Below are 223,185 nucleotides of genomic sequence, written 5' to 3' on the forward strand. Positions count from 1 at the left end.
TCATTTATTATGTAAAGCAGCAGCTTTAAAACCAGAGTGGACATCACAACAACATAGAAAACCTGAAGGGCAAATCAGGACATGAGAGCTGATAATGAGACACAAGTGAAGAGAGGACCAGAGAGAAAGAGGAGAAAAGGTCATAACACCCTGTCTGCTGGTGAAAACGATGACCGAGTTTTGCCTCAGCACACAGCCTGCCTGCCTAGTGTCCTCTGTCAGGCACTGCAGAGGAGAAAGACGAATCAGAGCTCTCTGGTCCACCCTCACCCCACCCACTCATTCTCCGTCTCTCAGTATCACTCCCACCTTGTCTCAGAATTGTGTTGCTCTGCAGTGCTGCACACTGAGGCGAACGCCACCAGCTCATTATCCCCTCAGCCAGACAAGAGGAAGCAGGCAGAAGTTGCAACATCATCCAGACTTGACTGGAGGTAAGACCCCTCAAAGATTTTCATCCGCAGCTTGGGGGATAGGTGGAGTGACATCAGAATAACAGAATATGCTAGAATATGTACTGTATGCAGGATATAATAACAGAAATACCTACTGTATGTGCTGACAAACATTAGTATGTAACAACTCATTATGCAATTATTAGACTTGAGAGAATGACAACATAAAACAGTGTCAAGGGTGTTGGAGAAATGTGAAAAGTAGAATAATAAACAGGCCATACAATAGAAAAGAGTAAACATTTGTCTCATCGTTCACTTTGAATTATGTCCTGTCATTAGATTTGAACACTGGTTGGCACAATTAAGTTATGGAGGCAATTTGAGGATAATTAGATCAGAGTGTCTCTTCCTTTATGGCTTGTGACACAAACAACAAAGTCGTGTTTACTGTTTCTGTGACCTTATAAGGTAGGTTTGGTCAACCATTTGACCAAAAAGATGATTTTGTCTTTTTAGTTTGTTTTATTCAACTTATTCTTGTTCTTTTTTGACCCTGTACTATAAATAATGAGATGACCTCACCCAAAATGATGTCACACCTCCCTGGACAGCCCGATATAAATGGATCATAACTTATGTTGTCATGTCACTGTCAAATCAAATTAATTTGATGCTCTTGGTAATTTGCTTTTCTGTCTCACCTTTGCTCTCATTTTTAAAGTTGGATGGTCGCTTTTCCATCATGCTCAAGTCTCTGTTTGTGTATGGAGTGCTGGGAGGTGAGAATCCCTTTTGAGAAATATTTCTCCACTGTTATCTGAATATTTCTACATGATAAATTAAATGTGTCACTTCTGTGTTTTTCATGCACCCGTCTGTGTGTTGCCCCAGTGCTGCTGATCCCAGCAGCTTGCGAGCAGATCACTGTATGTGTTGAAGATGACGAGGACCTGAGAGTAGACTGCCTGGTCGAGCCCAAGGCGAATAAGATCAACAGCTATGAGTTCTCTTGGTCCTCTGGATCCAAAGAAACTCTAATTAACACAAATGTGTCGGGTTCTTCTGCAGAAAATGAGTTCAAAGCCAAAAGCACTGTTGAGGAGCTCAGTCCACATGGCTACAGAATGACCCTGAAAGGCTTCAAAGATAAACTCCCCCACAACACCACCTACATGTGCAAACTATCCGGCCAGGTTGCCAGTGTCAGTATAGAGAAAGGTAGGTGAACTGTGTGATTGTGTGGATGTGGATTTGAGGGAGTGAGTATCAGAATAAATGAGTGGGTGACAATAAACTGTGTGCATTCAACTCTCTCCACAACTCTCTCTCTGCAGATCATCTTGTCGAGTGTTCAGCTGTCAGCGTGTTTCTGCAGAGCTCCTGCTCCTGGATCGTTTGTCTGCTGCTCTTCTTCTATCAAACACACAGCTAAACAACCAGGCTTGTGCTGACTCTAACACACACACACACACACACACACACACACACACACACACACACACACACATATAACCATGCCTAACACACATCTTCCACAAATACAAACATCCCTTAAATAACCAGAATGTTTTGTCTGTTAAAAAGATGTTACCAACAGCTTGCAACTTGTCTCTCCTTGTGTTTTCCTCTCAAATGCACTGAAATGTAACTCTCGCTGATGAATGAAGATAACTTGTAAAATGATTCAACAGAAATGTTTAGAGATGTGCTTTTTTTGCTGTGGAGACACACAGAGCTGTACGTGTAATACACTGACTACCTTGCCATGTAAATATTACTTTGGAAGCTGCAGCCATTGTTTTCAATAAAGGTATGCTATTTAAAGTCAGATATCGTCTCTTATGTAATTCAACAATAACTGGAAGAGTGCAATCAGTAAGTGAGATGTCTCTGTGAGGAGTGTCTGGGCGCATTTGATTGGGGAACAGGAGGTGCAGGACAGGCTGTGTGTGCAGGGTGTGTGCATGACAAGTGGAGTGAAGGGGAGACATTACGCAGGTTATATTATTGAGATGTAACCGAGTAGACAGGCTATATGGAGACAAACCTTGGACACCATGTCCATACTGCATAAACATAATAAACGTAATAATAAACTAAACAACAAGTTAAAACTTCTCACTTTAAACATTATTTATTTATAATATTTTATTATTTAATTTGTTGTAACACACCACACAAAATAAAACCCCTCACCACCTCCCTCTCCACTCCCAAACAAAGAAAAGTTGAATCTCACTCATTTGTCCCTCATGGCTCCTTTACAGCCAAGATGGCGGTGAAGAAAACAATGATGTTGATGATGTTGATAATGGTGAACTTTAGTGGATCATAACATATCAGGCATGGAATTAATCTGCAGATGCTGATTCAAGACTAGATCAGACTTTTCCATTGACTAGTTTTTTCTTTTCTTCCAAAATGCAACAGACTGTAAGCCTTTTTTTTGAAGGGTCTATCTGCAGTCTTGCAGACATGACACACCCACTTTTGACAAACACCCCCCCCCCCCCCCCCCCCCCCCCGCTGTCACCATAATGGCATGTTGCACCTTCCCCCCTAATCCTAAATGTCCCCCTCCTCATGTCTAAATCTAACAAAGTGGGCGTGTCACTTAGTAAAGTGGGTGCGTCATGTAGATACTGCAAGGTTGCAGATTGAGTTTTTAGCCTAATTTACTGCCAAAAATGCCCTTTTGCTATGTCATAATGCATATCGTAAAATGGTGAGAACTGCTGAAAAGACTAAAGTGTAACCTTTGCAATCGTCTTACAAGGAATTGAGCAATAAAATAGATTTTTTTCAAAAGTTGTGAATCACTGCAACAATGAGAGGTCCTTGAGCAAACCTTCATTAAAGTGCACACAAAATATTAGTCTGATGGGTCCAGTAGTATGGGAGAGACACAGGCGTATTTCAGACTATACTTTTACTATACTTCACTTTTAGGGATATTATATAGACTCATATAGATATTGATCTTGAATATGGCAGTGCTATCAATATTCTCAACTAATTCCTTGGAAATAAGTAGTATGAGCCCAGCTATTTCCTAAAGGTTGAACTTTTCATTTTGAACAACAGCTGCAGTGTCTCGTTTTTGTTCTTTCAAGGATATGTGAAGTGTTTTTTAGCTCTGTCTTAAAACAACAGTCAGGGGCCCATAAGAGCAATGAAAGAGATTATCTTCGCTGTAATCATTCCTCCTGTTCACACTATTAAAAGATCCCCAACAAATGTGTTCAAAAAGTGGTGGAGGCCAAAATCCACAGTGTGTCCACACAGTCATTTTGTGGAAAATATATTTAAAAGTTGACCTATCTCAGCAGTCTGAATTAGTCATGTCAAGTGAATATCTGTCACATTTGCAGCCTTTTCAGCATAAAATTCTCTATTTTTTCTTTTCTTTTGCTCTGTTTCATAATGCTCATAATGCTTGTGCATCTTAGTCCTGCACAGACCCTTTCTACCAAAGAGAAGCTCCCCTCTGTGATATTTCACTGAATATATACATGTTGAAAAACAATATTAAATTAATGTATTATTATATATATCATATTATCATCATTATTAGTAGTAGTAGTAGTATGTGTTGCGTTCTGACCGACTTGGAAACCCATCCATTAATCAGTTATTTGCAGTAGTCAGATCAGGTTAGCTGAAATTAGCGTTCTTGACCCTCGGCGGCACTCGTAGTTTCCGACAACATACACTCATGGCCGCCTCGTTTGGTAGCAGTAAAGAACGGGAGTTATCTAAAGCTGAGTACCTAAAGCGATATCTGTCTCCCGATGAAGCTGCCAAGAAATCAAAGGGGAAGCTTAAAAAGAAGCGACCTAAGGTTCCTGGGAAAGGGTGAGTAGATGGAGATGTTTTAATTTGGTCGAGCCGTAAGCTAGCCGAGTAGCTGTTAGCTGTTTGCTGCTCGCTGCATTAAAATGTTTCTTTTGTGAGATAAATGTTTGCACCTGACACTCTTACATCTCTAATCCTAGGCTTAAAATAGTAGATGATGACATAGACTGGAAACAGATGGTCAGAGAGGAGAAGGAGGTTGAAGAGGAGGAAGATGAAGCTCCAGTGGTAAGGACGTGGCTAACTTTCATTAGCTCGTCTGATTCATTCATTTATAAGCGTTATTTTATGGAATGTCTTTCATTATTGCCTGGTATTTGTGGGGGTGTTAAATGGTTAGCAACAAAAAACTTGAATTGCGTTTTATGGCTTTATTGCAATCTGGATGAAAGAGCCATCATTTCAAAAATTGCAAAAAAAGTGCATAGATATGAGTATCGTTTTAGAGGGAAAACAAACTTTTTATAACAGTTTATGTAAGTTTGTAATTTGATATCGACATATATTTTTGATTAGGCCTGCAAACATAGACTGTGGGACAAATTAGATAAATGAATGAAGATAATCATTCATTGAAGTTCTATTAATAATGCTTTATACAACCAGAGACCGACAACTACCATATCAAATTTATTGTAATATCACCTAACCCTGTCATGAAACTCAATGTCTTCTTTTCATCTACAAAGATAGCGGAGGTGATTGACGATCGACCAGAAGAAGTGAAACAGCTGGAGACTTTCAGAACCAGTAACAGGTGGAAAGTGATCGGAGGTAATGGAACGCTGTATTTGAAAGAAGTAGATAGAATGTGTGTCTGTGTGTGAAACTAAATGTATTCACTTTGAGTCTCCTCTCTTAATAGCTGATGATAAGAATGACTCAGAGGAGGAAAATGAAAGAGGGGATCAATATCTGGAGCCTGTGGCATCAAGCAGGAATTGCCATGATTCACCAGAGCTTTCATCAAAGAGAAGAAGAGATGATTCTCCTGTCAGAAAGACCCGCCATGACTCACCAGACATATCCCCTCCTAGAAGAGGTCGCCATGACTCTCCGGACATATCGCCTCCTAGAAGAGGTCGCCATGACTCCCCGGACATATCGCCTCCTAGAAGAGATCGCCATGACTCCCCACACATGTCACCTCCGAGGCAACATTCAGGGAAATCGAGGAAAGTGCAGAGTAAAGGTGAGTGGTGATAAGTAATTTCTTAGTCCAGATCTCTTTCGGCATAACTAAAGGTTTAAAAAAAGTTAATGAAAATGAGAAAACCCTCCAATATCAGTATAAACTCCCAATTTGGTGGACTTTTTTTTAATAAGTTGTTGTTTCAGTGTTCAGTTCATTTATTTAAACGATTCACTAAATAAAAAATAATTTCTTTGCCAGATTCATCACCCACCAGGAGAAAACCCAGCTCATCTTTATCAAGTCAGAAATGTTCACCTGATCCTAGGTCTCAGAACAGACACGATTCAGACTCTGATCAGTCACCCCCACGAAAAAAAACACAAAAGAGAGAAGCTTCTGACTCTGACCAGTCTCCACCCAGAAGGCATCCAAAAACAAGACAGGGCTCAGATTCTGACCAGTCTCCACCCAGAAGGCGGCCACAGAAAGGGAAGGTCTCTGATGAAGATCTGTCACCACCTCGTAGGCCTGGCCAGTCACAGGTGAACAACTGATGTTATCTGAAGATTAACATGAAACCTTTGTCCTGTTGATTTGGATTACTCAGTCTTTTCTTTTTCTTTTCAGGGTCCGAGGATGCTTTCTGGTGGGAAAGCAGGTCTGGTTTCTGTAGATGTTCTAAGGAAAGAGCAGGAGGAGAACCGACGCAGAGAAAGACACAACCAGCCACTGGAAGGTTGGCTCAGCTTTTTTTATTTTAATAGATTTTTCCTTCATGTGTGTCCATGTCAGAGCTCACAAGATTTTCCATCTTGTATCACCTGACTCATATATACCTCATGGTAGATTTTGTTGGTCATAATCCTGATGAGTTCTTTTTTAAGTTAATTAATGCACGTCTCCATGAGATTACATTTTATACCCATTTCCCTGCTTTCACTAGATGAATCCCGCAACGCTCAGACTGTGTTCCGAGACAAGAGCGGTAAGAGGAGGGATTTGGATTCAGAGAGAGAAGAACAAAAGAAGAAAGCTGGAGAAAAAGCAGCAAAGGATGAGAAATACGCTCAGTGGGGGAGAGGGTAAGTATGTGTAATGTCTTCTCATACTGCAGAAGGCTACAGAGTACGGTTGTGTTCACATAAAGCACTGAAATGTTTTATGCGCCTACTTTTTTTTTTCTGATCAAAGTCAAAATGTGTTTATAGATTGGCCCAGGGTCAGATGCAGCAGCAGAAACTTGAGGATGCAGTGCATGAAGCCCAGAAGCCGCTGGCACGTCACCATGACGATGAAGATCTTGACCGCATGTTGAGAGAGCAGGAAAGAGAGGGAGATCCGATGGCAGCCATGCTCAGGCGGAAAAAGGATCGCAATCCTAAGACTCAAGGTGCTAGATATTGAATATATGTACTTATTCCATGTGTTGACTGATGCAAAATGGTTGTTTACCATCTACGCTATATAGTTAAATAAACGTCTTTAACATTTTACTTTTGTTTTGCAGACAAACCTCGGTATAAAGGTCCTGCACCACCTCCAAACCGTTTCAATCTTCAACCAGGCTACCGCTGGGATGGAGTTGACAGGTACGCTGTGTGATGACATGAGATCAATATGACCCTCTGTCATTATAACTTATACAGATCCTTACTTCTCACTGTCCTCCCACCTCTCATATGACACAATTAGTTGTATAATAATTGTGAACTGAGGAGCGTTACGGCTGAATTAACAGTTTCTTTTGCTCTGTCTCGCAGGTCAAACGGTTTTGAAAAGAAACGCTACACTCGGATGGCAGATAAAAAAGCTGTCCAGGAGGCAGCTTATAAATGGAGCGTGGAGGACATGTAGTGATGAGTGGAAAATGATTGATCAGGAGCAGAGCTGTGGAGTGGGACAGCCCATCCTCAATAAATCCGTACTGCAGATTAGACACATCTACTCAACACACCTGAAGTTTTGAAATAGATACTGCTCTGGTTTGTAAAGCAGTTTCATACTGTAAAAGAATATACCAGATTAAAGCAAACTGATTAACTACAAACATAATTGTACATATTATCATCATGAGGTGGCAGCATCTGTATGATTTTGTAATTATTGATTCAGTGTGGAGATGAGACAGATGTGTTTTTTTTTTTTTACAGTTTTATTAAATAATTTGTTTTTGTAAAGTGTCATGCAGTGTGGTCATTTCACACATACAGCAGAACAATTTCAACTTTCCATAAAAGTATAATAGATTAATATAATTAATAATATTATGATATATGAATATGATTAATAATTTTTTTTAGTTTCTTTCAGAATCCAATAAAAACATTTTCAGGAGTGTGCTTGATAAAGCAGAAATTTCTCAAATGTCATTAACAATGGCAGATGTCCTTTAGGTGCTTGAAGTTAGTTAGCCTGAATAGACAGGCATCAATAAAACTGAGCCATCATATTAATTACACCCGTTTCCTCCTATTCTCTAAACTCAAAATGTCTGCTGGAAAGAGGATCTATTGGCCCTACACATCATGAAATGTGGTGCTGCTGTAAACAGACAAAGATGATTGGATGAGGGAAATATTTAAACCTAAGTTTATATCATAAGTAGACCTTGAGTGGTGATTGATTTGTCAACCTATTATTTCTGAGGTCAAGAATGAACTTTGATGCTTTGCTTTCCATCTACTGATAAAGTTAAAGTATTTTGGTTGAAAGCTGTGGGAAAAGCTAGTTAATGGACCTAGAGCTGGGATTGTTTAATAGAAATTATATTCTAATGATGCTATACTCCTTTGCTTTGAGTTGTATTTAAAGCCAATATATGTTTTCAGATACACAAAACAGTGAGTGTGCTTGTACAGAGAGATCAGGGTTTTATTAACTATTAATAATAAACTAATAATTATAAATGTGTAGCATAGAAAATGTTACTTTAAGCCCAGATACTTGTCAACACAGACTAAATAATGGACGTATGAGTTCATGTTTACACATAGCTGAGGAGCTCTTGAGGCTGCTGGTACCAGTGAGTAAGTAGGAACTGTTCAAACGGAACAAAAAACGTGTTTCAGTCCGGAGTGTTTTTATTGACGCGTTTGTTTTGGGGACGAAGAAGCAGAGAGGGACTCTGGTAAGAAATAATAGAAGAAAGTAGAGAAACAACAGTCCGTGGAACACTGGAACTGGTGTTATTCAGTCGGGGAGCTTTGTAACTTAAGTCTGGGTGAAAATGGCGGACTGGAGCCCGATAGCGAAGGTTTACGACCCGCTGAAAGCCGGCAGCATCGACGGCACCGACCTGGAGCCGCATGACCGCGCTGTGTGGAGGGCTATGGGGGCCCGATACAAGCCCAATAAAGGGGTTGTCGGAGACCCTTTGCTAACCCTATTTGTGGCCCGCTTAAACCCCCAAACAACCGAGGAGAAGCTGCACCAGGTGTTCTCCAAGTATGGAGACATCCAGCGGCTCCGGCTGGTCCGGGACATCGTGACGGGCTTCTCTAAAGGGTACGCCGTTATTGAGTACAAGGAGGAGCGGTCTGTGGTCCGGGCCCGCCGGGACGCCAACAAGCTGGTGGTGGAGCAGCATGAAGTGTTTGTGGATTTTGAGCTGGAGAGGACCCTCAAAGGATGGGTGCCCAGGCGGCTTGGTGGCGGTCTGGGAGGGAAGAAAGAGTCCGGACAGCTGCGGTTCGGTGGCAGGGACAGACCCTTCAGAAAGCCCATTAACCTCGGGGGGGTCGGCCCGGAGCAGGATCGAGCCGGTGGTGATGGTGGAGGAGGAGGGGGGAGAGGAGGGAGAGGATGGGACAGGTCGGGAGGGAGAGACAGGGACAACCGAGACCGAGAGGCGGAGTGGGGGAGTAGAAGCAGGAAGGATGACCGGGACAGAGGCAGAGAGAGGGAGGACCGCAGTTACAGAGACAGGAGCAGGCACCGGGACAGGAGGTGAAGCCCATATATCAACCTCTTCTCACCCGGATCAATGAAGTCTGTGACAGATTATACCGATAGCGGTCTGATACTGACTCAAACAGCTGGATCGGGTATCGGTGACAATGGGCCGATCTGCTATCGCATTATTTTAATTTTGTTTTACAAACTCAGTAAGACAGTGTTTAAGTCGAGCCTGATGTTGCCTTACACAAAATAATGACCACAGTCTCTTCCACGCAGACTCTCAGACTTTAGACTATTAGTAAAACACTGATAGCAGATCGGCCCACACTCAGAACCCAGGTATGGGTCCAGGACTGGAAAGATGTGACTCATGCTCCAGCTGTCTGGCTCCCAGTGGGTAGTGAAGGAAACTACTGATGAGGCCACAAATGTTTCTGTTTAATAGACCTGTCTTTGAACAGATAAAACAGGACTATGTGGTTAACAGGACTTGTTTTAGTTATGTTATGATACCTGGTTAGGTTTGATGGTGGAGTCAGTCTGAAGCTGCCATCTAGTGTTCTTCAGGGAAATCTGACTTCTGTTGCATAAAGTCATCAGATCATATACTTTCTACACATTTTTATATTGGTGTTCTTCAACCTTTAAAAGAAGAATGTGAAGCTAAATGGATGAGTTGTACTTTTATACACCTATAAGATATCATTCAATCTTATTGAATTTGATCTACTGTTAACAAATGCTATCTATCTACTTGCTTGAAGAAACTCTTAAGAGTCTGTTTTAAAATGTGAAGCATATAACAGTGTGAAAGGTTTCCTAAGGCAGGATGTTTGATGATTTAGTCTCTTAGTCATACTGTGCTGTGTTTCCTGAGGGAGATTTTCTGGTGCAACATTGCCTTTGTAACAAGAACAGGGCCAAATAATCCAAAGGCAGATTTGAACAAGATGTTGTTGTCATCATTTTTAAAGTTTCATTGTTACAGTCTCATGATTACAAAAGAGTAAATTAACTTTTTTATCCTCCATTGTCAGGAATATCAATTAAAACTTGTTTTATGTGGTGTTCATCCACAAGCAATTTTTACACGTCATGTAGAATTTACAGCTTACACAAAATATAAAGATACTTTTGTAAAAATGTCTAAATAAGCTTGAGCATTTATTATTTGGCTTCTTACAAAATTCAATAGTTTTATTTGCACATTTTGTTGTTTCAATCACTCACTTGAAATCTAAATGTTGCTCCTTGTTTTAATCCTCAGTTATTGTGACTGAACATTGGTTGTCCTGCTGATTTGACAATGAAAACAGTAAAATCAAAAATCCTCTTACGTGGAAAAACAGAAGTATTCAGACTTTTCAGGAAGTTAGTGTCTTAAAATAAATGGTCTGATTGGAGACTTTATCTTATATTATGCAAATTACACATAATTGTGGCTCTTGTAATGTTGAGCTGAGGTCTCATCTTAGCTGTTTGATCCCTGGCCCTGCCAGTTGAAGCAGATCATGTTTCAGTCATGAGTCACAGGGTGGATTTGTTTCTCTCAAGCTGATAGCAAAGTATTTCTGAAGTCATTAATATGAGTGGTTAAAGGTCTGGTTGTTAGCATTAGTTCATAAAGTCTTATCCAGTGACTCTAGGCGCTGCACAGACAGCTGTGTGTACACATCACCAATCCATGAGCTCATCAGACAGACCTGCTGCTGGGAAACTCATCTGTTGATACCCGAGAGGAAACTAAAACTGAAAAGAGCTTGTGCTGAAGAGAACACATTTCTTAATAATACTGATGTAATAAAGTAAACAAATGCCGCTATAGACTGAGTACATTTAAAAAAACGTAATTTGTGCCCAGAATCCTCTAAAACGTACATTTCTCTCCGGTTATGTTTACTTACACACACACACACACAATAACATAAACTGGTTTATTAAATCAATTAAACTGGTTTATCACTGTACACTCGTATTATATGAACATGACATCATCACACAGCCGTTCTGGTCTTAGAAGAAATAAACTGGGATTGACAGTCTGGAAAACACATAAATGATAAACTAAGAACAAATGTTTGTTACAGTGGGTAAATCTAATGGATTAACATTCAGTCGTGTATAATGAAATAAATGGTTAGAGCTTGATGACACAATACAAGTTGAATTCAAACATTAATTGATGAGAAACACACATGCGAGCTAATCTCTTATCTACAGCATATTTGGTATAGATCAGGGGTTTGTCTTTGGCCCAAGTCTTTGACTGTGGGCCTCCCTTCACACAAAGTTTAGAAACAACCCCCCTCCCACCCCCACACACATTCAACCCCCTGTCCCCTTTAGATTACCTGCTTAGTTTCGCTCAATTCCTGGGTGCCCATGGGATCATGGTTATATTATTTGATCTCATAGACATTCAACAATTGAGCCAATGTAGCCTAATATTTACTGTTACTTCAGACTTCATCTAATACATAAAAACTCTGTCCTGAGGCATTTGTTATTTTCTGACCTTGGGAAAGTGGGAAATACAGTAAAATTCCCCCAAACGACTTTATCTCTGAACTGTCTCTTCAACACAATCACACATATTTGGCTATTTTATGTGATGTTCTTTTAATGACTAATGTAATATTTTTTCTCTTCCATTTACTGAGCCTCCGCTGAAACTGTTTGGAGCTTCCCTATAGGGAGGCCCACCTCCCACTTTGAAAACCTCTTTTACAGACTATCTCTCAGATGTCGTGTTTGGTTTTCCAGACGAGGCCGCTCTCAGCCTGCCAGCACACCTGGGATTCAAGATGGGCCATCCAGGGTAATTCTCTCTTTGGACCGTCCTGAACTCGATCCTGTGAGCCAACATGCACAGACACTGATGAACTGTTCTCTACATGATAATTCACTGTGTGATATTGACAAACCGGCTCTCACCTGAAGGCAGGGTTGATGCCGATGTTATCCGGCTGTGGGAGGGCAGGTCTTCGCCTCCTGCGACAGGAGGACGGTGGAGGGAAATCCTTCTGATACTGAGACTGCATCTCTGTTGTGTCTTGTATCTGATCAAGGTCACCTTCTTGCTTGTCCTTCCCTGGTTCCCTGTCCTTGCTGCTGTTTCCCCTTCCTGTTTGTCTCAAGGATGTGGGTTGAGAACAACGGAACTCCTGCTGTGAGTTCAGGGTCACATGTTCTCCTGAATGGTAATTATAACCTTGGTGAGTGTTTCATTTCACTCACATGTATTAAATATCACATGAAATACCACAAGTTTCTGTCTATGAGTTCAAAGTTGTCATGATACCTTTTAGATGGTTCTATTATTCAGTCTAATTTTCTTTCATTTCTACCTACTTAAAAGCAATTTTAGACGTATAACTATGCCACCGAACTAAAATGTCTCCTTATAGGGATTTTTCCTGTTAATTGCTGGATTGTTATCATTTCACTATAATGACAGTGAAGTAACAATATTTACTGAATAAACCTTTAAATGAAACAAAGAACTAATAAATCACTTTACTTATCTGAGCCCAAACAACCCCCTAAATAAATATATAACTACACCCACATGCACACACACACACACACACACACACACACACACACACAAAATACACTGCCTGGCATACTCAATTTCAGCATGGACAATTATATGCCCTCTAATGCATCACACAACTGTTGATACCATCATTTTCCTCTCTAGGTTGAGATAAGAGTGCCGACCTTTGCCTCTGTGTGGCTGTGTGATGGGTCTGAAGCAGAAAGCTTCACGCGATGTGGTCTCCATCTTGGCAGGAGTGTCCGGGTAGAGGAGAAACCCTGGGGGAGTCAGGACATAATACAAAGGGTAAAAGCTGGGTTTTAAAAGTGCCTTATTACAGGAAAACCTTTTCAAGTGCTGCTTCAGAGTACTTCCAGTAAAACATATAAAAGCTTACTAAAATACTTCCAATCAGGGGTTTTCATTCTAGTGTTTGAGCTGGAAAACCTTCCAAATCTGCAGGTTATCTTCACTTCAATCATGTCAACTGGTTTCGTTAGTCATGGCTCATTTAGGCCCGATTACTTAAATAATCAAGATAAACAGCAAGAATAACTTTAATGAGATGTCGATCGATCATAACTGTGATAAGACTATAAATTGTCTTGAGAATTATGTAAAACACTAGATATCATTTTGGATGTTTTTATACTTATTCTTAGAGTATAGACCTATCTATTTAATCTTCTATTTACTCAATCTTTTTTGTTTTTTTTCTCATTCAAATAAATTCAGTAAACTACATTTATTTGAAAACACTACAAAGAGCACACATAATGAAAACTAATCTGAAAAATAATCTGGGTTCATTAAAGTTAATAATGAATTATCTGACTGTATCCAATGCTGGGACAGACAAGAAGCAAACTTTTACCTGCCACTGTCGGTGGTTCCCCCCTGTAGGGCCGAGCACGCTGAAAAAATCCATGGTTGTGGTGGGGTTGTCGTAGGTTGACATTTTCAATGAACATTGTCTCTGTTGGTTCCTGGCTGTGCTGTGGGTTCACTGGCATCACCAGCAGCTCTGAATCTGTGGTATCTGGTACAACAAATACTGTAAAAAATGACCACGGCAGAAAATATCACAACATATCAGCCTATAAATAGCTCTGAGGGAAGTTTTTTAATGTACTGCTTACCTTACATGTAGAAGATATAAACACAAGATGTGGTACAAACTCTATACTGTCTGCATTTCTCTGGACTGTGTGTATGTGTGTCAGGCTATACACAGAGCTTCTTAAAGCTTGTTTACTGCAGTAGTCATGGTGTTTCATTCTTCTCCAGTGAGTGACAGACACAGTAGTAACTAAGTGGGACAATGAAGCAGCTCAGCCACCAACAGAGAGCTGAAACTTTGCAGTGGCTGCTCCGACACACAAGTTTAAAGGGTGAACATAGTCCAGTATGAAGGGTTTTTAAAGTAGGGCTGATTTAAATGGCGAATAAAGATCAAAATTGCTCTACTCAGCAAACCAGAAGAATTGACCTGAGCCTTGTTTCCACTGTAACCTCTAATATCAGTCATGTCTTGGATTAGTGACTCCAGTAAGATGCACAGTATTGTTCAAAAGTCATAATATTCAGTAGTACTTGTTAGTGTCACAGTGCAGTTGAGCAAACTGGTGAGACTATAGTATAATCCAAATTAAAATAAAGGAGTGAAGTGACAGACAGAAAGCTGCAACAGTTGAACTCTTTAATGAATCTGTAGCACAGTAAATCCAATCAAAGGGCTCTCCACATTTTTACATAAAGCTGTATGTTGCAAGAGCACCAGATCTATGTGTTGTGATCATTTACACTACTGTAAGCAAACACATTTGTGTTCAGAACAGCAATAAGAAGCAATATAAATCTATAAGGATCTGATTTTCTTTAAAAAACTAAATGATTGTTTGAAATCAGACAGGTCCCAGACAGGACCCCGATCACAACAACAGACAAAAAAAATGTCTTCATAAAATGTCAGCTATCATAACAGAAAATCAGCACTGTTCACTGTTGCATTTGTTTTCACTGTCTTTTATGTTAATATCATGGTTTCCTTCCTGTCCTAAGGCCTTGGAATTGATTTTTCTCAGTGTCATTTATTCAGATGGGTTTTAATGCCCCATGAAATTATGATTACTTATGACTAAAAATCATCTTGTGTTGAGTCAACCACCAGCCATCAAACCCGAGTGAGTCACAAACCATGTTAAAAAAAAAACGTCCAGTGAGTTGTTACCCTGTGAAAGGGACAGTTCAGGGACTCAGAAGCCCAACAGCTACAGGAAGTGACATCACCAGTGACAAAAGCCATGGCGCAGATTTGAACATCACGCTTATTGCAGAGCAGATTGGAAGAAGCCCTGTAAAGGAACAGAACAGAAGTTTAGATGTTGTTTCTAGTGATGTTTGAAGGAACCAAATCAGAATTTGAAGTAGACTCTACTCACTGTGATGCACGGCCATGCTGTTCTCCTTCCATTCGGTGCCTTGGTAAACCCTGCAGGTGTATGTATAAGGCTTCTCTTCAGCCATTGGGGCCCAGGTGAGGCGGCAGATAGTGGGAGTGACCAGGCTGACGTTGCTCCTCCTGCGATCCTCAGTGGACACATAGATGTAGACATTGGGGTAGGTGCTACCAACCAGCCGGCTGTCCTGTCGATACTCACAGTAGGGGCCTGGGATCTCGTAAGTGGGTGGGAACTCACAATCCACCCTGACGTTTCGCTCCAGGTAAGTTAGACAAGGAAACATCTGAGGGCCTTGTGGAGGGAACAGCAGTGTGTACAGCCAGTTCACTAAAACAGACACAAACAATAAAATACCAAGAAGTTACAGTCAGAAACATGTTCCACAATGTTTAGTATCTAGTATTTGTTTGTAGTATTTATTTGATGGTGAAATGAATGTTGTAAAACATAAAGACAAAGCAACACAATAACAATACAGCAGATACACCTTTGGCAGCTTTTTCTTAAACTTTCTTATGTTTTGCATAAAAAGACAGAAGTTCTGTCATGCTGAATGTAATTTGTTACTTTTTGGAAGATACTTTGTGTTTTATATCGGCTGTGTAATTATTTCAGGTATTTGCAGATATTTGTTTTCATTTCAAATGTTAGAAGGTTTACATAAAATACCTTAATCACATCCACTGTGATTTAATATGTTAAGAGAATGAATTTGGAAAAAGTCCAAGAGGCTGATGAAACTCACACCGGATACTACTCCCCTCCCCATCACCCACTCAGCTCTTGAGGATTACATAATCCTCATGAAACTTTACTGATCTCTGTGGTGAAATTGGGTAATGACACAATGCTGCAGTATTATTGGATTTTGGGCTGTTTTGGAGGATTAAATAATCTGGACGTGGCCTCTTTACATTTTTATTGCAACCCATGCATTTTCTATTTCTTCTGTGCAACAATCCACCTCTTTGATATAATCATCTACGCTGACCTTCTATAAATTCCACATGAAACAGATGGATATGCTTCATCTAACTTTCTGTTTGGCCACATCAACCTTTAAATGACAGCCAGTATTTTTAACAGTAATATGCTAATCTTAAAAGATGAGTGAATGAAAAAATAATTGCACATACTGTGACTTTCAGTTTGGTGTGTTATTATTATCCTTCCAAACAGAAGGCAGGCTGTGGCGAACAGGTGAGGCCCCATGGCAATTGGTATCTGTCCGATCAGATCAATAACCTTCACAGGACAGGATGACCTGTGAAGGTTTAAACAGAACCAGGCTACCACAGATAGCAGAAAAACACAAGCAGAAAAACACAGGATGTTTGTAACATAAGAGGAAACAGTAAACTTGCATAAAGCACAAACTGTATCATATATTTTCTTATCCACTATAGCACAATAGCAGGCCTGAATGAACTGCAGATGAGGCTACGCCTATGCAGTGACTTTGCACTGCAGCAAACTGCCGACTCATCTTGTCATTACTAGAGGTTAAAGAGCTGTACAGCCATGCAGACATATGTCTCTGACAGACACAAGACCAATCTGGAAATGTTAGATTTTCTATAATGACACATCTGAGCCTTATTTTCTACCCTGCAGATGAGACAGCCAGTCCTACCTGGTAGTTGCTCCCTATCCCGAGCTGTGTGTGTGTGCCGGTAAGCAGAGCAGGATCCACAGCATCAGCAGAGCAGCGCTGACTGATGACTGCTGGGGGCTCAGTTATGTCTGCACTCACACACACACACACATAGGCTGTTATGAAAAAAACAGACCATGTCTTCAATGCGCTGATCCCCAAGCAGGGATCCAGCAGCATTGAAATTTGAGAAGGAATCTCTGGGTTTACTTCCACTTTCTTTCCATCTGTAATCTAACAAATGGAGTAACTGCTCTAAGATTTCATGATCATTACGGACAACCAGAAACTCCTCATATGGGATGTAGTCTTGATGAGGGGGTGTAACATATTGGAGCTCTGACATTATAAATTTGGTGAACTGGAAATTTGGTCTTTGTTGGTGGAACTTAGGTAAACATGATGTATTTTTGTTTTCAATAGCAATAATTCAATAATTTTGCTTTTTCATTGCCACCACTCCTCCCATCCAGATACTTGTTTCTGGGTAGCTGTCATATCTCAGCGCAGCTCCCTCTACAGGACAAAAACTGGAAGCACCACCATGAATGATGACAAAACCAGCGATTAATGTTTTCATGACATCTAGCGCAGAAGAAAGGTGTAGGTGATGTGTTCTCTTGTGATCTTCACCTTTCCCGACTGCTTTTCTTGGCGTAGCACTCAAGCAATAAGATTGACCATGCATTGTAAACTGAAATTACACCTTCCACTTCCGCAAGTACTTGTGGGTCTGCTGGGGTCCATGTGACATCATTTTTGTCATCAAAGGGTGTACTCTGTGCAGACATCTACGTACCTTCAAGTCGGAAGTACGTGCAAACAAGTCCATGCCAGTCTGCCAGTCTGTCAGAATACTGTCTTTCTGTAGATGCCAATCCATTGCACATGTGTAGAACACTTCCTCCAAGCAGAAAGCAAAATAGATATTCTACGCATCTTTGGTGCCTCCAGCTGTCTGGGTATGCAGCTGCTCAGGACTATATTTGTAGACTGTATTTTTTATCTTCTAGGCTTTCAGTTAAATACATCTGAGTTAAACAGAAACACAGATACTGAGCTTACTGAGAGAAGCAAACAGGTGTTTAATCACTCCAACAGTAGAAATTTGCAAAAATAATTATTTATGAATTAATTAGCATAGGTTGATCAATCTGTTTTTAGATTAGCCTTCAAAATATTAGTTTGGTTTATCAAATATTAGTAGCTCTCATAGGATCATATGACATGACAGTTATTGGAAAAATTGCATTACAGTGTCCATAAAAAGTGGACACAACAATAATATCCAGCCTGAAAAAGCGTACCTTATGTGGTGCTTGAAGGAATTTGCATCAATCAGGTATGAATGGAATAGTAAAAAAAAATAAAAATGTTAAACTCTTTTGAGCAGTAATTTATTGACGGCCCCTAACTCACATCATCTGTTCTTTAGAAGGGTTGAGGAAGTTTACTTTAAAGACTGCAGCTGCAGATCCAAGATTCTGCTGTGTGTTGTATGTTGTACTACAAGTTAAACTAAAGGCCTAACTGGATACTGTAAATGTGTCACAATATGGGCTACCAGTAATTCTGCTTTTGTTATGCAACTTTTACCTGAGCTAATAGGCTAATATAATAATGCAAACAAACACCCAATGTAGCGTGTTAGGATCAATTATTGCTCACGTAAATGGACCATACAGTCTGTGGTCTGAACTTCAAACCATCAGATTCTCAATGATCTTTGCAGATGGTGAACTCCGACTACAAACAGTTAACAGAACAATGTTCACCAAAGCGCATTTATGCTTTTTTCCATTAGAAATCAATAATGCATAAAAATGAAGAATTCCTACATTACATTTATTGGTCAAACTGAGTCTCATATGTTGAAAATATTAAATATTAGGACCTGAAAAAAAATATTTTTTGCACATTATTAATTAAAGATGCATTATCTAAGAGTGTCCACTTATTTATAGCTCCTTTGGCAACTGTCAGGTAGTTTCCATTATCTGGGCCAAAAAAACAGTCTCAGAACAGGCATACATGTTATGGCATAACAGGTGAGATTCAAATCGTTCCAAAAGACAGATGAACACATCAGGCAGACATCATCATTTCATGAGGGGGAGGAGAGATACTAAAAAAATAAACTGGTTAAATTTGTTACCTTAAGTAAATGTGCAGAATCCAGAGCTTTAGTGGGTAGACACTTAAAAATAAAAGCGTTTGGTGCAGTTTGATAGTATAAAGGTTAGTAGTAGGATAGCCCTCAGAGTATTGTGGCTATTATTAAAGAATTGGTGATGGCTCCGTGTTTCATCTGCAGTGTTTCAGCAGCAGCATCCAGCAGAGGAGCAGCAGGGATCACAGCCACAGAATCCTTAATGAATACTTTTGGCAAGGATCACTACACCTGCTTTCTCTGCTTTTTAAAGTCAAAAGAGAGGAGACAAAATTGCAGCAGGATGTCAGGTTAATATATCAAATAAAATACAGCGTAAAGCAGCAGTTACTCTCTCTGCTTTCACTCTTTGCTGTGATTTGCGTCTTCTTCACACCTCTGCAACACTTTTGTCAGTGTCCTGGGAGACTGCTTCAGTATGGCAGTAGTTCAGCAACCGTCCAGGAAGGACCTTGACAAAATGGATGAGCAGTGTAAAGACGATACAGTGGATACAGAGTCTAGCTTCAGTGTATCAAACAAAATGAAATCCAGTTGTTCTTAATGTTTTTAAGGCAACATGCAATGCAACTATTAAATACGTTTACAAAGCCTCAGCCTTTATGAATAAACATTTTCTGCTTTATTCAGTACTAAAGACTACTAAGAATCTGATCTCAGCTACATACATGATGCACTGCTTAGAGTCAGGGCTGGGTTTCAAACTGCAATACCTTTTTAGTACCAACCAAAACATGTAGGCTGCACCTAAAGGATCAAAAACTTGGAAAGGTGGCATTCAATGTCCAGTCAGATTCATAATCTTATATGCTTATTTTTCAGATCAGATTGTACTTGTGTTATATCATAATTTTGTTATTAGTTTTTACTATATTATGATTAGGAAAAGTTCTTGTTTGGCAACATAAATATCTGAAAATTTAGGCTTATTTTGGAAAATAAAAACATGTAGCCTATTTACTTAAAAAATTAAAAAACAGAGCTAAAGTATTGTTTTGATATTAGTCCTGAAACTCAGATATCAGTTATTCACCAGTCCAATGGGTTGTGAGTTAGCAGATTAGAAATGCTATGCTAAGCCTCAAACCACTACTACTACCACTGGCCTAGCAGTCAAAGGATTAGTCACCAGCTTTGACCTCCCAGTAGTATTATTTTTTGGCACTTTTACAGCCATATAGGTAAAATATATAACTAGAATGTAAGCATGCAGATAAAGGATTACAGTAGTTGAATATCTTGGGAAATAGAGCTACCGCTAGCAGCTAGTTATCTTAGCTTAGCATAAGCTAGGCGGAAACAGCTAGCCAGGCTCTCTCCAAAGGTAACACAATCCGATTACCAACACCTCTAAAGTTTATCAATTAACAAGTTATGTCTTGTTTGTGTAATGTGTGCAAAACTGTGTTCCAAAAGTCTATCAATGTAACCTTGTGGTTTATGAGGAGCATTTTGTGCAGGACTTTTTTTTTTTGACAGAGGCAGTGAATTCCTGGTCTTTTCCATAGACTGTATAAAAGAAAGGTCTTTTCACTGTGATGTTGCCAGGCAACCAGTGGGAAAGTCCAGGAAGTCACTGCACCTGTCCAAGTAGCTACTCCTGCCAGTATTCCCCAAAATGTCAAATTATTCCTTTATGATAATGATAATTCCATGTGAATTTCTATTAAATAATAATACTTTACTTTGAATATGGTTGACTGAGAATCTGCTGGCATGCAGTTTATTGAATGAGGAAATGTAGCTGCAGAGGTGTCTCAGCTAATCAAAGCCTCATTTCCGTTTTCTTGGTCATCCAACAGCTTGAATTTCATCCGTCAATATGGGCCCAGAGGTTTGTGTATTGACATATGAGCTGCTGTTCTCTTGTAAGAGGGGAAAAATCAATACATATCCTTATACAATACTGAGAAATGTCCCCAAACTCTATTGGAGCAGCATTTTCTCCCCCTCCCTCTCTGTCCCCCCTCCCTCTCTCTCCTCTGTTTCTTCTATAAGCCGACCTCTACTGTATCTACCCCTGGCATCACACTGCAGAGCACTGAGGGAAGCTCAAACTGCATCAGACAAGGTGAGAATGACTCATATACTATAAAATGCTGAATCTGAGCAATATGAATCTGTACATATTGAACAGTGTTTTACAGAATGCTTTTCTTTCCTCCTTTTAGTCTAGATGAAATATTTGGTTTAATGCTGGAGTCAGCAAGCAAATAATAGCTGAACTGCTTTATGTATTTTCTCTGAACATATATGATTACAAGTAGACAAATACTCAGCCTGTCTTCTCCAGAGAGGTTAATCACAGGAATGCGTCAGTGTTGGTAGTTGATCAGTGAAGTTTCTAGTTCATCTCTATGCAGTGTAAACAGTGAGGCTGTATTGTTCCCAGGTGTTCAGTATTATGGCACTTTTCTACAGTAACCTCTGTGGGTCGGCATAGGCTGCAGAGCTGTTCATGCTTCTGAAATCTGAGCCTGCTCTTTACAGCGTAGTCAGCTTAATTAGTGTGTATGATAATAATGTAAGACAAATGCAACATAAACATGCTTACTGTCCCTATCTGCATCTATTGTATTTGGCTGATATTAGTTTGATCTGACCCTGTTTTCCCTTTTTTCAGGATAATTGGGAGAATGTTACTCCTTACCACAATTTTGCTTTTTGGTAAGCTCATTTATGACTTATACAGCATGATGTCAATGTATATTTTACTAATATTAGCCTGTTTTTCCCTTTTATTAGGAATACTTTATCTGAGTGACTACTGAGTGATATCTGAGTGACTACTGAGTGATATCTGAGTGACTATTGAGTGATACCTGAGTGACTATTGACCTCACAGAAAGTTTATAAAGTGTGTTTTTGTGTAGTTTTGGTAAATATCTGATCATCTGTCTTTGTTACACTGCATGCAGGCTTTGCATCAGCTCAGAAGGTGATTCAGTTGACCTACTGCTCAATAGATGAGCACCACCTCAGGATGGATTGCAAATATGCAGTTCCCGCTGAGTCGCCAGAAGTGTTTTGCAAGTACACACAGGGCGAAAGACTCCTTGACACCACCAACCCAGACGAGGAGCAGCATGTGCCCTTCAAGCACCGCGCCAAAGCACGCCTTTTCCCAGGCAACATCTGTCGCCTGCTGTTTAAAAACCTGCCCAATGGCAAATCCAACTTCACTTGTAACATCAAAGGAAGCCAGGCGGACTCTGTCACAGCGATCAAAACCTCAGTGGTTGAGAAAAGTAAGCTGCTTCTGACCATATATAGTATGAGCTATTTATACCCTTTTGTTATTGCAAAATAAATAAATAAATAAAAGGGATATTTGAGTGACTGCCAAACAAAATGCAAATAATCTGAACCTGCATTATGTTTTCTTATTGCAGAGCTCCTCCTACCCTGCTCTGCTTGGAGTGTCCTGTTACAAAGCTGCAGTGGCCTGCTGTTGACCTTGATGACTCTTCCCATGCTACTGGAAATTCACTGGCTGTGAACAAGGTGCCAAACTGCTGCATAAGTTAACACTGCACCCATAATGAGCTGGTGACTGCTGGTGGACTCTCCTGAAGTTGTGTGTATGCACATATTGCAGTTGACCAGAATGTAAGCACAGTATATATTTGGTATGACACAGGCTTGCATAATGCTGCATCATGCACTCAATAGTAAGCACACATACGACTGCATACACTCTATAGTCTACAGTACTTTCACGTATAAAGCTGTTGAAATGTACAGTAGAGATCTGCTGGATCTCAATGATTTTTGACAGACTCGCCTCAAAGGGTGACAAGTTAGAGCATGAAGTTGACTTAGTCATTAAATTGAAATACTATATTCTGCAATATTAGGGAATTTATTCAATGGAGAAAAAAAGATTTTGACTCTTGCTGTTGTGTACTCTAAAATACATGAATGAAAAATTGGTGGTAAATTAGAGAAAATGTACAAAGGGATGACAACAGGCCGAAAGTAATGCAGCATTGCACTACAATGCAGCGTGATGTCACTGCTGCTTTAAAGGTAGGCCATCTATTGTCTACACTGATAATCTGTTCCCTGTCTCCACTTGGCTGCCATCTGATGAAGCCAGATAGAGTGTATTTGTGCCAATCAGGTGCCCTACTGGAAAATTGTGTCATATTCATCGATACAAATCAAGCTGAGGAACAAAGATATCTTTGGCAGTGTTCAATCTAATGATTAGCAGAGAAACAAAATCTTTAAAACTGTTGTTGACTGACTACTGATGCATGCATGAGCAATAAAGTTTCTATTCTACTCAGAGGGGGCAATGTATAAAGTCCCTCGACTATTGCGACAAAGCGGGAAAGATATCTATAAAGCTCTAGATGTTGATCCACACTACTGGTTCCGTTAATAATTTTACATTAAAAATGCTTTTTATGGTGAAATGTTTTCTCTGATAACATAAAGGATTTTTACTTATATATGTATATAGTTGAGTAGGTGGCGTGTAGCCAAAGCACAATCATTTAATAGCACTGACAAGCACTGCTGTACTATGTACTGTATAATGACAATAAACTGAACTGACATTTAGCAGCATCAACAAAACTAAATGAAACTAACCAGCTAATTAAATGTGTTTATGCATGAAATCTGGCATGCATCTTTACAGTTACTATTTATACCATACTGAAGGTGCTGTTGATCTCCTGTGGAAGGTAGCACTTCACTGAGTCAGACTGCATTGTACTAGAAAGTGTCAGAAAGAAGAAGGAAATGACTGCATGAACTGCAGTCATGAGCAAATGCCAAAGTTTAAAAATATGCAAAGCAGATAATCTTGTCCGAGCAAGTAGTTTAAGGATTGATACAAATGATTTTCACCTTACTGACTATACTCTGTAACTACTATCCTTAAATGATGGAAACTGCATCATGATGATTTCTGTGCAGCGTAAATGTTCCCATGTAACTGTTTCATGGATGATTGACAGATGATATCAATAATGTCACTGTACTTATATTATCCCCTGTATTGATAAAGAGTGCTAAATCATGTATGTATGTTTTCAAAGTAAAATAAAATGTTTATTTAATATAAATGTATTCATCAGACACCCTGGCACTCACAGATACGCCATACCACCAAAAGTGTTTCAGTGTCCACATACTTTATTTTGTGAGCAGAGTAACTATAAATGTGCACACATTATCGGGTTAAGCTGTTAAATATATTTAATGAGGTACACACCAGCTCAAACAAGTTGTTATTACAGACTTGAACCATCATGTTGCTTAATCATGCCATCATAGTATTCTACATCAAGGAGCACTTGCATAATACATAATCATTTAGCACTGTTTAGTTTTGAGGCATTTACAACCTCTGTGTACTTTTTTTTACCTAGAGTACCTCTCATTATAAGAAAGTGACAAACTGCACCAAACAGCTTCTTCCATGATGTGATGGGTACAAAACAAACATTACAAATTAAAGATGAAAATCTGACAATATTAGCAGGGAAGTGACTAGTCCAGGTATATTTGACATATTACTATGACACCTTTTTCATCTTTCTATATAATAATATTGTCAATATACTGATGTATTTTCAAATTAACATCAGGGCTTTGCACAAATGTACAATGATACATCATTTTAAATGTATAAAGATCAGCTAATACAAATCTAGTCTTATGGTTCTCTCTTGCTATGTTACCCAGTGTTTATGAAATGCAGTCTACATTTGGTTTGTCCTGATGAGGGTGTCTTAGGAAACACCTATGTTCAAGTATTTTCCAAAATGTAAGGTAGTTGAGGAAAGTTTTTTTTGCTACAAATTTTCCTCAGTCGTTTTAGTTTAGCATTTCACATCGTCACACCTTTCTCCACATTATGAGTGTGTTGTTCCAAATGTGGAAAAATGGTTTTGGATCATTGTCAAACATGCAAGAATGTCCCCTTTTTTTGGATAGCAAATTTTCACCACATTTTAATGATCCTTGAAGGGTGGAACAAATCTTGTAAACATATTAATCACTTATCATTAGTGTTACCTACCAGAAAAAACAAATCACTGCAACTGTTGTGTTTTATGAGGTGATCTATCCAATGGTTTTTGTCCATGATACCCAAAGCCTTACAACTTTTTATTTGAAAAACTCAACAGCAACATATGTTTTCAGAAAATTCAAAACAAAAAACTCATCAACATAGATAGTTTTGAATGGCCAAGGCTCACAGTAGTGTTTAGACCAAAGTGAAAATCATTCAAACTGGTGCTAATAACATGAACCTATGGTTGTTTTAAACTGTGTTTGAGTTTGAGGGTAAAAGGTAAAACTGGTTTTGGTAAATGTTGAAATCCTCAAGCCACAAACTCAAATCTCTCTTGCATGGCAGAAAAGAGTAGCCTGGGTAAACCCATACTCTCATTCCAGCAAGATTCTACTTTGCTCAGAAAGTTAGCATGGCTACCAAGATAAAATGTTCACCTGAGATAGGGAACCAATCACACAGCGGGGAGGTGGGCTCAAGGCGATGACACCCATAGAGCGACTCCGTTTACATCCAGCATGGCGGTTACAGAGGTGCAGGAACCGTTCAAAGCAGCAGTAGATTGTGTGCTAAATAAATTGGAAGGCTTGTTCACGCTGCTCCCTACAGGCTCTGAATACATCATTGTCTGTCGTTTATATGATTGGCTGTAAGTTTGTCCAGTAGCGTACAGAAGCATTTGATCGACATTGATTGATCCCGCCTTAAATACGAGGAAATGAACGGCTCCTCTCCAGACCCTACCTCACTTGTGGTAGGGTCTAGCGTTAGCGTACAAAACTATCAGATCCAGTTCTTCTATGAAAGGGTTTTTTTTCCCTCCATTCAAAGAAGACTCTCTATATAGATGACTCTATAGGAATATTACACCAGGGGTGCGGGTGTGAAATCTCCATCAAGACCCTAACCTACGATGCCTCTAAATCAATCACTAACAACCTGCTTCTTAAATCTATTCCTCATGAAGCGAGGCAGCCAGAGGTGTCTTAGTACAAATACACAATATGTTTCTTAAGTGTCACTGTTAAATCTTGAATACTGGTCACAGAAGTTTCACTGATCACCAAGGATTGTGTGGCTCACAGCCATCTCGAGTTTCCTAGGTATTCCCACTGATTCTACATGGCTCATGTCATAAACCACTATGGATTTGGCTATTCTCTTGCAATGTTTAACCTCAGCTAATGACAACGTTTTTATCACTAGCTAAATCACCCCTTCTGAATGGAGATTAGTCAAGTTAATTTAGAAGGCAGGATTTACAGTAAAATGTAGCAATATGATTGGATGATACCAGGGGTTACTCAAGTTCATTTGGAAGGGGGGACTTAAGGTCATCTGGTGCCTTTTCATTGACTCAGAGGGTGGGACTTATTGATGAGGGAATACAAAAGCGGAATTTTGTACGAAGAACAATAACTTTGGAAGATAACCCCTTAATTTGGCTAACTCATAAAAAGCATCAGAATCAGTGCAAAGTCACAAATGTCATGCATACATCATGTTGTATCATTTGCAAAAGTCCATAAAAGGAGATACAGAAAGAAAGTACAAGGAGGTGAGGACAAGGGAGACACACTGATACTCGTGCAGTATTCAGTCACTATCATTACTGAAACCAAGTTTATTTAAATCTTTAGTATGAAATGTTGCATTTTGCACCTGTATCTGTTTTGTCTATGCTCACTGTTTAACAGACATGTATTTGTTGTGTCTATGTTAAAAAAGTATTAAAGATTTAAAGCCCCCTCCCGTCAAATATGTGTTTTTCTTCTGGTTCTTTCAGTAGGATGTTTGAGCTTCATTTTACAGAATTGACATACAGTATGTGATGAATGCGACACTAAAATACTGTTTTCACATTCATCTGCTTAAGGAGAGTTTCTCTGTGCTCACTTTAAATCTGGCATGTACCCACAATCACCATTTGAGACATTACACCTAGTTTGGAACTCAATCCTGTTCCAATATGAAACTTTCCGAAGTGTAATGTGGAAAATTGAAGCCTCCGGTGCACATACACTGAGAATAGACTTTTCAGGGAAATGGGACAGATCTTGTGTTCATCACTTAAACTTTTGAAATTAACAATATTTGTATATTCATAGATTCTGGATTATTCCGTGAGGGGGAAGACGACGTAGGGAAGACATGGGTTGGTATTCACACTTTTTTATGTTCCTTTGGATTCCTCATGAACTGTATACTGAATAGTTTCCCTTTTAATTTGTAATGGAAGCCTAAAGTGTCAGGTCTGAATAGAGTGGTCTTACTATCCTTCAGCTGATTCTGTTCAAAAGATATGGGCCGTCAAATATGTCTTGTGCACTTGTCACAACCATCCTCATCGTGGGTTTGGTAATTACACACTATGGGGTTTGTTGTCCTTGTGTTATTGTAAAGGAGAAAAATAAAAAATGCAGACAATCTTAAAAATATATTTTAAATGTTAAGTTTCATTGAAATACAACAACCTCACACATGGTGTTCACACCAAGAGAACATAAACAGGAAAAATCATTCCTTTAAGTGCATTTTTTGTCCTTATATAACAATATTGTGCATTTTCACCTCTCTGACTGCTCTGAGCATCACATCTGGAGGAGTCTGACCCTTGTTTGTCTTCCTGACAAAGTTCCTGGTGATTTTGCTATCTTAAAATGAAGGAAAATCTTGGTCGACTAAAATTTTATATTATTCAAACAATGGATTGGTTGATGGGGGAAAAGCTTTGCTGCCTCTATCTCAGACTCGACCTGATGAGTGGCTGTCACCTAGGCCTGCCTATCCTAACCCTACCGCCCCCTTTACCGATTATGTTTGAATGAATTACGATTAAATGAATGGTAGCACCGTTTGTCCAGCAGTATTTCGCTACTGACCAGTCAGAAATCATTACCAATTTAGTACTGGTTCTCAATACCCTGGCTCCTGTTACAAGAAGTCACCTGGGTTATTGCAGATGTGAACGCTAATATAGCTGATGAAAGTTGGACATTTATGAGGTTGGCTATTTATTTGACACAAGGAAATCTTTTGTGCATTTTTTGCTAGTTTTTTCCTTCAGGAATAGACTATTGTTGAAGAGGACCAAACAGCTCGATGTGCCTGTGAGCAGGTTGGTTTTGGTTGCTTTGTTCATGTATGAAGCAATAACTATTGCCAAGTATAGTGATCATTAAATACATTTGGCTGCAATAGTGTTTAGTCACACACCACACAGACAAAAAAAAGAAAAGGAAAACATGTTGTCTGTCCAGTAGTTTCCCTGGAGCATTTGGCAAGCGCTCAGCAATGCTGTGCCTCCCAGTGCTCTGCTGGCATAAATCCCAACTTTATTTCTTTCACATTAGAGGGCCTGTTTTGGCCTGTACCTTTTCAGCAGGGAGTCTTATATGTGAGCAAATCACATATCATTTTACGTAGTGCATTTTAAGGTATTCTGTGGCATTCTTTCATTCATAAGTGAAAATAAGTAAATAAGTAAAAATGTAGGCCTACTTGCAAACCTGCCTGTCTTGCATTTATTATGTACTATCATGAATATCTGGTCCGGGCTAAAAAAGGTAAGTAATGAACCTTAACTATGTGCATAGTTTCACTAGAGTGTGTGAGATAGTACTGTACAGCAGTTTATAATAAGATCAAGGGAAAAAACAAATGTCACTCACAATTTAGGTACCAAACATCCCTTAAAAGTATAATAAAGAGAACACACACATTTTACAAACACAATTTCCATTTGATGGCTAAATATTTTGACAGTTACCTGCATGAAATTGTATACTCTTACCACTTTAATGAAGCACACTATAGAGATTCTGTATTATCCCCCCCCCCCCCCCCATTCCAAAATCTACATGAACTAGTGAATACATGTTTACCCTTTCAAATCCTGCCTAGTAGTAAGTACTAGTAGTAGTAGCCTAGTAAAGTAGTAGTAGTAGTAGTAGTAGAAGAAGAAGTAGCAGTAGCCTAGTAAAGTAGTAGTAGTAGTTAGTAGTAGAAGAAGAAGTAGCAGTAGCCTAGTAAAGTAGTAGTAGTAGTTAGTAGTAGTAGAAGAAGAAGTAGCAGTAGCCTAGTGAAGTAGTAGTAGTAGTTAGTAGTAGTAGTAGTAGAAGAAGAAGTAGCAGTAGCCTAGTAAAGTAGTAGTAGTAGTTAGTAGAAGAAGAAGTAGCAGTAGCCTAGTAAAGTAGTAGTAATAGTAGTAGAAGTAAGGTAAGATATTCCTTTATTAGTCCCACAATGGGGAAATTTGCATTATTACACAGCAGGTGCAGAGTAAAAAAGTACTAGTAGTAGTAGTAGAGTTGTAGTAGTAGTAGTAGTAGTGGTAGACAGAGTAGTAGTAGTAGCAGTAGTAGTAGTGGTAGAGTAGTAGTAGTAGCAGTAGTTGTAGTACTAGTAGCAGTAGTAGTAGTGGTGGCCTAGTAGAGTAGTATGAGTATTAAAGTCACGTTATCACTATGGTGTATCTGGCCAACTTTTCCCTGATTTCAGCAGCCAGCAGGAGTCTCCCGTCCCCATAGTAACCAGCCTTCAGTAGGAGCCGTGTGGAGACACAGCTAGCAGTCTACCGACAGCTTTTATGCGTCAAAAGCTAAACCCCGGTGCTCCCTTTTCGGTGTTTCTGTATCGACTAAAAAGCCATTGGGCGAGGTATGGTGAGCTCATATTTGGATATATTGATCTTGAAAGGTAGGAGAAGCGGCGGAGAGCTCGACATTTGACTATCCAGCCCGTCTGCGCGGAGAGACTGCTGTTGTCTAAGTGTCCGGAAGTTGTAAGGGGGAAAAAGTGAGAAAGGCATGAAAAAAAGGAGCTGGAAGGAACCTCTGAGCAAACTTCTGCTGCGAGCACAGTGAAACGCCGGTCTCCTGTTGAAAACCTCACCGAGCGGATAGTTACTACCTCTTATTGCAGTTCTCTTATAATTATCCGTGTGTATTCATTTACCGATGGGTCTACCGACGCTGGAGTTTAGTGACTCTTTCCTGGACAGTCCGGAGTTCAGAGAGCGGCTGCAGTGCCATGAAATAGAACTGGAGCGCACCAACAGGTTTATAAAAGACCTTATCAAGGATGGAAACATGCTCATATCTGCCCTCAGAAGTAAGTACAAGCCGATTGAGTTCTATTGGGGGGGCGGCTGAAAGTGGGGATGAAGTTGCATAGTCTGCTGCCCTGATAACAGCAGGGAATGCAAGGCCATCAAACCAGACAGAGCCAGTGTAATGATTTCAGCCTACAATAGACTCAGCCTAGTTAGTTAATAGCTTATTTACATTTAATAGTGTTTGTATGGCATGTGCAGTTAGGAAGGTGATTATCCAGATTTTATAAGATCATTACTCTTCATTATTTTACTCATCTTACCTGGAAAGGTGAAAGCTTGCATGTCTTTTCCAGGTTTTATATGATTAATGGCAATTAAAATATGCAGTTTTTAACGTAAAGCTGAGCGAATTAAAGACTGAATGTTGCTATTATTCCTGACCATTACTGTAATGATTTTATTCTGAGGTCATTTCCCCATGCCACTTGAATAGATGAGGCATAATATATAGAAATAATCATATACAGTGTGCTGCTTTCTTATTAATGTTAGTATCAAATGTATCTTTATGTTTGATTTTATTGATGTGAGTCATCTTTGCAGTCAGATATCTGTGGTCACAGACTGGGCCTTCAATAAGTCCAAGGCCCCAAATCCACAAATCCATGCTCACTGTGTGCCAACTACTTTTTTCTATAAAAGCAACCAGCGCTGAAACTTTCAATTATTTTCATTATAACTGAGTCTGCTGATTACTTTTACAAGTAATAATTTAGTTTTAAGAACATCAGAAAATACTGTAAAATGTCTGTCATATTCACCCTGAGTCAAAGTCTTTGTCTGACTACAGTACAAACCATTTTACAGTCATGTAAAACAGAGAAAATCAGCAAATCCTCAAATTTTAGAGGCGTAGAACTGTGAATGTTTATCATTTTTTATTGATAAATTTCTTACACAATTAATCAGAACAGTTGACAATTCATTTTCGGTCAGTCAGCTAATCCTAATTAATCGATTAATCATTAGGCCCTGATGTCACCTGACATGATAAGGGCCTTAAGGGGCGTTCCTTTATTTCCCCATGCTGAGGAGCATCACTGCGTCAGCCATTATGTCAGTTTATTCCTCGCTGCACAGTCTGATGGTGCCTGTCATACTCATGTGATAAAAAAGCAGGGTTCCTCCCATTTGTTAGTACCTTTGATCGCCTCTGGTCCAAAACCCGACACGCCTACCTGCACTGTGTGGCGGCCTGTGGTTTCTGTGGTTGTTGGTCATCAGTATGAACACAGCCTGCAGCACACACACACACACACACACACACACACACACACACACACACACACACACACCAACAGGGTTGAAACAACATGACTGCTGTGTGGTTAACATGAATAAGTGTGTGTGCTCAGCAGGGTACGGGAATCCCCAGAGACCTCACAGTATAGTTTTAGCATAATAATCCACACAATGTAGTAGAGACACTTTTGACTTGTCATAGGATGAAAAGCACAGGTGTAATTAATATAAATGATGGCTCCATTCATTCGAGCCCTTCAATTACACAGGATATGCTTCCTCGACTATACTCACCGACAGCCTTAAAGGAAGAGAGACGTTATTAGCGCTGTGACAATTCAGAAAGGTCCACTGTGACTTAAGTCTGTGTTATTTCCTTTTTCTGATACAGTAATTACAGCAGTTAGATGTTATTGTGATTCTTTACCTATGGTGGAAATTTGACTTTTATCAGAATCTGGTGTTGTTAAAGGATATGATGTCTGTTATTAGTCTTTGGAGGCATTTGGGAACAACCTACCTTGCCCACTCTCTTCCATGGAAAGAAACACGTCACCCAGGTCAACAGTGTCGCTCACTGGTGTGTTTGTAATAGTTTTTAACAACAATAAAGGCCTTCAATGGAGTGAGATACATCAGACTGTGGATACACGTACGCAAGTAGGATGAGTTCATTTTTGACAATAAGAAAAATGTTTTAAATATTGGCATCCTTTAATCTGATATTATTGTTTTTTAGTGCAATTTGAGCAACACTGTCATGAAATATGTGTCAAGTAATATACATTTTGAATCTCATAACTATAAACTGAAGTCTTTTTTTATTATTAATGGATAAAGCTGACATACACGTTCCTCATTGTCAATAAATCCCATGAAAAGGCAAAAACCAACAGTGCATTAGTCCGACTCACAGTACTTCCAGGCCCCCCTGCCTCCGTCTGTTTGTGGCTCGTAGCCCTAATCCATTCATTCATTCTGAAGATGTAAATATTTAACGATGGGTTGAGAATAAACTGTTTCTTTTCAAAAAGGCTGAGTGCTATTTTCCCAAAACAGCTGTGCACTTCAGTTTTTAGCAAACACGACTCAAACAGGAGTAAATAGTGCATTTGTTGGGGGACTATTTTCAGCTGCGCATTGATACACATTTGGACAGTCACTGAGTATTTATGGCGGCACTGAGGGACTGAGTGGAAATCAAAGGAACATGTTACCCAGTGTGATTGAAGTGTGTTAACATTTTTTGGGTTGGTTGAGGTCTATGAAGAAGGAGAAGGAAAACAGCACAATAGTTATGAGTGTGTTATGATTTGTTGATCTAAAAAAAATGTTAGAGTCAGTATGTAGACAGCTGTACATCTGCAGACATTTTAAACACACCATGTATTCATAATTATACACCCAGTCAGTATTTTTGACCATGTAATTACCATACATTCACATTAATCATTTTAGTGTTCAATCCAATCAGAAAACATTGTACTTAAGTTCTAGTCAAGAGTTCTGTACTTTGTATATCTAATATTTTATCATTTTTGACAAAAGAAAAAAACAGACCCAATACAAACAACACAAATAAATAGTTTGTTTTGTTTATACTAAAAGTTTCTCCAATCAATCTGGATTACATATTGTGTCTTTAGATAATCATAAAAATATAAAGTTGAATATAAGTTTCCATCAGAAGATTATTCTGTTGCTCATGCTGCGTTTGTCTTTGTCATGCAGTGAACCCGACCACATTGTTTTTGAAGTCTGGTATAAAAGGATGTGATTTTATCATCGATTTATTACACTGTGATTAAAATGCTGCGGCTGACATATAGACCCATAGTTGTGGGCGTGTGAGTGTGAGACAAATCTGTGCGCCTCAGAGAATAAAAAGGTGGTATTAAACTTTATTATTGGAGTGTTGTTTGGACATGTAAACACAGTCTCCTGACACTGAGCCCGTCAGACGGATTTACGGCAGGGCGTGGCGGTTTGTTTACATCAGACTTTGACATCTTGTGTCTCACTAAGCCTCATAGGAAAAATAAATACTTTATTACAGAAGTTATGCTGCATGTAGGGGGGATGGGATTATTACAGCAGTCTGCATACCGAGAGCATTCTTGTGCATAACGAACAATGGCAATAACATGACTGTAGCTTGATGTGATTCTCTCTATCTTTCTCTCAGGTCTTTCTCTCGCTGTCCAGCGCTTCTCACAGTCTCTACAGGATTTCCAGTTTGAGTGTATTGGAGATGCTGAGACTGATGATGAGATCAATATCGGTGAGAAGAAAAAATGATTCAGAATATTCGGACAACATATATTGAATATGATCAGTGTTTACAGATTTGAAGCGTGTCCTTTCCTTTGCAGCTCAGTCCTTAAAGGAGTTCTCGCAGCTCTTGAGCACCATGGAAGAGGAGAGAAAACGACTGGTAAGAAAACACCTGTGGGTCTGTGAGAGAGGGAGACAGAGGAGAAAGAGAAAAGCAAAATTCAGTTTTTAGGTTGTACTAAATAAAAAGGGGAAGCTGCAACATTGAAGACATTTTGTCGTTTGTGGCCATTTTAAGTGAAAGATAAAGGTTGGTATGGTGCTATAGATCAGTCAACTAGCCTAGAAAGCATCGAATAAATAGAATAAAATAGATTCACGCAACACTTTGGTATTTTGTTTTTTATTTAATTTGTTTTTTAAAGATTATATTTCAGCATTTTTGTCATTTTTTAAATATCACTCTTAGACAGATAAGTCTCCCTGTATCCATTATTATTATTAGTTATTATTCAAATGTTTAAAGAGTTTAGAAAAAGAGAAAGACAGCACTGGTCTTAAAACACCATTAGACCCAAATCTCCTTTCAATCAAATGTTTTCCCACAAAGGTCTAAACTAATAGTTTCTTTTTACTCAACAAGTGCATCTTGTCTTAATATTGAAGTGCAACATTGCAGATGTCACCTAATCTAAGGCTAATCACACTGCAGGCCTTATTGCTCAAATCCGATTTTTTGTTTGGTTGTTCATATTACACTTTTAAATGATGTCCTCCTGAAGTGACCTCAGCTCAGTTGATCATTAATGACGTCACGCACAGAACGGTGTTTACGGAAGCGAACATGGCAACAGCAACAGCTGGTGAAGTTACTGGTAGTCTCATTTATGGTCTAATGTTAAAAACAGTGTGTGAGAGGGTGATGTTAAAAAGGAGGAAGAGGAGAAAGAAAATGAATACTTTAATGATGTCTTTATGCCGAGCATTAGCTGTGTGTTGTCTGTTCAGATTGCGGTCGCATTCAAAAAAATCTGATATGTATCCAATTCAGTAGCACATTTGAAAGTGGCCTGAATCGTATTTGGAAATGTCAGATTCAATGCGACTTGTGCTGTTCACATTGTCAGAAACAAATCAGATATGGGTCACATTTGAGCAAACAAATTGGATTCAGGTCACTTTTAACTGCGGCGTGAACGTAACCTAAAAGACTGTAGTTACAGTTACAGTCTTTGTCAGAAACCATCACTGGATCCACCACACTGTCTTCCTCGGATCCTTGTATTAATCTGGTTTTCCCGCAAGTCTGATTCACACATTTGTCGGGAAAACAGGATGCCAGCAGCACTGTGAGCTCCATGGAGACTTAAGAAAACTTCTTTGAGTTACAGACTCTCCATCAACTGGAGGCCTTTGTGTGGGAGTGACTGGAGCCTGGCACAGTCTGTGTGCAGGCAGACCTCTGCAATGTATGTGTGTAATGTGCTGCTGCATGTATAGGCCTGTGTGCGAGTGTGTGTGTGTGTGTGTGTGTGTGTGTGTGTGTGTGTGTCTTTGTGGCTGTGTGCATGGTCTGGTTACAGAGGAACCATGTGGAACCTATTCTGCCAATTCCCCTGTGAGACTGTGAGCAGCAGAGCCCTGACTGCCTGGGAAAGTCCATAAAAGGGTTCAATATGTGTGTGTGTGCATGTTTTTTTGTTACTTCTTGGGGACCATTTCCGGTATAAACACCAACCTTGTTGGGACCAGTAGTTCTCATGGGACCAAAGCCTAATGAGGCAAAACGTCATCTCTGAGGTCTTTGTTAAGGTTAGGGTTCAGGGTTTGAGTTCATCTGTCCACAGCGAATGGAAGTCAATGAAATGTCCTAACAAGGATAGCTACACAAACTTCCAGCAAATGAACTCCTTTGAAATACCTAGCTGTTCAACCTGAAAGGGCTATTATTGAGATTTGACAATGGCCTTCAGTCTCGTAGTTTCCTGTTTCACCCTGGATACTGTGGATAATGTGGTGAAAAAAAGAGCGTACAAAGAAAGCAGATCTTTCTTTGGCTACTGGTGCAGCACTAAAGTGAAGTGAAAGTGAAGTCATGATGCGAGACCAGTAAGCTATTTAGAGCCTAATACTTAAATCAACTAGACAGAACAAAGCAAGACATGACCAAGACTGGCAATTTATAGACTCATGACTAAAGAAGGCCCAGACTTAATATAAACACCAGAGCTCTGATAGCTGCTCGTCTCACTGCTTGACTCAAGTCTCAACATCAACCACAAATTTGTCCTTCATACTGTACAGAAAGCTGCAGAAGTGTTACCATAATTGCACCGTCCTTTTTTGGAGGTTTTCTGGTGAAATTTGCACGTCCAATCAGACGAAAAGTCAAAACTGTCAGTTACCCAACTGAAGCAAGAGCCCATAGTAGACTTTGCCAATTTTTACTGAAGTGGTTTACCTCAGCCTGACATCATTTGCAGTGCTAATCCTGGCAGAAAAGCTACTGTTAGTGTTTGTCTTATTCTATTTTCAGTTTAATATTTGCATTTAGATCTTTGTTTCTGTGATTTTGGAAGTCCATAAAATACTCAGTTCATCATATTGCACCATTGCACTAAAAATGATTGATAGTAAGTCAAATTAACGTGTTAGCTAGCTATAACTATGGTATTCTGATGGCTCTTCTGAGGTGTCCGCGTATGTAAACAGGTAAGACGTATGAGTTGAGACATTTCAGTTTGAATCCTTTTTGCTTTTTCAAATATTTACATACTTCAACACCTGTGTCTTATCTGAAAGTCAGTCCTGGTTAAATAAAGCACTCAGTGAGGACAGCATCAGACAGATTAAAATTATCTCAGCCTTAGATACGCTTTGATACTACATATTTATGAAGTTAACATCCCATGATGATGTCTTTCTTTTTAAAAAATGTGAGGAGTTGGGGGATTGAATTTGACTTTTTTTCTCTAAAGGTTTCATGTCAACAGCTGCTCTCAAACGAAGCAATTGTCTAAAAATGTGTTTAAGACAAATTTGACACAGAATCAGATTTGAAAAACCTCTGAAGTCACCTCTGCAGCCCTCATGGAGCACTGCACTAAACTGTCAACAGCAGTGACTATAGTGTTGTCTTACGTCTGTTCCTGGTCTCAGCCTTGGTTTATTTCCTCTTTCAGATCCAGAATGCCGATGACGTGTTGATCTCACCACTCGAGAGGTTTCGTAAGGAGCAGATTGGAGCTGTGAAGGTACAAGCTGTGATTGGTACTTAAAAGCTGACATTAAAGAACCGTGGGTGGTATTAAAAACTTTAGCACAGTTCATTAAGCAAGTCGTGTCCATTAGTAACGCTGTGGGTGGTGATGCATCATCACGCTCAGGTCTGGTCCTGTTGGGTCTCTCGGTCAGTGGCCAGAGAATCCAGTTAGTTCAGAAAAACGATGGATCACAGTCCAGTGTCAGTAATAAGGTCATGGGAACGGACGCTGAGAGGGAGGACAGAGAGCGCGTCACAGACTGAGCGAGACAGTTGAACTCAGTGAGGCAGTGTAAACACAAAGTGAGTCTGGTGTCTGGTTTCAGCAGCTGTCTCAAGTCTTATAATTCAGTTTATCTCCTTTTTTTTTTTACTCCTGGCTCTCCCCAGAAAGAAAAAGAAGTAGAGATAACAGTGTTGTGTGGTATGCAGTGTTAAAAGAAAAGGAAGTGGTCCCAGCTTAAACTAATCCTGAAAGTGAAATCATAGCTTGTTTGTCAGTAATGATTGAGATGAACACAGGCAGCCTGTTGAATGTTGCAGCAGTGTGTGAGCGACACCGAACAGTGGCTGGACATGTGCAGTTAAGAGCTGCAGCTGTTTTGGAAAAGGAACTCAAATATTTTGGCCGTGTCTCTTTATTGAGATTATTAATATTCCCACTGCGCTCTCAAATGCCATAGCTTTGTGGAAACTGGAATTTTAGTTCATCTTCAAATCTTATTGAACTTTTTTTTTACTTGTGAAAATATTTGCAAGGTGCAGAGATCTCACTGTAGATTTGATGGGGGAAAAAGTTAGTAAACATCTGCATTATCAGATGTAAATATTTGTCTTTCCTTATTGCTAATGTCATCTTCACATCACTGTCTTCCTCAGGAGGGAAAGAAACAGTTTGACAAGGAGACAGAAAGGTACTACTCTGTTCTAGATAAACACCTCAGCCTTTCCTCCAAAAAGAAGGAATCACAGCTAAACGAGGTAAACTGCCCCGATTCCTGATAAATCCACACACCAAGTTTTTTCCCCCAGAAGTGTTAGGTAATGTACCATGTGTCTGTTGTGGCTGTTTTCATTGCAGGCTGATTCACAGATGAGTAAAGACCGGCAGGTGTTTTATGATGCATCGCTGCAGTATGTCTTCAAGATCCAACAGGTGCAGGAGAGAAAGAAGTTTGAATTTGTGGAGCCAGTGAGTTCACATACTGTACACTCTCTAATTGTCATATTTGTTTGTTAATTTTCACACAAATAACATTTGTAATAACACACACAACATGACTGTCGGCCTGTTTGCCTCCTGTGTCAAGTCTTTTTTTTTTGGGAGAAATATGGTGAAACCTTGGCTGGTGAAATCAGAGCCATCAGCAGACAAGGTTTCATCACAGGAAAATTAGTCAATTTTGCGCTGCTTGTGACATCAGTTTGTACAGACATGATCATGAAAAGACAGCTGAGCCAGGACCTGAAAAACAAACATTACACACACTGTGTTCTGGTGATAAAAATGTTTTAATGATAGATATCAGTAAAGCCCACTTCCTGTTGCTGGAGCGGCACTTCCTGTATGGCGATCTCTTCCGCCTCAAAGAGAGGGAAACTCTTTGTTGTAGTGTAAACAAGAACAGCAAACCAAATAACAAGCAGAGTTTCAGGGATTTTTCTCTTTATGGGGTTATTGTGATTGATTGAGCAGATGACTGACAATCATTCTTTTGTAATCCTCTCATTATACTCTGCACACCCAAGCCCTTTGCTAATATTTCTCCTCTCCTCTGTTCTTCAGTTATTAGCCTTCCTGCAGGGCTTGTTGACGTTCTACCATGAGGGCTACGAGCTGGCCAGTGAGTTTGAACCCTACAAGCAGCAGCTTCAGTTTAACCTGCAGAATGTAAGTATATGTCTATTTCAAGCAAATTTGAGCCTGATATTACATATAAATAATATCTGTTATTAGCTGGTAAGTTTTTGTCTGGCCTACCTGCCTCTTAGCAGCCATTTATAGAAAGTCATTTTAGGAATGCATCTGACACAACCTGTCTGAGTGTGGAAAACCCACACACGTAACACTCCCAAAATGTTGAACACTGTGTAAATAATTTTCAGCCATAGTTTAAAAAGGTTAAGTCTAGAAGAAATTGTGATTTTGCTGTTCAGTGGCTCAAACTTTGTTCTACTGATTTATTTGGAAATAGTCAAAATCACACTTACTAGAAGCTTAATGGACAATCCGATGATTGACTGGCCTAAAATGTTTCAATACCAGTGCCAATGGACACATAAGTTGTGAAATGTTTTTCTATAAAAATCTTTTTTTTTTGTTCCTAAACTTTTCAAAAGCATTCATATTTAATCTTATTAACACAAACAGCCTTAGAAGAACTTCACTAAATGAAATAGAGTAAATAGCAGTGTTATGTTTAATTAGTGTATATTGGACCAAAGAATAAGTAAACAACAGGAGACTTTGACTTGGTATTCCATGCCAGCTTTTAGGACCTTTTTTAAACTGCTACTGTGCTACTGACACACTTCAGTGAGCACTGACTGAGCAGTGTCATCTCAGTTTGTCTCTTTCTTTATGTAAAATTAAAATGCAGCGTCACCTCCCTATAAATCTGTTGCAATCTTGTTGTTAAAATAAGACACTTTTTAAATGCTTAAGAGAAATGTTTTGGATTATCAAATAAGACTCAGACAAGCGTCATCACAAAAAAAAATCACATTTAGTCTTATTGTAATTTACACATCTGAACTAAGTAACCATGTCTATGTATGTTATAAAGGCTCGCAACAACTTTGAAAGTACACGTGTGGAGGTTGAGAGGCTGATGAAGAGGATCCGATCCGCAGAAGAGGACTTCAAAGCCCCTGGCTGCTTCACAATGGAGGGATATCTGTACATACAAGAGAAACGTGAGAGACACAACATTTCCTCTTTCTCTCTTCTTCTCACTCAAGCTGTACAAAATCAAACACCACAGTTACGCAATAAGACCTACATAAAACTGGCATCTGTGTCATGTATTTTAGGTCCACTGGGCAGTGTGTGGACCAGATACTACTGTACATATGAAAAAAGCTCTAAGATGTTCACCATGAGCAACACAGAGGCCAGACCAGCCAGCAGACAGGTGAGCCAGTTGCACAGAAACATCTGACAACTGCCATATTTGATTGGTTGCTCTCATCTGCATTGATGTGGTTTAATGTGGTTAAAATAATATGTCAAAAAAAATAAAGGCAACATGGATCATCAACCTCAAGCTAGTGTCACTTATTTTAAAAACATACTGAAATAAATGGAAAACCAGTGACTGGAAGATATGTCATGAAACATGTAGTGCTGAGAAACTTTAAGAGATTTCAGGGTTTTTATGAATATTTACATGACTTCTAACATAAATATGTCATATTGAGTGTTTGGTGCAATCATATCTGACTGTTTACAGAACGGAGTGGTGAATGGGACACCGGAGATGTTCAAGCTGCGCTCGTGTGTCAGAAGAAAAACTGATTCCATCGACAAACGCTTCTGCTTCGACATCGAGGTGGTGGAGAGGTGAGAGATGATTGAGAGTTTTTTGTAGCATAGGCACATTTTTGGAATAAATAAATTCAGATGTAGTGACTGTTGGGTCAGTCTTGGCTAACATGATCCCTTTTTTCTCTGCAGGCATGGCGTCATCACCCTGCAAGCACTCTCTGAGGCCAACCGGCGCCTGTGGATGGAGGCCATGGATGGAAAAGAACCTGTATGAGTATATCCACCATTAACCAATAATATCATCAGGAAAACATGTACAGGATTTTATTATATAAACACAATAATGAAAAATAATGTTTACTTACTTGTTTCAATCTTTTTTTCCTCAGATCTACACACTGCCCTCATTACTCAGCAAAAAGGAGGAGAGTAAGTATCCTGGTTTATTCCATGCATAACATCTACAGTGTTAATATTTCCTCTTTCATCAGAAATGTACTGTTTGTTTTTCAGCATTTCTCAATGAGGCAGGCGTCAACTTTGTGAGGAAGTGCATTGAGGTGGTTGAAATGAGAGGTATCCCTACTTCTTAAAATGTGTATGATTGTGAGAAAATAAAATGCTTGTAAGTACTGTATCAATAGTGTTGATTTATCAGTGAAACATGTCTGTGTGTGCATGAAGGCATCACCACGCTGGGACTGTACAGGATTGGAGGAGTTAACTCCAAAGTGCAGCGGTTGATGACGAGTGTGTTTGGTAAGAAACCCCTTGCTGTCTCCTGTGTATCATATCACCTCCTGTATGGAGAAGCACAATCAGTGGGCTGTAATTTGAAATCTGTCACTACAGATGAATCATTAAGTCTCTACTCTCCTGTAGCGTCCACTGCACCCTCTGACACACAGCTGGATACAGACGCCTGGGACAACAAGACCATCACTAGCGGCCTCAAGAATTACTTCAGGTAACATACAGTATATTAAACAGCAGCTTTATTGAATAACACTGCTCATGAATTATGAGTTTATGATTTCTAATGTGCATACAGGTGTCTGGCAGAGCCACTCCTGACCTACAGACTGCACAAAGAATTCATCAAGGCTGCAAGTAAGATCCTCTGCTGCCTCTTTCCAAACACAACTAAATATGTAGAGTGATCTGTAATACTCCACCAGTGTTTATATTCCATTATACTGCCTCACTTCGTTGTAAACATGGATGACTTCATTGGTGTAAACAGAAGCACGTCAACTTTCACCACTGAGTCACATCTCTTCGTCTTCACAGAGTACGATGACCAGAAGCATCGAGTGAGAGCGATTCATGCTCTTGTTCACAAACTACCAGAGAAAAACAGAACAATGCTGGACCTCTTAACCAATCACCTCCTCAAGTATGAACATATTAACACATACTCTGCTTGTACTGATCTGTCCCGTATATCTGTTTGACATTTAGAGCTTATTTGTCTAAAAAGATAAGATAATTGCCTTAAACAGTCATATTTTTCCATTCTACTTTTTTCTAGTCTTCCTATTTCCTGTGTTGTTTCCTGTTGGCTGAGTTGTAGAGCAACATGTAATGATGCATCTTTACAGGACTTCTGTTTGTGAAACACCTAATCTAGTCTGTGCTTATATACATAATTTAAAGAAAGGTCAAAATCACACCATAAAAACTCTGCATATTCATTTAGAAATGTTAAGGTTATTTGCTTGATTGAATGTAGAAGCACAGACCTCATAAAAACGTGTGTGTGTGTGTGTGTGTGTGTGTGTGTGTGTGCGCAGGGTCTCCTCTCACAGTGACCAGAACATGATGACCGTGTCCAACCTGGGGATGATCTTTGGCCCCACGTTGATGAGGTCACAGGAAGAGACAGTGGCCGCCATGATGAACATCAAGTTTCAGAACATTGTCGTGGAGATTATCATTGAAAATCGTCACAAAGTGCGCTCTACAAACACAAACACACACACACACACACACACACACACACATAAACACAACTAACACACATGTACTACATGTTTCTGTCAGATCTTTGGTGAGGCCCCAGACCTTTCAGTGCCGTTACCTCCGGCTCCATCCTCTCGGGCGACTCCTCGGAGGAACAAAGCCATCTGTCTGTCATCTGGAAAGAGGAAGCCGCGCCTCTACCCTCCAGCTCTCTGCCTCGCAGACAACGACAGTGAGACTTTCTTTAATATACACTTTCTTTACGTTAGTGAACTCAAATCCCAACGCTGTCTCCCTGTTAATACATTTGAATTCATCACATTACTGAACACACAAAACAAACACTAAACAGCAAGTGCTCCGATCTTTAATTTAAGGTCAAAGTCAGATAAAGAGAAACATTCACAGCAAAGCACTGCATGAGATGTTGTAACATTTTATCTTTATTGTGTTCATGACAAAGACAGAAATCACGTGTGTTTTTCATAGTTTAATGATAATAAACTGCTCACACTTGAATATGCTTTCACAGGCACACAACTGGGCATCATTATCAGCAACTGAACAGTGGAAATGAAAATGGCTGCATAATACTCTCATGTAATTATTAAACATGTCATCCCAAAACCACGAGCGTTAATATGCAGCTGTAACTTTTTTGGGAAAGCTTTCCACAACATTTTGCTTCTATTCAGCTAGAGGAGCTTCAGGGAGGTTGGACAATAATGTTGGATGATAAGGCTTAGCTCAAAGTCCAGTTGAGGCTGGATGCAATCAGGTTTCTTTGCACGCCAGTCAACATTCTCCACACCAAACTAGGAGAACCATTTCTTTATGGACTTTGCTTTGTGCACCGTGGCACTGTCGTGTTGAAGCAGCAAAGGGCATTCTCCAAACTGTTGCCACAAAGTTGGAAGCACACTATTGTCTAAGCAGGAAGACCCGGTGCAGTTATGCACTCATTATTTGAACTGCTGAGTAAAGCTTTTCAGCTAATCAACTCTTAAATTACAGATGTCCGAGATTCCCAAAAGCACACAGACAGGCAGGAGTGAAAAACAAGCATAAAAACAAGCATAATTTATTGTGAATGCATTTTTAGTAGAGCAGTGGAATAGCCCTTTAAACTATCTAATCTCTGAGCTTTAGTCTCTTAATTGTGTGACTTGTTTCTTTTCTTCCTTCCAGGTGACACATTCAGCAGCAGCTCCAGCACAACTCCGATGGGCAGCCAGGAGTCTCTGTCCTCACACTCATCTGAGAAAAACGGATTGTCTCAGACCTCACCACCTTCCTCTCCTGCTGCAGAGCCCGGCTCGTCCTCCACAGCACAGCCGTCTCCACCTGAAGTTTCCTCCTGCTCCCCGTCCCACATTTCCTCAAACGGGAAGGATCAAAAACGGCCAACAGACAGCGCTGCCTCCCCTCAGCTCCCGCCTTCCTCTTCCTGGACTTCCTCGCAGCTCACCCCGGCCCAGAAGACCTCCTCTGTGTCCTCTTCCACATCCTCTTTACTCTCTGCAGCAGAGAGGAGTCCGTCTGTCAAAGGAAACTCAGCGGCCTCCTTGTCATCTGTGAAGGAGTCCAGGTCTGCCTCCAGAGCCTCCTCGTCAATCGTTTCCACCCTGACCTCCTCCAACGAGGAGGGCAGGGTGGCTCGACAGGTTCAGAGAATGTCATCTGTCTCTTCTCTGAAGAGCACTCATTCAGTGGATCAAAGAAACACATCCTGTGCCTCCTCCACTGTCACAGAAACCAGAGCAACAGACACTACCTCCCCTTCTCGGCAGCACAGAACTTCTTACAGGACTGCCTCCTCATCCTCTTCCTCCTCCTCCTCCTTGTTTCCCTACCACCTTTCCACATCCTCCTCTCTCACCTCCCTGCACATCTCGGAGGGTGCGTTCTTCTGTGGTAAATCAATGTGAATATATCAGAAGTTTGTTAGATAAATCTGTGGGATATGAAACGTGTCAGTCACTCCTCTGCTCATGTTCAGCTTTGATTTCTTCTGTTCTGTCTCAGATTACAAAAGCTGTCACGGATCGGTACAGAGTCTCATGTCGCTTGACCAACACGAGGCAACACACATACGTAAACCTTCACACATGCGCTGTGGTTCCGATCTGACCCCGAAACTCTCTGCAGCAACATCAAGCAACGGTTACCAGAGGCCAGGATCAATGTAAGTCTGTAAAATTATTTTATATATTTCAATACTGAATGGCACAACTTTTATCATCCCTGGTGCCGTTCTGCTGGAATCTTAAGGAATGTAGGTAGCTTAAAAGTCATTTTAAAAATCAGTGTACACTGTAAGAAAAAAAAAAAAGGTCTAGTTTTTAAACTCAAGTTCTGTTGACATGTCAGTTCTGTTTTGTTTCAGATGTTGATAATCTGTTCAAAACAAACTCACTCTGAGCTACATACTGAAGGTTATCATTTTGTTCATGTGTACTGTTTGTGTGTTACAGATTATCAATCAGAGCACCGCAGCGCGAGAGTTCAGTTTTCTCCTCAGCATTAGATATTTGTTCCTCAGGAAGGTGAGAAGATTTCAGATATGAAAAACAATATACTGATAAATGAAACTGTCCTTCTGTTTCACCAACTACTTTTCTTTCTTTTTTGCTCAGGGAAGCAAAAGCTCTGTATTCATGTGAGGCAGAGCACAGCCATGAGCTCAGTTTTCCACAGGGGGCGCTGTTCTCAAACGGTAAGAAAGCTTATATAGTTATATTTCCTGATGGATCTTTGATGTTCAGGAAACTACTTAGTGAAGTTTGTTTTCTGATTTATATTCACATAATCCTAATCTTAATCTTTCTACATGTTCAGAAAATTCTTCTTTATCTAAAATCTGTGTAGTGAAAAGTCCAGGTCAGATTAGGGGTGTAGACGTTATATAGGATGAAATGCAGGAGGCGTATTTGCTGTTTGAGGATCCTTGTCTTGACTTGCTGAGTTGACTTGAGTTGTTTGTGTCTGCAGTTCACCCATCTGTGGAGCCAGGTTGGCTTCAGGCGACATACAATGGCAAGACAGGTCTCATACCTGAAAACTACGTCACGTACACCTGAGAAACCACGATGACCTCATCACATCACTGAATAACACAACGATCTAACATAGATTTTAGGGACCTAACAGTTGCACACAGTAATACTCTGTGCTGCTGATCAAAGATGTAATATATTTATCATGTCACTGTTATCACTGAGCAGTATGTCTGACTACTGTGGCTGGATATGAATGACTGTATACTGTATTTATATCTGACTACTTTATCTTATGTGTCATTAACCAGCATGTAACGCAGTAGATGTTAATATCTCGTCTATCGTCATGTTTTAATATGTGACAGTTCTACCTAATCAACTATCAGCTCCTCTGTACTGTTTGTGTTCTTGCTGCGACTGTGAGAGTGCTGTAGATACATGAAATGTGTGTCTTCTAGTGGTTTATCCACAACAAGGTACAAGGCTATTGAGCTTGGTAATTTATATGTTTGTAAATTATCTTATTAGTGTTATAACTATGTGTACAGTGTTCAGACCTTTGTGTCTGGAGCAGTATGAACAGGTGGTGTAAGACTGAATCCTGCCAAAACACCTTCTTGCTGCCGTCTCTGTCAGTTCTCCTCATGACTAAATAAAGAGCCAATACAGTACTTACTTACTTACTTTACTGCCTTTGTGGATTCACTTCTTTCTATGTATTATTATTATGTTTTCTTTCTATGCATTATTTGTTTTTTATTCTATGATTTAATGTAGGGGCATCAGAAGAAATTACACAATTGTTCAGTTTCAAAGCTGTATTTTAATTTTATATTTACATAAATACATTCTTCATTTTTATCATAATAATGTTTCGTCACCATTATATCTACATTCAGTGATGGAGTACAGGCACTAAAGCTTTGAGCTGTACAGTTTTATGTACAAGTCTTTACTGACCGTAGCTCAGTGCCATCACCTAAATATAAGCAAAAGAGAAACAGTGTGAGTGGCATTATGAATGTGTGTTCATCTCCTCTAGCCGTCGCAGCAGTCCGTCCATTGTCTCCATAGTCTGTGATTTCTCCTCCAGTAGTTCATATCGCAGACTTGAGATGTCCTGCTTGATTTCCTTCAACTCACCTGGGGAAAAGACAGACAAATAAGTAATTAAAAGCTTTCAAAGACATCTACCAATGGATTCAGAAATTTGGAGTCAGTTACCTTCAGTTATCTCATCACTCTCTCTGTCTGCCTGGGCTTTGATGATGTAACGTTTTATCAGTCGCTTCATGATCTTCTGCAACCAGTGATGGAAAAAATAATTTCTAATTAAAAGATCACGCAAACTAAATTTAAAAAACACTGCACTCATTCATTTCATAAAAATATCAACTGTATATTACTATATATAATTACATATACATTTACTTTTATATATTTTATATAGTAAATTTACTTCTACTTACTATTACTTCTATATATATATATAGTAAATTTACTTTTCATTACTGTCTGTGACATCTAGGTAATCCAAGTTGCACAACGGCAGATACCTGGTATCTGGAAGAGCTCGATGAATCACCATATCCTGAACTTTTTCCTTCTCCAAGCTAGAAAATAAGATGAAATGAGTTTAATTGAACATAATCCATATACAGTAACATTTCACGTTTAACTTGGTCTTCAGCTCTGAAGAGGAGTCTGTGGTGCAGTAGTAAAACCACTGGGAGGTGCTCAGGCTCTGCCACTGAGCACTCTGATCTTAATGTGCAGGCCGATAGAGGGTAAAAGAATTAGGAATATGTTTCAATAAATTATACATTTGCCCATATTGCGTGTTACCTTGTTGAGCTGTGTCTCTGTTTTCTCCTTGCTTTGTCCTGCCATGTAGTGCAGGAGCAGGGACTTAATTCCTTTGGACAGGCCCAGCATAGATTTGGGACTAGGCATCAGGTTAAAGGGCACAGGGAGCGTTCGTCCCTCCTCAAAGTAGGAGAACCAGAGTTTGGCCCGAGCAAACTTCCACTCTACATCGGCATCATCCTACAGAAAAGGTGAGGAAAGAGAAAAACACAGACTCAAATCCAGCAGACTAATTTAAAGGAGTAGTTAAACATTTAACAGGGGTGTGCTTGTTTGAGTCAGCAGTCAGTCATCTTAGCTTAGCATGAAGACTTGGATTGTCAAAATCTATTCAAGGTGTTTTGAATTGAAATGCTCAAACAAATGTACATGTAAGGGGTTTTTGTATGGAAGAAAATCATTGCTGTAATAATTTGAATTAAATCAGTCACTAATACCACATTTTGAAATCTTAAATTAAGTATTAATTAAGTAGTGGTTAGATTTCAACATTTGGTATTCAATCACTTAAATAATGAAATAATGATTAAGATCATTATGACAATGATTTACTTCTGTAGTTTTACAGATGAAAATGTTTGGTGGTGGATGGTGGATTTTGTACATAAAATAGAAAAACCTTTAGATTTGATTGATGTGTGTTGTTCATTCAATAAACTTCTATATTATTCATCTTTAGAAATCAGTTGTATGAAATTATCTGAATGGACTCCACAGAGAGTGGAAGAGTTATTTAGTAATATAGTGTGTTGCTGTAAGAGGACAAAAAATAATTAAAAGGTCATTACGAATGAACTGTTTCTTTATATCTGGGAGATGATTTATTTTGAAACCTAAACATTAGAAAAATACCTTCCATATTAAAAATATGTGCTATATGAACTATGAATCAAACCTAAATTTTAAAAATCCCTCAGACACAGTATGTATCGTATGAATCTCATGAAAGAGAGTAGAATAACTGTCAACTACAACATATGATTTGTTATAAATTAAATAATAAAATATTTTATAAGAATAAGAATATGTGTCCACATCTGTGAGCGTGCAGCTGATGAGGATTTACTGTTTGACTGACAAACCTCAATCTCCTGGAAGGAGCTGTTAATCATGGCAATGAGCATGTTGAGCAGCACTATCACCATGGTAACATTGTAAACCCCGTACAAAACATAGCCAATGTTCTCGATGAATTTGTGTCCGTTGTTGATCACGACAGACTTGACCTCGGAGAGTCCAAATATAGCCCAGAACAACGTCTTGAAGCTCTCCTCTAGGCTAAAAGGAGGAGAAGGAAGCGATGAGAGTTATTTCTAGATTAAAACAAACCATTAATCATCATAATGTAGAAGATACTCTGTGAGAAAAGCAGTAGAAGAGGAACAAAACTTTATGCTCACAGTTCAAAAGACCATTTCCGATGTTTATAATTGATTATTAATTGGGATTGGGAATGGGAAACACACAGCTACTGGATGGTAAGAATGTTACAGGAATAGTAAATGTCTCACGTGGTGAAGGCGTCATTCTGCTTTGCCCCCAGGTAGTAGGAGTACAGATTGAACATGCCAATCATGAACGCCAAGAAGACCAAGATGAAGATGACCATGAACTTGAAGATGTCCTTGACGGTCCTCCCCAAAGAGATCTGCAGTGGGCCAAAGCTCTCATTGGCTGGGAGGATGTAAGCAATGCGAGAGAAGCTCAGCACCACTGCGACTGCGTACAGGCCTTCTGATACCAGCTGAGGGTCTGACGCCAACCAGTGGATCCGTGCTGCAAAAACAGAGCGTGAATCAGTCAGTGAACATTGACTTGTTTGGAGGAGGGAATCACTCTATGGTGGAACTGCTAAGAACTTATACACATGTCTATCCTGTGTCAAAGGTTGTAAGAAGACAGTAAACTAAGAAACTGTTCAGATTTGCCTTCCAAAAAGCTTCTTTTGTCAATTTTAAAAATGGTATTTTTTTGAGTGGCACAGTCCTTTAGACTAATTTTTTCACTTCCCAATGAAACGAGGAACATTCAGGCAGAGATTGATAGTATTTTGCTAAAGTTCAAAGTCATTTAACAAACACCATTTCAGCTATATTGTAATACATGCTCCTATTTGTACTGTACTGCCTTGAGCTGACTGACTGATACTATTCATACAGCGAGAAACAGGTTTTTAAATTGTGGTGGTCTGTGCGGGTGTGTGAGTGTCCTCACCCAGTGTGAAGTAGTGTATTTCAGGAGGCAGTGTGACATTAAGCAGTGTTGTGTAGTGTGTGTGTACATAGGTCTGGGCTAAGTCAGCATGTCTCAGAGCAGAAAAGCGGCAGCTGAAGGAGGCGAGAAAGATCGCCAGCATCCCAAAGTCCAGGAAGTTCCACGGTTCCACAAAGTACTCCCCAGGCCCTTGACTCCAGATCTCCTTCACCTCAGCCCAGATCATACCTGCAGCAGCACAAAGGGCCAGATGACTTAATACACAGGTTTATAAGATGTTTTAATGAAGACTTTTCTTCTTCATCATCTTATTCTCACCCATGACCCATGAAATGATGAGTATCTCCATCCACGTGAAAGGTGTCGTGGTCATTCGGTAGAGCAGCAGCGGGTCGGAGTTGAGTTGGTGTCCTCCTGGGATGTTATGGTGGGTCATGTTAGGCAATAGCGTTGTGCCTGCAAAACGGTCAGCTGCATTCAGGATCAGAAGACCCAAGAAGATTGTGAAAGATGAAGCATGGGCCACAAACTTCATGAAGGGGCTGCGCATCACCTTTCCCACCTGGGTGAGAGAAATTAGATAAAAAGACCCTGCAGGGAATTAAATGTCTGGTATAAGCATTTAGGAAATCATGTGAAAGAAGTTTATGTTACATACTCTGCTGCATGGAGCGACCCAGTATGCCACAGCCAGCCCAGGCAAACTCATAGCCACCCCCAGCACCACCAGCAGTTTGGTAGCAGTGGTTTGTTGTCTCAACCCGGGCAGATTCTCATACCAGATACTCAGCAGCTGCTGTTGGCAGTTAGGATGAGCCACAAACTGAGGGGCACACATAGAAAGGAGGATGAACGGAGGATATAAAGGGTGGTGAGAGGATGAGAGAACAAGACAGTGATTTCAAACCAAAAGTCTTTATTGCTTTTGTGGGGTGTGAACAGACAGTAAATGGTCAAAACTATTATTTGATCCTTTCCTTATGGGAGGAGTAGCCCAAAGAAGCAGAGTGAGAGTTATGAAGCTAAGCCTGAAGCTAACGATTATCTTTACCAAATACTTTTTACGATTGGGTGATTTCCAAAATACTATCTCAGAGCCTCGGGCAGTGTCTCAGTTACTTGTTTTGTCTGATCAATTTTTCAAAACACGTTTCTAGATTGTTTTTGACCTTAAAAAGTGTGAATAAAATGAGGAGTGACTCAACTTGAACAGACTTGAAATTTGGTGCTAATAACCACAGATATTCAATTACTTCCATTTGTTACAACTAGAAATTAATTATTTGTTGACAGGCTTTAATGGCATGATGTGAAACAAGTTGCTGACTATCTATCTAAAAATATGATGGTGATCGGCCTGTATGTGAGCAGACTGACCTTTTTGAGCTCGTATTTGATGGCTAATTTGAGCCGTGTGAGGGAGGGGCGGCCTGGTGGATCATAGCTGTCTTCGGAGTCAGTTTCTCCGCTCAGTATGGCCTCCACCTCCTCTGTGCTGCGACACAGATCCAGAAGGCCCACCACGTAGTCCTTACACTGACTCGACAGACAGCAGTAGTCATTCTTACAAACAACCATAAGAGAAAATGTGCACACAGGAGTGAAACATTAGAGATGTTACTATCTTTACATTTTCACATTCACCTTAATGAAATCCTTATCACATAACTTTGATACATGAATATAACTGGCAGCTTCCCACCACTATAAAGCAAACATATAAGCTGGGAGTTAGTGAAAAGTCTTTTACTATCACTGGTACTGAGGGTGGATTTGTATTTTGTTTGCAACAGAATGCTTTGTGATTCTAGGTTTGATAGGAAATATGTTTAATATAATAAGGTAAAAACACCTATTTTAAGTATATCTCATCACAAAACTTTTAAAACTACATTTTCAGCATCTCTGTTTGTATGAACCAAACTTTTATAATGTTCTGTTATAAGATGGTTTAATATTTAATTGTGAATATTGAAGGTTCGTAATAAATACTGTAAATTAGTAAATTAACTTTGTTAAACATTATTTTATAGATATGCTTAGTACTTCATCATGGCAGTCAGTTACTGCCACTTTAAGAGGGGGCTTTGGCTCAACACCTGAGACAATTAAAGTTGATTAATAAATGAGGTGCAGCTGTGGAGGAACACCTTTGACACTGACATGTAGAGATGTTTTTTTTATTATTGTGCAACCTTTCAACAGACTTTTGAAATGCATGTTTGATTTTTTAAAGTCATACTACTAACTTTGGTGTGGATCATTTACGACTAGACACAAGTAAGCTACTTTACTTCTACACTGATAATAAATTAACAAAGTGTCATACTGATACAGAGGTGGACTAGTCTCTAATCCTGTGTAATATTTTGTATAATGACTGTGAAGTACCTGCAGTATACTACACTTCTGTAAGCCTCATAAAGTTGTTATATGCATGTCAGGTAGACAATGTTAACAATGACTATAAGATTTAGACCCTCATCTGTTTCTGCTTCCTCTTGTAAGGCTCATAAAATGCTCTTGTGTTTATTCTCAGCTTTTACTGGCAATTGGTTGGCAATTAAATGGTAAAAGAACTTTTTGTACTTTGTGTGTACCTCAGACTGAGCTGGATATCAGGTCATTTGGACAATAGGTCATGTGCTGACTTTTTTACTTTCGAATATCCTGTCTGTATTCTTGTGCTCTCTTATCTTTAAAGACATTTTTACCTTAAACTCTTTCTCAATATTGGCCAACATGGCCAGTTCATTGCTGAGCTCCAGTGCTGCCAGCACTGGATCCTCGTTGGACAGGGATAGGTAAGCGGGACTGGCGAGTCCTCTGTAAGCATTGATCCTCGATCGAGAGTGGCTGAAGGAGTCAAACTGCTGCTGGTAGTTACAGGAGTCGCAGCCACAGAAGTAGTCGTGAGGGGGGTCGATGCGGGCACCTTTACTCAACAGGGTGTGAACAATCTCGTATTCTTGGCAGTGAGCTGCAAGGATCACTGGAGTCACATCATGGGAAAACCTGTGGGAATGTACACACATGGATACTGTCTATAAACAACATAAATAGCCCTACAAATAATGATAAATTAGAGGCATAAACACTATGTGAGATTGCATTCTGTCTGACACTGTCAGGAATTTGTTATTTGGTAACTGAAAAGTGTTTTTTGGTTTATAAACACCATGGGTTTTATAGTTTGGAGTAACAACCACTCTTTCACTGTGTTTTACACTCACTTAGGAGTTACATCTCATCTAATAAAGTGGTATATTCAAAATATCTGGTGAATGTGGACATCTTTCACAACTTCCACCAACTCCCTTTTTCTCTTAACCTAAAAAGTTAGAAACTTAGTTAGAACTTTACAAGCGGAGCACTGATATGTACATGATGGATTATAACCATGCACTTCTATTACTCTACTGAAAGCCATATGACACTGTTTGCTACCACAGCTCCCTCCACCTCTGTGTGACAGGTTTTTGGTGAAGTTGACATTACTCAGATCTAATCTTCATGTATTTGTCAAAGAGGGATTAGTTCTGCAGCAGAATCCTCAAGCTCCTTCAAAGGGAAGAGCCTTTTCTGCCAAATCCAACATAACCATTTATCAGTTACATAATCTCCTTGACGTGAGTATTTCTGACTGTGAACTTCAGCCCAGAGCCTAGTCCAGAGTTACACCACTGCTGCTGTAAAACCAAAAATGTTTGGTGTCTTACCTTGTCCCGTCCTCATCATAAGCGTAGAAGTCATCCAACATGTCTACTTGAGCAGGGCTCGCTGTCAGACGATTGGCATCTCTAAATGAACGGTGACTCAGCACGGCCTCTGTGATACGAACATAACCTTTACCTACAACACAAACAAACACGGAGCAAATGGTTTGTGTGCTTTACGTATTGCGAATCTAACATTAAAATGTAATAGTAGTCTTTTAATTTTTTTTAGAATAACTTCATTCTTTTATATCTGCATTTCTTTCTTTATTTACTATTTTATTTATATTGCCTTGTTTTCTTTTTGTTAGGATGACTCAATATATTCTATTTTCGCCAAAAAACAGTAGAGCCTTTTTAGCTAAAGCTAATTTTGGTTGTTCCTTCAGTTGTCAGACACTCAAGTGGTTTCAGTCCTACCTGATATGTCTGACTGTGAGGATGCAGGTCTAGATCGCTCCCTATCACCTGTGGTGGTCCGCAAGGTTTGGTTTTTAGCACCATCCTGTTTACCCTCTACATGCATCCCCTTGTCATCGGTAGATATGGGATGTCTATTCATTGCTATGCTGACGATACCTCGCTGTATGTCAAAACTGCCCCAAGCCCTTCTGCATCAATGTCACGCCTCAGCACATGTGTTAAAGAAATAAAGGAATGGATGAGCACAAATTACTTTAATTAAACAGAAGTAATCCCCCATACCTCAGTGCAGCTTTCTGCTATAATTAACCCTTTAAATGTATTTTTGGCTCTTGTATACACACATAATGTACACAAATTAATTAACACATCTTACTGATGGCTAGCAGGAGGGCATCACCCACTCTGGCCAAATCCGCCCTCCCCAGCAGCAGCTCCGCCACCTCCAGATGTTCATTGGCTACAGCTAGCTGCAAAGCATTCTGGCCCATGTAGTCCACAGCGTTGACATTCAAGTTGGGTACATGGAGAAGCATGCGCCGCACCTCCGGTATGTTTCCGTATTCAGCTGCCTCCAGGAGACGTTGCTCAACATTTGACAGGCTGATTGAAGGAGCGGAGAACATGTAGGCAGGACCACGAAGAGCCTGACGTCTCTTAGCAGCGTTGACACGAGCCATGAGTTGTCTCTCGGAGCTGCTGTGGCTGCCAGAAGGCCGGAGGACATAAACACACAGGATAACTTGTCTTCATGTTAAGTTATATACACACACAAGGCCTATTCAAAGCCATGTGTCACCTTCTTGTTCCCAGTCTCTCAATTTCACATCAAAAATATTTTTATTGGCTGTTAACAGGTTTTTAAGTCCCACTCAATTCAAAAATGTGTTTTTCTTCTTGTTCATACAGTTGAATGTTTTAGCATCACTGTGCAGAATGATGTATGTGCAGAGTGTGACACTAGAAGGTTGTTTTCACATTTATCTGCAGCAAGAGAAAAGTTACATATTATTCCAAGCAGAGTATGTTATGTGTATTACAACATGTCTGAAGGGGATCTATAATCATTACTTCTTTCTATAGTTAGTTGAAGTGGTAACACCAGAACTAACAGCATTCTTAAAAGCCATTTATAAAAATAATGAGATGGAAAACAAATTATTTGATATTACTGTAACAGACTTTTAATAGTTTTAGTACTAAAAGAATATCAGTTTAAACATTATTCACACAGAAACTGCAATCTACAATGCTTATATTATCCATATAAACCATGTTTGGGTTCAAGTAGATGCCAATAGAAATAAGGTTAACAGACTAAATGGTCTGGCTATTTTTTCACCACTGATTCCACATTAAAGACTTCAAACTATCTGTAAATTTTGGCAGACAACTGGAAGGAAACATCACATCCTGATCTTTTTTTCCAGGTGAGTAGAAAGTTGGAATGTAAGGTATAGAAGGCTAATGTAATGTAATGTCTTAAATAGCAGAGGAATCACTTTGTTTACTTGATAATAATGAAAATATGTGACAACACTGTGGAATTTTAGGGACTTTTTAAAGATACTGTGTAACTTGTTAACTTGTTTTTCATAGATATTTAATCTGTGGTCTATACACAGTCTGATGAAAAGTTGAACTTTTCATTCTGTATTTTTCTTAATTTAAAATTATAAAATGAGTTGCATCATGAAATATCAAACTCAGAGTGCTTGTTTTTATTACATAATTGTTCTAAAATGTTACATTCAAACATTATCAGCCAAAAATATACCATTTACATAATTTACATGATAATCTACCATACCATATTAAAGTCAACATCTGTAAAAATGAAAGGATATTACTGTGACATCTTCAGATTATTATTTTAACAAAACCTGCAGGCGATGAACAGAAAAACATACTACGTGAAGATAAAGCTGAGTAGCGGGTGTAAATTAGACACTAACCCGAGGCATCGTCCAGAGCAACAGTTCTCCTCTCCAAAATCTTCATACAGTAACAGGTTATCTCGGCTCCTGGCCCTGGGGCTGTCACTGTAACCCGCAGGTCGGCTGTTGAGATTAACGGTTCTGTGGTTCATTGTGGAGGTGATCAACAACACAGGGTCCGCTCCCCGGTTCATATGAAGGAGTAATCAAGTGCCTGTGACTCTCTCTCTCTCCCTCTGTCTGTGTAGCTCCCCCCTCTGCTTTTCTATGTCCTTGAGAAAGAATGCATCCTTCTGGGTCCCACTATACTTTTATGTACATGACTCATTGAACTTTACAGATGTGGAGTGCAGCTCAGTGTTATGTCTGAACACACAGGGTTACTAGGGATAAGTGGCCATTCTTGTCCAAGTTGTTTCAGCTGTATTTACATACATTGAGAATACAGAATAATTTTCAAAAACTACATATACAAATAAAAGCAGAATATCCACAAAAATATGTTATCAGCCAGTAGTTTAAAAATATGTTATCAGCCAGTAGTTTTAATGCTAAGGCTGTAAAGTGCTATTTTAAACTGCAGTGTTTATATTGTATGCTGGGTTTTATCAGTCTCTTTCTGTGTGTGTGTGTGTGTGTGTGTGTGTGTGTGTGTGTGTGTGTGTGTGCGTGCAGGAGTGACTGATGGCTGATGAACAGCAGATGAGATTCCTGAGGGTTTAAATTCCCAGTAGACTTTATTTCCTGTGCGCTCCCACTCTTCACTTATCCTATCCAGTGTGGGAAAACTACTTCCCACTTTGGACACACACACTTAGGTAGTATATATCCATTCACACACTCTATATGCATGTGCTTTTTTATGTGTGCAGACCTGTATTTCTTCATTAACAGGTCAAAGGTGAGTCACATCACCCAGTATTTCAGTCTAAGTATCTTGACATTAAAACACACACATACTTGCATGCATTATTTTTAGCCTTTCTTCTGGTGGTACAGTGTGTTCTTCTTCATTTGCCTCACTTAACCTTTTTGTTTGATGATTTTGTTTAGTCTCCCTACTTCACCAGTTTAGCAGTGTTTGTCTTTGGGGGTTTTTTTGTTGAATTTCACACACAACACCTCATTATATCACACAAACATGTGGACGTGCCAAAATCTGATAAAAGCAAAGTCTCTGATGTACGATTGCCTTTTAAGGGCCTGATTTCTGAAGATTAGTCACTTTAGAGTTTTTATGGCTTGACGCCATCACATTTTATTGGGAGGATGGTACGGGGAAAGGGGGTAAACTCTGACAAATGTCACCAGCATGAGTTTTTGTTAAGACTTCTCAGAACAGAACGGAGAAAAGATCTGGATGTAAACACTGTCAGCCCAAACATACACACTCTTACTGGGGGGCACTGGATGGGTAAGCACCTGGATGGTCCATGTCTGTGTTAATTAACTTTGGCAATGTACACATACCAGACCACACAAAGAGTCAAAGCTCCTACAATATTATCACCAGAATCAGTAACAATAAAACACACAAACTCACATTCTATTTTGGGATGTGTGTGTGTGTGTGTGTGTGTGTGTGTGTGTGTGTGTGTGTGTGTGTGTGTGTGTGTGTGTGTGTGTGTGTGTGTGTGCGTGTGTCTGTGTGTTAGTGACTGTCATATGAGCAGGAAACGTGTGGCGATTGGTCGATGACTGCTGCCTCCCTCTGGAGGTGAAGAAATGTTGCATTCAAAGCAAAGTCAAGTAAGTTGTCAAAATTAAAACACCCCACACCTCAATCTGGAATGTGAATGAATGACAGGAATGTTTTAGCTTCAACAAAAGAAAAGAAAAAAACCTAGAGGCTGAGAGGTTCATCACAGCCACAAAATGAAAGTGTTGGACAGAACAAATACTGACAACTGACTTTTTTTTTTATTGTAATGTTTATCCAGCGGCTGGCACTGGGTGACAGGTCATGAGGTATTTTAAACCAAAGGGTTCAACCTCTGTAGAGCAGGAATGGGAAAAGAAAGATATTTCCATTAAATGTTCCAAATATTCATAGAAGAATATAATCCAGTCCATGCAAAACATGTCAATTGAAAGTCGTTCTGGTGAGCTTCTGTTCATACATATTCACAAGTCTCACATTTATTGTGTGTCTGACATTTGGAGGTTCCCATCTCATATAATAAACCAGCAAGGGTCATCATCACTGAGGCAGCCACAATGCTCGTCGCCCAGGTGACTAAAGCGGCTGCCAGGATAATGCAGACCAAAACACATACCAATGACTCTCACAGGAAAGCTGCTGGCAAAGTCATTCTTCAAAAAACTGAAGTCAGTGTGGAAAAGCCACTTTGACGGGAAGCACAGTAAGAAGGTGAAAAAGGTTTCAAAGCGAGATGTGGTCAAACTTTTACATCCATTTTTACACAGAAGGAGACTTGTGGATTTTGGCCTATTATGAAGGGATCCTCCTGTGGTCAGAATGATCAGAAGGAATGACTACAGAAAGGAAAACCTATTTTAATTTGCATTTGGGCACCTTTGTTTTACTTGAAAAAATTTAAATCTGTTCTTTAAAATCTTGTCTTTGGCTTGAAGTTGTCTTCTTACAGTCATTTTTTTTCAACATATATACTTTTTAAAAAATGACTTCTTCAAACAGTATAACAACAAGAAGAAAGAGAAGAAAACAGCTTATGACAAATGTCCTCCTCTGTAGAGTCACCTGTTTTGCTGCAGTGTGTGCAGCTGTTGCTTTGACAACTGTGGACCTCGTCTTCTGCCACCCTTCTTGTCTTTCTTCAGTCAGTCATGCTGTGGGCTTTGCTCGGGTTTTTCTCTCTCTGTTACGTTGCTCTATGAATACTTAAATAGTGATGGCACTACTAAACATAAAATTAGGGAATAACCTAACATTATGATTAAACCACAAAATAGTTTCCACAACAGTTAACTGAACAGTCTACTTACTTCATACCATCTTCACACTCAACAGGTTTACTTGGTTTAAAGTCCTCAATGTGACTCAGTTGGAGAGATTGTCTGTTGTGTGGTCTGTCTCTGAACAGATGGTAGCTTAAAATGGCATCAAAAAAATCAATGAGACTTTAAGAACATTTCTTCCCTGTTTTATTACAACTTTATGCAGTACAAAGGTGCAAAGCAACTTATACAGTAACAATTTCTTCTCCTCCATTAATTATTGGTCACAATCCTCCTGATCTTCATAGTGACAGATTTGATGGTGCGAGCAACTCCATTCTGTCTCCAGGTGTCCCACAGGATGTGTGTCCTCTGCCCCTGGTTCTGCTCTTCATCCTCTGGAGAGCCGTTGAGGTTTGCCAGGCCGCACTGGTTGAACCACCATCCTGTCTGGTTGTGCTGAGTGCTGCAGCTCTCCACCGTGCGGTTGCCGATGGAGCAGAATGGATTGCAGCCGTCGTTGTCCACATCTGAAGCGCTGAATGGAGCCGTGTCCTGGTTCTGTTCCTGGTCATAGCCTCGAAAGGCATCACCTGTACACACAACCATGCAGACGTACACATGTTGCATTTATCAAGGTTTTAAATTTGTCATTACGGGTGAACTTTTTGTAAGTACTGATTTTTTTTCAGTCATACCTGCACTGCCTGCATATCTGCCCAGGTGTATACTAAAGAACTGTGTTTCACTGTCCAGGCGGAAATCATCATACGATGCATAAGAGATGACGTCATCATTGGAGACCAGAGCAATGTGAAGTTGGAATCGAGTATCTTTCTGATTTACTATATGAAATACCTTCTTCAGGCCCAACCAGTGCTCTCCTACACACACACACACACACACACACACACACACACACACACACACACACACACACGGTATGAAGATGGTTTTGACATGATCTAATCACTGGTAAGTGCAAAATATGAAGCCGAACATCTGTAGAGTAGAAAGAAATAGATTGACATGAATTACACTCGTTAGCTTTCTAGCCACTGTCTGTCCAAAAAATATAAAGCTATAGCCGCTTAGCTTAGGTTAGCACAAAAAATGGAAACGGAGGGAAAGCCCAGTTCTGTCCAAGACTGCATGTAAGTCTGAACCCAGCATGGTAAAAATAAAATACAGAACCTCCCATAAACCACAACTTGTCTTCTTATTTTTGTATGGATTTTTAAAAATGTGTTAAATAGCTAAATCTACCTTTGGACAAAGCCAGGTTAAGGCTAAGCATATATCATATTTTGTTTTTATTAATCTGCAACAATATTGAGGAGACTGGCAACATAATCAGTAAAAAGTTGAATTTGTATGAAATATCATCAACATGATGCTGATTTTTATTCATTTTTGCACTTTTCTCATGACTGTTGAATAAAGTCAACAGTCATGAATAAAGTTGCCTAAACTGCCTTAGCTTTTAGAAACAATAGTTCTTCTGTTATGTAATAAATAAGATCAAGATATATTTCTTCATCTTTTGGGTTTAAATTACATTTGTTTTTCTTGATAGCCTTGATAGCACTCTTGAGCTATTTGTTGTATTTAGCATTTCTAAATGCAGCAGATTCATAGACCCTATTCACTACATATTGTCATAGCAGGAAATGCACAGGTGGAACTGATCATATTAATGATACAGCAGGTCTGGTCCAGTTAAAGCTATGCAACTCAGCAGTTGATAATGTTTTCAAGCAGTTTGGGAACCACTAATGTCAGGAATTCAAACATCGTATGGATAGAAACTTCTTGAATTAAATTTCCTCAATTTTTAAAAATATACAACAACAATGAAATAATAGATCAACGCAAATAATGGCACGCTGCAGTCACTGTCTGAAGTAATCTTGTACAACCTGCAAGGTGTCCAAAGCCGTCGGTGTAATCAGACCAGGGTCGTTTGAAGTCAGTTAGTCCATCTGTCCTCCGTTGGATCACCGTCCATCCACCTCCCATATAATCCATCTCACAGAATACCTGCAGGACATGTTGTATTTGGACTTGTTGATCCATGAGTGAGTGACAGACTGTGAATAAGTGAGTGAATCGTGTAAATCTACCTCAAATGAAGAGTCAGTATTCTCTGGGTGGACGATGTAAATACCACTGGGGATCTTGGGGACAACTGATTCAAGGTTGTCTTTGATGTCACTGCAGTCTCGTCCTAATTGAACCAAAAAAGCTCTCGTTTGTCAGCAGGAATAAAAGTAACATTCACCAAAGCAGTTACTGTTTAGTCATTACTGATAATAAAGAGATGATCCTGCATGTCCAAACGCCAATCATAAATTTTTTCTGCTTAGTCATATTTAGCTAAATATCTTCAACATATTTTACTGGCAGAAAAAGACAGAAGAGTTAGGTATTGTACCTAATATGCCTGTGAGAGACTTATGGGAAATCATAGGCATGCTTCTTTAATTACACAGTTTTTTTACTGGATAATAAGCATTCAATTCATGGTGTACTGATATTTTACATGATTGTCTAGTGAAAACATACAGTATATCTTTACATTTATTGATTTTATTAAAGATTTCTGATCCTTTTCCTTTTCAAGTGGCCTTGACTTACAAAACATAACATTTCAGAAAACACAATAACATTTTGGGAAATGTTGTAAAAAAAATAAAATAAAAATGAGAATGTGAAATGCCAGTGTTGTGTTTGCAACTCAGGGACACAATGTAACCAGCTGAAAAATGTCTCATACTTCTTCTATCAATAAGACCCTTTTAAAACACTGGATTATCTCAAAAATTGACATTTTGGAGACACAGCAGGGCGACAAATTAAAGCACTCACAATTTAGTATTGCTTTTCCATAACTTTTGGAGACTTGATAGAGGCAATGCACCAATTTTACGCATTGAGATTCAGATTTAGAGACTTCACATTTGTAACAGAAAGCCTGCAATACAAGCTAGAGGTGTGGAGTTTGAAAGACATGGCTGTTCAGCAGGCAGGGAGGGTCTAAGAAAGCAACATTACTGATTTGCCTAATGGTCATTTTCAGTGTTCAGTGTTTTTGGGATTTTCACATTTTTCTTCCAGGTTACTACTACTTTTAATTTCATTCATTTTTTATATCTGTCTCAAGTCCCTCAGATTTATGGAAGTGAAATACAACACTTTTTATGATGCGGCTTTTTTCTTCTCACACTTTTTTCTTCTCCCCCAGAGACATACATGGTGGTATAAATGAGTAGTATAAATGAGTATGAGTATGAGTATAAATTGCATGTGTTTGAGTGTGAGTTACCATGGGACTGCACAGGTTTGACGGTGTACATCTCAGTGTTGCTTCTCTGAACCTCGGAGCTGAGCATCTGCACTTTGGTCATCAGCTCTGTGACCTGGAAATGTGACACCACAGCCAGCGTACAGCCAGCCAATCAGACGTTTAAGAGACTGAGTTACAAAGAGACCGAAGACTCCCACTGTACCTGAGTACTGAGGGCGTCCAGCGCTCTCTGCTGCTCCTCCATCACATCCCTGATTAGCTTCCGGGTGCTGCGCCCAAACGCCAATAGAGACTGCTGTAACTGGCCTACGAACACACACATACACGCAAGCACACACACACACACACACACACACACACACACACACACACACACACACACACACAATTAACAACATATGATGATGAGAAGTGACAAAAACACCAGGAGAGAAAAACTTTTACCACAGACTGAATGTTTCTCATCTCGTAGCAGCTTCACAGTGACATCACAGGGGATGGAGCATGTTTCACGACCTTTGCTCCCTCCAAGAGGTTTCTGGCCTTTGACAGGAGGGTCAGAGAAGTCATCACTGACTGTCACGGATTGGTTAAAATCAGTGCTGATTCCTGTGGTCTGGAGAGACAGAAAGAGAGAGAAAGTTTGAACTACAGACCAGCATGTGTAACTAGTCTGGGACGTCTGATTTCACTGAAGATAAACTATCGTAATGCATTTCAGCTTTGTTATATTATTTAAAAAGAAAACAAAGTTCGGATGATATTCAACAGCACTTTGAAGTGTTGTTAAGTAACACACAGAGTCCTGGCCAGCTTCTGTATTTGATTCTGACCTTTCTCCCAGGGATGGATTTGTGAAAATAAAATAATAATAATTTGAGGACAAGTTTTATATCAGACCTCCTGCCAGCTCAATTTCCTACAGACATGCACAATGTGGCTACAATATCCTGTCTTTGAATCCTGCCAACAGCATTTATAACCAGTGATGGAAAGTAAGTACAGTTTTGATGTACTTGTTCTTTCCTTCCACAAAGAGATGTTTTATCTTTCACACCACTACATTTAGTTATTTTACATATTTAGCATCACTTTAATAATACAACACCTTCTTAAAATGACACATTTTAGTCCATAAAAGGGATCTTAAAAGTCTCACTTTGCATTCTTGTTACTTTGATGTGTAAGCTTCGCCGTGTAGAAAGATGTCTGTGCAGAGTTTGACCTTCTGATGTGCTCCCCTTAAATCAGAGTTTAAGGTGTTTACGTTGTTGTGACATCACAGCTTGTTTGGAGTTTTTCAGTGAAGTACAACACATTATGTCCAATAGTTAAACTAAGTGAAAAATATTTACATACTCATAGATTCTGAATTTTTCATGGAGAGGAAAGGATGAGATGCCATTTTAAGAATTTATAATGAAGTAATTTAACTTTTATATGGAAAAAACATACCAGGAGAGTATGTTATAAAAAATATCACAGCCTGTGATTTTCAGTGTAAGTCAGTGTATGAATCAGGTACCTTAAAAAAAACGTATTTAACTTATGTATATGTACAGCGGAAGTTTTTTGACTCAGTTATTTATCGAAATGCCTTCACACAATTGAGATTTTTGCATCAAACAGCCCTTCATGAACTTTATATAGTAGCTAAAAATCTGTTTCACCTCAACCGACAACAACACAATGCTGTACACACATTAATGCATCAGAGATAATAATTCAATAAGATTTCTATCACTTTAAAAAAGGAGACATTTGGCAACAGCAAGTACTTTTGTTACTTTAAATAAATTTAGCCAGTAACAGTTTTAATAGGTAATGAAGGACTTTTACACTGAGGTATTTGTAGTTGTTTTACCTGTGATTATTATTTTTAATTCTGATATATCTAATAAAATAAAATAAAAATCATGATCTAACCATGATATTTAACGTTCAGCCATTAGATTTCACATCATTGCATCAGAATTTCTTGAAACAATTTACAATAATTATACAGCGTTTTTTTTTTCCACATCTCACATGAATAGTGAGCACAAATTTCACCATCTCCATGACAACTAACCTACTCAAAATCAAAGCTTAGTGTCAAGACAGATGTCTGAAAATATTGTACATACTGTGGAGGAAAGCAGATGAGGTAAAACCATCAGGAGGACAGTTGTCGTCCACATCATGTCTGAGTCTAATTTTCCTCCTGGGATTATTTCCACGTGGAGCAAGGGGGCTGAACTCTGTCCACTCCGTCACTCCTGCATTTATACTTATTTTTCCACAAAGTCTGCTCTTTCCTTTTCACATCCCTTCTTCTCCACCAAGTCTCGTCTGCATCTGCTCCCTCCTCTCAGTTGTCAACCTACATCTTTTCCTCACTTCCTCTCTGACTGCCTCCACCTCCATCAGTCACTCCCACTTTTTCTCTTGTAAATACCCACCCATGACAACATTGCTTATAAAAAGAGAAGTCAAACGTGTGAATGAGTTACATCAGAAGATTTGGTGATAAAAGTCTGGATATGTTTCTGACAAGTAGCTGAAAGTGCTGATGTTAGCTTTGTGGTGAAAAGTGATTACCTTCCCCCCTCATTGTGTCTATTATCAGGTATTGTTGTTTTACTGGTTATATCCTGCCACCAGCATGAGAAACAGATGTGTGAAGGAAACAGGACAGCTTGTTTTAATATAGGAACACTTTCTCTCTGCTTGTGTCTTTGCGTGGGAGCTGCAGCTGAAGCCATGGGTGTCTCTGCTTCTTCTGCTCCTATCCTCCACCTCTCCTCTATTACGCCCCTCCAACATCCTCTATTCTCCCTCTATCTCCAACCACTGACTCATACATCTGAAAACAACCTCCCAGAGGGTCAGACCAATTACTCCTGTTAACTGGACAGTTTAAATGGTGAGGAGAGTGAAAAGCGATGGAGAGCAACAGCACATTCCAGTCAGGGTCCAGCTGGAGCCAGCCGGCTGGCCTGTCGCTTCCTCGGAAAACTTTGCTGTGAAGGCCAAAGAAAAGATTCGCAGTTGTTCCGAAACCTGTGCAAGTTTACAGCCGTGGTCAGTGAGAGGAATGTGAGAAGCCTGTTGCCACAGCCTCAGGGCCCCCCACATCTGTCCTATGTTACATGCTCTTGTAAAGCAGTCTAATGCATGTGAATGACACATTATATCTGCCAGCTGAGATAATGAGAACAAGGTTGTGTGTGATATCTCTCAATCAAATGCTAGGCAATTAAGTAAAATGTATTTGTAGAGTGCTTATCATATACTTTATTCACAAAGTGCTTTACAAAGGCAAATCAAAAGAAAGAAATCAGATGAAGTGACCACCCAAGTCAATGGATTAAAAAGTGCAAAACTAAAATAAACAAACAAACACAATACACAAGCAAAAACACAATAAAACATAAAATGCTGACCTTAACACATTATATCTCATTTATTTCACATCATAACACCCCCTAAAATCCACAAACAATCATTTTGTGTTTCAGTTTATTCTAAAAGTTGCTTCCTCTTTTAACATTACATCATTCAGTGTTTTTGTGTTCATCTTGGAGTGACATAACAGTCCTGACCTCCTAAATCAATCCTTGATGATGAAATGGTTTGCCTGAATAAATCTCTTCTCCAGCTGCTTTGTTCATGGTCTTAATAAGCATCTGGGAAGCCTCCCGCACATCACTAGTCTGATTACTCGCTCTGATTAGGTCACTGATGAAAAACAACACTGAAGAGAAGAGCTCAGAATCAGTCTCATCTCATCTTGCAGTACTTTAAAACAACTGCTGGAGTGTTTGTGGACTATCGTTAGTGTAAGTCTTGAAAAAAACAAAAGATCTTAAAGGTATGACAGTGCCATCTGCTGCCTCATAGTTTATACTACATTACATTTATTCTCATGTTGACATGTCACTGTTTATTATGGCCATATCTGAATTCTCCACTCTAACACATAAAAAGCTTTTAAGGGTCTTGCTTGAAAACTGTTTAAAAAAAATCTTATCTTGTATGCCGCATATAATAACCCTTCAGAAACTGGGGTTTAAACATACTTTTCATGGGAAACATACTTTTATTGTGACTGTTTATGATATTTGTAAATTCTTTACTTCCAGAGAACAATCCAAATGAAAAATATTTTATCTGTAATATCATCAAAAACAACTGATAGTTTCAGTACAAATAGTACACAGAAAACATGTCTAATGGTTGGTTGTGTAATGGGACAGTGGATACATAACACTCCTCATACGTTTATGTAGACAGACTGTCATAAAGGAGGAGCAGCACTATTGCACACAGGTTTAACTTTTCAGAGACGACTGGTTTCACAGTGGGCTGGACTGCTGAAAGTCTCTGCTGCCCTTTTCTTCACCCTGAACTTATGCAACTCCTTCATGGATACAGATAGGAAGTAGTCCCAGCACTTTGTATCAGTCACACTTTAGTAAGTTTATTCAGCATAGAAACATCAGAGGCAACTAGAAAATTGCATTTCCTGCAGAGAATGCGTGCGCATGCTGAAAGCTGAACTGAATCTCAAAGCATTGTTGAAATTACAGAAATATGAATCAAATTGCCTGAAAAATCTGAAAGCTCAAATGCAATGCACCACTGAAAATTTTAAAACTGGCAGAACTAGAAGCTGAATTGCTAAGAAGCTAAAAGATGAAATACATTGCTGGAAAAAACTATACTGCAATACTGTAAAAGTTGGAGGTTGACAATGAATTGCCTGAAAATGCCTCAAGAGAAAATCATTTTATTTATCAGACTGATGAACTCAACAGCTAAACACTTTGGAACATAAAAGGCATTAAAAAGAGCTGCTGAGAGCTGCAAAGCAAAGCTGAGAATCCAGAAAAGTTCAATAAAATGTCAAACCTGAACTGTGTTACCTAAAGAAACTAAGAGCTTAAATATGTTGATAGAAAAGCTGAAAGAGATAAGGTCAATGATTTTCCCCATACAGAAAAATGTGTGTATGTGTGTGTGTGTGTGTGTGTGTGTGTGTGTGTGTGTGTGTGTGTGTGTGTGTGTGTGTGTGAGCTCTGTGTTACTATATGTCGATCAGAACTAGTGATAACCCTACAGAGAACCGTGCTGAGATATCACTCAATGAATTTAAAAACTGCAGGTCATATTGTTGAAATGTCTTCACCATCAGCATCATGAGACTTTGCTGAAGATGTAGAAGTGTAATTTGTGTTAATAATGTTGAAAATGAAATAACCGAAGACAGTGAGAGGTAAAACAACAGGAGAGTCAGTGAGGCAGCTGAAGTGCTCTCTTGGATCTTTAAGGCAGAAAGTTCAAAAACTGTATGTCATGTTGCTTAAATCAGCACATTATCTGAAATAAGAGCACGTTCTTAATACTTTGATGTACAAATTGTGTTGAGAAGTTGAGAAATTGAGAAGTGAAAGAATTCACTCTAATGAGAGAAATCCAAACAGGTTACAAACTAAACCCTTCTGCGCCACACAAACCTGTTTAGGTTCAACTATCAAGATTCAAGATTCAAGATTCAATACTTTATTGCCATGTCGATATAGTCGATTGGAATTTGTTTCGGTGGTTCTCACAAATACACTAACATTCACTCTCAGTATTCCAAGATAAAAACAAGTGCATAAAATGTTGATCATCTCACAGTTTTAAAAGCAGTTATACCATTGAATTAAAACACTGCTGAACTCCATGTACAACTTTATAAATTGATGTTTACACTGAAACCCAACTCTGCACTAGTCTAACAAATAGAAAAATGTACATGTAAAGTAAATCATGTTATACAAAATTATGCATGATGGTATTTCTGGACAATTTGGGATCTCCATGAGAAGGTGAAATAAAGTTTTGTGAGTAAAACAATTATTTACCTTTAAAAACTCTACATTTGCCCAATTATTAGGACGTATACAATCAATTTAATTAAGGTAGCTGTTATTTATAATTCCCTTTTCAGTTCATCGCCACTATCCATAAAACATTGGATCAATACCTCTTTTGTTGTCTATTGAAACATCTTTCCCCCCCCCCCCCAAACTATTTGTTAGACTTGCTAAATCCTCCATAGCCTGCACTAACTGCACTGCTGGATTATAATAACTGGATAAGTGAGTGAGTAGTTGGGCGCACAGTGGATAATAGTCCAGCCAGACATTTTTTCTTGAATTCAATCTGTTGGCCAGCTGAGCTCAGGCTCACTGTGTGCGTGTTTTCCACTAGAGGGCAGGACGCTGCGGCTGTGCATACATGGACAAACAGGCTCCGGCTGGGTTGGCCTCATCAGGGGCGGATGTTTTCTCAGTGCAACTTCCCAATATCCCCTCCCCACCCCCCAAAAGCAGACCATACCTAAACCCAGCCAGAGTCAGAAATATGAGCTCAGTCTCCTTTTCTCCCCTCCAGTCTATCCTCTGCGGTTGTCTCTTGTCACCTCTGTCTACACTTGGCCTCTCCGCTTCTTTTCCTTCTTCAGCAGGAGAAAAACCGCACAAACTGGAATCTGCACAGAGGGAAATTAAAGTATTGCCTAAGAGTTGTTTTTTTTTTTTTTTTTTTTTTTTTTTTAATCTACCCTTAAAATCACACATTTCTGCCCATGTATAGGATTCAAAGTGTTAAATGAAACATTAAGAAACACCCAACAGTTTCAGGGTTGAGTGTTAATAGTTGCAGTCTGTCTGTGGAGTGAAATATGTCCCCTGCAACTGCGGCAGCTTTAAACCCTGCAACCCCGCCCCTCAGCACTATCACATGAATCTGGACTCAACTGTGGATGGGAAAAAAAGTTTGGAGGTCTCGCTCAGATCACTTTTCTCCTACTAGTGTTATATTTTTATGCTGTAGGCGGATTTTGGTTTTAAGTTTGCATCGGAAATCAGTGTCTTGACTGTCTCTCCGGCTCCAACTTATATTTTTCCCTCTGCAGGAATACACAGAGAGGGAGAGAGAGAGAGAGAGAGGGAGAGAGAGAGAGAGAGAGAGAGAGAGGAGGGGGGGAAACGGTCTGTCTGCTTGAAGGTATGTGGGAGGCATGTTGTACTCTGCTGAGATTGATTTTTTTTATTGTCAGCGATCTTCGCATTAAACTGCGCTCCTTTCGATGTCTTTACTCGCTGATTGACTTTCTTTCTCGCAGCTGATGAACTTCCGAGATGTTACAGCTTGAAACAGACAACGACAGAAAAGTTCAAATGGGGTGGGGGTGGTGTTGGTGGAGGGCAAACAGTGTAAACAAATCCGACCAGCACTCAGACGCATCTATTCCTGGCGGGCCCGTAGCGTTTAATATCCCCGCTTTGTTTGTTTATTTGTTTGTTTGTTTGTGTGATTGAACTTTTTTTTCGACAGATTTGTTGCGACACCAAACTTTGGCGACATGGACGCGCACCGCGGCGCGCCTCCGGCCGGGCAGCAGATCGTGCACGTCCGCGGGGACTCGCAGACGGAGCTGGAGGCCCTCTTCATAGCGGTGATGGACCCCAACAATCCGGGCAGACCGCCGGCCTCTCTGCCCATGAGGATGAGGAAACTGCCGGACTCCTTCTTCAGGCAGCCGGATCCCCGAGGCCACTCCAGACAAGTAATATATAGAACTATAAATAACTGTAACACCACCATGCTGCTTTACAGGACTAACCCTGATGTGTCAAAACAATGATGACAAATGCACCAACCAGGCTACATGGTGTACTGTAGCACTGTGGGACCCGAATAATAGAAACCAAACAGTCCTACAATAAATACTAGTATCTGTATTTATAAGGAAATATGTTTTAATTCATGTGCACACCCTATCTCAAACATGAGGGGGCAAAATATTAGAAACAAACCAAAAAGGTCCTGAAATAATCTTGATCAACGAGTTCATGGACAGATCATTAGTTCAGCAGCAGTTTTGTTTAGGGCTGATAATATGCATCATCTAAATGAATCTCTCTGTTATGTTCCAGATGAATTGCTTTGGTTTATAATGTCAGAGCTGCAACAACTAGTTGATTAATCAATTGACAGAAACGTTATCTATTTTATAATTGAATAATTGTTATTTTTCAAGCAATGAAGTCAAACTTTTGCTGGTTTCTTAAATGGTAAGATTGAATGCTTTTCTTTGTCATTCATGATAATACACTGATTAATGAAGCTGGAAGCATTCAGCATTTTTGCTTCAATGACAATGATCATTTGATTAGTCCGCTGTTGATCAACAAGTATATAAATTGACTAATCATTTAAGTTATTTTTCACAGTGTTGCTTCCAACTTCTGAAAGAATTAGCTTTTATATATTTATATATATTAAATGAATATATTTAAGTTTTGAACTGTCAGTTGGACAAAAACGCACATTAGGCATTTAAAGGGCTCCCTGAGCTTTGCAATGGGAGAGTTTTACAGGTATTTCATAGACTAAACAACAAGAGAAGGAATTTATAATAAAAATAATAAATAGTTATAGCCCTAATACTGTCTGTACTTGTGAACATTATCAGTTTCACAAAGGTAGTATTTACTGCAGGGCTGCTCTACAGGATTGAGTTCAACTTTTTGATCACAAAGCGTCTAAAATGTTTTTTGCTGCTACTATAAAATATATTTATTCAGTGGTCATTGTTGAGGATGCAGTTTAAGGTGTTTGTCTCTAATGAAGGTCTACTTTTTGGACATGTTTGTGCTCTTTGCTGATACAGTTTTCCTGTATCAAGCACATTTCCACAGGACATAATTTCCAGTTCATCAGACGCAACCTGCAAATTTAGGAAAATCATTACAAAGAGTAACAGTTGTCTGTATCAAACTCTGACTAAAACATTTCAAACGAAAGTCTAAATATGTCCACTTGGTTGAGTCGTCTGTTAGTCTCAATGAAGACCAACAACTGTATGCATTAGATTCCTTTCAGATCACATTAAAATTATGATTTATCATAATTGGATTTTACCAGACAGTTTAAATTTAGACGATAAGAGTGTAACATCAGACTGTCACGTTTTGGGCTGATCCTCTTGAGTCGATGCTCAGGATGATTGAACTTTTTTAAAGATAAAAGTTTAAGTTTATTTCATGATAAGAAGACACACCTTTTCTTATCTCTTAAATGTGTAAATGTGGCCGAAACATTTATCATTTAATTCCTGAAATATTTTGAACTTGATCAGCATCAAAATGTGGTAAACTAGTGAAATTGGCTAAAGGATTTTCAGATAAACCTGCCAACAATCATAAACTACCAGCTGTAAAAACTCCTTGGCAGAAGTTATAAAACTTTCCTGAAAAGTTAAAAACCCAGATGTGACTTTTTTTACTCCCCTTTGCCAGCTTTCTTGCTCCTGACTTATGTTTCTGATTGCCGTTTGTGTTTTGTCATGGCAGTTGTTAACCCTGCTCGTTTCTTGTCAGGCCAGTTCGGATGGAGGTGTGTGCGGTTCCCTCACTCCTCATCACGTCCGCGCCCATTCCTCTCCTGCCTCTCTACCAGTCAACTCCCTCTCCACTCAAGCGGCTGATGTAGCAGCGACGCCAATCATACCTGATGATGTGCCACTCCCCCACGGTTGGGAAATGGCCAAAACGCCCACTGGCCAACGATACTTCCTCAAGTAAGGTCAACGTACTGTTTATCAATGTGCTTGATCTGTTGTTTTGCAGGTTACTTCAAGGGTTTCTGTTTAGAAAGAGTCAGCCCCACCTTTAGAATTAATATTTTAGTCTATAAAATGTCAGAGAACAGTGACACAATTCCCAAAAGCACAAGGTAATACTTTCAAATGGCTTATTTTGTCCTAAAAAAGTTCAATTTTCAGTCACATAAAACAGAAAAGCAACAAATATTCACATATGAGAAGCTAAAACTAGTAAATGTTTGGTTTTTTTAGATTCCTTCCAGAGTTGGAGGGTACATCTGTCTTGAATATTTAGCCGGTGAGTGTATATGATAAAAAGTAAACAGTCAGGAAAGTCATGCAACAGTGCAGAGTCTCAAACTAATCAGTTGCATGAAAACAGAAAATGTTCCAACTAGTTTTGCAACAGGTGTGGTTTCAGGCAGTTTCATTCATGAGAGCACATGGCCTAACAGCCCACGCTGCTGTCAAAGGCTGGTTTAACAGCATGAGCAGTGACGTGTGCCGGTCTGCCTGAGTGCGTTCGTGCACATCAGGTAGTACAGGTAAAGCAGGTCGAGGCAAAGCGTGCCACTCACTTCTTATCCATCAGGTTGCAGTGGTTTAACAAATCCAGATTTGTTGAGACTTGTTGTGTGTTTTCAGTCACCTGGAAAAGACAACCACTTGGCACGACCCCCGCCTCGCGCAGCTTCAATCGGCTGCACCTCAGCATTCGATCACTGGCACTCCAGTCCATGCCCACTCCCTCAGCAACCCAGCACCCACTACGCAACCACAAAACATCAATCCAGAGACAGGTATCAATCACATTTTTTCTTCCCCCCCCCCCCCCCCCACCCCCTCATCTCACCTTTCAGTTTCTCTTTAAGCACAGCCCTGCTTTTCATAGTTCAACTCCAGGCGCGATTTCTTCTGAGATCCGCCACCCTTTTGGTTTCTACATCCACGGCTCTGGTGTCCGGAATAAAAATGATCACATTAATATATAAAAGGCCCTGAATTCAATCAGTTTCCTATTATGAGCAAACAGGTCTTGCATACTATTTTCCCCTTAAAATATTAACTTCACATGAGAGATGAATGTATGTGTCTGTGCTACATATTCTAACCTAGCTCCAGACTCCAGAATCACTGGAGTGATTCAAATAATATTACAGTATTTTGTTTAACATTATAAAGTTAGCAATATAAGACTCCTGATCTGAATCTGACAACAGTTGTGGAGTTCGCCTATGTTGCCAGTGATACATCGCTCTCAATCAAACTTGATCAAACCACACCCACACAGTTTGGATGCAACATTAGCTAAGATTTCTAGACTTAACCTCTTGCCAAATAATAACTTTAACTTTTGATTATCGTCTATGTAGTCGTAGTGGTGACCCTAACCCTAACCCATCATAACTACAACGGCTCTAAAAAAAGAGGTGGAACTGATATATTTGCATATGAGAACACCCCCACTTCAGTAAATAAAACAATTTTTTGACTGAAATTCCCTATAGACATTAGAAAACCAGTGGTGAGAACAATTCAAGCTGTGTTTGAATACATTCTGCTCATGTTTCATTATAAAAACTTTTTTAAAATGATCCTGACCCCCAAGACTGCCCTGTGCTCTTGCACATTTGCTCTAATTCTCTACCACCTCTGATCCACTGCGTTCAGGCAGGACACACACAGGTTAGTACACTTTAACATCCTGTAAATAGATATTGTACTTTTACTCAGAAAATAGAAACTACACAGACATAATGGACGTGGGCCAGATTCTACTTTTTACTCACTTTAAAACACTCCATGCACTCCATCCACCATTTGCCTTCTCACTGTGTACTTTCACTGCTGTTCAGGTCCACTGCCTGAAGGCTGGGAGCAGGCTGTGACTGCAGATGGAGAGGTGTACTACATCGATCACATAAATAAGAACACCTCATGGGTCGACCCGTGTCTAGGTAGCACACTATCAAACTTGTGTCTGCAGAACTGACAATTTATGTTTGTCAATGAGAAACATTTTGTTCACATGTCCTCCATCACAAGTTGCTGTTTGGCAACGAAAATAAGAAAGATCGCAAAGTTTCTGAAAAGTTTTCCTCATTGCTGCAATGTTTTAACCTCATGGGAAGATTTACTTAACTGTTAAAAAGTCGATTTGAAATTCTTTTTATGTTCCAGTCCAGAAGATGAACCCTGGCATCCTTGGCTTGGCGATGCAGCAAAGACAGGAAAAGGAACGGCTCAGAATCAAACAACAGATGCAAATGACATCACAGGTCAGAGGTCATGTGAAATTGTACTTTCATGTGTTGCCCCAAAATTTGTGGGGCAAATCTCAATATCTGCGTACACTTCCCCACAGTCATTTCTTCGGTTATCTGTTTGTATTGTGTTGTGTTCAGATTTACCAGTCACTAAATAATCTGTTAATGCAAACACAGTGTATGTGCCACTATACAAGTGTGTGTTTGTCTATGTTGTAGGACGCAGGAGGAAGGAACCAGATGCCCGGTGGGATGGACCATGACAGGAACGCACAGACGCTTGTCCCGTCTCTGGATGTCAGGATCCGAACCTCAAATCATGAACCTACACTTAATGGGTGAGTTCATGTTTAATATTATTATCATGTAGATCTCACAGTTATTGAAATTCTTACCTTAATGGTTAAGTTAACTCCAGCCTACTGTCATCGGTTTTCATCTGCCATCATTTTTTACTAGTGAAGATTTTATTTCAATGACTCCACACAATGTCTACCAGTCATTTCCTTTTTAATGATGATCAGATGTAAAAACGTGTTTTATGTTGTCGTGCAGCGCTCACTCTCGCAACGAGAGCACTGACAGTGGCCTGAGCGTCAGCAGCTTACCACGCACGTCGGACCACATGTTGAGCTCTGTGGATCACATGGACACCGGTAACACACACACACACACACATACACATACACATACACATACACATACACATACACATACACACACACACACACACACACACACACATACATACAACAGAACATGGTCACTTTTGGGGGGCATTATATAGACTTCATTTCTTGGAGACTTATCTTAACCCTAACCATCACCACTGTTTGACTACTCCCAACAATAACCTTAACCACTGATTAGAAAAATCAGCATTTTTCCAATTTGGGACACAGCTTTTGTTCCCAATTAACTGGTCGTAAATATGAAAATTTGTCACCAAAAGTAGCGCATGATAGACCACACTCACTCACACACAGCATCACAAGTTAGTAAGACCCATGGTTCCTGCTGTTGCGAAAGAGACTAAACAAATCATCTCTCCAAACTCGATCATAAATCAGCTTATATTTACTGAAACCACAATATACATAACATCTATTGATCCACAGTAAATCTCCTTAGCAACCAATGGGAATCTGATTATTTTTGGAGCTTGGAGTAAATTTATGACAAAAATTACTTACTTACTTACTTAAACTTTGTGATTACTGGTTTGACTCTAGTACCAGTTTCTAATTTTGTACAAAAAAAAAAGTCTCCCTTGTCACAGTTGATATTTAAATTCTCCCCTCATGTTCAGTCATTTCCATCATTTTCTGGACTTTAGGTGACTCCGGCGAAACCTCTGCGATGACCCTGCAAGAGTCGATGCCTGTGCTCCCGATGTCTGAGGGTGAGGAGCTAATGCCCTGCATCCCTGAAGGTCTGAGTTCAGACCTCCTGATGGACATGGAGACGGTTCTCTCTGGCTCGCATATGGACAGAGACAGCCTGCTCACCTGGCTATAGACACGCCCGGCCACCCACCGCCATCAAGTCTTCATAACATGACTGTGATTTCTGGAGGATTTCTGTGGCTTTAAAAGTGGTACAAGAGCAACAATACAGAGCTAATACCTTACCGTCGTGTGATGGATACCTAACACTACTCGCACCCTGAGGATTGAAATAATCTGACTCTCACAGAAGGTGGTAAGCTGCTGGTATTCTCCTTTTCAGGCCTGGTTTTACAGGGATGCACAATGGAGCATTCATATTTTTACGACACTCCTTTCTTTTTAGTCATTGACCTCAGATGAAGCTCCCCACATCTTTGGTAAAGTGCATCACAGCTAATTTTAGCCTACAGATTTGTTTTATTATACCCACTTGGGTAATACTGTTTGCAACACTTTGCAACTTTTAAAAGCACAGTGTCAAGTCAGTAAAGTCTGCATGTAGCAGTTACATAAACACAAGAAAGACGTGTTGAAATAGCAACAAATGTCCATCGGTTACTTCATGGGATAAAAGTGCAACATCTGGTGCTTCTACCTCTAATTGGTGATTTTAGTGCACGTGTTCACAGCTGTTCAAAACATGATCTTAAAAAAGCGTCACAACTGACGGCAAGAGATGAGTCAAATACTTTATCAGGATTAACACTACATAGGTTCCATTGAATCAGTGATTCATGCTGGAAAAAGAATGTGATTTACTTCTGCGTTAGGCTCAAAACTGAATGCGGCATCCATGATTGTCTTCAGATATTTGTTCTGAATTGTCTCTGCTTGTTTCCCGCTGATGGTGGTAGGAGACTGAAGGTGCAGAAGAGCTTTTTGTAAATATTGGTAGCCCCTTTATTTGAATCTTCAGTGCTCTAAACTGAAGAGATGACCGATGTTTCAAGGTTGATGAATCAACAGGAGCCATCGAAGCTCCACAGAGACATGGGGGGGAGAGGACGCACCCTTGTGGTGAGTCAGAAGATGAAAAACACTAAGTAGACTCAGTAAAAATGCTCACAGGCCAGAAACCAGTATTAAAACCCCCATCAGAGTTGCTTGTACATCCGCATGTAAGACTGGGGGTGCTCCAAACCAAGATGATAGTACCTTTTATAAAAAAAAAAAAATGAAGTTAAGGAGGATAAGCTTTATCTTTAGTCACAGTAGAAACCTCATGCCTAACAAATCTGTCAAACGCCTCAGAGAAATAAAGAACACAAGTGTAAAGGAGTCTTAACTTTGGACACTAAAATTGTAATAGAGTCTGTTGGGGTTTGAATATACAGAGGATGTCTACAGTAGATGAACATGTGTACAGAATAATGCAATCCAAGATAATACAGGGTTTCCCCCAGGAAGCTGTAATCCTAACGCGTCTGGTCTTGTGATCAATTTAGTTAATAGCTGACGGCCTGAACAACAGCCGCACTCATTAGATAAATGGCCTCTGCTGTGTAAAATAGCACCTCTGCTTTTGGTTTATTCCTTTTGCTCCTTTGCTCTAAAACCCTGCAACAGCCTTGCTATAACCAAGTTACTAATATTCAAGATTTGTTATCACTGTGTCTGATGTTACATGAAATTTATGGTTATAAGTTTTAAGTTTTGTTGTTGTATTGGATTGCATTTTTATTTGTAGTGCCAGTTATTGTGTCTACTCCGGGATTGAATATAAGCTTCACAAAGGTAGTATTTATTGGAGATTTGATTTATTGGATTGCATTGTATCATACAGTTGTTTGTAATATTATTATGTCCACCCCTTCTTTAAGAAATGATGCCACATCAGGGTGTTTTTCTCTCCTTTTGTGTGCATGAGAGATTTTCGCTGTTCTTCTTATCAGTGGGAAGAAAATGTCTCCAGCAGCTTTTAAATTGGCCCTGAAGCACAGATGAAAAATATTAACCAGCCAGCACCCCATCAACTTTAGTATTAAACAGTTTTATTCAATTTTTCTCACTTTCCCCACTATTGACTTGATACATTCCTAAAGAATTTTCACATCAACATTGGTAATTATAGCGTGCGGGGGTTGCATTTAGGTTTTAGCTCCTAAACTACAAATCATCTTTAACTTGATACTTTTGCTGACTGTGTTTGAAATGCATGCTGATTAGTTTAAGACTTTTAAATGTTCTTTTCCAGTCATTAAAGGCATCCATTATTTTCTATTAATTTCCTTTTTTCACAGGATGGTCAATTATCAGACTCTTGACTTACAGTAAACATTAGCAATATATATTTTTTGTCAGTCTTGGCTCTGCAATGAAATTTCAGTGCAGATTGATGTGGAAAATCTGCATTAGATGCCTGGAATGGTAGGAAAAAACAAAAAAAGGTCCAGATTTCTTTGTAAGAGCAGCATGGTTTGCAAAATACTTTAGCAGTGATGTAAAATGTGTGATTTGTTGTAAATAGACTAAAACATGCAAAATCAGTGATATAGTTCTTAAAGTTTGCTACCACTCTGTCCAGATTTTCCTTTGCTCAAAGTTTTCCGCTCTTTAAGAATCGTTGGTGTTAGTGTGAACGAGGAGAACTTTGGGCTTTGAAAATGAACTTCAGACCCACTGTATGAATGGAGGACCCTGTTGTGCCTCCTCAGAAAAACGACATACTAATTGCAGATGCTGTGTTGGTTTATTTTTGCTCTAACTGTGCTAAGTGCTATCAGGTGCTTCCCTAACATACCGAAAGCAATCATCAGTACGGGGAGCTCTTTAATCCTCCTCATTTAGTTAAACTATATAATAAGTATATAATCCGTTTTTATCCGCTGGGTTGTTTCTGCAGTGTGTTTATATTTTTATCTGAATTTGAAGCTGTGTAATTATTGGTGAGAGCATTTCTTCTAACCAGCTTCCTTTTTTTTATATATGTACCTTTTTATATAAAACAACATCCCCAAGTACAGAGCCACCTTTTTGTAATCTTCTAAATTAAAGTGCCGTGGGCCTGGAGCGATTTACTGCTCATACACCCAATGCAACACACTACCTAGCCAATTTATTTATCTTAGCATGCATGACACTCCCTATGTATGTAACATATAATGACATTTATTATCCTATTTACAGAGAGTTTGGAGGCAATCAAACTTTGTACCTTTTTATGCATGTGCTTTATATACATTTATTTCTTCTTACTCTCACTGTAATCATTTTAAAGGAGTTTTCTGTTTTAATAAACTTTTAAATGTACACAATCGAGTGTTATGACTCATAGATTGTTTCCCTTGTGGTCTTGTATGTTTGACTGAAAATTTACTGAACTTTACCCCACAAAGGGACATAGATATAATTAATTAATTTGAGGGATTATAGGTACTTTACATGAATTGAAAGTGAAAGGTCAGGATGATTTATGTTAAACACCAAAAAGGGTAATGAAATGAATGAGGGTGGGGCTTAAACATCTGATAGTTTTGTCAATGAAATGGAAGCTTCAGAAAGGAGGGGAAATACCATTCTAGGCTACTCTTTAAATGTTCTTTCACTGACTCACTGTTTCTCAGCATCTGACTAAAGTCCAACAGGAGCCACTGTGTAAGTATCGTCTTTGATTTTTCTTATCATTAGGCTATTTTGCTGATTTTAGAAACTATAACTAACAGGTTTTTGACATTTGACAGAAAACTACTAATGTTGCAATAGTGGGCACAGACTAAAGATGTTTTTATACACAAATTGCAGTGTCGGTAATTGGGATGTATTATGAACTTTAACATGATTTAAGATTTTCACTTATTTGTACTGATATAAAATAGTATGAACAGGAGAAAGCCTATACATTTTTATATAATAACATGAGGATCATTACATCAGACAGTCAGACATCCATTTTTAATTTAAAATTGGATGATAAAGTCCTAACTAACAAACTAGGTGTTAATAGGCTACTTGTGACAACATAAAGTATTAGGTTGTAAAACAGCTTTCTTTTTTGTGTAGCCTATATAATAGCATTTATTTATGTCTGGTGTTATCTAATCCATCTAAACTGGATTACCTAACACCCTGAGAGAAACCAGTACAACCAGTACTACTAGCTCTGTGTACACAAAATATACTGGGATTAATTGAGGGATTATTCACTATGTATGTGTGTGTATAGAAGTGGCGGGGTGATGATGAATATAGGCATAGTTACATTTAAATGAAACGAAACACATAAGACTGTACTTTAACCAGACCATAAACATCAATCAAGATAAGTGACTATTGAGAAGAACGAAAGGTATTCATTTTGCTTCACTTCCATTTTAAAGATAACCGGAAGTGGCGGCAACCTCTGACGAGCAGCTGCGGCAGCGCCCCGGACTTTCCGTACTGACGTATTGAAGTACAAAACGGTGAGTGTGACTCAATAAAACGAGGGGGGAAGGAAAGGTTCGTGTGATTTTCCTGCACTGGTGTTCTGTGTCGTATTTTTCTTTTTCTCCAGACTGCTGCTGTTCACATTAACAAGCAGCAAAGTTTCATTTTGTAGCCGCTAGCAGCCGTTAGCGAGCGAATGTCCGCCGTTCTCTTGTTGCTATGGAGGCGTTCGATATCAGCTGATCGGTAACTGCCAGCTTTGTTAACTACACTGTATTTTATGTGTATTTTTAATTAATAAAGATTTGACTTAAGATACTAATTTCTAAATCAATAACATTCCCTCCTAAATGTCAAATTTAATATGAATATCATCAGCGACTATGGAATTACCATAACAGGAAGTGCCTGTCTGGTCAACAAACCCGCAGCTATGTGGTAGGAAAGTACCTAAACTGCCGGGAATTAACCCTTAAAACAATCGGATGTTTATGCATTATTCATATGAAATGTGAAATCACCTGTATTTCTAGGGATCATATTGGTAATGTACCGCCTGTAGCTTCGAATAATCGATCAGTACATTTATAGGAAATAGATTGGTTATGTGAGTTAAACGTTTTGGTTAAAACTATAACGTTATGACACTATAAGACACCCTTTTCAAAGCTTTTTAAGGTAAGATATTCTTTTATTAGTCTCACAATGGGGAAAATTGCATTGTTACAGCAGCAAGTGGACAGCAAAATAGAATAGAATATAAGAGCAGCAATAAGAAAAGAATAAAGAACAATGAAAAGTACAAAAACAATTTTAAATATGTAATAAAAATAATCGTGACATTATTTACAAGAGTAATATTGCTATTGAGTGGCAACAAGAGTAATGTTGGTATTGAGTGGCAGTTACCATAATACCAATGTGGCTGACAGGAATTGAAAATAAAATGTGCTAAATGTCAACAAGCTCTCAATTTACCAGTCAGTCTAAATCATGACACTCGCCTAAGGTCAATTAGGTACCGGATACAAGCGACCAAAATGAGTTTCCTCCGGAGAGTGTCTGGGCCTTAGACGGAGGGTCAGAAGCTCAGACATCCAGGGGAGATGCTCCTTGGGAGTAGAGTCACTGCTCCTCCGCATCAAAATGACCCAGCTGAGGTGATTTGGGCACCTTATCAGGACGTGTCCTTGTAGGGGTGTTCTGGGCATGTCTGACTGGTAGGAGCCCTTGGGGCAGACCCAGAATATGCTGGAGGGGTTACATATTTCTACTGGCCTGGGAACACCTTGGGATCCCCCAGGAGGAGCTGATGCCACCTCGACCGGCCCCAGATAAACCCCGGATAGATGTGAACATTGCTTGTCTGTATGATATGAGATTGCACTGATCAACCTGCTGAAGGGTCTGAAAATCCTGGAAAAAATGCTTATGTGAACACAATTTAACGTTTGTTTTGTTTTGTATCCCTACAGGTCCTGCTAACATCACTCTAAAGAGGGATTTCCATCATCTTTACCAGGAGGATTAAATTTTTCTTATTGGGTTGTTACTATTCAATTATGACGGCTTAGACACCTACAGGAGGGATGTCCAAGATGGGGGGAGGGGTTTGAGATTGCATAGCCCTTGGTCTGTGTGTGTGTGTGTGTACATTTTTATTTAATTTATAATGTTACACTCAATCACATACAGTGTGTTTGAATGGCTCTGTAGTGTGTTAGACATGCCTGTGATAAATATACAAGAAAGTAAATTGTATACTGATCCAGGATGATCTGAGTGTAACATTATTGCATTTTAATCAAGCTATTTACTATGAATCATATTTTATTTTACTGCACAGGATGTGTTTTGTTTGACTACTCTGTTCTGTAACTGAAAGAGAAATGTTTAAGTTTCAGCTCAGTATTCAGAGGTGGTAGGTGGAGGTGGTACAGGTCACATGGTTCAAGGTATAAAGTCCACAGAGTGATTTAGATGCTTGACAGATACGGAGTGACAGTGGTGATTTATGGGCTTTTTCTACCGCGTGAGCCTTAGTTTCATTTCTTTCGTTAAATCCCCCACCTTCTCAGCCCCTGATATATTTTACTAGTTTCTGTCTCGGTGTGAGTGACTGTGTGAGAGAATTAGACCTTGGGTTTTCTCAAACTTCTCTCCCCTTGAAGGACATCTCTTTTACCCTCCTATCACTATATCTAAAAAATGGAAACTCTTATTCAACTTAAAAACAACCAATTTTTGATGGGACTGTGCCGCAGTGGGCCTCCACCTGACCTTCAGTATGACAACTCCTCAGGTAGTAATCTCTTATTATTTTCCTTTTTTATTATTTATACATTAAAATTAATTTATTTTAGAATTTCTGATATGTTGTAATCTTATGTGTCATTTTCGTCCACAGAGCTCTACCGCATCTCCACCTTTGCTCGTTTCCCAGCTTCAGGAGTCACAGAGCGAAGTCTGGCAAGGGCAGGGTGGTTTTACACTGGTGTGGGCGACCGTGTGCAGTGTTTCAGGTGTAACGTGACTGCAGAGGGCTGGCAGGCTGGAGACTGTCCGACAGAGAAGCACAGACAGCTTTCTCCCTCCTGCTCCTTCATCCAGAGCCTCCCATCCACAGCCAATCTGCTCTCCTCCTCACACTCTGCCTTCTCTCCTCTCCGCATCGCCCCAGCTATACCAGTAAGATCAGAGGAACTTTCTTACAAATAAGAGATACACTTTATAGAAGACACATTTTTAATATTATGCTTCCTTTTTTTTTTAATCTCTAGCTTTCTGGTCCAGGCCCGGCTACTGCTAACCCAACGATAAGTCAAGGTGAAGAACCAGTCGGCTATCTAAACATGGGCTTCTCTGCTCCACCGCCCTCCAGCCCTCTTAGCTCCCGAGGAGTGGAAGACATGTCCCACCAGAGACCGACATGCCACAACCCCAGCATGCGCAGAGAGCAGGACCGCCTTGACTCCTTCCACAACTGGACGCTCTCCATCATCACCCCTGCAGAGCTCGCCAAGGCGGGCTTCTACTACCTGGGCCAGGGTGACCGAGTGGCTTGCTTCAGCTGTGGAGGACAGGTGAGTGTCAACGCAGGAGCACAAGCAGATTAAGATATTTAAAAGTACCCATTTTAGAGTTGATTTCACTTTAATTTTCTTCTTTTAAATTTGTTTTTTGTGGCCCTTCTTTACTTGTATTTTTACTTACTTTTACAACCATAAGCGACATCAGTTTATTTATTGATTGTGGGACATGACAAAGATTTTCGTTTGTATTTGCAGTTGAGTAACTGGGAGCCAGGCGACAGAGCTGTGTCTGAACACCAGAGGCATTATCCGAACTGTCGTTTTGTCCGCGGGGACAGAGCTGACAATGTGTCGCTGGGTGGAGCTTCAGGAGCTGCGTCTGGAGCAGTAACCTCCCAAATGTCCGCAGGAGCTCCAGCCCTCAGTAATGTGTCCAACCCCGCCATGCAGCAGAGTGATGAGAGGCTGCTCACCTTCGTCAACTGGCCGTCCCGTATCCCTGTCAGGCCTGACCAGCTGGCTAAAGCTGGCTTCTACTATGTTGGTATGGATGATAACAAAGAGATATATCTACACCATGATGTGGACTGATAAAGTCCTCAAAGCCATCTTAATGAATATTTTTATCTTAACAATGGATCAAATTTGTATGTTTAATGTGACAAACCTACTTACAACTGATAATAGTGTAGCATACACCAGCTAAAGAGCCACATAGTCTTTCCATAATGTTGTCTACATACGTTTATCCAGTAAAACTATGTGCCTGTCGCTGGTGTAAAAAGACACAAAATGTATGTTGGAAAATAATTTTTTAACCAAAAAATCCTCAAAACATCAAACTTTGCTTATTGTGGCAATTTATAACTTGTTTTTTTGGACTTGTTTATATTCTTTCAACACAGAAATAATCTTAAAATTGAGCTAAAGTTGACATTATGAAAGTCCTAAAGACCTTACACAGAATCTACTCATAATGGCCAGATGAAAGATTCCTAATCTAAACACCTGTGTGGGGGTGTCCGTATTTTGGGGGTATTTGTCAGTATTGGTATCTGTCAAATTCCTTTTAATTTGTGCTGGGAAGTCCTGATATGATTATAAACACATGATCTCATGTTTATAACAAAAGAGGAAATGAGATGAGAAATACAAAATATATCCAAATTGGTTTCAGTTAAGCAGGGGTTCTCTCCGGGTACTCCCGCTTCCTCCCACAGACTAATGACAGCTGGGATGGGCTCTAACTCCCCCCCCTTCCACCCAACCCTCTAGAGATAATAAGCCGTTTGGGAAATGAATGACTGAATGGTTTCAGTTATCTTTCCCTGAAACCTGCTGTCTGCTTTTAAGATGATATTAAAATTCTTTGTTTCCCTACAAGGTCGCAACGATGATGTAAAATGCTTCTGCTGCGATGGAGGCCTGCGATGCTGGGAGTCTGGAGACGATCCCTGGGTGGAACACGCTAAATGGTTTCCTCGGTCAGTGCTGCTGTTTTTATTTATAAAGTTTATTCTTCGAGTTCTAAATTGACATAATACACGTGACGAGGAGGGTTTATATGAATGTTTGTGTTCTTGTTCCTCTGGTCGACTTCAGGTGTGAATATTTGCTCCAGGAGAAGGGACAAGACTTTGTTCACCAGATTCAGGCTCGTTTTCCTCGTCTGTTTGAGCAGGTTAGTACAACGTGGTGAAAAAATGTCTTCTTGGTTGAAACGTTTGGTGTGGAACAAGTTATTTAATAAATGCTTATTTTGTATTTCCTCCCTAAAGCTGTTAACAAACGGAGACAGCAGCTCCAGAGAGTTTGTGGATCCACCTGGTGAGTTTAAAAAGAGAGTTTGACAAGTGGATTTGTAGATTCTGTACAGAACTGATTTGAGAAGGAACAAAAAAAACTGTATGGGTAAAGTGTCCGCTCTCTGTCTCCTTCAGTGGTTCACCTCGGCCCCGGTGAAGAGCGCTCCGAGGATGCCGTCATGATGAACACTCCTGTGATTAAATCGGCTTTAGAGATGGGCTTCGATCGCAGTTTAGTCAAGCAGACGGTCCAGAGCAAGATCCTGACCAGCGGTGAGAACTACAGGACAGTCCAAGAGCTGGTCTCAGACCTGCTGAGTGCGGAGGACCAGAAAAGGGAAGAGGAGCGAGAGATGTTGGCTGAAGCAATGGCATCAGGTGCGGCTGACGTGAAAAATAAAGATCGTGCTCTGAGATTGTCGTCCATGAAAATAAACCATGAATGAAGAAGTCCTGTTTTAACTGTTAAATTTCACTTCGTTACAGATGGTTTCACCTTTGTGAAGAGACACCAGGCAGCATTAATCCAGCGCCTGAAGAGTGTTGAACCAGTGTTGGAGCATTTAAGAGAACAAAATGTTTTATGTGAGTTTGACAATTAATTGGAGATATCATTTCAGTCCTATGCAGCTGGTGTTTAAATTTCCCTCAAATACCCTTTAAATTGTAATTCATCTTCACTTCCTTGTTAACCTGCAGCTGCCGAGGACTACAGCAGCCTTCAGGCTCAGACATCAGCCCAGCAGCAGACCGCCAAGCTAATAGAGCTCGTCCTCACCAAGGGCAACGCTGCAGCCGAGGTCTTCCGCAACTGGATCCAAAAAAATGATGTCCACTTGCTCCGAGATCTCATGGGTACAATTTAACCACTCAACACTCTCTGATTGCACTTTTTAGCAGAAAGATTATGTTATTTGGTGGTCTGTTCATTAAAGCAAGAAATATTTGACTACTAATTTAAAGATTTAGTGAGTATGAAGATCCATTTGCACAAAAGAACTTTTAACTAAAGCCTGAGCTAACTGTTTGTTATGTTTGTCAATTTCAGCTCAGTCGAATGAAGCTGCGTCACCAAGCCAGGATCTTTCAGGTATGAAGACACACCTGAGCCTTAGGCAGGACCTGACTTCCTGCAAGTTAAATCTTTAATTGTGCTTAATTGCTTTAATTATGATACACCTTGTAATTTTTTTCTTGGTCAAAAATGTCTGAACTGTGGGTACATTTTGGGATATATAAACTGTAAATTAATAAACTCGATAGTTTAATTGCTGAGACTTTATAGCTGTTACACTACAGATAACTCATCAATAATCAGATGGAAATATTAATTATTTTTCTATGCAGATCTCCCCATGGAGGAGCAGCTGCGGCGCTTGCAGGAGGAGCGCACCTGTAAAGTGTGTATGGATAAAGAGGTTAACATCGTCTTCATCCCATGTGGACACCTGGTGGTGTGCAAGGAGTGTGCACCGTCACTGCGAAAGTGTCCAATCTGCAGAGGCCTGGTTAAAGGCACTGTCCGAACTTTCCTCTCATGAGCAAGATGTTCATGTGTCAATGTGATTAAAAGCAGCAATATAACACAAATCTGTAATCTAATTTTAATCATTTTTTAAAAATCTAAAATGTATTTAACCTGTACCTGGTAATTAGGGCTGGGCAAATATCACCATGTTTTTGAACATATACCTCAACATTCATTTGTATTGTTGGATTGAAAATTGGTACTCTCAAATATTAACATTGAAATTTGATAAACAGCAGTAGTGTGGTCATAAGTGGGTAAAGACTAAATTCAGAAGATTAATCACTTTACTGCCTTTAAAACCATGAAGACATGTATCCCATAGTCACAGTACTACAAAGTCCAAAATGTTAATATCACAATAGATATTACCCAGCCCTTCAGTTCAAGGCCCCTAATTTTCCAAACATGATCGGGCGAGTGATTGAAAAGCAAACTGATCAGTACAAATAACTGATCTGCATTAAAATCAGTCACATTAAACTAATCTGTAGTTTATATTACAATTTAGCTCAAAATTGAGCTGATTCCAAATCCTTTAACACACCAACACTAGTTGTAATAAACTGGAAATGTAATGCACTCATTTTCTGTTTGACAACACCCAACTATATCACCCAGAAAAACAAAAAACAGCCTTTATTAAGTTCAAACGTGGTACAACTGGTCAGTTACACCTGGTGAGGTGAGCCAGTTTTCACTGCAGAAACTGACATTGAACTCAACTGTCAGGTGATCTGTTCTTTATATTAAGGAGTGAATGTAGAATCTCAATAAACTTGGTTCTAAAGTGTGCCTCATACCTGCCTCATGCTTCTTCAGTCTGATGACCCGTTACCAACACTTCTGTTATTTCAGTTCATAAACAAAGTTTTCATAGTACCAGTTATGGGAACTCTTTAAAAGTTTTACTATGGATTTATTTGTTTCTAAAACCCAAATTACAGTAGTAAACACCTGTAACACCAAACCAACATTTCACTGATGAAGGGTCAAATCATGAAAAATGTCAGCAGTAAACTAGAAAGGATGTTCAAGTGTCACAAGCAGATAAAACCTAATTTACTGCACGTTTGAAGACGACTCACAAATACACAGGACAGAAAACCAGTTTTAGTTTGTACAAATATTTATTCTTCCACAGTCTCTTCAGCCAGTTTAGATGATGCCAATCTGTAAGACGAAAAACATGAGTTAGAAAGTGTTGATCAGCAGAGTGACTGAATATATCTGAACATGTGTTATCTGGCATCAGTGGTTCCTTTGAATGCATCACAAAGATTCAGAAAAAATAAAAGTTTACATCATTTGCGCAGAATTGATGTCTTCTGAAAAGCTTTCACTGTTGAGTTACACACTGACTTCAGGACTCACCTTGTTGGCAACATCCAACGCATCGTAATCTGGTGCGAGACGAACGTACGCCTTCTTCTCACCATCAGGCCTACGAGCAGGTCAGGAAATGTTAAATTAAACAATGAAAGGAAGGCAGGTAGAAATCTTCATAACCAACAGTGTTTTATATTTGCAATGACGACAGTATAAGGGTGTTTAGTTTGTCTTGATTAACCATCTGATAAAAAATCATCAGTAACAGCCTGAAAACATCTCCCAAACTAAAATACAAACACATCTGATTACATTAAAAACAAACTTGCTAATGGTGAGTAACGTGAAATTAGCATACAGCAGGTTAAAAATGTTTACCTGATGAGTGTGTTGACTTTGGCGACGTCGATGTCGTACAGCTTCTTGACTGCGTGTTTAATCTGGTGTTTGTTTGCCTTGACATCCACGATGAACACAAGAGTGTTGTTGTCCTCAATTTTCTTCATGGCAGATTCTGTTGTCAAGGGGAACTTGATGATGGCGTAATGATCCAACCTAAAGAAAAAAATTAATAAAATTAAAAACCAAAAATCCCCAAAGTGCTCAGTTTTCTGGCCATAAAAAGTTGCTATAAACGCTGACCCTTTAATATAAGTATAAGTATCTAAAGTAGCACATATGCTTATTTATTCTCCACTACAAACATTTAAAACCATTTTAGTTTGGTGCATCAGTGGTTTATAAAGTTGGAATCACGCTTTTTCATACTTTGATCGCATTGACCATCATTTGCACCAGGTTTAAACTGCACATTTGTCAACAGCATGCAGACTGGTAACGTACTTGTTCCTGCGGGGAGCACTCTTGCGAGGATACTTGGGCTGTCTGCGGAGACGGAGGGTTTTAGGGCGACGGAAGGTGGGAGAAGTCCTCATTTTCTTCTTCCTCTGGCTGTGTACGCCTTTGAGCACAGCCTTCTTGGCCTTCAGGGCCTTTGACTTGGCCTCAGTCTTGGCAGGGACAGCTGAAATGGAGAAATATTTGTTAAAAATGAGACTGCAAATTAGCTGTTTAACACTGCTCACACAATTCAGTTAAACGCAAATAAGCCTCCAACAGATTTGGGAAACTTTAAGGACATCATTTGACATGTGGTACAAAACATTCAATTCTTCTATTAAAAGAGCCCTACAATGTTGTTTGTAACTAAGTGTGCTATCCCTCCTGGACAGTGTAACAGGTATAAATTATAATCAACCTCAAGCTGAGAAACAATTACAAATCAAGACCAAATTAACATCGGTCATCAAAAATAACCATGTTTTGTATTAATACCACTTAGATTTCAAAAATATGAAAATGTCAGTTTCCCAGAGCTAAGATATCACTCGAGCTTCTTATTTTATCCACAAAGATATTCAGTTTACTTTGATTTAACTAAAAAAAAACAGAAAATCACGTTTGAAAAGCTGGAACCAGAGAATATAGACTTTATTTTCTTTAACTTATCAAAATTGATGACAACCACTCCATTAATAGTTGGAGCCCTGACCTAAGCACTAGGCAAGAGAAAAGTATCTATAAAAGCTCTCTACATCCGCAGATATTTACTATTACAGTATGGAAATGGCCAATAGAGCTTTCCTAACTTCACCGTTAGACACAAGGATACCACTTAAGCGAAAGCCATCACCTCGACTGAAATTACAGATAATGTACTTTTACCATCACAGCAACTTTAAAACTTCACGTGTAGCGTTAATGCAACGTATGAAACACCAGTGAGGTGCGGCGGTGCTAACGATACATCAGAAACTGCTAATCCAAAAACCCATCACTTTATAGATTATCTGCAACCAACAAGGGCAAGCAGCTACGATGTTTCCTTAACATATTATGTAGGCAGTATTTGACAGAGTAACAATTCTGTAAATATTCAGCGTTTTAGACCAGCAGCAACATGCTAATATTAGCTTAGCATCACGTTCTAGCACACACGCCGGGACCGCAGTTTGTTGTATCTACATTTTTATGGCTAATAGCAAAACCCTGGTCATATTAAAACCACAGTCTGATGATAATATCGTTACTGGGGACATCAACTAATTATCTGATGTGACACTTTGTCTAAACTATGGGGTTTATTCATCTAAAATAGTAAGATTCACAGACCTTCCTTCTTCACCTTCGGTGCCATGTTGAGAAAGGAAGACTAGACGGGGTTTCCTGCACTATAATGCATGGGCGAGATCTCAATGTAAGCGGTATCGCGATAGTTAGGAAACGTGATGACATATGAATAAACTTAATTTGTACAGCACTTTTCACTCACAGTGAGTCTTTTAAATTTCTATAGCGTTAAAACACACACATCCTATTATATAAAGAAAAATGTCCAATCAATGTTTATCATATAAATATAAATACGATATATATTAAATAATGACTAACTTATAAACCATATGTTTGCTATTAGTCTGAAGTGATCAAAAGTTTTTGGTATGTGTAGTATAGTATTCTGTTCTGATTGGATAACGCTGCTGTTGGATGAAACCTTGTAAATCAATATTATGTTTCTGACAGTGACCATAATTATCACCATCAAGAGAAGAAGTCAAGCCTTGTGTATATTTATGTAGAGCCTAACTATAAAATAAAATAAAGCATACACATGCTCAAGGCCCCCTGTGCCTGTATGGTTGATCCAGCCATGGAAGTGGTGGGGCAATGTTTGTTTTGTTTTTTAAAAGTGCTTTTCTTCTTTGTTTTAAAGATAGCTGTGAAAATATCCTCCTCAAACTACAGGTTGTTAAAAAACACTTTTCTCATAACACATTTAGTTATGTTAATACAAGGTGGTGAAACTGTAACCACAATGTAAACTTTTTTTTGTTTTATTTTTTGGCACAAATGACATAGCTTTCCCCCCATCTGATTTTAACAGGATGTACTGTATATGGCTAATCTGTAATGAACAGCATTATATGAAAGGTGTTTCCAATGTCTGTTGTGAGGTGCAGAAAATCTCTATTGACTTCTACCATCTGAACCTTTCAGTGTTTCAATTTTTTCACATCTAAAGAGTACTGTCAAACTGTTTTGAATTTAAAAGATTACAACTCATCATCTTAGAGGCTCAACTTCATCTAATCAGGTCTGATGGGAGCAGAGTTTATTGATCTTCCCAATAAAAAATAATCAAATATTAAAATTCCATACTCCAGTGTTCACCATTGTCTTTTACTGCCTTCAATTGTACCAAGTAATATCTTGAAATTATTTCATGCTGCAGTTTTTAAATCGAACATAACACCATTCAAACCCTTGCATATTACAGCCTTAATTTGCCTTGATCATTTTGTTACAACATGTTTTGTTCATGCTAAAAGTTGCAGGTAAGCAAATACAACACACATCAAACATTATATACAAAATGTTTATTTTATCTGACAATACAAAGCACAAGTGTGAAAATTGACAGCAAATCAGGCCTGCAAGATGTTAAAAAAAAAAAAAAAAAGTCCACGTCTATCTTCTCATCGGTCTGCTCAAACCACTTTTCTTCAGTCCTCTTGCGGTTTCTTCTTTTTCCTGATGGAGAAGAAGAAACACGGGAAATTAGTTGCAGCCATTTTTGATCAACTGGCACTTCTTATGACATGAAGAAAGATCTGGTTAGACAATATGAACAAGTGTGTGGTTCATGTTTACATCAGAAATCAAATGTACACGCAAGTATATTTATTATGAATATTACATTTTACACCTTTTCCCAAATGTTCTTACTTTTTCAGCTTGGCTCCAGAGGAATTTGATACATTTTTCTGTGATGTCTTCTTGTGTTTTTCTGTATCTTCTCCTTTCTGTGGTTTACTTTTTTTCTTCAGTTTCTGTCCTTTTGTGTTCTTCTCCCCTGTCTGCTGCTGCACTGCAGTTTGAGGTGCATTTTCTACTTTCTGCGCTCCACCCGACGCCTGCTTCTTCCCCTTTTTCTGCACTTGGGGTTTCTTCTTCATTAAGAAGCGAGGAGTTGTGCAGATGGTGCTTCTCTTGGGGGGTCTCTTCTCAAGTCTCCGCTTCACTTTGCTAAACAAAGAAATAAAAGACTATTACAACCACAAAACGGAAACACAGTTACAAGAATCAAAAGACCAAAAATGTCCTTTAATATATTAGTTACTGTAGAACTCCATTATCATCTTCCATCTCTTTTACCTGTGTATCTTCTTGAAGCCAATCATGTAGTCTGGTACGGGACAGCCAGCTTGTTTAATAACATTAGCGATGCTGTCGGAAAGAAGCACAAAGAGAAATATATTAATAATCATAAAACATGTCACAGAAAACTCGGTGTCAGACAAAAAGGTGGATAATGAATAACATGGTTGGTACGGCAGTGACTCATAATGAGTTTCGGGGTTTGAAAATGAAGTAATCAGAGGACAAACTATTGTTCAGTGTAATATCTGATGGCTCCTTGCCTGACCTGAAATTTGCTGTTTGATCCCCATATACCACAGTATAAACTGTCTTGGGCCACACACACAAAAACAACCAACACACATCATATCTTTAAAGCTAATACATTTTTATAAGCATCATGTATCTGCCTACCTGCGCAGCAGTGGTTTGTCATTCTCTGTGAAGAAGGTGATGGATTTCCCCTGATGTCCAGCTCTGCCAGTACGACCTGGCAAACAGCAAAGAAGATGATAAACGGGGAAACCGATGGGTAGACGAGGGTAAAAGAGGAGACGTACATGCAAAGAGACTGCAACTATAACACTTATTATTGATTCATCTATTTTAAAACAACTTGATATCTCAAAATTCTGTCAAATCCCAAAGACACTTAATAATCAAGAGACAAAAAATCTACCACAGCAGGAAAATGTTAAGGATTGTGAAGCTGTTTACTAATTCAATAATCATACTAATCATCTCAGCCCAGAACAGAATGATGTTACTCAACTAACCAATTCGGTGGATGTACTCCACGGCGCTGGTGGGGAAGTCATAGTTCAACACGAGGTTGACTCCTTTGAAGTCGATTCCTCTGGCGAGCAGAGCTGTGCAGATCAACACCCAAATCTTCCCAGAGCGGAAACTGTTCACCACGTTGTCCCTCTACAACAGAAGCAGGAGAGGAGAAAGATGAAAACCCATGTTGCAGCGACACCAATAATAATGTGTGAAAAGTGTCTTTGTGTACCTGCTGCTGTGTGCGCTCTGCGTGGATGACGTCTACATTGATGCCTTCGTAGACGAGCTCATGGAAAAGCTCCCGTGCTCGTTCTATAGACTGAACAAACACCAGCATGGGAGGCAGGAAACCCTGAAGAATGGCAAGAAGGACATCTCTTCATTAATTATCAAGTTATCAAGAAACAGATTCATGTGTTTTTTTAAGCATTCAGTCAATTAATGAAGCCACTTTGCATTTGCTATTCCTAATGCTCACATCAAATGTTCTTCTCTTAAATGTATGCTTCTTAACAAGCTTGAACAGTAACCTAGTGACCTCTCCTAGTGATATCTCCGTACTTTTTTAATGATGTCCCTCATGGCCACCAGTTTGCCGTCCTCTGCCCCAACAAACAGCAGCTCTTGATCCACCGTCTCAACAGCCGTGTTTCTGTGAAGATGAGAAATTCATTCAACTACTGCGATAAAATACAATATAAATCCTTGAAAAGTAAGGCATTGGAATTACCTGTGTCCAATGTTGACAGAAACCAGATTGTCGAGGTTCAAACGGCACCACTGTTCCACGTCCGATGTGCAGGTAGCGCTGAAGAAAGCCCTGCGCACCTTTGAGCCGGAGCAGGCCAGAAAAACTGTGGCGAGCTGCTCCCTGAAGCCTGATCTGCCGTCTTCAAACAGCTTATCAGACTCATCGACGACCAGCCACTCCACACTGAACACAGACAAAGAGGACAACAATTCATTTCCTTTATTTTCAAGATTATATATTGGGCCATTTTTGCCTTTATGAAACAGTTCACAGTGGCGATCAGACATGAAAAACAAGAGGTATGACATCCGAACATCAGTGAGCAACAGCTTGAATGTTACCTGCTGAGGTCGAGCGCTGGAGGATCCTGCTTGAGGAGGAAGACTAGTCTGTTTGGAGTACTGACGAGTATATCTGCACAGAGGAACACAGGAAGAGTGGGGCTAAACAGTGAGGAAAGGCAGATCGTATTTTTCGTCTTCTGTGAAAACATGTTCCATTTCTTACCATATTTTTTGTTTGACTGTGGTCCATACTTCTTGGCTGCCAGGGAAGCCTTGTCTATGATGTGCACTCGAAATCCAAGTCCATCTGACAGGCGCAGCAGCTCCCTGTATGTCTAAATGCCACACAACAAAACTGACTGAAGGATGTGTGAGTGTGAACAGGAATTTATTAAAAGATGAACGATAACAGCTTAGGCAATGTCAGTATGTGTGTGTGTGTGTGTGTGTGTGTGTGTACCTGGCTGGCCAGCTCTCTGGTTGGGGAGATGATCACAGCTCTGAAGCCCAGGTTGGCTGGCTGCTGCAGGTGGCTCAGCAACGGGAGACAGAAAGCCAAAGTCTTTCCTGATCCTGTGGGAGCGCAGGCCAGGAGTTCCCGACCCTGACAGAAAACCACACACACACACACCATCAGTAAACCACTGCCTGTAAACTATTTCCAAACCACTGCATGTGGGTATAAATGTCTGCACTTACATGCATCATGAGCGGTATGGCCTGCATCTGGATAGGCGTCGGGGAGTTCAGCCCTGCGTCTTTAAGGTTCTGAAGGACACGCGGGTTGAGACGATACTCAGACTGCAGCTCCTCAAATGTGCACACAGGGTCCGGCACATCACAGCCATGCACGTTTATACGGTGTTGAGAGCGAATACGGTTCACCTAAAATCAATTCAAGAGGGGAGGAATTTAACAGAGGATGGTAATTAACGTGATTCTAACAGTTTTATATCTGTCAGGATAACATAAAACTTTTGGAGTTGTGTCTCTTTGGGCACCTTTTCCTGATGAAGATGCTTCAGCCTCTTCAGCGAGCACTGCTCCTTCCCCTCACTCGGCAGGTTTTGGATCTTTCTGTCCAGTGAGGAGGTCCACGTGATGCCGTTCCCCTCCGTGTTTCTCTGTAGGTCACTGCCTCCAGCTTCAGTCAGACAGAAGACAGAAAACAGCATTGAGTTCACATGTCGTCACATAACACTGAAGTGATGTTAACTTTATTTAGTAATTATTCTATTTAAGACAAGAGATAAGATGTATCTTTATTTAGAAGCATGAGGCTGAAAGTGATTAAATAAATAAAATAAGATACAATAAACAGTAAACAATCTCTGTGAAAGTAAATCTGCAATATATAAATGTGCAATGCAGAAATACATGTGGGTACAATTATATGATTTATGAGAAGCTGAGACAACTTCATAACCAATGTTTGATTAATAGACTAATCATTATCAGCACTGCAACACTCCTTCTTTAGTTAACAGGGAACAGATGTAACTTATTATTAACCATTATCTTTTTTAACTGTTTAAACAGTGACAGAAAGCTGACATTAACTACATCCTTTCAGCTGTTTTTAAACATGTCACATCGGTCACATCCTTTACCTTCCATCCCCGTCTGCTTTCTTTTCTTTTTCTTCTTAGTCCTCACGTCTCTCTCTTCATCCTTTCTCTTCCTCTTGCTTCCATCTTCTCCACTTTCACTTCCCACCTCCTCCTCCTGCTCCTCTTCATCATCCTCCAGACCAGTAGTCCTGCTCTGGTCTCCATTGGTTGATCCAAAGTAATCGATCGCAGAGAGAGGATCTGACTGCTCTCCTCCCTGAGACCTGGCGACCTACAAAATGAGACCACACTGCGGTTATTATCAGTGAATATACACTTGTGTGACATATTGTGTAATCATTCAGCTAATACAATGTGATGTGCTCCATAAAGTGTGGAGAAATATCTTGAAAACACACATTTCAGCACACTGTCACGCTGGTAAATCGGGGTGTAGTTAACTTAAATTAAATCGTATACACTACAGTATTTAACTTTATTTTTGTCCAGTCTGTCGCTAAAAACACATTTGAAGTTTACCTTAAATCGAGCAGCGTCTTGACCAAACCTCTTAAGGTCAAATTTAGCTCCTGCTCCGAGTTTCCGAAACAACTCGAAGGCGTCCATCTGTGCGGCAGCGTGGCCCGTCCACGTCCAGGCAGCACTCATCAACATCCGGATCATCTATCGGCTCTGCCCCGCTCAACTCTGGTGCCCCCTGCTGGCTCAGTTTAGTGTTGCAGTCAAGCGTGATACACACGTCACTATTATCTGTGTGTGTAGTCTCAACCATAGACATATATATAGTATGTCTATGGTCTCAACACAGCCAGTTCATTAAAAAAAAAAGTCTTCCACACAATTTTCAGCATTTTCCCAATATGTGACAAATGTAGTCTGGAAGAAGCTATTTAAAAAATGAATGAGTACACTACAGGCCTGGGATCTACAGTGCTTGATAAACTAAGATAACGACATATTAATGGATAGATGGATGAATGGATAGACAGATGGATAAACAGTCTAGGGTTATTTTAAAGGATCACAGGGAGGTAACTAAAATATATAAAAAGACTAAAATATCAATAAAGACCTGATATGCAAGATTTAAACAAAAGATGAAACAGAAATGAGTAACAAGTAAGATGAATTGTATGTACAACATCAGTGGTGTCCCTTTAAACAGAGCACACAGCTGAATATATGAGGCAGCACCATTGTTCATCCAGACCCCCAGACACCAACCAGTCCTCCAGTGCTGGGATAAAACTACCTGGTCCCAGGTTTTCCGTGTATCATTAGTTTGTGGCATTTGATTAAACACAATTTTATTTAGGAAATTGCACCATATGACCATAATAAAAACTAAGCAGGTTACATATTTTAATTCACTGATAGCAATTTGAATGGATATTTGAATTTTTGAGAGATGTCAAAAGGAAATATTATACTTTTTAGTCTTTCACATGTATTTGTAAGAACAGAGTAAGAATCAGAAAAAGGTTTTACATGTAAAACAGAAATAAACTGAACATAATTGTGCCTAGTGGTTCCTTGCATGTATATGTCAACTAAAATATCACAGCAATACTTTCAGATTAATATATTAATAGTCTAGTCATTTTACTTTTTTCATATTAAGATTGAATGCAGGGAACAGGTTTCCATGATAGATTGCTTTCCTCTGCTGGCTTCACCATGATCTAAATTCTGTATAATTAACACCATTAATGGTCAAAACTGAACACAAACTTCACTGTAACCTTCAGCCAGCACTGGTCCAGCTCCAAGAGGCTGAATTTGTCTTTGTAGTCTGTTTATACAAAAGTTGCCATGTCACATAACTCATCCACACACTTCACTGTGAAACACAAAAATCCTGACATGTACTATTCACATGAAATAATTTAATGTTCTATTTATATCATATATTTTGTTATTTTTGAGTTTGTATGGAGAGGAATCGATCCCTTTTCATACCATTCAGCAACAGGTACAGATCAATGTTATGACAGCTAAGGTCAATCAAAGGGAAACAGAGCAGACAGATACACTCTCATGTTGAGTGACACTGAAAGTCGATTGTTGGAAAAAAAAAAATCACAGATGTCCAGTCTGTCAGTCCAGTCTTGTGCATAGTAGTGTAACTCATCTGAATTATGGCTGGAAAATGTATTGATATTTTCCAATATTCATATGTATCACAACATGGTGAATGTATTAAAAAGTAAAAATAAAACTAACAAATTGATGTTAAATATAAAACAAGATCAATAAATATTTTTTCCTCAGATAAGGTGAATCAAAAAACATTGTGTAAAACAATAAACACATGTTGATGTCATCACAATGTGCTTGCACTGAAAGTAACCCACCTTAATCTGAACCTCTCTGTTCATTTATTAACATTTAATTTCACTACACAGCTGTGTAAAAAGTCATTAATCCGTAACAGAATGAAAGTGTAAAAAGATAAATAAAATGAAATGAATGAAATGAAACTTTAATTTTTTAAAGAAAGACTTGTGTCTCCTTGTGATATCTTAAGACACATACTAACTAAATTGGTTACATAAACTTTGTGATGATGATGAAACTGATGGTTTCTCCTCCGACTGTTTGCCTGCTCTGATCTGATCTGTCCCGACCTGAGAGACGAGCTGTCGTGATCTCAGAGAGTTTTCTGAAACTCGACGCTGCAGCTGGAGATGTTGCTCTTTAACTCTAACTCTTGACTCTCCTCACAGGTCTTCAGCAAATCATCCAAGAAACCAATCACGACCTCCTTACTGCTCTCCAGCTGTCTCTGTCCGTCCCCTTCAGCCTTCAACTCCTTCAGTCTGATCAGAGTCTGATGCACACCTGTGATTCTCTGCTGGGGGTTGAAGCTGTCCCCCACTGTGTCTCTATCCCCCTCTGTCCCCTCTCCTCCCTCCTCCGCTCTGAGATATACAATCAAACGCTCCTTGATACCACTCCCTTCCTCCCCAGACAGCGACGCGGCGAGGGTGGGCATGTCCTCCGACTGGCTGAGCTTGAGCAGGTGTAGGAGTGCTTGTGAGAGCGTGTGACGCAGGCTGGCACTGTAGCGGTACTCTAAGAAATCGTTTGTGTCCTCGCTGTTCTCGAGCGCCTTGGCCAGAGAACGCCACACGCAGATGAACTGTTCTGTGTTGCCGTAGCAGCTGCGGTCGGCGGGAACTGCCAGGGCAGCTGCAGACTTGATCCGCACTTTGAAGTTCTTACAGGAAGTAACAACATTGCAGAGGGCAGAGAAGGCGTCAGGAGACCACGGGGCTGAATCTGAGAGGAAGAAAGAAACAAATGTGAACTGATGAGGAAGCAAATATCACTATTCCTTTAAATCCTGGTTAGAGGTGTCGTCATTTTGGTGTTAAGAAAGTATAAGATGGGTGTGGGTTGTGTGTTTGCAAAACTTTCCATGACAGTAATTACTTACCGAGCGGCAGGGCGGGGTTTCTGAAGGCATTTCCCAAGGCGTAACAGGCGTTCCATCTGACCTTCATGGTGGCCACTGATTGGACCGTTTTCACCAGGGCACGGATTGCGTCTTCCAGCGGGCGTTGGAACACAGACCGGGTCATCTGACTCTGACGCAGGAAATGGAGGAGGTTCCCAAGTGCTCGTACTGCGTTACACTTCACCTGGGTGGGTGTTGAAGGTTATCGAATTAAACTAGCGGGCATTAATTAACATTATTAACACTTAAATAGAGAAGATACTTTATGTACACATTCTCAGTTTCCTTTAGTTGTGTTTCCTCTTTGACAAAACATAATCCTCTGTGTCTCCAACATACATTTTGAAATAATAAAATCTTAACAAATCTGTTTGCTCTTGTGTGTAAAAGTGAACTCTCTCACCTTGTCTTTGTCAGCTGATGAGCGGGTGGCTGCTTGCAACATCTTGAGCAGCAGCATGTCTGATAACTCCTCCTGGAAGTCCACACCAACACTCTCCCTATAAGACATCAACAGATTACACAAGTAAAATCTTTAATAACTGTTACATAATATAAACATCTGAGTTATTAAATACATGATGAATATTAGCTGTTCTTTTGTAAGATAAATAAGTCATCCATGCTTCAGTTCAGATCAGACTGCTTAACCAAACTGATATACACAGGCATGTAGAGCTTTCTAAAGCATTCACTCTGCACTTCCTTACATATTGACAATAAGTGTGTCTGTCAGGTTGCCCAGCGACCAGGCAGCCTTGGCACGGACATTTGGAGATCGATCGTCGAGGGCAGCGAGGATAGTGTTTGCTGTATCCGCTACGAACATCACATCCTGAAACGAGAGAGAGACAAAAACTTATAGAACTGATCCATGTTGTCAGGATTTGGAGATCTGCTCATGCTGCAGGTTGAATCCTCTACCTCTCTCAGACAAGGGAACAGTATGTAGACTCCCAAAGCCCTAACAGCTGCGGTCTTCACCAGGTAGTTTTCACTGTAGGTCAGCCCCAGCAGCACGGTGATGCACATCAGCTGGTTCTTTTCCTAAAAGAAACATCAAACATCATACACATTCAGGTCCAATGAAGCTCAGTTTGGGCTGTGTAGAAGAGTTCAGTCAAAGGGAAACTCACAGGCAGCTGAGCGAAGGCCTGCGGCAGGATGGAGGAGAGCGTGTCACAGGCGCTCGTCTGCAGCGTGGGATGTTGTTCACTTTGCAGCGCTCTGTTCAGCGGCCCGCTCAAGACTTCTGACCAGAACTGCACCACCTGCAGTATGCACATTAATGTATGAAATCAATATATGATGGTTAATTGACGGTTTTTATAAAACAAAAAAAAACAAAAAGGTTTTTACTTGTCATTGAAAAGTACAACTCTCTCCTGTGGTTGTATCTCTAAGGCTCTCTGTCAGAGGCATGATAAGAAGTAATGATCAATGCTCAACATGATCAATGTGGTAGAAAGCCTGATAGCCTGTGCATTTTCTCTTCTTTTCTCTCTCCTCTCCTCGCCTCCATTACTGCCTGTCTGTCTAATTGTTATTAATTGTCTAATAAGTGTTTGAGAATTAGTAACATCAGATTATTCTCTCACATCACAGATTATAAAAAAAGTAACACAACTACATCAAGCCACTGACCTGTTCAAACACACATTTTCCTTTAGTGAGTCGTTACATTTTGTGTCAAATCACAGGTTTGCAACCAGTTGAACACAATGCTAAACTAGTAACTTATTTGTGAATCATTCTGTAAGACCTTGTCAACAGAGTTATGTGGTTTAAGATTTTGTTTCCAATTCTGATGAGACCATTTTAGAAACAGTGTTAATAATTCTCTCCCAGCCTCCAAAGTTCAAGTTTTTTCATTTGAAGTCTAATTTCTCTTAACAAATCAAACACCCTGTATGTATGCACAATGTAGACACAGTTTGTACTTACTTGGCTCAGTGGGACCCTCGAACTCTCGGGCACATTGTTCTCTGCTCTGTACTGCTGGATTATTCCTGTCCCCAATTCCTCTAACAACTAAATTAAGGCAACAATACAGATATCAGTGCGCAGATATTGAACTTTGAATTTTATCTCTTAATATTTGCAAATTACTGTCATTTTGTGCAATCAGAAAATCAGTGAACATAAATGGGGAAAATAAGAAAAACAAGGAATACATAACTGGAAGCAGTATAGAAGTGACACACAGATAGGGTCAGAAAAACTAGAAGGTATTACCTTTGCTCCATGAAGTTGTACGGAGGGGTCCGTCTCCCCGAGGCAGCTAGCGCTCACCTGCCCGATCTCACACAGATATGCTTGCACCAGACAGATATAACCCCGAACCAGGTGGGACAGAACCTGAAACGCACAGATATCACACACACATTAAGAATAAAAATACCTTCAAAAATGTCTTTTGTCGTTTTCTGTCTCGTTCCGTAATCTCTCACCTGTAGAGCTTCTAGTCGTACAGGGGAGGGCTGTAAAGCAACAGCACCTCCTGTTCCTCCCTCGCTGTCTGATTGGTCCTCTCTGGGCTGAGTCACCAGTGACACACAGAGCTGCATCAGCCACGGTGAGGTGTTGTCATCTTCCCCCGGTGTTCGAAGAAGGTGGGGTGAGTGTGTTTGAGAAGAGCGCTGGGTGGGTGTGGATCCATCTCTCTGTCTCCAGCTGAGAGCTGAGTCCTGGGGTGTGAACAAGCCACCGCCGCTGCTCTCCGGCTGTCGGAGGAGGAGCTGTACTTCGGGGAGAGGAGCCTGAGTCGTCACCACAGCCCCATAAAGCGTCAGGACGGACACACGCACATTCACGTCTGATAACAGAGAGCAGTTGTGTTAAAGGGAGCCTTCTGTACTGACCTCTAATATCCTAAGGTACATTGACAAAATACAGACCTCTGTGGCGCATGTAGGGACGCATCTGCTTCCACAATGGGCTGAGCAGACCAGGTCTGAGGCGGTGGTAGGGCGCATTTGCCACCAGGGAGGCCAGACACTAACATACAGCAGAGATTGAGATAAATCATTATTCCCGTAAATTGCTTTTTGATAATCAGACATTGAGGTGAACAGTTATAGAGAAGGCAGGCAAAGAAAGATAAAATATGTTTACCAACTACACATCATCGTACCTTTATGACCTGTGTGAGTGTCTGAGGTGACGTCTCAGCCAGCAGAGCTAGACTGAGGGCGCGGTGCAGCTCTCTGATGGCAGTCGCCAAGGAGAAGGAGAAAGGGGTGTAAGATGTACGAGGAGACGATGTGTCTTCAGCCACAGCCAGGAACTGACGGGAGCCATCCAGCATGGCTGACAACACCTGGAGAGCAGACGTACGTACCTGGAGGGAGAGAGACGAGACAAATGTTAGTCATGTGTCTGTGAGCATTGTAGCATGAAAACATTTAAGAACGTTTGAAATATCAACATAAATATTATAAAATTAAGTCTGTCTCTGTTTATTTCTGCCATGGTAGCAGCTGAAATGAAAGCACATGTCCAAATATGGAGGGAATATTTTGGTTGTGTCCATTTATGACAGTGAGTGAGCTATACCTTTGGGGAGGGGTCTTTAAGTATAATTGTGAGAAGAGTGAGAGGCGGCGTTCCTCCAATAGGTGCATCAGGGATGAAGGAGGACCAATACCCATACAGAGTCCGCTTCTCTACACCTTTCACCACAGCTAGCAGACAGTGCAGCGCTCTCTGACGCACACGGCCATGGTTCAGTCTGAGAGAGAGAAATAGTGAGGGGATAGTTAATCCAGAAAATTATTCTCTCTGAAACTGTGTCTAAAGTTATTTTGATCCTGAAATATAACTAGTAAGTGCTTTTTGAGAAATTTTAAGGCTTCATTATTGCAATACAGACATAGGAAAAAGAACAGAATAGGCTTTTTATCAGGTGTGTGTTTCATTCTGCTAGAAAAAAAAAGGTGGTGACATGGATCGTCATATTTTTTTAGTACCTTAATTTGCCCTGTGCAGTGCCCTCTGGGTCTGAAAACTCTGAGTCAGAAGTGTTCTGCTTCCAGGAGGGGTAGAAAGACATTTTTGATGAGGCCTCTCCTTCACCTCTGCCTCCCTCTCTTCCCCCTGTTTTCTGAGATGATGGCACCACCTCTTCATCATCCTCCTCTCCATCATCCCCTCTGCTCTCCTCTTTGCCTGTCTTCTTCCCCTTTCCTCTGGATTTCCTCTTTTTATTCTTGGAGCAAAACATTTCAAGCAAATATTAGTGTTTTATTGTTGATTTTAATATAAGTCAGAGCACTGGAAATGAAGGAAGTCTCACCCCTGAGACTTTTCCTGGCACAGCAGTGTTTGTTGGTTGTTCAGTGGGTTTTGGTGTTTCAGTGGTCTTGAGACCCTCATACTGAGGGAGAGGTGCTGGGTAAAGCACAGCTGGCCACTCAACACTCACACCTGGAGCTCCCTGGAACATGAGCCTCTGCAGAAAAGAACAAGTCATAGATTTATCACTACAATATAAACCATCATGTAGTGTTTTATGCAGGAAGAATGTCGATAAAAATATTTATGTTATGATTTTGCACCTTAAGCGCCGCCAGAACAGAGCCGAGCTCTTCCCCTCCTCCAAATTTCCACTTTCCACCTGAAAGACAACACTGGAGTCCCTTCAGTGCTGCCTGGATCACCTGCACCGAGGACACAAGAGCAGAAATGGTTCAGATAGCATTACATGCATTTTCCCCTTTTAAAACTTTCATCATCGCATTTATCCGTACCATGCAATAGAAGACCTGATCGGTGTCTGCAGGTTTGGGTGAGTGCAGTGTTTTCAGGAAGGCACTGAAACAAACACTTTTGTATTTATCATCCAAATGTGGCTGACCGGGCATCCTGGGGAGAAATAATCCAGCCACATAAACAATTACAACCAAGTATAAAAGAACAAAGCAGAGATTTGACTTAAAAAACCTGGCCAAATTCTCAATTTATGGTTGAAAAAAATCTTTATATTTATTGTTTAAAGAAAAAAAGCCACATTTTTCTGTTTCCATTTTCTTTTCTTTTGTGGTCCTCCATGTGACAAAACAGAATATTCTGGGTTTGGACTGGTAGACGAGACGGGATTACATCTTGGACTTAAGGAAACTGTGATTGGTATTCATCACCATTTTCCAGCATGGACCATAAAGAAAATAATCTCGATAATGAAAATAATCGAATCAAAGATACTATATTCATGTTTTACTACAGTCTTTAGGTGAATCACACAACACAGGGCAAAAACACAAACTATGGCAACAAATTTAAGGACGCTAAAGCTTTACCTGAGACAGATGTTCGCCATACAGGTGAGAGCAACACGGCATAACTCCATATCTGGCTGGGATGGAGAACTATAAAGCAGGAGGAGTCCATCTTCACCTAGTAAGTCATTGAGGTGCTATGAGGAAGAAAAATCTCAAGTAAATATTCAGTTATGAAAGACATCATGTGCTACGACCATAGACTGCTACGACACACTTTCACACAGCTTGAGCAAATATCTACCTGGTGGCACTGAGGTCCATTCCCATACACTATCGTGGAAAGTGCCAGGAGGATGCCGGAGTGTGTCCATGTACTGCACACTTTCAACGCACGGGTAGTATAGTTCAATAACACATCCAGTGTCAGTTCGTCCATTATTACCTTAGAAAACCGGGAAAACAGAGAGTAAAAAAAACTGTGTAAATTTCCAGCTTGACTCAGAAAGTCGAGCACATTTCAGGTAGATAATGGATATGGTTTACTGTTACCTTCAGCTGATTGAGTAGATGATGTACTAGCTGGCATAGTTTGATGACCAAGTGTTCTTGACTCAGTGGCACAAGACAGCTGGCATGTTTCAGCAGGGAACACACCTCCTGAAATGAAAATGTAGAAGAGTGTCTTTCAAAGCGCCTCCTAAAACATATTAGCCTAATGAACTGACTAAATCTTCAAATGCAAATCTAGCATTATTTTACAGGAATAAGGCATGCATTATCCAAAAGTGCAGAAAGCAAATTGTTTGGTCAATATTTTTATCTGTTATGGACTGTGGCGATATAATTTATATGCACTCTGCTGTCTCTACACTTAAACTTCTTGATGCAGTTTATCATCCAGCACTGTGTACATCATTTTTGTTCTGTATGAGAAAGTTGTGTGACAGTCGCTGGCAGTGAGAAGGGAGGAGATTTATTTACAAAGCACTTATTGGAAAACTTCCCGGGTGTCTCACATGTCTTTTGAATTATAGATCAATGTAACACTGCATTGGGTCTCTAGACTATTTAGTCCTCGGAAGTCATCACGTTATTACTGAGATTGAGAAACTGGCTTTTAAATGCTATGCCTCACACAAGTGGAACAATCTGCAGAAACTTGTAAAATTAGACAAGTTTACCATTTTTATTGATTTCAGTCCCTCTTGACTACCATAGCGTAGTGTGAATGTAGTTTGGCTTGTTTGTTGTATAATCTGTCATTTTTGTGAACTAATACTGTTTCTGTTGTTGACGTAGATGTAGTTGACTGAGCAGAAACTACGTTTTTCTAAATCCCCGGTGGTTGCTAGGGCCAAGTGGTTTCTGGGGTAACAGGGTGGTTGTTATGGTGTTTTGTGGCTGCTAGGTTGTTGCTAAAGTGTACAAAGTGGGTGCGGCAGCTGACACTAAACAGTCCATTTCAACTTAAAAGTTACTGTAAGAATACAGTAACTTATGTGTTACCTCCGGGCGGATGTTGATGTTGGGGTCGAAGCTGGTGTTGTAGTTTTCGGAGAGGAGCTGGTCAAACAGCAGGTTGAGCTCCTCTTTGAGTTGGCTGGAATCTGCCAGCAGGGCTCGGAGCTTCTTGGCGCAGCGGGAAAACTGTCTCTCGACATCGGACTGTGAGCTGAGCTGCCACTCGTCCGTCCCCAGGGGAGTGAACGGGGCGGCCTCAGCTGACAGAGGCACCTGAGGGAAAACAGGAACATCACTTCGGTTTACAAAAGCCGGTGCTGCTGCCAGTCCTGTTTGAGCCGCCATATTTATGGCATAGGAAGAGTTTCTTTCCACTTCCGGTAGTAGTGCCTCATCTTAGAGTTTTATGAGAAAATACTGTCGCCTACTGGACCGGTATGTGGCATCCATGGGAGCAGCAGGTAAAACCATTAAAAAACCAACAAAAATAAATAAAATAAAATAAATAATAACTGTGAGGGGTAACAAAAAAAACGCTCTGAGACGCAACTTAAGATCGCCATTATTTCCATGGAGATTAATTGAAATCTGATGATTTACACCGCTCAGTCAGATTTTCCCTTTACACGCATTGCTAAATACTGCTAATGCTGTATTCACATTTAATCCTCAAATTAGCTCTATCTATTTATTGTAATAATGATGATTATAATAAACAAATCCACTTTATCAAACCTATAGGGATTATTATTCTGTTCATTATACCTCATTACAAATGTCAACTACAGTAAAGATTGTACATAGCCTATTGAAATAAGTTTCTTTATTATTGATAATAATAATGAGTATGATTATTTTTCTTTTACATCCGTTTATAGCATAGGATTATGAGCTGTAGGATGAGCTATAAGTAATAATACCACATGGTGAAAATACTACATTGCAAGTCAAAGTCCTACATTCTAATCCACCTATATGAAAATATTGGATTATTTATGGGGATTAAGCAAGAAAAGATTTGTGAGCGTGAAAAGTTGTCCAGTGTGTACAAAGTATTAAATTAAGTATTATATGAACTTTAAACTGCTTTGTCTAAAATCAGGCATGGTGTCTGAAAACTTTAAGCTCTTTTATAATTACTAATGCAGGAAACAGCAGGGATTTAATTCTGACCACTTAATTTACTAGTAAGTAGTTTATTGCCCTGTATTTTGACCAAGCTTCAACGTAGTTAAAATTCTTTTAAAATTATATATATGGTTATTTTTGAGTATTTAAGAAATCATTCTGACTTGTTTGTAGCCTCAGAAATCAACATTTTGTATTGTATTTCACAATATGATCAGAATAGACAGACAGCCCAACAAGATGACAGATCTGATTATACAGTACAAGCAACTGAAGCAAGCTCAAGACACACTATACACATTTTGAACCAATTTACTGTCTCAATGTTGTTTTTGTGCTCAACATGTTGAAAATATCACAATACCAAACAGCACAATAAGTTACATTCCAGAGATATACAGCAGTAACATAGTAAATATTTACAACTGAAGTGAAAACAGGAATGTTCAAGCATGTACAAAACCTGAAGTCTCTTAGCATGTATTCTTTATTAAGTGTAAGCAACAGTCTTAGCATTTTTTAAATTCTATCTCAGTCAACACTGAAAAATTAAAGGCATTTCAACAAAAACTTTCTGTTGCTCATTTTAATTCCATGTAAAGTTATTTATACAACATATTCAAATGAACTAATGTACAAAACGTCCATGCGTCAATGCACAGCAAAATAATATCCACAAATTATGAGTCACAGCGAGAGATTTGCAGATGTTGACATGTCAAGTAGTTTTAATGGGCGTTTTCTATGAACAGCCCCATACATAATGAAGTCCAGACATGAACAAAGTATCATCCACTGATGGTGGTAGTATTGTAGGTGGCAAAAAATAAATAAAAGTGAAGCAAGCTGGAACTCAGGAGGTAGGCATGTCTGCAGAGAGGCAGTAGCAAATGTACAGCGTGGCACAGAAGTATTATGGGCTGAATTAAAAGTAGTTTTAGGAGGGCATGTTTGATTTCAGCCCGACTTAAACAGTAGAATAGCCACTTGGCCTAAGTAGAAGTAGATGAAATGCTTCGTCTCGTGTGTCACGTAGCTGCCAAAGTTCCTCCCGACAATGCAGTGCCATGTCGGGTTATACTTCTTATCAAACTCCTGCAGGAGAGACGACATTGATTAGCACATCACAGCTGAGAGGACATTGACAGGTTTTCAGTAAATGCATGTTCTGCTCCTTTAATGTTGACCTGTGCACCTTTTTGACATATGCAGCAATATCCTTCTCAATGTTGTACTTCTCCATAGCTTGCATGGCGCAGTCCACTGCATCCTGCTGCATCTCATCAGACATGTCTGCATTCTTTATCACGGCCTTCTTGTCAGACATTTTGGCGTTTTGACTGCTCAGGACAAAAAGAAAAAGGTTACTGAATAACTGAGGAAAAAAACTTAATCCTCCCCTCAGATGTGGACTTACAATTGTTCTATTTCAAGTTGACAGTACATGATTTAAAAAAAAAAAAAAAAAGAAAATGTCACCTATTCTCAGGTGCCCAAATGACACTTTCAATGTAATCTGCAGCATTTTGTGCAAAGATGTATTTAAGTTAAACCTTAAAATTTAAACTTATTTGAAGCTGATGACAATTCAGTGATCAAAATTAGTCAAATCAAGTCAGTATCTTTCAACATTTGTCACTTTAGAGCCTAATTCCATGTTTTGTTTTGTTTTGACTAAAAAGACTGAAGGTGTGGAAGATATCCACTTTATTTGACTAACTCAGACTACTGAAGCATCATATTATCTTCACATAAAGCTTTAAATAAAGTCAGTATGAACAGGGGGAGATTATTACAGAAAGAAAAACGTCTTTCAAGTTCATTTGGGTTCATGACCGTTGTTTTAAGACAGACTTGAAAAATTGTGCAGCTGTCCTTTAAAAGGTTTGCCATGACCTGACGTCACAGGGTGCACCTGCACTAACTTTGTATTAATGCTGCTCGTGAAGCAATAATCAACTATTTCGGCTGATTTTTTAAGACACATAAGAGTAGCTATTCCTTCTATAATAATAATAAATAATAATCTCATTCTCAGTATTTAATGGTGAGGTTTGGGAACAAAGTAGAGGAGCGGTCACAGCCTGGCAGGACAAACACAGGAGGTTAGCATGCAGCCAGCAGAAACATCAGTATTCATTCTCACCTGCTGACCAGGCAGAGGTTTCATTAGTTACAAACACACCGCTTCACACTGTCATACAATACAATTAAGTCTTACCGTGTCTCTACGTTGATTTAGTATTTAAAGGTGTGCGTAACGTGGAGCTCCACAGTCCTCCGGTGGGTTTAATGGAAGGAAAAACGTGCGTCTGCGCCCCGCCCTTCACGTCACATCCACAGTCTGATTGGTTGCAGTGAAGCCTGCATCCGGCTCACGGCGTTTTTTACTTGCGGATCCTGGCTGCATCTTATTTCCACCCAGAATGCACCATTTTCATCCAACCCTATCCGTCCGCCCCCTTCCCTCCCCCACAGGGGCGTGATTGATCCAGGTGATCGGGTGGATCGATAATATTGATCCACACATTTTGAAGGGATTGCAACACATTCAAATGTAGATTAGAGTCACAGAGGAGGAGATAGTCACAGAATGCATTTCTAGCTGATTTTGAAGAAATGGTATAAATTGAACTAACTGAGGACATGAATTGAATACAATACCAGCAATTCCACAATTAACCTTCAGTGTAATGAAATAATTTCTAAAGCTGCTTGTGTGCTTGTGTAATACCTATATACATGTCACACATGCAACAATAGATACAAAGAAAATCCAAAATTATGATAGTAAACTATAAATGAGACTTTTAAAGATATTGGCGATTATACTTAGACAAATGAAAACTCATCTTCTGCAGCAAAAGACCAACCTATGAGAAAAAGATAAACCCTGCCTTTCCCCAGTCCTCCCTCTTCCCTCCCTCATCCACTGTTCCTGGCTGACCATCTCCTTGTGTGAGTGGAGCCATCCATCCTGCATCTCCAAGCCCTCATTCTAGTTTTGTATTCTCTTAATTAAAATAGTAAAGTAAAATAAATAAATATACATATACTCTGCTGCTAATTAATATCCCATTAATATAATGGGAGCATGCAGTACAGCAAATATAGAAAAACAGCTGTTCAGTAACACTCAGCATAGACCACTGCCAATTAGTTGATTAACCTCTTAACACATGCCCCTATTTTTTATGCTGTTAGCCTAAATGACATGCCCTAGTTGTGAGCAGCACAGATCCCACATAGTTTGAGACTCAGAGATGTGTCTGGTGTCAGTGGAAAGGAAACACTCTCGATTCTTGTAAAAGTGTCTGTGTGATTCTGTGACTTACTGACAAAGAGTGGCAGAGGTTACAATGATGGGGTTGTTTACTCGCCCATAGGTTTGCCTTTACAATGACATGTGTACAGACATTCAGGGACCTCTCAGCGGGATATAGACACAATGAGGCCACAGCCACAGGTCTTGGCTTCATGCAGTCCAAATTTGGAGTCAAAAGACCAAAAGATTAATTTTTCAGAGTTATTTTTCAACAGGTATGTCCATGCGTTTTCCTCAGGTCCTTTTTGGAGACTCCAAATGGACACTTGGTTACCAAAGCTGTATAACCACAATCAAACATCTATAACTATACAACCCCTTTGCCTACAATCAAAATCTTGGTCTCTAATGAAAGCTGACACCATATTATTATTATTATATACTGTATATAACCATATTTTTTTGTTTGGCCATATCTATCTATCTATTTATCTATCTATCTATCTATCTATCTGTTTATTTTGGTATAAGTCATATGTCAAGTCGAAGAAGAACCAACCGTGTACCAAAATGCCGAGTGCGTAATGATATGGTTCAACTCTTTTACGCACAGGGCGCACGCCGGTTACGCTTGGAGTTTGTTTATGGACAGCTAAATTTAATAGCTTGGTGTCATACACCGTTGGAAACCTCAGACTATTGGCTAAAAGGTTATCAACTTCATTTCTCCGAATATTTCCATAGGCTGGAACAACTGTCAATCAAAGCCATGTCGTCATTGTCGTCGGTCACATGTCCTCATTGGCTTTGGAGACATGTACTGCCTAATCCTAAACACCGATTGGCTTGTGTGTGGTGTCGTCAGAAGCAGAAGAGGCTCACGGTTGTAAACATCTAGTCACGTGTACTCTGAGATGGATGTGCAGGTCAGGAAATGACGTAAACGGACCGTATATGGTTTGTTATTTGTGTTATTACGTTACGTGTTGGACTAAATACATGGACATATTGAGGAAAGTATTTCGGTTTTATGGAAACGGATATCATATTTCACAAGAATGGATACTTGGCGAGCTGTACAGAAAGTCCTTAGTCATAAGATGATCGTTGTGGATAAAGGGAAGACTTTGAAGGTATGTAGGCATTATAGCTTTTCTCACTTAGCCGAGTGGCTAGCCGAGCCAATCGTTAATACTATTACGGCTGTGAGCAACCATATAAGTCGTGAGTGGTCTTGAATGAATCAGGACAATCTAAGCTTTCCAATGGTGTACGGCATGAGTATATATATTTAAGGGTTGGTGTTTGAAACATCCAGAAGAACGTGTGGCTACCTCCTAACATCCGTCCCGTCCCGTAGGCGGAACAGCGTGCGTTAAGAGGTTAATTGCCAGCTACTAAACTAAGTGCCGAATATTTTCATTATCAACTGAACAATTTGACTAATTTTTAAAGAAAAAATGGTCTCAACTATTTTCTTCTTCTGTACTTGGCTACGTTCATACACCAGTTAAAAGTGACCTGAATCCGATTTGTTTGCTCAAATGTGACCCATATCTGATTTGTTTCTGACAATGTGAACAGCACAAGTCGCATTGAATCTGACATTTCCAAATCCGATTCAGGCCACTTTCAAATGTGGTACTGAATCGGATACATATCAGATTTTTTTGAATGCGACCGCAATCTGAACAGACAACACACAGCTAATGCTCGGCATAAAGACGTCATTAAAGTATTCATTTTCTTTCTCCTCTTCCTCCTTTTTAACATCACCCTCTCACACACTGTTTTTAACATTAGACCATAAATGAGACTATCAGTAACTTCACCAGCTGTTGCTGTTGCCATGTTCGCTTCCGTAAACACCGTTCTGTGTGTGACGTCATTAATGATCAACTGAGCATGCGGGTCACTTCAGGAGGCCACATTTAAAAGTGTAATATGAACAACCAAACAATAAATCGGATTTGAGCAATAAATCGGAATTGAGCATTAAGGCCTGCGGTGTGAGCGTAGCCATTCATTCTAAGTGTCTCTCTCCATGGTGCTGAAACGATCCAAAATGGATCAACATATTGTTTTGGTGATGCCATTACGTTTTCTATTAAAGATCCCCTCCAGTCAAGTTTTACTATGTATATAAAATACTTTAAATAATGTCTGATACAGTTTAGTCCATAGAGTATATGTACTGGAGGTTTCAAATTCTGTAGATTGAATAAACGTAACTATTTGTGACATCAAAAATCATGCTCTTGACTCATGAGATACTTTTCAATTTTCAGCAGGTGAAAATGGAAACAACCTTCTAATGTCAAATTCTTCACAAACATCCAGCACAGTGATGCTCACACAGCTGTAGGAGCAAGAAGAAACACATTGACTGCAGTGGGACTTGTGTTTAAATACATATGTAGGGGACATAATGGTGAAAAAATGCTTCCTACGGTCTTTCCAATAATTCTTTTATGTATGACCAACAGTCCACAAAACAAAGATATTTAGTTTATCATAGGAGGACTAGAGAAACCAGAAAATATCTACATTTGAAAAGCTATGAGAGAATACTGAAATTGTCTTGTTAAAAAACGTTTATTAATTTAAGAGCCAGAAGTTTGTTGATTTAATTGTTGCAGCTCTAGATAAATAAGATAAATACTGATGAACACTCACTGATCCATCCATCCCAGCCATATGTGGAATATTAAGCATCATGTTATCTGAAGTAGCACTGTGTATGAAACCTGTGTGTGAATGATCTTTTGCGTTACTTATCTTCTGCTGTATGCAGTTCACTTTATTATAATGGGCACTTTGAAAGACTGAGGCACGATCTGAAGGAGCCAGACACGCTACACTAAGTAGGTAAGTCAGGTTTAGCAAAAATGAAAAACTGAAATCAATATGAGCATTTGCAGGCATCAAGTCCTCCAAAAATAAGCTATTATGTAAAGACTAAATGAGAAGACCCCAATATTGCAAATATAACTCAATGTGTTGTTCACATGTACATGTTCCATGTTTTTGTGCCCAACCCTTTTTTATAAACCCAAAGAAAAATGACCATAAAGAAAAACACAAACAATTAACCTATGTTAAAGTTTTATTAAAAGAGAATAAAGCTTTACGATACTGAAGATTATACTTAAGAAAATCAGAAATGATCTCCTCAGGAAAAGACTGACCTAAGAAAATGATACAAACCACATTAAAGGTAACATTCCTGCCCTCCCTCCCTCGTCCACTGTTACAAGTTGCCCACTATTTACCACTCTCCTTACGCGTGTGGATCCATCCTGCACCTCCCAGCCCTCCTCCTGGTTTAGATCCAAGCTCTGCTCTTCTTTTTTTTTTTTCTTTTAATACATTTTTAAAAAACAAAAAAATTATCGCGGTGCCGTCAGTAATCGTGTCTCTGAGGTCCCACACAAAATGGAAAAAATAATTTGGATTATCTGAATGCCAATTTAGCTTTAGTTTAGTTTCCGGTTTGATGGGGTTATGTGGACAGAGCCGGTTTCGGGATCTCCCTCCCGGTAAAATGCTCCCGTGCTCCTGCTCCATGTATCCATCCTGACGCCTAAATCCTAATCCTGATCTGATCCTGATCCAGCTCCGGAATGGGGAGACAATGAGCCCAGTCCAAACCTTCAGAATACCAGCAGAACCAAAGAGAAGGAGGCAAGTTAGAATCACACCTTCAAAATTTAAAAAAAATAATCTGTCATTAAATGCATCTACGAGGGAGTTCACTGAGAAAAACAAGGGACACCATCTACATTAAATTCCAAAAAAACCAAAACCAAAAACCAAAAAAAAAAACAAACTAAGATTTACTTTGGATACTGAGAGATAAGCAAAAGCATAAGCTTTGGGTCTCCAAAGACAGAGTAGTATACAGAAGTTATTACTACTGAAAACATTCAACAATGGCACTCCATTGTCAAGTGTATATAAAACACTGCACAGCCATCATACCATTGGGTGCCACATTTGACTCCTCCTCCTCCTGTTAATCTTAATATGAACTGTTTCCTCTGTTCCCATCCTATCCTGTTCCTTTGAACTCTATAGAGAGACACACAAGAAGGTCAAAGTACAGTAGTATATGCTTTAAAGAAGTAGAATCTTTCCAAATGAAAGCATACAATAGAGGACAAACAGCTGAAGAAAAGGTGTAGAAAAGAGGGAGAGATGGTTAGCAGGAAAATGATGATGAAAAGAAGAAGGGAGAAAGAGAAACGAGGCCATGTACACAGACCAGACTTATCTGGTGTGCAAAAATGAAAACTGCAACCAAAAGTGGAGGAAATGAGACAACACAAAGAGACTGTAAACAGGTAACACGTGAGACGCTCAGTGGTGAGTATACAGGGTTTGTTATGTGACGTGAAGATTTCCTCTGCGGCTCCGAGGTACACCACTGCTGCGGTTAAGGTTGGGGTGAATCTAGGTGCGGGAACGGGAACGGGAGCGGGAACGTCGGGGAGAGTAACGCGGAGAACCTCTGCTGCGACGGGGAGAGTAGCTGCGCGATCTGCTCTTGCTTCGGCTACGACTGCGGGAGCGACCGTAGCTGGGGCTGCGAGGACCGTCCATCTTCACACGAATGTAGGCCGTCTCTCCCTAGACACACAGACACACAGACACACACACACACATTACTAAAAAATCCCATTATTAAAGTTGCTAAATGAGAAATAGATGTTTTTGGTGATACATCATCACTCAGAACTGCATTTAGCGTGTTCAGATGAGTTAAAAAATATTGAAATTGTTTTCTTTCATCCAAATATTATAATCCTTTACATACCTCATGAGAACGAAACTTGGTGTTGTCCAGTTTGCGGACAGCGTAAGTCATGTCTTCTTTGCGTACAAATTCCACCACTCCAGTGCCGTCACGATTCACATCAGCGTAACACACATCGCCTGCCTCTCGCATGTGATCCTTCAGGTCCTGCCAGCTTCCACTGGGAGGAAGACCTGACAGGAAAATGGTGGCGTAAGACTCCAATTCAACTCATACACTTTAGGTAATAAGAACCTCCAGCCGGAGGAACACCCACCTGAAACTACAACTCTGTGCTCCGAGCGTCGAGATGGGGGACCATACCTCCCTCTCGGGGGTCCTCCCTGTGCTCCGCCGCCACCACCTCCACCTCCACCACCACCTCCTCTTCCACTTCGAGGGAACTCAACACGGAGGCGGTATCCATCGTAGTCATAACCATCACGCCCGTAAACAGCATCCTCAGCATCCCTGTGAAATACAACAGTTATCAATCATCTTTCCAGCTTCACAAGTCCAGGAACTGAGAGCCTATTGTGATTAAATAGCAAAAAAAAAAAAAAAAAAGCATCTTGCTCAGTTAGTTTTTGTCCTGCGGATGGAAATCTGAAGTGGAAAATGCCCCCAAATATTTCAGCTGAGAATTCAACATGCTCAGTATATTGCACAGGCACTTAATGAAACAAAAGACCACAAAAGACTTGGACTGAATGGCCTTTCAAGTTGGCACTTTCAGGCTTGCCTGTAATTTGGGCACATGTTGAGCGTACTAAATTATCTCCCTCTTCTGACGTCAGTGCCTCCCCTCCTCTCTTCATTGTGTTACTACTGACTGATTTGGGAAGACCTTCATTTCTATAAATTTCTTATTTCTTTTTTGTGGAAACTATAAATTTACTGATTAATCTATTAATTTAATTTTACTAAATCAGATGATAAACAGTTAGTTATTGGGAGGATGTCAAGAATATCCCTGAAGTGTACAAGAGGTACGAGAGTATTCAGTTTCAGTTCACATTGCGAGATATGAATCATGACTTTTGTTCCATTTGCATTTATCAGTTTAAGATTTGTGGTAGAAAAGAAAACAAGTACATCAGTGCAATTTATGTCCTGCACCCTTCCTGTACTCCTACAACTGGCATAATGAATAGAGAACCAGTATGTTAGAGAGATCTGCACTAATAAACAGAGTGTGTCCTCTCCATGACCCAGTTGCTCTTCCGACATCATGCATCTTGCCCCGGCGCCAAGAAAGGTGATAAGGCGGCAGCCTTGGACTGTAAACAACAGATGTTCTTATTATTGTAATAAAAGAGCATATCACCATTTGTCCCCCCCCAAAAAATCGACGTGACTGGAGTTTCTTTATGAGAAGTGTGCATAATTTATATTTACATATTCTTCAGATTTTTGTCTGCACTGTACCAAAACTTTCTCTGATGGATCAGATACTTGTGTGCTGAATAAACTTAATATATTTAAGTAAGATCAACTGGAACCTTGTGAAGTTCCCTCCATCAAAATTAGTGAATTAATGTTTTAATGCGCAAAAGGAGAGTTGCAGTTTCTTGGTGGCTAATTGAACAGAATTACCAATAGTGTACCATACTGATTTTACAATACTACTGCTAAAAGGGCAGTTAACAATTGTATTAATAGTCTTTGTATGAACAAAGAGTCACCCAGTCTACAGCATCAGAATGAAGAACAAATGTTCATTTCCGATTAAAGCTACTGCAGTAAATATGTACAGTTTCTGACATGATATATGTACAAAATCTACTTTAATATCATTTTCCACCTGGGTTTTAGCTACAAATAGTTTGAGAGCTTGCAGCACAGCACCAGTCTGCTGGGGGTAGAGTAAACCAAACATTAGACACTCCTGTGAACGGAAAACAATACATTAGCGCCAAAAACGACCCCCTCCAAGTAAAACGAAACGTGGTCACTGTAACCTTCATGGAGGCAGACTTTACTGCAGATTACACCTTATAAATTCACACCCGAGAGCTCTACCAAAATACATGAGTAATATAAATGTGTATTATTTGAAAACAGGTTTGGGTGACCGTGTGGAGATAACACCGAGGCGTGGTAGAGCAACTCACCTCGGGTCCTCGAACTGCACGAAGGCAAACGGAGGTCCTCCTCTCCGGTTCTTCAGGTCGATATCACGAATGGCTCCGTACTTGTAAAACAGATCTTCGACGTCTTTTGAGCGAATATCAGGAGGGAGATTCCCCACATATATCCGACAATCGTTGCTCCCCGCTGGTCCTCGGACAACGGACATGTTGGCTAACAAACACAAAGCTACACGCACACTTAGCTTAGCTTAGCAGTTCAAGGAAGTTAGCAAGCGAGCTAACAAATATCCTGACGAACAAACCGCTAAGTAAGAAACACCCCAGCTATCAGATAAAGCGACAAGTTAAATGTTTAGTTACAGTGGCGACTAAATTTGAGTTGAAATCCCTACGGGTCGATCTCTGAAACAGTCGAGTTAATCGCAGCTAACACTTGCAAGCTGGTCAAATCATTCAAGTAGCAACGTGCTCTTCTTCAATGAAGATGAGCTGAGTGTAACATGACTTTAAAGCTGCTCACAGCGCCACCTGCTGCACGGGAGCTGTGCAGGGTGAGTTTACAATGTCTGAAAACAGTCATGTGCACACATTAACATTTAAACCTTTTTTTTTCTAGCTGTAATCGTTCCTCCTGTTCATTATATATCAATGTCCATTTCCACCAGCGTGATAAAAAAAGATTTTGTATGTCAATATAATGATAAACTATCTCAAAATAAGGACTTAGTATCTAAAAAATGGGATACTAATAACTCATAATATAAGTCAATATTTTGAGGTAGTTTCTCATTATCATGAAACACTGAGTTATTATTTTTGCGATACTAAGTCATTATTTTGAGATAAGACATTATTTTGCTAAAGTTTCTCATTACATTGACTTACAGGATCTGAATCCTTTCATCACATTGACAGAAATGGGCTTTGACAGTTCATACTGATCATTAGAAGATCTCTTGCACTTACAATGTTAATGAAAATCCACAGCAAGCCTCCTTCTGTGCAAAAATGTATTTAGAAGCTTATCTGGAGCTAATATGAAGCTTCAGCCATCCAAATTAGTCAAATCATGCTGATATCTTTTTATTTATTTATTGGAAATCAATATGTGATAGACAGGACATACAAGGCATGACACAGTAAGAAAAGATGAGACATACAACAATAAATACAGACAGACTTGTATATTTAACGAGAGGCCCATTAAGGAATACAGACAAAACAAATTGTAAGAGAGAAAAAACAAAGTGCAAAAACAAAACATAAAACAAGCTTTAAGCGCCCTGGTGGTCATGTGGTTAGAGCACATGTGACATATTCGCAGTGTCCCTGGTTCGAATCCGTCAAGGGCCCTATGCTGCAGGTCATTCCTTTCTCTCTCTCCCTGATTCCTATCGGCCTCTCTGCCAGTTACCTCCTCAAATAAAGCCATGAAAAGCCCAAAAATAAATCTTAAAAAAAAAAAAGATAATCAGATATTACATCTCAGTACTATTATTTTATCTTTATTATTTTATCAGTTTTAAAACTTTAAAACTTTAGTCTCTTTAGTGCCAAAATTCCTCTTTTTGTTACTATAGATCCACTGCATCTCAACAAAGGGGAGATTCGATGCTAAAAATCTGGAAATGTGGCATATATCCACTTGATATGACTATCTCAGTATGTATCATAGTAGCTTCAGGCAAACTTTTAAATGAAGTTTAGCTCAAAATGACAAAAAAGGTCTACCCCACAGTCCATTTATGAGCTGTTCTGAAGCTTATAATCATCAATCATGTGATATGATAGAGAGCTCCAGAAGAGATAAAATGGTATTTGGAGTGAAATTGTTTTGTTAGCTGTATGTGTGTGGTGTTGTAGCCACATCGTCCCCTTTGGCCCTTTACACATTTAACACAAATACATGTCAATATATTTAAAAAAGACATTGATGATGCACTGGGATCAGATTGCTCATGCTACATTCAGAATCGGTCAATGACCCAGGTGAAAAAAACACAACATAGTCAGTGCTTTAGTTTGTGTAGCATGACAAACTACACACTGAATAACTTAACACCAATTAACTCTGCTGTTAAACAGTGAGAGGCCATTGAAAGCTCTGTAAAACGCTACTAAAGTGGACTTTGTGTTCAATTTCCAATGTCAGGAACAAACTTAAATGCTCAACTTGGTCTAAACTTAGTGTATGACGGTTTAGACAGGTGTGTCTCCCAAATGTATTTGATATTCATATCAAATCTAATAACTGTCAAAAAACAAAACAAACAAAAAAACAGATAGAGCTCTATCTGTGAGTTTATTTGTTAATAACTTAGAATGTTGAATTCAAATATAAAAACACATTTATAACAATCCGAGCATTAAACTGTACAGTGTTTGACAGTCACAGCAGTCATTCCTTAAAATCTTGCCATAAACACAATTCTTCACATAAAACAAAAAATATAATACTCAACTAATTTGTGAAACCCACACCTCAGTGCTGCATATGAACATTTCTTCATGCCTACCTCTGTACCTAGATGTCAAGGCCACTGACATAAACGTTTATTCATTATGCCATTTGTGTTCAGACCTTATATTCGTCCCAATTTGTGTCTCTCAGTCCTTCTTGGCTTGCTTTTCTCTGCGTTTCTGTCTGGCCTCAGACACTATTTTGAGCAGTGACAGCAGAATAGGCACACACATGGGCAGGAAGAGAGGTATGTAGATGGCAAACTTCTGGTCATCAGGAAAGTAGAGGAGGTGGAGGAGAGAAGGATCGAAGAAGGCTCTCTCTGATGCCAAGATGGCCTCTTTACTGTACTGCAGAGCAAAGCCGAGGTTCCCGGCCTCCAACTCGGCCACAGCCAGCTGCAGTGATGTGAGAGCACTGGACACCTGAGTGACAACAACAACCACAAGTTAGATTCAAGTGATGAAGTGACAAAAACTGAGTTGTATGAATAAAACTTCCTGTATTTGTGCATTCAAATATCAGTTTACACTGTTTCGTGTACATGATTCACATTTTCTTACAATGATTGTCAAACTAGTTCATTGATAAGATACCACTCAAAGGACACCACACTGCTTTAATTAGCTTTAATGTTTTATTGCAATATTTTCTAAGAAACTGTATTTGCAGTGACACAAAACCCCTTTGAAGGTAAAGGAAGTTGTATTTTTAACTTCACTGATGCCAAGATTGTCTCTTATCGCAAGATCAGATCATGGAGCATAAACACACTACAGCACATGATTTTATAAAGTACTGAACGCTTTTTACACACCCTTACACTTATGTATACACACACACATATAGGCAACACAGAATCCATCAGATTAATGCAGCTGTGTCTGCATCTTACCTGTTCAGCAATGTTGTCATTGATAACAATGTTGCCTATCTGGTCCAGCAGCTGCGCCAGAGAGGTGATGGTGGTGGTTGCTGTTGCTACGTTTTCCACACTCCGACTCCACATTAGGCGGTCCAGCTCCCAATCAGCCAGTCCTGTGCTCCCGCACGGTGCAACCACAAAGCCAGGGGGAGGGGTAGACGACTGTACCCCGAGCAGCAGTCTGACCAGACATGGTAGGGGTGGGAATGTTAATATTTCTGTATCTACAGGAAAAGCTGCAATATACTGTAGGTGCCCACTTACCGTAGCTGTGCAAGGAAGACTCCCATGACTTTGGCCATATTAATGTTGATGTCAACAGGGAACACAGCCTCTGGTCCATAGAAACCATCAACATTATAGACCTATAAAAATATTTTTTTAAATCAGTACCCAACTCAACAAATTAGAGTGCACAATCAGAGCATAACTAACACATTATTATTATTTTTTTTTTTGCCTTTATTTTGCCAAGTACAGTAGCTGGCAGAGAGGCTGACAGGAAACAGGGAGAGAGAGGGGAATGACATGCAGCATAAATCTGTGGTCGGATCCGAACCATAACTAACACATTATTAATAATATAGTAAACATAATAATTTATAATAATCTATGATCAATATGAGTATTTAGTGTACTGTTTCCCACTGTTGCCCTGAGATTATCTCACCATGATTCCACCCCAACGTGGAGAGTGAAACGCATTTGAAGGCACTTCTTGTTTCTTGTGGTCGTTAATGTAAAGGGGTGAGTGGTGGGCATCTGGGACGTACAGCAGAAAATTCAGCACTGGGTTGGAAGATGCAGCATTAGAGCCTGCAAATCAGATACAAGAAAAACGTTAAATATACAGTATAAATACACCAGAACAAATAATACCATGTTTCTCGTTGTAAAAATATTTGTTCATTTTCTTTTACCCAGTCTAGCCTCCACAGGGTTGATGACATGTGCAAGGCTGTCAGCGTTGAGTGTGTAGGCATTACGGCTGCTGTCAAAGCGAGGGTTGACACCAAGCATGGCATAGTGCAAAGTCTGTAAGAAGAACATGTATGATGACATACAGTAGCGGAGCAGCTTTTCATTGTGATGTGCGTAATTCACATTCACACACACAGTACCTGAGAGTCAATGCTAAAGTTGGCCACAGGAGACAGTTTTGTAAACAAAGGTTGGATGTAGGTCTGCACAGCACCCTCTATGTCCCAGTACAGCCGGTGTGACTTTGGGTCTGGGTTCAACAGACTGAATGTAATCTCATAACCTAAAGAGAAGAAAAGAATGAGGAGAGAACAGAAGGAAAGTGTCCACAGAGGTTACTGACTAGAACATAAATTAAGTTACTCATGTTTATGTCTGTGCTGAAACAAGAACCAACCTGGGCTGGATTTAAAAGCTCTCATACTGTCGGCTATGCTCTCTTTGTTGCCAGGGCTAAGACGGACTCGGTCGCTGAGGGCAGCTGTGATGTCTGTGTGGCTAAAAGACATCACCTGCAGCACCTGCTTGATCCGAGGCTCCAGGTGAGCCAACAATTGCTCTAGCGTCCTGCCGACTCTCATCTGGGCACCAATACGCAGCAAGGCTGTCCGTCGCTGACCAACATACACGTCAATATCCTGACAGTCATGAAGATAGAGTTCAGTATTGGGTATATTTTTAATATATTCTACTTATTCAGAGTGACATAAATGAACATACAACACTTACAAAAGTAAAAGTTAAGGAAATAAAGGATAAGGATAGAGTTGACAAAAGCAAAACTTCAAAACAGTTTTAACCTCAGGCAGCAGTGTAGATGACTCTGGGATCACGTACACAACCAAAGAACCACACGGACTCTCACTGAGTGTATGTAGAGAAAGATCTGCCTCTAAAGCAGGAGAGAAAAAAAGAGAGAAATTACTAACTGTGACCTAACTTATATGTTAGCATTTGAATCTGACAGAAAAACAGCATCTTACCTGCAGCAGTGGGCTGGTTCAGGGCGTCCTCCTCCATGATTGTAGCCGTGCGATACCGTGTCTCATACGTATACCTCAAAGCTGTGTCCTCTGGAAATTAAAGTACAAGAATTACTCTGCAGCCTTCATCTCTTTTTATTTTAAAGGTCACAGACAACATTAACAAATCACCATCTACTATGTGCTCGTCATCCTGCGTCTGTGTCAGTGGGACCTTCTTCTGCTGCTCTGGCGTCAACGTTCCACGTGCAAACAACACCTCCACATCAGCACTCAAATGTAGCTGCCAAAAAAAAAAGACAGAAAGAAAGAGCAGGGTATTTAAAAAAATGTATTACACAGAGAAAATGACCACAGGATGAGAGACATGCAATTAATGGAAGCACAAACAAACCTGCAGCTTAGACAACTCTTGTATCTGACTGACAGGCAGCCAGGCACGGTACGTTTCAGTCGTTCGCCACCACAGAGGGACTCCCACGATGATGACCACTGCTGCTATGGACAGAGCAGCAAGCTGGCCACGTCTACGCTCTGAGAGAATGAAAGGAAAATGTAAAGAAAAAGAAGATAGATGAGGCTTTTGGGGAAACCATATTGTTGGTCACATGTGTAACAAAGTCACTTTTTAACCTCATCAGTCTCTCAGATCATATGTCAGTGATGCCCTCCAGGACACCTCTGATTAAAATATTCCAGTTTACATCTGTTTATTCCACGAAAAACCAAACAAAATGCTGAACTTTTAATGTAAAGTGAAGTTGGATGTAAGCATATAAATAATTATGAGTGATAATTTTCAGACAACATTGAATGAAATGATTTTAACGTAGTCTAATTATTATGACTATCTCATTATAAATCTTACATGTCTAGCCCTTAATACATTGATTGACCAGTTTATAAGTTCTCCTAGAGTATACAGTGACAGTTACAGGACGTTGTTCAGTTTTAAAGCTAGAGAGAATTCAACACAACTGGTAATATGCTTATTCTCTCTAACTAGAGGGTTTTAATGCACGTTGAGAAAGACAGATCCTCCCTCTTTCCAGTTCCAGTTTTGGTATCATAGTTGCTGTGTTGGATTTACATTTCTCTGAGACTGTATAAAGCTGTAATTAATGATGAAACAGGAGAAGCAGGTGTGCCTGCAGTGATGTTGCATGCTAATGTTAGCTTCAGCCATAACATTGAGGAAAACTGCCGCCTCGCGCTGTGGCTACGCAACTTCTCATTTTATTAAACATCCTTTATCAAACTATCATTAGCTGCTAATGCTAACTTAAATAAATACAGAGAAAAAATGTTTTATTGAAAAGCAGCTGTGTATATACTCACCCACTTCCGTGGTAGCCATTTCTGTCAATGAAATGATTGGGTGCGTTTGTTAATACACACCGTCAAATCACATGTCACGTGGTCCGGTAGCTCGGGATCACTGTTCTGCAGAAACCACAGTCTATGGCAGAAACAGTAACCATCAAGCCAGTCGTGCACAAATTTCAGATTTAAAGCACACAGAAGCAGACAGGGTAGAATAGTTTCATCTGTTTCGTCCTATATTCGAGATTTGAAACATTGTTACTTACCGTCAGCGTCCGCCCACAGCATGAATATATTAAACGCACACAACACAATGCGAAACATAAATAAGTAGCGCCCCATGCGGTGTCTCAATGTCCTAATGACTACTTCCAGTATAACCCAGCAAGTCGTGCACATGTCTGGTGACCTGGACATAATAACTTCTGAAACAATGTTACAAAGAGCAATGAAATAGTACAAGGGCAGCACACAGGAGGGTTCTTTGTACATTTAGGCTAATTTTATGCTGTAATTATCGTCTTGAGTGTCTATAGAAGAAACACTTGCATATTAGTACATACGAACCAAAACCTCTGCTACTGTACTTATTCTATTCAGTGTTAAAGACTGCACTTTACATTTTGAGGTTTGTGGTGATGTTTATGTGGTCTGCACTACATTTAGGTGTTTCCATTATTTTGCTCACCTCCTTTAAACACATGGAGGAGCAAAATTTAGAAGCACAACTGCGTCCAACAGTTTGGCCTACTAATTTCAATCAACATCTCTATATCAACAACAAGAGGGTCCTTTTAAAGGAGGCGGTTGACTGTATCAGCAGGAAATGCTGAGTTATGTTACTAATAACATTAACCGTGGCTCTATTCCAGCTGGATCCTGAAACTGAAACAGCTAAATTGAATGTAGCCATCAGTCATTCTTACATTGCTTTCTTAGACTCCACTGTGGGCTCTATTTTTCATATAGCCTATTCACTGTTTACATTCAATCATAAAACATTACTGACATAAACAAAAATAGACAGCAACAAAACATTTAGGCTATCACTTTGGAAAAATGTATGAATCTTTCTTAATCGCAGGAGGTTTCACTGAGAGCGAGGCTCTGTTTTTCAGGAACCAATGCAATGATGATGGCAGATCCACATTCACACCTGGGAGCTCCTGTAAACCCAGTACAGCCATAGTCTGATCTGGTGGTAGTGAGCAGCTCCACTGAAGCATTATGGAGTAAAAGGGAGTTTCATAAGGGAGAAGTGAGCTGTGTCCTCCTTAGTTTCTGTATCAAACTAGTGACTTCTTTGGTCACAAGCCTGTTCCTTTAACTTTCAAGCCAGCACTGGAAGATTTAGCTGCCCTGTGTGACTCCATGTGAGGCATTTCAGTTTGGAGTGAGTCCAGCAGGATACAATCCTCAAAATTGATGACAGGGTTACCTTTTGATTGTAGATCAAAAAAGGACTTTTTACAATTGTTCTGATAGTAGACAAAAATGGCTCTTTCAATCTGTGGTTACCTGTCTTAATTATATTAACAGCAGTACTGGTTGTAAAAGTGATACTTAGCTACCTGAAAGTACATTGGCTGATTAAACAAAACGTAGGAAAACTTATTTTAGGTGCAAAAATGACTGGTCAACAGCAGAAAAAATCTCTTCAAAGGGTTATAAATACAGCACAACAAATCACTGACTGTCCTCTTCTCTCCCTGGAGGCCATCGCCAACACCCACGGTCTTTCCAGTGACACAAATGTACATGATTGTTCACACCCTGGTCACCACCTGTTTGACCTACTGCCCTCTGGAAGGCGCTACAGGCAATTTTAAACATGGGCCATTAGTCTCAGCACTCTAAACTCCATGAAAAAGGAATAAACTCAGCATGCAATATGAAAACCATTCCTGTGCTACAATTTCATATTTACTGAGTGCAATAATATCATATCATTCTAATAATATATCACATATACAGTATTTATATATAAACAATACACTACATCTATTTCTGTTACTTTATACTTTTCATATTTATGTATTTTAGGACTTAATACAATGACCAGAAGTAGCATTCCTGATATCTTTGTATTTACAATGAATGGCTTTCTAGTCCATGTTTTATATAATGTGGTACAAGAAGGGTGTACATGTGTAAGGAATGCAGAAATGCATCAAAGAAAAAATACTGGACACAATGAACACTAAAGGAGCAATACAATCACAGAAAGAGATCTCTGCTAGTTTTAAATTTTTATTTAAGTTTGATTTTTCTCCACTATTTGACACACCAAGTGCTTCAAGAACAATATTAACATCACAAACATCACAGTATTCCAACACAGCAGTGACTGGTTCCCCGAAGATAACCCCAAGTATTGGTCCACTTGATAGGAACGTCAATAGAAACCATCTCCTCTCCCCTGTGGGGCGGACCAGGGGGGAACCAGAGGAGGGGAATGACACACAAGAATCACACAATATCGACACCTTCACACAACTGAATACATTAAGTATGTAATTTAAAGCTAATGTTATACTGAGAATAGACACAAGATGTTTCTCTGATTAGTGATGATTAGAAGTGTGAGAACAGAAAGATTAGGATGAGTCAATAGGATGAATCCTGGTGTGTAGTGGATTATTACAGTGTGTCTACTGACCTCTGCTGGAGTTTTACATTTGTCTGAAAGTACAATGAGCATACACTCCATACCTTTTTGGACAGTCACTCAAAGAGTTCAATGCAAAAATTGAAAAATTCAACACCTTCACACTGTCATCTTGTCCCTTAACAGATGTACTGATGCCACTGATAATCGGTTGGTCCCGCTGTCAGGTAGGATATTAGATAGCATGTGAAGCATGAGCCAACACTGCAAAACACTGACACACACATGCTGATCTGGAGTGGCTTGAGTTATCATGTGGAAGAGAAAGGGAGTGTGAATTAAATACTGACTGATTATGTTGGTTTACTGTTAACATTTTGCAGCTTCTAGAGACTAAACAGACAGCTAGACATGAAACTAAATAGTTTCAGTTCAGTCTTAAATTGTCTCAGTGCCTGATTGTTTGACCAAATAGAAAAAAATAAACCTGCTCCCTTTAGTATTGCAGTTTCACATTATGTTTTTAAATACACATATCTAATAATGTAATTTTAATAACTGACAACTCTAAAGTACAGTAGACAGCGCAGGCCTGTGATTGATGGAGGAGTGAGGGGGAATAGCAGAGCAGATATAAGACTATAACTAGGCCAGAGTTGAATGTGGCCGTTTGATGTTTAGTAGGCATGATTTGCCACGTAGAGGGATTTTCCTGTGGCGCCACCTGTTCCGCTAGACTCGTACTTGCCAAGCGCAGCCTGACCGTTTGCCTGCAGAAGACAGAAAAGAGACCAAAAAAAAAGATTAACAGCACAGCAGGAGGAAGTTTCAGTGTAGCAATGTCTGGTATCTTCACAGTTTTTTGTCTGACCTCGGCACGCTTGAGGAACTCCTCGGTGGCGGCCTTCTCGTTATTCAGCTCTCCTTTCCATGCGTTCAGGGCAGAGGCCTGCAGGGCACGGCCGTAGGAGAAAGTCAGGGCCCAGGGCTTGGCGAGCGGACAGTTGTTAATGGAATTAAGGTTCACGCTGGCCTCCTCTTCAGACTGGCCGCCTGACAGGAATGTCACACCTGGAAAAACACAGAAACAAGCACAAAAACACGTTAGCTACCTTCTCATATTATCATTTTGAAGTATATCGGATAATACTACTACTTTAATGAATCCCACCAAAACTAATCAATAATAATGCACATTTGATCCAACTGCTTCTGACCTGTGACAGCAGGGGGCACAGTGCGACGCAGAGCAGTGACAGTAGCCATGGCGATTTCCTCGCTGTTGTACTTGGTGGGGCAGGAATGTCCAGCTGTGACCATGTTGGGTTTCAGCAGTGTTCCTTCCAGGTACACATGGTGGTCTGACAGAGCCTTGTACACTGCGGCTAGGACCTAAGAGACAGATGTATGTATGTCTGTATGTTAGAGTCGTTACTGACAAGCTGTAAAATATAAACATGAGAAGACAATGTGTATATATATACATATTTATCTGTACATTACCTTCTCAGTGACGTACTGGCAACGCTTCAGGTCATGTTCTCCGTCAGGAAGGATCTCAGGCTCCACAATAGGAACAATGCCATTCTAGGAGACAAAGTGTTAGAGCTATTTGTTAAAATGTTAAAATGAAGAATTAAATGTGTAGAAGGGAAAACCATCAACCTGAGTGAAAATAAATCAATTCTACATAGACAATAAAATAAAGTCTTCTTCTGCCCAGAGCAACCTTAATGCTGTTTATTCTGCCAACAAAATACTCACTCACTGGATACGTTTTCACACTTAAAGCTGAAGATACAAAGGGACAAGATACATTTCATAAAGGAAAATGGAATTTGTTGTGGTTGCTTTAAGATTGGTCATACAAGCAAAGACTGTAGGAGTCGTTTGGATTGCAGTGTGTGTCACCAGAAGCACCCATCAGTCCTTCACATTGAGGAACTTTTGAGCCCTCCACTCAGTGTTTCACCTGGACGATCTCAGACATGTATATGGGCAGTTTTCTCCATTGTTGAAGCTCAGCTTAATAGACATATGCATTTCTGGATCCTGGGAGTTCAGATTTATTGAGAACTATGGGTCAAAAGAAGATTGTGACCACCACTGTACTGTCTGGTTTGGTAGTGTCTGGCATGGATATGGATGACTTTATTGAGTTGCCTAATGTTTTAACTCAGACCTATGCCAATGTCAAGGTTACTACTAAATGACAGACCCATCACAAAAGTGTCTGATGATCCCAATGACCTTGAGGCCCTCATATTCTTCTGTTAAAAAGGCAAGCCCATCCTTCCAAAAGGACTATTTTGGAAAAGATGGACATCTGAATACTTGTGATGCAGGGAAAATGGACCAGGCCAAGGGGAAGCTATATCAATCTGACAAGCAGATATTGTCATCATTGCTGATGCCACAGTTCAAAGGGGATTCTGGATGATTGGCCGGGTTCTGAGTACTAAGTCTGGCTACTCTTTTTATGAGGGTACTGAGGAGCTTGGGGCACAGAGGTGAATTTGTTTATATAGGTAGACAGGTATAGGACCAGCAGGCACCAGGAAGGACATATGGTTTGTTTTTTTACCAAGGCAAGAGAGGTGGCAGACGTCATGTTTTTATGTGTCTGTTTGTTTGTAAAAAATAAATGAATAAACCAATAGAAACGTAATGCTTGCCTGGACAATGCACTTTTTTACCCTGCGTAAAATTCATTCCTGAGGTACTTCTGTGGCCGTTTGATTTTGAGTTTATATACCCCCCGCCCCACCTATTTTTCATTTTTTATTTTTGAAGTTAACCAACCTGCTGGCAGATGCTAGCATAACGTGCTAGTACATTGGCATTCTCCATGATGGCCAGCTCAGACGGCGTGGTGTCGCTGATCTTCAGCACAGAGCGCCACTTTGCAAAGTCTGCACCATCCTTCTTGTACTGTGCGCAACGCTCAGACAGCCCATCCAGACCTGCACACACACACACAGACACACACACACACACACACACACACACAGCCATCTATCAGAAATACAGCAAGCGTTTCATGATGTTTGTGAAGTTCTGTGAGTTGTGTGTGTTCCTACCCTGAGTGGTGGTCTCTCCATTTGTTCCAGCGAGGGGCACAACACCTTTGTCCACCTGTAAAGATACAAATAGTTAAATGTGTAATTTTGCTAATAGAAAAGGAACATACTTGTAATCCAATTTTACCAAGTGAGACTAATAGATAATCAAATTGAATTTAAGCTGAAAACAGCTTTGTTGAACATGTGGCCTTAAGGCTCTTTAACACAGTTTGTCCTCACAACCTGGCTCTGTGGGTATGTGTGTGTCTAAACATGCTGAGTTTATGTTTTCATTTACAGCGCAGGAACATTTCTTGTCTCACCTGCCAAACAAGTAATGGCTGTGTTTCTGAACTGAACTACTTAGCTGCAGTATAATATCAACGTTAACTGTGGTGAGATTTAACACTTAAGCAAACTACAAAATATGTTTTAGTTTTCCAGACTCAAGTTCTTGTGTTCTTGAGTATAACACATCATGTAACTAGAATTTTATTCCTTTTCCAACCAGTTTACATCCATGTCTGTCAAGACTTTGAAGGAACTTAATAAAAAGATATTATTATTATATTATTTTGGCAAAAAGTTGAAGTTATCAATATATTAATATGTACCACAGTTTCAAGCGGGGCAATCAAGATTAGTGTCACCAATTCAGTGTCTGAATTCCCGTTCTCTTCCTGAGTTATGGAGTTGAATAATGGCCACAGTGAAGTTGAACTTTTGGATATAAAATGTAATTACTTTATAATTTTATCCTAATCGATTGTCTGAGACGTTTTTATAATTAGCATATGAATTATTAAGCAGTGTTATATACATTGAAGAATTCCCTCCCTCAAGAGAGGAAATATGAGACTTCTGAAGAAGCCCATTTAAACTGACTGTGAGGTGAAAGCCCTATATTTAAGAGATTTACTTAGTTTCCAGATGACTTAAGTGCTTAACTGCAACACTGAGTACTATGTACCTTGATGCCAACAACAATGCCGCGGTCTTTAATGAGCTTTGCGAAGGAAGTGCCATCGTCTGTGTTCTGGTACAGGGTTTCATGGAAGAAAATGACTCCGCCGATACAGCTGTCCATGCGCTGGTCGGCTGTGAAGAGCAGCTGGCGGTAGCGACGCCTGTTCTCCTCTGTGTTCTCAACCCCGATGGGGTTCAGACGTTTGGCCATGCTCCCTGTCGACGACAAACACATTTAATTATTCATAACAACTGGCTCAAATTAAGAGACTCAGTAGAGCAGAACAGAACAACTAATGCATGAAAACTTAAAATGCAGTTGAAAATCAGCTGAGGTGGATTAAAAACACTTTTTTTTTCATTTTTTGGGTGTAAAAACTGAAATAAATACCGAGACATATTAACTGTGAATACATATGTCTTGATTGGACATTAAACATCATTCGTTTGAGTGTGAAAGTTAATTTGTTCAGTATACTTCTGAATTAATGGTCCATAAATTTTAAAATGAAAGTTTAGTGAAAAAATGATCATGACGGTTGTGAAAATATTTAAAAAAACAAAAACAAAACAAATATCATCATAGATAAATTGAGCTGTTTTCAGCAGCCCTGCTAGGGATTGACTGATTATTTAGAGCTTGGCAGTTGTGTGGGCTTGCCTGCATCCTGCAGAATAAAGCAAATTTCTTTAATATTGACCACTACAGTGTACAGTGTAAAGTGAGCATGTGTACAGTAGAGGGACAACTTTACACACACACACACACACACATACCGGTGGATTCATCGGCTGCGAGAATGCCTTTTCCTGGAGCTACTATCCTCTCAGCAATCTCCTGCAGCTCCTTCTTCTGTTCAGCAGTCAGTGCTGGGTACTGGTGAGTCATGATGGCTGAAAGAGAAAGAGAGAGAGGGAGAAAAAAAAAAGAAAGAGAGAGTGAGATGTGGAGAGGTCACATTATTTCATGGTTTGGACCTGGACGACTGCCCAGCACTGGCCTCTTTTTTTTTTTTTTTTTGTCCTCTATTGTCTACAACATGGCTACCGCTCTACAGCCCTAAGCTCTCACCCATCCTGCTCTTCTTCGTCAGAGCAGGATGGGTGAAATAGCAAACCTCCTACAAGATGGCAGACAGTCCAATGTGTGAGATAAAATAAAGGAAACACTGTGAGCAGAAGGTGTGGCTCCTGAAAAAAAAAAAAAAAGCTAGATAAAAATACCTGAAAGCCAAATAAAGCCTCCTTATGGACTGAGGACTGAATATGACGGTTAACTCAGAGAGTGTCTTTGAAAATATCACCTGGCTTGAGTCACCCAGGAACCATTTGATGGCAGCAGCCGTGCAGTCACGACGTGCTAACCTACACGCACACGCTTCAAACCAGATTATTCTGTTCCCTCTTATTTCCTTCTTCACTCTTCCATAAATAAGCAGTTACACAACCATCCCCCCACCCCCAACCATCCAATCCACAGAAGACAGAGAGGCAGGGATTATGTAACAGCGCTCCTATATACCCTGCTGCTGCTGCGAGTCTTCATTATAGCTGCAGGACTGGATGCAGCACGACTCGTTTCTCTCTCCTCAGCAACACTCTGCCTGCTCCTGTTTTTCACTAATGTCATTATATCCCTCTCTGTGCAATGCACGTCCGCCTGCCTTTTATTTCTTTGCCTTGATTAATACTTGACTTGGCTCCTTGTTTTTTTTTTTTAACACTCCATCTACTTATTACCTTTCTAGAGTACCCACTGCTGTGCTCATTGAGGCACACTGATGCCTTCTGACTACAAATGACCCCTACTGGACACATGCAAGATGAGCATGCATCAGATTTCTACTCACACATGCATACAAAAAATGCTGCATAGTCATAGCCACTAATGCACGCATGGGAACAAGCTGTGACTTCTCTCTCTGGTGGACTGCATAGGTTGTGAGGCCACTCCCAGTAATACGTCACTGGGAACGCTTTGTTCAGCAGCAAGGATGCAGCCCTGTGCCACTATATAGGATCACTTATAGATTAATCTATTTACTCCTTCAGTAATAAATACAGAGCTCCATGTATGGAAAGAGCTACATGTGCCATCAATCTGAGGCTACACTGTATTTTATTAGCACAGAGATGAATTTTAGTGTGAGGACATTGGCTTGTATAATATAAAGCACAGCAACAGTGTCATGATGTAACACAAAAAACATTGTAATTAAAGGGTATAGCGTAGCATAACAATAAACTCATATGAGCAGTGAAATCCCAACTGAGGCTATTTTGCTCTGCTAGGACACTGCCTAGCAACCCTGTACCCTCTGTGTTAATCCTCAGCTTAAACCTATGAGATAACAACCTTTAGAGCGCACACACCCACACACGAACAAATACACACACACACAGAGGCCTCTCGGTGATAACTGTGTGCAGTTATCACAACACAAATGTCAGCTCACTGCTGATGGTTTCTACTTACAGGTCACATTAAAGAGGGCAGACCTGCAGGGTACGACACCCCCCCCCCAGGGAAACAGTATGTAGACGTCTCTAGTGTACAAGACAGAGTTTTTATACTTGATGGAGGTCAACACAAGACTTCAGTGTGTCTGTGCATTACAGCTCTGCTCCACTGACATAACTCACGCTCAGCAAATACCTGCTATCTTTGTGAAGCACCTGCGTGCCTCAACAATACATTTTCATTGACTCTGGTTCCTGTGTGCTTTCTGCTGAGAAAACATTGCTAAATAATTTGTGTGGCAATACAAAAATGTATCACTATTGCAGTTTTAAATGTTTAGGCAACTTAAACAATGGAAAGATACCAAATGTATGAACTTATTTTAGTCTTTGTTCCAGTTGAATGGGGAGCTGACGCCGGTACACCTGTACGTGTTTCAGGTCACGTATCCTTTATATCACCTGAAGACATAAAATAAGGACTACCATCAGCCTGCAGCAGCTTCGGTGGCAACACACCATTAAGCACGTACACTGTCATATATATATATCATTTTCTACTTCTTCTACACATTCTGTTGTTTGATGGGATCAGTTCAGTGGATAAACAGCCAAACGAGATTACGTTACTAAGAATTAGCTGTACTGGCAATGGCAGCCATTAACACACTTCAGTTGTCTTATGGAATTACTTTTGTGTTTCTCCACGTCCACAATGGCATACAAAGCTAAATGAGATGTTCTCCCAACAAGAGACCGCCGCAGCTAAACCATCTTTGTCTGTTATGGTGTGGCCTGCCACTTCCAATCCTGCCCAGTCACACTGACAGTCAGGTGTGTACACTGTTTGGAATAAAGGTTCACATTCCTGCTGGATTTCAGTTGTGTGTGTGGATATAAATGTGGCTACAACTCCAATACTGTAAATGTGATTTATGGAATAAATAAAGCAGAAGAGTTGTTGAATGTCAGACCTTCCGGTTGCAACCCAGGAGACACTAACAGTAGTCTTTTCTATTTTAGTGTCTGCTGCTGATGTGTCTCCAGGAAACACTCTCCCTCCATGGAAATGAAGGAAAACAACTTGAAGTTGTGGTTTGGTCTGCAGGGACGAACACCACAGATGTTACATGCTATAAATAAGATAATGTTTCTTGGACATTTTTATAGTGGGAACAAGAAGACCCAGTCAAGTGGGAACTGATTGACATTGAACGGAGCCCAGCCCTCACAGGTTTATAAAACACTAGATATAACTTCTTCAAGTGGTCTACAAGGAGAAACATGATCGGTTGCGAAAAAAAAAGATTTTTTTGAAACAATTTTGAAGGGCTTGATGGGATCGTTACACTGTGAAGCCATCTGACTGATTCTGCTAACAAAATGGAGGATCAGTCACTGTAAAGATATAGTGGTTATGTAATATAATGCTAAAATGTATTGACTGATGGAATGGACCAATATTAGACTTATTGAGCTTCAGGGAAACCGAGCAGTGGTGCAACATCACATCAAATGCTATGAATTTAATGAGTGAGGCGATGCTTCATCATGTAGTGAGATGCACTAGAAATGAGATGAAATTCTATAAATGCTGTTTTCCAGAGGAAACTTTTTTTATTCTGGCACAGCCATTTTACTGATATTAACATGATTCAGCACATGTTTAGTTGGCTGAAAAAGCTTAAAGTTAAAAATCCAGATGAAATGAACTAAGTCAAAGCTTTGGCTACATCATGGTTTCACATTTTTAAAAGACATATGTGTACATGTTATTGTAGAGGCAGGCAGACTAATATGTTTTAAGGTTTAATAAACAGATGTGCTCATTGTGCTCATGGAGCCTCTGCTGTAGTTGTCAGATCCTAGAAATCAATCATAAATCTGAGCTGTAATATTAGGCCAATGTCATATACAGTAAATATACAATATCATTTATTTATCTCCTCATATTAACAGATGCTCAGTGAAGGAATAATGTGTTCTTGCTTGCTCAAGGGCACTTGAGCTGGTCTGAAGAATGGTCTTCGATATCAGTTAAAGTCTCCTGCTGCAAAAATGTCACACTGACATGATTTGAACAAGCAGCTCTCTGAGGCTGACTGTTATCACACACTGCTGCTGGTTTTGAGGTTTCTCTTCCAGACAGTTCTGCAGAGGTGGTGTAATGCACTTTGTGACGACAGAGACTTTTTTTTGGGTGGGGGGAGAGGGGAGGTCAGAAAAAAAGCAGTTTTGAAATGCTTTCTATTAAAATGAGGTATTATTAACAGGCTTCTATTTAATCACTTTGTCTGAGCCATGACAGAGAGTGGGCTAAGATGAACATCTAGTTTACTGACGTGTCTCTGTGTGTGTTTCACTGCAGCCTGTTGCACCGTGACGACCTCTGTGCAAACACCGTTTCTGCACTGCGACATCAAGATGCAACAGCCAACTCCCTCCTGTGGCGTCATACAAAGCTTGAAAACAAACTGCTGTGATATCACTCTACAATATGTAATGTAATATGCTGTCATTAAACATCAGTCAAATGCAACTCACAGTAATTACACCACTGAAGGAAAGACAAGTAATTCCCATTAAATACATTTTTCCCATTCAAATGTAATGATGTGGTACAACAATAGATCTTAGTTAAGACAAATATTGGTTTTCTGAAACCCACTTTCGACTCTGCCATCATTTATCTGGTGCTACGATCTATTTAAAGCTTTAACCTTTGAATTGGATGGAAATCACACTGTGTTCTTCACGCTACAACGGTCAATCAATCCTTCTCTGTGAAAACTGATGCTCACTTACCAACCCAGGGTGCGAGCAGAGATCACAAATATTAACATCAAACTAATAGGAGCGTCTACGTCTATAGCAATCATGCTGCAGCTGGTCTTATTTCAAAGCATAGCTGCAAGCATTAATCTACGAGATGTTTGAAGCTTGTGTATTTTATTGCCTAGTATTGAAAAGGCTGTAGGGAGGGAGTGGGTCAAGTCAGTATACTTAAACTTGCGCTGCATTACATGTTTATTGATAGTTAATATTATAGCCTATTAATTAGAACATGAGTGGGGAAAGGATAGGGGTGTGTCCTTGCCTGTCTCATGATCACCGCCTGGAGGTTTACCCACCTTTTGTATTCTCTCTACATTGCAAGCTGCATGAGCTTTGAGGAGGTGAAATGGCTCCTGCGGGGGGCAGCACTAAGTCAAAAGTGCGAAAGCCTGCTTGCTGCGCTGCGTTTTGTTACCAGGCGGGCTGCTGGCCTTGGCACTGATGCACGTCCCTGTGTTTGGGCAGTTTGAATCTTCAGGCCTTGATCCAGCAGTGCTAGCAGGAGCACTGTTTCCCATGCAGCTCTCTGATACACGAGACTGCAGCGGACGTCAAGACTGCATGCGTTACAGTTCGGAGAGAGGTTGACACGGATGAAAATGTGCAGATTACATCTCGTTCTTAAACACTGCCAAACTATATGTTATGTAAGTCGTGGTTTTTTACGCTGATGAGACATCCAGCCTAAAGTCATGTTCATATTATTATGTTTATGTGTATTTTCCTCTGGAGCTGAGCGATTAGTCAATGAATTGATTAGTTGATTGGCAGAAAATGAATCAACGCAACTATTTCATAATCAACTTGTCATTTAAGTAATTTCACTGCTTCCTGCCTCTGAAATGTGATTTTTCTCCAGTTTTCTAATAACATATTCCTTATTGATTAATTTGACATCAAAATCCAGATATATTCAGATTAGAATGACGTAAGACTAAAAAAAGAAAACAGCAAATATTTATATAAAGAAAAGGTGGAGCATGTTGAATGTGGGGCTTGTTTTTGGTCTTTAAATGACTTAATCAGTCAGAATTGTTCCTGGTTGATTTTCTGTCAATCTGCTCATCAATCAATGAACAAATCCTCTCAGCTCTACAGTGAAGGTAAATCAAAATGTCTGTAATGTTCAGTGGTGGTATGTCTAGAGTCTGATAGTCCTGTAGATATGATCCATAAAGCTACATATACATTCATTCGTTACATAAATTCTCCTATACTCTGAACCCGCCTCTCACCCCATGATGATGGTACTGCATCATCAGAGGTGTACGTGCTTGGGCACAGATACGCAGATGGGGAAACACCTCATCATCATCATCACCACCACCACCACCACATTGCCCCTCTTCCTCATCACCACTGCTTCCCGGATCACCATTAAACACGAGTAACACACGTATAAACATATGAAATATAAACAGGTGTGTCGATTTAAAGCGACAGTTGACGCAACAGGATCTCCTCCACCACTTTCATCCTCTGAAGGTCATCTTTTTTTGTGCGTCCTTCCTGTTGCGTCCATAGACTGTATATGGTTGCGTCACTTATATTTTTGGCTCAAAAGCACAATTTTAACCACATATATCTTCAAAGTGTGGAATATTAACATGTTTTACTGTCAAATGAGACAAAAACTAACGAGCCACAAATAAGATACTTAAGCAGCATCACATCCACATCATTACCACCATCATTTTCATCGTCCTCATTATTGTGATCAATACCGAATGGAAAATGTCTGAAACTCTTATTATTGATAGGATGAGCGTCGTTTCTTACCTGCTGATGATGGGTGTCTGTCTGGTCTCGGAGAATGTGGAAGGTGCAGAAGGTCCTGTCTCACTGCTGCAGAGCAACGTGACACCTCCTCTTCATAGCCTCCAGTCCGGGGCGGAGCTCACACCATGTGTCACGTGATGGAGCAATGTGCGCATGCGCCGGGCAGCATCACAACGCAGGATGATTGTGCATCTTTTTCATTTATTTCATTTAGAAAGTATTTGGAGGTTATCCAACTTATAAACAATAAGTAATATGAACATGCAATTCATGTACCTCAAGATTTTTTAGAGTTTTAAAAAAGAAATCTGATTTTATTGCCTATCTTTTCTAGATATCTATGTACTAGGCCTCATTATTTTTACCTTGACCCTTTGTATTGTTATCATGTTGACTGTATCGACATACTGTTTTCTGTCTCTTTGAGATTAAGATCTCTATTCCAAGAGGTACAAGAACATGATCAGCAGACAGAAACGACACAACTCAATAGTAAACTAGAAATTAATCAAAACAGTTATAAGTTTAATCATAAATACATAAGAAAGTAAAGCTTTAAACCTCCAAGAGAAATGTAAGACTCAAGTTTTTACATTTAAAAGGTGCATAGTCCCTGAAACCATATCTGCCAATGTGAACATGGGGGAAGTAGTTACGGGATTGTGTAATCCCATAATTTAGAGATGTAGATTTAAATAAGAGTAGAGATGTGATGTGAGTTTGGGAGCTTCAGTTGTAGATCACATGTTGTAAGAGGCATTTTATATAAGAAAAAAGGAAAAGAGAAAAAAGATTCAGCATCTTTTTAAATTTTTCTCAGATATTTCCATTGTATGTATGTAAGTATGTATTTCATCTATGTTTTGGAATTCTATGCAAAACCTTCTAATTATAAAAACTGATCATTTGTACAACAGTGTCTGATTAATTGATAAAAAGGAAAATGTTCTTAAAGTTACGTTGGTAAAAAGTTGAAGATGGGAAAAAGTGTGGCTGCACTGCTGGGTAACTCACTGTATCGCTGCCAGTGCAGCTACCTGGACAGATTTTTAAAAACCTGAGACATTTTTTCATAACTCCTGAGCAGAGATTCAAAGTGACTGGGATGCAGTACTCTTACTGGAAAGGATGCAGGTCATGACTTAGCCCACATATTTTGGTAGTGCCCATGTATTCAGTCCTTATGGGAAGTCATGCGCTCTCCAATGTCAAGGATAGTGAGTTTTAGTGTGTTTTGTATGTATGTTGGAGATAGGCTTCAAGGTTTGCGTAAAAGTCATATCTACATCCTGAAGGTGATAAATGCTGACCTCAGAGACTCCTTTATATACACTATCAACTGTTAACTATGTGCAGTCCCTGGAAAAGATGACTTACAACCCTGCACTACAGAATTAGAAGGGTGAGACACACAGGATGAAATTGTTACCCTCAGGAAATATACAGTTTCTCTTCATCATTTGTTTCTTTGTATCATTTCTTCTTAACGGGTTAACACCAAACATTCATCTCATGACCTTATCATTGTCCTCCTGTTTTTGTCCCACATCTCATCTCAAGTTCTTTATTAAATCAAAATGTTAAACTTTAAGTGCTATAATACAAAAGTTTGGAAAGTACAAGTACCTCAAAAGTAAACTAGGCACGAATGGATAATGATTGATACTCTGTTTCTGCAGAAATAATGCAGCATAATGATATGACAAGTGAAGCAATGATGAATGTCTGCTTACTGATTTATATGTTGAAATCTATTTTAAAATTGTTTCTGTGTCTCTCTTACTTCAAGTAATCTCACACAGACAAAATCAACAGTGTTGTACAGTAAGATAATTTAATATTCCATCTGTGCTACAGGTCATTACAAAAATACATAGTACTGTAACACATAACATCGAATAGCATCCAAAATATTCATATAAATTTATAAAGAGGACTTCATAAATAAGAATTTTTGTGACATAAAAAGCAAGCTCATGATCACTCGTGAGAGGCATTCTGGGTAGACATCAGGGCAATACTTTACAAAAACATAATATAATCTGATGATCAGGCAAGTGAATGAAGGTGTGATTACTGGCAAGAGCTACGGCAGCCTGGGACAATAGAAAAAGCCCTGTATCTATCAAAATATTCACTGGAGGTAAACAGTGCTGTTGTTCATTCAACCTGTACAGGCCCAGCTCTGATCTATCCAGCTGGATGCCATCTCTGAGTCAAAATCAAGGCCGACTTGGGAAAATCCAGTGAGTGCTCCCCTGAGTCACATTTTATAAATGATAAAAAGCAGAAGTTGAAGGCTTAAACTGATGTTTTGTTGCGTGCGTGATGTCTATATAGTACAGGAGGAGAGACTTTTCTGCTGCTACAGAATTTAGGCAGTAAATAGGTCCAAGTTTGGGAAAAGTTGTCCACACAGCATTAATAAACACGTCTTAAAGTAAAGATCACAGTATAGCCACTCAGGAAATGAAGCAAGGAGTTTCTTCCACCGACTTCTACTTCTGTTTCATGATCATGCAATATGAGTACAAATGCAGAAGTTCAGAAATACACTCACTTTGTTGCAGGGTTTTGGTAAATACAATTAATTCATTAGATAAAAAACTAAATATAGTGCATTGTCTTCAACTAGCATGACTTTTCCATGTGGGGTGAAATTGATAGCAGTCATACACTGTGTATGAATGGGGCAGTCATGACCATACACTGGAAGGTTGGAAGTAGATTATACAAAAGCACAATCTTTCTTGCACAACTGTTGAGCAAATACAGCAGGCTTGAAAATGTGCTCAATGAAGAAAAGGCAAACAAGTAAAAGAAGAAGGAAACAGTGCTTGTTAAATGACAAAGAAAAGCATCAAACTCGCTAATACAAGTGGAGAAATTGTGTTTTCTACTCAAATGAATCATTCCCTACTAAACTATAGATCCAGTTTAATTATAATCAGCTATTTTGGCTTTAACTAAATAAGACATTTTCGAAGGCGCACCACACCTGTGTGTTTGGGTGAATAAGTGTGCAGAAATACACCTTTAGTGCCTTAGTGACCACACTGTAAACTCAAAGACACACTGTCACACAAACATCTCTCTGCGTGGACCATTTTCCTGAGCAGGCTGCAGTGGGAATGCCGGGCCGGGTAACGGCACAGCTGTGTAAGTTTGTGTGTTGCCACCCAGCTGTGTGTCTGGCGTGGCAGGAGGGCTAAGCAGCGCATCATAGTCAAAGCCTTTGAGGGGCTGCAGAGACAATGTGAGGCCTCGTCGAGCTTTGGCGGCGCGATCGGGTCTCTCTCTCAGCTCAAGAATCACCTAGACAGTAACAACAAGGAAAATCTGATTGATGTTTGGGACTTACAGAGGGAACAGTACCATTATCTATCATTATCAGACATTCATTGGTTACCTCCACAGGCTGGCGCTGCAGCAAGGCGAGATCAAAAGTTGTTCCGTGGAAGAAGGTTTGGCGTTTGAATCGATCAAGCGTCTTCAGTCTGCGGGAGGGAGTCTTGCACAGCAGCTGCACAGAGAGAGTTGTTAGATACATGTGAATGTAGTCAGATAGTCAGAAGTGTAGATTGTAATGGTTTGAAGCATTTCGTTTTGTGCAATTACCTCAGTGATTAGCAAGGCCAGTGGGGGGCTGAAACTGAGGGGAATTTCATAGGGAAAACTCCTCACTTTCCTCAACATACTGCAGTGGTCTGGTTCTGGAGGCACGGGAAACTGAGGAGAGATGGAAGATGGAGGTACATGAGGAGAAATATCAATCATGAAATGCATTTTACACAATGCTCAGCTTCAAGCTCAGCTATGTCACTGAAAGAGTAACTGTCGTGATTTATATCTGCTTATCACGTGAGACACACTGAGCTCACTGGCAACATCTCACCTTCCCAGTAACCAATGAGAATAGCAGAATTCCCAGTGACCACCAATCAGCTGCATGGTTGTAGGGTCCGCCGCTCAGCACCTCTGGGGCTGCAGAGCAGACAGAGCAGACAGAGCATGCTCACAACACTAGATGTACATGATATTTGTACATGAACATATATCAATCAAAAATGCACAACATGCATGTGCAGCTCAATGTCCTGCAGAGCTCTGACAGGATCACACAGGTGGATATGAATCAATGTGGTGGAATATTTCTCACCCATATATTGGATGGTCCCACAAATGGTAAAGGCTCTTCCTCCTCGCTCCAGGCGACGAGACAAACCAAAGTCAGCTAAGCGGAGGTGACCTAGAACAGAACATTTTCTCTATGTATGATTCTTCTTACTGATGCAGCTAATGTCCATTTCATACCATGGAATAAACCAAAAAATGTTTATTGTTCCCATCATAATCTGATCTCCTCTTAGTGAATGCAATTAGGTACAAAGGATGTTCCCTCTTAATGCTAAAAGATGTACTGTTGCATTAATGTGTATTGACTGACAGCTGTGCAGCGTCAGGATGTTCTCTGGAAGCTTCTCTACTTCTGCTGCATACCAGAGCTATGCTGCTCTCTGCTGGGGACACACTTTCACTCACCATTGTCTGTCAGCAGGATATTCTCCATCTGCAAATAAGTGCCGGAAAGAACTAATTAGACTTTAATACATATTCACAAATAATTATAAAGTCATCTGTAGCATTTTATGACCAACAGTTATAATCAGCTGACCTGTACTTTGACCCAGTATATTTCAGTGGCATTGGATTATGTATTATCAAATTACAAACAGGTAACAACTACTGTATGTTCCTCAGATGAGATACATTTTATCTATTCTGAAATATTTCAAAATATATAGCTACTTTTAAGTCCACTTCAAGTCAAAAATGTGTTCATTCAGTTAGATGTTTGAGCTTCACTCTGCAAAGTTTGACATTATGCGACTGTTTCCTATGTAACTGTGTTGACATAACAGTTTAATAGTTTCTAGTGCACGCACTGAGAATAGCAGTTCAACTTTTGAACTGAAATATATATATATATATTTTGCATATTGACAGATTTCGGATTTTTAATGAGGTAGAAAAAGAAGATGCCATTTTAAGGATTTTTAATATAGCAAAATTAAAAAACATGTCAGACAAAATTCCCATAAGAGGATTTTTATATGTCCTGAAATGTCATAATGTTGTTACATCTCCAAATTATAGATAAATCATTACTGTTCAGAATGATATTATTAAATGTATTCTTTTTGTTAAAAAGAAATACATTTCTTTGCATTTGTACAATTAATCAAAATAAATGATGTGTAATTTTAGTCCCAGTTGAGTAAATGACGTCCCTCTTCTCTTACCTTCACATCTCTGTGGATGATTCCAAAATCATGCAGAAATCCTGTGGAAAAAAACAGCAAAGAGGAACAAAAATATAACACCCAGCCAGAGAATGAATATGTCCTGTTTTCCTACTGCTCTACATTAAACCCTGGACCTGCTTTGTTGCTGTGGGAGATTCTTTGAGAGCTCATCTCATTTTAATTAGACTTTTTAATTATTTAGAATTAAATACTGTTAACTCTAGAAAAGTCATTATAGTTAACTCTGATCTAACTAGGATATTTGAGGAGAAAGGTGCATAATATGTAAGTAGGTTTAACTGTACGTTCATACTCACCGAGCGCACTTCCCAACTCTGCTGCAAACACTCGCACTGCATTTTCTGTGAACTGACCAATCATCTGCCAATAGGTGTACAGGTCACCTGTGCTGCAGTAATCACACACTGTGGGAATAGACGCAGCATTAAGAACATGCCATGGTCATATCATGTGATGTGCAAGGGGGAGTGAAGGTCAGCGGGATGTGGAACACACACTGGTGAAACAAAGTAGGCGAGAGGGGTGTTGTCTGGAACTGAGGACAGTGTATACAACAATACAAGTGATACAACAAAAGGTACAGCATTGTTTGTAAGTTAAGGCCCATTGAAAACAAGTCTAAAATAATTTTCCGCTCTTATAAAGGCGGATTTGGTCTCTAAATTTATGGCTTGAAAATGTGAGTCAGACATGATTCACAGGTTGAGCAAAAAGAGATGTCCTCTTGCTGAGCTGTGGCTGCCTTCAACATCTGGTCCCCAGGCTAACATGCTCTCTGTTCACAGGGGGTGGGGAAGCAAACAAACTGGGTCACACTTTCTGAGTCAGTGACTGATTTGGAGGAGAAAAAAAGGGTTAATGCTCTGGAGGAGAGGAGTAGGGAGCAAAGCAGCTACAGGATGCACAGGCAGTGGTAGACTGGGGTGGGGCTACGTTTGTCTCTAGGTGAAGTTCAGGCAAAACATCCAAAATTAAAGACTTCACAGGAAACTGTTTTTTGTTGTCTTTTGTTTATCACGTTTCAGGTGTCCGGTTGGAGGTTGTGGGAAGATCCTGGACATGACTACTGGAGTTGAAGTGAGAAAAGGTGGAGTGAGGGGTTTTGGATAGTGGATCTGGGTTGGATTGGGTCACTGGTCTCTGGCTGACTCACTAATGTAGAGGTGGCGCTGCGTTTGCCAGCAGTCCTGGAGGTCATGGACAAATGGGTGGCGAATCTGACGCTGCGGGCAAAGGTCAGAGGTCAACTGGGGAAAAAAATCTCAATTCTGACCACCGTTAAAAGAGAAGTCCACATTTTTTTTCTTCCCTCAGTTCAAACATTTTCCTCAAAGCTCACTTACAACTCCAGCTTCTGTTAGGAAGTAGATATGAAACTAGTTCAAATTAGATGTTACAAATGCATTTTAGAGGGTGACACCTATCTCCATATATGATTATGTCTCATCACATATGTTTTAGCCTCAATACACTTTATCAAACATGTATAGTATCACATCATCATCAGCATATTGTGATATTTTATCCTGTTTCATAGTTTTTATATAGGAATATTTGGTCTTATTTGATTATATTTAAGAGAGGCATTAAAGATGAAAGAGAAACCTTGATGACCTCTTTTGTGTGAGGTTGAATATAAAATGTCATTTATTTTGCGTGGTATAATATTTATTACCCAAAGCATAACAAAAAGTGCAATATTTATTTTGATGCTCACTTTTTGTTTATGATACTGTTAAGCCAAGAAATATAGAAATACATGAAGTTTTCCACAGTATACAAAACTTGTTGCATGAAGAGCGGCTCCGGCACAGTGATTCATTTGGGTGCTGTATTCACTAATTACAAAATCTAAAAAGTAATTCCAATGAAATATATTAATGTATAAAAATCCTTTTATCAAATCTACAAGCTATCAGTACCCACCTGAACAATAACTTCCTCTTTTGACTGCTCCAAGACCCCAAGTCTCAGAATCTCTGATTTAGGTATAACCTGTTGACCAACAAAAAGATTTAGATGACCTACTACATAGGACTCACAAAACTATGTATTACACAATAATAATATTTTGGTACAATAATCTTACTGGTGTTGATGTTGAAACATTTAAAATGTGAGATATAGGCAAAAGGACTCACTTTTACAGCATAGGTTTTCTGTTTGGCCTTGTCCTTCACTTTCAGAATGGGTCCAAATGAACCTTTGGCGATGTAACCCAGCACCTGATATTTACAGAAACAGACCCATTGAAAAAGTCTATCCAGTCATATCAAGCGTTAAACATTGTTGGTGTCAAAGTTGAAATTGAGGTCTACCTGAAAGTGCTCTTGTCCAGGCACAGTTCTGTGGGGGAATTCGGGCAGGAACATGGCAATGAACCCTGGCAGGCTCCACTCCGCTCTCAGCTTGTCTGGGCCAACTCCCGCCAGCCTTAGGACATGATCTGGGATTTCGGGTGGCTTGCCTTGGATCATTCGGCGCTGACCCAGACGCAGGGCAGATGGGGACAGGCGACAGAGCCCTGCTGGGATCGATAGGCCCATGCTAGAGAGGAAGCTACGCCACCCAGATACATAATGCTCATTCTCCTGCCCTTCAGCGTGCCTCTGTTTGGGAGACGGACAGACCAAGAGGCAGCACAGATTAGATATAACGCAAAAAATATATGCATGGGTCTGTGGTGTTATTATCCTGAATCCTGATTGATTATGGAGCAGTGAAAATGCTTTCTCAGAAGACATTGGACAAGTAAAATGCTGATTTCCAATCAAGATCTTAAAGGCCCAGATCAGTGCTTTTGCATGTTTTAGCAGACTCCTAGAGCCTCAAATTGACTTACACTGTTAATCCAATGGCTGTTTAAAAAAACCTACTTTGACACAGTTAAGACTGTTTTACGCAAGGACAGGTATCAACCCTTATCTACAGGCGTGCACTTCTGAAAGCAATGTTTTACTTGACCCTTTGGAAGTTCACACCCCAGGAGCCCATGAGACAACAATGGCTAGTGTAAGCCATGCAGGACAAAGGGAGACTTTTAAAAATATACAATTTCACCAGGGAAAGTTGCCTAACATTGCTTCATAATCAAACACTGAGGAGAGCAGCTCAGTACAAAGATAGTCTTCTGCTGTTGTCACATGTTTCCATATCTGTAGCACCAAATATAAACCATCCATGGGCATCAGTGGAGCTCATGGGCAGCTGAAAAGTTGGTCTTTTTCCACTTTTAAACCATTCCTGCTCACATTTGTGATTTTACAAGAGGCAAACATGAGTCTACATGAAATCTACACACAGGCAGCCCCTCTCCACTTCTGAACTGCACAATATGATGTTCTGTGGAGCAAGATGTGTGCAATCAACCGTGCAGGTTATCATTAAGGGACACATATAGTCACTCAGTAGAAATCGTGACTACCATCAATGGGAAATCTGCCTGACAACTGACTGAGTGAGCAATGGTAGAGTTTAATGTGGAAGCGTATCAATGAACTACGCAACTGGATTACAGTTTAGTTTAACTGTGATTTAAAAATATTATAAAGTCGTCCAGGATTGGCTGCGTAATCATCTCCATGGAAACAGGGAACCCCCCCCCTTACCCCAACCACCAAATGTGCGTCACACCTTTGCCACCCAACTTACCTTCCTCTGTTTACTGCCGTCGGCCCCCATCTGTGTGACAGGACATCAGCACTGTACCCTCAGTGCGACGCGTGCTCCTCATCCATGCACTCACATTGCACTACACGCCTCTGCGGTACCATATCCACCCTCACCAGCACCACACACACACACAGTCAAAAACTCATTTAAAGGCTTAAAGAAGATCAGAAATGCTCTGTGTCAATAATCTGCATCTGATCAGGCTCTGTAGTACAAAATGTGACAGATATGGCGACATGAAAACAAGTTAATCCCGGGTATAGGCAACGTCATCGCAAATCCACCCACATCCTTGCCAGCCAATGAGACGTGGAGTTGAGCTCCCCCTGGTGCTCTGCGTAATTAAGAGTTGCTGCAGGCATCAATTGTTATTCAGTGAATAAGGGTGTCAATTTCGATTATTGTTTGCATTACTTGAGTATGATTGTCTGATTTATAAATTGAAACTAAGTAACAACTGTACGCATTTTTCTGTGGCATCAATACATCTTCAATCAACCGTTTCATTCAATTATTCACTTGTTCTAAAAATAAACCTGTGCATGCATAATTCCTGCTGCTTCAACATGTCCAAGAGCAAACCCACAGGCCAACATTAGAGTTAGATACATGCATGTTTGTATCATGAGCAGGGAGCACGGCATGGGATTGATTGGTGGGCTTCCTGCTGGAGATATGAAAGTGCTACCAGCATGGAGACAGGAGGTGACATGGAAAATGTAGAGTGGAATTAGGGCACAAACACACTGACCCATTCACAATGTATTTTTTCCTGATTGAATGATATAAATCTCTCACGAAGATATATAACCTATTGCTCTGATTAACCCGAAGCTCTTCACTTTGCCACTAGAAAGAAGACTTGAATCAAAATAAATGCAGATATTCAATCACTGCCAAGCATTACCACTACTGCACATGTCTGAGTGACAAAACACAGTAAAATAAACATCCAAGTCATGACAGCGCAAGTGCCTTTTATTTGGGACTACGAACATAAAAAGCAAACAGTGCGATCCGTACATTTGACTTTGTTCACCAATGTAGGCTCATTTCTACAACATAAACCAAACTGTTGAGCTTTAAATAAACAAGTAGAAAAAAGGTTTTGTGAATCCATGTGGGAGCGTTCAGGGTTAAAAAGGAGCATCAGCTGGACGGTATCATCATCAGTCGTCCTCGTCCCAGTCCTTCTTGCCCTGGGGAGCTTTCGGTCCCCCTGCTGGTTTGGCCATGATGATCTAAAAAGGAAAAGATAGAGCAGTCAGTTAGTCCTTTCTGGCTGGAAATCAAGTGTGCAGAGATTCACGCAGCAGGCTGTAGGCTCTGAGGGAAGTCAAGATGTTATCATGGACACAAACATTAAGACAGTCGTTAGCGTGACAAAAATCCTCTAATAAATATGAATTTGCTTAATGAACATCTCAATTTAATGGCATTAAGGACTGTTGTCCTCTTTGCTATCAAATTGTGGCTAAGTGTACTCATGACCTGAACTATATATTTGGAATTTAAAAAGGAGATGAATCCCTACAGATAAAGGAGGCCATTTATAGTGATAAAATATTCATGAACACATTTGGTATGTGTGCTCAAAGAGAAAATGTGCTACAAATGCAATTTTTATATCACGGATGGGAGATTAAATGTCTTCCAATTGGTTTTGGTGTCAGGATCAAGCATAACACTTCACAGTACATTTTATAAAATATATTCAAATTAAGATATTGAAGAAAAAGAATACATTTAATTTCTTAAAATGGGAACACCTACAGGGTCTGTGATGTAATTAAAGCAGTTCCCAACCAATGCTTTGGTTAAAGAAAAAAAAAAGAAAAGAAAGGGAAAGGCAGTGAAAACATAATCTCTGCTAGATATGGATTTGTGGGATTTTCTTGAAGACCATGTAAATAATCTGGAGGGCTGTTTAGCAGTAAAATGCCCTTAAATTGAATTTATTTTATTACATTATGTTACATGCAATAGTTTTCATTCTGCACTTGCTGGAGGATTTCTGCTGTAAAGAAAAGAGATAATGAGTGCATGCAGCATGCTATCACACCATATCTGTTTTGTGCAAGTTTTAGACTTGGAGTGATTTAGTCTGCTGTCAGTGGCACACCTGGTATTATTAAAAACACACCCGTAAAGAGACCGAATCCCTTTTGCAGCTGAACAAAATGTATCAGAGTTCTGTATCACACCGGTGTTAGTAGTGACAGGCAAAACAACATTTCACAACTTCAGTGTCCCGTGCGCGTGTGTAAATCTGTGCAGTTCTGGGGTTTTTTGAGTCAAAAGCACACACGCATTCCAGGACCTACTGACTGAGAGAGTGTCTCTCTAATGGTGGGTATCAAATTTATCAGGCTCCTCGTCCCAAGCGTCTTTGTCCCAATGGCCTCTCTGCTTGGGAGTTTTGGGTCCCCCTGCAGGCTTAGCCATGATGATCTGGATCGTACATATATACACACAGACTACCGTTAACTATCTGGGGACTATTAATGTACGTATACCCCTCCTTTAACACTTCACCTGCTGAATTTAAGAGGAAAACATTACACTTTCATGAAATCACAGACAACTAAAATACAAGAGAATATAAAATACATATTATATAAAAATATGTTAAGAATAAAAACAAGTCAGACTCTACATATGCTTTAATCTAAAACACATGACTCCTCAGCTTGCATGTTGCACCTGGATCTGCTCCACACTACAGATACAAATTGAGTGTGATGTGTTTATGGCTTTGTTTGGCAGTTAAAATCCTCATATCAATTCAATTAGAGCTGCAAGTACCAGTTTTACTCTAGTAACAGTTCACAACCCAAACACATGTAGTTTACTATCATATATGACAGAGATAAGATTCAAATCTTCACATTTGAAAAGGTGGAACCAGATCATTTTGAAAATTCTGATTGAAAAATAAACAATTCATCAACTATCAATGTATTTACTAATTACTTTAAAGGGGGTGGGCATAGTACTGCTGGTCATTGCTACCAGCTACTGTTGATTATTTTTAGACCCTTGCATGTTTGAGTGTTTGGATACACACCTGGTCGACTCTCAGAACTGTGATTGCAGCGTTGGTGGCCAGTTTGATGCCCCAGTGTTTGACCATGTATGGATCCATAATGCCAGCCTCAAGCATGTCCTTCACAGTGGGGCCCTCTCCCTAAAGACAACATCACATCAACATCATCAGACCCAAATACAAACACATTCAGTCCTTTGATACAATACAAAAAACATCTTTAAATAAATGCACTGGGCTGCTCTGTATTCAGGAAAACAGAGGTATGAAAAAGATTTTTTTGCGTGTGCCTGTATTTTTTCAGCTAATGGTTACCAGCAGCTCTAAGCTAAATGTGTGTGATGAAACATAAAAAACAGGCTATATTTCTGGACGTTTAACTGCCATTTTGGACAACACAGAGACTAGTTTTATTTTTTAATTGAAAAGACATGATTAATATTGTCTATTCTACAGAAAGTCATAGCAATTCTCCAAAAAGCAAAAACAGAACACAAAACAAAAAATGATATTGAAGTATAAAATTAGGACTATTGACAACAGACTTTGTTGATGAGCAAAAGAAGATTTTTCTCTGAAGCAATTTTTGTCACTTTTTGCCTTTCATTTTCATTTTCTTTTAAGCAGACTGAAATTCATGTTGAGCTAATAACAGGACAGGCATAGGCTGTTTTTCTTCTTTTCTTTCTTTTTTAAAATGCAGGTATTTTCATTAACACATACACACCTCAATGTCGAATCCTGCGTTTTTGTTTCCCTCGTGATGCGCAGCATACAGTTTGGAGATGAGCTCGCTCCCCTTCACACCAGAGTTCTCAGCCAGGGCGCGTGGCACTGCCTCAAAGGCTTCAGCAAACTTCTTAATGGCATACTGATCCAAACCCGGGCAGGTCTACAGAGAGGAGAAAAGGAAGTTGTGTTTATTCATCAGCCGATGACGCAGTAAAGAGTTTTTTTACGGGAAGAGAGGCATTAGTCTGAACCTGGTTCAGCTAATACTTTTAAATCTGCATACCTCTCCGTATGAAGTGATCTGTTTGGCCAACTCAATCTCAGTGGCTCCTGCACCAGGTACCATGCGCTTGTCCTGGAGAAAGTAAAGGAGACAGAAACCTTACTATGAATAACATTACATATTATTTGAATAATCTTAAATTCCTATTTCTTATTAGTCAAGTTCATCTAAATTATAGAAACCTTACAGTGGTTTAATGTTTCAACTTACCCTGACTAGGACCTTGAAGGTGTTGACTCCATCATCTACAGCCCTCTCAATGTCATCCATCAGATTGTCAGTGGAGCCTCTGATCACCACTGTTGAGATGGAGCCCTCCTCCTTCTCTGTTTCAACAGTCCAGATCAAACAATATTTGAATCTTCAAACTCAGAAACCCCAAATTTCCGCTTTAAAATACATTTTTTTTAAATGAGTGGAGCAAAGACAGTGATTTACCGTGTTTGAAGACCACCACCTGGGTGTCTCCCACCTCTGATAGGTAGACACTGTCGCAGTGACCCATCTCTTCAGGGGTTGGAGCCATCTAAGAAAGCAGGAAAACAGTCTTATACAGAACATAATGCTCTCCATTGTAGGCTGGGCAATATGGGCTAAAAATAAAATGTCCAATTTTTCACACAACATATCATCCCTATAGAAAACATTACTTTTGTAAACAAAAAACATGTTATTTGGATGCTAAATATCAAAATCTGTCTACTGCTTGTCTTAAGGCATTCCCTGTGGCATGTTATTATGACCCCCTTCCCACACGGAGACCCTCTCTGACAGGGCACTTATAGAAGGGACCGAGAGGTATTTCTTGGCCAGACTATTGAGCCTTGGGAATTTTGCTTTGCGGCACTTCCACCCCAGGACATGGACTATGGCTCTCACTCTTTCATCTTTCACCTTGAACAACTCCTGGTCAATCTATCAATCCATAAACTTTTATTTTTCAAGTACTATTCAGATAAATTAATCCAATTATACACTGCCATTTACAGATTGTGTTGTACAGTTTGTAAAGCACTGGAGGCTGGTTCACTCATTCAGTCTCAGAGCTTTGGGAGCCTCATGCTTCATTAAGCCCCTGGGCTTTGGCCAGTATGGTCACCAGGGAAGTAAGCTATTTGGATGCAGACACTTTACAGAGTCCAATTGTTGGCAATATAATACGCCATCAAAATCATGTAGGGATTCATGGCTTGACTGGACCATAGGTCTGTTGTAGTAGAGTAAAACAACACATCCTCCTGCTTTGTAATTTTTTCACATGTCCTGTTGTATAGATGGAGCAGAGCAATTACACAAGAATATAGATCGCTGGTGATCTGTAACACTACATTGGAGATGCACCAAGGGAACTCAGGGAAGTGGTGGCAGTTCTGTATTATAATTACCAGAATTAAATTGAAAGTTGATCTTCATTTTTAGACATAGTCCTGAACCATAATTCAAATTAATTTAAAAAATTGATTTATCCCCCAGCTCTACTCCATCATTATGGTTCAAATATGCAATCTGTACCAAATGTGTGGACACTCACCAGCCTGGGCAGTGCTACAGCTCCCACAGTCTTGCATAACCTCCTGAGGTCCCACTTGGAGTTAAGCCTGATGGAGAGAAAAAGAGGATTTAGGGCTTGGGAATGTACTGTGATGACAGGTTTACTACCATGAAGACTTTGCTATATTGCAACAAATGAATCAGCTTGAATAATTGTGTCATCAATGACAGATTTATAATGAACACTTGATTATTAGAGGTGATCTCAGTCTTACCTAACCACCATGAGCTTGTACTTGTTGGCATAGTGCAGCGCCATGTCAGCCACTTTACCCCCAGTTACCACGATGTTGGCCCCAGCCTCCTTGATGGCCTTCACCTGAGCCTCCATCATACCCTCCTCTCCCATGCTGAAGTCCATGAGCTCCTTTGCGTTATTTATCAGTACTGTGCCCTGCAAGACAGAACATCATCATTAACACCTCTCAACACATTTTCCCAAAATCATATTTTCTTCTTTGTCTAAATTTGAGACGAAATTTAAACTTTGTTGAATCACATTTGGTAATATTTTGCAATTAACTAGTATCTTCTCTTTGGCAGGGAGGGACTAATGCATTACCTTGGTCTCTGTAACCATGCAGTCAAAGGGACAGGAGAAGACGGCGATCTTGGCATCTTTAACTGATGTGACGTCTCCCTCGGCCTCCTTTTTAAATACCATGCCATGTAGCATGGAGGACGCTGTCACTCCACAACCCTGAAATCACCGCAAACATTAACTTAGATGAACACACACACACACACACACACAAAATCAATTTAACATATAAAGCTACTTACCAAAATTTTGCACACTCTGACGTTATCAACATTGAAACTGCCGGACTCGGGGAAGATAGACACTGTAAGGCAAGGCAGTTTTATTTATATAGTGCATTTCATACACAATGGCAACTCAATGTGCTTTACATAAAACAAACATTTAACAGTAAGAATTTGAAACAAAACACAAAAACATGCAATTTGAAAAATACAAATAAAACCCAATAATGGTAAAAACATGGAAACATTAAAATATACGATTAACCTTTACCCCCCCAGTAATAATAAAAAAATAAAATAAAAAAGTACAGAAAAATAGAAAGAGAAATAAAATACTAGAATTAAATATAAGATGGCAGTATAAAATAATGATTTACTTTACAATCATTAAAAGGACATAGAATGCAAATGAAAGATTAAAATGTAAAGTGCTTTAAAAGAACTCAATCATAAGCACAGGAGAAGAGAAATGTTTTTAACCTGGATTTAAAAATGTTCACAGTTGGGGCTGATTTCAGTTCTGCTGGTAGTTTGTTCCAGTTGTGTAAAAGCTGCTTCTCCATGTTTAGTTTGAACTCTGGGCTCAACTATCTGACCTGAGTCAGTAGATCTCAGAGCTCTACTGGGTTTATATTCTACTAACATGTCATTCATGTATTCTGGACCTAAACCATTCAGTGATTTGTAGACCAGTAGCAGAACTTTAAAATCTATTCTCTAGCTGACTGGAAGCCAGTGTAAAGACCTTACAACTGGAGTAATGTGCTCTGATCTCTTTGTTCTGGTTCAAACTCGAGCTGCAGCGTTCTGAATGAGCCGCAGCTGTTTAATGCTTTTTTTGTGAGTCCAGTCAGAAGACCGTTACAGTAGTCGAGTCTACTTGAGATGAAAGCATGAATCAACTTCTCCTGGTCTGTTTGAGATATAAAACCCTTCACTCTGGATATGTTCTGTTAGAAAGCTGTTTTGGTGATTGATTTGATATGACTGCTGACGGTCAAATCTGAGTCTATCAGCACGCCAAGGTTTTGGACTTGGCCCCTAGTTTTTAGAGAGTGACCAAGCATGTAACATGAACAAGCAGTAGCGTTAATCAACAACAATATAAAATCTCATGACTAGTTTTGAGTTTTAAACAGGTGGCATTTCGTTTGGTTACTGTCGTTTGGACTGCTGACTCACCACAGGCCTGTGCAATGAGGTTGGCAAGGAAGTCTTCATTGCCATACTGTTTACTCATGACAGCTGTACGAATCAAAGATGTGGCCTCGTTTATGTCATGCAGGTTCTTGGCTGATGAGCAAACGCAGTCTGGCAGGATCTCCAGAGTCTTCTTACATGCCTTCTCATAGCCTTCAATCACCTGTGGCAAAGAGGGAAGTACAAATGCAGCAGTTCATTTATTTGTCATGCAAAAATATGTTTTAGCCAGAATCAGCTCTAAACAGCATTATTGTAGCAGGCAGCCAGATATTTATAGTCAACAAGTAACTGACTGTTTTTTACATAACATTAGTGGCTTTTTCTAGAAGTGTAACTTTTTTTATTACTCAACATAAGCACACAAACAAGGTCTACTTATATGGCACTTTTCACATACAATCGCAAAGTGCTTCACAGTCAATCAAATCAAATAAATAAAACAAAAAGAGAACAGACATAAGAGACTAATTAAAACTAAAACCACATGATACTTAAATGCCTGACTAAACAGAAGGGATTAACTGCTTTTCAAAATAGCCCACAGTAACCAAGGATCTCAAGCTTATTGGAAGCTTCCAACAAGAAAATGAAAACAAAAAAAGCAAACAACCACTTTATTAATTTACAACTACGTTTACTACATTTGCTTACCTCTGACACTGACAGACCCATCCTGAGCAGCTCTTCAGCCAGCTCCAGCAGAGCTCCAGCGAACACCAGGACAAAGTTTGTACCATCTCCCACCTCCTGCTCTTGCATATGTGACGCCATGACAATCATTTTGGCTGCTGGATGCTGCACCTGTAAAACAAATGATTTCCAAGGGAATAATTAAATTCCTTATTAATTAACACCCCTCTCTCTTCCCAAAGAATGCACTATGCCCTAGAAGAATTTTAGGTTTCCCCACCTCCAGCTCTCTAAGAATCGTTGCAGCATCGTTGGTAACAAACAGCTTCTCCAAGTGGTTGATGACCATTTTATTCATACCTGAAATGTGACAATATCACAGTTGGCTTAAACTTCCTTTAATTTTGAGACATAAAAAGCACTTATAGTGTTGGAGGAGGGTTCTTACCATTTGGCCCATAGGCGGTGCGTGTGGTCTGAGAAAGCTCCTTACAGGCTCTGATGTTGCGGAAGACTGCCTCCTCAAGCCCTGAATAGTGCTGCATCACACAACAACATAACTCAGTCACTGGTATTGTGGCTTATTAGAAAGCAACTGAAATACATTTTTACTGGATGTATCAGTATAAGACATTGATTTGATGTACAATGACAACAATGTAAATGTAAAACGTGCTTGAGCATGCAAACTGAAATAAAGGAGGAAGCGTCAGCATCTCTGAGCAGCCGTGCATCAAAGCCTAAACTGGGCTCAACCCTGACAGTCAACTAAAGGCTGCCTGGGTATGACCGCTGTCGGACAGTCATTTAACAACACTTTACATATGTACAGCTCGCTGACGTGCTGGAGAGGACACAGAAAATATGTAGAAATCGGCCTTTCACAGCAGCAGCGACCAGCGGCCTGGCTGTCTTCTAGAAGTCTCCACATGACGGTGAATGAACATGCTAGCACAAGCTAACAGGCTAACTCGCAGCCATAAACTCAGAGCAACTAGTTCAGAACGTGGATTTAAACTCACCTTGGCACCATCTTTCAACATCTGGGCAAACCCAGGAGCTTTGGGGACGTGGAGAGCCATTTTGCGGCGTTAATCAGCTCCGGTATCCTGGAGAAGGTGGCCGCGGCGTGGTTCAGCTCTGGGTACAAAGCCGGAGAGAATGAGGAGGAGCGGAGCAGCAAGGCGTGGGGCTGAAGACGGGACGCGACGAGGGACAAACAGAGCGCCTCTGCTCTCACTTGCTGTGAGCATGACGTACCACATGGGGGAAGCATTGCCTTTATTGGTCATATCCACAGACAAATCAACAGCACAGTTAAAGGACGGGTCTTCACTTTTTCCAAGGAGTCCAAAATGAACATTTTAACATATGTTTTTCTTGCTGTAATTATTCCTCCTGTTCATACTGACCAAATAGGAGATCCCTTCATAATGCACTTACAATGTAGGCAAATTGTGGTCCAAATCCACAGCAAGCCTACTTCTGTGCATAAAATGTATTTAAAAGTTTATCTGAAGCTAATATGAAGCTTCAGCCGTCCAAATGAGTCAAATCAAATACATTTCTTTCAACAGGGAAGCACTGTTAGAGGAAACACAAAGAGGAAATTTGATGCTAAAAAGATAAAATAAGACACGAAAATATATTCCTTTATTAGTCCCACATTGGAGAAATGTACATCATTGCAGCAGCAAGTGAAAGATGAAAAGAGCATCAATAGAAAAAATAAAGAACAATAAATAGTAAGTAGGACAGACAAAAAGACTGTAAATGTGGCAGATATCCACTTGATATGGCTAACTCAGACAATGAAGCCTCACATAAGCATTTAAATACATGCTTACTCAAAATGACTGTGTGGACACTGCATATTTTGGCCTCCATCATTTACATCGACAGCACATTTGAAGGGGATCTTTTAATAGTAAGAACAGGAGGAACAATCACAGTGATCATATGGACACCTGACTTGTTTTAAGATGGACTCTCAGCTGTGATTATTTTCTGTCCTCTGCAATCCTCCATAATAGAAAATTTAATATCTTTTGGTTGAAGACTGTTGGTTGGCACAAAACAATATATTTCCAGTTACGGCTTTGGGAAACATTGATCAACATTTTCACCATTTTCTGACACTGTATAGACCAAACAACAAATTGATTAATCAAGAAAATAATAAAAAGACAAATTGATAATAAAATCATCTTAGTTGCAGCCCATTGTATACATAATTTGTTTATTTTTATGCATGAAAATGTAAGCAACATTTTAATTTTGTAGCTTGTCAGTGATGCTTTTTTAAAACTCAGACATTTCATATACTCATAACATATTTTCAATTGATTGGTTTAACGTTTATGTTGAGCCAAAGGATGTGTTGTAAATATATTTACACTTCCAGTTAGTTATGGAAACACATAGTAACAGTAATATGAATCTGTGAATTATTGCAAAGGTGTAAATTGCCATTTATTTGGCATTAGGGCTTACCTAAATGGGAGTGTTTTAAGGTGCTTTAAAATCATGTTGCTTCTGCTCCAAATGTGAGCTCGTCGTGCCACATTTTAATGGTTGCATCAGTATTGAGAAAAGCTGCTCTGATTTTCACCAAGGATCCAGTTATAGAACAAGAACAATGCCCATTTCATCATGTTAATTGGCTTTCAATGATATCAAGAGAAACACAAGCTTTTGAGGTACAAACTGCCCAAATTACAAATATAATGCGTTGCAATAATAAAAAAGACAAGACTCTCAGCTTGTTGAAGTTTTATTGTATGGATTACTTTTCTTCACATTTAGACATAATATCTCCCTTCTTCTCATTAATGCAGAATAAAAGTGTCACAAATACACAGCAATGGCAGAGAGGAGAGTGTTTTGCTTCATTTGACGCATTTTGCTCGACAACCACTACACTAATAACCTGCTGGATATGGCTTTATAACATCATCATTGACGTCATCATCAGGTAATGAGCCATTACATCTTCCCCATCACATTATCAAATGATTTATATGTACAGTATGGTAGCATGAATCATCCACAGGCCATTACAAGTGCATACCTGACTCCAGGAAAGATATGAAAATATATATTCCCATAACCTATTCAAATACTACCTAAACTACGGTATATAAAAAGGTCCCCTTTCATAGATGATACACTTTGCAATTTGGCATAATCAAATGTCATTTTAAAAAAAAAGGTGTAACAAGTGTTATTAAGATTATTGCATACATATAAAGTAGCGGGGAATGCATCTCCCTTTGTCTGTAAATTTAGTGTTAGTTCTGCAGATACACTTTTGGTCTTGTGCAGCATTTTCTTTAAAGTTAATTACAGAAACCAGAAAAGGTTTCTATACAGAAAGTGAACACAAACTATGATATTAGTATTTTGAAAATGTAACTAATACATTTGGTTGTAGCAGCTATAATAGTAACATGCATCACAATAGAAATATCCCTTTGGTGGCTACAATGAGGATATTGTACCCACAGCTAGCTAACCTGAGACATGTAAACAAACAAAACCTTACATGGACAGACACATTGCCATGTAACAGTCTCTCTGTGTCATGACAATACTACATGCAACAGTATCTCTGTGTCATGACAATACTACATGTAACAGTATCACCTCAGTAATGCTAAATATGAAACATGGCTACAAAGGTCCTTTGTTTTACACACACACACACACACACAGTTCAGTTGGGTTTGCGGATAGTGTGTACAGCTGTGTGGGCCCAACCTCCCACTGTGTCTGAGAGGTGCGTGGCTCGACGTGACAGGTTTGAGCAGCTGAGTTTACCGCTGGGGTCCAGCTTTCTCATCACCGCTCCTCCAAAACGTTCCTTTCTTCTGTAGAGAGAGGGAACAACAATCAATGTAAAAAGCATAAACAGAAGAAAGAGAAAGAGATCTGGAAGCTGACTGCAGGTGTCATTAATCAGTTTAAGATTTAAAGATTGTGTCAGTGCCAATGAGAAATAAAAAAATTGGACCTAATAAATCATTTAGTTATTTATGGCTCTCCTTTTTTGGATGTACTTAAAAAGTTCAAGTGTTCAATTGTGTGATCTCTCCTTTTTTGTTTTTGGTGTGGTATAAATGTAAAAAGGATTATAATCTGCACTTTTGGCTTTTGAAAAGATGGTATATTATTCTTATTTTTGAAAATGACAAAAAGGAAAGCAACTGTTGGCCTATGAGGAGATAATGTTTCTGAAAAAAAGCTTTTCCGAGACTTGCAGACACCCTGGTCAGTACAAGAATTGATTAAAGCAACAAAGAAAAAGACAATATGTTAGGAAAAGGGGTGATAAAGAAAGAAGGAAGAAAAACAGTGTCAGATTGATAGAGGCAGGGCATTGTTTGCTCGGACAGTTATTGAGAGCAGATGTCAGAGACTTTCAGTGTCATACGCACAGCAGGACATGCATTACCATTCAGACATCAGGCAAGCTCTGCCATGCATTTTTATGTCAGGATGAATTATGTTCAGCACATACGTTTCCACAATTCATCTGGTTTTAGTGGGATTATATTTTCAGATTTGAATTTACCTTTTTCCCTAATCCACAATTAAGGAATACTTGAACTGCCTGTTGTAAAAGGAAAACAAATGTTTAAACTCCTGAAGGAAAAGCTTTACATAAAAGGTAAGTACAGCAGTTGGTTGCATGTAATGCACTCAGATAACAGACATGGTCACCATCTGCTTTTCACACTGTATCCGATCCTTTATGGGCTGGGTCAGACTGTGATTCAACATTTTGAATGTCAATACAGGAAGTGATGCAAAAAAACATTCTCCGCTCTCATACTCTCTCCCCCTGAATCCCTCCTTATCCGAATTCCAGACCCAGTTTTAAACCGAGGCGGGAAGAATGTGTGGGGGAGGGGAAGGAAGTCTGGGGACCCACAAGCTGCATTTCAGGCTGGGATTCTTTGGGTGGGAAGAGAGGAGGCAGAGGGCGGTCATGCGACTCTCTAGTATCATCTATGCAGAAGTTGTATGAAAAAAGGGAAATGCACAGAGTCTCATTCATATACAGTACACACACACACATTCATTCACTCATACAGGGAACGTTAAACAGTATTTACTTTGCCTACTGACTACTGAAAAGAAAAAAAAGAAAAAAAAACACACACACACAATGCTTTTCATTAAAAGTGACATTTCAGAATAGAGATTAAAATATAAATATAAAATAGAGAAAATTGTTATTATTGTTAAGCACACACCTAGTGGTAAAAAAAAAAAAAAAAAAAAAAAAAAAAAGTCACTCAAAATGAAGATGCTTTACCTGTTGTCTCTGCCAATGATGCCATCCAAGGCCTTAGACAGATGTTTGAGCCTCTTGAGTCCACTAGAAACTGACTCTAGATCTTGGTCAAACTTCCTGTTTTACAGTAAAGAAACAAACACTCAAATTAACTCAAAGCTACCAGCTAACAAAGAATTAAAAACTGAAAAGGACATGTGGACAAACTAACTCAGATGCAAATACAGTACCAGTCAAAAGTTTGGACACATATTCTCATTCAAGGGAAACTTTTGACTTGTGCTGCATCATCTATGAATGCAACTGTGTAGCTGGTTATGAGGCCCTAAATCATTTAAAACTCACAGCCTCTGGTTCTCTGTGTTGGGGGATGCATAGGGACTTCGTAATGCAGCCATGCGGACCAGCTGTCTCCTGCCACCACCTGTTCTCACCCCACGGACACCAGCCTCAGGAGTCCTTCTCCCTCTAGAGCCCGGGGTACGCCCAGGTGTGGCATTTTGTTTGGGGGTGCGTCTAGGTGTCGCAGCTCGGCCAGGTGTGCGTCTTGGTGTGCGAAAAGCTGACGCTTCAGCTTCTTCCCCTTCACATATCCGCCCTGGGGTTGTAACCAAACACTCCTCACGTGAAAACTCTCTGGTTTTCTGCCACCTCTGCATGATGAGGAAAAAGACACAAGGGAAGAGAGACCATGAGCTCACACATTGCTTGATTGTCATACATTTATATAATAAACTCAATTAATAAGGGGTGTAGAGAAAATGTAGGTTTTGGAATGATTGTTAAAATTATTGTTAATGTTGATTAATATCTACCTGACACACTCCAGTGAAGGAGTTCCGAGCACTGCGGGTAAGTTTGCGGACTGCACTGGGTTTTGGTTGCTCCTTTTTGGTCTCCAATGCTGGATTTTCGGGAAGGGAGTTGGCCTGGACAGAACGGAGTGGGAGACGCTTTCTCAAAGACATTCGCAGAGAGTTGAGTGAAGACGAAGAGCGAAGCTTGCGGAAACGGTCAGGGGCTTCTGGGGAGCTCTCTGCCTCGTCAGACTCATCCAGGACCGTATGTGCCCGCCAGACTCCCACCATAGCTCTGCCAACTCCATCCATCACTGAAGACGAGCTAAACCTGCACGAGGAGAGTGGAGGGATAGCAGAACAAATACAACAGAGTGAGTATAAAAACAGAGATAAAGTAGTATAAAGTATAAAGTAGTATTAACTTAATGTTACTTGATACAGTTATGACCATCTATTAATTGTTTTCATTCATCAAGTATTCATTAAATTTTGCATTTATGAAGCAAAAATAACTTTGTTTTTAAATGATCATTAATTGAATATCTTTAGGTGTTGGTTAGACACAACAAGCGATTAGAAAGCATCACCTTAGGCATGATGGGTAATCTGACATTTTCAACAACATTTTACAAATATATAGATTACTCAGTGATGATAATACTTGTAAGTTGCAGCTGCTAAATTAGACACATAAATCTGATATAAGACATACTTCAAAAGGAATAAGCAAATTAAATAATTACTTATAACATTTATAATAAAAACACAATGTAATAATGTAATGCTATAACTTAACATTAGGGTCATATACAGAACAATTTTCTCATGTTAAGATCAAAAGATCAAACTCTTCATCATCTTGTGCTAATCTAGATGTAACCAAAAAACTTTTAAAAATTGTTCACACTGTAACCCTTCTCAGTCTCTATAACACATTTCTGAGACACATATCTATTTTTCATTCGTAAATACCTCATCAATCACTAATAAGTAGGTGATTACCCCTCTCAGATTGTGTAGGTTTTATGATTTTTGTTTATGGAGAAAGAAGAAAAAACACTACATGACATTACATTATAGTCAAATATTACCTAAAAACCCAGAACACCCTCGATCTAGAAAAATGTGTATCAGCAGCACAAACATAAATAAAATATTAAATATTTTCGTATTTCCAGAGTCACTTTGGAAAAACTCAAAATTGACTCTTGAAACACTCGTAAGTGTTTCAAGAGATTCTTGCACAATTTTCTGTTACAGGCCATGTTGATGAAAAGTGAACAAAGGGCCCTACAATGAAGCAGCATCGTGTTAGTGAAAGTATCCTGTCGTTTGGTCAGGATTTCGCCAGGATGACTCCATACTAAACTCAATGATTTACCACTTTTTACGATAAATGGGGACGTTAATGGACTTCAGTTTCACACACTTTAACCTAAACCAAAACAATGCAGCGTCTCCAAGTAGTAGCATTAACAAAGAAATGCCTGTGTTTATCATTCAGTAACAACAAAAAGACATCTGGCTCAACATTAACTTAGCTAGATAAAGTTAAAAGTCCACGTTAAATATCTGAGAAAAGAGACCAGCTTTGCTGCTCTTTAACGCAACGCTTACTTACCTGAAAGTACCAGTCGTGTGTGAATTGTTTATCTTCTCTTTTTCCGCTGCCTGGTGCTGTTGTTTCTTTCTTTTAGTGACCGCTGTTTGAATTTGGCGGTCTATGGGTGGACCGCAGCACGTAGCGTCACCACGCCCTGGATGCAAAATCCCTCTGAGTGACGTCATCACGCTACTCCCGAAGTCACGGCCCGCCCCACTTTGCCTTTGACAACCAAAGAAGGCAACCAGAACCAGACAATAAATCAGAGTAGGGTGGATCCGGGTGGGTCATGACATCGCCATCCTAGGGAATAAAATGTGGTCGCCTGACGCGCTTCCTGCATTATAAAATGCAAATGTACATGAAAGAAAAAAAAAAAAGACACTGAAAATCTGACTAAGAAATAATTTTTAAAAAGAAGTTACACAAGTGTATTTAAAAATGTGTCTACACACCTGCTTAATTGATCCAATATGACACCTTTGAATCCTGCAGATCTAGTAAAATATAGCAGACATGTTACCTTTATAGTAGAAAAAGTGTTACTAACACACATAGCTGTGTTAAGTTCAAATGTTCTAGTAAATAATGACAGTGAGCCTGCATGTACAATACCAAGGGAAACAGCTAACATTAGTCTCAAAATGAGAAGAGATGATTCATCCTAATGGATGTTTTCATCTGCGGTCCCTGGGTAGGTACACACAGAAAAATCACAATCAGACACTAAAAACATTAATTAACATGCAACATCATTACATATCACACTAATAACTATAGAGACAAATCTAAAAATGTCAGTAGCCTATTTACACCAGTGACATGAAAAAAATGTTTTCAATGAAGGAGTCTAGGAGCCGTGTTTAAAGAAAAGAGATTATACTTTAATATACAAAGATGTTTTGTAACATTACAATGGACTTTAAAGCACCACTTTCTTTTTCTCAAATAAAGTAATCCTAAAATTATTAGATATATTGATATCTGATGGAGATTATTATGAGTTATATGAGTTAGTCTGATTTTCCAATCCTACTCCACTCTCTCATTATTGAACTCAATGTCAAATTATTAAAAGAGAGTTTGCATCTTACAGCATTTATTACTAAGTTTATTGCAAGCTTGCCATAATTTCTGTCTGTCAAAATCAAAAAAACTGTGAGGCTTGTCAGTTTCTCACCATTATATTTTTTCCTGACAGTTTAAACAAATATGTGGTAATCTTTGAGATTGAAGTAAAGTGACCAGCAGATGTCGCTACAGAGCTACAGGTGAAATGCTCACACTCTCCAATGCTTAGCAAACCCTGTTGTGTCCTCCTGTAATGTTTTAGATTGTATCGTTTTCTTTAACTTTGAATCTATTCATTCTTCTGTTATTTTATTAAACAATCTGTTAGGAGTGTCTGTTGAAAAAAACAACCTTAGAAATTAAAATTGGACAAAATGGGCTGCTAGAAAATAGTATCAAACAGTGTTAAAAGGGTTCCCAGCATGACAGCACTGCTACATTCCTGTATCATTTGGAGCCATTAAGCACGATAAAGAAGTAACATTTTCAGTCATTAGGTAGTGAGCACAACGAGAGATAATAGACTAGATCAAATTAGTTTTTATTTTATATGGTATTTTTGGTCAATTACAAGTAAACCAGAGCTTCACATTCCTTCTCATTTTGTCATATAATTAGTCCATATGATAATTTGCAGTTGAGAGAGGTCTTTCTTTTCAGCACGTGGCATTACCACATGTTTTGTGGCTGACAATGACCTCTAAAAATTTCGGAATCAATCAGACTTTACATTATAAATAATGACTGACTTGGAGATAATTGGAGAGGCCTCACATAGACGAAAGACCAAATACGTAAGTTCTAGACTAGAGATTCAAAATTGCAGACATAACCAAGCTTCTTTCACAGTCAATCAGACAGTGTCTTCATATTTGATTACCACATGTCTCGGTTGATCTCACACCTTTGACATTTTCGTCAAACGTGCTATCATGCTCGTTTGGTATTGCACTGTTTTATGTGAACCTGTTAAGTCTTTATTGGAAAGATCTAGACCTTGACCCTCATGACATGGTGCTTTTGTCTCATTAAGAGTAAATGTATAACATGATTTTAACAAGCCTTGATTATATCGTTGAGTCAGGAGTTAAAGTTCAGTGCAAAAGTGGAAACCAGCTATAAATAATAATATTTGTTCTTGTACAAAAATCGACTTATTCAATGTTTTAACTGTTTATCAGATATGTCTCTAACACCTACACCTACATTTTTATTGTGTGGTTTTATATAATAATCAAGTTAGGAGTTGCTTTTCTTTTAGCTTGTAACATTACTTCTAGCATTGACTACATTGACATGAATTAGTTTCTTTAGTGGCAAATTAGATTGATTAATCATGATTTATTAATGCAGGTAATGTAGACAACATGTGGACAACATTGTAACATATATTAGATTTATTATACATTAGCAATTAGAAAACAGTAGTGTCAAAAAATGATCTTGACAAAATAAAAATAAAATAAATCCACTGAGCCTTAAGAGCTATGATAACACTGTGAAGCTTCACAAATTTGTTGCCCCTTCACCCTAAACTAAACCAAATTCTATCCCTTAACTATAATCCACTATACAATATTACTTTTAATATATCAATACTCCAATTTTAGTGTGCTTTTAGGGGCTGGTAAAAACACAAAAGCACTTTTATAGCAAAGATATTAACGAGAAAACTGGTGATGGTGTCTTAAAACTCATGTTTGCATCACAGGGTCAGGCTGCATAACACATAACAATACGTTTGATGATCTTAACGTAATATTGAGTATAGACTTCATAGATCATCCTGCCATAATCAATAGTCAATATGACAAACACAGTACAGAATGCAACATTTTGTCAGATCTTAAAGATGTAGCTCAACATTTTGGGAAATATGCTTCCTCACAATCTTGGACAGAGTTTGATGGATATTGATACTACTGTCATGTGCAGTAAATATAAAGCTCACTTAGAACAAAGACCGGGAATTGGGGAAACAGATGTGCGACTTTGTCAGAAAGTAACTACCAGCACATATAAAGCTTGCCAACATGTTATAGCCTATCTTGTTCACTTAATCTAGGCTATACAAAAAACAGCTAGCCAGACTAGATGTTTCACCTAACTCCAGTTTTAAACTGAGTGGTACTGATCTTATAGTCTAGCTCTCAGCAAGACAATGATTAAATATATTTTGCAAAATGTCAAACCATCCCTTTAACAAAATGTCAAATAACTTGGATGTAAAATTAAAGACTATGTTAAGTAATAATCACAGTCTGCTACACACAAAAGAGAGTGGAGGTATCTTCATGATTTGTCACATTCAATGAAGTAGAGATTGTCATTTTCTGCAGGACTCACTTGCAGCACTGTCAAAAGAGAAATAAAGCATTAGTAAGTTGAGCTTTTTTTTGAGACAGAGTCCGTCTTTGAGCTGTATATATCTGTATTTTGTGTGTTACCTTTGTAATTCTGTCCCATCGTGCCGCAACGGCGAGAAGTGCAGTCAGACACACCACCACTATCCCTGCTATCATGGGCATCAGCGGGAACTTCATGGTCTTTTCTACAGATCAGGAGGAGAGATGATCAACCCACATTTTATTAATTCATATCACTGACTGATCATCATTACAGTTACACTTAAGATATAACACATCAGACTATTCATGTGGCTTCTGTATTATTGTGGAGGGGTGATTGTGTGAACTGACCTGTTACTGTGACTTGGAAGTCCTTGCTGTGCTCTCCATAGACTGGAGAGTTTGCTGTGCACCGATACGCGCCTTCATGCAAGCTTGCATCTGCACTTTTGGCAGTTAGCTGGGTTGTGAAGCCGTCATTGGTCACGGCAAAGCCACTCTCAAATAGATCCACTGCGCTTCCATTTAGTGTCCATGACACAGATGAGACTGGTGGATTGGCCCAGATATCACACCGCAGGACAAGCATGGCCCCGTCCTCTACTGCAACCTCCTCTGAGCCCAAGAGTGTTGGAGGATCTGATAAGGACAATCACAGGGAAAATATGGATAATGTTTAAATTGAGTTTTGTGTATGCTGATAGCCTCAAATGACCTGTTAACCTCAGTTTTTGGTCTTTGTGAGGCTGTATGATTCACTGCAATGCTTTGAGCTAAAATGATAACATGCTAACAATCGTTCAAACTTTATTCATGTAGCACCTTTAATACAAACCTGAATTAAAAGTGCTTTTTGATGAAGGTACTGACAATGTTAGCAGGTATTATGATCATCATGTTCAACATCCTGTTTTTGTGCATGCTAACATTTTTTAAGTAAACACAAAGTACAGCTTGGGCTGCTGGAAATGTCATTAGTTTTGCAGGTAACAAACTGACATTTATTTCTCCTTTCTTTCAAGGGACTTACATGTGACATGCAGAGTGACTGAGTCCCTATCTGTGGTATTTCCGCTGATGTGGCAGGTGAAAGTTGCATCGTTGTCTTCATAGATGACAGGTGTGATACACACGCTACTGCGACCCTTCCTATTTCCTTCCATCAAATTGACCACAGCACCATTCCTCAGCCAGACCAGGTCCTCGTCAGCCTCTGAACTGCAGATCAGAGACACAGTCTTCTCCAGCTCTGTCTGTACCAATCCCTCACTGTTGACGTTTGGGACAGACTCGATCTTGACACCTTGGGAAACGAAAAAGGGGGAATAAAGCATTGAAAACTAAGATTGCACTAGAGTAGTATGATAAATATTTAATTAGAGGGATTTAACTGAAATAGGCAAGCCAGTTAAATTACTGGTGACAAGTATGCTTACCTGAAGTCTGGGTTGCACAGTAGATGAGCAAATGGAAAAGAGGGGATCTGAAAATCAACATCATCTTACTCTTCCTTGGATACACCTGGACGTAAGGGATAGATAATCAAAAAGTGTTTATTTAAAATTATCATCTTCGGAATCTTCAGTACTTTTCAGCAAGAAAAATATGAAGTTGTAGTTCATGGTGCAGTGACAGACTGCAGACATTTTCTCAACCTTGTTAGGCTACCAATCATCTGTGACATTGTCCAAGTCCAGACCAACCATCGGAGACCAATGAAAACAGTGTAAAAACTTGACACATTAGTCATCTGTGTTTTCCCCCCTTCAGTATAAATCCCCTTCCTCTGAAGTCGAATTTAAAGTTTCTGTTCTAGCTTAACCTTTCTCCTGTACCACTGTATAGTAATATAGTTACATATTTGAAGCAATCATAAAAATAAAACACAGAAGGCCACAATTACTGCTGTGCCATCTAAAAAAGTTTGCACACATAAAGTGATATGTCACAATGTTGATGAATTGTTTTTAAGTCCAAAGTAAGAAATCAACGTACATAAGAAAAGTTGATTGATTTTTGTCATTTAGGATTTCTGGAATATCAATATGACATATTAAAGCATTCAGGAAAATGTAATCGTTTGCTGTAGTAAGAGTAATATCATTTTTCTATCAAGGCACATAAAGAAGAAGGATTTTTATTTTTACCTTGTACCAAAAACCTGTGAGTATCCAGAATAATGTGTCAAAGAAAGTTAAACAATTTGTGGTTGCATCATGTACCCTCTTTTTTTAAACTCAATTTGCTTAACTATTAACTTCTTAACTAACACAGTTAAGAAGTTAATAGTTACAATTTCTTTTAAAGCAAGTCAAACCAGCAAGACACAGTATCAATGGTCTCTGGGTTTATACACATAAAATAAGCTAGATTTAGGAAATACACTATAAAATGCACACACATTTATGATATTTTATACAGTGGTGCACTCATACATAAAGGTTTTGGAGGTACTTACTTGACAATGACTCAGTATTTCTTTGTTTTCTCTTGGCTGTTTTTTCTGTTAATGTTCCCTGTGTGTGAATCTAAAGACTTAGGCTGACTAAAGGCTGTTTGAATATTCGGCAGCCCTTATATGCTTCACATGCAGTTAGGACTTTTTTTATGACTTCCTTCACTGACTCTAAATGACTCTCCCATCATTCTGCTCACCTGTTCCTGGCAACACCCTTTCAATCATTTTTATTGTTGCACACTTATAATGTGCAAACACTAGATACAAGGAAGACTTTTATTGGCAAGTCATTATATTGGCACTAAAACTTCTTGGGTGTGGATGCAGGGATGAAAATACATGTTTTACAAGTTCTTTCCATAGTCTATTTTAGCATAGTTTGAAAAAGTTTGTTGATGAAGCAAGTCAACAAACTAACGATTAGCTATAAGATTTTAACAATTAGCAACATAAACTTTGGATTTTGTCTGTTTCAAAAGAATTTTGTTCAAGATTTAAAAAAGTAAAGTTTGTGACAATAAAGTCTGGAGTGTTATTTCCTCAAGGACGTTTCTGTGTCCTTCAGATAATGTCAGATAAATGATCAGTAAAACAATGTAGTGTGTGAACTGGTATAAACATATATGTGCTTTTAAATGTGCACAGAGGATGTCTATGACTCACCTGACAAATACTTTACCGCACAGACACAGACCCAGACACATTACAACAAGTACATTCATTCAAGAACAGTATTTAAGCACATAGTTGATTAACTCCACAAAATGCTTCTATGCTTCTTCATAAAACACACACACACACACACAAAACAATTATTTTATAAAATATGATGGATTCCTATAGATTAAACTATCTAACAGTACATGTATACTAGTTGAAATTAGCCTCACTACACAATAACATGCTGCATTAACGTTGCATTATGCATGAGTAATAACTAAAGGTGCAGTATGTAGAATTTAGTGGCATCTAGTGGAACAGACTGAGCAGAAATTGAATATAATATTCATAAATGTGTTTTAATTAGTGTATAATCCAATGAAAATAAGAATTGTTGTGTCTTCATGACCTTAGAATTAGCCCTTTATAATTACATAGAGAGCGGGTCTTTTTCCATGAAAGACGCCGTGTTACTCCACCATGTTTCTAAAGTAGTCCAAAAAGGACAACCCATACACTGGCAATGGAGAGGGCCTTTTCACGAGTTTTCAATTCAGTATTCAAATCTGTATTAATTTGGTTGCAATTTGTAATCTCATCACTAGATGCCACTAAATCCTGGACACTGTTCCTTTAATATTGATATTTAACAATATACCACTAACAGGTGCCATTTTTCTAGTACTTTTACTTATAGTGCTATAAATACATTTTGCTGATAATATTTTTGTACTTTTACTTGAGTGAAACTTGGTATGCATGTAAGGATCTGATTACTTTGTCCATCATACCATGTTACTTTTCTGAAGTAATTATAAAAGTAGTTTCTTCTAAATACAACAAATAAATTACATCTAAATTATTGGATAAAGATAATGATTCTATTAGTGTAGTGATACATGAAAGAGCAATGAGGAATCCAAGTAGAACAGTGTTTCATCCCAATAACTTACTGTGTATCCATGTGATGTTAATGTTTTGGTGTGGTCTGGTGCTGTTACTGTTACTGTTACAGTGGCAGAAGATGTGTAATGTATGTAGTTAAAGGAACATAGGGGAAAAGATGACACCAGGATCATCGTCAGACTTATAGAGCAAGCAAGCAGAAGATTTGTTGTGTGTGTGTGTGTGTGTGTGTGTGTGTGTGTGTGTGTGTGTGTGTGTTTATTTCCAACAGTCCTTCCTTTCTTACCCACTAGGGAGAAGCATTGACCAACTGAGAAAAGCTCCTTCTGCTGCAAGTAGTTAATGGGATCTACAAACATATTCACACTTCATGTTTTAGACATTCATTTAGTTGACATTTATGATCAGGATGTGTACAAAAAGAACTTTATTTCTAAAATGTTTCTAGGATATCTGGTGTATGTGTTGTTTGTTTACTGTGTGACTTAAACAATTGTAACTAATTTACATTTCAGAAGCTGTGTGACGTTATTCTGATTATTTAAGAATTTATGCAAGCACAAATTAATAGGCTATATTTGAAAAACATCAACAAACTTTTCTGTACTATAAAATGACTGTTCATTAACCGAATGTGTCAGTAGCAACACATTGATACTGAACTGTAATGCCAACAGTCAGTATGGTACAGTGTGATTTTTATGCAAGATGCTGACTGAGTGACAGTATTGATTTAATCAGTTCAACAAAGAAAAGTTTATGTGTATCATCTGTAATAACAGCAAAGCTAACCAATATAGACACTTGTTCAAATGTGCAACTTATTTCCTGATGTGTTTACATTTTAATGAAGTTGATTTTACTGTAATAAACTAAGAACTATATCTTTTTTTTGGTAAAATCACAACATTACAATAAAGCTGGGACTGATCACACGTTGTTATCGTTATTGCTGTTAGGACTTTTATTCAATCACATTTTGATTCCCCTCTGCCCTGTCTTAATCCAAAGCTCATATTTAAGCTTCTTAAAATGGCAGGCATGTATCTGCTAACCCTATATTCAGTCTTTTACAGCTTTTACCTTATACTTACTCTACAAAAATTCCTTTTGTAATGTTGTAGAAAGTGTCAGTCATATTAGTCATGCCTTCTTCAAATTTGCTTATGTATTTGCATTTAATGAAATAATTTAAAGTTATTATAAGAATGGAGTTTTTACAATCAGAGCATAATATTCAGGTGTTAACAGCCTTGTATATCTGCTCTTTAAGAAATCCTTACAAAGATGAAAGATCAAAGGTTAGTAGCAATTACAACATAGCTGGCAAAGAGGAATTGCACAACTGAATTGCCAGTAACCTACATAGACAGACAATGAGGGAATCTCTTTTTTCATGCAACACAAACACATCTGAAGCCTCCTCAGCTGTCATGAGTAAGCTGATAGCTGTGTTTGTGACCTCTGTTACACTAAAAATCAATTTGATCACCTGGACTTTGCGACAGACATGATCTGGAGGTGAATTTTGCTAAATGATTCAACTGTTAATAAAACAAAGGCACTAAAGATAATTTTTGCTGACACAGTGAATCAGTGGGTGTCATTCATTTACAAGTTAAATGTCCCTGCAGAGGCTGGTGAATGAATGTTGAAGTCAGTAAAAAAACACTAAAGCTGAGTGTAGGTCTGTGAACACGTGTGACTGTTTGTTTATGTGACAAATGCATGAGTAGGGTCACCAAAGTCAACGGTCAAAGTACAATCAGAGGCAGATGTGACCAGAGGCACAAACAACACACACACACACACACACACCCACACACACACACACACACACACACACACACACACACACACACACACACACACACACACACACACACACACACACATATACAAATATCACTGTTGCATTGTAAGTAATTTATCAAAGTCTCTAGAGTATATGCAATCTGAGCTCTTTGTGAACACCGAACAAACAGGCATTCTTCATCAGATTATTACTGAGCCTGGTAAGACTGTACACACACACACAAACACACACACACACACACACACACACACACACACAAAACATGTTTAAAAGGTGCTGACAAGCTTTCAAAAAAATATAAAGTAGGAATATTCATACAAACTGTATTCCCTCCTTCACAATCAAGAACCATTCATCATCACTGCTTTGACCCTTAAAAAGACTTTTGTTCACTCCTCGTCACCTCTGTTTTCTTTCTCTCTCTCCTTTATTCATTCTCACAAACCCCTCCTTCTTTCAAACCATTTTATTTAATCAATAACTTTGAAGAAGTGCATGTGTTGTATTTCTAAACCCAGATAGAATGACTGCCTCTCTTACCCTTGCTCTCTCTTTCCCCCCTCCCACCCTCTCCCTCCCTCCCTCCCTCCGTCGTCCCTTGGCTTTTCTCCCTCCTCTTTCCCTTCTGTCTTCTTTGCTGTGTTTGAATGGAGAAGCTGGGTTCCCTGGAACCTGCAGACCCCTTGCCGGGTGCAAGGCCCGTTGCTGGGGTTTCAGCTGAGGGGGACGAGGAGGCAGCAGCAGTCAGCTCCAAACTCTTTCGGTGTGCATTTGTGAGACGTTGGCTACCACTGGCCTACAGAGAAGAACTCTACCATGTCCTACATCTCACGGGCCCACTGGTGAGTAGGGGAAAGTTGAAGTGTTGGTGGGGGGGATTGGTATGTTATTCATAAGGTGCTATGGTTTTTAGAGCATTCAGTCACTGTATTACTTTGTTACAGAGCTACTGTTGAATGTACACTCATTAGAATAAAATCTAACAATGCAATCAGCTTTTATTCTGAAGCAATGTGTAGACACTTTATGCATATTGTGAAATAAAATGCTGGCTATACTTTATGATAGTGCAACCCAGTCTGTGATTTGACTGCACTCTGACTTAAAAGCACTTTTCAGAGTGCAGAAAAACTATGTAAATGCATTAAATAGCGATAATTTGCTGCATCACTCTTACCTGATCTTTGATGGGTTGTTTGGAAATGAGTCACATGTTTCTGCTTGTTTCTACAGCTGCTGTCTCGGATTCTGAACTTCCTCCTGCCGTTTGTTATAACCATATTCTGTGGTCACATTGGCAATGCAGAACTTGCTGGATATGCACTGGCCTCAGCGGTACTATCTATACACCATTGTGGCATGTGGACTAATTGATTTGACATACTATCACTACTCTTTCTACTTCCTGTGCTACTACTACTGATGCTGCTTTTACTGTTGATACTTAACCATTTCCTCTTCTACTGACAATGTATCAGTAAGAGTCATTTGAGTGTGCAAGAGGCAGGGAGGGCAGTGGACACCACACAGACACTTCTTTAAGTATTATATAGGTTCTATGGCAATTATCTTTTTGGGTAAATAATTATCCTAAAAGGTATAAAAATAAGGAATACCAACTTTCTGTTACACAGTTTGCCAGCTAGCTTAAAAACTTAAAACCAGTACAAATTCATGGAAGCCACCTGTTGCTTTGCTCTGCTATCCAGTGGTGAATGCGGTACTATATAACATCAATAGATGCCTTCTATATTGTACACTTTTCAAGACCTTGAGTAACTTGTTAGCAAGCAGTTGGTGACTTCTACATCAAACAAAGCAATATACAATCTATTATATCGCGGTTATTCACAAACCTTTTTATAATAGCTTTTATTCCTTCATAAAATTTAAATAGGGTTGAAGTCTGTTCTGCAAGACCAGTCTGACGCATATAGATAATATCAACTCTAGGTTGGTCTGCTATCTTGGCCTTCTTCATTATCTGGTTTGCTACATGTTTAGTGCTTTTCACCTGCTGCTTATTTACTTTGGCTTGATGCCATTTGGCACAGGGCAGATAGCATGAAGTTGGTTTGTGTAAGCATGTGTGTTGGAAGCAACTCCCCACAATGTGGCGTTGTAAGAGCTGTTGGCACCAAACTATATTGACCTCCAGTAGTGGTAATTGGATGAAAGCTGCAACGAGCTGCAGGCTGGGGTGTTGATTCTCAGTGTGGTTATAGGTGCAAATTTAATTAAATGTTAATGTAGAACTTGACAGAGCTTTACGCATTTCACAACCCAAGTGTACCTGCTATATATGGCTGAATGGACCGGGAAAAAGATCTAGGCATAAAAACCTAAAAAGTAAACCTGATCAGAGAAGTATCTAAAAGGTTTCTGAAGAAAGATTTTCCACTGGACTGTGTGAAACATGGCAAACTCTCCAGATTGGGCCAAGAAATCCCCTTGTGATATTGTGGTTTGAAAACTCTCAGAAGGTATAAAGGGCCAAGGAACAGCAGAACAGAAAGTATTTTGCCTTTTGAGGCAATCCCTTAAAAGGCTAAATATTCTGCACCTTCAGACTGCAGAGACACAAAAGCAGACATCTTTAAAGTAAGTAATGGTAAACCTCTCGCATTCTGTTGACTGAGGTACTGGATCAGTCTCACATCTTTAGTTTTCTTGGGTACAAGAGAAAACACAGAGCTTGTACTGCTTGTAAGAGTCTTGAATATCCTGACACAGGGCACCCATGTTCACAGGCGAGATCATAATAGACTGAGGTATGGTACACTGAGGTAGGACACAATGAGTTTGGAGTAAATAAACTGGTCAAAATGCTCTGCTTTGCTCAATAAAGACTACCTACCCTGTGGATCCATTCCATTCACAGCAGTCAAACTAATATTGACATGTCAAAATATGAAATATACTGTTAGTACAGCCAAGTAGAAAATCTCTGTGTGCACAAAAAAACAAAACATCCCTGCCATTTATTGTCATATTATTCATTGAAATAAAGCCCATCTGGTCCCAGAGGGAGTAAAATCATACAGAGGAGTCAAGGTCTTCTCCTGTGCATAGGTTTAGATTTTAGGGAGATAGCAGCACATCATATATGTCACTTGTAATCAAACTAATTTCCCTCTCTGTCCTACAACTTCCTCCAGCCAAGATGCGGCCTCGGTACACTAATTCTTCCTACAACCCTGACTTCCTGACTTTCTTCTCCCAAAGAATTTCATATTGGAGTTGCTCTGCTTCATAAATACATAAAAATCTGACGCTCAGCCATGGGCTTTTTTACCTTGCATGGAAGCTGGATCATACGAGAATCCATCTTGTCAGGTTTCAAGTTATGTGCTTGTGTCTGAACCACCGCTGGTTCGGACTAATCAGCGTCCTATCGGGACATGATCTTGCGAATCGAGCTGTAAGACAGATAGTGGTCATAGACAGATGGTGTGTAGGAAATATTTGTGTTCCATGGGTTATTCTCTGGCCATTATCTACCTTGAGAGTAGTAGGTCATGACCTGTCTCCTATGGTAACCAAGGCTATGGAGATACACTGTGCTTTTTGCGGATGGTCAGACTGGTTTCCTCTTGAAATGGATAGTTAACTTTGACTTCAGTTAACTTTAATCAGTATAGTGTCTTGTTTATAGTTCAATAGCCAATAGTTGCATAGATGTGTGAAGAATAATCTTATTTGGAGGTTGTGAGGGCAAGGGTTAGGTCAAGGGTTTAAATACTATTATCCGCTCCGTTCTCCTTGATTGAACTTTGGGTTAATCAGCTCCAAAAGTTCCTTGACAAATGGTTCATCCAATCAGCTGCCAAGTATTTGATGATAGTGCCCGCCTTTTTCCAAACAGTTTCCAAGGACAACTTCTCAGATAGTTTTGTGTATTAAACAGAACAGGTTAGAGGCTTTTTCCTCCTTGCTGCACCTGTCCTGTGGTGTTCATATCTGTGAGAACCCAGTACCTGCTGGATTGTGTTTATATTCAATCTGTCAATCCTTTTCTAATCAATAGTGCCCAGGAATTATGGAACCACGTTTTCATTACTTTAAAAAACAACAGAGTTATAAGAAAGATGGGTATCCATATTAATGTAGATATTAGTCAGTTGTGGACAACTAAATGAAATATGAACAGTAGAATTTTATAACTAAAAAAAAGTTCAGTTTTTGTTCTCTGATTTGTTTTTGATTTGTCACCCCTCAGACCATTAACTTGACCACAATGTCAACAGGCTATGGCCTCACTATGGCTTGTGACACACTCATTTCTCAGGTAAGCATAAAGCGTTTTCTGTCTCATTGTCATTGTGTGTTATCTACACAAGGGTTATCATTTTGAACCTGTGCAATCAGTGTCTCAGTCCTGTGTCTCATTTGTGTTTTGCAGACATTTGGTAGTAAGAATATGAAACGTGTAGGAGTAATTCTGCAAAGGAGTACATTGATTCTGCTGCTGTTTTGTCTGCCATGTTGGGGTATTCTTATCAACTCTCACAACTTATTGCTCATCATGCACCAAGAGGATGAGGTGGCCAGGTAAATGTGTGATTTGTGAAATTAACACATTAATACTTCAGCTGCATGTGCCTGTGTGTATTGTATGGGCCAGTGTAAATGCAGACAACCTGTTGAAGACAAACTTTTGGTTAGGTTGTTTAAGGAAAAAAACAAGAGGCATACTTTATCTTTAGTGCTATGGTTGTTATCCTTATCAGCAGTACTACTGACGTCGTATGTATATTTGCAGGTCAGTGAACCATTATGCACATTATTTTTTATAGCTATATAGAATCTTAAATGTATATGATGTGTATGTCTTGTGAATATGTATGCACCTTAGACAGCTTGATATGTGAATCTCCCTGCTTTAACCACTCAATGTCTAAAAACTTTCTTTTATTTGAAATATGGGGGAAAAAATCCCAGACACATTAATTCACACCAAGTTCTCACACAGATTTGTAGAAAAAGGCCATTTCAGAGCAGAAAGTGTGTATGTCATTGTGGTTTTCCTCTACTAAATTAATATTAGTCTGTTTTCCTCCCTTTCAGAATTGCCCAGCTCTATTTGATGGCATTTCTACCAGCTGTTCCTGTAAGTGCACTGAACTGAAACACTCGAGTCTGAAAAATCTAGCATGCGGTCAGAGGGTGTAAAATGTTACTGCCCAATTCAATGTTGTAATAGTAGATTACACAGTATTCTACTGAAGCATGCACAGCAAAGAGGCAGCAAGCACAGATTTATAAACATTAGCATGAAAATGACTGATCGCAAAAAACATTGATCACAGACTGGCACACTTTCATATTATTCATTTAATAGCCATAAACACACAGTAACGGAGTGAGCTGTCTTATCTTAAAATGAACATTTTTAGTGCAGTTGTAGCGCAGAATCATCCGCAGCCTTCATAAAATCCAGGACTCTGATCAGTTTGCTGAAGGTATTGGCTAATTCTGCACCAAGCTAGTAGGGAGGTTTCCCTCAGTATGTGACCTAAACATACTGTCACATACTGTAATTAACTTCACATGTTCTCATGAGCTCTCAGTTATTCTGGTTTCTTTTCTGCACTGTGCATTCACAGAAATTGCTAAGAAAGGCAAATAAAGTGTAGGTGCACACAGTCCACCAATCAAGTGTTTGGTGACATAACCTGAGGTAGCACATTAAGTTTGGTGGCTGTTGGGCAAAAACTGATTGACCATTTAGGTGTTGAAAATCAAAGAAGATGATAACCCAACAGGGAAAATGGAGAAAAACATCAATAAGGGAGAAAAAGTGCCATTTCCAATCTAATCAAGCACACCTATCAGTAAGCAAAAAAACCAAACAAACAACAAAAGTCACATTCATTTAGTGCTTGAAGGATACTCAAATGAAATAAGAAAATAATCACTTTGTGTGGAAAAAAAAATCTTTTTCATTCAGCTCACTCCATAACCTCTCTGGAAGTCTATACATGTTCTGTATGAATGCCACAGTGATCCATCTCCGCTCATCATGCCATGCTTACTCCAATTACCACCTTAATTTCACTGGGATAATCCAGTTAGTGTTTTGACAGGTTAAATAATTGGAATATACCTAATTTAGGTGTTTTCATAATTTTATTAGCATGCATGTTGGCACTGGCCTGTTTACACACAACATATTAATATTTGGAAATTTGTGCTGTAGCATTGGGTTAATAAAGTTATACTTACTGTAAAATTACATCTTTCTCTGCATATCAAAGTTGTGTTTGAGTATCCTGGCTGGTATCTGAGAGGTCAACCAGTTCCACCCTGTAAAATATTGACCTTGTCTTTCCCTGCTACAGGCCTTGTTCCTGCACCAGCTGCAGGTTTCCTACCTACAAAACCAAGTAAGTTGATGTTGATTCACCGACATGAGTCTATTGTGGGCCTGGGTAAAATGTCTTGGATAGATTGGGATTGCCATGAAATTGCTGAGGGTCCTTATTCACAAAGCCTCACTAAAACCTTTTTAAAGATCCTTTTTTATTTTTTTACAGACACTGTGATGTTCCAAATGCTACAATTAACTTTCATGAGCTGAAAACACACTGAAATAGTAATGGCTATGACTACCCCTATACTGTGTTCTGGGGTTACACCTAAACAACTTTGTTGCTTTTGTAGCCACTTGCCTGTGAGGGCACCCTGTCACTCACAGCGGCCACTCCCTTAATTATGCATAGCTTTAAGCTTTCATAAAATTTAAATGTAAATCCACCCCCCATACAGCTGTAATGAGAAAACTAAATATAAAGACCAAAACCGTTTTTTGTATCAAGCTTTAAACAAGTCTTGAAGATTGATTCGCTTTTTGTAGCCAACCTCAATAAGCCTCAATAGTAGAACTGCATCTTTTTGCACTTAAACGTTGGCTTCAATCTTCGGCACTGGCGTTTGGGTAGAACACAACAGAGGTCCGCAACTGATTGAAGCACAAACATAGCTGATAGACAGCTGAGATATTCTTATTGAATTGTTTCAATTTGTTAGTGTGTGGATTTGATTCATTATGAACTCACCCACCATCTAAATATGCTTGTTATTGTTGCATTATTGTTTTTGTCTGCTGTAATAGACTGACTGAGAAGGTTTTTTGATGGCTTTGTGAGTTATTTTCTGATAGATCCTGAGTGCTGAGGGCTACTCACCCTAGGTTGCATAAAGCAATATTACATTTATGTTCCAATGGCCTTTACAGGCCCACAAAATCGATAACCATTTAACCTGAGGGTGGCACTACAGAAATGGTATAAGAGTAGCCAAAATACACAGGCCTAACTGTGCAACATCACATGACTTTTCAAGTGAGAAAAACAAAAACTCTGGTGATCCTTTTACTAAGTCTGATCTAAGCTGGTAAACATTACATTTCTAAAAAAAAAGAAGCTTGTAACCATTGTCACCATGAGCATGTTAGCATGCTGACATTAGCATTCAGTTAAGATCAGTGAAGTTGTTTTGGGGAAACTAAATCAAAAACGTTTTAACTTGTTGAACCAAATAATATGCTGTTTGAATATTCTTCAGACTGGAGTGCTGATTTTTTTGACTCCATGTCTTTTTTCTTGTCTGCTAGGGGATCATTCTGCCTCAGATGTACACAGCAGCCATAGCAAACATTTGTAACCTGGGGGTCAACTATGTCCTAATCGTCAGTCTCCAAATGGGTGTCATGTAAGTGTGTCCTGCTGCTTCTCCTCACTTTTCCACTGGCTTCAAGCACCACAACCAGAGAAATATAGTAATTCAGCCAATATAGCATTCAAAGCAGAGAAGCTTTCATTCTCTCTCCTGATTATTTCACTGTTGTTTAAATAGGAGGGGGCTGGGGACTGGTGCATAGCCAGGAGTTTGGACAGAAGAAGACAGGAAGTCAGAGAGCTCATTTTCCATTTTAATCTATTTTACAAGAATGCAGCAGAGTAGGGCTGATAGAGAAGAGAGAGTTCGGACAGGATTTGATCCTGGTCCAGCTGGACAAACATTTGATTCAACAAGCAGTCGATTTAGCCAATCAGGCCTCTGTGGTCAGGTCAGCTCTGCCCATGTCGAGCATGGACTCCTGCTAATTTTCAAGGCTTATTCATCTAGTATGCTCAAACCACATTGTACCTCAATGCTGCTGACCTCTTCTTACTCCTCATTATGAGGTCCTGTCCTGTCACAGTTAATGTAGACTATCACTATACATCCCTCCATACATAAAGATGTTCTTTCATGGTTGTTTGCAGTGGGTCAGCAATCGCTAACAGCCTCTCTCAAATCACCATCTGCCTGCTGTTATTCGGCTACATCAGATGGAAAAAGCTCTACAAGGAGACGTGGGGAGGTGAGATGTAGGCATATACCCACTGCATTTACTGTTACAGTACACACACATGTGGATATTTAATACTCAGTCAGCATCTGTCTTCAGTAATCTGTTGTCCTCTACAGGCCATAGTCAGTGAGTTTCTTTGTATGTGTGAAACTGTAAGCAGGCTGGTCCACTGACAGTCTGCAGGAATGGGGAACCTACATGAAGCTGGCTATTCCCAGTGTCTTCATGGTCTGCTTTGAATGGTGGATCTGGGAAATTGGCGGTTTCCTTGCTGGTCAGTGTTTTTTTTTTTTTTTTTGGACACACAATGCTTTTGTTTCCAATTACTTCCAATTACTCATGAGTCCCTATGAATGTAACTTTATGGCTTTGGAGACCCCCAGTGGACATATCAAAAGATGCAGCTTAAAACCAAAATGGTCTCAAGTATTTTTAAGTTTTACACAATCAAAAACTAAAATTTAAAAATACTATAGGTACATTTAAGTCATTTATGTTCTCGATTAACAAACATCAAGAAATAGTGAAAAATGTCTATAACAGTTTCCTAATGTCCAAAATCAATAATCAATCATGTAAAATGAAGGAAAAACAGCAAATTCTAAAATTTTAGAAGCTGGAACTAGGGTTTTGTTTTGGACATTTTTGCTTAAAACACATTTTTGATCATGAAAATAGTTGAATAAACTTATTGTTGCAGCTCACCTTACTTTATATTACAGCATGGAAGTCCAATCTAAAGGTACCATAAGTGCACCATGTATATCTGTGGCCTCATTATTACATCTGTTCCATTTGACCTTTCTAATAAGAAAATGGGAAAATTCAACTTTCAACTAATTCAACTAATTGATTAAAAATGTGCTTGTAGGCATAGTTGTAAAGTCTTTGTTAACATCTCAATCTGACCTCAGGTGTACTTGGCGAGGTGGATCTTGCTGCACAACATGTGTTGGTGGAAGTAGGAGCCATAACATATATGGTATGTATTTGTCCTTTTGAACATTTACACATTTCTTATCATTTGACCCCACCATGTAGCTTATTGTAACTAAATTATATGATAATAATAAATATATGGGGTCCTCACAGTTCCCTCTAGGTGTCCATGCAGCTGCCTGTGTGCGTGTTGGGAATGCTCTGGGAGCCGGGGACACGGCCAGGGCCTTAGTCACCTGCAAAGTGGCACTGGTTCTATCAGGTATGAAGACAAAATATACACATCGACACAAACATACATTATTAATGCAATACCATTACTTCTGAGAATTCAAATCTGATTGGCTACCAGGTGTTCCTTAATTTCCAGTAATTGTACAGTGCGGACAGTTATTTTATTGGCACCAGCATTACACAATCAAGGAACAAAGAGGCTCAGATTAAGAATTTAAGAGCTTTGTCATTTGTATAACAAATAACAAACAGTTGCTTGGTGAAAACATTTCATTTCAAATACTTGTGTTAATCATCTTTTATTATCCCTTATGTAATGTCTTCACTATAGGAATGCTTGCTGTGTTCCAGGGTATTGTCATTGCTAGCTCTAAGTCCATCGTTGGCTACATATTCACTTCTGATGAGTGAGTTTCAGAACAGCACAGTCAGGTACATTGATCCTGTACTGAGTAAAGAAAACTCTGTATTTGATGTTCTCCTTCTACTACCTACAGAAACATTGTGGCGATTGTCTCGGAGAACCTCACAGTCTACACATTTGTACAGTTCTTTGATGCTATTCTGGTATGTCAGAACAAAAAAAAACATCTTGTTTTACAATGAGCCATTGTGTTGAACGCACCTATTTGCTGGTTTTGTTGAATCAACCCCCCCCCCCCCCCGCTTCTTTATCTCAATCTGTCTGTGTTTTCAGTGTGTCTGCTCAGGGGTTCTTGTAGGATCTGGGATGCAGAAAATTGCCGCCGTGGCCAACTTTGTGTGTTACTACTGCATAGCTCTGCCAGTGGGAATAGCTCTGATGTTGTTTTCCGAGCTCAGAATATTAGGTAACTCTTTAAACCCCTTCTTTCTTGGAACAATTCTGCATGTAATAAAAAACATTATTACTGTGATTTTACTTGGTAAAGTTAAAATAATTAGGTGAGTATCACAAAGTATAGTTCCTTGTGGACATGGACGAGGTATGACGTACCTTCCAAGCATAGTGGGAAAGTGGGAAAGGGGATTTTAAAGGGGACATATACTTTTTGTGATTTCCGTTACCTCTTTACTGTTAAAATGTTAGTGAAATATCCAAATGACATGTCCATATGTAAAAATGCTTCCTCAAATCAATAGGCCAGGGTTCAGCCTGTTTTGAATGCTGTGTTTGCAAAGTTACCTCTACCTCCTCCTTGTGATGATGTCAGATTGTTACACCCACAAACTGATTTACTAAAGGTTTGCGTGTGTACAAACGTGTGCAATATGGGGCACAAAACCCTCAATTAAATACTGCTGTCTGCACCTGTTGTCATTGGTGCAGTTATTCTTAGTAGTAGCAAAACCCAGGCTAACCAAATGTGCAAACTGTGGGACTGCACACTCAATTTAGTACCCTTTATTTGGGATCTTAGTAAATCAGGCCCTTAGTTGCTAATGTTGGTGCTAAGTTTGTTCCCGGGTTGTTCGCTTTGTCCACTCACATATTTCAGATTGGATTCTGGCTCAAACAAGCGGCGGTTGTATTACAAGAAAGAAATCCTACTACTACCGTTTGTTTAAGTAGTCTACAGAACTACCTGCAGCGGGGCCACTTCCTGACACTGGACAATCAGAACAGAATGGGCTCACTGGAACAGGAAGAGGTACTAAACCGACCTGTTTCAGACAGAGGCTGAACTGATATTCTGCATAAAGAGCCAGGATAAGATCAAAATACAGTTTTGTAAAGCATGTAAAGATATTCCAGTAAAGCCACAGAATAAAAACATAGACCTGGAAACTTGCAAAAACGGTGCTGTGCACATATATGACTATGACTTGATCTTACAAGTTAGCTGGTAGTGAAGCAGCTAGTGAAGGAGTCAGTGATGGTAGAAACAGCTGATATCAATCAGTGAATGCAAGTGTGACTTAATTGCTCTGCAATTCAACAATTGTCAGTGATTGTAAAAATGTATTGTATTAGCCGATTGACAGCAACTTTAAAATGTGTCAGCAGAAGTTGGAAGTGAGGTAGTGTGTTTATATTTAGATCCAGGTTCATTAGTTAAACCCACAAACCCTCTTGGTCTTGCTGCACGAGTCATAACCTAATTTCCTTCCCTGTGGCCTGCCATTTACCTCCTGCTAGAGTGGAGCTCTTTGCTGTCCTCAAAGTGTCCATGTATTGATGAATGGGCACACATGCTCACAGACACACATTCAAATGTGCATCAAAGCTCTGACCTTGTGAGATGTGTTCTTTTTTTGCTTTTATCTATGTTCCTTTAATGACTCATGAAGAACATTGTAACAAGCATATACAGACTCTTTTTAGGCTGGGTTTAATTAATTCGGTTTGATCAGTAGAGTAATAGTAAAGAATAAACATGCAGACATGTTCAAGTTAACACACTGTAGATCCCATGTTGATGTGTATGCATTTATTTGTTTCTCTCCTGTTAGGCTTCTGGCTGGGTATCTTTGTAGCTATTGTCCTTGAGGCATTTTTTTTCCTCATTCTAATCTTCAGACTCAACTGGAAGAAAGTCACACAGAAGGTAGGGTGATTTTATTGTCTTTTAAAACCTTTAATAATATGGAAAAGGATTTGAGTGTACAAATGTAATTGGTATTATCAACTTAAACTTCTATCAGTGAAAGTTGTTGGTGACTGGAGCTCTGCTGTTCTTTTTTGCATTATTTTCTAAATCTATTTTCTAAATTACTCAACAAAATCACAAAAATAGCAACAAAAAAAAGTTATACACATGCTCACAAATTTTTGAAAAAATGTTGCACTTTAAGGTAGAGTTGATGGGTTATGCATTTGTTTTTGGATTATTTATGAATGACTGGAGTCTCATCCAGGATAAAAAAAAAAAACAGACCAAAATAAAATCTTGTTATGTGATACATGACATTCACTTTAATGTCCTCTCAGGCTCAACAGCGAGCTGGAAAGAAAGTGCTTGTGACAGCGAAGCGTCCTGCTAGTACAGTGCTGTATGAAGCGACGGTGCCTGACATCTCCAACTGCCCTAACACAGTAAGAGGATATGTGCAGCATGTGCAGTTAATCAGGATGTTCTCACTTTGTCTTTGTTCATGTGCATATTAGTCTATTTACACTTTGATTAACAACTGCAACTTTGTACCCTGAAGGCTCAATTGGAAGGTGAAGAAGCTACGAGAGCAGATGGCTACAATCCCGTCAACACTCAGGATCAGGAGCTGAAAGCAGGTCATGAGGCTAAGGGAAACAACACAAATGTTCAAAGTACCAAGGGGGATGCTGAGAAGAGCAAAAACACCTCTAACACCAAACCTCAAGCACCGCTTTCTATCACTCAGATTATCTTACGTCGGGGACTTACTGCTTTGATTTCAGCACTCATTTTGGCCATAGGCATTGCTTTCCACTTTGCTTTCCCTGCACCGGAGCCTTCAGCTCAGATCAGGGCAAACTTTACCCTGAGCTGGGCCAATGACTCGACTCCTACACCTCTGGCTCCGCTGGAACTGACCCCAAACCTCTGAGCTATCTCTGACCTCTGAATGTAGAAACCTATAGACTAAGCACAGTTGACACAGTTTTCACAGATGAACAGTTTATACCTAAAGAGAAAAATGCTGAATGCCTTCAAAGTTGCACATCTACTCATAAACCTGGATAAACACCCATATTCAGCCTAACATGGTCCACTAGATCTTCTACAGACAAAAAGATGTCTCAGTGCTGCACTGCTGAGCAAATCCACAGAAAGCTGTAAGACTAAGACAGGATGAACAAAGGCCTTGTTCCAAAGATCATGTTTTAACCTGCTCAGGCTGAAAAGCTCAACTGGGACTACATGGTACACTACAAATCCCTCACTACGAGACCACACAGGAATAAAAGAGCAGGTGTTTTTCCACAGATAACCTTTGATTTTTCAACCTATTGTTTTCTTGATTTACATATTGCACTGTGACATTATCGTGTTTCTTACTGACCTTAAATCATTGTCTCATGTTTTAACTTTGAGTATTATGAGATTGACTGTAAATATGTAATACACAGTATAACCATAGGGCAGGCTTGATGTTCTCCAAAATATTTTTTTTTACTGTATATGTATGGTCAATATGTATGCAATATATTGCAGGCTAATCAATAAAATGAACTTTTAAAGTGCATAACAACGAAATTAACAACATAGAAGAACAGGTATGTTGGACTCCAAAAGCTGAGGAATTACCATCAGAATAATTATTTATTAACAATGATTTGTCCTGACCCCCAAAAAACCCCATAGTGAAGGCAGGGAAGATATTTCTAATACAAAAATGTGGATTTAGTAATCTTGTATCCTACCTAACTTCAGTGCATCACAACATATCAAGTATAGAATTAATCTGCAGATGCTCTGCTTCAAGACTAAACTTTTTTTAATGTATGTCAGTTTTTGTGTCATGACCAAGGCCAAAATGTGGCATGCAACAGACTAGCTAAGCCTATGCAACAATATGCATAGCCTATTGCATATTGTTAAATGGTGAAGACTGCTGAATAACAAAAGTTCAAGCTTTACAATAGGCTCATAAGAAATCTTTGAAATATGTATTTGAATACACAATACAACCTGTTCTCAAGGTACTGAAATTCGGCAGCCATTGATCTGACGTGGCAACAAGGTATGATTGGATGTCCCTAGCGGAAACAAAATTCCAAAACGAGGCGGTTGTTGATCACCGTCGAACCCTACTGGCTGGTTAAGAGAAGTGAGGAGTCAACAGTCTCATGGGATAAAACAGAACAATAAATGACTTTATAAAATAGGTTTTTCAAAAAGTCCTTGAGCATATAGTCATAAATGTGGACAGGTACAAACACATGATTGCTTCCAGGCTTATGACTGGTGGAGATTATAAGAATTCACACTATTTTAAAGTGATTGTGCTATAAACTATGACTTAACTTAAACTTTAATTTAGTTTTTCTAAAAGAGGGTGCAGGCTACTCGTGATGCTACTATTGTTACTTAAGCTCTCATTTGAAGGCACAAGACTTTGGTGAAGTCATGACTGGTGTGGTTGTGGGTCAAGAGCTAGAGCGGGTTCTCTTCTAATTGGAAGATTGGCGGTTCAATCCCCAGTTCTTCCAGTAGATGATTGGTCAAAAGCAATTTTCATCCATGAGATGCAGAAATTACTGATTTATTTAACATATATGCTATACATACTAATAGTAGTACTAGTGTATATTTAACACAAACTTGCCACAAACAATTGAGACTCATTAGGTAAAGAGTAAAAAGTAAAAGGTAAAATTATGCAAAATGGTGAATGAATTCAGGCAACTAATTTCTGCACCAATGAGAGCAGTAGTCAATACTGTTCTTGCTCAACATTAATCATTATAACATCCACTTCCTGCCTGCAGTCTGCAAAGCGAAAATAGTATCTGTTGATCTGCAGCATCCAGTAGTTTTGCACGTTGTTCCACAATGAAATGTGATATTATTAACTGCAGCCATAATGTAATTGAGTTCCAGGTACGGTGTTGCACTGCATGCCGACATAACCAAGAAGTTAATGTGAGATTTCTTAAGCTGTACTGACAGAAAATCTTTACCCAGTCACTTGTTAATGATGCCACAGCATGTTACTGATTGCAGTCTCTGGAGGTGAGCGGGCCAAGATTAGAGTCTCTGTGAGGAGCCAGGGGCAATGTCTCCACTGATGAGCCAGACTCAAGTTCAGACAACAATGTAACCATGTGTGAATCAATTTACATTTTGAATAATGATAAATTAATATGCACATTTCTATGTGACAAAAGCAAACACTGATCTATGAGTTTGGACACTGTACTGGCTTTATACAGTGTGGGAACTTTCCCAAACTCCTCTAAGGTGAAAGCTCTTTTGAAGTTAGCACCTACTGAAATGAATCAACCAGAATATGCAGTGATTAGTCTTTCAGCTGGTGTGCACTTCTTTAAGTAAGACTGCTGAAAACATACATAAAGGAACTGTAGAGAAGGAACAACCATATATGTATTTCAGAACCAGGTTAAATTCTGTATTCATGAGCAGGCTGTGACAGTGAATCTTGCTAGTTATTTGCTGCTGCACAGAGTGAACAGGTGGTTGATTTGCTCGGTCTGACATGTCTTCAGCCAGCCAGCATATTGCAGTGTGAGCGCACAGACCTTTCATTATTATCAAATTTGGCAACACAGATCAAAGGAAGGAAAAATAAACCAAAGAGGAGAGCAGCTTTCCTGTCTTTGATGATGAAAGCACACATCCACAGATGCGCTGTAGCCTAAATATAGCATTTAATCATGCTATTTCTGATTGTGGCATCCATTCAGATTATACATTGCAGGATGAGAACATATATTTCATCAGTGTCTTGATTAGAGCCCTTCTTACACAGCATGTTTCTATATAAAGGAGACATGCATATACAGTATTTATTCTGTACAGCTTTTCGATAAGTCCTGCTTTTATTAGATTTTCCAAGACATGACTAATGTAGCAATCACAAAAGTGGCTGGCTTTCAACTATACAATAGACTGGAGAAATAACAGCTATACAATTTACTCAAAATGGTCTTATAATGGATGTAATGGAAAATACTTCAAAGACAGTACCACTCTAGACATATTCAAGACATATGAAAATAATCTGCTGAATAATACTATGGTGTTTCTAACAAAAAAATCGATTAACTAGTTAGAAACTCTTTGAACTCAAATCTCCCCCTTCTCCCTCAATAAAAATCCAAAAACTATGCATTAATATGCATATTTTCCATTGTAGAAGGACAAGTTTCCACATCACACTTGTGTATAAGTTGCATACTGGACAAACTGTGATGTCACAAATCCTGCTCGTAAATGCTTCACTCATAGACACTGAGGACAATTTATTAAAACTGGGTGGAAATAATCAAAGAGTTCTAAAAACCACTGCACTGCAAACTAATTTAAAGTCATTTGTGGCGGTGCTATGCAGTTCACTACCGAGGAGAGTGAGGGGACAGCGTCATATCCGATAAGGTGTGTCTTTGACAAAATGTATGGGATGTAGGTTTGCTAGCAGCTGTTTTTGCTACCATTCAAGAAACTACTGTTTTAGGAATCCCCAGACATATGTAGGCGGTGATCTCTGGCAATCTGGTATCTAGCTGGAACTAACTTATAGGCACACATGTTAAACTCTGATTTAAAGTGAGCAAACTTTGCTCCTATAGCAGATGACGATGAACACAGCCTTCTAGTTTCAAACTCCACACATACATCGTTCAGCACTATGAAGCTCAAACATTCAACTGAAGCAAAAAGAAAAGAAACATATTTTTGATTGGAGGAGGACTTTAAGTATGAAGTATGTCAGAAAATAATGTAATAATTAAAATTAATCTTAACTCATATAACTATAAAACTTTTCTTAATTTTTCTTAATGAATGCTATTACAGAAAAAAGTCTTCAGTAAGACTACAGTCATTATAATGCAACTATTTTGTCATCATTAGTGCATAATAAATGGCCTGAAATTGTAAAAGTGGGAGTCTGGAAAGGGAATTTGTTTGAGATGGATGATGGAAGCTGTCTCTATTTCATCCTAATTGCTTTTCACACCAAGAGCTGTGTGTGTAGACAGACAAAAGTGCAGTGGTCCTTAAATGTTTTACTGCAATACATGAGCATGCATCTGTACTCTTGTAGGCAGACTCACAGAGCTTTGTTTTGTACTGCCCACATGTGGTCTAATAGTAGTCACTCGTCTAATTCGAGCAGTCTGATGAGCAGCTCACTGATGAAGACTCCAGCAGCGAGGATGATGAACATGAGCAGCACAGCGAGACCACGTCGTACCACCAGCTGCCTCACTGACAGAACCGTGCCATCTGATGGCTGCTGACCTGCACGGAGCTCTTCCGGCTTCCCATCTACTGGACTTAAAGTACTGGATCTACTGGTTTTTACTTGCGTCTCACCAAAGTCCAGGGCTGTGAGGGAGAGAGTTTAAACACATGGTTAACCATAATCATGCATTTCTTCCCAGAAAGATGATCATATGTAGTAGTAGATAAAATAACAATAGCTTGTGTTTACCATTATTTTCTATCCCAAAGATCTTGTTCCTTTCTGTAACGTGGACTCCTGCTCTTACATGTGCCTGGTCAGAAATATTGAAAACAACTGTATCACATTTTTCAAGTATTTGAAAGAAAGTGAAAAACAGACAGCAACATTAAAATCACATGTTGTTTGCATTGTTGAATCTACCTGCAATAGTGGTTACTCACCTCTTCAGTGGCTTTCTTCCAGCTCAGTTTACAAAGGAAAACCATAAAGAATGTGGACTGTATCAAAACACAAATTAAAAAGCCGGCCCATAGCCCTGCAACACAGGTGGAAAAAGGAGTTGATTAGTTTGAGTGGAAATACGATTAGACTTTGCGGCCTGTCCTCCCAAGAAAAACAAAAGTAAAGATAGAAAATTCAGTTGCTAAAAACAACCTATAGTTATGTTTCAGTGATAGACACCATCTAACCTCGCCAGGATGGTCCAACTGCAGCAAATCAGGCCCCCCTCATGCAGGTATTAGAGCCCCCCGTTGCTATTACTGCCCCCTGCTTGTCAGAGTATTGTATTATGTTTTTCAAGGTATTGCATTTTCTTTCTGAAGTCAATTTTCTTGGTCATTGTAAACGGCAAGCTAATGTTAGCTAACTCGCTAACCTGTATGAGAAATTATGGTTGTAAGCTAATAGGCTAATAGTTGGATCTGTAAATACTTTTCAACAACAAAGCATTTACTCTGAATACAAATATGAATACATTATCAGCATTAATGTAATATTTGATGACATAAGACTAACATTACTTACATGTGTACAGTAGTCATTTGGGGTTTTGTGCGTCACTTTGGTTTCCCTCACAAGCTTAAAGCACGGCCAAGAAAGCAGTGGCAGTGCAGTACTGCCTTTGCCTTACCAAAGTTGGAACAAACGTTTAACTTATGCCTTGTAGATCTAATATGAATGAAGATTCAGCAACTGATTTTGGTGGATCACTAAGGTGAAAGCTTACGTAGTTAATGAAACAGAACCCTGCTACTCATGCTAAAATCCCCATAGGCTCATAGAACTGGGCCCTCAGGTAGGGAGGTCTGGCAGTTGGACCCCTCTCAGCCTAATGGACAAATTGTGCCCTGGCGAGGTAACGCAGTTAAGGTGATGTCAATACTAGGTCACAAATTTCCTTATTAGGAGGAGGCAGTTTGGGTTGATGGTTAGATAGATAGATGGCTGTTTGCTTCGCTTTTCTATTGTGAGTGTTGAGGTGCTTTTGCACCTAAACCTAACCAGAATTTAACCATAGTGATGCCACATCATAAAACATTATTTTTCAAGAGTGATTTGTAACAGTATAGCGATTACTGTCAATAGAGGCGGCACATTAGAAAATGCTCCTATGGGTTGTTCTGGAGCGCACAGACATTCGACTCATATGGCCATTTAAGTATGAGGATGTGTTGGACTGTGTAACGTGTACTTTATCTGTCCTCACCTACGATACCCATTTTTGCAGGGAACATCAAAGACAATCCGATGGGGAACCCAATGAAGTAGTAACCCACCAGATTAGACACAGCACCAATCATTTGCTTCCCTGCTCCTCTGACAATACCTCCTGTCACACCCTGTGGAGGTAAAACAAAGAAATCTAAAATCTGTCCTGGTTTATTTTCCCAGCACTGGAATTAAGTGACTTAATATGGCACATGTTCCCACCGCTAAGGCCTCAGCAACATGGATGAAACCATACATCTTCATGACATCAGACACCCTCTGAATAATGTCTCTAAAAGCAAAATGCAAATACAGTTATGAAAATGTGTTTGCGACAAAGACAGGTGAGTGCAAACATTTCTGAGGTAGGTGATGTTGTGTCTGATGTAGTGACAGAGCAGTTTCATTTTTGGCCAATCATAAATTGATGCAGCTCTAAAGTATAACTAAAGCAAGGAGATGAGTTTACTATCCTGTCAAGGATCAATGTTCTCAGGTTAATATATGATGAATTACACATTGACATTATACTAGCTGTCTCTGCAAGGGTCTGCCTGTTAGATCATCTGTCTGAGGCAAGACACAAACAAATGAGTGTTACAAAAGTGTCAAAATCTGTACTTACTTGTCTGTGGTGAAAATGTAACCAATCACATCCTTAGAAACACCAAGACAAATACCAATGAAACATGAGACGATAACTGGATTGGACATAAGAAACACAGCATGTTATTAAAATGTAGACAATATATGAAAGCACATTTTTGATGAGTGTATTCTTCAAACTAACAAGTGACACAAGAGAAGACTAAACAGGAAGCTTGGTTAAATTAACAAACATGACACATAACTTTGGTTTATAGACCAGAGGAAAACAGATCCAAAGAGGTCTCTGTAACAAAGCTTGACACAGCAACTTTAGCCTCCTGTGTTGGTGCATTGTGGTGGAAATTTGTCAGGCTATATATTTTAATCATACATGCACAGATGAGGGAGACCTTGCTGGATAGTTTGGCTTGCTCTGTGTTCCCAGCACCAAGAGCATTTCCAACCCGAACACTGGCAGCTACAGAAAAACCCATTGGAAACTATGGGACACAATGAAGTAAAGGAAAACAATCACTTCAGAGCCAAATATAGTAAAACACCAAGATAATGAGTGCCATAGGTCAAGATCATTCAGGTAGATAGTGTTCAGAGATATTTGGTAAATAGAATTATAAGAAAGCCCTTTTGCGTTCATGTCATAATGCTGAAGTGAAAGCATATACTTTATGTAATATTTCCTGTAAATTTCTGAATCTACACACTTCCATAGTCTTGGTCTTATATCATTGAAGATTGCCAACTCTACAGCGCTAATACAAGATGTCATTGTTTTAACCTTTGAGATACTGTAATGCTCAGTGGTAGTCAAACAGTTCAAACTGTTATTGGAGTAAGAAAATAAACAGATGAAAACAAGTGTTTTGATTCATCAATCAAAGTTGCAATATTTAATAATTATATTACTCTATTAATCCAAAACATATGTGGAAAAATATTAAAATAAATTACTGTGAGAGTGAAGTCTTAATCACAAGAAAAAAACAATGTACTATAAGGGAGTTACCATGTAAGCGATAGCAGCCAGCTCATAAACTATAGACTGAGCACCCAGCTCAACTTCACTGATCAAACCTGCCAGGAACCCTGCGATCTCATACAGCCACCACTCCAGACAATGCATCAGCATGCTGGGGATGGCCAGGTGGAGGAAGGGACCCCACTCCTGCAAACAGTCTCCTGACCAACCTGAGACATTATAGAAGGTATGATGAATTCAACGACATGTATAATGACGACAGCACGCAGCCATGTGAATACTGCACTGAAGAACAATGAGATGTCTTTCACTATAATGTATCCAGTGCAGAAAAGAGCTAAAACTGTCAACCATAAGTGTAACATTAACATTTGATGACAGATTAAATTAGTGTCTACAGCCATGCTAGCAGCTAGCAGGCTGTACATAAGCACAGTAAAAGTGACAGCATGAATAATGTAAGAGGCTTGTGAGAAACATAAACGCTGACTGATATCAAGGTAAGAGTGAATCCAGAGGATAGAAAATGTTTTATTACGGTCAAGGTCAAATTATGGTTGGTAACACTTTATTTTATGGTTCCATAATTCACAATCATTTTCTAGTTGGTTTCCTGACACAGCTGTGTAATTTGGCACTAATTGGAAAAGAGACAGTGTTCAATTTGTACACTTCCAATTGATTAATTCCAATTAATTGATAAGCTAGTGTATCCTAGAGTCTTTTTACCAGTACACAGAAGGTCAGCTGAACACAATTTGTCTACAGGTGAGCATATAATTCAACGTATATGGATTATGATTGCAACAACTAATGATCATTCTCATTATCAATTTATCTGTTGATTTTTTTTTAAATTAATTGATTAGTTTTTTGGTCTTCAAAATGTCAGGAAATGGTGAAAAATGTTGATTAATGTACCCAAGATGCAACCTCAAATGTTTAGTTTTATCTGAACCAACAGTCCACAACCCAAAGATATTCAGGTTACTGTCATAGAGGACTAAGGAAACAAGAACATTATTCACATTTGAGAAACTGGAACTAGATAATATGAGCATATTTCTCAAGTTGACTCAAAAGTTATAAATAGACTCTTAGGAAAGGTGGCGGTTAATTGACTAATCACTGCAGCTCTAATATGGAATATAACATGTAAAATACTAAATTAAAGATGAATCAATGTGTATGTGAGTTTAGACAGCATGTCAAGGAAATTTATCTGGGAAAAAAAGTTATTCCAACAGTAATGAAATCCCCTCAACTCACCATCCCATGTAGCTTTGTGCAGCCCCCTGTAGCTGATGTACATAAACAAAAACACAGCCAAGCAGTACTGTGAGATGCTGTTGGCAGCTGCAGATCCACTTTGATGGAGTCAAGAGGATTAAGCAACAATAAAAAAAAGGTAGAAATACGAAGCATAAAGTTATTGACTCTCTCATACAAAAACGTTTTATAAATGACTGAATAATTAATAATAATAATATGACTCAGTGAAGGAGAACACTGCTATGGGTGTACTCACGCGACCCCCAGATCCAGGACATTGAGAAAGATGTAGTTGATAATTGCATTTAAAACATTCCCTAGGGCTCCGGATATTACCTGAGGCCACATGATACCCTGTGAGCCAAAGCGAGCAGTTTTAGAAAACATGCCTTTTCAACACCTGCTGACTTCTCACAGTGTTCATTTCTAACCCCCGTCACCCCCCCCCCCCCCCCCAACACACACACATACATACAAGGATCTTGTTACACTCAAATACAGTCATGATAACGTCTCACACCAGTGATTAAACAGTCAGTAAATGCACCTGATTCTGAAGATACCGTCCCTGCAGCTGGTACATGAAGGCGGCCTGCACAATCCAATTATGAATAGAGGATAAATCACATTGATAATCCAACACAAGAACCATTCAATTCAGCATATATAGATGCGGTGACAGGAAGGAAGCTGAACTCACAGGCAGAGCAGGCATAAAGATCTTCACATACAGCTGGGAGAGTCTTTATGGCAGATTAAAAAAACAGTACATTGTTATTAAGAGCAAAAAATTCACACTGGATCACTTGATGAGTGAGTTATATGTGTGTATATGTAGCATTTTATTTCAGTCTGTCCTGTTGTATGAATAGATGAAGGTGATAAATGTGTACATCTGGTACTGAGGTGGAAAATGTTCACCTGGCGACCTCAGCGCTCTGCCTGACAGCCAGCAGAATGGGCTGAGTGTTAATAAGAAGGGCCCAGCAGGGGAAACAGGCTAGGAGAAGAATCAAAACCCCCCTTTGTAAAATCACTCCTACACGCTTCAGGTTACCACTGCCGTAGGTCTGCAAGAAAGGGGTCAGAAATAAAAGAAATTGTGCAAGACAAAGGTCATGAGTAACGCAGGAAAACTTGATCTGAAAACATAGATGTACCTGAGATATGAGAGTATCACAAGCTGATGCCAGACCACAGCCAATGGAAATACCTGTGACATTTATGACCTTTATTGAAATAAAAACATTGTCAATCAATTATTATCAAACAAAAGGAAAACTGATTTAAACCTCAGATAGGTAATCGAATAACTGAGAGCAGACTGTCAGTAAAAATGCTGTCAGATCTCTTACCGCTATCGCTAACGCCACCCCTGCAAGCTCGGTTTTACCCAGGTGACCGCAGAACACCATGCTGACGAAGCCGATCAGGAAGCTCATCAACTGTGAAATGAACTGAAAAACAAAATCATGTTCCCTCGTTTTCATGACCACGAAAACAGAAATGAAGTGTAACCGAAACATGAATGAAATATTAAACTAAATGCTACATACATAGTGCCTGATCAAGTTTATTAAGAAAAAAAAGGTCTTGAGGTAAGAAAAAGTTTGTATTTCATCGGCAGCTGACGTCTTTGGTTTTGCTGCAGCTCCTTTGTACTTTGTATTCTTTGTAAAAATAGTTCTAGTCATTGCTTGTGTAGATGTTTATGACAACCTTTGGCATCAAACCAAAGGTTTGCACAAAGGCAAACTAAATGCCCTCACCTATCAAGTTTTAAGTTTGTTCGGTGATTAGAAGTCGCTGGAAAGTGGATACATGCTGGTTTCTCAGAACCACTGAACTATTTTTCTCCTCACACAGTAATAATTTTCTCTTCTGGGGGCACTTAAAAATGCACATTATTTCTGATTTATTGTTTTAAAAAATGTCATTGCCATGATTTATGCCCACTCACATTTTGAGATGTGAGAGACATTTGAAAGGTTTTCAGGGCTATTTTGAAATTTTTTTTTCTCATCTGTTCAAAAAAGTGAAAGTACTGTAATGGTACTGAAAGTACTGTATTTGGCTACAGCATGTGAGATTAATATTTAAAATTTGGTGAACATTTTCCGGTATTCATTGAATAAGACCAAACTTTGCTAGGACTGATGCCACCATATCACACTGCATTTGTCTGATATTTGAACTAGTGAGAACTCTAAAGCGTGCACTGAGACAGTGAAATCTGCATTAGTTGAATACAACCTATCATGGCCACACTTTTTGTTGTTGTTGTGACTAACCTGTTAATTACTGTTATAGCTAAAATTACAGGTATACAACAATCCTCATGTTATAAATCATATAGGAATTTAAGCCTTTTGAAATCCCTTTTCATTTTTTGATGGAAAGCATCTCAGATATATCCATTTTAATGTGTTATTAGGCTGCTTCTGTGCAAACAGCTATGAAAAATAGCTGGTTTTAGGCAAATACATTCATAACAGCCCCCACAAGATTTGTCCTATTTCTAAAATGATTCATAATATGAGTCAATCATTAACCTTTACTAAAATGTTAAATCTGGTGGGGTAAAATTAAATTGTCAACTGATGCATCTAATTACAATCTTACCACAGGTCCCGCCAGTTTTAAAAACTGAACTGTTTCATTCTTGTAGTCCACTGGTATCCAGAGCTTGATGCTTTTCAGGAAGCCGCTGCAGCATGAGTCAACTCCGTGAGTAGCAGCAGAAGGTGCTTGTTCTGTTTTGAACTGTCCATTTACTCCTCTACATGAATTTTTTGTAGGTAAATCTTCCATACTGAAAGCAGATTTGGCAGAAAACAGAACTCAATCCCAAACTGAATGATGTATGTACAGTACAGTTCCCCTCAGACACAGACAAGAAGGCTGGGAGTAATCAATAACCAATTACCTGGGTAATAATCAATGACCAAGACAATCTCCGCCCACCTTGCTCTACATCTGTGAGAGTTGGCATATACAGTTTGTAGGAGCATTGCTCCAAGTCAGAGCTCTCCACCCCCGACCCACCAACAAGCTGTGCACTCCCCTAGGAAACTGTAAACGGTGCCAAAACGAAGCTGGTTGTTTTTCTCTCAGTTACTCTGCAGTGTAACAGATGAACTGAACTGTAGCACCACAGTTCAAGGCAATGAAAAGCTTTTTGGACTAAGTGTGAATACACATATAATTAAACACACTGTACTGTATGAGTAACAGGGATTTCAACCTGCCTTTAAAAGAGCATTGATGGGAAGTGAAAATAATTTAGAGTATTACATAGAAAAAGCTACTTTTTGGGCTTTTTTGAATTTGTGAAAGGAGACTTCAGAAACTGCACTGGTAAATGACACATCGTCTTTCCTACTCGTTATGTTTAAAATGGAAACAGATAACTGCCTATCTGTGGATTTTTTGCCCCTTTTTCTGCATATAGCTGTTTTGATTTGGTCATATCTGCAAACTCTCAATGTTCCTGTAAGATTCAATATTGTGGGTTGTCTGTGGGTTAACCTTTTTTCACGTTTCATGTAGTCATCTGATCCATTGTTAAAATAAATGTTATTGAATGAGCATTTTAAGTAAAGAAATAACACAGGGAATTAACAGCAATTTATGGCATTTCATAGAGGTGATAACAAGACAGCAAATGTGAATTATTGACATTTGTTTATTTACATATTCATTCATTAGTCTCCTGCACCCTTAATGTGTGAAGATCATTATCACAACAATGCACAAGTGGCCTTCAATAGATGCCTGTCTTTGATAGCATATCATTGAGTTGAAGCAATTTGATTATTTTTTATTGAATTTCTTTAGTTTAGTATTTTTTAATTTGCCTTACATGGCAATGTGACTGAGAAACAATTGTTTCAGTATATTCCTGGTTATAGACTTTTATTTTAATGACCACAGATGAAGGAAATGTTTGATTCTCTTATCACAAATAATTGCATTTTGTATGCTAGAAAAAAAGACCTCATGAAAACGAACAAAATCCTCTTCTACTGTTGGCTATAAAAGCATTTCATGATGGCCGTGACAAAGAAAGAAGTGATGATATGTTTGACTCAGTGGTCACTCAGAGACACACATATATTTTCTATTTCCCCTTCACTGAGGTAAATCACAAAGTCTGTCACAGTAAAACAACACACAGGCTTGTATCCTGTCACTTCATGTTGTAGTATGTTACATTTATTGACACCTACCCCAGTGAGAGCCCTCACTGAAGAGTTCCTCTGTCTGGTTGTGGCTGTGAGAACCTCCCATTGGGTGGTGCTGTTTTGCTCTTGCTGAAATTCAAACGCTCCAAATTTCTGGCACATGAGGCTGCTTCACTGAACTTTGAATGGATTTCTAATCAATTAATCAGATGTTTTAAACGTTTGCTTCTCCTTCTGCTGATTCAAGTCATTAAACACAGTCGAGCGAACTTGCAACATACTGTCCGACATATTGTCAAACATTGAGCTGATTTTTTGCAATTTTATCTGTTTTCTTTGCCTCGGGGGCCAAAAAAGAGAGAATAACACAGAAGAACAGAAAGGAGGAAGGGAAAGTAGCGGAGGCCAATGGCAGAGGAAGGGGGTGACACCTTGTGTAGGCTCTCATTCATTTGTCTGGTTCAGTGATGCAGCAAGGCTCACCGGGTCCACCCACCCACCAAATTGTAATCCTCCGGCTCCCCCATCCCAACCACACGCGCAGAATCACACACACACGTAAATATGTTCCACCAACCAGCAGGGCCGGCGTCCGCCGTGACGTCACACTGCAGTTCTTCTCGGGCTCCACTGGATGACAGTGGCAAGTCACCGCTTACACATGATGAGCCGTCATTCTTAATGGCGACCGTTCACAGTGTGTGTACGTGAGTGCATTTGTATATGTGTTTGTGTGCATTTTGGGTGGGGTTTGCACCGGTTGGGTAGCAATGGGGTATTGAGGGGGTGGAGAGGGTTTTATTGGAGGGGGTAGGTGGGTTGATGGAGGTGTAGGAGGTGGGGGTGGGCAGTAAAATCGCAAATGAGAGGAAATTGTTTTGAGTCACAGCAGATTTGGTGGAGTGAGATAAGGGCTGATGACGGTGGTGGTGGTGTGATTAGGATTAGAGTGGGGGGGTAGGGTTTGGAGAGAGTAGAAAGTGTGTGTGTGTGTGTGGGGGGGGGGTTGAGTCTGTGCATGGAAGAAGGTTTTGGGAGGGGTGAGAGTATTTGCACACACTGTGTCACCGTATTTGTGTTAGGGTGTGCGTTTATCTGTGTGTGTAAATTTTCCTGACTGTGGAAGTGGGGAATTGAGGGAAAGATGAGGAGATAGGTGCTTTAGATAATGGCGGCCAGAGAGTGGAAGAGGGCAGGGGGTGACATGCAGAAAGATACAGTGCGATGGAACAAGAAAGAGTGGATGAGACAAAAGAAGTGAGCATTTGATAGAGAGGAGGGGAAAAAAGGCAGACTGAGTACAGAGGGGACACAGAATGGGGGTGTGCAGGCCATGGATGAGAGGCTGGATGAAGGGAGAGATGTTGAGAGAGTGCCAGAGTGATTTTTTGACGTGTTCCCTTCTCTTCTTTGTTGGTTACGTTGTGTGTAGGTTTGGCGTCGAGAGCTTTAGGGTTTTTTGAGGGACCAATGACGCAGAGGGGCCCGTCACGTCTGCTCTAGCTGATAATGATGATGCCTAAAATTATACCAATAATAATAAGTAGCTTCTCGTGGAACCCTAAAAACCACTGGCACGTGACGCGTACGTCACAGATTATCACGCATGACACACTGCACTGGACACACAGACATGGCTATCTCACGTTGGCAGTGTGTGTGAGGGTGGTCAGAGGGAGCAAGCGAGACACAAAGAGAGACAGTGGTGGAAACAAGGAGAAAAAGGGGAGCGGGGAAGAGAGCGGATTATGCTCACAGTCTGTCACCTGCACACACTTGACATTCACATACAGGACGAGCATACGAGATGTACGTCAAAAAACAAAATGAATGCGCTCGAAGCTGCCCCTATTTTATGTGAGCAATCTTGTGTAATTTTGCTTTTATCAGTACAGACAGAAATAAAAAATCAAAGGCAGCCACTCAGAGGAAGCTGAACCTTACTGAGAAGTATTGTTTTCAAATGTGGTAAAACCTGACTTAAATGATCACATATTTTTTGACCACATTTTCAGCTTAAATCTACACAATATCAAGCACCTCATTTGAATTTCAAACCTCGTCAAAGACACAAATAATTGAAGCGTGGACTCATCACACAGAATAATGACGATATAGATGAAAAGTCGTTCAGCCATGACTAAAGCAGAAGCAAATTTGCCGTCTGCTCTTTTGAGATGATGTATGAGCTTTTGAATTTCTTTGGTGAGTCATATAGAAATGACTTGAAATAGTCATGATGATGCTGCACTCACATTGTGTACTATAAATATCGTTTATATTCGTTTTTTTCTCTAGACGACAATGTTTTGAGAATTTTAACTTCACCGTTTTCGTGACGAAGGTTGACAGATGGAGACGGCAGACTAAAAGGTATCCTAAAGCATCAAAAACAAATCCAAAAATGTGCATGAACTGTCAAGTCTCTAAAGTAATTAGGTACAATTATGTTTTAATGAATTCTTTGTATGACCTGCTCATGGGAAAACATTATAATACCGCTGTTGATCTGACAGTGCTTTCCTAATGCAATGGACGAGCCTTCCCAAATGCCACCATCCCTGATTTGTCTTCCATGACTCATCCAGCCTCTAAAACAATGCGGCACTGTGGTGCTCAGTCCCACATGACACACTGTCCTTTCCATAGCACCCTTGATGAAGCTATGGGATTGTCCGCAGGGGTAAACACAAACAGACAGCACCAAAGGGTGTCTTGGGGACCGCTCACAGGGGGCTAAGACAGGTGCAGAAACAACCTGAAAAGATCAGAAGTACAGGTAGTCTTGTATGACTCAGTCAAAAACCTCCCATTAAGCTCACAGGGGTTATTATGTATGACTGTGTGTTTCTGTCGGGCATGTGAAGGGGTCGGTGGGCTGTATTGGACAAATTCACGCTTGGAAGTGATTCTGTGCTTTGTTGACTCATAGACTGAAGAGGCTCATTGTCTGTGGCAGCTGGTTGACCTTGGAGAGAAGGCAACCTGTTTCTCTCACTCCCCCCTTGTCTCAGGAAGTGAAGCGGGAGATGTACAATCCGTCATGAGAGTCACAGGAGGAGAGTGGCATCTGGCCTCACCTAAAGCACAACATGTCTAAAACACACTCTAGTAATGTCTCTCAAGTCTCTCTGCTCTTTAAATTGATCCTTACATGCCATGACAAGGAGCGGAAAATAACTATGCAGCGTCTTGTTTTAGATATTGTGTTTGTTGGTCTAAAAGCTTTGTGCACACACACCAGAGAGATGATTCATCCTAGTAGGTGCACTGCCTTTTGAAATTTGGGCTCTAATTTGCTTCCAATGAAAAAGTTGAAAGGGTGTATCCATTTCTGAAATAAATATATAGCCGATTTTAGCTATAAGTGTGCAGTGCCCAAGGAAACTCCATCTTAACTACACAATTTAAACTTTAAATTGATATTTTGTCACTTCAAATTAGTGTAACCAGTACTTCATTGTTTTTTTTAATGAGACTTTACTCCCAGTTTTCAGTGACTACAGATTCAGAACTTCTAAAAACATGGTTTAAAAAACCCCAGCTATATGTATATTTAAAAACAACTCTTTTACTAGAGCACTTTTATTAGAGTACGTGCCACAACTTTTCTGCTTTTCCAGCAAACAGCAATTTTTAGAGAGTTACACACACACACACACACACACACACACACACACACACACACACACACACACACACACACACACACACACACACACACACACACACACAGACACACAGTTCAAATCATTCAAAAGGGTGAATCAGTCTTCTTGCTTTTTTGGATATGTGCTTGTGTTTCTGTCTTCATGCTCCATGAGTTCATCTTCTATAATACTGACAGCCACTTCTGATTCATTTATGTCACATTTCATTCATTACATCAAATTTAAAAGCTAAGACAGGCAAAGATGCAATCTGATTATTTAGAGAAACGCTCAAATGCTCTAAGAAACCACCTGATAATCTCTTTGTTCATTTGAAGGTGCACTACAGATGATGTTTTTCTTTTGATTCGTCTCTTGATTTGATTCATCTTTTCAGGATTTACAAAGTTGCACTTAGGCCAAAGCAGGATGTAGTCCACTGTGGATGTTTGTCCATGTGTAGCACATTGTGTTTGAATAAGGTTTGGCCAAATATGTGGTCAGGTTCTCCAGCTAAAGGTCGCAACCACAGCTTGTATAAAGAAACATCTCATCCAGTTATATATTGATCACTAACAGATCCTGAAACAAACTATGTCCACTAGTTCCTCTTAACCAAGTTAAGTGTCCAACTCTTTAAAAGGTAGGGAAATATTATTTATCAATATTGTCTCTCATTGACAGCGTTGGCAACACCATTAAAAAAAACAAATAGTCACCCTGTAGTATTTCACACATTGAATGTGTGTTAAGTCTCCAAAAACTTGCATGAACCACTTAACTAAAATGTCCCTGTTCTTTAAAAGATGCTTGTGTCCATGAATCCAATCATTTGTGTAAATGTGTGAATGAGCGTACAGCAGCATGCACGCTTAAACGGCACACACTGACACACACACACACACACACACACACACACACACACACACACACACACACACACACACACACACACACACACACACAAACACACACACACACACAGCAGACTATTTTTTTTCTTTTTTTACTGTTGCCAACTGCTAACAGGCTAACACAGCACAACCAGCTACTACTAATACAAATGGACTGAATTAATCTCATTCTTGTTCAGGGACATGAAAGTGGATGGAGGAAATTGGGGAGAGGAGTGAGGTGGTGGGGCGGAGCAGAGGAAGGCAGGGGGAGGGCTGGAGAGTGTGAGGTAAACGCAGGGAGAATTCAAATGAATGATGACAAGATCTACTTCTTATTTCCCTCTTTTCCTGCTCGCTGTGGGTTTTAGGTAAGACAGAAGGGAAAAGCAAGCTAATATTTGTCTCTGTACATAACCCATGCAGCCATCAGATACACTTTACTGCAGTCAGATATTTCACAGTCAAATAAGAACATAATATTACCATCGAGTGATGGGGCTGACAATTTGGAAATGATTTAACGTTGCTGTTGAAAGCTCACTCGATTTTCTGTCAGGCTGCAGTGTAAATGCTCATGTGTTGTTGTAAATACTCATATGTTTCATGACAGCCAGTGAATAGTGGATCAGTTTAACATACAGCTTTGCTACAAAGTCCCTTTTTTGCCACTTAAGGGAAATCAGGACATTAAACATTAATTAACATTAATTAACATTAATTTACAAGTTCCTCTTTGGTTTCTCTCATAATTAAGATTTCTCACTGGCTTCAAAAAACCAAAGCTTGAACATATATATTTTGTATTTAAAACAATATGCAAGACAATAAAATTAGTGTAAGTAGTAGTGGTATGATGAATAATACATATTTTAATGGCAATTTTATCAAATTTTTGTCCTACAGAAGCGTATGTGTATTTGATTAGTTTTTAAAAATGTACTCTTTTGTATTTGCCCACTTTTACTGGTTTCTGACATTGTGGTGACGCTAATGTGATTTACATCAAATGTGACCTTTTCCTGTTTGATACCATCAATAAAACCTTCAAATGGGTTCACTTGAGATATTTGGATTGGTAATAATAAAATAGTGACCCATTTTACTGGTATTACATTGCTTTGGTTTATATGTATATACCTATATATGTGTCTGTGTAACATTCAGCGTTTGGCCAAACAGAGGAAAAGTAGAACGGCAGCAGAAGGAAATATGCATACGTGACACAGAGGGACGATTCAATCCAGATTTTATTTTAACTCATTACAAGAGCAGCGACATCATGTTGGCACTAAACCACTAAAGGCTAATTTCTCTCTGTCATTAACATTTTATATGACAGAGTTTATTTTTTTACCATCAGGTTGATATCCTGAATCCAGCAGGAGGGCTGTAAAAGGTTGAATCATTTTGCAGTTTCTTTTTGAATTCCATCATTTTATGTTTTTCACTAGTGCATTCAGCAGAAGATTGTGTTTCAGATTTGACAATGCGACGCTTTCAGTGAAGGCAGTATATGAGACAATATGGCATTGTAACTACACAGCTGTGGGCTGTGATTGCAAAGCCTGTCTCTTTTGGGTCTGTGTGTTTGTGTGTGTGTGTGTGTGTGTGTGTGTGTGTGTGTGTGTGTGTGTGTGTGTGTATTGCCTACAGGTGACTCATCGCACTGCAGATGACCACAATGTTTTTATGCTGCTTGAGCATTCATAGCTCTCTTTCTACTTTTCTCTTTCCTATAATTCTCATTTTCTCACTTTCTTTCTTTGATTGTGTATTTTTCTCCTTACACCTGATTGCTATCTCTTTTCCTTCACTGATTTCTTTAGGCATAACAAAACTGTATCCCCAGATTAAATAAACTCAGCTAGCTAAGATCGTTTTGCCTGGGCACCGTGGAAATGAGATGCAACACAAAAAAGAAAAAGAGACAAAGAAACAGAAGGTTTACATTTTGGGGAACATTTCACACATGTCTCTGTGTTTTGTGTGCTACATTGTGCCTGAAAAGGCTGGACACCAGCAGCAGACTGTTCATCCAGCCCAGGTATAATGAGCCATAATGTCATGTTACGATCTGATTGGCATGGCGAGCATCACAGAGAGGGGTGGGAAGTGGGCTGGTGAAACAGAAAGAGAGCGGGAGAGAGAAAAAAAGAGAGAAATAATTATGATGATGATGATGATGAGGGTGATGATGAGGAGCTGTGAGCCCAAACAAAGGAACAATTAAAAAAAAAGAAGGTGAGGATCAATTTGTGCCTGCCACATCATTTTCTGCCCCCTCCCCCCTCTCCCAGCGTCAAACTCACATCAATCATACATCCATTTACCCCATCTCTCTCTCCCTCTCAATTACAGCTTCTCCTCCATTTCTTGTCCTCTGTTTTCCTGTCATCTGCATCCTGTGTCACATTCAGTGCTGCTGATTTTCTATGTTTAATATCCTTTCACATGTGTGTTCTCTCACTGAGCAGGTGCCTTGCTGACAACATCTGAATGTTTATGCTGTGAGCTTTGCTAAATTTTGTTGGAAACTTCAAACCTGCTAAAATAAACACACTGTGCTAAGAAAATGCAGAATTTGGCATCAACTAGCTGATTATTTGATTCAAAACTGTTTGGATGCAAGACGATTGCATTAAATTAAGTTCTTTTAATGTATGTTAGTTTGTTGCAATGTTACTGATAGCAGAGCATGTACTTTACATGACTCTCAGGTTCCTTATTATTCACATAAACAGATTACAATGTCAACACAATGTGTTTGGGAAAGATTCATGTGAGAAAAACCTTCATAAAGTGAATGTAACATACATCTAATCATTTCTTTTTCTGTATAAATAACTTTTAGGTGTATATTCATTGATTTTTAAAGCCTTTAGAAACAGAACTCGCTTGATTTAAACATAAGATTGTAGATTAACCTAATCGTGCACATGCAGGCAGGCAGGGCGTCCAAACACACACACACACACACACACACACACACACACACACACACACACACAGCATTTACATTGTAATTACCCCATGAGCCTCTCTCCAGGTCCCTGTGGGGCCTCAGGCTGAAGACGGTCTCAGAAGAGTCCCAGTTGTCCCATTGAGGAGATCATTAGCCTGGTTAGAGTAAACCACAATCCGTGTGTGTGTGTGTGTGTGTGTGTGCTCAAGCGTTAAGCGGCTGTTAAATGGACTCCACGGCCTCTAGTGTCCGTGGACATTAGCTTTATTGGTGTGATCTGAAAAGTTATTTAGTGACAGCTGGGATTTCCCTCCCCAGGGACGAAGCCTCTGACAACTCATGATAGCAGACATGAATGAACGAGGAAATAGGCGTTAAATTGAAAGGCCTGGAAAGCTACCAGGGGAAAAACCTTGAATTAATTTAAAAAAAATACATAGAAGAAAACTTGCTAAAATTATATATGTTATATATTCTTAATGCTTCTATATTTTCTATTTTCTACAAAAAGTGATGGATGTATTTTAGTGTAATTTTATTAACTTTAAATAAAAAAAATATTTATTTTACAGGGCCACGAAATGACTTTGCTAAAAAAAAAAATGTATTTTTATAAACAGATTTTATTAACAAACAAATAATGTCTTATTTGAGTGTCAACAAAAATAACTAAGCATTTATAAATAAGTGGGAAACGCATTAGTTCAGAAATTTTAGACATTAAACAATAATGAAACTGCTACTGTCTCTATCTGAGAAATACACCTGCATGTTTGATTGCATCTCAGTGTCTAAATGTAATGTATTCTTTAATGTATCATTTTTAAAATTGCAGTTTCTTTGTTCATGTTCAGTTTAGTGGATGTGAGTGTCTGAGGCAGTGTGGCTGGGTTTTGTGTATTTTAGTGTGAGTGGATCTGTGTCAAGGGTTATAGAGCAGCTGAGCATTTGCCTGTCTCGGTTAAAGACAACAAACATCTGCATGTGGCGTTAAATGTGCCTCTAGACTCTTTGAACCAATGTGACCTAACTAATCAGCAGTCCCTCTCTTTCTCCATCTCTTTCTCCCTCTCCTCTCTCCTCCCCTCTGCCATTTTCGCTGTTGTTTGGAAAAATTATCCTCCCTTTGCACTCTCTGCTGGAAGTGAAGAGTGGAGTAAAGGGGCGCACAGAGGGGGAGAGGGAGCGAGGGCAACTGATTTTCCTATTGTTTAAGAGTGAGGCTTGCAGCCTCTTAGGGGATAATTGTCACACAAGAGGGTAATGTGTTTGGACTGGGAAGGGAAGTCAAAGAAAGAGGGAAAAAAAGAGATCACATTTAGATTTAGATCAGTCAGATTTAAACATTTAAAATCAATATGAATGTATGAAAACAACGTGAGTGAAATCAAAATGTAGGTAATTTATTGATTTGATATACACAACATGTTCTTAGCATGTCATGTGTTTCGGAGGTTTTTTATTTTCAATGTTTTAGTCAGTTTAAAGACAAAAAGGCCTTTGAAATCAAATTGAAGTGCATTTTCCAAAACTTCAGCGGAATAAAATACATATAAATATTATTTACTTGTAGCAAGTTTTAACAGACAAATGTGATTCTACTACAGTTAAATAGAAACCTGAACATAATGATAGCAGGAAACTGAAAAGAAAAATAAAATAAAATAGTGTTGTATTTTGTGATCTGCGTAGACGTCTAGTTTGAAAATGTTAAAAAAATCTTTTAATCATGTGCAGAGGGATATTTGTTATGTGAATTTAAAAAAAGCACAGGCAGCAAAACAATTGTGTATAAAACTTCCAACTAGTGATCAGCAGATGTATTTGTGAGCCCTGTTGGATTAAAAGATTATATAATAAATGCAGTTTTAAATACTGAAAATGCACATTGCAAGTTTAGCTAATCTGCGTTAGAATAAAAATCAAAACAGTCCAGTATATTGACTGTCTGTACAGTTAACACATTTTTATTGACATATGGCTAAGGATCACATTATCTGTTCATTTTCTTCACAGGAAATGTACATAGCTAAAAATATACCCAGGCAAAACTGTATAATACAGCAGTCATACTTTCTTTTGAGCTTGTTTTTAAGAGCAGGCTCTGCCACCATTTCCTGGTATTCATGATGTTCTTATTCTATTTCTTACTCCCATTTCTATCTGCATGTGTCCTTTGTTTCCCGTCAAGTACTTTCTTCTAAAGTGCTTAACGGGAAGCAGGTGTTAAAAGTGCTTTTTAAATAAACAGGAGGGTTAGTAATTTCGAAAGCAGCAGAGAAACATGAAGTTTGATGTAAAGAATATAATATGCTGATATTTTGGCAACAATTTGCACAGTCTAAGCCTTTCAAAATCACTCAGATGTGGTATTTTTTGAAATTCAGATACCTCGTTTGTCTTTTTCAAAACCGTACAAGCATAAATAATCAGTAAAATACATAGCAGGTGATGCAGAAATCCTGCTCTTACAAAGGATGACCTTTAACCAGCAGGATGACGGCAACATCATGTGGCACAGATGTATTGTAAAAACAATCAAGCGTGTAGTGTTATTTGAGAGAAGAGTTTGCTTTACTGCGTCATCAAAGCGAGTCCTGCACGTCTCTCTGTATGTCTGTGTCTCTATTTCATATTCCAGTCACAAGCCGTGTGGTGCAAGGGAACGATTTGGTATTTTGGAATTTTTTGAGGCTTGATAAGTTTTGTGCCTCAAGGTCTGTCTGGGATGGGATGGCTGCACACCGAGAACGTGCACGCTCAACATGCTTGTGACCACAATCATTTTAGCTCGATATCCGTGATGGAAAAGGAACAAGGGAGAAAAAGAAAAAAAAAAGAGCAGAAGATTGAAACATTTACATTCAGTTTGCAAGTACGCCGAAGAAGCTGCGAACATCTCTGAGTGCTCAAAGTGTGTGTCTACATACTTGCGTGCGTGTGTGTTACAAATGAGTGTACTTGTAAGACTATTATTTGTGATATTTTTTGTACGAGTGTGTGTGTGTGTGTGTGTGTGTGTGTGTGTGTGTGTAGGTGCGTGTGTGTACAGTGTGTCTAAATTGGAAGGCTGTAATTAAATGCGTAGACCTCTCCACTATCTCCTCCTCCAGCCAGCGCCAGTGACGCACAAACCGCAGCACAGCCATGAGTCATCAGGCCCCCAGGATCACCACCCCTCCTTCTATCTCTCTATCCCTGCCTCCATCCACCTCTACACAGCTCTCTATAACCCTCTCTGCCTCTCACTACACATTCCTATGTCCCACTCTTTCTAAATCACCCACCACCGCCACCCCCACCCCCACCGGCACGCACACGACACGAGCCGCCGCTTTTCCCTATACACTCCTTGAAATTCGTGCTCAATTTCCACCTCAATCCAACATGCTCCCGTTTATCTCTCAACATCTGGCTGTCGCTCTCTCCGCTACGCCCCCACCGCCTTCCCTCTTCATTCGATCTGTCTTTACCCTCTTTATCTCCCCTGTTAACCTCTCCACACTCACCCATGAACCGGTGGGTTATTAAGTTTGCCACAGTTGCAGGCTGGCGGGGAACAGAAGGTGAGAAGAGTGAGGGAGTTATGGGAGACATACAGTGAGAGATGGTTTCAAATTGTGCGGAGAAAAGACTGGGAATGGTGACAGAGACGGCAAGCAAAAGAGCAGCAGTGACAGTGTGTGCGCGGAGTACAGAACGCTGTGAACAAGAGAGAGGAAATAAGAGAGAGAGGGAGAGAGCGTGATTTGAGGCATTTGCCACCTGGCGTCCTGAATCATTATCTGACTCATGCTAATCTCTTATCTTCTCAGCCAAACACACGTGCATGTACATACACGCACACACAGCACACATGACTAAGAAAACCTAGCACAAGGGGTGTCAAAGCAGCAGCTTTGAGTGCCAGACAGAGTCAGGAGGCACCGGAGAGTAAGGATGAGAAAAACTCAAAAGGACAGAGAAGAGAGAATCTCTCTCGACTGTCTGACGAAGTCTCCGACGCGTTTAAAGAGAGAAAAAGGGGATGTTTCATTTTCATCTCTCTGAGTGTTTATGATATGAGTAGGAAGGGAGAGCATATTAAGTGTATGACTCATAAATGTGTGTGCCTCTGTGCCCCACCAACGCCCTGCAGAGAGCATCCACTGCTGCAGGAGGGATAAAAAAAAAAAAGAAAAAAAAAAAGGCAATTTCGTGCTTTACTTGGTGTGGTTATCCAATTAGTTACACAAAACATGTGGCTAAGCGGATGTATGCCAATATGCTTCTGTTCCTGATAGATGTTTTATCCCTGGGAGAGCCTTCACGAATATATAGCAAAGCTGTCTGATGAAATATTACATTTTGAGTGCAATAGTTTTTGTATTTGGTATTAGTTGTTTCAGTTTGACAGAGAGGATCATGCACTATTATCCTCTGAGCTGACAGTGATAATTCAAGGTATTCTGCTCACAGTTGCTGTAAGCTGTGTGTTCATTAACAAAGCCACGCGGCTTGATTGTACAAGGATTTCCCAAAGTGTAAGTATTATTTATTATCTTGTTCCAACATATGCACATTAATCGCGTGAACCTCCTGGACGTTCCTGATAAAGACACCTTCTTTTAGACCATGTGAATGAACCTAAAAATACATATAAATCATTATTTAGAATAGGCAGGAGCCTTGATTGGTAAAAATAATGAAACCCAATATGGAATAATGAATAAATATGGAGCACTTTACTTCAATACAGCAATGCCTTTGTACAAAGTAAGCAGTGGGCAACATTTTACACGTCAGTTTTGAAGTTTGTGATTAACAATAGGGACACTGGTTGCATATGTATGCAGAGAGCACACAACACAGCCCTGATAGCTCAAAATCTAAGCCTTGCAGTGGGCGAATGACTCAACGTGATGGCACTAAATACTACTCCACTGGAGTACCCCACATTTATTTCAAACATTCAAAATATTTATGCACTGAACTTCAATGTTGCCTGAAGCAGACTTTGAAGAATTCAGACTTTTTAATAGCCCACGATAGTTGAGCTCACAAAAAAATATTATGCATAGGAAACACTGTCGGTTGGTGATAACATCAGTGTGCGTGGGATTTAAATGATTGCTTCTAGCCTACATAGCCTAATTTCTGAATATATCTCTCTTCTCTAAGCTCGTTGCTACACAAACACAGTGATATGCTTCAAATATGTGTGTTGCAAAAAGTTTTAATATTTGCAGATCTGAAATGTCTCATGAACAGCTTTGAATTTTGTAATAATTTTGCTTTTTATTTCTTCCGTTTAAGATTCTTCTTCTTCTGAAGCTTTGTTAAAGGATCCCTGTGGATCTGAGTCATTGCAACTTTAATCCCCTTCTGAGTATGATATTATGTTTTTATATTCTTTCCAGCCTAAGGTCAACTCCCACTAAACCAGGGATCCTCAAAAGGTGGACTCCGGTCCGCATCCGGACCACGGGACAACTGTCTGCGGACCCTGGTCTAATCTTAAAAAAAGAAAAATCTTGCATGAAATGTTATTATTATTATATATAATATATATAATTAATAAAAAAGTGTTTGTGTATGGCAGCATATTGCTGCCACGCCAGGAAAAAACAAAACAAATCAGTATCATGTTATAACATAAAACGTTTCATGTTATAATGTGACAGTATCATGTTATAACATAAAACGTTTATGTTATAATGTGACAGTATCATGTTATAACATAAAACGTTTCATGTTATAATGTGACAGTATCATGTTATAACATAAAACGTTTCATGTTATAATGTGACAGTATCATGTTATAACATAAAACGTTTCATGTTATAATGTGACAGTATCATGTTATAACGTGAAACTTTTCACGTTTCTTCCACATTTTGACTTTATGCTTGAGTCACTTTTGATGCACAGCACTAAGAACAGCACTACAGTTCTTTCCTCCTTTCTTGTGTTCTTTGTGTCTGTATTCTGTATTTGTTGAGATTTGTTTTGTATTATTTGCAGGGGTTGTGAATTTTGTTTTGTTTCGTTTTAGGCCTATATAAGTATTTATTTAAATTTATGTTAAAATGAAAAATAAGTTTTGTTTTTGAGTATTTATTAGATTTTTTTGTTTTTATGAAAAGGACTCTTTTTTTTAGTATATTATTTTTGTTGTTTTTATGAAAAGGACATTTTCTGGTATATTTGTTTTTATGAAAAACTACTAGACACCACTGTATTGTTAAGTTGGTTGGTGGTGGATACATTGATTTGTTGTGGCTTGACCGACTAATAAACGGACCTTTGACTCATAAAACATTTTTTGTGGACCTTTAAGATTTGTATTTGAGGAACACTGCACTAAACCCTTTTAAAAAATTACATCCAGTGTATTACATGGGCTCTCAAGCTATTTAGCAGACCTCATTGACCTGCTGCTGGGTACCACTGGAACCCATGACGATGGCTACTTATTTATTCTAAATGGAAACTGAATGATGCAGAACAATTTATTATTGTTTTTGTAAATGTTTTTGTCTCCATGCCAGGATTATTAAAATCTATTGTTTATGTTTTGAGATTCAAGCTTACAACTTGACCCCTTCAGGTTCCCTCTAATGGAAACACAGTCTGTTTGTGTGTGAGTTTGTCTGCTGAATCAAGGGTTGCTTTGCTCTCCTTTTTTTCCAGATCATGGCTGCTGCTGGGCAGTGATCTGTGCCCTTTGTGGTCCTTGACTCTTCCTGCCTCCTCGCCTCTGGTGGTAACTGTTGTTCGTGGTGACTGCTGATGCCCCCACAGGCTTTACAATCCTCTGTTGACCTTGGTGACAACAAACGACACATCTAAACTAACAACCGGCAGTGGTGAGCCTCTTTGCAAACAATGCAGATACATTTTAGCGAGACAAGCGATGAGCCTCATTCATGCAAATCTCTCCCAAGATAACTTAACCTTCCATCTTCCTTTTTCATGGAAAACATTTTGATACAACACCAAAGTTTAATGAAGAATGATTTGTTTGTATCTGTATGTATGTAATGTGGTTCCCATACAATTTTCCTGATTTTCACTCACTTCCGTGTCATAGAACACATTAGGCTTATTGTGTCTGTAATAAAAAATAACAAATCTGCCAAACTCAAACTAAAATAAAACTAACTAATACATGAAGTGACAAATGCACTTATCATGACATCAAGTGAGCATCGTGGTGACAATTTTGTCAATGTTGACCCATATCCATAAAGTAGCTTGACCACATCACAGGCAGCTTGTGTGACAAGCAACCAATATCAAACCATGCTGATTATGGAAATCTACAAAAATACAGCATAAACATCAAAAAAGAGATCATTTACACAAGCACATAAATTGCACATAAGCTGTTAAAAAGCAGCTTACACAATGTTGACATGAATGGTGTTAGATGTATCCAAAAATTCAGTTTCAATTTTCATTCATTCAAATTTGCTCCCTCATTAACACCTGTAGTTTCATTTATATAACATACTACTTTCTCCATCTTTCTGATTGGTGTCTCTCAAATTACATGTTTCTCTGTTTTATGTAAAGCACATTGAGTTGTCATTGTGTATGAAATGCACTATGTAAATAAATCCTGTCTGTCAACTTCTGAATAAAGGCGTCTATGTTGAAAAAACTCTTTAAAAAAAACAAACTATGTTTAAACCGAGAGAAATCTGTCATTTTAATCAAGGTAATGGTCCTTTTCATGAACATTTTGTCTGCCAGAAGCTATCATAATTTGACTTTTTATCCAGTTTTAAGCCACGTTTTTACAATACACTTGTTAGATCTTGGTCATTTTTAACTATATCTTTTAACTGGATGAAAGATGGACTGCTTTATGCAGTGTTTATACCGGTTTTCACCATGTCTGTTTGTTTTGAAGAGGAGGAAACTTCTGCAGATAATTCTTCCCTTGGTAAAAAAACAAAAAACAAACTCTCAGATGTCTGGATCTTAAGTTCAGAGAAACCAGCTTAGCAAACGTTAATGTTTAGAAACCCAGCTTGTAGCTCCTCCAGATGTCCAGTCTCTGCTGAACAGCATTAGAAGAAAGACTGATTTTTAACTTCAAACTGCTTCATTCTACATGTTTCCTGGTTTTAATCACTGTGCCCCTTTGTCTTAGGGACGAGGAGACTTCTGTGGATAATTCGACTCCTGATAAAAACCTCTTGAGAAGCTGACTGTAGTGACAGCAATGGTGGTTATGATGTATATACAGGTCACATACCCGTATGTACCGGTAATATGCTGGTAAGTATACAACAGAAATTGATAATAATAAAGAAAAATCAGATTATTGTTTAAATACAATTTACAGTTAAAAATCAACAGTATTATTGATTTGATAGTTCGGTAAATTTCCATAAATTTCCAAAAAAATTTCTAGGATGTTTCTTAGGAAGAACTGTCATTTGGCACTGATAATAGGGAAGCATAAAGTAATCAGTTGACACACTGCAAATTAAATTAAAATGCTAAGCTAACGCAACCTTCAGTATATTGATTAGTGCACAGCAGTTTAGCTGAACATACAAAAATGTACATGTAATACAGTTTTACATAATAAATTAAGGATAAGTGAACATTTAGTTGTTTAACAAAAACTGAACTAACTTCATAATTTAGCTGTTACCAAATCATCTTTTCTATAGGAAAACATATAAAACATCACTAAAAAATGATTAGAGGTGAAAAGCATCACTGAATCAACATTTGGATGATATGTGGGGTGAGATTGAGAAATGTGGGCAACAATAGACTATTAATGGATATTTTTTTCTCAGAAGAAAATTTTACAAAAGAAATCTTGACATTTGGAAATAGAAATGCACAGAATTGCTTTCTGGAGGCATGGTGATACGCTCCGATGGCAAAATACAGTGTTTTTTTGCTTTGAAAGAAACTATTTCTGTCCATCAGGGTCAATAAAAAATCAGAAGTGTAGCAGTTTATCAGCAAGGTATCTGTCCAGATCAGAAGGACAGGCACAAGATAAAATGTTTCAATTAAAACACTACCCGATTCTCTATCTGTATGAGCAGAACATTAAACATGTCACTGAGGAGCTTGTACGCATCTAGTCTGTGACTGAAGCAGCTGACTAAAGGCCTTTTCACGTCCAAGTCCAACTCAAATTTAGGGCCGGTGACACTCATCAACCTTTCACACCTCGTCCTGCCTGTTTTTGTTTTTTTTTTCATCTAAGAAAAGATTTGCAGCAGAAGAAGTTGAACTTCTGAGTGATGAATGTAACAAAACTTCTTCTTTATCTCCCTGATTGTAGCCAGAAATTCCTCAATCGTCACGGTTTTCTCATATCTATTTTTCTTTCCTTTCTGCCTATTTTTAGTATTATGCAGCTCTCTTTCTCTCTCCACAGTCTATTAGAAAAACAAAGGTTTGGTAATATATGTGTATACAATGTAGACGCACAGTTTTGAAACAATGGTTTTGTTCCTCATTAAAACAATGAAGCATTTAAATTAAGCGAGGTTTTGGCCGGTGTCTTCTCCATAGTAACAGGTGATGAGACTCCTTGGTTTATTTATAACTGATGGAGGTTCCCAAGTTTCCGTGTTGAATAACACACTGAGACTACAATTAAGAGTAAGTGTTCCAATGTAAATTAACAGATTGAAAAAAACTTCTTTTGTGGGTGTTATAGGACACTGATTTCATTCAACAACAACAAGATAAAAATAGAAATATATTATAATTGATATAAATACCTTGACAATTCTCCCATATATTAGTGCTTAGGCTGTCCTCCTTGTCTTGTTTGCTTTTTCTCTGCTCTAAATGCTGTCTCTTGTTCTTTCTCAAGCACACTGGCAGACGCTGAGATAAGCATGGCTCACGTCTGGGAGTAGAACATATAGAGGAAAGAAGGTTATAAAGAATACATGCAGCCATAATAGAGAAGGTGATGTGTTGAAATGAAAGAGGAGACAAGGGAAATGTTTAAGACATTCAGTTACATATCGAAAACACAGCTATGTTTGAGGAGGACCAGTGTCTGGATTAACAGGAGTGACAGATAAAGAAATGGGAAATTTCATTATATGCTGCTATCTAGAAAATGGATTTTGTGAATACTGAGCTTCTAGGATATAAGCTCTTATATAGTATTTTACTGCCTAAATCCTTTTACATTTACATGCTCAGGTTTTACCCAGTGTCTACCATTTCCTCTTTTTTTTGGTCATAGTTGCCAAGAGGAGATCTACCACTTTGCAAGGAACTATGAATTACCCAGCAAAAAACAACTGAGAAGATACTTTTTAAATGTAGCTTTACAAGTATGTTCTTCATATGATGCTGAGCCAAGACATAGTCCGGCATATAGCCCCCTGCAAAACCTGAACTCATTTTGTGCTAAGCAAAGCTAACCAGCTGCAAATGTTAGAGTGGTATTGACCTTCTACTAATGGCCTGTATTGATGCTGAAAAAGGAGGTTTCATCATTTGTGGTCTTCCAATTTTTCTTTTTTCTTTCAATGCTGCTGATAATATTCTTGATTATTGTTGATAATATTTGTGAATTTGCACCTGCAACGCCTTTTGAGACTGTTAACATGACAAAGCTGTGCAAATAAATTTAACTCTGCAAAAGTAAGACGCTGAACAAAAGGAAGTTGGTGACATATTTTCCCATCAGAGCGTTTGAAGGGGTCCAACTCTGTTGAATTCATTAATTTTGCTGCCTAATTGTGTCATTTAAAAACAAACAAAGGTGTGGGATGTGAGGATTAGTCTACACACTTCAATGTGATTATAAGAGTGTCAGGGAAGACATCAAATAAAAACAGTATACACTTACATATATATTCTCTCATTTGTTGGCTCTTCATGCTAAATCTGGGATTTCGTGAGCTTGTAATGATTAGTTTTTCTGTTTTTATTTATTTATTTGTTGTACTCCCACATATTCATGAACCGTAAATGATATGCACATTTTAAAAAACAATTCTTTGCAGATGGCATGCTCTATCAAATGCTTGAAAACTTAAGAGCCCTTGAAACTCTTCTAAGATACTATAACTTCATTCAAACCTGTGGTGTATAAAAGACACATTTGTTGTGAGACTGTATGGTCTATATTAAAATGTAACTCTTGAATTTAATGTTAGTCACTGAATGTTGATGAAAATGATACACAGTTCATCACATCTTAAACTCTAATCAGCTCACAGGTGACAGTTATTAGGCCCAAGCAGTGCAAAGGCCCTATTGTATCTGTAGAGATTATTATTATTATACAAAACAAACACCTTTTTGACAGCCTAAACGTGCCCCAAAACTCACCAACATTTGCACGCACATCAGACCCGGTGAAAAATTTGATATTTTAAGGTTCGCCAAAATGGCTGTTGCAAAATGGCTCAATAGCGCCCCCTAACGAATTTAAAAATGTGAAAGATTGACGTACATGAACGAAATTTTGTATATATATGTATCATGTCCAGACACACAAAAAAGTCAGTGGGACCCATGATGTCACTCCAACAGGAAGTCGGCCATTTTGATAAATATACGCGATTTTGGCGATTTCCACGCCTCGTACTTTAACAAACTTGTCCTAGGGATTTAATCCAACTGACTTCAAATTCACTCAGAAACATCTTAAGACATTGGAGATGAAAAGTTATCAAAAACTTTCTAATTAGGGATAGGGAGGGTGTAACAGGAAAAAGCACTGACCTGTGCCGACATATTTTCAGCAGACCCAAAACGTTGGATGTTCACTCTGTATGTGACACGTTCTGTAGAGCTCAAGTCTCTGAAGCCAAAGTCTACAGTGTGGATGACTGCAAAGATCCTGTTGACGCCATACTAAGACACACATTAAAACACATTTAAAAATAAGGGAGGGTTGTAAAAGTAAAAACTGTTTTGCATCACCAAATAAGCAGGAAGCTAGACTTCAATAAAAGAGGAGTAATATGCTTTCCTGTAATGCCAGACTTGTCTTCTTAGCTAGCTCGCTGGTGGCTGGTTCACATTGAGGACTTGTCTGTGGGGCTCAACCATCTTGTTGCTGGCTTGCAGACTGTGGGTTAGCTGGTTGTGGATCCACAATGTCATGTTTCTTTTGTTTCAACACCTGTTAAATACTGAAGATGTGATGTGTGGGTGAGGAGGAGGAGTTGTTGACGGGCAATTTTGACGAAGCTCGTAACAGAAGGAGTAATAAGTAATGTAATTACTTATGCTGTTGAGTAAATAATGTGAGAAATAATGAGTAATTGATTACATTCTTTGAGTGAAGATTCGTTACAAGTTAATTATTAGTCCTTCTCTTTAGTTCAAAATCTGGTGTTCTTACTGTTATTAATGTGTAATTTACTTTGAGCTAACTGCCTCATTGAATAACAGCTTATCATTTTCTAATGGATTGCTTTTTAAACAGGATCCATGATGGAAAGTCTTGTTTAAGGTCTTTGCCGGCACATTGAAGCTTAATATCTTATTTCAAATCTTGAGCCAAAATTAATCAGGAAGAGATAATGATTAACAAGTGAGAGACTGATTACACTGCTGCCTAGTCATAACCCTGCATTAATCATGATAATTTCCCTCACCCTGACACCTCAAGTAAGTGTGCCCTATTTTCCTGAGATACCATCAGCTTGTCATCTAAATTGTATTAACTGGACCCCAGCTTCCTGCCTGATATCAAAATGTAGGCAGTGTGTTTTGTATCTCAGCCTTTTGATATCTTTTTAAACACAGAACAAACCTGTTTTTTCTCATTTTATGGAGTGTTAATAAATCTGCACTGGACGTCTATCAATGGAAACATCTGATGACTGGCTCAACAATAAAACAGGCTGTGTCCTACTTTACATTTACAGACACTGTAGCTCGTGTGTGTGTAGATGAAAATGTTTTAATTATACCACTTAACAGTTAGTAAATTACACCTATATGTTTAACCTATTTTCTATTTATGATCCATAGTTATATGATTGAAGCTCCACATCTTCCTATAGCTTTCTATCTATAAACATCAAATGCCAGCTTGTTGGCCTGACACACAAACACACACACACACACACACACACACACACACACACACACACACACAGAGAGAGAGAGAGAGAGGGAGAGAGGGAGAGAGAGAGAGAGAGAGAAGTTGTGCTACCCTATTCTTCCTTTGCAGGATCAGAGGTTTTGTCGCTGTAGGTGTTGGCGATGAGTCACACCGGCAAATTACCGCGTTTCAAACGGCTTTCAAATTACTTCCCTTCCAGTCGGGTGGTGCGCTGATAACCGATAACAGTTTTCATTTCAACAAGGAGTTTTGGAGGACTCATCTTTCCCTCTGTTTGTCTGCCTCAAGGTATAGCCTGTGTGTAGGCCTATGTGTGCACATGAGGCTTACAGTACATGCAATGAGGAGGCCAGCAATACACACACAGATTCTGACAGAAAGCCTGTTTTCATAAACAACACAATTGTTTGCTTCATTTTAAAACTTCAATCCTGTTGACCATGGGGCCATTGAAACCAGATCTAATCCTGAACCCTTTTCTAAAGAGACAAAAGGAAAAAACATTTCAGGGAAAGTCTGTTAAATCTTTGTTCATAAAAAGGCTTATTTGAGCTGACAAATGATTATTGAAGATACAGAATGCCCCATTCAATGTTCCAAAAACGAGTGACTATTTGAAAAGTGAATCAAATGTTTATTATTTATCTTAAGTTGCAGGGCATTGAGCTCTCTTGGGTGCTGTGCAACTGGGATGCAAATCATGTTGTATCTATTTGAAGGACTGGATAGCTCAAGGAAACTTTATTTTCTCACTGACCTCCAGCAATATATCAGACAACAATGGTGTAACTGCCTCTTTGTTATGAATGCTGGCCCTTCCTGTAAACAACACATCCTTACACTTCATAACAACCGGTGTATTCTTTTCTAAAATTCATCACATTTATCTAATCTTTTCCATACATTTGGTGAAGGTTATACAGTTTTGATAAAAATACATCTTGAGAACAAAGAAATACACACACACAGAAAGAAATCTGATAAATAGATCCCCGACTTTCAAAATGGGGAAAATCAGTTTTGCAAAAGAATGAAATGATAATGTCAAACTTGGCTGCTTTACATCCAAATAAAGTTGCCATTACAACAGAATTATCATAAGTAGTGTTTTTATGATATAGTGAACATGGCTCACATCACAACAATATGTAGTTGTACATGAAGTTAGGGTTAGGGTTAGAAAATGAAATGAAATTTGGCACGTTATAGTGATGGTCTGCAAGTCTGCAGTCTGTGGCTTTGCCATCTGTGCTCAGTGGTGCAGTCATTACAAATAATGTGGGTGCAGGCTTTATTATTCTAATAAAGTCGCCAGCTAGGTTCTACTGTAGTACATTAGAGGCAGCTGGCTGCAGGCCTAGTGTCTTGTCATAAGGCCTTGACTGTGCAGCATTGCCTCTGAAGCTGTCTGTATGTGTGTGTTTGTCAGGGTTGGGTTCAATTCACTTTCAGTAGTGTGTTTGCTGATGCATGTGCCAGATGTCTACAGGGGAGAGGGGAAGAGATTGATGGTGAGCGCTGATGTCGCACGCTCTGATATGAGTCGCCTCATCAACCTCAAATTCATTGCCTGCTTCTGGCCAGCAACACCATCCGTCACTGACGCCACCAGTTTCTCAAAGGTTGCAATGTGCATTTTACAGCTAATATTCAAGGGGGTAAATAATTTCTGAGTAGCAGACAATGCGAGAGTAGGACAACAATCACCACAATGCGCACACATTACTCACACAGAATCCATTTCCCGAGGGCTCCATCAGTTCCCAGCATAGCTCCTCTCATAGGCCTAATTTATGCGTTAGACATTTGGCATTCAGCGGCTGTTCAGCGCTTATTCTATCACATTATTTATATTGGCTTATAGATTCAAATATTAATTTTAAACACCATATTCATCAAGGTGGAGGTGTTCACCCACCATGGATTATTTATTAGTGGATGTTGTTCATTCACAGTACTGTACAACATGAACAGCGAGACATCGGTCTTTTCAGTGATGGTAAAGGATTGAAGTGAGCTGGGTGGATGGAGCACTTGGAGACATCGTTTGCTGTATGCTAAAAATATGTTTTTTAAAAAATTGGTTTATTCAGTTTTCTGCTTAGTTTCTATTCTATTTTATATTTATCACATAATATTGTAGTTGCAACTTTCTGCTACTCATTGCATTGTTTTTTCAGTTATAACAGTCAAACTGTATCTTTGTTAGGTATTACAGTGCCCTTCTCTGTCTCTTATCTCTTGCTTTAACATAGAGATGTGTTTTTATTGCCACTTTAGCCACCATAATAAAGACAAGCATTTAAACATCAGCTACTGTGTGGATCCCTTTCTCATTCTCACTACACTTTGTCTTACTGCACCACTTACAGATATAAACACTGGTGCTTAAGTGTGAAAACCGACAGTAACACTGCAGCAGAACAGGACTTGAGTCTCACCATGTAGAGCAGATGTTGTGTAACACCGGGTTACACTTTCTGACATGAACAGACATTTACAAGGCGTAACGTGAAAGTGAGAAAGGGGGGATTGAGCTTGAATGGCCTTTTCCTCAACACTGGGTCAGACACTGATGACTTACTGTATCAGTGTAATTATAAACATATTAAATCAGTTGTTTTAACAGTGTATTCCTTTGTACTCCAGCAAAGCATAGATTCTTGTCTCCTGCATTACAAACACAACATGCATACTGTATCAGAAATTTGTATAATGTAGCTTGCAGCAAATTCTTAACTTTTAAAAAGCATGTATGATTAAAGGAAACAAGAAGGAAAGATGAAACTGTAGATTATAGTGTGGGCGCCAGGGTCTTGCACACATCATCAAGTCTTAGCTTTGCATTGTGTTGTAGGAACCTTACGGTGCAATTACTTGTCTCTCCCTCCTCTGACAAAGTGGCGTGGGCGGAAAAGCTTCTGTTAATCATGAGCTCTATTTTATCACTTCCAGGTAGAGACCCTTTTTTGCTGTGTGAGGGAGCTGCATTAGCACACTTGCCGAAAGATCCCTAGCCCACATTACCATAATTGTGGCCAAAATGTCAGCAAAAAATTAAAAATTAAAAAACAACAACAGGGCATTCACCATTCCCTATCTCTACTTGTTTGAGACATGTTGATTTTTCAGCTTCGCTTAATAACCCTGCGACTCTCTTCAGTCCCATACCAACAGTGAAAAAGATAAAGTTAATTAAATGGAACAAAACGCCATCCACATATAGTCATCGCCTCTTGTCTTCGCAGTTTGTACAATGAACCATCAGTGACAGCATGCCCCAACAACTTCCAAAGGTTCATTTATCTGTAATGTACATTACAGTGTCTCCATGCTTGTGTGTATGTATGTGTGTGTGTGTGTGTGTGTGAGAGAGAGAGAGAGAGAGAGAGAGAGAGAGAGAGAGAGAGAGAGAGAGAGAGAGAGAGAGAGAGAGAGAGAGAGAGAGAGAGAGAGAGAGAGAGAGAGAGAGACAAGAGCGCATAACTGAGGGAGAAATTGAACTATTACTGTGAGGTGTGTGTCTGTTCTCCAGTGTGTGTATTCCATTAAATGCAAGCACGGTGTACCAGTGTTAATCTATGTGAGTGGCCAAGCAGGCGGCAGAGTGTGAGTCAGTGCGGGGGTGCGGACATGGAGTGAGGGTAAGGGGCCAACTAATGCTGAGTGGCAGTTGATAATGCCAGACCGTTATATCAGCATCTGCCCTCCGGCTCCATGCTTACCTCTCCGAGCCTGCTGCTGCCATCAAGCATTTCAACAAAGAAACGCACACACACACACACACACACATACACACACACACACACACACACACACACACACACACACACACACACACACACACACACACAGACACACACACACACACACACATACACACGCACAGTAACACGACTGCCTTGCAAACACTTTGCTCTCTGCAGCAAACAGTCCCTTGCACAAAATCTAATCACACAGAGGTTATGTGGTGCCTGGAGCTATCGTAACAAATTACAACTTCATTTGATGTGTGCATATCTCAGCTGCTAACGCAAAACACATAATTTGCACACACAGACCATCCCTACCTCAAAAGACAAACAAAGCGCCATTTTAGTTTATACTGAGCATGTTTCTTTGCTAGACTATGACTTCTCCCAAACACAAGACTGTATCATCGCTGCAGCGCCACTGCGACTTTTTGTATGTTTATTTTTGGGTGTATTTGATATGCTCACAAACTTAATATGATATTTTTGTTTTAATCTGCATGTTACATTTCTCTGATTAGATAAGAAGTATCAAAAATCTAGTATTCACATAAGTGGGGCATGATATTTTGAATCAAGTCATACAATAATTGCTTAATAAAGTTGGCCTCATGTGACTTTGATGATGTTGGCAGCTAATATGCAATTAACCTTCAAACATCACTAATGAAGAATCCCACTCTGTGATTAATTGGACATACAGTCCATAAACATGTGCACACACATCTGGAAATAAAAACCTCTGTCTAGTGAAGGAGAAACCTGTATGAAGACTGACAGCTGAATTTAGTGGCACACAAGGCCAGAGCGGAGGCTTGACTCTGACAAATGAAGTGTATGGAAATGAGCTTAACATTGTGAATCAACTTGTTTCTACATTATCCAAACACATGAGTGCCAGTAATGACAGTGCAGGTCTTCCTTTAACTTCAGCACAACACCAAAACGTGAATGTCAGACATAACTGTGTATTTATTTGCCCTTGCACTGTAATGTACAAAATGTTCCATTACAGGAGACCTTGGGAATGACTGCTTGACAGTTGGTGAGAAGAGAACACAGGCGAATTCACATGAGTGGGCCATGTAATCAAAGCATCTCTCTACAACCCACAGAGCTGTTTACCTCAGAAAAATGTTGATTCTTATCATGGTGTTTTAACTGCTGAGGTTTAAAACCTTCAGGCTTCAGTTCCACATTGTTACTTTCCAGCAAAGATGCTAAATTTCTCCTCAAGTCGGTGTTGATAAAGATCAGAATTAAAGTGAAACTAATGAAATAAAACTTTCTTCATTGCAGCACCATACAATATGTGGTATGTGAGTGCAGAAGCATTGATTTTATAATGATAATTTAATGCAGGATGTATCATGAATGAAGTTACTTTGAGTTTATATGAATAGTTAACACCTCTTGGATGAATGATTGTTAACTTATAGATTATTTTATATGTACTGTAATCAAAATAGCTAGCATTTTAGATCCATGCAATGATCAAGTGTTATTCTCATATAAAATTTGGAGCATTTTATGATCTGGCAAATAGTTATGTCTTCCTGCATGACTCAATGGTCAACAGAAACAATCCACAGAAATGTTGACAAGTCATGATCAGGAGAATTTTCTTTCTCATTTAGTTGCAGTGTGAATTGTGTATGTGTATATATGTGTGTGTGTATGTGTGTTTTTGTGTTTGTGTGTGTTTTAAAAACAGCTTTAAATTTCTGAGAATAGCTCCTATGCTGCTTTTAAGGAAGGTGATCAAATTCATGGATCTGAAATGTTGTCTAATATAAGAGGAATCTTCTTTTTCTAATCACATAAACTTACTGTGATCATTTCTTAATGATGAGCAACAGGTATTCATAAAATATCCTGCATGAATTCATT

At 39.3% G+C, this 223,185-nt stretch overlaps 23 protein-coding genes and 2 non-coding genes across 32 annotated transcripts; 7 read left to right on the top strand and 18 right to left on the bottom strand.

Annotated features, from left to right (window-relative positions):
- Nucleotides 1–338: 338 nt before the first annotated feature.
- Nucleotides 339–2,226, top strand: LOC128371825 (thy-1 membrane glycoprotein-like). The gene is made up of 4 exons (XM_053332204.1): nt 339–434; nt 1,120–1,177; nt 1,290–1,616; nt 1,733–2,226. Exons 2-4 carry the CDS (start codon nt 1,141–1,143, stop codon nt 1,828–1,830), a joined length of 462 nt encoding a protein of 153 aa, XP_053188179.1. The 5' UTR covers nt 339–434; nt 1,120–1,140; the 3' UTR covers nt 1,831–2,226.
- A 1,881-nt stretch (nt 2,227–4,107) lies between these two features.
- bud13 (BUD13 homolog) lies at nt 4,108–7,543 on the top strand. Its single transcript, XM_053332196.1, has 10 exons — nt 4,108–4,253; nt 4,394–4,481; nt 4,943–5,027; nt 5,119–5,445; nt 5,647–5,930; nt 6,016–6,124; nt 6,332–6,470; nt 6,597–6,778; nt 6,896–6,977; nt 7,149–7,543. The coding sequence occupies exons 1-10, from the start codon at nt 4,114–4,116 to the stop codon at nt 7,240–7,242; spliced, it is 1,530 nt and encodes a 509-aa protein (XP_053188171.1). The 5' UTR covers nt 4,108–4,113; the 3' UTR covers nt 7,243–7,543.
- A 959-nt stretch (nt 7,544–8,502) lies between these two features.
- On the top strand, nt 8,503–9,565 carry snrnp35 (small nuclear ribonucleoprotein 35 (U11/U12)). The gene has a single exon (XM_053332200.1). The coding sequence runs from the start codon at nt 8,615–8,617 to the stop codon at nt 9,335–9,337; it is 723 nt and encodes a 240-aa protein (XP_053188175.1). The 5' UTR covers nt 8,503–8,614; the 3' UTR covers nt 9,338–9,565.
- A 2,429-nt stretch (nt 9,566–11,994) lies between these two features.
- On the bottom strand, nt 11,995–14,256 carry si:dkeyp-69c1.9 (uncharacterized). The gene is made up of 4 exons (XM_053332201.1): nt 13,701–14,256; nt 13,009–13,104; nt 12,220–12,478; nt 11,995–12,137 (listed from the first exon to the last, which is right to left on the bottom strand). The coding sequence occupies exons 1-4, from the start codon at nt 13,837–13,839 to the stop codon at nt 12,017–12,019; spliced, it is 615 nt and encodes a 204-aa protein (XP_053188176.1). The 5' UTR covers nt 13,840–14,256; the 3' UTR covers nt 11,995–12,016.
- A 292-nt stretch (nt 14,257–14,548) lies between these two features.
- Nucleotides 14,549–16,977, bottom strand: si:ch211-215c18.3 (uncharacterized). The gene is made up of 4 exons (XM_053332202.1): nt 16,922–16,977; nt 16,425–16,577; nt 15,268–15,615; nt 14,549–15,180 (listed from the first exon to the last, which is right to left on the bottom strand). The coding sequence occupies exons 2-4, from the start codon at nt 16,498–16,500 to the stop codon at nt 15,074–15,076; spliced, it is 531 nt and encodes a 176-aa protein (XP_053188177.1). The 5' UTR covers nt 16,501–16,577; nt 16,922–16,977; the 3' UTR covers nt 14,549–15,073.
- Nucleotides 16,978–29,698: 12,721 nt separating this feature from the next.
- arhgap42a (Rho GTPase activating protein 42a) lies at nt 29,699–46,170 on the top strand. Of its 2 annotated transcripts, none has more exons than XM_053331163.1 (24): nt 29,699–30,258; nt 33,690–33,785; nt 33,877–33,938; nt 36,961–37,032; nt 37,920–38,021; nt 38,122–38,232; nt 38,827–38,931; nt 39,827–39,956; nt 40,074–40,174; nt 40,493–40,602; nt 40,717–40,795; nt 40,917–40,956; nt 41,041–41,103; nt 41,212–41,286; nt 41,410–41,494; nt 41,579–41,637; nt 41,818–41,923; nt 42,321–42,480; nt 42,571–42,721; nt 43,678–44,403; nt 44,515–44,674; nt 44,964–45,035; nt 45,126–45,205; nt 45,481–46,170. In XM_053331163.1, exons 1-24 carry the CDS (start codon nt 30,105–30,107, stop codon nt 45,567–45,569), a joined length of 2,988 nt encoding a protein of 995 aa, XP_053187138.1. In that variant the 5' UTR covers nt 29,699–30,104; the 3' UTR covers nt 45,570–46,170. The 2 variants fall into 2 exon arrangements, with proteins under 2 accessions (XP_053187138.1, XP_053187139.1); XM_053331164.1 differs by having other exon boundaries at nt 43,678–44,388.
- A 160-nt stretch (nt 46,171–46,330) lies between these two features.
- trpc6a (transient receptor potential cation channel, subfamily C, member 6a) lies at nt 46,331–55,816 on the bottom strand. Its single transcript, XM_053331167.1, has 14 exons — nt 55,663–55,816; nt 54,084–54,412; nt 53,288–53,420; nt 52,283–52,583; nt 50,946–51,131; nt 50,227–50,391; nt 49,887–50,130; nt 49,569–49,796; nt 48,866–49,130; nt 48,437–48,632; nt 47,334–47,534; nt 47,045–47,101; nt 46,713–46,788; nt 46,331–46,631 (listed from the first exon to the last, which is right to left on the bottom strand). Exons 1-14 carry the CDS (start codon nt 55,794–55,796, stop codon nt 46,504–46,506), a joined length of 2,643 nt encoding a protein of 880 aa, XP_053187142.1. The 5' UTR covers nt 55,797–55,816; the 3' UTR covers nt 46,331–46,503.
- Nucleotides 55,817–58,759: 2,943 nt separating this feature from the next.
- angptl5 (angiopoietin-like 5) lies at nt 58,760–64,053 on the bottom strand. The gene is made up of 8 exons (XM_053331907.1): nt 63,997–64,053; nt 62,315–62,486; nt 62,073–62,176; nt 61,889–61,982; nt 60,687–60,790; nt 60,483–60,603; nt 59,262–59,447; nt 58,760–59,156 (listed from the first exon to the last, which is right to left on the bottom strand). The coding sequence occupies exons 1-8, from the start codon at nt 64,051–64,053 to the stop codon at nt 58,837–58,839; spliced, it is 1,158 nt and encodes a 385-aa protein (XP_053187882.1). The 3' UTR covers nt 58,760–58,836.
- A 4,722-nt stretch (nt 64,054–68,775) lies between these two features.
- Nucleotides 68,776–77,509, top strand: LOC128371881 (transcriptional coactivator YAP1-like). Of its 3 annotated transcripts, XM_053332264.1 has the most exons (9): nt 68,776–68,908; nt 69,239–69,470; nt 71,287–71,486; nt 72,156–72,310; nt 73,367–73,468; nt 73,692–73,789; nt 73,997–74,115; nt 74,333–74,433; nt 75,114–77,509. In XM_053332264.1, exons 2-9 carry the CDS (start codon nt 69,267–69,269, stop codon nt 75,293–75,295), a joined length of 1,161 nt encoding a protein of 386 aa, XP_053188239.1. In that variant the 5' UTR covers nt 68,776–68,908; nt 69,239–69,266; the 3' UTR covers nt 75,296–77,509. The 3 variants fall into 3 exon arrangements, with proteins under 3 accessions (XP_053188239.1, XP_053188238.1, XP_053188240.1); XM_053332263.1 differs by lacking the exon at nt 68,776–68,908 and having other exon boundaries at nt 68,928–69,470; XM_053332265.1 differs by lacking the exons at nt 68,776–68,908; nt 73,367–73,468 and having other exon boundaries at nt 68,929–69,470.
- Nucleotides 77,510–79,748: 2,239 nt separating this feature from the next.
- birc2 (baculoviral IAP repeat containing 2) lies at nt 79,749–86,602 on the top strand. Its single transcript, XM_053332262.1, has 13 exons — nt 79,749–79,836; nt 81,066–81,892; nt 81,998–82,278; nt 82,371–82,673; nt 82,878–83,166; nt 84,007–84,106; nt 84,225–84,303; nt 84,401–84,449; nt 84,563–84,805; nt 84,914–85,012; nt 85,127–85,282; nt 85,476–85,517; nt 85,775–86,602. Exons 2-13 carry the CDS (start codon nt 81,799–81,801, stop codon nt 85,966–85,968), a joined length of 1,929 nt encoding a protein of 642 aa, XP_053188237.1. The 5' UTR covers nt 79,749–79,836; nt 81,066–81,798; the 3' UTR covers nt 85,969–86,602.
- Nucleotides 86,603–87,066: 464 nt separating this feature from the next.
- Nucleotides 87,067–89,510, bottom strand: rpl23a (ribosomal protein L23a). Its single transcript, XM_053332267.1, has 5 exons — nt 89,457–89,510; nt 88,128–88,308; nt 87,663–87,839; nt 87,330–87,399; nt 87,067–87,128 (listed from the first exon to the last, which is right to left on the bottom strand). Exons 1-5 carry the CDS (start codon nt 89,479–89,481, stop codon nt 87,114–87,116), a joined length of 468 nt encoding a protein of 155 aa, XP_053188242.1. The 5' UTR covers nt 89,482–89,510; the 3' UTR covers nt 87,067–87,113.
- LOC128372009 (small nucleolar RNA SNORD42) lies at nt 87,202–87,269 on the bottom strand. The gene has a single exon (XR_008322859.1). It is a non-coding gene; the product is annotated as a small nucleolar RNA SNORD42 (small nucleolar RNA).
- LOC128372010 (small nucleolar RNA Z17) lies at nt 88,009–88,080 on the bottom strand. Its single transcript, XR_008322860.1, has one exon. It is a non-coding gene; the product is annotated as a small nucleolar RNA Z17 (small nucleolar RNA).
- Nucleotides 89,511–90,727: 1,217 nt separating the features above from the next.
- ddx52 (DEAD (Asp-Glu-Ala-Asp) box polypeptide 52) lies at nt 90,728–95,484 on the bottom strand. Its single transcript, XM_053332261.1, has 15 exons — nt 95,393–95,484; nt 94,913–95,144; nt 94,304–94,446; nt 94,002–94,187; nt 93,763–93,906; nt 93,526–93,637; nt 93,360–93,432; nt 92,998–93,201; nt 92,829–92,919; nt 92,497–92,619; nt 92,261–92,411; nt 91,899–91,974; nt 91,500–91,571; nt 91,071–91,370; nt 90,728–90,875 (listed from the first exon to the last, which is right to left on the bottom strand). Exons 1-15 carry the CDS (start codon nt 95,477–95,479, stop codon nt 90,848–90,850), a joined length of 2,022 nt encoding a protein of 673 aa, XP_053188236.1. The 5' UTR covers nt 95,480–95,484; the 3' UTR covers nt 90,728–90,847.
- Nucleotides 95,485–97,434: 1,950 nt separating this feature from the next.
- On the bottom strand, nt 97,435–105,358 carry heatr6 (HEAT repeat containing 6). Its single transcript, XM_053332268.1, has 20 exons — nt 105,059–105,358; nt 104,102–104,209; nt 103,854–103,994; nt 103,631–103,746; nt 103,082–103,196; nt 102,890–102,991; nt 102,628–102,783; nt 102,302–102,540; nt 101,889–102,063; nt 101,467–101,673; nt 101,231–101,330; nt 100,784–101,148; nt 100,569–100,691; nt 100,278–100,364; nt 99,470–99,604; nt 99,258–99,380; nt 99,044–99,168; nt 98,737–98,833; nt 98,313–98,517; nt 97,435–98,155 (listed from the first exon to the last, which is right to left on the bottom strand). The coding sequence occupies exons 1-20, from the start codon at nt 105,356–105,358 to the stop codon at nt 97,524–97,526; spliced, it is 3,651 nt and encodes a 1,216-aa protein (XP_053188243.1). The 3' UTR covers nt 97,435–97,523.
- Nucleotides 105,359–106,387: 1,029 nt separating this feature from the next.
- Nucleotides 106,388–108,450, bottom strand: dynll2b (dynein, light chain, LC8-type 2b). 2 transcript variants are annotated; one of them, XM_053332270.1, is made up of 3 exons: nt 108,363–108,450; nt 107,337–107,481; nt 106,388–107,236 (listed from the first exon to the last, which is right to left on the bottom strand). In XM_053332270.1, exons 2-3 carry the CDS (start codon nt 107,466–107,468, stop codon nt 107,099–107,101), a joined length of 270 nt encoding a protein of 89 aa, XP_053188245.1. In that variant the 5' UTR covers nt 107,469–107,481; nt 108,363–108,450; the 3' UTR covers nt 106,388–107,098. The 2 variants fall into 2 exon arrangements, with proteins under 2 accessions (XP_053188245.1, XP_053188246.1); XM_053332271.1 differs by having other exon boundaries at nt 108,374–108,441.
- A 4,049-nt stretch (nt 108,451–112,499) lies between these two features.
- On the bottom strand, nt 112,500–116,814 carry srsf1b (serine and arginine rich splicing factor 1b). 2 transcript variants are annotated; one of them, XR_008322830.1, is made up of 5 exons: nt 116,316–116,814; nt 114,479–114,672; nt 114,223–114,395; nt 113,388–114,035; nt 112,500–113,057 (listed from the first exon to the last, which is right to left on the bottom strand). XR_008322830.1 is itself a non-coding variant. In XM_053332269.1 (4 exons), exons 1-4 carry the CDS (start codon nt 116,498–116,500, stop codon nt 113,859–113,861), a joined length of 729 nt encoding a protein of 242 aa, XP_053188244.1. In that variant the 5' UTR covers nt 116,501–116,814; the 3' UTR covers nt 112,500–113,858. The 2 variants fall into 2 exon arrangements, 1 of the variants encoding a protein (XP_053188244.1); XM_053332269.1 differs by having other exon boundaries at nt 112,500–114,035.
- Nucleotides 116,815–117,838: 1,024 nt separating this feature from the next.
- pigs (phosphatidylinositol glycan anchor biosynthesis, class S) lies at nt 117,839–123,001 on the bottom strand. The gene is made up of 12 exons (XM_053331570.1): nt 122,983–123,001; nt 122,039–122,178; nt 121,816–121,927; nt 121,645–121,734; nt 121,462–121,553; nt 121,059–121,299; nt 120,802–120,944; nt 120,601–120,715; nt 120,351–120,496; nt 119,945–120,045; nt 119,651–119,861; nt 117,839–119,180 (listed from the first exon to the last, which is right to left on the bottom strand). Exons 1-12 carry the CDS (start codon nt 122,999–123,001, stop codon nt 118,902–118,904), a joined length of 1,689 nt encoding a protein of 562 aa, XP_053187545.1. The 3' UTR covers nt 117,839–118,901.
- A 2,229-nt stretch (nt 123,002–125,230) lies between these two features.
- On the bottom strand, nt 125,231–136,721 carry aldocb (aldolase C, fructose-bisphosphate, b). Its single transcript, XM_053331743.1, has 9 exons — nt 136,678–136,721; nt 130,381–130,497; nt 129,608–129,819; nt 128,656–128,710; nt 128,378–128,538; nt 127,079–127,162; nt 126,793–126,967; nt 126,447–126,646; nt 125,231–126,345 (listed from the first exon to the last, which is right to left on the bottom strand). Exons 2-9 carry the CDS (start codon nt 130,490–130,492, stop codon nt 126,253–126,255), a joined length of 1,092 nt encoding a protein of 363 aa, XP_053187718.1. The 5' UTR covers nt 130,493–130,497; nt 136,678–136,721; the 3' UTR covers nt 125,231–126,252.
- A 2,682-nt stretch (nt 136,722–139,403) lies between these two features.
- rskrb (ribosomal protein S6 kinase related b) lies at nt 139,404–145,926 on the bottom strand. The gene is made up of 13 exons (XM_053331800.1): nt 145,656–145,926; nt 144,323–144,613; nt 144,146–144,229; nt 143,931–143,999; nt 143,158–143,227; nt 142,301–142,408; nt 141,981–142,021; nt 141,220–141,247; nt 140,837–140,926; nt 140,573–140,661; nt 140,296–140,406; nt 140,087–140,200; nt 139,404–139,992 (listed from the first exon to the last, which is right to left on the bottom strand). Exons 1-13 carry the CDS (start codon nt 145,683–145,685, stop codon nt 139,756–139,758), a joined length of 1,362 nt encoding a protein of 453 aa, XP_053187775.1. The 5' UTR covers nt 145,686–145,926; the 3' UTR covers nt 139,404–139,755.
- Nucleotides 145,927–146,627: 701 nt separating this feature from the next.
- Nucleotides 146,628–155,047, bottom strand: cct8 (chaperonin containing TCP1, subunit 8 (theta)). 2 transcript variants are annotated; one of them, XM_053331901.1, is made up of 15 exons: nt 154,909–155,047; nt 154,335–154,425; nt 154,167–154,246; nt 153,908–154,057; nt 153,236–153,416; nt 152,072–152,133; nt 151,851–151,988; nt 151,504–151,682; nt 151,269–151,335; nt 150,176–150,263; nt 149,948–150,063; nt 149,738–149,809; nt 149,450–149,614; nt 148,744–148,863; nt 146,628–146,917 (listed from the first exon to the last, which is right to left on the bottom strand). In XM_053331901.1, exons 1-15 carry the CDS (start codon nt 154,966–154,968, stop codon nt 146,846–146,848), a joined length of 1,641 nt encoding a protein of 546 aa, XP_053187876.1. In that variant the 5' UTR covers nt 154,969–155,047; the 3' UTR covers nt 146,628–146,845. The 2 variants fall into 2 exon arrangements, with proteins under 2 accessions (XP_053187876.1, XP_053187875.1); XM_053331900.1 differs by lacking the exon at nt 146,628–146,917 and adding an exon at nt 148,020–148,127.
- Nucleotides 155,048–157,727: 2,680 nt separating this feature from the next.
- Nucleotides 157,728–161,773, bottom strand: LOC128370907 (uncharacterized). The gene is made up of 6 exons (XM_053331091.1): nt 161,607–161,773; nt 160,001–160,313; nt 159,531–159,838; nt 159,207–159,302; nt 158,460–158,498; nt 157,728–157,755 (listed from the first exon to the last, which is right to left on the bottom strand). Exons 1-5 carry the CDS (start codon nt 161,771–161,773, stop codon nt 158,468–158,470), a joined length of 915 nt encoding a protein of 304 aa, XP_053187066.1. The 3' UTR covers nt 157,728–157,755; nt 158,460–158,467.
- A 3,007-nt stretch (nt 161,774–164,780) lies between these two features.
- Nucleotides 164,781–172,105, bottom strand: tmigd1 (transmembrane and immunoglobulin domain containing 1). The gene is made up of 6 exons (XM_053331048.1): nt 172,025–172,105; nt 166,444–166,528; nt 166,038–166,310; nt 165,359–165,646; nt 165,107–165,210; nt 164,781–165,013 (listed from the first exon to the last, which is right to left on the bottom strand). The coding sequence occupies exons 2-6, from the start codon at nt 166,505–166,507 to the stop codon at nt 165,002–165,004; spliced, it is 741 nt and encodes a 246-aa protein (XP_053187023.1). The 5' UTR covers nt 166,508–166,528; nt 172,025–172,105; the 3' UTR covers nt 164,781–165,001.
- On the top strand, nt 171,437–184,561 carry slc47a1 (solute carrier family 47 member 1). Of its 2 annotated transcripts, none has more exons than XM_053331046.1 (17): nt 171,437–171,689; nt 172,081–172,182; nt 175,067–175,135; nt 175,250–175,398; nt 175,915–175,957; nt 177,189–177,233; nt 178,463–178,560; nt 179,118–179,215; nt 179,364–179,480; nt 180,121–180,188; nt 180,299–180,407; nt 180,711–180,786; nt 180,877–180,946; nt 181,077–181,209; nt 182,813–182,907; nt 183,291–183,395; nt 183,512–184,561. In XM_053331046.1, the coding sequence occupies exons 1-17, from the start codon at nt 171,495–171,497 to the stop codon at nt 183,884–183,886; spliced, it is 1,947 nt and encodes a 648-aa protein (XP_053187021.1). In that variant the 5' UTR covers nt 171,437–171,494; the 3' UTR covers nt 183,887–184,561. The 2 variants fall into 2 exon arrangements, with proteins under 2 accessions (XP_053187021.1, XP_053187022.1); XM_053331047.1 differs by having other exon boundaries at nt 179,367–179,480; nt 183,512–184,560.
- Nucleotides 184,562–188,119: 3,558 nt separating this feature from the next.
- LOC128370908 (multidrug and toxin extrusion protein 1-like) lies at nt 188,120–195,590 on the bottom strand. The gene is made up of 16 exons (XM_053331092.1): nt 195,402–195,590; nt 194,135–194,236; nt 193,940–194,008; nt 193,701–193,849; nt 193,480–193,522; nt 193,327–193,371; nt 193,036–193,133; nt 192,777–192,874; nt 191,535–191,716; nt 190,902–191,010; nt 190,548–190,623; nt 190,145–190,214; nt 189,921–190,053; nt 188,653–188,747; nt 188,446–188,522; nt 188,120–188,354 (listed from the first exon to the last, which is right to left on the bottom strand). Exons 1-16 carry the CDS (start codon nt 195,588–195,590, stop codon nt 188,120–188,122), a joined length of 1,770 nt encoding a protein of 589 aa, XP_053187067.1.
- Between the last annotated feature and the right edge of the window lie 27,595 nt (nt 195,591–223,185).

The sequence above is a fragment of the Scomber japonicus genome, chromosome 13 (genome assembly GCF_027409825.1).
Source record: "Scomber japonicus isolate fScoJap1 chromosome 13, fScoJap1.pri, whole genome shotgun sequence".
Taxonomy (NCBI): domain Eukaryota; kingdom Metazoa; phylum Chordata; class Actinopteri; order Scombriformes; family Scombridae; genus Scomber; species Scomber japonicus.

Bases quoted from the DNA above. Each gene is read 5' to 3' on its own strand.
- LOC128371825 (XM_053332204.1), top strand. From the start codon at position 1,141: ATGCTCAAGTCTCTGTTTGTGTATGGAGTGCTGGGAG. The intron at 1,178-1,289 runs GTGAGAATCCCT...GTGTTGCCCCAG, and splicing joins TGTGTATGGAGTGCTGGGAG to TGCTGCTGATCCCAGCAGCT. The intron at 1,617-1,732 runs GTAGGTGAACTG...CTCTCTCTGCAG, and splicing joins CAGTGTCAGTATAGAGAAAG to ATCATCTTGTCGAGTGTTCA.
- bud13 (XM_053332196.1), top strand. From the start codon at position 4,114: ATGGCCGCCTCGTTTGGTAGCAGTAAAGAACGGGAGTTATCTAAAGCT. The intron at 5,028-5,118 runs GTAATGGAACGC...CTCTCTTAATAG, and splicing joins CAGGTGGAAAGTGATCGGAG to CTGATGATAAGAATGACTCA. The intron at 5,446-5,646 runs GTGAGTGGTGAT...TTTCTTTGCCAG, and splicing joins GAGGAAAGTGCAGAGTAAAG to ATTCATCACCCACCAGGAGA.
- snrnp35 (XM_053332200.1), top strand. From the start codon at position 8,615: ATGGCGGACTGGAGCCCGATAGCGAAGGTTTACGACCCGCTGAAAGCC.
- si:dkeyp-69c1.9 (XM_053332201.1), bottom strand. From the start codon at position 13,839: ATGCCAGTGAACCCACAGCACAGCCAGGAACCAACAGAGACAATGTTC. The intron at 12,479-13,008 runs GTCGGCACTCTT...ATTACCATTCAG, and splicing joins ACAGCCACACAGAGGCAAAG to GAGAACATGTGACCCTGAAC. The intron at 12,138-12,219 runs GTGAGAGCCGGT...GTTGGCTCACAG, and splicing joins GGCATCAACCCTGCCTTCAG to GATCGAGTTCAGGACGGTCC.
- si:ch211-215c18.3 (XM_053332202.1), bottom strand. From the start codon at position 16,500: ATGGGGCCTCACCTGTTCGCCACAGCCTGCCTTCTGTTTGGAAGGATA. The intron at 15,616-16,424 runs GTATGTGCAATT...TGTCTGTTTTAG, and splicing joins ACACCAAACTGAAAGTCACA to TGAACTGGCTGTACACACTG. The intron at 15,181-15,267 runs GTGAGTAGAGTC...GTTCCTTTACAG, and splicing joins CAGCATGGCCGTGCATCACA to GGCTTCTTCCAATCTGCTCT.
- arhgap42a (XM_053331163.1), top strand. From the start codon at position 30,105: ATGGGTCTACCGACGCTGGAGTTTAGTGACTCTTTCCTGGACAGTCCG. The intron at 33,786-33,876 runs GTGAGAAGAAAA...TTTCCTTTGCAG, and splicing joins TGATGATGAGATCAATATCG to CTCAGTCCTTAAAGGAGTTC. The intron at 38,022-38,121 runs GTAAACTGCCCC...TTTTCATTGCAG, and splicing joins AGGAATCACAGCTAAACGAG to GCTGATTCACAGATGAGTAA.
- trpc6a (XM_053331167.1), bottom strand. From the start codon at position 55,796: ATGAACCACAGAACCGTTAATCTCAACAGCCGACCTGCGGGTTACAGT. The intron at 48,633-48,865 runs GTGAGACATTTA...TCCTCCTTTTAG, and splicing joins CAGAATGACGCCTTCACCAC to CCTAGAGGAGAGCTTCAAGA. The intron at 47,102-47,333 runs GTAACACGCAAT...CTTATTTTCTAG, and splicing joins CAGAGACACAGCTCAACAAG to CTTGGAGAAGGAAAAAGTTC.
- angptl5 (XM_053331907.1), bottom strand. From the start codon at position 64,053: ATGATGTGGACGACAACTGTCCTCCTGATGGTTTTACCTCATCTGCTT. The intron at 62,487-63,996 runs GTATGTACAATA...CTGTCTCTCCAG, and splicing joins CTCATCTGCTTTCCTCCACA to ACCACAGGAATCAGCACTGA. The intron at 61,983-62,072 runs GTACAGTGGGAG...TCACATTTCCAG, and splicing joins TGGACGCCCTCAGTACTCAG to GTCACAGAGCTGATGACCAA.
- LOC128371881 (XM_053332264.1), top strand. From the start codon at position 69,267: ATGGACGCGCACCGCGGCGCGCCTCCGGCCGGGCAGCAGATCGTGCAC. The intron at 71,487-72,155 runs GTAAGGTCAACG...GTGTGTTTTCAG, and splicing joins GGCCAACGATACTTCCTCAA to TCACCTGGAAAAGACAACCA. The intron at 74,116-74,332 runs GTGAGTTCATGT...GTTGTCGTGCAG, and splicing joins CATGAACCTACACTTAATGG to CGCTCACTCTCGCAACGAGA.
- birc2 (XM_053332262.1), top strand. From the start codon at position 81,799: ATGGAAACTCTTATTCAACTTAAAAACAACCAATTTTTGATGGGACTG. The intron at 83,167-84,006 runs GTATGGATGATA...TTTCCCTACAAG, and splicing joins AGCTGGCTTCTACTATGTTG to GTCGCAACGATGATGTAAAA. The intron at 85,283-85,475 runs GTACAATTTAAC...TGTCAATTTCAG, and splicing joins CTTGCTCCGAGATCTCATGG to CTCAGTCGAATGAAGCTGCG.
- rpl23a (XM_053332267.1), bottom strand. From the start codon at position 89,481: ATGGCACCGAAGGTGAAGAAGGAAG. The intron at 88,309-89,456 runs GTCTGTGAATCT...TCTCCATTTCAG, and splicing joins ACCGAAGGTGAAGAAGGAAG to CTGTCCCTGCCAAGACTGAG. The intron at 87,400-87,662 runs GTAAACATTTTT...ACCTGCTCGTAG, and splicing joins AAAGTCAACACACTCATCAG to GCCTGATGGTGAGAAGAAGG.
- ddx52 (XM_053332261.1), bottom strand. From the start codon at position 95,479: ATGGACGCCTTCGAGTTGTTTCGGAAACTCGGAGCAGGAGCTAAATTT. The intron at 92,412-92,496 runs GTACACAAAGAC...CTTCTGTTGTAG, and splicing joins CAGAGCGCACACAGCAGCAG to AGGGACAACGTGGTGAACAG. The intron at 91,572-91,898 runs GTAGGCAGATAC...TCTTTCCGACAG, and splicing joins GACAAACCACTGCTGCGCAG to CATCGCTAATGTTATTAAAC.
- heatr6 (XM_053332268.1), bottom strand. From the start codon at position 105,358: ATGGCGGCTCAAACAGGACTGGCAGCAGCACCGGCTTTTGTAAACCGA. The intron at 100,365-100,568 runs GTAATACCTTCT...GCCTTAATTTAG, and splicing joins TACAACTTCATGGAGCAAAG to TTGTTAGAGGAATTGGGGAC. The intron at 99,169-99,257 runs GTAGAGGATTCA...CTCTCGTTTCAG, and splicing joins TGTTCCCTTGTCTGAGAGAG to GATGTGATGTTCGTAGCGGA.
- dynll2b (XM_053332270.1), bottom strand. From the start codon at position 107,468: ATGTCTGACAAGAAGGCCGTGATAAAGAATGCAGACATGTCTGATGAG. The intron at 107,237-107,336 runs GTGCACAGGTCA...TCTCTCCTGCAG, and splicing joins TTGCTGCATATGTCAAAAAG to GAGTTTGATAAGAAGTATAA.
- srsf1b (XM_053332269.1), bottom strand. From the start codon at position 116,500: ATGTCCGTTGTCCGAGGACCAGCGGGGAGCAACGATTGTCGGATATAT. The intron at 114,673-116,315 runs GTGAGTTGCTCT...TGTATTTCACAG, and splicing joins GTGCAGTTCGAGGACCCGAG to GGATGCTGAGGATGCTGTTT. The intron at 114,036-114,222 runs GTATGTAAAGGA...CTGTGTGTCTAG, and splicing joins CCAAGTTTCGTTCTCATGAG to GGAGAGACGGCCTACATTCG.
- pigs (XM_053331570.1), bottom strand. The intron at 121,735-121,815 runs GTGATTTGTTAA...TTTAATTTCCAG, and splicing joins TGACGAGCACATAGTAGATG to AGGACACAGCTTTGAGGTAT. The intron at 120,945-121,058 runs GTTGGTTCTTGT...TCTTCTCTTTAG, and splicing joins AGCTTTTAAATCCAGCCCAG to GTTATGAGATTACATTCAGT.
- aldocb (XM_053331743.1), bottom strand. From the start codon at position 130,492: ATGACTCACCAGTACCCAGCACTGACTGCTGAACAGAAGAAGGAGCTG. The intron at 128,711-129,607 runs GTACATAGTACT...GTATCTTTACAG, and splicing joins GCATTGTTGTTGGCATCAAG to GTGGACAAAGGTGTTGTGCC. The intron at 126,346-126,446 runs GTCAGACAAAAA...TGTCTTCTGCAG, and splicing joins AGTTCCTCAAGCGTGCCGAG to GCAAACGGTCAGGCTGCGCT.
- rskrb (XM_053331800.1), bottom strand. From the start codon at position 145,685: ATGGGGGCCGACGGCAGTAAACAGAGGAAG. The intron at 140,927-141,219 runs GTGAGTGAAAGT...GTTCTGTTCTAG, and splicing joins TATCCTGCTGACAGACAATG to GTCACCTCCGCTTAGCTGAC. The intron at 140,407-140,572 runs GTGAGATGTTGC...ATCTCTCCTCAG, and splicing joins TCTCATTGGTTACTGGGAAG to TTTCCCGTGCCTCCAGAACC.
- cct8 (XM_053331900.1), bottom strand. From the start codon at position 154,968: ATGGCTCTCCACGTCCCCAAAGCTCCTGGGTTTGCCCAGATGTTGAAA. The intron at 151,336-151,503 runs GTAAGACTGAGA...TCTCTCCATCAG, and splicing joins TACAAGCTCATGGTGGTTAG to GCTTAACTCCAAGTGGGACC. The intron at 150,264-151,268 runs GTGAGTGTCCAC...CTGCTTTCTTAG, and splicing joins CTGTAGCACTGCCCAGGCTG to ATGGCTCCAACCCCTGAAGA.
- LOC128370907 (XM_053331091.1), bottom strand. From the start codon at position 161,773: ATGACGTCACTCAGAGGGATTTTGCATCCAGGGCGTGGTGACGCTACG. The intron at 160,314-161,606 runs GTAAGTAAGCGT...CTCCTCGTGCAG, and splicing joins CACACGACTGGTACTTTCAG to GTTTAGCTCGTCTTCAGTGA. The intron at 159,303-159,530 runs GTGAGTTTTAAA...ACTGTAAAACAG, and splicing joins AACACAGAGAACCAGAGGCT to GAAGTTTGACCAAGATCTAG.
- tmigd1 (XM_053331048.1), bottom strand. From the start codon at position 166,507: ATGATGTTGATTTTCAGATCCCCTCTTTTCCATTTGCTCATCTACTGT. The intron at 166,311-166,443 runs GTAAGCATACTT...TCGTTTCCCAAG, and splicing joins CTGTGCAACCCAGACTTCAG to GTGTCAAGATCGAGTCTGTC. The intron at 165,647-166,037 runs GTAAGTCCCTTG...TGTCCTTATCAG, and splicing joins AGTCACTCTGCATGTCACAT to ATCCTCCAACACTCTTGGGC.
- slc47a1 (XM_053331046.1), top strand. From the start codon at position 171,495: ATGGAGAAGCTGGGTTCCCTGGAACCTGCAGACCCCTTGCCGGGTGCA. The intron at 175,136-175,249 runs GTAAGCATAAAG...TGTGTTTTGCAG, and splicing joins GTGACACACTCATTTCTCAG to ACATTTGGTAGTAAGAATAT. The intron at 180,408-180,710 runs GTATGAAGACAA...TCTTCACTATAG, and splicing joins AGTGGCACTGGTTCTATCAG to GAATGCTTGCTGTGTTCCAG.
- LOC128370908 (XM_053331092.1), bottom strand. From the start codon at position 195,590: ATGGAAGATTTACCTACAAAAAATTCATGTAGAGGAGTAAATGGACAG. The intron at 193,372-193,479 runs GTGAGTTCAGCT...TGGATTGTGCAG, and splicing joins TCTTTATGCCTGCTCTGCCT to GCCGCCTTCATGTACCAGCT. The intron at 190,215-190,547 runs GTAAGTACAGAT...TTTTGCTTTTAG, and splicing joins TACATTTTCACCACAGACAA to AGACATTATTCAGAGGGTGT.